The sequence below is a fragment of the Oncorhynchus gorbuscha genome, linkage group LG14 (assembly GCF_021184085.1).
Source record: "Oncorhynchus gorbuscha isolate QuinsamMale2020 ecotype Even-year linkage group LG14, OgorEven_v1.0, whole genome shotgun sequence".
Classification (NCBI taxonomy): domain Eukaryota; kingdom Metazoa; phylum Chordata; class Actinopteri; order Salmoniformes; family Salmonidae; genus Oncorhynchus; species Oncorhynchus gorbuscha.
The window spans coordinates 8,574,700-8,863,057 of record NC_060186.1 but is presented as its reverse complement, the minus strand read 5'-3'; the positions used below and the strand labels follow the sequence as shown (position 1 = coordinate 8,863,057).

Here is a 288,358-nt window from a genome sequence, read left to right as displayed (position 1 = left end):
TAAATGGGTAATGACACAGGACAGCACCTAAAACCAATTTCGTTCATACACACACCTACTAGGCCACTCACTCATACACGCAGGCACACACACAGACACACACACACATATTGAGATGCGCCCGCATACCAACACATTTAGATGGAGATTTAATTTAATTACTGCATGACCTTGGAGGTCCACCCACCCCTAAGTGCCTCTCCCCTCACCCCAGAGGATGTCCCAAACATATCCAGAGACCAAGTCTCAATCCTGGCTAGAATACCTCCACATACCCTCCCTCCCCTATCCTGTCCTGGAGCTGAGCTCAGGGAGCTGCTCAGATGGCCAGACCCAATGCTGAGCAGCAAGTGCAAGTCATCATATTTACCAGATTGGATTTTTTGCCGCGTCCTGGAGGACGCGAGATGTGTTCCGATTAAATTAGATTCCCGTCCACAAATTGTACAACCTTCTCTCTATCCGAAAGGTGACGGAGGAAGTTAATTGGCTATTTTAGTTGGAATGCCGGGGCTGTAGATCAAGTCTTAGCGAGCTGTGTTTTGCCCTCTGAGAAAATAAATCCCACTTTGAGATGACTATCCTGCACTTTCAGCTATTGTTTTGTTTTGTTTCTAGGTTTCGGGATACTTCACGTCAAATACTGTGATACCCCAAATCTACCACCAGCCTGGACTCAATCTCCCAAATACTGTGATACCCCAAATCTACCACCAGACTGGACTCAATCTCCCAAATACTGTGATACCCCAAATCTACCACCAGCCTGGACTCAATCTCCCAAATACTGTGATACCCCAAATCTACCACCAGCCTGGACTCAATCTCCCAAATACTGTGATACCAAAGCCTGGACTGTGATACCCCAAATCTACCACCAGCCTGGACTCAATCTCCCAAATACTGTGATACCCCAAATCTACCACCAGCCTGGACTCAATCTCCCAAATACTGTGATACCCCAAATCTACCACCAGCCTGGACTCAATCTCCCAAATACTGTGATACCCCAAATCTACCACCAGCCTGGACTCAATCTCCCAAATACTGTGATACCCCAAATCTACCACCAGCCTGGACTCAAATACTGTGATACCCCAAATCTACCACCAGCCTGGACTCAATCTCCCAAATACTGTGATACCCCAAATCTACAGCCTGGACTCAATCTCCCAAATACTCCCAAATACTGCCTGATACCCTCCCAAATCTACCACCACCAGCCTGGACTCAATCTCCCAAATACTGTGATACCCCAAATCTACCACCAGCCTGGACTCAATCTCCCAAATACTGTGATACCCCAAATCTACCACCAGCCTGGACTCAATCTCCCAAATACTGTGATACCCCAAATCTACCACCAGCCTGGACTCAATCTCCCAAATACTGTGATACCCCAAATCTACCACCAGCCTGGACTCAATCTCCCAAATACTGTGATACCCCAAATCTACCACCAGCCTGGACTCAATCTCCCAAATACTGTGATACCCCAAATCTACCACCAGCCTGGACTCAATCTCCCAAATACTATGATACCCCAAATCTACCACCAGCCTGGACTCAATCTCCCAAATACTGTGATACCCCAAATCTACCACCAGCCTGGACTCAATCTCCCAAATACTGTGATACCCCAAATCTACCACCAGCCTGATACTCCCAAATCTACCAAATCTACAGCCTGGACTCAATCTCCCAAATACTGTGATAATCCCCAAATCTACCACCACTCAATCTCCTGGACTCAATCTCCCAAATACTGTGATACCCCAAATCTACCACCAGCCTGGACTCAATCTCCCAAATACTGTGATACCCCAAATCTACCACCAGCCTGGACTCAATCTCCCAAATACTGTGATACCCCAAATCTACCACCAGCCTGGACTCAATCTCCCAAATACTGTGATACCCCAAATCTACCACCAGCCTGTGACTCAATCTCCACAAATACTGTGATACCCCTAAATCTACCACCAGCCTGGACTCAATCTCCCAAATACTGTGACCCCAAATCTACCACCAGCCTGGACTCTCCCAAATCTACCCCCAAATCTACCACCAGCCTGGACTCAATCTCCCAAATACTGTGAAATACCAGCCTGGACTCAAATCTACCACCAGCCTGGACTCAATCTCCCAAATACTGTGATACCCCAAATCTACCACCAGCCTGGACTCAATCTCCCAAATACTGTGATACCTCCCAAATACTGTGATACCCCAAATCTACCACCAGCCTGGACTCAATCTCCTGTGATACCCCAAATCTACCACCAGCCTGGACTCAATCTCCCAAATACTGTGATACCCCAAATCTACCACCAGCCTGGACTCAATCTCCCAAATACTGTGATACCCCAAATCTACCACCAGCCTGGACTCAATCTCCCAAATACTGTGATACCCCAAATCTACCACCAGCCTGGACTCAATCTCCCAAATACTGTGATACCCCAAATCTACCACCAGCCTGGACTCAATCTCCCAAATACTGTGATACCCCAAATCTACCACCAGCCTGATAATCTCCCAAATACTATGAAAAATCTACCACCAGCCTGGACTCAATCTCCCAAATACTGATACCCAAATCTACCACCAGCCTGGACTCAATCTCCCAAATACTATACCCCAAATCTACCACCAGCCTGGACTCAATCTCCCAAATACTGTGATACCCCAAATCTACCACCAGCCTGGAAATAAATACTGTGATACCCCAAATCTACCACCAGCCTGGACTCAATCTCCCAAATACTGTGATACCCCAAATCTACCACCAGCCTGGACTCAATCTCCCAAATACTGTGATACCCCAAATCTACCACCAGCCTGGACTCAATCTCCCAAATACTGTGATACCCAAATCTACCACCAGCCTGGACTCAATCTCCCAAATACTGTGATACCCCAAATCTACCACCAGCCTGGACTCAATCTCCCAAATACTGTGATACCCCAAATCTACCACTCCCAAATACTGTGATACCCCAAATCTACCACCAGCCTGGACTCAATCTCCCAAATACTGTGATACCCCAAATCTACCACCAGCCTGGACTCAATCTCCCAAATACTGTGATACCCCAAATCTACCACCAGCCTGGACTCAATCTCCCAAATACTGTGATACCCCAAATCTACCACCAGCCTGGACTCAATCTCCCAAATACTGTGATACCCCAAATCTACCACCAGCCTGGACTCAATCTCCCAAATACTGTGATACCCCAAATCTACCACCAGCCTGGACTCAATCTCCCAAATACTGTGATACCCCAAATCTACCACCAGCCTGGACTCAATCTCCCAAATACTGTGATACCCCAAATCTACCACCAGCCTGGACTCAATCTCCCAAATACTGTGATACCCCAAATCTACCACCAGCCTGGACTCAATCTCCCAAATACTGTGATACCCCAAATCTACCACCAGCCTGGACTCAATCTCCCAAATACTGTGATACCCCAAATCTACCACCAGCCTGGACTCAATCTCCCAAATACTGTGATACCCCAAATCTACCACCAGCCTGGACTCAATCTCCCAAATTGTCATTTATATACAAAATTACATCAAATGTATTCATTTATTTTAATGAATCAAATCAACCAATAAACAATGACTAGCCCTAGAGCCTACTGTAACCCCCTGCACCCTCCAATTGTGTTGCAGGTGAGATCCATAAAGCCTTATGATTTACTGGTCAGCCTGCTCCCTGGCTAGTCCCTGTCTGTACCATTGTTTCTCTCTCCAGTCTCTCCTTCTCTTATCCCACGGGAGGCCAAAGCGCTTCTGTTACAGGGTCGAAGGATATTGGCTTCTTCGATACGGCCACCCTTTTTTTTAGACTGCTCGTGTGAAAATGGAGAGGGGGACTAGAACAGAGTGGTCAGAAGGACGAGGTGGGATCTCTGTGGTCTTAGCTATGCCAAGAAAAGCCTTTCAGGGGCTGAAATTATAAAGGAATGGACGAAAAGAGACAAAATGGAGTGGGACTCAATGAGAGAGGAAACAAGAAAGAGGGGAAGAGGGAGTAGGACTCAAGGAGAGAGGAACCAAGAATAAGATGAAGAGGTAGTGGGACTCATGGAGAGAGGAAGCAAGAAAGAGGGGAAGAGGGAGTAGGACTCAAGGAGAGAGGAACCAAGAATAAGATGAAGAGGTAGTGGGACTCATGGAGAGAGGAAGCAAGAAAGAGGGGAAGAGGGAGTAGGACTCAAGGAGAGAGGAACCACGAAAAAGAGGAAGAGGGAGTGGGACTTAAGGAGAGAGGAACCAAGAAAGAGAGGAAGAGGGAGTGGGACTTAAGGAGAGAGGAACCAAGAAAGGAAAGGGAAAGGGGGGATACCTAGTCAGTTGTACAACTGAATACAATCAACTGAAATGTGTCTTTCGCATTTAAAAAGAGAGAAAGAAAAATGTCAACAGTGGAATGTAACAGAGACTGAAAACAGTATCACTTATCCAATGTGCTCTGGAGAGAACTTCTATAAGAGACAGCAATAGAGAGACAGGGCAGTACAACCCCATAATAATCATATCAAATACAGTGTGGTGTAGCAAGTGTCTTCTTTAATAGATGGAAGTCTGTTGCTTCCCTTCAGAGTTACCCGAGAGGCATATCTCCAAGTCACGAAGCATGAGTAAAGTGTCCGTGACTTTATGATAGATGGATATAGATGGAATAACTGACAACGTCAAGAAAACAATGTACGCTTCTCCACGGGGCAGAAATCAGTGCGTTGTTGTAAGAGTATAGAGATGTTGTTATCCACGTCGGCACCAACGATGTTAGGATGAAACAGTCAGAGGTCACCAAGATCAACATAGCTGCAGTGTGTAAATCAGCTAGAAAGATGTGTCGGCATCAAGTAATTGTCTCTGGCCCCCTCCCAGTTAGGGGGAGTGATGAGCTCTACAGCAGAGTCTCACAACTCAATCGCTAGTTGAAAACTGTTTTCTGCCCCTCCCAAAGATAGAATTTGTAGATAATTGGCCCTCTTTCTGGGACTCACCCACAAACAGGACCAAGCCTGGCCTGTTGAGGAGTGAAGGACTCCATCCTAGCTGGAGGGGTGCTCTCATCTTATCTACCAACATAGACAGGGATCTAAGTCCTCTAGCTTCACAATGAAATAAGGTGCAGGCCAGGCAGCAGGCTGTTAGGCAGCCTGCCAGCTTAGTGGAATCTGCCACTAGCACAGTCAGTGTAGTCAGCTCAGCTATCCCCATTGAGACCGTGTCTGTGCCTCGACCTAGGTTGGGCAAAACTAAACATGGAGGTGTTCGCCTAAGTAATCTCACTAGGATAAAGACCTCCTCCATTCCTGCAATTATTGAAAGAGATCGTGATACCTCACATCTCAAAATAGGGCTACTTAATGTTAGATCCCTCACTTCAAAGGCAGTTATAGTCAATTAACTAATCACTGATCATAATATTGATGTGATTGGCCTGACTGAAACATGGCTTAAGCCTGATGAATTTACTGTGTTAAATGAGGCCTCACCTCCCGGTTACACTAGTGCGCATCCCACAAAGGCGAAGGTGTTGCTAACATTTACGATAGCAATTTCAATTTACAAAAAAAACTTACGTTTTTGTTTTTTGAGATTCTAGTCATGAAATCTATGCAGCCTACTCAATCACCTTTTTAAAGCTACTGTTTACAGGCCACCTGGGCCATATACAGCGTTCCTCACTGAGTTCCTTGAATTCCTATCGGACCTTGTAGTCATAGCAGATAATATTCACATTTTTAGTGACTTTAATATTCACATGGAAAAGTCCACAGACCCACTACAAAAGGCTTTCGGACCCATCATCGACTCAGTGGGTTTTGTCCAACATGTCTCCGGACCTACTCACTGCCACAGTCATAATCTTTTTCCTCATAATCCTGGACTATCGGTCCACCATTTTATCACGTTTGCAATTGCAACAAATAATCTGCTCAGACCCCAACCAAGGAGCATCAAAAGTTGTGCAATACATTCTCAGACAACCCAAAGATTCCTTGATGCCCTTCCAGACTCCCTCTGCCTACCCAAGGATGTCAGAGGACAAAAATCAGTTAACCACCTAACTGAGGAACTCAATTCAACCTTGCGCAATACCCTAGATGCAGTTGCACCCCTAAAAACATTTGTCATAAGAAACTAGCTCCCTGGTATAAAGAAAATACCCGAGCTCTGAAGCAAGCTTCCAGAAAATTGGAACGGGAATGGCGCCACACCAAACTGGAAGTCTTCCGACGAGCTTGGAAAGACAGTACCGAAGAGCCCTTACTGCTGCTCGATCATCCTATTTTTCTAACTTAATTTCGGAAAATAAGAACAATCCTAAATGTATTTTTGATACTGTAGCAAAGCTCACTAAAAAGCAGCATTCCCCATGAATTCATGAACTTCTTTGAGGAAAAGATCATGATCATTAGAAAGCAAATTACGCACTCCTCTTTAAATCTGCATATTCCTCCAAAGCTCCATTGTCCTGAGTCTGCACAACTCTGCCAGGACCAAGGATCAAGGGAGACACTCAAGTGTTTTAGTACTATATCTCTTGACACAATGATGAAAATAATCATGGCCTCTAAACCTTCAAGCTGCATACTGACCCTATTCCAACTAAACTACTGAAAGAGCTGCTTCCTGTGCTTGGCCCTCCTATGTTGAACATAATAAACGTCTCTCTATCCACCGGATGTGTACCAAACTCACTAAAAGTGGCAGTAGTAAAGCCTCTCTTGAAAATGTCAAACCTTGACCCAGAAAATATAAAAAACTATCGGCCTATATCGAATCTTCCATTCCTCTAAAAAAAAAAGAGAATCCTCTCAAAAATGTTTTAGAAAAAGCTTCACTGCCTTCCTGAAGACAAACAATGTATACAAAATACTTCAGTCTGGTTTTAGATCCCATCATAGCACTGAGACTGCACTTGTGAAGGTGGTAAATGACCTTTTAATGGCATCAGACCGAGGCTCTGCATCTGTCCTCCTGCTCCTAGACCTTAGTGCTGCTTTGATACCATCGATCACCACATTCTTTTGGAGAGATTGGAAACCCAAATTGGTCAACACGGATAAGTTATGGTCTGGTTTAAATCTTATCTGTCTGAAGGATATCAGCTTGTCTCTCTGAATGGTTTGTCCTATGACAAATCAACTGTAAGTTTTGGTGTTCCTCAAGGTTCTGTTTTAGGACCATTATTGTTTTCATTATATATTTTACCTCTTGGGGATGTCATTCGAAAACATAATGTTAACTTCCACTGCTATGCAGATGACACACAGATGTACATTTCAATGAAACATGGTGAAGTCCCAAAATTGCCCTCGCTAGAAGCCTGTGTTTCAGACATATGGAAGTGGATGGCTGCAAACTTTCTACTTTTAAACTCAGACAAAGCAGAGATGCTTGTTCTCGGTCCTAAGAAACAAAGAAATCTTCTGTTGAATCTGATAATTAATCTTGATGGTTGTACAGTCATCTCAAATAAAACTGTGAAGGACCTTGGCGTTACTCTGGACCCTGATCTCTTTTTTGACGAACATATCAAGACTGTTTCAAGGACAGCTTTTTTCCATCTACGTAACATTGCAAAAATCAGAAACTTTCTGTCCAAAAATGATGCAGAAAGCTTTATCCGTGATTTTGTTACTTCTAGGTTAGACTACTGCAATGCTCTACTTTCCGGCTACCCGGATAACTTCTTTGAGGTAGGGGGCAGTATTGGGTAGCTTGGATGAAAAACGTGCCCAAATTAAGCTGCCTGCTAATCAGCCGTAAAAGCTAGAATATGTACATTTGGATAGAAACCACTCTGAAGTTTCTAAAACTGTTGGAATGATGTCTGAGTATGACATAACTCATATGGCAGGCAAAAACATGGGCACACTCACGTGAAAGGTAGCTACGTTCCACTTCATTTGTACAGACAAAGGAATTGTCTGGTTGGAACATTAATGAAGTTTTATGTTAAAAACATCCTAACTATTGATTCCATACTTAGGTTGGCATGTTTCTACGGGTTTTAACAGAACTTTTTGAACTTTTCGTCCGACGTTCGGCGCAACCTGAACTCGCTTTTGGATTTGTTTACCAAACTCACTAAAAAATGAAGATATTTGGACATAACTGTTGGACATTATCGAACAAATTAAACATTTATGGTGGAACTGGGCTCCTGGGAGTGCATTCTAATGAAGATCATCAAAGGTAAGTGAATATTTAAAATGCTATTTCTGAGTAATGTTGACTACCCAATATGACGGGTATCTTTTTGGCTGCTTTGTTGTCTAAAGGCTGTACTCAGATTATTGCATGGTTTGCTTTCTCCATAAAGTGTTTTTTAAATCCAAGTTCATCTAAAGTTCCATGTATAATAGTCGTATCTTTATCAATGTTTATTATGAGTATTTCTGTAAATTGATGTGGCTCTCTGCACAATCACTGCATGTTTTAGAACTACTGCACGTAACGCGCCAATGTAAACTCTGAATTGTTTATATAAATATGAACTTTATCAAACAAAACATACATGTATTGTGTAACATGAAGTCCTATGAGTGTCATCTGATGAAGATCATCAAAGGTTAGTGATTCATTTTATGTATATTTCTGCTTTTTGTGACTCCTTTCTTTGGCTGGAAAAAAATGGCTGTGTTTTTCTGTGGCTTGGTGGTTACCTAACAATCGTTTGTGGTGCTTTTACTGTAAATCCTTTTTGAAATCAGACACTGTGGCTGGATCAATGAGAATTATATCTTTAAAATGGTGTAAAATACTTGTATGCTTAAGGAATTTTAATTATGAGATTTTTGTTGTATTGAATTTGGCGCCCTGCACTTTCACTGGCTGTAGCGCCAGCGGAACCCCAGTCCTAGACAGGATAAAGCACTAAATAAACTTCAGTTAGTGCTAAATATGGCTGCTAGAATCCTGACTAGAACCAAAAAAATTGATCATATTACTCCAGTGCTAGCTTCCCTACACTGGCTTCCTGTTAAGGCAAGGACTGATTTCAAGATTTTACTGCTAACCTACAAAGCATTACATGGGCTTGCTCCTACCTATCTTTCCAATTTGGTCCTGCCATACGTACCTACACGTATGCTATGGTCACAAGACGCAGGCCTCCTAACTGTCCCTAGAATTTCTAAGCAAACAGCTTGAGGCAGGGCTTTCTCCTATAGAGCTCCATTTTTATGGAATGTTCTGCCTATACATGTGGAGATGCAGACTCGGTCTCAACCTTTAAGTCTTTATTGAAGACTCATCTCTTCAGTAGGTGCTATGATTGAGTGTAGTCTGGCCCAGGAGCATGAAGGTGAACAGAAAGGCACTGGAGCAACAAACTGCCCTTGCTGTCTCTGCCTGGCCGGTTCCCCTCTCTCCACTGGGATTCTCTGCCTCTAACCCTATTACAGGGGCTGAGTCACTGGCTTACTGGTTCTCTTCCATGCCGTCCCTAGGAGGGGGGCGTCACTTGAGTGGGTTGAGTCACTGACGTGGTCTTCCTGTCTGGGTTGGCTGTGGTGGAGATCTTTGTGGGCTATGTCTCAGGATGGTAAGTTGGTGGTTGAAGATATCCCTCTAATGGTGTGGGGGCTGTGCTTTGGCAAAGTGGGTGGGGTTATATCCTGCCTGTTTGGCCCTGTCCGGGGGTGTCATTGGATGGGGCCACAGTGTCTCCTGACCCCTCCTGTCTCAGCCTCCAGTATTTATGCTGCAGTAGTTTATGTGTCGGGGGGCTAGGGTCAGTTTGTTATATCTGGAGTACTTCTCCTGTCTTATCCGGTGTCCTGTGTGAATTTAAGTATGCTCTCTCTAATTCTTTCTTTCTTTCTTTCTCTCTCTCTCTGTCGGAGGACCTGAGCCCTAGGACCATGCTTCAGGACTACCTGGCATGATGACTCCTTGTTGTCCCCAGTCCACATGTTCGTGCTGCTGCTCCCGTTTCAACTGTTCTGCCTGCAGCTATGGAACCCTGACCTGTTCACTGTGATTACTATTATTTGTCCATGCTGGTCATTTATGAACATTTGAGCATCTTGGCCATGCTCTGTTATAATCTCCACCCGGCACAGCCAGAAGAGGACTGGCCACCCCAAATAGCCTGGTTCCTCTCTAGGTTTCTTCCTAGGGTTTGGCCTTTCTAGGGAGTTTTTCCTAGGCACAGTGCTTCTACACCTGCATTGCTTGCTGTTTGGGGTTTTAGGCTGGGTTTCTGTACAGCACTTTGAGATATCATGTGATGTACGAAGGGCTATATAAAAATACATTTGATTTGATTCTGGATGGCCAGATTGCTAGCAACAATGACAAGAAAATGGCCATGTGGGGAAATTTAAGTGGCTCATTTCAGCCCGTTTCATCTGGTTATTGATACCATGTCTATATTTGAGGTGTTTTGACTGATTTCATGTCAGTACTAATATTGCTCAAATTTGCTTGCTGGCTTATCAACAACTAAACATTGGAGACTAATTATAGTTTACATGTTGTCAGCAATCTAAGCCAACCCCGTCCGTTTTGCCCCATAGTTGTGTATGTGTTGGTTTTATTGCTAAACAACCATAGATAACAAATCCTGTTCTGTCCACCGTTGAGGCTGGTGACATGTGTGGTCAAGATGCCAGCTCCCCAGTCAGGGGTCACTACTGTGGTTACCAGATCGGAGAGCGGTGAGGGGTGGCAGGTTGCCTAGCGGTTAAGAGCGTTGGGCCAGTAACCGAAAGGTCCCTGGTTGAAATTGCTCCTGTATGTCACTCTGGATAAGAGTGTCTGCTAAATAACTCTAATGTAAAGGTACAGTAGTTGTGGAATAACAATAACTGGTGTATAAATATAACAGAATGTTAAAGTGGTGTATAAATATAACAGAATGTCTGGTCCAACGATGGTGGGTTTGTGTCCATAGGCGACGTTGTTGCCGGTGATGTCTGGTGAGGACCTGCCTTACAACAGGCCTACAAGCCCTCAGTCCTACCTCTCTCAGCCTATTGCGGACAGTCTGAGCACTGATGGAGGGATTGTGCGTTCCTGGTGTAAATCGGGCAGTTGTTGTTGCCATCCTGTACCTGTCCCGCAAGTGTGATGTTCGGACGTACTGATCCTGTGCAGGTGTTGTTACACGTGGTGACACTGCGAGGACAATCAGCTGTCCGTCCTGTCTCACTGTAGCGCTGTCTTAGGCGTCTCACAGTAAGGATATCGCAATTTATTGTCCTGGCCACATCTACAGTAATCATGCCTCCTTGCAGCATGTCTAAGGCATGTTCACACAGATGAGCAGGGACCCTGGGCATCTTTCTTTTGGTGTTTTTCAGAGTCAGTAGAAAGGCCTCTATAGTGTCCTAAAATTCATCTGCGATCTTAATTGCCTACAGTCTGTAAGCTGTTAGTGCCTTAAAGACTGTTCCACACGTGCATGTTCATTAATTGTTTATGGTTCATTGAAAAAGCATGGGAAACAGTGTTTAAACCCTTTACATCGAAGATCTGTGAAGTTATTTGGATTTTTACTAATTATCTTTGATAGACAGGGTTCTGAAAAGGGGACGTTCCTTTTTTTGCTGAGTTTAGATGTGTTTGAGAGCTTATTTGACTCTGCCTTGGACCAGTTCTGGACAGTGAGTAGTGTGGTGAGTGTCTGGCTTGGTATGTCTGATCTCTGGATGTGTGATGTCAAGGCTAGGTCTCCCCCCGGGCATTTTTTTATGGAGGTGTGTCTGGTCTTGGTCTGGCCTGTCTGATTTTGAGAGTGTGTGCGTGTGTGCGTGTGTGTATGTGTGTGTGTCTGTGTGTGTGTGTGTGCAGTGTTTCCCCTAGGATTTTTTAAAGCAGCGGTGACAAAGTTAGCAGGGGTGGGAGTGGTAGCGGGTATGGCCAATGGCACATTTTAGAGGCCCTCCTCTTGGCTGCAGAGACATAATTTTGCTGTTTTAAAGCTAACGTCCTGCAATTATACACATTTTGCCATGGCTTATGCCTTGTTCTTATGCTATCTGAGTGACTCAAACACGATAACAAAATCTATGGGGAACCCTGACCTTTTGGGAATTTCAAATTCTCCCTGACTTTTTCCACATTTTGTTATGTTACAGCCTTATTCTAAAATGGATTCAATTAATTGTTTTCCTCATCAAGCTACACACAATACCCCATAATGACAGAGCAAAAAAAGTTTTTTAGAAATGTTATTTACATAAGTATTCAGACCCTGCTCTGAGACTATGCAGCTCAGCTGCATCCTGTTTCCATTGATCTTCCTTTGAGATGTTTCTACAACTTGATTGGAGTCCACCTGTGGTAAAATCAATTGATTGGACATGATTTGGAAAGGCACACACCTGTCTATATAACGTCCCACAGTTGACAGTGCACGTCAGAGCAAAAACCAAGCCATGAGGTTGAAGGAATTGTCCATAGAGCTCCGAGACAGGATTGTGTCGAGGCACAGATCTGGGGAAGGGTACAAAAACATGTCTGCAACATTGTAGGTCCCCAAGAACACAGTGGCCTCCATCATTCTCAAATGGAAGTTTGGAACGACAAAGAATCTTCCTAGAGCTGGCCGCCTGGCCAAACTGAGCAATCAGGGGAGAAGGGCCTTGGTCAGGGAGGTGACCAAGAACCAGATGGTCACTCTGACAGAGCTCCAGGGTTTCTCTGTGGAGATGGGAGAACCTTCCAGGAGGACAACCGTCTCTGCACCACTCCATCAATCATGCCTTTATGGTAGAGTTGCCAGACAGAAGCCACTCCTCAGTAAAAGGCAAATGACAGCCTGCTTGGAGTTTGCCAAAAGGCACCAAAAGTACTCTCAGACCATGAGAAACAAGATCTTCTGGTCTGATGAAACTAAGATTGAACTCTTTGTCCTGAATGCCAAGCGTCACATCTGGAGGAATCCTGGCACCATCCTTACGGTGAAGCACGTTGGTGGCAGCATCATGCTGTGTGAATGTTTTTCAGAAGCAGGGACTGTGAGACTAGTCCTGATCGAGGAAAAGATGAGCGGAGCAAAGTACAGAGAGATCCTTGATGAAAACCTGCTCCAGAGCACTCAGGACCTCAGACTGGGGCGAAGGTTCACCTTCCAACAGGTCAACAACCCTAAGCCCACAGCCAAGACAACACAGGAGTGGCTTTGGGACAAGTCTCTGAATGTCCTTGAGTGGCCCGTCCAGGGCCCCCCAAAAATGGCTGTGCGGCGACGCTCCCCATCCAACTTCACAGAGCTTGATAGGAGCTGCAGAGAAGAATGGGAGAAACACCCAAATACAGGTGTGCCAAGATTGTAGCATCATACCCATGAAGACTAGAGGCTGTAATCGCTTCCAAAGGTGCTTCAAGAAAGTACTGAGTAAAAGGTCTGAATACTTATGTAAATGTGATATTTCAGGTTTTATTTTTTATAAATTTCCTGCAATTATACACATTTTGCCATGGCTTATGCCTTGTTCTTATGCTATCTGAGTGACTAGTCAAGGACCATATGACCTCCACCCTACCTGACACCCTAGACCCACTCCAATCTGCTTACCGCCCCAATAGGTCCACAGACGACGCAATCGCAACCACACTGCTCACTGCCCTAACCCATCTGGACAAGAGGAATACCTATGTGAGAATGCTGTTCATCGACTACAGCTCAGCATTTAACACCATAGTAACTTCCAAACTCATCATCAAGCTCGAGACCCTGGGTCTCGACTCCGCCCTGTGCAACTGGGTACTGGACTTCCTGACGGGCCTCCCCCAGGTAGTGAGGGTAGGTAACAACATCTCCAGCCCGCTGATCCTCAACACTTGGGCCCCACAAGGGTGCGTTCTGAGCCCTCTCCTGTACTCCCTGTTAACCCACGACTGCGTGGCTATGCACGCCTCCAACTCAATCATCAAGTTTGCGGACAACACTACAGTGGCAGGCTTGATTACCAACAACGACGAGATGGCCTACAGGGAGGAGGTGAGGGTCCATGGAGTGTGGTGTCAGGAAAATAACCTCACACTCAATGTCAACAAAACAAAAAAGATGATTGTGGACTTCAGGAAACAGCAGAGGGAGCACCCCCCTATCCATATTGACGGGACAGTAGTGGACAGGGTAGTAAGTTCTAAGTTCCTCGGCGTACACATCACAGACAAAATGAATTGGTCCACCCACACAGACAGCATTGTGAAGAAGGCACAGCAGCGCCTCAACACTCAAACTTCTACAGATGCACAATCGTGAGCATCCTGTCGGGCTGTATCACCGCCTGGTACGGTAACTGCTCCGCCCACAACCGTAAGGCTCTCCAGAGGGTAGTGAGGTCTGCAGAACGCATCACCGGGGGCAAACTACCTGCCCTCCAGAACACCTACACCACCCGATGTCACAGGAAGGCCATAAAGATCATCAAGGACAAGAACCACCCGAGCCAATGCCTGTTCACCCCGTTATCATCCAGAAGGCGAGGTAAGGACAGGTGTATCAAAGCAGGGACCGGGAGACTGAAAAACAGCTTCTATCTCAAGGCCATCAGACTGTTAAACAGCCACCACTAACATTGAGTGGCTGCTGCCAACATACTGACGCAACTCCAGCCACTTTAATAATGGAAATTGATGGAAATGGATGTAAAAAAATTGATGGAAATGGATGTAAAGGGCTTGTAAGTAAGCATTTCATGGTAAGGTGAAATACCCTGATACAGTACCTGTTGTATTCGCCGCATGTGACAAATACAATGTGATTTGATTTGACACACACAACCTAGACAGAAACACAACCTAGACAGAAACACAACCTAGACAGACACACACACAACCTAGACAGACACACACACACAACCTAGATAGACACACACACACAACCTAGACAGAAACACAACCTAGACAGACACACACACACAACCTAGACAGACACACACACAACCTAGACAGACACACACACAACCTAGACACATATTGCTGCAAAAAAACAGTCTTGCCAGACAGACACAGATAGGCTAAGCCTATCATTGACAACAAGCAGAAAGCCCTTAAGCTCAACACAACTGTTATGGGGAGGTAAGGGACTGAGGAAATGTCTCACACACACACACACACACACACACACACACACACACACACACACACACACACACACACACACACACACACACACACACACACACACACACACACACACACACACACACACACACACACACACACACACACACACACACACACAGATAAATGGATAGAATGTGTTTGAGAGCTTATTTGACTCTGCTTTGGACCAGTTCTGGACAGTGAGTAGTGTGGTGTGTATCTGGCTTGGTCTGTCCGGCCTCTGGATGTGTGGTGTCAAGGCTAGGTCTCCCCCCAGGTGTTTTGGTCTGGCCTGTCTAAGTGTGAGTGTGTGTGTGAGTGTTTGTGTCTGTGTCTGTGTCTGTGTCTGTGTCTGTGTCTGTGTGTGTGTGTGTGTGTGTGTGTGTGTGTGTGTGTGTGTGTGTGTGTGTGTGTGTGTGTGTGTGGCAGCCTTGGGCCCAGACTCTGAGCAGGCTGTTGGGGGGATTTACCTGCAGGGGCTGTCAGGAGAATCAGGCCAGCCTTGATCAGGGGAAACCAGGGGAAGCCAAACACACACACGCACACTAGACTGACGCACAACCTAGTCCTAGAGAAACACACACTCACACATGCAACCTAGACAGAAACACAACCTAGACAGAAACACAACCTAGACAGACACACACACACAATCTAGACAAACATTGCCCATAAAAATAAGTTGTGCCAGACAGACACAGATATGCAAAGCCTCTCATTGACGACCAAGCACAAAGTCCTTAAGCTCAACACAGCATAGCTGCTATGTGCAGGGGTGGGAAACACCAGTCCTTGAGGGCCTGATTGGTGTCACAGTTTTTCCCCAGCCCCAGCTAACACACCTGACTCCAATAATCACCTAATCATGATCTTCAGTTTAGAATGCAATTTGATTAATCAGCTGTGTTTGCTGGGATGGAGAAAAAGTGTGACACCAATCAGGCTCTGGAGGACTGGAGTTGCCCACCCCTGTGAGGTAAGGGCCTGAGGAAATGTCACACACACACACAGTCTTGTATAACCAACCTTGTGGGGACACACAATTCAGTCCCATTCAAAATCCCATTTTCCCGAATCCCTTACCCTAACCTTAACCCAAAAACCTAACCCTAGCTCCTAACCCTAAAACTAAACCTAGCTCCTAACCCTAAAACTAACCGTAGCTCCTAACCCTAAAACAAACCCCAGCTCCTAATCCTAAAATGAGCCCTAGTTCCTAACCCTAAAACTAACTAAAGCTCCTAATCCTAAAACGAACCCAAGCTCCTCATCCTAAAACTAAACCCAGCTCCTAACCCTAAAACTAACCCAGCTCCTCATCCTAAAACTAACCCTAGCTCCTAACCCTATCCCTTAACATAATTCTAACACTAATTCTAACCTTAACCCAAAACCCTAGAAATAGCATTTGACCTCGTGGGTCAACTGTCCACAGTTGGTCAAATTTCTCTTTGTTTACTATTCTTGTGGGGACTTCTGCTCTGCAATGAGGACGTTGGTGTGACGCATTCCACAACTTCTTCAATGACACGTCTCCTTGGAACAAGTGTTGTGAGAGAGCATGCCTCTCTACCACAGGTGGCTGGTGGCACCTTAATTGGGGAGGACAGGCTCATTGTAATAGCTGGAACGGAATTCATGGAATGATGTCAAACAAATGGTGTTTGTGTGTTTTAATACCATTCCATTGATTCCGTTCCAGACATTATTATGAGCCGTCCTCCACTCACCAGCCTCCTGTGCAAGTCTCTGTGAGGGGGGGGGGGGGTGTGTCAGTGATCCGTGATGTGTGGCTTAGACAACACTAATACTGATAGTGTGATGGTTTCAAAGTGCTCCTTCAAATGTTAGCTGTGCAGGACTCTTCATCTCTAACTTTCAGCATACGTGCACAGCTGCACGCACACAAACCACAAAGGCCAGATACAAGACACACCCCCCAGGAGGGCTAGACAGACACATACACAGCTCTAGGCCAAATCTCCCAGTGTACCCAGCACACAGCAGAACAAGGCTCCTTGTCTTTCTTGTCTGGCCAGACTTTAGTTTTCTGTCTTTTATGAGGTCACCTCTGAGGCTGGCCTGACACCACATGATTAGCGTAGGCAAAACAGAAGCCTTTGGTTAGTGGACTGTGAAAATGTTCTCTTTAAATGTAACAGTGCTGGACTTTGAAGATTTAAAAAAGTGTTTACTGATGGATTCTGCTTTGTTTTTTGTCATTGAAGACGTGTGTGTGTGTGTGTGTGTGTGTGTGTGTGTGTGTGTGTGTGTGTGTGTGTGTGTGTGTGTGTGTGTGTGTGTGTGTGTGTGTGTGTGTGTGTGTGTGTGTGTGTGTGTGTGTGTGTGTGTGTGTGTGTGTAGGGAGGGGCAGGGTAGTCTGGCTGTAATAAAATGATTCTAATAGGTTCAGGCATTAGCATTCTGGTTCCATTACTCAAGGGAAGCCCTTTGTGTGAAATCAATTGTGTTAAAATATTTAAATATTTAAAAAACAGAACTTAGCCTAAGTCTATCACTGAAAGGTTTATTTCCAATTCCATGCTAGTTTACTGAAGAAAAAAATATGCTGTGGAAATCAAGGATTTCCTAACAATTATTCCGAACTTAAGCAGCATTACACAATATGTTATTCAACAACTAGGCTAATAATTCCACACACACACACGCACGCACGCACGCACGCACACACACACACACACACACACAGAGTCGTGCCAGGACCTGACCTGACAGATCTATTGCCATGGTGACAACCCATCAAGGGGGGACGTCGTTGCCTTGACGTACGCTGCAGTTTACCTTTTGTTCTCAGTAATTAAAAAGGGGATTATCTGTTTTTCTCCGGCGACGCAATTAAGCCCACTCTCTTGTTTTCTTTTGATAGTGCCTGTCAATGGGCTTTGATCAGAACCAAGTAAGGGAACTGAGAGAGACTGGAGTGATTATGTACAGTAAAGGACTACCCCTCGGGAGTGTGAAATCACCCCCCTGCTTTACCGAGTCATTTACTATCAGAGGACAGAGACATAATGAGTCATTGTGCAGCAATACCATTGAAGTGCCAGCTAGAGGTCATTCAAAAAAATGCCAAACATGTCAAATAATGAACATACTATTGTCAAGTGCAGTGGGTTGCCAGGTAATGACAAGGACCAGTGAGGCGAGGCGAGTGTTCTGTGAGTCAGGTGAGCCACAGGTCACCACCGGGAGCTGAGCGTTTTGGAATTAAGTCATCAGAATTGGTCAGGTGAGATGATTGAATGTACCAGGGGGAGGATAGCATTGTTAGGTGTAAAGAGTGCTGCCAGGTGATTGGTCAGGTGAGATGATTGATTGTACCAGGGGGAGGATAGTATTGTTAGGTGTAAAGAGTGCTGCCAGGTGATTGGTCAGGTGAGATGATTGAATGTACCAGGGGGAGGATAGTATTGTTAGGTGTAAAGAGTGCTGCCAGGTGATTGGTCAGGTGAGATGATTGAATGTACCAGGGGGAGGATAACATTGTTAGGTGTAAAGAGTGCTGCCAGGTGATTGGTCAGGTGAGATGATTGATTGTACCAGGGGGAGGATAGTATTGTTAGGTGTAAAGAGTGCTGCCAGGTGATTGGTCAGGTGAGATGATTGAATGTACCAGGGGGAGGATAGCATTGTTAGGTGTAAAGAGTGCTGCCAGGCGAATTGGTCAGGTGAGATGATTGAATGTACCAGGGGGAGGATAGCATTGTTAGGTGTAAAGAGTGCTGCCAGGTGAATGGTCAGGTGAGATGATTGAATGTACCAGGGGGAGGATAGCATTGTTAGGTGTAAAGAGTGCTGCCAGGTGAATGGTCAGGTGAATGGTCATTGAATGCCAGGTGAATTGGTCAGGTGAATGGTCATTGAATGCCAGGTGAATGGTCATTGAATGCCAGGTGAATGGTCATTGAATGTACCAGGGGGAGGATAGCATTGTTAGGTGTAAAGTGTGCTGCCAGGTGAATTGGTCAGGTGAATGGTCATTGAATGTACCAGGGGGAGGATAGCATTGTTAGGTGTAAAGAGTGCTGCCAGGTGATTGGTCAGGTGAGATGATTGAATGTACCAGGGGGAGGATAGCATTGTTAGGTGTAAAGAGTGCTGCCAGGCAAATTGGTCAGGTGAGATGATTGAATGTACCAGGGGGAGGATAGCATTGTTAGGTGTAAAGTGTGCTGCCAGGTGAATTGGTCAGGTGAATGGTCATTGAATGTACCAGGGGGAGGATAGCATTGTTAGGTGTAAAGAGTGCTGCCAGGTGAATGGTCAGGTGAGATGATTGAATGTACCAGGGGGAGGATAGCATTGTTAGGTGTAAAGAGTGCTGCCAGGTGAATGGTCAGGTGAATGGTCATTGAATGCCAGGTGAATTGGTCAGGTGAATGGTCATTGAATGCCAGGTGAATGGTCATTGAATGCCAGGTGAATGGTCATTGAATGTACCAGGGGGAGGATAGCATTGTTAGGTGTAAAGAGTGCTGCCAGGTGAATGGTCAGGTGAATGGTCATTGAATGCCAGGTGAATGGTCATTGAATGCCAGGTGAATGGTCATTGAATGTACCAGGGGGAGGATAGCATTGTTAGGTGTAAAGAGTGCTGCCAGGTGAATGGTCAGGTGAGATGATTGAATGTACCAGGGGGAGGATAGCATTGTTAGGTGTAAAGAGTGCTGCCAGGTGAATGGTCAGGTGAATGGTCATTGAATGCCAGGTGAATTGGTCAGGTGAATGGTCATTGAATGCCAGGTGAATTGGTCAGGTGAATGGTCATTGAATGCCAGGTGAATTGGTCAGGTGAATGGTCATTGAATGCCAGGTGAATTGGTCAGGTGAATGGTCATTGAATGCCAGGTGAATTGGTCAGGTGAATGGTCATTGAATGCCAGGTGAATGGTCAGGTGAATGGTCATTGAATGTCAGGTGAATGGTCAGGTGAATGGTCATTGAATGTACCAGGGGGAGGATAGCATTGTTAGGTGTAAAGAGTGCTGCCAGGTGAATGGTCAGGTGAATGGTCATTGAATGCCAGGTGAATTGGTCAGGTGAATGGTCATTGAATGCCAGGTGAATTGGTCAGGTGAATGGTCATTGAATGCCAGGTGAATGGTCATGAATGAATGCCAGGTGAATGGTCATTGAATGTACCAGGGGGAGGATAGCATTGTTAGGTGTAAAGAGTGCTGCCAGGTGAATGGTCAGGTGAATGGTCATTGAATGCCAGGTGAATTGGTCAGGTGAATGGTCATTGAATGCCAGGTGAATTGGTCAGGTGAATGGTCATTGAATGCCAGGTGAATGGTCAGGTGAATGGTCATTGAATGTCAGGTGAATTGGTCAGGTGAATGGTCATTGAATGCCAGGTGAATGGTCAGGTGAATGGTCATTGAATGTCAGGTGAATGGTCAGGTGAATGGTCATTGAATGTCAGGTGAATGGTCAGGTGAATGGTCATTGAATGCCAGGTGAATTGGTCAGGTGAATGGTCATTGAATGCCAGGTGAATGGTCAGGTGAATGGTCATTGAATGTCAGGTGAATTGGTCAGGTGAATGGTCATTGAATGCCAGGTGAATGGTCAGGTGAATGGTCATTGAATGCCAGGTGAATTGGTCAGGTGAATGGTCATTGAATGTCAGGTGAATGGTCATTGAATGTTACCAGGGGGAGGATAGCATTGTTAGGTGTAAAGAGTGCTGCCAGGTGAATGGTCAGGTGAATGGTCATTGAATGCCAGGTGAATTGGTCAGGTGAATGGTCATTGAATGCCAGGTGAATTGGTCAGGTGAATGGTCATTGAATGTACCAGGGGGAGGATAGCATTGTTAGGTGTAAAGAGTGCTGCCAGGTGAATGGTCAGGTGAATGGTCATTGAATGTACCAGGGGGAGGATAGCATTGTTAGGTGTAAAGAGTGCTGCCAGGTGAATGGTCAGGTGAATGGTCATTGAATGCCAGGTGAATTGGTCAGGTGAATGGTCATTGAATGCCAGGTGAATTGGTCAGGTGAATGGTCATTGAATGCCAGGTGAATGGTCAGGTGAATGGTCATTGAATGTCAGGTGAATGGTCAGGTGAATGGTCATTGAATGCCAGGGGAGGATAGCATTGTTAGGTGTAAAGAGTGCTGCCAGGTGAATGGTCAGGTGAATGGTCATTGAATGCCAGGGTCAGAATGGTCATTGAATGCCAGGTGAATGGTCAGGTGAATGGTCATTGAATGCCAGGTGAATTGGTCAGGTGAATGGTCATTGAATGCCAGGTGAATGGTCAGGTGAATGGTCATTGAATGTCAGGTGAATGGTCATTGAATGCCAGGTGAATTGGTCAGGTGAATGGTCATTGAATGCCAGGTGAATGGTGAATGGTCATTGAATGTCAGGTGAATGGTCATTGAATGCCAGGTGAATGGTCAGGTGAATGGTCATTGAATGGTCATTGAATGAATGAATGGTCAGGTGAATGGTCATTGAATGTCAGGTGAATGGTCAGGTGAATGGTCATTGAATGTCAGGTGAATGGTCAGGTGAATGGTCATTGAATGCCAGGTGAATGGTCAGGTGAATGGTCATTGAATGTCAGGTGAATGGTCAGGTGAATGGTCATTGAATGTTACCAGGGGGAGGATAGCATTGTTAGGTGTAAAGTGTGCTGCCAGGTGATTTGGTCAGGTGAGATGAAAGAATGTTGCCAGGGGGGATAACATTGTTAGGTGTAAATACTTGATGATGAGGACAAAAACTAAAATGTGCACCCATGGAAGGCCCCAGAACCGGGTTTGGGAAACCCTGCTATATGACAATCTGATCTAAGCATTTAATTTCCATCTGCAACATTTTGATCCACTAAAAAGTATTGTAAAAAAGGTTATCATTATGAGGTGATCATATGTGTGCTTATAGGGTTGCCAGATCAGTTGCCAGGTCACCCTCTGTGTGAGGCTTGCCAGGTGAGGTGGGGTTGAAACTCTGTAGCCTGTATATTCAGCATTCTCAGTAGACATAGCTTTGCAGAGCTCCCAAGCAAGCCACATAGATAACAATGTCTGCATAGAAGGGAGTCGTTCTATCTTTTCCGAGAGCCGTTTTGAATAGGGATTAGAGGGGGAAGCGTGCATGAGAGAGGATGACCTACTTTTAATGGGAATTCTAATTTAGTGTCGGAGCTCAGAGGAAAAATGAAAGCCGAGAAGATATAAGGAGTTTTTCAACCAGCTGTGCTCTTTTAACACATTTTTAATAAAGGGGCTCAATATGAACGTACATGGAGGATTCTGGGGGATTCCTTTAGGCCCTTTTTTCAAATCCCTTCATCTTTGGTAGAAATCGCTTCTATTAAAGGCTCTAACATTTCAGATAACGGCAATTCAGGCACAGCTAATCAATCTTTCCCTCCGATTTGTTTGCATTCCCACCGTAATGGACCCTCTATATACAAAAGTAATTCATCTGCGGTGGCAGTGAACCTATTGGACGGGATGTTCAATCTCTCTTTCCTGGACCATACTGTCAAAACATGCATTTTTCTAATACTGGTGTAATTAAATGTCATATTTCAAGGGACGGGAGATTAATACGCCAGAAAGACACGGTGGTAAGAAAAATGAAACTGGCTGCGGCAACTGGCTCGCTTGTCTCGCTTTGGTTTTCCCTTTAAGAAATGACAAAATGAGGCATGTCAATTATAGAGACTCTGGGTTCGCGCCCAGGCTCTGTCGCAACCGGCCGCGACCGGGAGGTCCGTGGGGCTTGGCCGACCAGCGACTCCTGTGGCGGGCCGGGCGCAGTGCACGCTAACCAAGGTTACCAGGTGCACGGTGTTTCCTCTGACACATTGGTGCGGCTGGCTTCCGGGTTCGATGTGCGCTGTGTTAAGAAGCAGTGCGGCTTGGTTGGGTTGTGTATCGGAGGATGCATGACTTTCAACCTTCTCTCCCGAACCCGTACGGGAGTTGTAGCAATGAGACAAGATAGTAGCTACTAAAATTGAAAGTAAAAAAATGTAAAAAGTGAAATGACCAAATGACACCCCAATGTCATTAGCCACACATTTCCATAAAGTTATAAAACCTCTAGGGAACCTATCTAGGATAAAAACCTATCTAGGATGGGAACATTCTTTACATTTTAAAATAAACACGGGTGCATGTTTCTTCCCAGCCATTCATTCGCTCATATTCAGTGTTAGGGCCCTGACCAGATGTACTCAGCCTAATGCAATTCCCTCATAGATTGGGTCTGCCTCCGGAGAGCCTAATGTGGAAACTTCCCTTCAGAAACGGACACCGAGCCTCTCGCAGGAGCAAAGGCAGGGCGAGGGCGAAACCCAAATCGATGGCGCAACTCTCCCAGACGGAAAGAGAATCTCTCTTGGTTAAATATTTCTCTCCGTCCCTCTCTCCTTTACTCCCCTTCACAGGAAATGGAGAGCTGAAAGTGGGTGATGTCATCGTCAGGATCGATAGGATGAGAACTCTTAATGTGATTTCTGTTGGAATCATCTGGGTCCTCAGGGGAGCCTAAAGGTGTGATTGACAACCCCCCCCCCCCTTACTGAAAACCACGATGAGAAGAGATACAGTGGTCAGAGTGGGTGGGGATAGAGCTGTGCTGTGCTGCACTTGAAACACATTCAAATGAGGAGAGCGGGAGGATAGATAGCAACAAGATGAGAATATTGCCAAAATATATAACCTGTGAAAATCTCCTCTGTGTGATTTTCCTCTTCTTTCTTACTTTATCTCAATTTCTCTTCTTTCTCTCACAGTGGAAAGGTGGAAGGGATTGTGTAACGCTCTTTGTGGCTGCAGCTGGTCTCCTTCCCTTCGTTTGACCTCCAGACGTATACATAAGAGATCAATCCAACAGACACTTTAGAGCAGGCAGCAGGAGGGGCAGCTATCAACACCACCAAGGACCCATGTGGGAGAACAGCATAACCCAAAGACCCAACATCGCCTCGACGTGCGGGAATGCTTGTGATACAGACTAGGCAGACCAGACCAGCGTTTGGAGACCGAGAAGTCAAAGAGAGAAGTGAAATATTCTTCCTTAGTTTATCCTTTTCTCAAACTCTAAAGGCACAAACTAGATTGGAGACAATGTTTTAAGTAGCTGAACATGTTATTACTCCAACCTCGTGAAAGTGACAAACTAACACATTTTCATTTTTGTCAACAACAAAAAACGTTATATCGAAGAAGCGCCTTTGATTTGACAGTCTGTACAGGGGGGAACATGAATGATTCATGGGGCCCTATCACTGATCTGACAGTGGCTCCAGGCATAACCACTATGCCCCCCTCAAAAAACAAAATCAGGTTTCCAGAAAAGGAAAGAAAGGAAACAGATACAGCTAAATTCAGGAAAAAAATTACTCATGTTTTTTCCCAGAAAAAAAATGAGGAGAAGGATTTGAGTGGTAAGTCAGTGCAGACTGCCTGCCGAACTGAGTAGCCAGTAGCCTACCGTGAACTCACTCGGCTCGGTTGGAGCAGTAATTATTAACATGATGTTGATGAGCTACCCCTACCAGCTATGACTATGTTGTGTCTTTACTATCATTAAATTAAGACTTTTAGTTTTTATCAAAGATTCTCTGTAATTAGCATTTACGCGATTAAACTGATTAATCATGTAACTGTAATTAACTAGGAAGTCGGGGCACCAAGGAAAATATTCAGATTACAAAGTTATAATTTTCCTAATATAACTTTTCAGATATTTTCATATCTGATCAATAGTCTTCTGATTAGTGAATTATTCTTTACCTCACGTTAGTCTCATTCCAAATTGTTGGTTATCTGCACGAACCCAGTCTTCACTATGAGTCACCCATACATCAATTGTCTTAAATGATTTATTTATTAACTAACTAAATAATCACAGAAGTGCACACACAAACAAACCAAGTAAATATGGTTACAAGAAATGATAGGGGAATGTGCCCTAGTGGGCTAAACCGGCATGGCGGCTTGTTAGACCAAAGGGGAGTGGGGGATAGCTGAGAAGTCAATATAGAGTTGATAATTATTACAATTGAAATGCTAATCCTTTGCACATGAACACTCACTCATTCGGGAACAATTGCAATCAATATATATATATTTAAACTCAGTGTGTCGTCGGGGTCTCTGTTGAAAAGTTCATTTCTGTTGGAGAGTTTGTCCGCCCAATATGTCGTGGTTAGAATGGATAGTTCAGAGTGACTTTCATTCATGTTGTTATGGATAGATGTTTCGGCGGTTGTCGGTCTTCCCGTTCAATGATACCAAATTCCTAGCTGCAGACTAGTAATTAATATCAAAAACTTGTTCTTATTCTGTCGGTATCGATAGTCTAAGAGTTTAACCATGTGGGATGGTTAAAATATTCAGCAGTCTGGTCTCAAACCTTGGCCCTCTCGTTATCGAGGGAAGCTGGTCTGCAACCTTTGTCCTCTCGTAATTGAGAGCAACATGGTCTGTTGAGAAATTCGGGAGAGCAGAAAAAGGCGGTCTCATAACGCCACGTCCGAACTGGGCTCTCTGATTTAGTTCAACTCAAAAGGGAATTGGAGTTTCCTTCATTAAACAGTCCAAAATCGGAGACACGTGATGCCGCGGAGCTGAGCAGACGTTGACAAACCGAGCTCTTCAAAGTTATTCTATTTTTACCTAAATAACAACGTTGAAACAATATTCTAACATCGGCTGATAAATTGCCAAGTATCTACCTTCCCAAAGAGCCATGGACCTCCGACCGGGAGGCAAGAAGGACGACCAAAACGTTGTTGATTCCCAAGATAACGATAACGCTACAGCTAGCAAGATTAGCATTAGCCCTCATAACTCAGACAACAGTTCCAGACTGTTGCACTCGGCAGCCTCTTGCGAGCCTGCCGACATGCTGGCTACTCTCCTCCGGGAAATTCAGGATGGTAACAGAGGTCTTTTTTTCTGAAAATCGATAAGAAATCGGCTGAACTCCATTCTTCCATTGATGACCTGAAAACCTCCATGAATGATCTCCTTTTGAGAACGACTGAGGCAGAGCTGCGCATTAGCACAGTTGAAGATACCATCGCTAGACATGACCAGGTCTTGACACAACTGCAAAAGGACAATGCCTACCTCAAAAACAAAGTAGATTAGATGGAGAACCAGAGTAGACGTAGTAATATCCGTGTGGTGGGATTGAAAGAGGACAGCGAGGGCCGTGACCCGGTCCGTTTCTTCACTCAATGGATCCCGGAGGTCCTAGGCATAACCAACTTCACCAAGCCGCTGGAAATCGAACGCGCCCACAGAACATCAGCGGCGAAACCCCGGCCAGATGAGCCCCCACGAGCCGTCCTGATCAGGTTCCTCCGTTTCCAAGACAGAGAGAAGATACTGCAACTCGCAAGAGCCAAAGGGGACATCGCCATCGATGGGAAGAGGGTCAGCCTTTTCCCGGATATGAGCGCGGACCTCGCCAGACGCTACAAGAAGTTCAGACCTGCCGCCAAAGCACTGAAGGAGATGAACATCACCGGCTACCTCATCCACCCTGCGCGGATGAAAGTTCAGTAAAAAAGGCCGAAGCCATCTCTTCAACACACCGGGAGAAGTGCACACTTTTCTCAAAGAACTGAGCAACATCAGTCTGAGCCAGGACGGTCTCTCTGGGGGATATAATGCAGTTTGTTTGCTTTCTCTTATCCGGATTGAACTGCTGGTATCTCCCGGTCACTTTAATTGATCTGTACATTTTCAACTAACCGTATCTTCCCGGGGTGAGTTCTATTACATTTACAGGAGAGTATATTTTGGTTTAGTCCATATCTACTGGGCGAAGCAATAAGTGGGTTTAGGCCCACTGCTTTCCCCCTCATTTATGTTAATCTTTCGTAAAGAGACTCAAGCAGCCCTTACCGTGGGCAGTAAATATTCAGCCATAAATATCTATTCAGAACGTTAGTTTTCAATTTAGAGAGCTCGCAGGTTTTAGTTTACGCCAAGGTTTAGCTAGATGGAAAGCGAGCAGCAACGTATCTCTACAAGTGTATTCATGTTTGATTGTTGGGACTGTTGTTCTAGTCTGACAATCGGGGTGGGTGGGATTTTTTTTTTTTTCTTCCTTTTTTCTATGTTTATTGTTTCCCTCCTAAAGAGACACACAGGTCACTTTTGTGCTCAAACCAAAGTTGAAACAATTCCTAATTATCTGCATACAATAGATTTCTATTCAGTTACATATTTGAAACCCAACCTATGCTTAATCCACTAAAATATGTCACATTCAACGTAAAAGGTCTTAACAGCCCGATTAAAAGGAAAAGAGTCTATACATACCTTAAGAAAGTAAAGGCTGACATTGTGGTTTTACAAGAAACACATCTTACAGCCAGTGAACACAAGAAATTGAAGAGGGAATGGGTAGGACAAGTTTTTGCATCCTCTTTTAACTCCAAAGCAAGAGGAACTGCAATTTTGATAAGTAGACACATCCCCTTCTGCGTCAACAACACCATCTCTGATCCCTCTGGCAGGTTTGTTTTGGTGCAGGGGCATATGTTTTCAGAGTCTGGGACCCTATTGAATATTTATGCTCCTAACTTCGATGACCATGTGTTTATTCAGAATGTCTTCCTTCAGGTTGCTCAAGCACCACCAGGATGGCTACTGGTTGGAGGAGATTTAAATTTTTGCTTAGATACAGTTCTTGATAGGTCTTCTGATAAACCCTCACTTCTTACCAAAGCCGGCAAGCTCACCATGTCATTCATGAAAGATCTCAATTTACTAGACATCTGGAGACAGTTGCACCCACAGGATAGGGACTACTCTTTTTATTCACACCCACACGGTGCGGAACTGAGTGCTCTTGAATCTGAAATCTCCGAGCTAGAGAAAACCTACCAAAGAGGCCTGACTAAAGATCTATACAGGCTTTTGGTAAATAAAAAACTTAAATATAATATTCTGAACACATATCAAGCTGAAAGGGCCATCACTAAATCAAAACAGCGTTATTATGAGCTTGGAGAGAAAGCTCACAAAGTATTGGCATGGCAACTGAAAGCAGAGGAAAGTAAGAGGACAATTAATGCCATAGAAACTCTCACTAAAGAGATATCTTTCGACCCTACTGAAATTAATAATACTTTTAAGAAATACTATGAAGACCTCTACACTTCCCAATCAAGCGATGATCTATCAGAGATAGATTCCTTTCTCTCCTCTCTCAACCTCCCATGCCTGTCAGGGGAAGACAGCGAGCGCCTGAGTGAACACTTCTCAGTCCCTGAATTGTTGGAGGCCATTAATTCCTTACCTTCTAATAAATCTCCTGGGGAGGATGGCTTCCCTTCAGAGTTCTATAAAGAATTTAGGGAGCTGTTGGTCCCCTACCTTATGGAGGTACTTAAAAACGCCAGATAAGACAACTGCTTTCCAGAGTCCTTCTCTCAAGCAGTGATTACTGTAATCCACAAGAAAGGGAAAAACCCGCTAAAGTTCACCTCCTATAGACCAATCTCTCTCCTTAACACAGATTGTAAACTGGTCACCAAGATGCTATCTAAGAGACTGGAGTCATGTCTTCCCCTGTTGGTCAACCCAGATCAGACTGGCTTCATAATTAATAGATTGTCCTCCAATAATCTCAGAAGGTTCTTTGATATAATTCACCTTGCTAACAGAAACAAAATACCTGGTGTCGCAGTCTCCCTCAATGCTGAAAAGGCCTTTGATAGGGTTGAATGGCCATACCTCTTTCGCGTCTTGGAAAAGTTCGGTTTAGGTACCGCGTTTGTAAATTTGATAAAATCACTCTAAAAATCTCCTAAAGCTAGGATTCCTACCAATGGGATTACTTGCCCAATTAGCCCCCACCTCTTTGCCCTCGCCATCGAACCGTTGGCTGAGGCTATTAGAACGTGCCCTGACATACATGGCTTTGAGGTGGGCCCCCATACCCATAAATTATCACTCTTTGCGGACGACCTTATCTTATTCCTAACAAACCCAGAACACTCCCTCTCTCACTTGCAGATCCTACTACAGTGTTATAGTTCTTTCTCTGGATATAAGGTCAATCTCGATAAAAGCGAAATCTTACCGGTGTCTGTCTATGACCATCATACCATCAAGCACAAGTTTTCTTTTAGATGGTCTCCTATGGGCTTCACATATTTGGGCATAATGGTGGATGGTAATCTGAACAACCTCTATAAACTCAATCTGGCCAGTTTGTTGCAAAAGGTGGAGGCTGACCTTTGTAAATGGATGGACTTACCTCTCACTCTACTGGGTAGAATCAATGTAATTAAAATGAATGTCCTGCCCAGGTTTCTATATCTGTTTCAATCTCTCCCTATCCCTGTTCCCGCAGCATTTTTTTCCTCTCTCGACAAGCTGACCAGACGGTTTATCTGGCACGGCAAAACCCCTAGGGTTGGCCTGGATAAACTGACCCTTGATTACAGTCAAGGGGGCTTAAACCTCCCCAATTTTAGAATGTACTACTGGGCTGTACAGTCTAGGTTTCTGGCTCAGAGGTTTGACAATGGTCCCTCTCCCTCATGGTTGAACATTGAAAAGCTTGAGGTAAATGATGACACTGGGGCAGATTTGTTTTACAAATGGGACAGAAAATCTATAAAAACCATCACAGACAACCCTTTAATCATACATTCTGTCCTGGCATGGTGCAAACTGCATGAGCTGTTCGGATGAGGGGGATTCCTTTCCCCTAAAACCCCTTTATGGAACAATAGATTGATCCCTATGTTTTTCCAGAATAGTAACTTTAGACCATGGTCTGATAAGGGGATCACTCTTCTGGAACATTGTTACGAGGAGGGAGTTCTTATGTCTTTTGATCAGCTGAAACAGAAATACCACTTGCCTAACAGGGACTTCTTTAGCTACCTACAACTACGAAACTTTATTAGGGTGACTCTCAAGGGACAATGGAACCTACCTAAGATGTCACCTATTGAACAACTCTGCCACGCAGACCAACCACTGTTCAAGACCATTTCCCATGTTTACAATGCTCTTATGTCAGGACTAACACTGCCTGGGCTAGATAAACCTCGACTTAGATGGGAGAAAGATCTGGGTATTGATCTTGATGAGGATCTATGGAGTGACCTATGCAGGGATGGGGTTACATCCACATTGAACTCCAGATACAGACTGATCCAGTTTAATTTCCTCCATCAGCTCTATATCACCCCATCTAGACTGCACAAGTTCCACCCAGATATCTCCTCCCTATGTTTTAGATGTGGCTCAGATGAAGGAACATTCCTCCATTCCACTTGGCAGTGTTCAAAACTACACAGTTTCTGGCAGGGGGTATGCGATACCATATCCTCAATTCACGGGGTTGCATTCCCTTTAGACCCGGAGGTCTGTCTACCGGGTAATTTTACTAACACCAATCTTAGGCAAAGCCATACTATAAAGCTAACAGAAATATTGCTAGCGATTGCCAAGAAATGTATTTCCTTGAAATGGAAATTGGATTCCTCCCTGCCAGTTGCAATGTGGCTTTCGGAAGTTAATAGTTGTATCCCTTTGGAGAAAATCACTTAATGCTTGAGGAATAAGTTAAAGACAGTTTACAGAATTTGGCAACCTTTTATTGACTATATGGAGAATCTCCCCTCACATCTCATTGATTGAATCTATATATAATCCTCACATAATGTTTCACACGTAATGTATAATATGTAGCCTACGGCAGGTGATCCAATGTCTCGTTATTTTTTTATTATTTTCTATTTAATTTTTATTTATTTATTATTGTATGTTTGTTTATATAACTATAATTATAATTTATTTTTGTTATGTTCATCTGTTACTGTCACTTTGTCCTATCGTTGTCTAATATCTTTTCACTTTTGTTTTGAATGTTCTTAATTGGAAAATGCAAAAATAAAATATTATTATTATTATAATTATTTTTATAAACAGTCCAAAATCACATTACACAATTTTACAAACAGTATCATCTTCACTCATTCATCTTATACAACAATTAGATGTAAACCTCATATCTGAGGCTATTATATAAACAGCATTATGGTAATGTGGCTGTATTAACTCCCATGAGTTTCACAAAATTGTACCAAATGGACCAGTTCGTAACTGGATTCTTCACCGATCTTTTATACCTTCTCCAGAACATAAATGTTGTTTGGACCTGTGGAGTGGATGAAATGTCTTTGTTCTCTATGAAAATTCAGTCTGTCTCTATACTGTGGCCATGAGGAGATAATCTCCTCCAGGAATTTACGACCTCTCTCTGACCACAGCAGCCTGGGTGTAGGAGACAGGGAGAGGGGGGTGGGGCTTGCTGTACCCAAAGAGGACAACGTCATGACAATGAGCTAATTAGCTATTATTTAGATATCATTATAACCGTATTCCCCAATATTTGTGTGATATTTGTTAGCTAGCTAGACTAAAATTAAAAACTAACATGTAGCCTACCTATCCATACTGTAGATGCTACTACTACTACTGCTGTAGACAAAGATCCCAACATGTGTCTACTACATGGAGTTGAAACAGCGGACCTTGGAGGTGAGGCAGTTGTTTTGCAGCAGTTGCAGCATAACTAGACCATTTAAAATTGTAAAGTTAGGCACATGATGACTTAGAAACACTTAAACAGGTATTCTATTTGATCTCTACACTATTAAAATGTGTTCTCTTTTAGTAGTAGATGTTTAGTATGGTATTTTTTAAATATGTTTTATATATTATGTATATATTATTATTATATATTATTTAACCAGGTAGGCCAGTTGAGAACAAGTTCTCATTTGCAACTGCGAACTGGCCAAGAAAAAGCAAAGCAGTTCGACACATACAACAACACAGAGTTACACATGGAATAAACAAACATACAATCAATAATACAGTAGAAAAATCCAGCATGTGCAAATGAGGTAGGATCAGAGAGGTAAGGCAATACATAGGCCATGGGGGTGAAGTAGTTACAATATAGCAATTAATCACTGGAATGGTAGGATGTGCAGAAGATGAATGTGCAAATAGAGATACTGGGGTGCAAAGGTGCAAGATAAATAAATAAATACAGTATGGGGATGAGGTAGATTGGATGGGCTATTTACAGATGAGCTATGTACAGGTACTGTGATCGGTGAGCTGCTCTGACAGCTGGTGCTTAAAGCTAGTGAGGGAGGTAAGAGTCTCCAGCTTCATAGATTTTTGCAGTTCATTCTAGTCATTGGCAGCAGAGAACTGGAAGGAGAAGCGGCCAAAGGAAGAATTGGCTTTGGGGGTGACCAGTGAGATATACCTGCTGGAGAGTGTGCTACGGATGGGTGCTGCTATGGTGACCAGTGAGCTAAGATAAGGCGGGGCTTTACCTAGCAGAGACTTGTAGATGACCTAGAGCCAGTGGGTTTGGTGAAGAGTATGAAGCGAGGACCAGCCAACGAGAGTGTACAGGTCACAGTGGTGGGTAGAATATGGGGCTTTGGTGACAGAACGGATGGCACTGTGATAGGATCATCACTGGAGACTTCGGGCCATGGATCATCACTAGAGGCTTCGTGCCATGGATCACCACTGGAGGCTTCGGGCCATGGATCACCACTGGAGGCCGGGTGCGTAGAGCTGGCACAGGACGCACCAGGCTGGAGAGACGCACAGGAGACCGTGTGTGTGGAGCTGGCACAGGATACACTGGGCCGTGTAGACGCACCGGAGGTCTGGAGCACAGAGCTGGCACAACCCGTCTTGGCTGGATGCTCACCCTAGCCCGGCAACTGCGGGGCAGTGGCCCAGGATGTACTTGGCTGTGAAGTTGCACCGGAGACACAGTGCGCAGAGCCGGCGCAGGATACCCTGGGCCGAGGAGGCGCACTGGAGGTCTGGAGCGCAGAGCTGGCACAACGCGTCCTGGCTGGATGCTCACCCCAGCCTGGCAACTGCAGGGCGCTGGTACAGGACACACTGGGCTGTGAAGGTGCACCGGAGACACAGTGCGCAGAGCCGGCGCAGGATATCTGGGGCCAAAGAGACGCACTGGAGACCAGGAGCGCTGAGCCGGCACAATCCGTCCTGGCTGAATGCCAACTCTAGCACGGCAAATGCGGGGAGCTGGCACAGAGCGCACCGGGCTGTGGATGCATACCGGAGACACAGTGCGCATCACCGCATAACACGGTGCCTGACCTGTCACACGCTCCCGACGGTAAGCACGGGGAGTTGGCTCAGGTCTAAACCCTGACTTCGCCAATCTACCCGTGTTCCCCCCCAAAAACTCTTTGGAGCTGCCTCTCGGGCTTCCGTCGTTGACTTAACTCCGAGTATCGTCGCCGTTCCTCTTTCGCTGCCTCCATCTGCTCCCTTGGACGGCGATACTCTCCGGCCTGCGTCCAGGGTCCTTCTCCATCCAGGATGTCCTCCCATGTCCACTCCTCCTGGCCACGCTGCTTGGTCCATTTTTGGTTGGGATCTTCTGTAACGGCTCTCGTCGAAAGGAGTGGACCAAAGCGCAGCGTGGAAAGTGTTCATGATACTTTCATTTCAAAAAACACTCAAACAAAATAACCAAAGTGAAAACGAAAGTGAACAGTTCTGTCAGGTACAGACACTAAACAGAAAACAAGATTCAACAAACTCAGGTGGAAAACAGGCTGCCTAGGTATGATTCACAATTAGAGACAACGATAGACAGCTGCCTCTGATTGGGAACCACACTCAGCCAAAAACAAAGAAACAGAAAACACAGAATTTCACACCCTGACCTAACCAAACATAGAGAATAATAAGGATCTCTAAGGTCAGTGTGTGACCGGGTATAGTGGTAATAAATGATTTAATCTGAAACATGGATCATTGGTAATTTCTTAATTAAAACCGACTACAATACCATATATTAGAAAATAAGTTACCAATTGTGTAGTTATTTATAATAAAGCATCATAAAAATCTCATGACATAGACAGCTTTTGTTGACATTAGGAACCAAAAATGTTTGCAATACTGTTCTTATTGGTTAACGAATGAAGGTGGAAACTAGAATCTGTACAATTGTAGTATAGAGCAGCAGAAACTTCTAGTGAGTGCATTTAATAACACATATTGTTCAGTACATTATTTTAATCTGCAGCATTCTGATTTCTATGTTAGGGGCCCGGTAGTTGTTTTTTTCATGGCAACACCCCTGCCTGCACATGTGCAGTTTAGCGTGTGATGACTGTTAGACCCGATGGCATGTTTCTGTGAATGAGCTTAGCTATCCGCCGTCGCCATGACATCACCTACAAGCGTTGTCAGGGATTTCTATTGGAGATGCAGTTTCTACATCTTCATACTAAACCATCTTTGATAGCGTGCATGTCAGGGCTGTGTCGTTTAAACCAATTTGTGATCCCTAACCAAATGCTTTAAATTACAGTGTGTGACCACAAAACTACCACTAACAGCATCATCAAGGCTAAAATAAACATTTAACAAATACCTAACGCAACAATGCTGTAAGTAGGATATATGAATCTTTCTAATTATTTGCCATTGTCATTTGTTGGAAAAATGTCAGAGAGTGAGACAGGGAAGCGACAACAGCGAAGTCCTGTATGGTGATGAAATGCTGACTTTGCAAGGTGGAACTGAGCTACAGTGGCAGTACAGGTGCTGAAAAAGAGGCACCGTGAGACCCAACCTGTTGCTGGCAGCAGTGTGAAAAGGGACAAAGTGAGAAAATGATTGCAGTTGATATGCAGCCATGGTCATACTCACACACAAAGCTACCCTAAACACCCACACAATCATAATAATATTAATTTATCAAATGTGTAAAACACTTTCAAAATACAGAATAATCTAATCTCAAAGTGCATTAAATCAAATTGAAAAAGCGAATTGACAAAAATAGACACCTAGACAGGCAACTGAAACCAAGAAGAGTGCTGACACTACAAGGGACAAGGACACCAAGGAGCACAGCTGTCAACAGAACACCTTCCTAAAGAGAAAAGTCTTTAGGCCCATTTTAAAGGAACCCAGCGTCTGTGGTGCCTTCAGGTGGTCCGGGTGGGCATTCCAGAAACACACAAACACAAGCGAACAGACACACAGACAGTTGTATTGGCGGAATAAAATACCTTAATAAATACTTAATGGACTGGCAAGGGCCTTGAGAGAAAGTGCAAAAGAGAGAGAGAGCAAGATTAGAGATTTTATGATATGATGGTAACACTGACTCATAAAAGACCCTGGCCTGCCAAAATGGAGAGAGGGAGAGAGAGAGAGAGAGAGAGAGAGAGAGAGAGAGAGAGAGAGAGAGAGAGAGAGAGAGAGAAAGGGGGGTCCAACGACAGCCAGAGAGCTCTGGCAGTTTCTGAGGGATGTGTGGGGGAGTTCATCTATAGGGAGAAACCGAAGACATTTTGTCTAAAAGGGTAAAGCCAGGAAAGAGCAACAGGGAAAATATGCATAGAGATTACAGTGTGAGATTTGTGGGCTTAAAAGGGGCTTAACAGGGAAGTTGTTGTTTTTTGACAACCAAATCTCTATTTTTGATGTAAATTGCATATTATAGGACGGTCTATACACCTTTGTGATTTCACATTTTAGAGAAATTTACCCCAAACAGCAAATCACTTCCTCATCCCCTCAGGTTATATCAACAAACACCTGTACACTGGAAATCGCCAAAAGTTCCCACAAGGTAAAAAGTAAAAGACAGAAAATTCTCCCTGATGGGGACATTTCCCAGACCCCCACAAGGACAAAGACTATTTTAGTCTTAGGTGCTAGGTTTAGGATTAGAATTAGGGTTAGGATTATGGTTAGGGGTTCGTTTTAGGGTTAGAAGTTAGGGTTTAAGAAAAAGGTTAGATTTAGGGCTAGAGAAAAGAGAATTTTGAATGTAAATCAATTTTAGGTCCCCACTAGGATAGTAAAACATATTGTGTGTGTGTGTGTGTGTGTGTGTGTGTGTGTGTGTGTGTGTGTGTGTGTGTGTGTGTGTGTGTGTGTGTGTGTGTGTGTGTGCGTGCGTGCGTGCGTGCGTGCGTGTGTGTGTGCGTATAAACCCAGTGAGAATAAAAGGACAAAAACACATTTTCATGAGTGTTGGTGTTGTTTTCTCAATGGGTTTAGAGGACCTTTCAGGGGATCATTGGATCACGTTTAATTACATGTGGGGGAGCAGTTCACCTTTACGGTGAATAACATGACCATACCAAGCATGGGTGTAAAAACAGAGACACAAACACTCCAAGACTTGATTTGTATGCTGGTGTAAGGTCTGCTTCATACATCAGGTATGTGTTATCCTGATGGTTATAAGGAATGGAAAGGAAAGCTGGCCTTGAAGTGGCACTTAAGGGGCATTAACACCAAAATGGTTTGGTGTGTTTTTTTCCCGAACTCTGACGCACTTACCCCCTTAGTTGGGTTTGTTTGGACTGGTGTGAACAATATGGAAACATCCGTACATCCTCCTTCACATTATCAACAGCACACATGGTCCAACTAAAACATGATTTCCGCTTTTAACCCCTCTGACTCGGAGAGGTGCGGTGGGCTACCACATTTTGGGCGCCCAGGGAGCTGTTGTTGATGGGGGTTACCTGCCTTGCTCAAGGGCAGACCGACCGATTTTTCACCTTGTCAACTCTTGGATTCAAACTTGCAACCTTTCTGTTACTGGCCCAATGCTCTAACCGCTAGGCCACCTGCCACCCAGATGCCACCCAGATGCCACCCAGATGCCACCCAGATGCCATCCACTGCTCTCTGTATGGCAGCAGTGGATGGCATCGGCAGTTGTCAATAACATTTTAGCATAGCGAGACAATGAATGCGGTCTTTCTCCTCTGTCCGGCGCGAGACGTTAACGGGGGGTGCTTGTGCCACTGGGGCAGCAGTGTGACATCATTCAAACCTTCAGCAGATCAACAAGGACATCCCAACCACCAAGTCACGACACTGAAGGGCCCCTCACAAAAGACGGAGTCACAAAGTCCAACATGCAGGGGCGGCCGGAGGACTGGATTGACCCATGTTGCAGACATCATCAACAATGGCCTATCTATGTGACTCCATAACAACCACCAAACTACCCCCTTTAGCCACCACTACTACTACTATTAACCCCTCCAGCTCTTCACCCCTCACATTTTCACAATAGCAGGCCTGTGGCTCGGCGCCGCCCTCGGCCCCCACCAAACTGTCTGCTGAGCTTCCATGGGCCTGTTATGATGGTACCAGCTACTGTAGTCAACAGGCTGGGCTGAACCAGAGAAGAGCTGGGCGGGCTGGCCCAGAGAGGGGCGAGAGTGGGCACGTGAGAAAGACACGGGTGGGTGCCTGCAGATCATCACAAGACCAAATACAAACCACTTGAATTGGGGAACAGATTTTTAAAACGATCTGCGGTACCAAGAACTAGTCTACAGTGGGGCAAAAAAGTATTTAGTCAGCCACCAATTGTGCATGTTCTCCCATTTAAAAAGATGAGAGAGGCCTGTAATTTTCAGCATAGGTACACTACAACTATGACAGACAAAATGGGGAAAAATCCAGAAAATCACATTGTAGGATTTTTTATGAATTTATTTGCAAATTATGGTGGAAAATAAGTATTTGGTCACCTACAAACAAGCAAGATTTCTGGATCTCACAGACCTGTAACTTATTCTTTAAGAGGCTCCTCTGTCCTCCAGTCATTACCTGTATTAATGGCACCTGTTTGAACTTGTTATCAGTATAAAAGACACATGTCCACAACCTCAAACAGTCACACTCCAAGCTCCACTATGGCCAAGAACAAAGAGCTGTCAAAGAACACCAGAAACAAAATTGTAGACCTGCACCAGGCTGGGAAGACTGAATCTGCAATAGGTAAGCAGCTTGGTTTGAAGAAATCAACTGTGGGAGCAATTATTAGGAAATGGAAGACATACAAGACCATTGTTATTCTCCCTCGATCTGGGGCTCCACGCAAGATCTCACCCTATGGGGTCAAAATTATCACAAGAACGGTGAGCAAAAATCCCAGAACCACACGGGGGGACCTAGTGAATGACCTGCAGAGAGCTGGGACCAAAGTAACAAAGCCTACCATCAGTAACACACTACGCCGCCAGGGACTCAAATCCTGCAGTGCCAGACGTGTCTCCCTGCTTAAGCCAGTACATGTCCAGGCCCATCTGAAGTTTGCTAGAGAGCATTTGGATGATCCAGAAGAAGATTGGGAGAATGTCAAATGGTCAGATGAAACCAAAATATAACTTTTTGGTAAAAACTCAACTCGTCGTGTTTGGAGGACAAAGAATGCTGAGTTGCATCCAAAGAACACCATACCTACTGTGAAGCATGGGGGTGGAAACATCATGCTTTGAGGCTGTTTTTCTGCAAAGGGACCAGGGCGACTGATCCGTGTAAAGGAAAGAATGAATGGGGCCATGTATCATGAGATTTTGAGTGAAAACCTCCCAAACACACCGCCCGGGCAACGAAGGAGTGGCTTCGTAGAAAGCATTTCAAGGTCCTGGAGTGGCCTAGCCAGTCTCCAGATCTCCACCCCATAGAAAATCTTTGGAGGCAGTTGAAAGTCCGTGTTGCCCAGCAACAGCCCCAAAACGTCACTGCTCTAGAGGAGCTCTGTATGGAGGAATTGGCCAAAATACCAGCAACAGTGTGTGAAAACCTTGTGAAGACTTACAGAAAACATTTGACCTCTGTCATTGCCAACAAAGGGTATATAACAAAGTATTGAGATAAACTTTTGTTATTGACCAAATATTTATTTTCCACTATAATTTGCAAATAAATAAATTAAAAATCCTACAATGCGATTTTCTTGATTTCTTTTCTCATTTTGTCTGTCATAGTTGAAGTGTACCGATGATGAAAATTACAGGCCTCTCTCATCTTTTTAAGTGGGATAACTTGCACAATTGGTGGCTGACTAAATACATTTTTGCCCCACTGTATATTTACATTTACATTTAAGTCATTTAGCATATCAACATATTTGAGATTTGCATAGAAACTCAACACAGGACTCTCTCAGTTCCTTTATAGAACTTTAAATTACGTTTCATAGCAAAACAGAACCGAACATTTTACCAAAATAGAACACAATCAAAACTGCTTACATTCAAAGGGGGACATCAATGGAGAACGTGCATAAAGATGACAAATTCAGATATGACCTCATTGTTTTAGCACTGTCCAATGAGTTTTTAAACTACGTTGTGCAATATGGTTCAATGTGCCACTAAATCAGCACAATCAGTTTATCAAATAGCTGGCGTCTTGAAGCTAAAATTGGGATCATGTTTACTGTGCTAATGGCCTTACAAAGATAATGGAGAGCAATGTACAACTTCGCAAAAGGAGGAATTTGTGGTAAGTACAAGGGGCAGCCCTCTTTATACAACTCTGCTATTCAGGAAACGAAAAAACGGTGGGCTAAGAAAAAGCCTACCTTTGAATGAACCCTGGGCCACTGACAAAAAATGGCCGCCTTGCAAAGTGACCATGCATGCAAATCACTGTCTCCCATGCAGGTCCAGTGAGACTGCCTCAATGGGAGATACTATCTGTTGTGTTTGCATGTCCTGGAAAGGGAACCATGGGAAAAACAGCCCCAGGACTAAGCAGTTTGCCGGAAAAACAAGCCAGATGTCTCAGATGACCTCAGAGATGTTTTAAAAACAACAAATCGGGCCGGCGCATGACTGAGGCTGACGCTCCCCTGGGATGGACAGCATTCAACTGCTTATCCATAAAACCATTCATGGTACCAAAACATGCCCCTAGTCTTATCTGTTGGTCCCTGAAGTAACCTCATTCAAGGCCAATAATGAGGTGTGTGTGTGTGTGTGTGTGTGTGTGTGTGTGTGTGTGTGTGTGTGTGTGTGTGTGTGTGTGTGTGTGTGTGTGTGTGTGTGTGTGTGTGTGTGTGTGTGTGTGTGTGTGTGTGTGTGTGTGTGTGTGTGTGTGTGTGTGTGTGTGTGTGTGTGTGTGTGCGTGCGCGTGTGTGCGTGCGCGTGTGTGCGTGCCTGTGTGTGAAAGAGAATGTTTTCGCTCCTTCCTGCCACCGTACGTGTGTGTTGCGCTCTGTTGATTGGCATAAACAGTCTCCTCTGAGAGAACTTTTTGTCTATGCTGATCTCCCTATTCAAACCAAACGAATAACGAATCAGTCTTACCCCTGCTTGTATTCCGAACAGAGCAAATACAACACGACCGCTGATTAACCAACCCAAGAGAGGCATGTGATACGTAAACACTGGAGATGAACTGGAATGAGTAACGCTTTAACTTCCTCTTTTGCTCTGCTGTTAACAAACACTGTTCTGCCCGTGAAAATATAGAAAGCCTTGTCCCAGTCCTGTTTGTGCTGTTACAGATCTGGGACCAGACGGAATAATGTAGAGATATGAAGCCCAAAGCCCTGTTAAGACACTTTATGTTTCCTTTGTTGTGGCAGTTACCTGTATGTGGATGGGTCAGTTACCTGTATGTGGATGGGTCAGTTACCTGTATGTGGGTGGGTCAGTTACCTGTATGTGGATGGGTCAGTTACCTGTATGTGGATGGGTCAGTTACCTGTATGTGGGTGGGTCAGTTACATGTATGTGGGTGGGTCAGTTACCTGTATGTGGATGGGTCAGTTACCTGTATGTGGGTGGGTCAGTTACATGTATGTGGGTGGGTCAGTTACCTGTATGTGGGTGGGTCAGTTACCTGTATGTGGGTGGGTCAGTTACCTGTATGTGGGTGGGTCAGTTACCTGTATGTGGGTGGGTCAGTTACCTGTATGTGGATGGGTCAGTTACCTGTATGTGGATGGGTCAGTTACCTGTATGTGGGTGGGTCAGTTACCTGTATGTGGGTGGGTCAGTTACCTGTATGTGGGTGGGTCAGTTACCTGTATGTGGATGTGGGTCAGTTACCTGTATGTGGATGGGTCAGTTACCTGTATGTGGATGGGTCAGTTACCTGTATGTGGGTGGGTCAGTTACCTGTATGTGGGTGGGTCAGTTACCTGTATGTGGGTGGGTCAGTTACCTGTATGTGGATGGGTCAGTTACCTGTATGTGGGTGGGTCAGTTACCTGTATGTGGATGGGTCAGTTACCTGTATGTGGATGGGTCAGTTACCTGTATGTGGGTGTGTCAGTTATCTGTATGTGGGTGTGTCAGTTACCTGTATGTGGATGGGTCAGTTACCTGTATGTGGGTGGGTCAGTTACCTGTATGTGGATGGGTCAGTTACCTGTATGTGGGTGGGTCAGTTACCTGTATGTGGATGGGTCAGTTACCTGTATGTGGATGGGTCAGTTACCTGTATGTGGATGGGTCAGTTACCTGTATGTGGGTGGGTCAGTTACCTGTATGTGGGTGGGTCAGTTACCTGTATGTGGATGTATGGGATGGGTCAGGTACAGTGGGTACCTACCTGTATGTGGATGGATGGGTGGGTCAGTTACCTGTATGTGGGTGGGTCAGTTACCTGTATGTGGATGGGTCAGTTACCTGTATGTGGATGGGTCAGTTACCTGTATGTGGATGGGTCAGTTACCTGTATGTGGGTGGGTCAGTTACCTGTATGTGGGTGGGTCAGTTACCTGTATGTGGGTGGGTCAGTTACCTGTATGTGGATGGGTCAGTTACCTGTATGTGGATGGGTCAGTTACCTGTATGTGGGTGGGTCATGTGGATGGGTCAGTTACCTGTATGTGGGTGGGTCAGTTACCTGTATGTGGATGGGTCAGTTACCTGTATGTGGGTGGGTCAGTTTCATGTATGTGGGTGGGTCAGCTACCTGTATGTGGATGGGTCAGTTACCTGTATGTGGGTGGGTCAGTTACCTGTATGTGGATGGGTCAGTTACCTGTATGTGGATGGGTCAGTTACCTGTATGTGGATGGGTCAGTTACCTGTATGTGGATGGGTCAGTTACCTGTATGTGGGTGGGTCAGTTACCTGTATGTGGATGGGTCAGTTACCTGTATGTGGGTGGGTCAGTTACCTGTATGTGGGTGTGTCAGTTACCTGTATGTGGATGGGTCAGTTACCTGTATGTGGGTGGGTCAGTTACCTGTATGTGGGTGGGTCAGTTACCTGTATGTGGGTGGGTCAGTTACCTGTATGTGGATGGGTCAGTTACCTGTATGTGGGTGTGTCAGTTACCTGTATGTGGATGGGTCAGTTACCTGTATGTGGGTGGGTCAGTTACCTGTATGTGGGTGGGTCAGTTACCTGTATGTGGGTGTGTCAGTTACCTGTATGTGGATGGGTCAGTTACCTGTATGTGGGTGGGTCAGTTACCTGTATGTGGGTGTGTCAGTTACCTGTATGTGGGTGGGTCAGTTACCTGTATGTGGGTGGGTCAGTTACCTGTATGTGGGTGTGTCAGTTACCTGTATGTGGGTGTGTCAGTTACCTGTATGTGGATGGGTCAGTTACCTGTATGTGGGTGGGTCAGTTACCTGTATGTGGGTGTGTCAGTTACCTGTATGTGGGTGTGTCAGTTACCTGTATGTGGATGGGTCAGTTACCTGTATGTGGGTGGGTCAGTTACCTGTATGTGGATGGGTCAGTTACCTGTATGTGGATGGGTCAGTTACCTGTATGTGGATGGGTCAGTTACCTGTATGTGGATGGGTCAGTTACCTGTATGTGGATGGGTCAGTTACCTGTATGTGGGTGGGTCAGTTACCTGTATGTGGATGGGTACAGTTACCTGTGGGATGGGTCAGTTACCTGTATGTGGATGGGTCAGTTACCTGTATGTGGATGGGTCAGTTACCTGTATGTGGATGGGTCAGTTACCTGTATGTGGATGGGTCAGTTACCTGTATGTGGATGGGTCAGTTACCTGTATGTGGATGGGTCAGTTACCTGTATGTGGATGGGTCAGTTACCTGTATGTGGATGGGTCAGTTACCTGTATGTGGATGGGTCAGTTACCTGTATGTGGATGGGTCAGTTACCTGTATGTGGATGGGTCAGTTACCTGTATGTGGATGGGTCAGTTACCTGTATGTGGATGGGTCAGTTACCTGTATGTGGATGGGTCAGTTACCTGTATGTGGATGGGTCAGTTACCTGTATGTGGATGGGTCAGTTACCTGTATGTGGATGGGTCAGTTACCTGTATGTGGATGGGTCAGTTACCTGTATGTGGATGGGTCAGTTACCTGTATGTGGATGGGTCAGTTACCTGTATGTGGGTGGGTCAGTTACCTGTATGTGGATGGGTCAGTTACCTGTATGTGGATGGGTCAGTTACCTGTATGTGGATGGGTCAGTTACCTGTATGTGGGTGGGTCAGTTACCTGTATGTGGATGGGTCAGTTACCTGTATGTGGATGGGTCAGTTACCTGTATGTGGGTGGGTCAGTTACCTGTATGTGGGTGGGTCAGTTACCTGTATGTGGGTGGGTCAGGTACCTGTATGTGGATGGGTCAGTTACCTGTATGTGGATGTGGTGGGTGGGTCAGTTACCTGTATGTGGATGGGTCAGTTACCTGTATGTGGGTGGGTCAGTTACCTGTATGTGGGTGGGTCAGTTACCTGTATGTGGGTGGGTCAGTTACCTGTATGTGGATGGGTCAGTTACCTGTATGTGGGTGGGTCAGTTACCTGTATGTGGGTGGGTCAGTTACCTGTATGTGGATGGGGGTGGGTCAGTTACCTGTATGTGGGTGGGTCAGTTACCTGTATGTGGGTGGGTCAGTTACCTGTATGTGGGTGGGTCAGTTACCTGTATGTGGATGGGTCAGTTACCTGTATGTGGGTGGGTCAGTTACCTGTATGTGGGTGGGTCAGTTACCTGTATGTGGGTGGGTCAGTTACCTGTATGTGGATGGGTCAGTTACCTGTATGTGGGTGGGTCAGTTACCTGTATGTGGATGGGTCAGTTACCTGTATGTGGATGGGTCAGTTACCTGTATGTGGATGGGTCAGTTACCTGTATGTGGATGGGTCAGTTACCTGTATGTGGATGGGTCAGTTACCTGTATGTGGGTGGGTCAGTTACCTGTATGTGGATGGGTCAGTTACCTGTATGTGGATGGGTCAGTTACCTGTATGTGGATGGGTCAGTTACCTGTATGTGGATGGGTCAGTTACCTGTATGTGGATGGGTCAGTTACCTGTATGTGGATGGGTCAGTTACCTGTATGTGGATGGGTCAGTTACCTGTATGTGGATGGGTCAGTTACCTGTATGTGGATGGGTCAGTTACCTGTATGTGGATGGGTCAGTTACCTGTATGTGGATGGGTCAGTTACCTGTATGTGGATGGGTCAGTTACCTGTATGTGGAGTTACCTGTATGTGGATGGGTCAGTTACCTGTATGTGGATGGGTCAGTTACCTGTATGTGGATGGGTCAGTTACCTGTATGTGGATGGGTCAGTTACCTGTATGTGGATGGGTCAGTTACCTGTATGTGGATGGGTCAGTTACCTGTATGTGGATGGGTCAGTTACCTGTATGTGGATGGGTCAGTTACCTGTATGTGGATGGGTCAGTTACCTGTATGTGGATGGGTCAGTTACCTGTATGTGGATGGGTCAGTTACCTGTATGTGGATGGGTCAGTTACCTGTATGTGGATGGGTCAGTTACCTGTATGTGGATGGGTCAGTTACCTGTATGTGGGTGGGTCAGTTACCTGTATGTGGATGGGTCAGTTACCTGTATGTGGATGGGTCAGTTACCTGTATGTGGATGGGTCAGTTACCTGTATGTGGATGGGTCAGTTACCTGTATGTGGATGGGTCAGTTACCTGTATGTGGGTGGTCAGTTACCTGTATGTGGATGGGTCAGTTACCTGTATGTGGATGGGTCAGTTACCTGTATGTGGATGGGTCAGTTACCTGTATGTGGATGGGTCAGTTACCTGTATGTGGGTGGGTCAGTTACCTGTATGTGGGTGTGTCAGTTACCTGTATGTGGGTGTGTCAGTTACCTGTATGTGGATGGGTCAGTTACCTGTATGTGGATGGGTCAGTTACCTGTATGTGGATGGGTCAGTTACCTGTATGTGGATGGGTCAGTTACCTGTATGTGGATGGGTCAGTTACCTGTATGTGGATGGGTCAGTTACCTGTATGTGGGTGGGTCAGTTACCTGTATGTGGATGGGTCAGTTACCTGTATGTGGATGGGTCAGTTACCTGTATGTGGATGGGTCAGTTACCTGTATGTGGATGGGTCAGTTACCAGTATGTGGATGGGTCAGTTACCTGTATGTGGATGGGTCAGTTACCTGTATGTGGATGGGTCACAGAACTGGACAGTATGGGAGGGCTAAAGAGGCCTAATTGAGCCATGCATCCTGGTGAGCTACAACCCGTCTCTTTGTGAAAATGGCTACAGAAGGCTAGAAAGAAACTTGAGCTGGGCTGGTGGTGTAACAGTGTAGCACATAGCCCTGATGGTTTCATATGAAGATGGTCACTATCAAAGGAAAGATACAACTCTATCTTCAGGCATTTGTTCACTTTTTCTGTGTTCACAACTGTCATTAACACTACCGATGCTGCTTGACTCCGAAAATGAACCTTCTGTAGAGTCGACCATGATAGTGTTTGGTAGTGTGTATGTGTCACTGTGTCAGCTTAATAGATAGAATAACACAAGTTGGCTCAGTTCACACACAACTGGGTAGAGAGAGCGTGGGCCATTTTTTCTCTTCAATCGCAGTGTGTTTACAGAGAGTCAAACGTGACTGGAGACTGACTCACAAATGCTACAGTTTCTCTGTTACTATGACTGGCATCTGGCCATAACAGCTGTTAGGCTCAGAGCCAGACCTGGGTTCAACTACCATTTGAAATTGTTCAAATATTTTCAGTTTATACTTTAGCTTTCCTGGAGTACCAGGAGGGTGGGGTTTGCACTTTTGGGACAGTTCTATTGGTTTCATCTCAACAGGCAAGCTCAATCGAGCACAGACGAAGTAGTTAAAATTATTTCAAATAGTATCTGAACCCAGGTCTGCTCAGCGGGATATTGTCCAAACCAGTTCTGCCTCCCTCATGATCTGACCTTCGCCCCGTGGAAACCATAAATACCTCTGGTAGCAAACACACAAGTCTCAGACCATACCAGACCAGGTCATCTCAAAATACCATGCAAATATTTTCTTCCTGTGATATCTAGCGTTCCCTTCTCACTCTCTCTCTCCATCACTCTGAGAAGACAAGGTTACTTTAGCGCTTCCCTCGCTTTCTCCTTCCCCCCTACTCTCACTGGCGACCCCCCCTCCTTTCATCTCCTCTCCTACCCTATTTTAGAGGACAAGGCAATTCCTCCTCTCACTTCTGTCTTCCTATCTACACCTCCAGAAATTAATGGATGAATGCCAGCCAGCCAGCCAGCCAGCCAGAGTCCTACATGACAGAGTGGTTTTTGGCCGGTGGGTCAGCTGATCCCGCTCCAGCTGCTTAGTGAAAGGGAGGCAAGCATGCAGGGGGAACAGAGGGCCTCATTCACAGCCCGACGGGTGGCCGAGTCACAGTGCCCTGTGAGATGACCCTTGATCTCTGTGATGCAGATGATGGAAACTAGGTTTGGCTCCGTTTCCCTAACAGCCGTGACCACATGAAGAAACACTGCATCACTCTCTAATCATAGAGAATATAGGTCCAGCTTGATGTGGAATCTAAGGCATGTAAACACAAATAGCCAATAAAGGTTCATCATTTAAACGCTCTCAGTAGATATAATTGCGAAATGTAGGCTACCGGAGTTAGAATAGTACTTCTATGGAAAGTACCAGAAGTAAAATCCAATACAACTATCACTAGGCATATAGTGTCCCAGCAAACAGCTTTTCTTTGGTAGGTTGCATGACTTCACCTGTGTGTACTGTCCACATATTGTGGGAGTGTAAGCTACTAGATTACATTGGCAGTCAGATGATCTTAGCCTTGCGCTAGTTTAACATTCAGCCACTGCTTGAATACAGTCATGGTATTGTGTTGCTGGTGTTGCCAGTCAGCCAAATCCAACACCAAATGTTGACTACTTACTTTCTCTATTTGGTTACACCACTAAAGGCCAATTTCCTTTCATAACAGTCTACAAGTATCAATGTAATAACATTTATACATCCATTTAGAACTAAAATATTGATCCATTTTCCCTTTATCTGCAACCAAATTCTACCCACTCCCTATTTTTCTGTATTTACACATGAGGATTACTCATTGCTGAATCATTACAAAAGATCCACCACATTCTCTGACATGAGGAAGAGGCTAACTTTGTTGTGATTGCATCACTGCTGTCCCAAAGAGGAAACTGCTCCTTCCCCTGAGACGGCAGGGAAACAACCCAGCGATGATGGATTAAAAATGGCTTGTAGAGAGAAGAGGGGATGCTTTCACATCTTTCTGTGCATTGAATGCCACAGGCAGGTCTTTCAAAACATCTCAGGAGCAGGAACAATCACTTAAGGGGGTTGGTAAAGAGGGGAGAAAGAGGGGAGAGAGAGCAAGAGAGAGAGAGCAAGAGAGAGGGGAGAGAAAGAAAGAGAGAGAGAAAAAAAAGAGAGAAGCATCAATGGTCTTCCATCTCCGTCCTCCCTTTTTATTTGTTCCTTGTCTGATCTCCTGACATCTGCACTTGAGGCAGAGAGAGAGAGTGTGTGTGTGTGTGTGTGTGTGTGTGTGTGTGTGTGTGTGTGTGTGTGTGTGTGTGTGTGTGTGTGTGTGTGTGTGTGTGTGTGTGTGTGTGTGTGTGTGTGTGTGTGTGTGTGTGTGTGTGTGTGTGTGTGTGTGTGTGTGTGTGTGTGTGTGTGTGTGTGTGTGTGTGTGTGAAAGATAATGGTAGAGGACATTGTGTACATCCACACGCCTAGAGAGTACACTAGTCACACACACAGACAAAAAAAAGAGAAAGCATTATGTACTGTGTGTTATGGTTTCAGATCACATATCTGAGATTAACAATGGCATAAAAACAGGAAGGAGTAATGTACATAAGCCCCAATAATCCCCATGACCACAATAGTGTTTTCTTCACTTGTCAAAAGCACCCAGTATACTGGTGTTGATTGTGTCTGGGTCATGGGTGCTTTTACATTAAGCCGGAAATACAGAGACGCAGTAGCCTAATAAAGCCACACACACACGCACACGCACACAGTGGTGTAAAGTAGTTCAGTAAAAATACTTCATTTATATTTTAGACCATTTTTACTTCACTACATTCCTAAAGATAATAATAATACACTTTTTACTCTATACATTTTCTCTGACATCCAAAAGTACACGTACCATTTTGAATGCTTAGCAGGACAGGAAAACTATCTCCAATTCACGCACTTATCAAGAGAACATCCCTGGTCATCCCTACTGTCTCTGATCTGGCGGACTCACTAAACACACGTGTGCCGAGTCAATTGCCACTTTGCACATGAAATATAAATCACATTAGTGCACCATCCCTCTTTAATAAGCCAAGAACTAGTCTATATCAAAATATGTTTGCATGTGTCCCGTCAGGATACCACACCCCTCTCCCGTCAGGATACCACACCCACACTGTATCGTTTGACCTCTGAACTGGCCTCTCTTGAATGTGGATACTTTGATGGTCAGCTAAGATATAGCTAAGATATAATCTATTAGCTATAGAGTGTTGACTCACTACCCTATAACTGTTGACTTGGGAGTGAATGAAAATGGATTTCTTCCTGATCATGCAGCTATGGATGACATCATCATGAAGAGACACAACAGATGCAGGTACATCATGGTTGATGCTCCTCTATAGAGCTCTGAACAACAAAAACACATTTCAAAACGTTCCATAACACTTAACGATTCCTGCACGTAACGCAGAGAGGTTTCTGAGACGGTTCAACCCACACCAGGGCATTGACCAGGGTCTGAGTTGTAGTGAGGTAGATGTTACCAGGGTCTGAGTTTTAGTGAGGTAGATGTAACCAGGGTCTGAGTTTTAGTGAGGTAGATGTTACCAGGGTCTGAGTTTTAGTGAGGTAGATGTTACCAGGGTCTGAGTTTTAGTGAGGTAGATGTTACCACGGTCTGAGTTTTAGTGAGGTAGATGTTACCAGGGCATTGACCAGGGTCTGAGTTTTAGTGAGGTAGATGTAACCAGGGTCTGAGTTGTAGTGAGGTAGATGTTACCAGGGTCTGAGTTTTAGTGAAGTAGATGTTACCAGGGTCTGAGTTTTAGTGAGGTAGATGTAACCAGGGTCTGAGTTTTAGTGAGGTAGATATTACCAGGGTCTGAGTTTTAGTGAGGTAGATGTTACCAGGGTCTGAGTTTTAGTGAGGTAGATGTTACCAGGGTCTGAGTTTTAGTGAGGTAGATGTTACCAGGGTCTGAGTTTTAGTGAGGTAGATGTTACCAGGGCATTGACCAGGGTCTGAGTTTTAGTGAGGTAGATGTAACCAGGGTCTGAGTTTTAGTGAGGTAGATGTAACCAGGGTCTGAGTTTTAGTGAGGTAGATGTTACCAGGGTCTGAGTTTTAGTGAGGTAGATGTTACCAGGGTCTGAGTTTTAGTGAGGTAGATGTTACCAGGGTCTGCGTTTTAGTGAGGTAGATGTTACCAGGGTCTGAGTTTTAGTGAGGTAGATGTTACCAGGGCATTGACCAGGGTCTGAGTTTTAGTGAGGTAGATGTAACCAGGGTCTGTGTTTTAGTGAGGTAGATGTAACCAGGTTCTGAGTTTTAGTGAGGTAAATGTTACCAGGGTCTGAGTTTTAGTGAGGTAGATGTTACCAGGGTCTGAGTTTTAGTGAGGTAGATGTTACCAGGGTCTGAGTTTTAGTGAGGTAGATGTTACCAGGGCATTGACCAGGGTCTGAGTTTTAGTGAGGTAGATGTAACCAGGGTCTGAGTTTTAGTGAGGTAGATGTAACCAGGGTCTGAGTTTTGGTGAGGTAGATGTTACCAGGGTCTGAGTTTTAGTGAAGTAGATGTTACCAGGGTCTGAGTTTTAGTGAGGTAGATGTTACCAGGGTCTGAGTTTTAGTGAGGTAGATGTTACCAGGGTCTGAGTTTTAGTGAGGTATATGTTACCAGGGCATTGACCAGGGTCTGAGTTTTAGTGAGGTAGATGTAATCAGGGTCTGAGTTTTAGTGAGGTAGATGTTACCAGGGTCTGAGTTTTAGTGAGGTAGATGTTACCAGGGCATTGACCAGGGTCTGAGTTTTAGTGAGGTAGATGTAACCAGGGTCTGAGTTTTAGTGAGGTAGATGTAACCAGGGTCTGAGTTTTAGTGAGGTATATGTTACCAGGGTCTGAGTTTTAGTGAGGTAGATGTTACCAGGGCATTGACCAGGGTCTGAGTTTTAGTGAGGTAGATGTTACCAGGGTCTGAGTTTTAGTGAGGTAGATGTTACCAAGGTCTGAGTTTTAGTGAGGTAGATGTTACCAGGGTCTGAGTTTTAGAGAGGTAGATGTAACCAGGGTCTGAGTTTTAGTGAGGTAGATGTAGCCAGGGTCTGAGTTTTAGTGAGGTAGATGTAACCAGGGTCTGAGTTTTAGTGAGGTAGATGTAACCAGGGTCTGAGTTTTAGTGAGGTAGATGTAACCAGGGCATTGACCAGGGTCTGAGTTTTAGTGAGGTAGATGTTACCAGGGTCTGAGTTTTAGTGAGGTAGATGTAACCAGGGTCTGAGTTTTAGTGAGGTAGATGTAACCAGGGTCTGAGTTTTAGTGAGGTAGATGTAACCAGGGTCTGAGTTTTAGTGAGGTAGATGTAACCAGGGTCTGAGTTTTAGTGAGGTAGATGCTACCAGGGCCGTAACCAGGGTCTGAGTTTTAGCGAGGTAGATGTAACCAGGGTCTGAGTTTTAGTGAGGTAGATGTTATCAGGGCCGTGACCAGGGTCTGAGTTTTAGTGAGGTAGATGTTACCAGGGACGTAACCAGGGTCTGAGTTTTAGTGAGGTAGATGTTACCAGGGCCTTGACGAGGGTCTGAGTTATAGTGAGGTAGATGTTACCAGGGCCTTGACCAGGGTCTGAGTTTTAGTGAGGTAGTTGTTACCAGGGCCGTAACCAGGGTCTGAGTTTTAGTGAGGTAGATGTTACCAGGGTCTGAGGTTTAGTGAGGTAGATGTTACCAGGGACGTAAGCAGGGTCTGAGTTATAGTGAGGTAGATGTTACCAGGGACGTAATCAGAGTCTGAGTTATAGTGAGGTAGATGTTACCAGGGCCGTAACCAGGGTCTGAGTTATAGTGAGGTAGATGTTACCAGGGACGTAACCAGGGTCTGCGTTATAGTGAGGTAGATGTTACCAGGGCCTTGACCAGGGTCTGAGTTTTAGTGAGGTAGTTGTTACCAGGGCCGTAACCAGGGTCTGAGTTTTAGTGAGGTCGATGCTACCAGGGTCTGAGTTTTAGTGAGGTAGATGTTACCAGGGACGTAAGCAGGGTCTGAGTTATAGTGAGGTAGATGTTACCAGGGACGTAATCAGAGTCTGAGTTATAGTGAGGTAGATGTTACCAGGGCCTTGACCAGGGTCTGAGTTACAGTGAGGTAGATGTTACCAGGGCCGTATGTAACTGACAGTTAGACTTACAGGTTATCTCGTGGTCTTTTGTTTGAATTGTTTATGTGTCCGCTGTGCGGGGGAAATGATAATGCAAGCGGAACTACGTAGCTAATACTGTTGTAACGGGGATCGTTATTGTAGCAACACACCTTTGGAGGGAAGGCAATCCTGCGCTGCGTTAGCTAAGTTTTCATGTCATCGGGAGTAGTTCATAAAGGTTGAAGAGTATGTTAGGATGAAGTGTGAATTCATGCCAGGAATAATAAGTGTGAAGTTTGATTTCCTCCCTTCTGTAATAAGCAGCCAATGAGGTATTTGTTCCTTTATTCATGTGTTAATCTGAACCTGTTATAACGCCGGTTAAACTGTTATGTATGTAAGCACTTCAGAGTTATACCAAGCTAATAAGTCACTCGTAAGATAAGGTTGTAAGAGTGTGCTTAACTGTATTTTTCATTTACTTTATAGTTCTCACGGAAGGTGATAATTCTGACTAAACTACAGAATAAAGCCGCCAGTTAAAATCAAGGAACGGTTGTGCTCGTGGTTACTGAAGGGAGCTACAGTGAGAACTCAATGCTCTTCACGAGCAAGAGAGAAAGAAGAATCACATCCAGCTGTAAAACGTCTACAAGATTCCCAAATCCTGGTAGACCCTGTCATCTGCCAGATAAGAGTTTTGCACCTACCTGCAAACTAAGAAGAAAATCTCCACATGAGGAAGCATCGTGAGGCAACATAAGGTCAAGACTAACAGGAAAGTCAGACACGCAAGTACAAGTCAAGGTGTTTGAAGGTGGTCCTAGCCTTGTGAACAGCTAATAAGAGACTTTAAGATTACAATTCGTAAGGACTGGAGATAGTTGTCTATTTCATAAATACTCTGGTATTATGCATTTGCTCTTTCTATCTTAATGTATCACTGGTATGTGTTACTGAAAAATATTATTTGATACTTACTAAAAATATATACATAGTCACAAACATTAAGGGTCAGCGTACACCTATTAATTATATATTCACATGTAAGTTAATAGTGTAATTGTTTGGTAAGGTGTTTGTTCAAGCCTTTGTTACAAGCATTATACATGTTTATACCACGTACTGAGTTTTAAATTACAGTGAATTAGAGTATAAATTACCTACTCACTTATCCAAACCTTAGCTAGAATTGATTTGACTTGATTTAGAATGTCAGAAAGAGGTAGTTTCACTAAAGGTGATAGAGATGGGGTGGGTCAAGTTGAGCAGCTGCAGCAACACCTCGCAAACTTCGAGCCTTCATCAGAACAAACAGAACAGCAGGAAGAGGCCCAGACTGGTGTGGAGTCACTTCGGCCAGTGAATGATGATACAGAGGCTGCTAATGAGATAGCACAACAAGAGCCACGAAAAGGTGAGAGGGTCCGCAGGTTAACTGAAAAGGGCAGAGAACTGCGCGACGAAAGGTGGAGACAGCTCGAACATCGTTTCAGGGTCAGCTATGAGAAGTGGAAGGCTCTGGTAAAGGAAGCAAAACTGTCACTGACAGGCTGTTGCTCTGAAGACCTACTAGAAGACCTCTTAAACAAGATTAGCCATACCTCTACAGAGCTAAACCTTGTCTACGTAAATTTGCGTCAAATCGACATTCCCGACAACGATATACGACGCAGAGTTGATACTTGTGAAGCAGTTACAATGTCTATTATCAAGACTGTAAGGTGTCATTTAAAAGGCAGGGAAGAAGGTCAAAGTAACCAGATAGAGTCGCACTGGAAGGACAGCAATTCCTTGTGCATGTCTGACCTCTCACATAAGTCAAGTATCAACTATCAGCCCTCAAGTGCTTCCTCCCAGTCTCAAAGCAACTCAAAGGTCAACTCCAGACGCTCAAGCGTGTCATCTGTCAAGAGACAAGAGGCTGCGGCGGAAGTTGCTGCTAACCAAGCAGCTTTAGAAGTAATGGTTAAGCAAGAACGCCAACTAGAAGAGCTTCAGCGACTCGAAGATGAAGATAAGAAGAGGACAGCGGAGCAAGAAGCTGAGGCTGTGAAACGCAGCTTAGAAGAAGCTAGGCTGCGAGTCAAGTTAGAGGTAGAAAATGCTGCCAGACGAAGGACACTAGAAGACAAGCGTAGAGAGTTAGAGCGCCTAGAAGTGCTCAAGAAACTAAATGCTGCCAAGGCGCGAATGCAAGTGTATGAGCAAGATGAAAACTCAGAGGACGAGATGAGAGAACTACTCTCTAACTGCAAATCTGTGAAAGAAGTCACGCACAGAAGTGGCTCATTTCACAGTCTCTCACCACAACATGTTGTGACAAGCACACAGCAAGAAGATGGCACCAAGACCATGTTCAGGTTACTAGCGGAATCAATCAGTGAAAGCCGCCTCCCCATACCAGAACCAGTAACATTCAATGGAGAACCACTCTCGTTCACTGACTGGAAAGTCTCTTTTCAGACTCTGATAGACAGGAAGAACATACCAGCAACTGAGAAGATATATTACTTGAGAAAATATATTGGTGGGCCTGCCAAGAAAGCCATCGAAAGTTACTTTATGTTAGGAACAGAGTCAGCCTACTATGCGGCATGGACCATTCTTGAAGAAAGGTACGGAAACAAATTCCTCATCGCCAAGTCCTTCAGAGATAAGCTCAATGCATGGCCTAAGATAGGATCCAAGGACAGTCTTGAACTTAGAGACCTCGTAGACTTTCTTCGCAGCTGTGAGGCTGCTATGTCTCAGAATAAGGGCCTGGAGGTGCTTAATGACTGTAATGAAAACCAAAAGATCCTCGCTAAACTTCCAGATTGGCTAACTTCAAGATGGAATAGAAAGGTCATAGACATCTTAGAAGAAACTGAGATCTTTCCAAGCTTCAGTCAGTTTGTGAAGTTTCTCACGAGAGAAGCAAAGATCGCTTGCAATCCTGTGACATCCCTTCATGCTTTGAAACCAAGCGAAGATGGAAAACCTAAGACGCCAAGGATTCAAAGCCCCGGAGCAAGGGCATTAGCAACTAACTCTGATGAGAAAGATACTGTTACTAGTTGTGTCTTCTGTGAGAAGTCAGGTCACAGTCTCCACAAATGCTGGAAGTTCATGGATAAGCCCACCGCAGAGCGACAGAAGTTTGTTCAAGAGAATAAATTGTGCTTTGGCTGTTTAAGGCCTGGGCATCGCTCAAAAGATTGTGATAACAGGAACACCTGCGACACGTGTCAGAGGAGGCATCCATCCTGCCTGCACGAAGATCGTACTAAAGAAAGGTTATGGGATAGGAAGACCTCACAAGATAAGGGGACAAGAGCGTCAAGTGAGGCCATATCCAACAGAGTCGTAAGGGACATTAACAACACTCACACCTCCACAATCATTCCAGTATGGGTGTCAACCACAAGTGAGCCAGATCGTGAAGTTCTTGTGTATGCACTTCTTGACACCCAGAGCGACACCACTTTTATCCTTGAAGAGACAACAAAGGCTCTCAATACAAGGAAGGAGCCAGTCCAACTGAAACTCTCTACAATGGCTTCAAGGAATACCATTGTGTCCTGCCAGAAGCTGTCTGGTTTGCAGGTTAGAGGGCTTTACTTGGAGAAGAAAATCCCTCTGCCAACGACCTACTCGAGAGAGTTTATTCCTGCAAACAGAGATCATATTCCTACTCCAGAGACTGCAAGAGCATGGTCTCATCTTGAACACATTGCAGAGGAGATTGCTCCTCAACAGAGCTGTGATGTCGGTCTCTTAATTGGCTACAACTGCTCCCAGGCTCTCCTTCCAAGAGAAATTGTGTCTGGTAAGGGAAATCAGCCTTTTGCTCAGAGAACAGATCTTGGCTGGAGCATAGTCGGCTATGGAAATCCATGTATCGACTATGGCGACCCTATTGGAGTGAGTCATCGGGTTATCGTTAGACAGGTGATGCCAAGCCTTCAATCTTCTTCCAACCTCACAAATCAAGTACACTATGTTTGTAGAACACGTGTAAGAGAGGTAATCACAACACTGGACATTATCAAGACGCTTGAATCTGACTTCAATGAGAGAGAGCTGCAGAAGAGGACCTCATATCTCAAGAGGATATCCGGTTCCTGAAGAAAATGAAAGAGGGCATCAGACGTAAGGACAATGGACATTATGAGATGCCGCTGCCGTTTAAGGAAGAAAGACCCAATCTGCCGAACAATAAAACATGTGCAGTTCACCGACTCAAGTGCCTGGAAAGGAGGCTAAGGAGAGACAAGCAGTACTACAAGGACTACACAGCATTCATGGAAGAGACTATAGCTTGTGGAGATGCTGAGAAGGTCTCTAAAGAGGAAATTAACAAGCATCCAGCATGGTACATCCCGCACCATGGGGTTTATCACCCACAAAAGCCGGGAAGATACGAGTCGTCTTTGACTGCTCAGCTAAGTTTCGAGAGACGTCCTTGAATGATCATCTCCTTACCGGTCCAGAGTTGACAAACACATTGCTGGGCGTCCTTTGTCGTTTTCGTAAGGGGCCAGTTGCAATCATGTGTGACGTAGAGCGCATGTTCCACCAGTTTCATGTGAAAGCAGAAGACCAAGATTATCTACGGTTCCTTTGGTGGGAGAACGGAGATCTAGAGTCTCAACCCTCAGTGTATCGTATGAAGGTCCACTTGTTCGGCGCAGCTTCATCTCCTGGTTGCGCCAACTATGGTCTCAAACATCTTGCTGCCGAAGGACGAGGAAGCTTCAGCGAGAAGTCTATCCAGTTCATAGAAAGGAACTTTTATGTTGATGATGGGTTGACGAGCGTATCGTCTGAAGCTGAAGCGGCCCAGCTGGTGAAAGAAGCAAGAGAGCTTTGCAGCATCGGCAAACTTCGGTTGCACAAGTTTATCTCTAACAGCAAGGAAGTTATAGCCACAATTCCCAAGGAAGAACGTGCCAAGGGTGCCAAAGACCTGGATATGGCTCTGGGTGAACCACACATGGAGAGAGCGCTTGGTGTACTGTGGTGTGTCGCATCAGACGAGTTCCAGTTTAGAGTAGTTGTCAAGGAACGCCCACTCACAAGAAGAGGAGTGTTGTCTACAGTAGCCTCTGTATATGATCCGCTTGGGTTTGTGGCACCCTTTGTCCTGGCGGGAAGCAGATCTTGCAGCGGATGTGTCGTGACAAAATCGATTGGGATGACCCCCTTCCAGATGACCTACGTTCCCAGTGGGAATTCTGGCTCCAAGGTCTACAAAACTTGTCTGAGGTAAGGATCCAACGAAGCTACTTGCCATCAAGTTTCAAGGAGGTGCAGAGTTATGAGCTCCATCACTTCTCTGACGCTAGTACCTCAGGTTATGGAGAGTGCTCATACCTCAGAACAATCAGCACCGCAGGAGAAGTTCATTGCTCCCTAGTTATGGGGAAGTCGAGAGTCGCCCCCTCCAAGGTTACGACCATACCACGACTGGAACTTTCAGCAGCGGTGGTAGCTGTTCGAACAAGTGACATGCTCAAAAAGGAGCTAGAGATACAAGGTCTACAGGAATACTTCTGGACCGACTCGAAGGTAGTTCTTGGCTACATCAACAATGAAGCCAGAAGATTCCACGTCTTTGTAGCTAACCGTATTCAACGCATTAAGCAAAGCACAGATCCCGAACAATGGAGATATGTGACCTCTGAAGAGAATCCTGCGGATCATGCTTCCAGAGGTCTCACATCAGAACAGCTCATGGCTTCCAACTGGTTCACAGGTCCAGACTTTCTTTGGCATGAAGAACTTCCCAAAGGACAAGTCAAGGGGGAAGAGTTCTCAAACAATGATCCAGAGCTGAAATCCCTGGTCCATGATACCCAAGCAAAGGAAGAAAGATCATTACTAGATCACCTTCATAAGTTCTCAGACTGGGCAAGAGTGGTAAAAGCTATTGCCAGGCTCAAACGACATGTCAAGGAAGCCATAGGCTTAAAATTGAGGTCCAGTGAAGCTACAAGCATAGAAGAAAGGAGAGAGGCAGAACTCACCATTATAAAGATGGTTCAAGAAGCAGCCTTCTCCCATGAGATACACAATCTCAGGCACCAGAAAGACATCAAGACCAAAGATAAAGCAAGCAAGTTGCGTAAATTGAGTCCATTTCTGGATGAGCAAGGTATCCTCAGGGTGGGAGGTCGCTTGGCTCATGCAACTCTTCATTCCCATGTGAAGCATCCCGCAATCCTGCCAAGAGATAGCCACTTGTCAGTGCTGCTCATCAAGCACTATCATGAAAAAGTACGACACCAAGGACGTGGAATGACGATCAATGAGCTGCGATCCAACGGTATATGGATCCTAGGATGCAGCAATGCAGTTTCCTCTCACATCTACAAATGTGTGAAATGCAGGAAATTCAGAAGATGTACAGAAGGGCAAAGGATGGCAGATCTTCCAAAGGAACGCATGGAGACCGCGCCTCCCTTCACATACTGCGGGATGGACTGCTTTGGACCTTTCTATGCCAAGGACGGAAGAAGAGAGTTAAAGCGTTATGGGCTCCTATTCACTTGCATGGGCTCCCGAGCAGTTCACATTGAAATGCTTGACGACTTAACCACCGACGCTTTTATCAATTCCCTGCGTTCATTCATTGCCATACGTGGTAATGTTCGTCAAATCAGATGTGATCAAGGCAGCAACTTCATTGGCGCAAGACGCGAGTTTGTGGACGCCCTGAAAGAAATGGATCAAACACGACTGAAGGAACTTGGATGCGAGTTTATCATGAACACCCCATCTTCAAGTCACATGGGTGGTGTTTGGGAAAGGCAAATCCGCACGATACGAAGTGTCTTAACATCCACTCTTGATCAGTCAGACGGAAGACTCGACACCGCTTCTCTGCGTACCTTTCTCTATGAAGTCATGGCGATTTTAAATAGTAGGCCCCTAACTACGGAATATCTGAATGATCCATTAGGTCCAGAACCTCTCACGCCAAATCACATCTTAACAATGAAGTCCACAGTTATCTTACCGCCACCTGGACAGTTCATCAAGGAAGATCTTTATCTCCGCAAGAGATGGTGCAGAGTACAATTTTTAGCCAATGAATTCTGGACAAGGTGGAAGAAAGAGTACCTCCTAAACCTCCAACACAGACAGAAATGGAGTAAAGACAGAAGAAACGCAAGGATTAATGACATTGTCATTTTGCAAGATGATACTGCACCACGCAACCAGTGGAAATTGGCAAAGGTTACAGAAGTGTACCCGGGACAGGATGGCCGGGTGAGAAGAGTCAAGTTACTGATCAGCGACTCAACCCTAGATGAGAGAGGTAAACGCATCACCAAACCCACCTATCTGGAGAGGCCCATCCATAAGACAGTCACCCTCCTGGAAGCCGATCAAGAAACCTGCAGACCCCTTTCACAGAAATCACCGGTGATTGGTGGGAGTGTAACTGACAGTTAGACTTACAGGTTATCTCGTGGTCTTTTGTTTGAATTGTTTATGTGTCCGCTGTGCGGGGGAAATGATAATGCAAGCGGAACTACGTAGCTAATACTGTTGTAACGGGGATCGTTATTGTAGCAACACACCTTTGGAGGGAAGGCAATCCTGCGCTGCGTTAGCTAAGTTTTCATGTCATCGGGAGTAGTTCATAAAGGTTGAAGAGTATGTTAGGATGAAGTGTGAATTCATGCCAGGAATAATAAGTGTGAAGTTTGATTTCCTCCCTTCTGTAATAAGCAGCCAATGAGGTATTTGTTCCTTTATTCATGTGTTAATCTGAACCTGTTATAACGCCGGTTAAACTGTTATGTATGTAAGCACTTCAGAGTTATACCAAGCTAATAAGTCACTCGTAAGATAAGGTTGTAAGAGTGTGCTTAACTGTATTTTTCATTTACTTTATAGTTCTCACGGAAGGTGATAATTCTGACTAAACTACAGAATAAAGCCGCCAGTTAAAATCAAGGAACGGTTGTGCTCGTGGTTACTGAAGGGAGCTACACCGTATCCAGGGTCTGAGTTTTTGTGAGGTAGATGTTACCAGGGCCGTGACCAGGGTTTGAGTTATAGTGAGGTAGATGTTACCAGGGCCGTAACCAGGGTCTGAGTTTTAGTGAGGTAGATGTTACCAGGGCCGTAACCTGGGTCTGAGTTTTAGTGTGGTAGATGTTACCAGGGTCTGAGTTTTAGTGAGGTAGATGTTACCAGGGCCGTGACCAGGGTCTGAGTTTTAGTGAGGTAGATGTTACCAGGGTCTGAGTTTTAGTGAAGTAGATGTTACCAGGGTCTGAGTTTTAGTGAGGTAGATGTAACCAGGGTCTGAGTTTTAGTGAGGTAGTTGTTACCAGGGCCGTAACCAGGGTCTGAGTTTTAGTGAGGTAGATGTTACCAGGGTCTGAGTTTTAGTGAGGTAGATGTTACCAGGGACGTAAGCAGGGTCTGAGTTATAGTGAGGTAGATGTTACCAGGGACGTAATCAGAGTCTGAGTTATAGTGAGGTAGATGTTACCAGGGACGTAATCAGAGTCTGAGTTATAGTGAGGTAGATGTTACCAGGGCCGTAATCAGAGTCTGAGTTATAGTGAGGTAGATGTTACCAGGGCCGTAACCAGGGTCTGAGTTTTAGTGAGGTAGATGTTACCAGGGTCTGAGTTTTAGTGAGGTAGATGTTACCAGGGACGTAACCAGGGTCTGAGTTTTAGTGAGGTAGATGTTACCAGGGTCTGAGTTTTAGTGAGGTAGATGTTACCAGGGACGTAAGCAGGGTCTGAGTTATAGTGAGGTAGATGTTACCAGGGACGTAATCAGAGTCTGAGTTATAGTGAGGTAGATGTTACCAGGGCCGTATCCAGGGTCTGAGTTTTTGTGAGGTAGATGTTACCAGGGCCGTGACCAGGGTTTGAGTTATAGTGAGGTAGATGTTACCAGGGCCGTAACCAGGGTCTGAGTTTTAGTGAGGTAGATGTTACCAGGGCCGTAACCTGGGTCTGAGTTTTAGTGAGGTAGATGTTACCAGGGTCTGAGTTTTAGTGAGGTAGATGTTACCAGGGCCGTGACCAGGGTCTGAGTTTTAGTGAGGTAGATGTAACCAGGGTCTGTGTTTTAGTGAGGTTGATGTAACCAGGGTCTGAGTTTTAGTGAGGTAGATGTTACCAGGGCCGTAACCAGGGTCTGAGTTTTAGTGAGGTAGATGTTACCAGGGCCGTGACCAGGGTTTGAGTTATAGTGAGGTAGATGTTACCAGGGTCTGAGTTTTAGTGAGGTAGATGTTACCAGGGTCTGAGTTTTAGTGAGGTAGATGTTACCAGGGCCATGACCAGGGTCTGAGTTTTAGTGAGGTAGATGTTACCAGGGTCTGAGTTATAGTGAGGTAGATGTTACCAGGGTCTGAGTTTTAGTGAGGTAGATGTTACCAGGGTCTGAGTTATAGTGAGGTAGATGTTACCAGGGCCATGACCAGGGTCTGAGTTTTAGTGAGGTAGATGTTACCAGGGTTTGAGTTATAGTGAGGTAGATGTTACCAGGGTCTGAGTTTTAGTGAGGTAGATGTTACCAGGGTCTGAGTTATAGTGAGGTAGATGTTACCAGGGCCATGACCAGGGTCTGAGTTTTAGTGAGGTAGATGTTACCAGGGCCATGACCAGGGTCTGAGTTTTAGTGAGGTAGATGTTACCAGGGTTTGAGTTATAGTGAGGTAGATGTTACCAGGGTTTGAGTTATAGTGAGGTAGATGTTACCAGGGCCGTGACCAGCGTCTGAATGTTAATGAAGCTCATGTACTGCATTTCTATACTATTAAAAAACTCTCAAATGCTATTTGGAGAACGGTAAAAAGAAGCAAAAATGGTTCAACACAAATTCATAAATGATTTGTTAATAACCACATTGTTTTTTACTCAAGTGGCCATTAAGGTATCACCTTGCCAGCTGAATAACATCACTGCCAACACGGGAAACAAACAGCAGATTTTTGCGCTTGCCTCCTTCCACAGGGACTATTACAACTCCTAAACTTAACTAGACATCATTAATCCATAATAAGCCCCCTTTGCGTGTGGGGCCAAACATTACTAATGAGGCCTTGCCTGAGCCCTGTGAGGACGGCCATTTTGGTGCAGACTGTGGTCAGTTGGAGCATGCCGGGCTGCATTTCACAGCCAGCGGTGATTGTTCTCTACCTTCATGACGCCAAGGAAAATATCCAGGGTGCAGTTTAAACCATCATAAAAAAATGGCCTATTCGAACAAGTGCTCCTGCGGTTAGTTGGGGGACTTGAGGCAGGACACACAGGGGTGTATCTCAATGGTCTAAAATTGCTTCCTCTTCTTTATTCTGATATGAAAACACAGGATAGTTGAAGCAATATGGCTGAAAACTATCAGCCTATTTTATTTTACCTCGAAATCTTTAAGGTCAATGAAACAACAAAAGGATGGAAAGGAAAGGGAAGCACTTCACTTTAGACTACTGAGATGTACCCAGAGGGAGATGCATTATAGGGAACCCCTTTAGACTACTGAGATGTACCCAGTGGGAGATGCATTATAGGGAACCCCTTTAGACTACTGAGATGTACCCAGTGGGAGATGCATTATAGGGAACCCCGTTAGACTACTGAGATGTACCCAGTGGGAGATGCATTATAGGGAACCCCTTTAGACTACTGAGATGTACCCAGTGGGAGATGCATTATAGGGAACCCCTTTAGACTACTGAGATGTACCCAGTGGGAGATGCATTATAGGGAACCCCTTTAGACTACTGAGATGTACCCAGAGGGAGATGCATTATAGGGAACCCCTTTAGACTACTGAGATGTACCCAGTGGGAGATGCATTATAGGGAACCCCTTTAGACTACTGAGATGTACCCAGTGGGAGATGCATTATAGGGAACCCCTTTAGACTACTGAGATGTACCCAGTGGGAGATGCATTATAGGGAACCCCTTTAGACTACTGAGATGTACCCAGTGGGAGATGCATTATAGGGAACCCCTTTAGACTACTGAGATGTACCCAGTGGGAGATGCATTATAGGGAACCCCTTTAGACTACTGAGATGTACCCAGAGGGAGATGCATTATAGGGAACCCCTTAGACTACTGAGATGTACCCAGAGGAGATGGGTGGGAGATGCATTATAGGGAACCCCTTTAGACTACTGAGATGTACCCAGAGGGAGATGCATTATAGGGAACCCCTTTAGACTACTGAGATGTACCCAGTGGGAGATGCATTACAGGGAACCCCTTTAGACTACTGAGATGTACCCAGTGGGAGATGCATTATAGGGAACCCCTTTAGACTACTGAGATGTACCCAGTGGGAGATGCATTATAGGGAACCCCTTTAGACTACTGAGATGCATTTCAGGGAACCCCTTCAGACTATTGAGATGCATTTCAGGGAACCCCTTCAGACTACTGAGATGCATTTCAGGGAACCCCTTCAGACTACTGAGATGCATTACAGGGAACCCCTTTAGACTACTGAGATGCATTTCAGGGAACCCCTTTAGACTACTGAGATGCATTACAGGGAACCCCTTCAGACTACTGAGATGCATTACAGGGAACCCCTTCAGACTACTGAGATGCATTATAGGGAACCCCTTTAGACTACTGAGATGCACCCAGTGGATTATGCATTATAGAAGCTAGGCTATAATGGAATCCAGGGATAAGGGAGATGGATAGAGAGAGGAGGCAGCGGTTCCCTGATACCTCATTACTCTTCACTAACGACGTTCACAGTGATAAATACACTGCAATGAGAACAATGTAATTAGTGAGGGGCTGGGAAGACTAAGGCAGCAGAGCGCGTTGGTTTTCTCAAACTGATGTAGACTTCAAGTTATGTATTACTTCACATTGTTATTATATTATTCACATAATAATACAGGCTCTTGGTATATTGCAGCTAGGACCTACACCCTGACAGACTGTTCTCAAACCCAACTCTAACAGTGGCTACAAGCCAGTGAGAAGTGACCACCTGCTACTTTCCATGGAAAAAGCAGCTGTCATCAGCCATTGTATACCAGGCAAACACTGTTGGATATTTATAACCCAGAGATACTGGCTGTGGCACCCTGTTTTCCACAGATGCAGCAGTGTTACTGGGAACTGGCCCTACCTATTATACTTGAACGGGCTAGGGTAGGAAGTCCTACTCAGGGACAACATGACAGTTGATGAGCTTGTTGTAGAGTTAAGCAAATATTCCTCATGTAAGGTAATGCCTAAAACAACAGGGCCTAATCGATGGCCTGAAAACTGATCTGGGTGAAGTTTTACCATTCGGGGGTTTAGGAATAAACTGCTTCAAGGTCATCAGCATTCTTAGTCGCATGAGGGGATGATTATAGCACCCCAGTGTGTGTGTGTGTGTGTGTGTGTGTGTGTGTGTGTGTGTGTGTGTGTGTGTGTGTGTGTGTGTGTGTGTGTGTGTGTGTGTGTGTGTGTGTGTGTGTGTGTGTGTGTGTGTGTGTGTGTGTGTGTGTGTGTGTGTGTGTGTGTGTGTGTGTGTGTGTGTGTGTGTGTGTGTGTGTGTGTGACACACACAGGGGATCGGCAGAAATAGAAGGACTCAGGCCTCTGATACACAGAGTTCCTCCTCATAGCAGGGAGCACGAAACACAGCTGGTTGGTAACAACCCTGGCCTTTTGTGGACATCAATAGAGGTCTAAAACAACCACCGGACACGGGGCCAAAGACAAAGCATCACTGCAGAGGAGGTGCCGAATGCTCATTGGTCATCCTCTCCGCTACGGTCGACCAGGTGATGTTCCTTGAAGAAATGAATCACTTTGTTGATCAAGAGTTTGATGATGTAATGGAAGCAGCAGGTGCCGGGCTGACAGATGAAACCAGACACGACACTGTTGATGCTGACAGAGAGGGCAGACGGCATCGTATCAGTCTGGAGTCCTTTCCCTTCATCTGTAACTGGTATGAAAGCACACAAACAGGGGAAAGCAACCGCTCTGTAGATATCCATCACATACAGTCCCAGTCAAAGGTTGGGACACATCTCCTCACTCAAGGGTTTTTCTTTATTTTTACTATTTTCTAACCTGTATAATAATAGTGAAGACATCAAAACTATGAAGTAACACATACAGAATCATGCAGCAACCAAAACAGTGTTAAACAAATCAAAACATATTATATATTTGAGATTCTTCAAAGTAGCCACCCTTTCCCTTGATGAAAGCTTTGCACACTCTTTGCATTCTATCAACCAGCTTCATGAGGAATGCTTTTCCAACAGTCTTAAAGGAGTTCCCACATATCCTAAGGACCTGTTGGTTGCTTTTCCTTTACTCTGCGGTCCAACTCATCACAAATCATCTCAATTGTGTTGAGGTCAAGTGATTGTGGAGGCCAGGTTATTTGAATTATAAATAAATCAGACAGTGTCACCAGCAAAGCACCCCAAACCATCACACCTCCTCCATGCTTCACGATGGGAACCACACATGCAGAGATCATCCGTTCACCTACTGTGCGTCTCACAAAGACATGGCGGTTGGAACCAAAAATGAAGGCCTGTTTCACACAGGCTGCTCTGAAAAGTTGATGTTGAGATGTGTCTGTTACTTGAACTCTGTAAAACATTTATTTGGGCTGCAACCTGAGGTACAGTTAACTCTAATGAACTTATGCTCTGCAGCAGAGGTAACTCTGGGTCTTACATTCCTGTGACGGTACTCATGAGAGCCAGTTTCATCATAGCGCTTGATGGTTTTTGCGACTGCACTTGAAGAAACTTTCAAAGTTCTTGACATTTTTCAGATTGATTGACCTTCATGTCTTAAAGTAATGATGGACTGTCATTTCTCTTTGCTTATTTGCGCTGTTCTTGCCATAATATGAACTTGATCTTTTACCAAATAGGGCTATCTGTATACCACCCCTACCTTCTCACAACTCAACTGATTGGCTCAAACGCACTAAGAAGGAAATACATTCCACAAATTATTGTTTAACAAGGCACAAATGTTAATTGAAATGCATTCCAGATGACTATCTCATGATGCTGGTTGAGAGAATGCCAAGAGTGTGCAAAGCTGTCATCAAGGCAAAGGGTGGCTACTTTGAAGAATCTGAAATTGAAAATATATTTGGATTTTGTTTAACACTTTTGTGGTTACTACATGATTCCATATGTGTTATTTCATAGTTTTGATATCTTCACTATTATTCTACAATGTAGAAAATAGTAAAAATAAAGAAAAACCCTGGAATGAGTAGATGTGTCTAAACTTTTGACTGGTACTGTATGTGTTTACAGATCAGCGCTGATATAGTAGAGGACGCAAGGAGAGGAATAAGAAGAGAAAGCAAGGAGAGGAAGCACAGAGAGGAAGAAAGGAGAGGAAGCCACTTTAGACTAACGAGATGTAGGCCCTACCCCCTACCTAGTCATCTGGGGGTGTCTTCAGACACTACAGCAGACGACTGGACATCGAAACCACCAAGGACAGTTTGTGAAAGAGAGAATTGAACCAGTGGTGCACCAACGAAACCTCCCTAAACAGTCTGTTTCCTGGAAACCAATCTAATAATGAAGAGGTGGTCATAGTGTTTATGGAGAATGAACAGAAATGACCAGTGTTTACCACCAAGGTAATAAAGCACAGGGCTGTTTAGCTCCCCAACTGTTGAAGTAGCAAAATAGCTCGTCTCCCATTCTGGAATTCAACAACAATTCCTGTAAAGGTGTTTCGAAGCGGTGTGGTGGGCTGGTGTGAGCCTGGGTGTTGGGTAACCAGGGACAAGCGCAGCGGAGCGGTTTAGCGTCATTTACACGTGATAAAAACTGGGGCCTTAACTGGAAGCAACAGGTCGGTCTGGAATGGGGTTCTCGAGCTGATACGCACAGAGGAGACATACAGGAGCCTCAAGTCTAACACACACAGTAATGAGACCCATGGCCAAAATAGATGAACACACAGAAACACACAGTAATGAGACCCATGGCCAAAATAGATGCACACACAGAAACACACAGTAATGAGACCCATGGCCAAAATAGATGCACACACAGAAACACACAGTGCTGCTAGTTCATTTACGGCACCTAACTACCTGTCTAATCTAAGCCAGGTCTAATTGGTAGCTTTAAGCCCGCAGTGGGCCCTTTATCCACTATAGGCCTGCGGTGAAAAGGTTTACAGCATAAACATCTGCAGAACAGAGGGACATTCTCCATCACCAAGGTAGCTCCATCCTGTAGTCGAGCTCCGGGGGGGAACATTTCAATAACAGCTATAGGTTGAGACAGAGAATACGAAGAAAATAAAAGTATTGATGTTAGAATGCATTGGCTCAGAACAGATTACTAGGTGCATACTGTTTTAGTGTCAGATATACACAATATTATATGACAAGATCCAGCTAAAAAAAGACCATATGCATTTCAGCTAAAATAACAAGCCATTGTTGATCTCCCAGGAAAAGTTAGCTAGCAATAGCAAGCTAGCTAAATGTGTTTTTGTGTTTTTGCCATGCCCCAAAACTGGTATAGTTGGTTTTGCATTTTCAACCTGCGTGTCATGAACACATCTGTTGGGGATGTACATAATCAACATGCGCGTGGCCGCTGTAGTCAGCATGTCATCAATGTATGAAATGTTTCTTGTTTTCAAATGCAAACTCGTTTTGGCTTTAGTTGTGTTTAATTTGCAGTGTACAAATTATTACAATTATGCTCCAGCCCCCCCGACCATCAAAACTCGTCCCAGCGGCTGAATGTAGTTCCCTACCCCTGTCCTATAGCTTCTCATGCCTTGTCATACCACCCTTCCCCTTTGACCCCCAAGATGCCATTAGTGCAGGGAAAGGCAATGTGACCATTAGTCTAACAAGATCAGATGCTGGAGTACCTAAGAGACTAGCTGACCCCTCCTCCACCCACACCCCCACACCCCCACACACTCACCCCCCACTTCTGGTCTGTAATTGAATTTCTCCCTACATGCATGGCTAGACAAAGGACCTTTGTGCCAAGCTGCACGAGTGAGTGAGTGAGTGAGTGAGTGAGTGAGTGAGTGAGTGAGTGAGTGAGTGAGTGAGTGAGTGAGTGAGTGAGTGAGTTGAGTGAGTGAGTGAGTGAGTGAGTGAGTGAGTGAGTGAGTGAGTGAGTGAGTGAGTGAGTGAGTGAGTGAGTGAGTGAGTGAGTGAGTGAGTGAGTGAGAGAAAGGGGCAGGGCCGGTTTAATAAAAGGAGATTATACAAATGCTATACATCGATATCCTCATTTTTTTTTCTCCCCCCAATTTTGATCTTGTCTCATCACTGCATCTCCCCAACGGGATCAGGAGGTGAAGGTTGAATCATGCGTCCTTCGAAGACCACGCTTCTTAACACCCGTCCTCTTAACCAGGAAGCCAGCCGCACCAATGTGTCAGAGGAAACACCGTTCACCTGACGACCCAAGGAGTCGCTAGAGCACAATGAGCCAAGTAAAGCCCCCCCGGCCAAACCCTCCCCTAACCCGGACAATGCTGGGCCAATTGTGTGCCGCCCTATGGGACTCCAGATCACGTCCGGTTGTGATACAGCCCTGGTTCGAATCCGGGTCTGTAGTGACGCCTCTAGCAATGCGATGAAGTGCCTTAGACCGCTGCACCACTCGGGAGGCCACAATAACTTTATTTCGCTGTTCACCACACAGTAAAGACAGTACTGTAGCTGTTCACCACACAGTAAAGACAATACTGTAGCTGTTTACCTCACACAGTAAAGACAATACTGTAGCTGTTTATCACACAATAAAGACAATACTGAAGCTGTTTACCTCACACAGTAAAGACAATACTGTAGCTGTTTACCTCACACAGTAAAGACAATACTGTAGCTGTTCACCACACAGTAAAGACAATACTGTAGCTGTTTACCTCACACAGTAAAGACAATACTGAAGCTGTTTACCTCACACAGTAAAGACAATACTGTAGCTGTTCACCACACAGTAAAGACAATACTGTAGCTGTTTACCTCACACAGTAAAGACAATACTGTAGCTGTTTACCTCACACAGTAAAGACAGTACTGTAGCTGTTCACCACACAGTAAAGACAATACTGTAGCTGTTTACCTCACACAGTAAAGACAGTACTGTAGCTGTTCACCACACAATAAAGACAATACTGAAGCTGTTTACCTCACACAGTAAAGACAATACTGTAGCTGTTTACCTCACACAGTAAAGACAATACTGTAGCTGTTCACCACACAGTAAAGACAATACTGTAGCTGTTTACCTCACACAGTAAAGACAGTACTGTAGCTGTTCACCACACAATAAAGACAATACTGAAGCTGTTTACGTCACACAGTAAAGACAATACTGTAGCTGTTTACCTCACACAGTAAAGACAATACTGTAGCTGTTCACCACACAGTAAAGACAATACTGTAGCTGTTTACCTCACACAGTAAAGACAGTACTGTAGCTGTTCACCACACAATAAAGACAATACTGAAGCTGTTTACCTCACACAGTAAAGACAGTAGTGTAGTCGTTTACCACACAGTAAAGATAGTACTGTAGCTGTTTATCACACACAGTAAAGACAGTACTGTAGCTGTTTACCACACAGCAAAGACAATACTGTAGCTGTTTACCTCACATAGTAAAGACAGTACTGTAGCTGTTTACCTCACACAGTAAAGACAGTAGTGTAGTCGTTTACCACACAGTAAAGATAGTACTGTAGCTGTTTACCTCACACAGTAAAGACAGTTGTGTAGTCGTTTACCACACAGTAAAGATAGTACTGTAGCTGTTTATCACACACAGTAAAGACAGTACTGTAGCTGTTTACCACACAGTAAAGACAATACTGTAGCTGTTTACCTCACATAGTAAAGACAGTACTGTAGCTGTTTATCTCACACAGTAGAGAGAGAGAGAGAGAGAGAGAGAGAGAGAGAGAGAGAGAGAGAGAGAGAGAGAGAGAGAGAGAGAGAGAGAGAGAGAGAGAGAGAGAGAGAGAGAGAGAGAGAGAGAGAGAGAGAGAGAGAGAGAGAGAGATTAGGCTCAACCAACCATGGGGGTTTAACAATGGCTGAGAAAATAACAGGCTTGATATTGGGTCAGTGTGGTGGTACTGTAGAGACTCTGAATGAGCTGATTTTCTGCCACACAATGTCCAACGAATGGAGACTGGATTTTCTTTTGTCTTTGAGACTATTTGGCTGTTTGCGTTGACAAGATGTGCCGTTGGCAATTATGTTCTCTATTCAAAACACTTGAATCGTTTCTAAAGCAGTGTGGAATCATCATCTGACTTGTGTGTTCTGTTAATGAAATGCTGTATATAATGGATTGAATTGGCAAGTTTGGCAAGTATCACAAATTGAGCTGGCGTTCCTATTTGGACAGCTTTAGCCAAACAGTGCTCTATCTCCATATATGCTACTTCCTGTAGCATATGCTATTTGATACTGGGTGCAGGTCCTGGGCAATAGATGAAAACACAGGAATGCGCGTATGAACACACACACCACCATGTGGTACCACTTAGAGTGGTGGTTCCAATGTCACCCAAGTAACGCTAAGGCAAAACACACTGTGTTTTCATTCAGTCTATTAGCCATTTAAACTTCTGCTCCCCGCCCCTGTCAATCTCTCAACACACACACTTTTACTGATCTTGTGTTTACTGGGAGGGGGCGTTACCCCGCCTCTGCTCCACTATCACCAGGTGTTTCAGTGTTCCTGTTGGAGGCCTGAGGAGAGAGCTAGATCTCAGATAACGATGCAAAACAGCAGCCTCAAGGAGTTCAGGGACCTCTGCTCTCAACACAGCCGAACGTCAACAACAACTGGGTGGGACAAGGCAGAAATGGAGCAGGACGCCGTAAATACACACCCACACACAGTGACTTGAGATTAGTCAGATATTTTCTACATACACAGACCATAATAAAAGTTGGGCTACATTCCTCTGTTCCACTGTCCTGTTTTACAAAATAGGCCTAAAGTCAAAGATTGATCGTTTGTTACATTTCCTAGTTAATCTTGTTCAAATCTAAAAAGCTTTTAAAAGCTTCATTCCGTCTCAAGTCGACCTAGTTTTAATTAAAATATAATTCTCAGGACGAATATGTTTAGGCAGTATGTGTGCGCATGAGTGTACATGCATGTGAACGCAAACACAAGCCAATGAGATTAAATCAACTCGAACTGCAAGTCGGTTGATATTTAAGGGGCCTGTGGCTGAGAAGCGCTAGGGGTTATTTTTACAGAAAGCTATAGGTAACTCATCTAGCACGACAAGGCAACAGACCCTCAGGAGGGTTGTGTATGTGTGTTTGAGGGGGAGACATGGAGGTGGGTTACAAGAGGGTGTAGACACAGGTTAAACTCACACACCTGGCCTTTTTATGGAAACCAAAATAAGGGACAGAAGACAGGGGCACTTTTGTGCTGAAGGGGGCTGTGAAAAGCCATCAACTAGTCTACACTTTAAATACCCCTAGTATAGTTGTCTGGGGTTTGCTATGGCTGGCCAGGTCTCAAGTAATACGTTATTAAGCACCTTTTTTCCATTTTCGACTAAAATGTCATACTCAAATCTAACTGCATGTCGCTCAGGCCCTGAAGCAAGGATATGCATATTATTGGTACCATTTGAAAGGAAACACTTTGAAGCTTGTTGAAATGTGAAAGGAATGTAGGAGAATATAACACAATAGATCTGGTAAAAGATCTTGTATTTTTTTGTACCATCATCTTTGAAATGCAAGAGAAAGGCCATAATGTATTCCAGCCCATATGCTATTTAGATTTTGGCCACTAGATGGCAGCAGTGTATATGCAACGTTTTAGACTGATCCAATGAACCACTGCATTGCGGTTCAAAATTTTGACTCAAGACTGCCCAAATGTGCCTAATTTGTTTATAAATAACGTTAAAAATTGTGCACTCTCCTCAAACAATAGCATGGTATTATTTCACTGTAATAACTACTGTAAATAGGACAGTGCAGTTAGATTAACAAGAATGTAAGCTTTCTGACAATATCAGATATGTCTATGTCCTGGGAAATGTTCTTGTTACTTACAACCTCTTGATAATCGCATTAGCCTACATTACGTCAACCGTCCCGTGGAAGGAACACTGATCCCGAAGAAGTTGACTGGCCTCAGACTGCGCTACCTCAACTTCCTGGATTGAAAATCTTTGATTAGAAGAGATCTGTGTACTGTCACAATATTAAAGCAAAGAAGGATGAGGGGCTCCAGACAATAACAACTTGGCATGCATCACTCTGAAGAAAGCTAGTCTAAATACCAGGGTCTTATTCACTAGGCATGAAATGGAAGCAAACAGGCCAAAACTGGGAAGCAGGCTCTCTATGTGAACTTTTTTGTTCCGGTGCACTTAAATGATTAGGACCCTGGAGTGTAGCACAGGAAAGAGTGAGCCTAGCTTCCTGATGAAGACCTCATAGCAGACACAGATGGACTCCAGGTTTCATACCACTGTGTGTTGCTACCAAGTGGAGTCCACAAATTGTACTATAAGCTATAGCCAGTAGTTCCAGGAAGAGAGTTCACAACTAATAACAGCCCGCCTGTGGCCCCCTCCCTGAAAATAGGCTTAAAACCTTTTGTAACTCTTGGGACCAACCAAAACATACACTGGAAAATGGAATTTAAAAGATCAGGAAAACTAATCTGATTGTTTGTAGAGCTAAGGACCGGCTGAGAATATGTCAGTAAGTGACACCATTTCATGGGGTCTGTGTTTCCATGAAATATGCTTTTGGCTGAGTTTCTGCTCCTAGAACTTAATAGAATGGGCTGAGTCCAGCAATCCAAATAAACCGATCACTGTCAATGTCTCCTCCAAGGCACGTACTTCACACAACCTCCCCATATGGACACCAAGGCCAGACCACCCGACACATGACACACTAGTAGAAATGTTGGCACAACGCTGAGGAAATGTTACTGTTTGGGGCCCAAATGCAGAACCGCCACTAGGGAGATCGATCTGGAACGTAATCCAACCTGTGTTGCACATGGGGACCAAGAAAACGATGTGATGACAAGGCACGATGTGAAGGAAAACCGTTCATCGTTTCTGTTTTCTCCATGGGTATTTATGGGTATTGTGTTTGTTACATGTGGTTTGGGAGGCGAGGGCCGGCGCGGTTCTATTTATGGGAAAAGACCGAACTGCTTCCCAGTTCTGCTCATGCAGGTGATTCAGGACAGTCACGCCAGAGTTTTAATGGTCTCAAACAAACAAATGGGACAAATGATTGTCAAACTGGAGACTGTCTTGAACAGCAGGTGAACAGCAGGTTGCCTCCATCCACTCTGTCCCAGAAGACTACATCAGTCATCAGTAACTCTTATGAAAACCCTCTCAGATCACAAACACAGTCTAATTTAAAGATGCAGGACAGGAACGGAACACAAAGGAAGAAATAGGGACTCTAATCAGGGGATCAACAGGTGGGGAAGACTAAATGATTGATTACAAATAGGAACAGCTGGGAGCAGGAACGGAACGATTTTTGAAGAGAGAGCGAGAGAGTATAGAGGGAGGGGGAGAGAGAGGGATAGAAAGAGGGAAAGAACCTAATAAGACCAGCAGAGGACGAATAGAATGGGAAGCATTAAGACAAGATAATAAATGACAAAACATGACAGTACCCCCCACTAATGTCCTTTTTGCAACGGAGGAAATCATCAATATGAACAATATGGAACCCAACTCCTGTCAGGACCGAATCCCAATCCACTAAGTATTGTGACCCACTGCTCTGAAAACCATGATCTTATGTACCTTGTAAATAGGTGCGAATCCACAAGGACGGGAGGGGGGAGGGATCTTTAACGGGGGTGAAGAAAGGGCTTGACACAGGAGACATGGAAGACAGGATGGATTCACTAATATGTCCAAATCGGCGACAGGATTGACGACCTGGGAGACACCACCAATGAACTGTCAACTTACGAGAAGCTGTCGTAAAGGAAGGTTGGAGGGAAAGCCACACCCTCTGGCCGAGAATACCATCTTAATCCTGCGTTCATCGGCTGTTACAGTCATGCCCTGTAGGCAAAGTGCAGACCTCACCCTCCTCCAGGTGCGCTCACAACGTTGGACAAACGCTTAGCGGAGGGAACGCTGGACTCGGCAAGTGGGATGAGAACAAGGAGGCTGGTAACCCAGACTACTCTGAAACGGAGATAACCCGGTAGACGAAGGCATTGTGAGCGTGATTCTGCCCAGGGGAGCTGTTCTGGGGACGCAGGGTTTCTGAAAGAAAGGTGCGTTTGAAATGCACCAATTCTGATTGGCTCTCTGCTTGACCGTTAGGGGGATGAAACCCGGAAGAGCTGACACGCACCAATCAAACGACAGAACTCCCTCCAAAACTGTACGTGACATTAAACGGAAATAGGCCATGAAAATACATTCTCGATAATGATTTGTGCCGTCTCCTTACGGAAGGAAGTTTAGCGAGGGAATGAAATGTGCCGCTTAGAGAACCTATCGTTCACAGTCTTCCCCGCAGACAAAGGCAGACCGGTAATGAAGTCTATCAGAGACCATGGTCGAAAGGAATTTCTGAACGACCGAAGGATAGAGTTTGACTTATCTGCGCGCAGTCCGAACAAGCAGCCACAAACGGCGCGTGTCACGCTGAGTCGGCCACCAAAAGCCTCAAACTACGCAAGAGTGCCTCGAACACCGGGATGATCAATTGGCAGAGTGAGCCCACTGAAGAACAGCCAGACGAGTGGAAACATTTAAGGTTACTAGGACAGTGGACAGTTGCTAGTGCTTGCTTAACCTGTCTTTCAATTCAGGCAGACTTTAACCCGACAACACGCCCATAAGGAAGAATCCCTCGGGATCAGTAGCCCTGCTCTAAGCCACAGAAGAACTAAACAGACGGGATAAGGATCAGGCTTGGTGTTCTTGCTACACTAAGAAATCCAAACTAAAACAGGGTTCAACGCCCAACAGATTAAGTCGTTTCCAGAAATGTACTCAAGGTTCTTAGGTCTGTCCAAACAGTGGACACTATTCGCCTCTAAAACAGGGTTCACCAATCAGATGTCAGATTCCAGGAATGATTAAAATAAGGACAGTGAACACTAGCCTCTAAAATGGCACGGTTCACCAACAGATGAATTGTTTGACCAGGAATGACTAAGTACAGGATCAGTGGACAACTAGCCTCTAAAACACGTTTGACAGAAGTAAGAGCTGTGAGAGGGGCAGCAACTTGACCGAAATTACGAATGAAACGCCGATAGAAATTAGCGAAACCTAGCGCTGCAAACACGGACCTTGAACCCAATCACTGACAGCTTGGACCTTAGCGAATCCATCTGAATGCCTTCAGCGGAAAGTGGAACACTAGCCTCTAAAACAGGAGACACCAAAAGAGCACTGTCAGACTTTACAGAGACATTCTTAAAAGTGTAGAACAGTGGACTGAACATGAATCTCTAAGAAAAAATCAGGATTCACAAGATAGACAAAAACAAAGATGTTCAGCATGTCTCTCAGAACATCATTAACTAATGCCTGAAAAACAGCTGGACATTAGCCCAAACGGCAGAACCCGGTTCAAAATGCCCTAACGGAGTGTTAAACGTTTCCAGGAATTATTAAGTGATGCGCACGAGATGGTAAGCGTTACTAGCCAACTAAAACACCTGGCTCACCAACAGATGTCGTTGATGACATAAGGAATTATAAGTTCTTAACCGTGGTCATTCAGCCTCTAAAACAGGGTTCCTTCTTCTTAACAAAAAGAACCCCGCCCCCAGGAGAGGAAGAAGTACTAGGACAGTGGACAAGAGACACAGACAAAAACAGAGCCTTACGTTCACCGACAGAGAGTATAGTCTACCAGGAAGGATTGGTCCCGGAAGGAGATCAGTGGACAATCATAGCCTCTGAAAACAGGGTTCACCAACAAGACCGTGCGCAGATCATGATATTCCTCCGGCAATGATTCCTCCTGAGAAGTAGGGACAGAAGAAAGGGAGGGATGGCAGACATTAAACACTTCACATGACAAGAAACGTTCCAGGATAGGATAGAATTACTAGACCAATTAATAGAAGGATTATGACATACTAGCCAGGGATGACCCAAAACAACAGGTGTAAACGACAAAAATCAAAAAAGAAATAGTCTCACTGTGGTTAATACTGTGAGGGTTCAGTGTCTCAAATCTGATACTGGGAAGATGACTCCATCTAAGGCCAGGAATTAACTTCTGAAAGGAATGTCATGTGGACACTATGCCTCTAAAACAACCCTCAGCCCCAGAGTTCTATCAAGGCACTACATGTAGTTTCCAGGAATGGTTAGCGTAGATGGACCGGACAAAGGACACAGCCTTTGAAAGACAGTAGGTTCACCAACAGATGAGTCGTTTCCAGGACATGAATTAACAAAATGTCCAGCAACTCCGCAATAGAGGCACAGGCGGTGGTGATCCTCCGCCTCCTAAAACGAGATGGTTCTCCCACCATGGGCAGACTGTGAGCCAGAGGAGGGAGATGGTTAAGTGAGGAAACACCGTGGATGCGAGCTCTCTTCCACGAGCCCGGTAAAGATCTACCCGGTTCATGCCGAAGCAATCAAAGAGTCCACATCTGAAGGAACCTCCAGAGAATTATCCTAACCACTGTGAGTCCCTCCAGAAAACGACACTAGCGCTCTACTCACTAGAGGCAGCAAGAGTTCAAACTCAACAGAATAATCCGTTTGGACCAGGAACCTTGGCATTAAGGAAGCCAGGGCCCTAGAAGCCTCCCTAAAAAATGAACGGTCAAAAACCAATCATCTCCTCTTTTTCTGGAACTTGTTAGAGCAATCAGCCCTTGCCTCCCAGATAGCTGTGCCCCATTCTAGCCCGGCCAGTAAGGAGTGAAATGACGTAAGGGCTTCTCTCTAGAGTATGTGTTGGGTTGGAGAGAGAACACAATCTCACACTGCGTGAGAAAGGAGCGGCACTCAGTGGGCTGCCCGGAGTAGCAAGGTGGGTTATTAACCCTAGGTTCTGGAGGCTCCTTGGATCTCGACGGCAGTGTAACGAGCGTCTGAAGTCGCTGGGTCCATTCCTTGGTCATTCCTTCTGTCATGCAGGTGAAAGAGGACCCAAAAGCGACTTAACAGAGTCTTTAATCCAGTAAAGTAAATACAAACAAAAAACACAACTTTCACTCGAAATGACGAGGGAGACTCGATCTTGAACAGCAGGTGAACAGCAGGTTGCCTCGGGAAGGCACTTGAACCAGACAGACTCAGACACCTGCTCACCACGCAGCATCTGAGGAAAACACGACACGACAGGGCGATACACAAACACAGCACGGTGAATTCTAGACAAGGAACCGACAGGACAGGAACGGAACACAAAGGAAGAAATAGGGACTCTAATCAGGGGAAAGGATCGGGAACAGGTGTGGGAAGACTAAATGATTGATTAGGGGAATAGGAACAGCTGGGAGCAGGAACGGAACGATAGAGAGAAGAGAGAGCGAGAGAGTGAGAGAGGGAGGGGGAGAGAGAGGGATAGAAAGAGGGAAAGAACCTAATAAGACCAGCAGAGGGAAACGAATAGAATGGGAAGCACAGGGACAAGACAAGATAATAAATGACAAAACATGACAGTTCTGCTCTCACAACTTATTCAGGACAGTCACGCCATTATGGTCTCAAAGGCAAACAAATGGGACAAATGATTGTCTTGCCGCTGTCTTGCCACATAGATCAGAGGTAATGAAATCCATCCACTCTGTCCTCCAAAATACATCAGTCATCAGTAACTCTTATGAATCCCTCTCGATCACTAGAGTCTATATTTAAAGATGCAGTCCAGGATCTTAAGCACAACAAATTCATAACCTATAGCATCAAATGGATTCGTAACATATCATACAAATTGCACCACAAAATGTAATAATGTTTTTTGCAGGATGTAACATATATACAATATGGATGATGTACAGAATTTGATTGTGAGCACCACTTTCAAAACTACTGGCTGAAATTATACAAAAGTTTGAGAGTGCATCTTTAACTCACTTGCAAATGAGGCAGATATTCACTATGCCCAAATCGGATTTAATCTCCACTCACTGTCACTGCTCTGAAAACATTGATAGGTGACATTCATCTGGTGAGAATCCATCAAGCCTTTCATCTGTTAGCTATCATGAAGGAAAAGAGAGCGAGAGGAAAGGAGGCCATCCAAGAATATTGGAAAGTGGCTGCTAAGGAGTTCCATAATGAATGTAAAAATACCTTGTAGCCAAAGGGGAGGTCAATGGGGGACTAAATGTAACACCCTTGTCTGAGGCACCATTCTGTTCTCCACGCACACAGGCAGGCAGGCACACACACACACACACACACATACACATTAGAGCTGGGAAGATATACCAGAAATGATTGACACCGACCATACCGATCACACTTATCGCAGGCATTTGGCTGATATCGTTCATTATGATAAGTAGCCTTACTATAGAAATGATTGAAATGAAATAAGTTTGCTAATATGGGTTAACGGACAAATGATGGCTACAACCATCAAACTAGTAAGTACTTTAAAGGATAATACAATAAAATAAAACTGCAGTGCACATTGTTATAAATGTATAGTTCTATTCATCGTTTCGCATTAATTCAGGCAATTTATCACAATGTGGATTTTTTTAAACATATCACTATCCTCTAAAACAGGGTTCACCAACAGATGTCGTTTCCAGGAATTATTAAGTGAAGGACAGTGGACACTAGCCTCTAAAACAGGGTTCACCATCAGATGTCGTTTCCAGGAATTATTAAGTGAAGGACAGTGGACACTAGCCTCTAAAACATGGTTCACCAACAGATGTCGTTTCCAGGAATGATTAAGTACAGGACAGTGGACACTAGCCTCTAAAACAGGGTTCACCAACAGATGTCGTTTCCAGGAATGATTAAGTACAGGACAGTGGACACTAGCCTCTAAAACAGGGTTCACCAACAGATGTCGTTTCCAGGAATTATTAAGTGAAGGACAGTGGACACTAGCCTCTAAAACAGGGTTCACCAACAGATGTCGTTTCCAGGAATGATTAAGTGAAGGACAGTGGACACTAGCCTCTAAAACAGGGTTCACCAACAGATGTCGTTTCCAGGAATGATTAAGTACAGGACAGTGGACACTAGCCTCTAAAACATGGTTCACCAACAGATGTCGTTTCCAGGAATTATTAAGTGAAGGACAGTGGACACTAGCCTCTAAAACATGGTTCACCAACAGATGTCGTTTCCAGGAATTATTAAGTGAAGGACAGTGGACACTAGCCTCTAAAACAGGGTTCACCAACAGATGTCGTTTCCAGGAATTATTAAGTGAAGGACAGTGGACACTAGCCTCTAAAACAGGGTTCACCATCAGATGTCGTTTCCAGGAATTATTAAGTGAAGGACAGTGGACACTAGCCTCTAAAACAGGTTCACCAACAGATGTCGTTTCCAGGAATTATTAAGTGAAGGACAGTGGACACTAGCCTCTAAAACAGGGTTCACCAACAGATGTCGTTTCCAGGAATTATTAACATTTAAGGACATTTAAGTCATTTAGCAGACGCTCTTAAAACTTACAAATTGGTGCATTCACCTTATGACATCCAGTGGGACAGTCACTTAACAATAGTGCATCTAAAACTTAGGGGGGTGGGGTGAGAGGGATTACTTATCATCCTAGGTATTCCTTAAAACAGGTGTCTCCAGACAGATTGACTCCGCTGTCCTGGAAGTTTGTTCCACCATTGGGGGCCAGGGCAGGAACAGTTTTGACTGGGCTGACGGGAGCTGTAGCCTCAGTGGTAGGGAGGCGAGCAGGCCAGAGGTGGATGAACAGTGCCCTTGTTTGGGTGTAGGGCCTGATCAGAGCCTGGAGGTACTGAGTGCCGTTCCCCTCAGCTCCGTAAAACCATGGTCTTGTAGCGGATGCGAGCTTCAACTGGAAGCCAGTATTAAGTGAAGGACAGTGGACACTAGCCTCTAAAACAGGGTTCACCAACAGATGTCGTTTCCAGGAATTATTAAGTGAAGGACAGTGGACACTAGCCTCTAAAACAGGGTTCACCAACAGATGTTGTTTCCAGGAATTATTAAGTGAAGGACAGTGGACACTAGCCTCTAAAACAGGGTTCACCAACAGATGTCGTTTCCAGGCATTATTAAGTGAAGGACAGTGGACACTAGCCTCTAAAACAGGGTTCACCAACTGGCAGCCTGTGAGTGTTTTTTTTGGACCCCTCAAGTTTTCTGAGCAATTTGTAAAAAAATGTAATCTTCATTGTTGGACATAAAAGACTGTAAAAACCCCTAGGAAAGTGATTTTGGAGATCTGTTCCCAATATTCCCACGCATAGAGACACGTTATGGTATACAATGATTTGTATTTATGTTCTGGCCCCCCAACCATTGGCGGTTAAATCTAATTGACGGTCCCTGTTCTAATACAAATACATGATGTACTGCTGCACTCTCTCCAGTCTAACCACTGACCATCTCCCCTTGCAGTTCCTCTTCTTGGTGAGGCAGGGGGGAGCACCGAAAGAGGAAGTGAGGCAGTTTCTACTAGTAGAAGATGCTGAGATGGGGGATGGACGGGACTATTTTCAGCAGGCCCTGAGCCACTTCAACTTCCTGACCCTGTTGTTTACATCTGAGGTAAAGTCGACTGGGAAACCGAAATGTCAGATGTCAATGAGATCTTTGTTCTGTGCCTAAGAGTAGAGGCCTCTGTTTGTGTGTGTTTACGTGTGTGTTGTGTGGGGAGAGAGAGAGAGGTCAGCCATTTTCATGTGCCAAGAGGGCAGCACTCTGAAATGATTAGTGGGAAATTAGTGTAACTCTGTTAAAACCCTGGGTTTCTCAGGAAAAAAAGGAACTTACAGGAATGATGTAGGGCGTAACCGGGATCAAAACACAACACATGGTTTCCCATTGAGGGGGCGAAACAGCAAAACAAAGAGAAAATGCAGTTATCTTCCAGTCTACTTCAAACACATAGACCTGTGTGTAGCCTATAGGCTACGGAGCGTGCATGTGCTTGCCTGACAGTGACATGGTCACTCATTGATCTGATGTGGGGCTGAGAGAGAATAAGCTGTGGCTGTGCAGAAATCAGCAGAATCTCCCAGAGAAACACAGGGAGCGTAAACACAGCTGGCTGAATCAGGGGCTTTGGAGGCCATCACGTTTGAGGGAGAGGGGGAAATTGCAGAAGGGTCATGGGGTAGATAAAGTGGAAGGGGTGGTATAAGAGTTTGGGGAGAGAATGGAGTTGGAAAAAAACTGTCTTATGTTGTGATCAGGAGTCATATGTTTATTTTGCAAGCTACAGGACAGAGTGTTTTACAAAAGTAGGTTATAAAGAACCATAGAATTGAATTTTCTTCCTATTTTCTTTTTTGCATAGGAAAATTTAGTATCGTAGTGTCCCGATACTGGTAGCATGCTAAGTGAATCCACTGCTGTTTAAGACATGCAAATACAGTTGAAGTCAGAAGTTTACATACACCTTAGCCAAATATATTTAAACTCAGTTTTTCACAATCCAGACATTTAATCCTAGTAAAAATGGTATTGGGTCAGTTAGGATCATCACTTTATTTTAAGAACATGAAATGTCAGAATAATAGTAGAGAGAATGATTTATTTCAGCTTTTATTTAGTTCATCACATTCCCAATGGGTCAGAAGTTTACATACACACAATAAGTATTTGATATCATTGCCTTTAAATTGTTAACTTGGGTCAAACTTTTCGGGTAGCCTTCCACAAGCTTCCCACAGTATTTTTTGGGGGGCCCATTCCTCCTGACAGAGCTGGTGTAACTGAGTCAGGTTTGTAAGCTTCCTTGCCTGCACATGCTTTTGCAAACCGTAGTCTGGCTTTATTATGTCGGTTTTGGAGCAGTGGCTTCTTCCTTGCTGAGCAGCCTTTCAGGTTATGTTGATATAGGACTCATTTCATAGATACTGGTTTCCTCCAGCATCTTCACAAGGTCCCTTGCTGTTGTCCTGGGATTGATTTGCACTTTTCGCACCAAAGTACGTTCATCTCTAGGAGACAGAACGCGTCTCCTTCCTGAGCGGTATGATGGCTGCGTGGTCCCATGGTGTTTATACTTGCATACTATTGTTTGTACAGATGAATGTGGCACCCTCAGACATTTGGAAATTGCTCCCAAGGATGAACCAGACTTGTGGAGGTCTCCAATTTTTGTCTGAAGTCTTGGCTGATTTCTTTTAATTTTCCCATGATGTCAAGCAAAGAGGCACTGGGTTTGAAGGTAGGCCTTGAAATACATCCACAGGCACACCTCCAATTGACTCTAATGATGTCAATTAACCTATCAGAAGCTTCTAAAGCCATGACTTCATTTTCTGGAATTTTCCAAGCTGTTTAAAGGCACAGTCAACTTAGTGTATGTAAACTTCTGACCCACTGGAATTGTGATACAGTGAATTATAAGTGAAATCATATGTCTGTAAACAATTGTTGGAAAAATGACTTGTGTCATGCACAAAGTAGAAGCCCTAACCGACTTGCCAAAACTATAGTTTGTTAACAAGAAATTTGTGGAGTGGTTGAAAAACGAGTTTTAATGACTCCCAACTTAATGGTATGTAAACTTCCAACTGTACATTTCTTACGTGTTTACAATAGGCAGAGTACAACATACTGGTGGCAAATGGCATCATACACTTAAATAGGACAAACTCAGCGGCACTCATAGGCCTAGTCATATACAGAAATAAACATATCCCGTCACCACAAAACTAGACATGTGCCTCCAACAGATGATGCCTGCTAGCAACCTCAACAGCAGAGCCTCAAGGAAAGTAGTTTACAGGCGGACCGTCTATAGGTCAATGGCGCCCCCTGCCTTACAATACTGCCTGAGCGAGTTGTACGGTCTGAGAGACACGTTTTTTAAACAACTAATAAGAGACAAATCAGATCCAGTCTGAACTGTGCGATGTTGTAGGGAGTTGTAGTTTCCAGCAGGTCAATATTTTAAATAGTTTAGCGCATAAAACGTGGTAATTAACGACAATGACGATATTCCATTGTCTGGTCTGGGTTTATGTTATGCCTGCTACGGAAGAAGCAGAAGAATGCGCGATTGGGGATATATAGAAGAGCTGTTGCTTCGCGAGGTATCTCTACCTGAAAATACATGATCTCAGTGGTTTATAGTTGGTATTCAGCAGTCATAAAAGTCTGCCTCGTTTACTTTGAATAATATGAAGCAGTTCTATAGAGATGAGATGACTTGGAATGAAATAAGTCATCAAATAAAACAAATGTAATATGAAATACTGAAATATTTGAAATATTTTATTAAAGTAAATAATTAATTAATGAATAATTATGGTTAATAAGTGATAAGCTGTAAGGGGCAGTCAAAACTCACTACCACCGTGGGACTTTTATTCATTGTTTGATTCTGTGTCACAGCATTCAACCCAAATAATCGAAACCCGTGATTTCAATAATTGAACCGAAACCAAATCGACCTCAGAAAGCACTAATCGCTCAGCACTACGTGAGTCACAGGCCCTTGACATGTCAAAATGTCCAAGAGAAGCCAAGTATTTGTTCCTTGCTTTTCAAGTGGGAGCAAAAAACTGGAAAAACGTCGACCTTGAACAACCATAGCTTGAACAATATCATTAGCTAAGTTGTTACACAGTGGTTGTGGTTTATTACTTGTGCATGTAAAAAATAAACATGCCTATTTGCAACAACACTTTATTATGATTGACCAGTGACAAACATTGGGAGAAAAACACAATATGGAGCCAGATAGCTGCCAATAGGTTGAACATACGTATTGTTAGAATCATAAGAAAAGCCATGCGTAAATTGTTAGGATAGTAAGAAAAGCCATGCAGTAACCGTTAAATTAGATCTGTAAACATTACAACTATGAAAATCAATCTCCCTTTACTCGCTTACAGATCTTTTTTATATGTACAACCTTTTGTCAGGGATGTGGCATCCACAAAGGACATGAACTGAACGTAGCTAGTCAATCAAGCAACTCTAGCCCAGATTTTAGAGTTGCTTTGCAATTTCCGGTTTAATTTCCCTAATAAAAGTTTAGAGCTTGTTGTAGAACGGCATTCAATAACGACGTTATACCAGTAGATGGCGTAGTATAGGCTTGGGCCTTCAGCAAATGACTTTAAAGACACAGAAGAGTCTTGTCTAGAAAAACAGCCTGAGCTGCAAAATAGAAAGTTAATATGATTTAGGCCTATTCCGCAATCTAAATATGCCATGCTATGATGTGTTATTTAATGGCCATATAATCGCATCATTTATTTATAGCCACTTGGGTCTACTGTAGTGATCATGTAACGCAGGTATTCCCAAACTGGAATGCCATCGGAGATATGCCCAATATATATATTTTCTTTTTTTTCACATTTTCAAACAGTCCATTTATATTTTCCAACGGGGCTGTACATTTGAGTGAGGTTTTCTTCTCGCCTGAGTAGCCTCGTTTCACTACCAAAAATCAAATTAAACCATCTAGTGTTCAGCGAAATAACATCACAACATCAAATACAGGTAGCCTAGTCACATTAACCGTTACTCTCTCGCGGGAATTCCACTAACGGTCCGTACGTATCTGCTATTCATTCCGTTTGCTAGAAAATTGATGAATTGATTGATGAAGTAAGGCCAGCGTCCATAGAGACACATACCAGCTCTACTGGTAGTACTGCTACTACCAGCTGCTACTACCAGCAGTACTACACCTGCACCGGTTGACGACACAAGTTGTTCTGCTTCCATGAGCACATCCAATGCTAGCAACAGTAATTCTACATTTGTTGTTAGCCCAGCTAGCATAGACACTGACAGTTGTGAATCTGATGCAGCCGAAGAGCCATCTCACAACTCGATGAAACCTTCATTCTGGCGCAGACATTTAGAAACAAAACATGCCAATTTGAAAAATAAACCCCAGGTTTTTTTTGAGCGAGAATTAAAATGACTTTCGAGGAGTAAGACATGTATTAAAGCAACAGATACCATTAATAAGAATGTGCTTAAAGCGTCTTATATGGTGAACTACCGAGTGGCTTGGATAGGCAAGACCCATACTATTGTGAAGGACTTCATTCTGCCTGCTGCCACAGATTTGGCTGGGAGAAAAATATACAGACAACGTCTTCCTCAAACAACACTGTTTCACGACACATCAGTGACATTGCAGGAGATGTTTTGAAACAATTACTGCTTCGCATACAAGCCAGTGAATTATATATGTTACATCTGGATGAGTCAAAAGAGGTGGAGGGCCTGGCACAGCTCCTGGTATATGTCCTTTACGTTTATGGGGGGTCAATTAAGAAAGACATCCTCTTCTGCAAACCACTGGAAACCAGGACAACAGGGGAGGATATTGGACAGCTTTGTATTGGACAGCTTTGTGACATCAAATGGACTTTTGGTGGTCAAGATGTGTTGGTATATGTACTGATGGAGCAAAAGCCATGACAGGGAGACATAGTGGAGTGGTAACGCGCGTGCAGCATCCACCGAGAGGCTCTAGCTACCAAGCGAATGCCTGACAGCTTGAAAAACGTTTGACACTACAGTGAAAATGGTTTACTTGATTAAAGCAAGGCCCCTGAAGTCTTGTGTATTTTCAACACTATGCAATGATATGGGCAGCGACCATGTAACGCTTTTACAACATACAGAAGTGCACTGGTTATCAAGGGGGAAAGTACTGACACTTTTGTTTTTTTAAATTGAGAGACGATCTTAAAGTTTTCTTTACTGACCATAATTTTCACTTGTCTGACCACTTGCATGATGATGAGTTTCTCACACAACTGGCCTTTCTGGGTGAGGTTTTTTCTTGCCTGAATGATCTGAATCTAGGAATACAGGGACTCTGCAACTGTATTCAATATGTGGGACAAAATTGAGGCTATGATTAAGAAGTTGGAGTTCTTCTCAGTCTGGCAAACACAATATCTGAGAATGCGCTGACCCTGGAGCAAGAGGGGGTATGCAGCTGGAGGTTGAATGTTTGAAGGGGTACGGGACTATAAAAAGTTTGGGAACCACTGATGTAACCGAATGAATCACACTTTTTCCAGTATTTGGGAGCACGGAGTGTAGGCCTTACATTAGGCATTTTGACTGTTGTATTTGCTTAATTCCACCCTGTATGTAGGCTTGTTATAGCCATCTGCATCGCACAACCCCATCACGCAGAGGCTATATCCATAACAATAAATGAGACAAAACAAAATATAAAGTATTGACTATAACCTGTCCTGAGCAAAATAGTCTTGAGCATTTGGGACCCCTAGGCTATCTATAGCCTATTCTTATTGCCAGATCTGTTTTCCCTGTCCACCACTCTATGTGCTTCAACTATTTTGTTGAACATTTATTTAGAGGCTATATGCTTACAAGTTGAAGGCTTATTTTGTATTTGGGTAGGCCTAAATTAAGATTCAATTATTAAAGCGATAGGCTAAATAACTTGAATTTATCTCATTTTGATATACACATGGATTTCAATAAACAAATGGGTAAGACTGTTGTTCTATTGAACTGAATGAAGGATGAATTCAATGTTCAAATATGTTGAACTGATGAGTCGCACGCATCATGCATGCTCTGCCTTTTATTTGGCTAATAGGCCTATATTAGGGTATAATGACTATGGCTGCATGGCTCCAGAAGGGCATCTTCAGAGTCTGAGCGGTGCTTTCCCGAAGGCGCATGGTGCTGTGGTGCAGCATGGAAATCACAACCTCTTGAATTGGGTCGCAGTGTCACGATTGAGGGGATAGCCTATACAGACACTACCTAAGACCACTGGAACAGAGTTATTGTACAGTGTTGTACAGTGTGGGAATAAGCGGATGCCAGATTTAGCCTAGGTTTAACCTCTCTCTTACTAATTTCAAAATCCATATATATATATATACCATGTCAAATTATTTTAAATTCATGAAATTAATTTGAAAATATTCTATAAAATAATATTTTGAGTGCCCATGCTGTAGATACCTAGCAGACTGAACCTTCACCGTTGTAGACATAATACAGATAGGACCATCTAGACTTGCCCTGGCAAACACATCCATTATATTAGCTTCCTACATGTGAAGTCAACTCAACTGAGTAATAGAGAATGGAGACTTAACTTGAAAATGTGCAAGTTCTCTCTTTCTGGTTTCCCAGTTTGTTTTGTACTGCGTTATGCTCGTTCACGTATCACTCCTCACAGGCCTATTGGTCTACTTTGTTTTGTACTGCGTTATGCTCGTTCACGTATCACTCCTCACAGGCCGTTTGGTCTACTTTGTTTTGTTGGAGAGATGAAACAGGCCAAAACTCTGAAAGGTATTAAAAAAATCAAATCAATTTTTTTTTATTTGTCACATACACATGGTTAGCAGATGTTAATGCGAGTGTAGCGAAATGCTTGTGCTTCTAGTTCCGACAATGCAGTAATAACCAACAAGTAATCTAACTAACAATTCCAAAACTACTGTCTTATACACAGTGTAAGGGGATAAAGAATATGCACATAAGGATATATGAATGAGTGATGGTACAGAGCAGCATAGGCAAGATACAGTAGATGGTATCGAGTACAGTATATACATATGAGATGAGTATGTAAACAAAGTGGCATAGTTAAAGTGGCTAGTGATACATGTATTACATAAGGATGCAGTCGATGATAGAGTACAGTATATATGTATGCATATGAGATGAATAATGTAGGGTAAGTAACATTATATAAGGTAGCATTGTTTAAAGTGGCTAGTGATATATTTACATCATTTCCCATCAATTCCCATTATTAAAGTGGCTGGTGTTGAGTCAGTGTCAGTATTACTGTACATCAGAATTGCAACACAAGATTTGTTCATGCCTAAAATGTTAGTCCGTAGTCGTAACATGCTGTTTGTTTGTTCACAGATGAAATGTTACATTTCATGCATGGCTTTTCTTACGATCCTAACAATATACGTATGGATTTTCTTACGATGTTCAACCTTTTGGCAACTATCTGGCTCCAGACAAAGCACTCCCCAAATTGTCAAGAAAATGGCATATGCCTACAGTTGAAATGTATTTTGCATTTGACCAGTGATTCTTCTGCTTTGTACATTGTTTTCACTGTCGAATGTATTGGTTTAATTATTTACTAGTTAAAATGTTTTTGCTTGTCAAGATGACACTTGAAAACAAACTGTTTTACGGCAGTTGAGCGCAAGGTCAGTGTGCATGACCTGCAAGTGATCTGATTAGAGCGTTGTTGGCGTTGAAACCACACAGGTGTGTAGTTGTGATGTGCATTATGTACAAGTATGAATTCAAAACACATACCAACAATAGCCACAGTCAGTCATATATTTAAGCAATAAGCCCCAAAAGCATGTGGTATATGGCCAATATCAGCTAAGGACTGTTCTTAAACACGACACAACACAGAGTGCCTGGATACAGCCCGTAGTGGTATATTGGCCATATAACACCAACTCATGAGGTGCCTTATTGCTGTTATAAACTGGTTACCAATATAATTTGAGCAGTAAAAATAAATGTTTTGTCATACCTGTGGAAGATGGTCTGATATACCACAGCTGTCATCCAATCAGCATTCAGGGCTCAAACCACCCAGTTTATAATTCTTATTAAAAACCAGGTGGTAAATTATTGCTGACGTTTTGCAAAGAGAATATGGTATTTGGTTATTATGTAATAGAATCCCAGCACAACCTTGTGGAATGTTCTTAGTTTAGAAACATTAGGCTATGTAGAATGGACAGTGTCACAGTAACAAAACAATGAGCTATATCTATTCATGCCATTTCCATCTGCAACATTGAGTATGATGCAACCTCCTGAAGACAAGCCAGATTGATGCAATGACTACACCGACCAAAAATATAAAAACGCAACATGTATCAATTTCAAAGATTTAACTGAGTTAAAGTTCATAAGGAATTCAGTCAATTGAAATAAATTCATTAGGCCCTACTCTATGGATTTCACATGACTGGGCAGGGGTCGGGTGGGCCCAGGCACAGCCAATGAAAACGAGTTTCTCCTCCCAAAAGGGCATTACCAGACAGAAATATGCCTCAGCACCCCCTCATACGACCCCACAGGTGAAGAAGCCGGATGTACTCCTTCTTTCCTCCCTAAAATCAAGTCAACTTTATCTGCCAACATAAAGGATTTAAGATGTTCAAGGCATTGAGAGAAATGTCACATGTACAATGAAGACAGGTTGAGCTTTATTAATCATACTCATGAATGGTAAGTTGTTTGAAATGTTTCACGACACAGATGTGACTCATTTTGTTGCAATGTCTTACAATAATCAGAATTGTTCCCCATTTAACTCCCTTGCAACAACATGTATGACTAACAAATCAGTAGTTTACTAGAGATGCAGAAATAGGAAATATTACATAGACTGTCTATGGATTTGTAAGTCAGACAAGGCACATTGGTGGGATGAATTCCATTAAGAGCAGGAAGGACACACTTGTTGTTGGAATGGCAACGATGGGGTATCGATTTGGGCTTTTCACTTCACTCAAGGTCCTCAAATGAAACCAAAAAACAGAACACTGATCTTTTTTTTAAAGGCAATGTAGAGGATGTCATTCATTGTGTTAAATATCTTGCCAATGTCAAGACAAAAGGAGAAATCCTTCATTACAATGACTCCATAGACAAGTGGATGGGGGAACAGGTTTCAGAATAGCCTCCACAATCACATTGTGTTAGGTTACATGTACTGCCCTAAAAGCAAACAGAAACAGGATTGTATTCCTGCCATTTGACCAAAAACAGAGTTATCCTTTGAACCAACTAGGGGACCGAGGTGAGATGTTTAACGCAACAAGAGTTTTACATTACACTCTGAAACGTGTGCTACTTTCAGCACCAGGTGCTACCGTAGTTAAAACACATGACATAACTGCATATGCAATAATGTCCCAATGGATTCAATTTCACACACAGAACAGGAATTAATCAACTGAATCAATCCATGGGTCCCCGAGTGGTGCAGCGGTCTAAGGTACTGAATCTCAGCGCTTGAGGAGTCACTAGATACAGTCTGGAATGGAACCAGGGTATCACAACTGGTCCTGATTGGGAGTCCCATGGGGCGTCACACGATTGGCCCAGCGTCATCGGGGTTTGGCCGGTGTAGGCCTTCATTGTAAATAAGAATTTGTGCTTAATTGACTTAATTCTTTAAATAAAACGTCAAATGTATTATTTGTTATATGTAGCTTACTCCATTCCAAGTGTGACAAAGTGACAGCTGGGTTGAATTGTAGCTAATATGACCACAGCTAATGAACAGTGGTATTGGTACTGAGACCGCTCACTGAAGAAGATCCAGGGGGGACATGATGCAATGTTGCAAAAGCCAACAGTAACTCAGCTAAAAGCTATGAGCTTCAGCCTAGGCAGTTCTTGCATTATATGATAAGAACAAAAAAGTCAGTCGCAATGAGGTAATCAAAGCTTTAGTGGAAGATATGTGATGCAGAGTTAGTCTCTAAAGTAAACCAGAGATACTGGGGAAAGTAAGATCTAGCCACAAAATCAGAACCTAGTCATCTTTGTACTGTATCAATCTATTTCTTGAATGGTTTTTCCAAGGCTGTCAAGGTGCCAATAAATTCCCAAGTGATTTGTTTATCAAATCAGCAAAACCAGCTAAATATTTCCCTAAAATATCTATAGATTTTTACTGAAACACTTAGGTACATGACCCACATCCAAAACCAATGATTCTCATTCTATCCAAGGAAGATGCACACAAGTCAAAATCCCCACTAACGTGATTTAGCTACACGCTTCCTCATTCATTCCACTCCCAAACCACACAAAAACTAACAATTTAAAAGACCAATCACTAAAGATAAAAAGCTATAATATAAATTCACTCTTAAGTAACAAGAATCTTAAGCCATATAGCTTTCCAAGATGTTATATTACAATATCAATGTTCAAAAGTTTGATACTTTTTTTGTATTTCTATTTACAAATTTCACAGTGATCTTGGTACATTCTGCTGAATAACCAATAACAGGAATTTCTGCCATACCATTCCTCTTTCTATATATAGACAATACCTTGACACAAACAAACAAGGATGCTTCCTGACGTCAAACACCGATTGCTGCAAACATTGACAGCTGCAACGCAGAGGGACAGTCTCTAAAATACCAAGGCTGCGTTGGTGTTAGCATTGGGTGGAGGGAGGTTCAACCATTGTTAGAGCCATCATAGGAAAGTGTGCAAGTACACTATTTTAAGAGAAGAATGGGAGACGCAACCAAAGGCGTGAAGGGGTCGGCTATGAAGGTAACGGTCGAGGGATCAAATGAAAAGATCACTCCTGTCTTTGGGGTATGCAGCCTTCCATCTCCAGCACCTCGGGCCAGCCCTCGTACTTGTTGGTTTCGGCATGGTTCTTTATGTGCTGTAGAGGCAGAGAGAAGTTTTGGATTAGACCCAATGGTAGCATCCCAAATGGCAGCCTATTCCCTATATAGTGCAAGTGTTTTGTGCACTACAAGGGAATAGGACACCATTTGGGAAGCACATTGCATGGCCCCTCTTGTCTGATAAGGCTGTGTGTGTACCGGCACAGCGATCACAAACAATGTCCCAAGAAGACATGAGGGAGGATGGAAAGTCAATATTGAAGGAGTGCCTGTTCACTCTGGGACAACATGTTAAAGGGTCAGATGGAAATGGAAAAAGACAGCATTCTCAAAATTGTCTTGTGAAACTCATAATGAAATCAATAGTTCAGGACTGTAAAGAACGAAAACTAAATAATGGAAAGGCTGTGTTTTACATATCTTATAGAGCAAGTTTTTAGTTTACAAAAACAAACGTCACGTTCGAGTGCATTCTCACGTCAAAGTGCCCTGTTGCAGGACAGTTATCCGCTGATGTCGGGACCTTGACAAACGGACCATGAACACCAGACTGAAGGCTATAGCTATGCTCAACAAGTAGATTCTTGTTCTGGCTTCATCTAGCTCCATTTGGGATATTCAACTTGCCTCTCGGTAATCAATCCTCCAATGACATCTGCGACGTTGTAGACCAGGGGTGTTCAACTCTTACTCTACAAGTCCGAAGTCTGCTGGTTCTGTTCTACCTGATAATTCAATTGCACACACACGGTGTCTCGAGTCCAAATCAGTCCCTGATTAGAGGGGAACAATGAAAAAATGCAGTGGGATTGGTTTGGCGGTCCAGAGTTGAGTCTGAGGGTTGTCTGAGGGTTGTCTGAGGGTTGTATGAAATGCATCTGGATGTCACACAACTCTTTATGACAGGGCTAGAAAATGAGTCTGTATCATGATAAATGGTATTTCTATAGACAAAGTTCCATCAGCTGTGCTCCACTGAAGCCTTGATATTTCAACGGGGAGAGGTGAAAAAGTCCCATGTGAACAGACCAGAAAGAAAAAATGTGAACAAACCAGGTTAAGGAGGATGAAGATTTTTTTTAAAGGGGGGGGGGTTGAAGTTACCTGCTCAAATGGACTCTTGGTCTTGATCCCTTTGCCTCCCACAAAGATCCAGTTGTCCCTGAAGCCTAATGTGCTGATGCTGGAACTGCCAAGTTCACCAATCATCTTCCTGGACTCGTCGTTCAGCCTGTGGACCGCAAAGCAGGGTCGTATTCATTTGTGCACACCATATTGAAATGTTTCACAACAAAAATAAAGTTTATTGGACAAGTTCAGGTAGTCCCTCACCATTTCTGTCCGTTTGCTAGTGAATACACAGCTAGAAAGTCATTGAGAGTCTGTAGACTTAAATATCTCTACCTACCACTCTTTCCTTTACTTGAACCTTTGCTATTAGTCACCATTGTTATACATCAGTAATTGGTGACTCCTTTAATATCAGCAGTTAGGGAGAAATTCATTTACATTTCCCCGCAGTCAGTTAACGGGTTTATTTATGTGATAGTCATTTGTTAATTCTATAAGGGTTCAATTCAGTCCCTGGAGGAACGAAACAGATTGATCAAGACACTTAACTGAAGTATTTGCCTAAGCTTAAAATTATAATCTAAGAGTTCACGGAGAAGTTAAATGCTGAATGTGCATCTTTTTTTCAGTTCGTAAAACACCTACTTGGAGGCCGAGTCATCAAACGTGGCCATCATCACTACTGTTCCTTCTTCAATAGTCTTCAGGAATGTGATGAGCGTGTTGACATCTGCACACACAACAAATACACAGGTACAAGACTGGTTTGCCTGGTCCGCCTGCCTAGTCAAGAGGCACTCCATGACACGGAAACACAGGAAATCTAAGTGAAACTAAGGCCTCACCTCCCGCCCACATGTCAAAGTAGTCTGTCTTGATGAGGTCCCCTGTCTTTCCTGTGGAGAACAAACAACTTGTTCATGACAAGCTAATGTACGATCACAGGCTAACTCCTATCATGAATAGTGCATTCAGGGTAGTACATTAGTCCATGCCCCAACAAATTGAGGCTTTTCTGAGGGAAAAAGGGGGTGCAACTCAATATTAGGACGGTGTTCTTAATGTTTTGTACAACAGCGGTATGGACAGGTTAGTATTGAAGTAGTTAACCCAGGGCCATGTTGTATGCAGGCTTTTGTTCCAGCCCAGCACTAACAGCCATCTAGGCACTCTACACATCCTCGAAGGACTCGAGCTGCCAATCGCTGAACAAAGTAAATGTTTCACACACCAGATGTCATTTTCAATTGTCATATTACTCACAGATGTAGTCATGTAAAACAACCGATTTGACGACAAGGAGAAGTACTGTTTGTCTATGGCATGTAGCAGTGACAAGGCTAGTTTACCGTTAACCAGGGCGATGTTAATTCCTCTGCCCACGTTGTTCTTGACTCCACTCATCAATCTGAAAGGACAAATTAAGCATTATGTGACAGTGAGCCTGCATGTATTTTATTGGGTACTTTGTGGTTAGGTTTGTCCCATCCTTGTCTTTGTTCCCGGTCGTGTTCTTCAACACTGTACTGAGACTTGTCACACCCTGGTCGTATAGCGTCGACACAAAAATATAATACTTATTCCTAACCAGACTTGATTCCTGAGGAATTGGATTTCAATAACACTGATGCAGAATGCCACAAGAGTCAACAGTTAATTAAATAGAGGGTTAACAGTCAACAGGTTGCTTCAGGCATGTTTAAATTGAATCTCCATCTCAGTTACAAGATAGTTCATACCGGTCTACACGAGTCTGTCTAGGAATCTATAAAATAAGAATAGAAATGCATCCTGTAAAACAGACATGGATAATTATTTTGTAGAATATCCTACTGTGTCAGCTTTGCACTCTAGATTTCTACCTGGCAAAATATGTTTAGCTTTTAGTCATTTAGCAGAGTGAGACAACTACATAAGTCATTGTAAGTGCTGTAAATTCTTTCAAAATAGAAAGTAGTTATCAGCAAAGTCAGTGCAAGTAGGAAAAGTCAAGTGCAAGGTTATTGTGTGTGTGTGTGTGTGTGTGTGTGGGGGTGTGGGGGGGGGGATAAAACGTCTTAGTTAAAATACTTGTTTTTAATTAGGCCCCTGTGTATCGGCTGAGAGGGATGTGGGCCTTTGTTTGTACTGTCATTATAGGCTGAGAGGGATGTGGGCCTTTGTTTGTACTGTCATTATAGGCTGAGAGGGATGTGGGCCTTTGTTTGTACTGTCATTATAGGCTGAGAGAGATGTGGGCCTTTGTTTGTACTGTCATTATAGGCTGAGAGAGATGTGGGCCTTTGTTTGTACTGTCATTATAGGCTGAGAGAGATGTGGGCCTTTGTTTGTACTGTCATTATAGGCTGAGAGGGATGTGGACCTTTGTTTGTACTGTCATTATAGGCTGAGAGGGATGTGGGCCTTTGTTTGTACTGTCATTATAGGCTGAGAGGGATGTGGGCCTTTGTTTGTACTGTCATTATAGGCTGAGAGGGATGTGGGCCTTTGTTTGTACTGTCATTATAGGCTGAGAGGGATGTGGGCCTTTGTTTGTACTGTCATTATAGGCTGAGAGGGATGTGGGCCTTTGTTTGTACTGTCATTATAGGCTGAGAGGGATGTGGGCCTTTGTTTGTACTGTCATTATAGGCTGAGAGGGATGTGGGCCTTTGTTTGTACTGTCATTATAGGCTGAGAGGGATGTGGGCCTTTGTTTGTACTGTCATTATAGGCTGAGAGGGATGTGGGTCTTTGGTTGTACTGTCAATATAGGGTTGAGGGATGTGGGTCTTTGGTTGTACTGTTATTATGAGTTGAGAGGGATGTGGGTCTTTGGTTGTACTGTTATTATAGGTTGAGAGGGATGTGGGTCTTTGGTTGTACTGTTATTATAGGTTGAGAGGGATGTGGGTCTATGGTTGTACTGTTATTATTGGTCCATCATGTCTCTTACATGTTGTCCTCCAGGCAGATTTTGGGACCGACAACACTGGCTGCTCCGCTGGCCATCTTAAAGGAGAAGTGTCCCTCGGGACATGGCTTGGAGAGACCACACTTGTAGCGTTCCAGTCTGGTAGCTGTGTATGGAATTCCAAACAGAGAATACAATACCAACACACTTTAGCACCCCCCCCTCAAAAACACACAATATCAGCGAACACGTAAATATCTAGGCCCTGCAAACACAGTATACTATTACACATAGCTTGAATCTCTCTCACGCACAATATTCCTCACACACCTACAGAACAAACCAGACTATTTACATAGAACTCAACAGCTAAAGAACCAAAACATTAACAATAAAGGCCTGGTGGTAAGTACACAATACACACAGATTAACTACTTAGCTAACACTTAAGCATACATGGTAAGGTGTTTCCATGGTTTGTTAAGAGAAGATCAGCTCTGATTTTCATATACCACAGGGAGGAAAGAAAAGAAGAAATGTAACCTGATTGAGGAAATCAGGTTAAAGTGATGCAGCAGGAGAAGTTATTGAAGTATACTTACGGCCTTCCTCTACAGGCATAGACCCTGTTGTGGAGGGACAGAAACAGACAAGTTAGACTCCAGTTCCAGATGTCTTTGTGACATTAGCCCGTGAGCTCATGAGTTCCTTATTTAAGAAAGTTAAAGCATTGAGCTTTTCACTAAATCTGGCTTTAGCCTGGCTAAACACATAGCAAGCTGGCCAGGCCTTTTAGCATCACACATCTCCATGTGAAATCAGGTTTAGCTTTTTTTTAAATTCTTTTTTGCAAACATGCCCGAGCAAATACTCTCCTACTTGCCGGTACAACCTAAAACATTATCCCAGTTTGATATCCTGCTTGTGTACTCATTCAGATATCAGATAAAAGCACATGGCTAGCTAGTTGGCTAAAGCAGGTTCTACCACTTCACAATAGCCTGGAATCACTGGTTATTACTAATAAACTAAATATTTTCAGGGGGTGGATTCTTGTTGTTTGGTTTAGCGTTTGAACAGTCGCAGAGATTATATTTGGTTACAAATACAAAATAGGCTACTTTGATGAATAACCTGTAGATCAGAACAAGGAACCGAGCGACAACACTGGCCCCACGGCTGCGGAAGGAATGATACCGAGTGTCTCAATTTCCAGATAGCACAAAAGTACGTCCGAATGCCAGAAAATATCACAAGGAGCCACCCCTTTTGTGACGAAAAACAACATTGCGCTACACACCTTCCGTCTCCGTAGTGTGTGAATTTAGTTTCAGCCAGAGACTAAGGGGTGTCGCATGCAGACACGACAAAGGTTTTTCTGAAGGCCTAAATTTAGAATCCCTGGTGAAGATTATTAATACCATCTATTGAGAGATCTATTCAAAATAATAGCCTTTGAAACTAAGTGATTCCTCCTTGGAATTCCATGCAAGATCAGGCAATAGATTGATATGCACAGTTACAAAACTGGAAAACACCTGTAACCAAACTCACCAAACACATTCCCCAGATTGAAGTCCATGTTAATTTCCAGCAGCTGGAAGGCAAGGAAAACTGCCAAGAAAAAGACAGAAACCAATGCAGCCAACTTCAAGATGCCTGAAGGAAATAAGATACATAGACCAAAGAAAGAGAATGAAGAGATCAATAGACAGTGGGAGAGAGGAGAGAGGGGAACTGGAACACTATTTCAACACCATGTCTAATGTGTGTGTGTCATAAGGTCTCTGATGCTAACAGAGAAATTAAATGTGCTTGGTGACCTGAACATTGACTGGTTATCTAGTTGTCCTCTCGGGAGGAAGCTTCTTACTGTGACTAAAGCCTGTAACATGACCCAGGTTATCAGTCAACCAACGAGAGTGTAAACCAATAGTGTTGGGATCTGAGACATCCACTTGTATTGGTCAGATCTTCACCACTGCTGCAGAGCTTTGCTCCAAAGCAATATCAGTTCCCATTGGCTAGTGACCATAACATTGTGGCAATGACAAGAAAAGCCAGAAGTAACAAAGGCAGGGTCTAAAGCTATTTATAACAGATCTTACAAAATGTTCTCAGGACTCTTAAAACCATTTGTTGGCCTGATGTGTATGAGGAGAAACCAAATGCAGCACTTGAAAGTATTTGTAAAATTATTCTTGCCAATTGTTGACAAGCATGTACCTGTTAAGAAACTGAGAACTGTTAGAGCCCCCTGGGTCAATGAACTGAAACATGGTATGGTTCAAAGAAATTAAGAAAGTGACAAACAATTCAGGCTGCTCAGCTGATTGGTTGACATACCGTCAACTGAGACATTGACTCAATTATTATTATTTTTTTAAAGAAAAAATAATATTACTAAAACAAGAAATGACATTTAAACTATGGGAAAATACTTTGGATCACCTTAAGTTATATCATGGACAGAAAACCCAATTCAATCTACATCGTTCATTGATGTTGATGGGCCATTTTAGCAAAAAACCTTTTGATATAGCAAAATAATTTCAATGACTATTTCACCAGTAAAGAATACAAACAGTCTGTTAAAACATTGAACCAACATATGTGCATTGAAGATCTAATAATGAAAGAGCAGGAATTCCGTTTTGAATTTGGTCAAGTTAGTGTGGAATAGGTGGAAAAACAGTTAGCATCCATCAATGATAAGCCACCAAGTATAGTATAGTATGCCCCTTTAAGAGCACAGCAGCAGTCAGGAGGGAGATAATAACGTTGGCTCTTCCGGCTCTGTATGGAGTCTCTCGGTCAGCGTGGTAGTTTTGACAGTGTGTTTCACTCCTGGCAGAAGTGTTGTTTATTTTCAGCGTGATTCGTTTGTAAAGTGTTGAAGTTGATCGCCGGTGTTCAAATCAAATCAACTCGATTAGATCGCCGGTGTAAACGCTCTTGGTCGTGTTTGGAATCTTTGGGGCCCGCTCCTTTCACTGATCGAATGGATTAGTAGCAACAGTGTTGCGAAGCTTTGACAAACAAACCATCAGGTGTATCAGACTGACAGACAGTGCAACTGCAAGCCTGAAGTCAACAGCTAAACCCCCCTCTCTCACTCATTTTCCCTCTATCGCTCCAGCAAACATACTTTCCCCACTGCGCTTCCCTTTGATGTTCAGTGTCGCTGGACTATTATTGCCCTGCCGGATGTATTTGGGTTGACATTTTAGTTCATTTATTATTTCACCTTTATTTAACCAGGTCAGCTAGTTGAGAACAAGGTAAGCTAGTTGTTCTCATTTACAACTGTGACCTGGCCAAGATAAAGCAAAGCAGTGCAACAAACAACAGAGTTACACATGGAATAAACAAGCGTACAGTCAATAACACAATACAAAAAAAATAAAGTCTATATACAGTGTGTGCAAATGGCATGAGGTAGGCAGGCAATAAATAGGCCATAGTAGCGAAGTAATTACAATTTAACAAATTAACACCAGTGATAAATGAGCAGATGATGATGTGCAAGTAGAAATACTGGTGTGCAAAAGAGCAGAAAAGTAAATAAAAACAATATGGGGATGAGGTAAGTAGATTGGGTGGGCTATTTACAGATGGACTATGTACAGCTGCAGCGATCGGTCAGCTGCTCAGATACAGTGGGGCAAAAAAGTTAAAAGTTAGTGAGGGAAATAAGTCTCCAGCTTCAGCGATTTTTGCAATTTGTACCTGCTGGAGCGCGTGCTATGGGTGGGTGTTGTTATTGTGACCAGTGAGCTGAGATGAGGCGTAGCTTTATCTAGCATAGACTTATAGATGACCTGGAGCAAGTGGGTCTGGCGACGAATATGTATCGAGGGCCAGCCGACTAGCGCATACAGGGCGCAGTGGTGGGTAGTATATGGGGCTTTGGTAACAAAACGGATGGCACTGATAAACTACATCCAGTTTGCTGAGTAGAGTATTGGAAGCTATTTTTAAATGACATCGCCGAAGTCGAGGATCAGTAGGATGGTCAGTTTTACGAGGGTAAGTTTGGCAGCATGAGTGAAGGATGCTTTGTTGCGAAATAGAAAGCCGATTCTAGAAAGAAGGGCCAGATGTATACAGAATGGTAAGGTTAAAGTGAGGTTGCGTGACGGTTTATTGTTTATTATTGCTTGAACTGTATTGATTTTGCGGGGTACCTAACATTTAGCAGAGAATATTTTTGGACATTTCAAAGCCTTTGTCTAGGAACATCCCCCCCCAAAACGCATTTATACATCCCCCCGGAAGTAATATAGAATATTGCAAGTTCTCTAAGGTTTATGACAGGGTTCTTTGACCCCAGGGAGAGTAGTTGCTACCCCATTAGCTACTGCTACATGGGCAGTAGCTAATGGGGTTCCTATAAACAAGTAGGCTATAGGCATAGCTATGTTGTCCTGTGATTAAGAATATGGTTTGTGGACAGAATAGCCAAGATAAACAATTGTCACACACTCACCCATGTAAATGTGATGAAAGTTATGCTAATTCTCAAAAAAAAGGTACCTATTATAGCAAAACCCACCTCCAGCTCTCATGTTGGTCCCAAGAATCTGCAGTGAGTACAACACAATGTATGCCCCTGAAAGACAAAGCAACATGTCAATATTCTCCAGTGTGGAGAGACATACAGAGGGAGAGACAGTGGGTCGACAGTGAGGTTGACTAGCTAGTTAACTTTGGCTGGTTGGGTATGATCATGTCACACTACGACTTGGACATTAGCCTTTCCTCCTGGGTTTAAAACATGACTCACTTTGGCATCTAACTGAGAACAAGGAAGAGCAGTAGTTCATAATGGGATGGCTAAATAAATATTGCCAGAAATACATCCACAAGCTAGAGGGCTATCGTACGAAGAGGCAATTTTGGTCAACCACTCATACGAATGTGTCTCACCTTTCAGCCAGGTAAAAGTCTTCAGAAAGAAACATGCTCCAGGGAAGGCTAAACTCCCTAATAACTCCACTAACACCTGAATGAAATGACTGAGCCACGAGTTGAGGACCAATGCTAAGATAGCATCATCTTCCCGTTCATTTGAGGAAGACGAATAAAAATATTTTATTACATAAAATGTTTTTTGGTGTTAATAGTAATGATAATGTATTTTAAACTTCACACAATGTAACACTTGTATGACTTAATCAAAATAAATAATAGTAGTGGGGAAAAAAAGCATGCTTGTGAATTAATCAGCACACCAAAGACGGCATTAACGATGAGTAACAAAATAAAGACGCCACTTCTAAAAGCCTATTTAACACCACAGCCTGCTGAATGTGCAAGAACTTTTCTTTCATTTTGATTTCGGCAGAAATTAAAATGTTACACTGTGAAGCTAAATGAAACTAAGGATCCTGGGACTGAACCCCTCCTTCTGCAACTGGATCCTGGAGTTCCTGACAGGCCGCCCCCCCAAGTGGTGAGGGTAGGCAACAACACATCCCCCACGCTGATCCTCAACACTGGGGCCCTTAGGGGCGAGTGCTTAGTGCCCTCCTGTACTCCCTGTTCAACCACGACTGCATAGCCACACACACACACACACACACACACACACACACACACACACACACACACACACACACACACACACACACACACACACACACACACACACACACACACACACGACTCCAACGCCATCATTAAGTTTGTTGATGACACGATGATGGTATGCCTGATCACCCACGACGATGAGAAAGCATTTAGGGAGGTCAGAGACCAGTTGAGAGAAACGTGGGAAACTGAAGTGTTTAATATACAGCGTGATTCATTTATGTCCGTGCCTGTGAAATATAAAGCAGGGCTTTTCGAGAAAGAGCTAATTGGAGGAGTTTGTTTTTGAGCAATTTTAAGAGGCTTGTTCTGACAATGTCAATGGGTAGAGAATTAGGACATTCAGAAGCATCTTTGAGAGGACTTGATACCTGGCATTGGTGAAAATATGTAACCATTGTCTAAAGTGTCATAATGTTGGGTCCAACACAGCAAAAGTAATAAACAATAAGCAATGTTGAGTGACTGGTGGAAGCTGATTAACACACTATGCAGGCGTGTTTAAGGTCAGGAGAGCAGACAATGTGAGAAATCCCAGGCTCTGAGGTACCGTGTGAATTCCATCTTCTTTTTGACTCTGTGCTAATAGCAGCATGCGTGGTGGGGTTATATACAACCTGTCATGTATTCATCTATACTGAGGCTTTTGCATTGGGAGGGGAATGAGAGGTAATGACAGTGAGATGAAGCAGAGATAAGACCTACTTAAGTGATTACTGTCACGATCACCCTTCTCTGCTCCCACCTGTCCTGACATCGCCTCTCAAAGTCTTAGTGTCTGTGTGCTGTGCATTGAGAATCTGATGCTTGGATCAAGGTTGTATTCCGTGGATTAGCAACCGTCAGCCTGTTTCATTTCCAGTCACACATCACACCCCACAGGGCTTTGGGCTGGAGATTACTGCAAGGGAATGTTGTCACCCACTTGTCTGGCATGTGGAACATTTTGTTCCTCCCTTATCTGACACAGTTGAAGTTGTCTCTCTACAAGTGTTAGACAGATTCTACTGCAGGTCAATGACCACAGAAAACCTTCATACATTAATGATTCTTCAACCGCAACTCCCACAACCCACTGAGGAAGCTAGACAAGTTGCAAGTATGTGTCCTGGATTTTACCTGGCGGTAACAAAATGAGTCAAGCTACAGAACAAAAGATGGGGTTCAGAGACTGCTTGACCCTGCTGAAAAACTGCCAAGTAATGTGAACAGGGCGGTATGGTTCTAGGTATTCCCTTTTTACTATAGCACATTTCCCCTAGACCTATTCCTATGTGTTATACATCTATTCTATCTGACCTGTGGACAAGTTCTCAATCAAATGTCAGCAAGACAAAGAAGCTGATCATGGAGTACAGGAAACGGAGGGCCAAGCACATCACCATTCATATCAACAGGGCTGTAGTGGAGCAGGTTGAGAGTTTCAAGTTCCTCTGTCTCCACTCTACTAAGGATCTATCATGGTCCACATTGTCCGCATTGTGAAGAGGGCACAATGCCTCTTTAGGAGGCTGAATATATTTGGCATGGGTCCTCAGATCCTCAAAAAGTCATACAGCTGCACCGTTGAGAGCATCTTGACTGGTTGCATCACCGCTTGGTATGGCAACTGCTTGGCATCCGACCCGCAAGGCGCTACAGAGGGTAGTGGGTAGTATATCCTTCCTGTTTGGCCCTGTCCGGGGGTGTCCTCGGATGGGGCCACAGTGTCTCCTAACCCCTCCTGTCTCAGCCTCCAGTATTTATGCTGCAGTAGTTTGTGTCGGGGGGCTAGGGTCAGTTTGTTATATCTGGAGTACTTCCCCTGTCCTATTCGGTGTCCTGTGTGAATCTAAGTGTGTGTTCTCTAATTCTCTCCTTTCTTTCTCTCTCTCGGAGGACCTGAGCCCTAGGACCATGCCCCAGGACTACCTGACATGATGACTCCTTGCTGTCCCCAGTCCACCTGGCCATGCTGCTGCTCCAGTTTCAACTGACCTGAGCCCTAGGACCATGTCCCAGGACTACCTGACATGATGAATCCTTGCTGTCCCCAGTCCACCTGGCCATGCTGCTGCTCCAGTTTCAACTGTTCTTCCTTACTATTATTCGACCATGCTGGTAATTTATGAACATTTGAACATCTTGGCCATGTTCTGTTATAATCTCCACCCGGCACAGCCAGAAGAGGACTGGCCACCCCACATAGCCTGGTTCCTCTCTAGGTTTCTTCCTAGGTTTTGGCCTTTCTAGGGAGTTTTTCCTAGCCACCGTGCTTCTACACCTGCATTGCTTGCTGTTTGGGGTTTTAGGCTGGGTTTCTGTACAGCACTTTGAGATATCATGTGATGTACGAAGGGCTATATAAATAACATTTGATTTGATTTAGTGTGTAACCAGTACATCAATGGGGCCAAGCTTCCTGCCATCCAGTCCTCTATACCAGGCGGTGTCAGAGGAAGGCCATAAACATTTTCAAAGACTCCAGCCACCCAAGTCATAGACTGTTCTCTCAGCTACCGCATTGCAAGCAGTACCGATGCACCAAATCTGGAACCAACAGGATCCTGAACAGTTTATAACCCCAAGCCACAGCTAAGTAGTTAACCAAATAGCTACCTGGACAATCTGAATTTACCCTTTTTACTAATCACATACCCTGCTGCTATTGTTTATTTTATAACTAGTCAGATGTACATATCTACCTCAGTTATTGTTACTAGTTGTGTATTTATTATTACTTTTCTGTTATTTCTCATTTCTTTCTCTCTGCATTGTTGGGAAGGGCCGTAAGCATTTCACTGTTAGTCTCTCAGGGTACATGTCAAACTCATTCCATTAAGGTCGCTAATTAGCAAAGAACTCCCCTCACCTGGTCGTCTATGCCTTAATTGAAAGGAAACACCCACAGACATATTCAGGGCAGCTGAATGAAAACGTCCTAGTTTGTACAATTAGTTAGCCAGCAGATCCGACTATATTGCTTAGCTGCACTAGGGTTGGAGCCGGCACGAGATATGGTTCAGAAAACATACCTCAAAACAGGGATGGGAAATGCCTTGTCGTCATACCAAGAAGATTGAATGACTGCTATGTTGTCCTCATGTGAGTTAGCAGGACAGCAGCCATTTTGGAACAATTCGGATTGAGGTTGTTAGCTACGCTTTCCAAACCTTCTCCAGTCTTAATCTACACCGGACGTTATACATTTCAGCTTTAATCTACATAGGAAGCCTGTCCGACCCTGGTACAGTTTAAACAATCGGGTCAGATCTGATCTACACAATTCGTTTTGTTAGTGTTTGGCTAACAGTAGTCAGCTAACTGTGCAAACTGGACAACTTCTGAATAAAGTATCGTCCCAAATAAGTAACGTTAAGGTATGGTTAGATTTAGCCATAACTAGCTAGTTACAGCGATTCACAATTTAGTTCGATTCCGTTAACAGTAGCTAGCTAGCCAACTCTAGTCAAAATAGTTAGATAAACCTGATTGCCCCAGCAGCAAGTCGATTTAATTGGCAAGAGCTAAAATTTTAAAAAGCCAACGTTAGCAAGATAGCTGGCAACTTTACCTGAGAAACGCCACGGTTAAAAGCCTTGCCCATACGATGACAGACTCTTCTTCCCTGTTTCAGAAAATCGCTATTTACTCTTGTGGTACTTCAATAATCTACTAAACATAAAGGACGACCATACATTATTCTTCACCGCCACCTACTGTACTGGAGTGTGAGGCCATTCTATTCATCTTTAAATCATAGCGGTCAAACAAACGTTCAAGGTGCATACTGCTACGTACTGTCCTGAAGTTTGCGATGAATCACGGTCTACCTAGAAAGTAAAAAATAAAAAACAAATCAATACCTGCTAAAAACCCATCCCATGCCCCCGAATCAATTCAACTTTATCTATAACCTGCTGAAACAATCCACCATTATAATTATTCAGCACGTCAACATTGAAATAAGAAAATGCTATCTGTACTGTTCCAGGCAAAACCTTCTGAAACCTCAGCAGCACTGATAAACTTTCACTTCTTTGACCCTCTTTCCTACTGAGCAAACTTTTGGCCTCAATCACTCTGCCTCCCTTCACATTTTCTTTAATATCAACTATGGACGTAGATATTGGGGCCCCAGTGATGACTCCCCTCAACCTAGCATAAGCCCCAGGGATATGGCTTTTGAGCTTCATCCCAATAAGCTTTTCCATTTGCAGAATCTTCCCTTTCTGAGCCTGGCTACCACAAAATATTAGCAATTTACCTTTCCAATGAACCGGGATAGTTTGACTTCACCTATCTCTTTCTCCAAGGCATTGGCAGATAGGTTGTAAATGAGGCCCTTTGGTCTCATCAAACACCATCACCACTTTCCACTCTGACACATTATGACTCTTGCTTCCAACCTTGGCCATCTTTATGCTTTCTTTCCTAGACGCTCCACTGCTTTCTGTATCATGATCTCTCTTCTTCCTGTGTGTCTCCACTACAGACCATTTAAGTCCTTGACCCTCATTCTCCCGCTCTATATAATCAGAACTGACACCCATATTGTTCTCATTCCAGCACAGCTGTTGCCATTCCAACCTTTTCTCAATTTCCTCCTTTTAATCCACGCTACTCACTGCCATTTTACAACCTGAACACGGCCACCTGTTCCTCTTATCTAGCTCTGTGTTTCCACATACTGTTCTACAGTGTGAGTTGTATATCCGCGAGAAGCTCCTGATAAATCAAAATAAAAGTAATAATCGTATATTTTTATTTTACAAAATTAGTTAACTAGGCCTTTATTACTCCTGCATGACCAGAGAAAAATACTCCCCAGTTAAAGTCCCGCAATTAGAGCAACAAAGATAATATTTGTGTAAATTGTAATCTGTAGGTGTCACTGAATAGGCTGATACCCAATTTCATGGACCCAAGATCCATAGGTAAGGCTGTACATTGCAATTTAAGTATGCCTCCAATGCAATTCTGAAGTCTATATACATCCACAGTGCAATTTCAACTGAATTTTATGTTTTGTGTTAAATTGTCTTTCGTTAAATGTTTAGACCAACATTATAAAACAAACTCGTTTACCATTATCTAGTCCAATTGTGGCATAATTCTACTATTTTCATCCTTTGGCATCAGTTTCAATGGGGGACTTTTATTTTGAAGGAAACAGCCAATTTCACTTTTGTTGCTAGTGCTGTTGTTCATGACACACACTCGAAGTCACATCAGCTCTAAAGGAGGGGCAAAGCATAGGCACAAGACTTGGCAAAGACCCATCGGGAGAGGATATGCTGCACAGCGCCCTCTTGTGTGGGTAGAGTAGTTGAATGAAAAGTGCATCCTTCCTCCTGCATCAGCAATCATTGATCATTATTACAAGATTGGACAAGTAAATGCAAGGGCACCATCACGTGGCTTTTACCTTTCCAATTATGTCTAATCAACGAGGATGGAATGATGCACTTTTAAATAATTCAAACAGGGATATCATTTGTGGGTGGTCCTGTCCAGAAAGAACAAGTAGAACCCATCGGGTGGAGCCCTAACCCATATGGCACATTGTACAGGTAAGCAATAAGGCAAAAAAAAACTCCACCTAGGAAGTAAAACAATTAAAGAACATAGACACTTTAGGTGAGGTGCTGACTAACAGAAGGTAATCTATTCAAATACAAAACAAGTTGATAGTAATCTCTACTTGCTGTGGATCCACTCTACATGTCAAATCAATCATGTGTTATTTGTCACATGCTTCATAAACAACAGGTGTAGATTTACGGGGCCTTTTTCAACACTGCAGAGTTAAAGATAAAGGAGTAGAGACATGAGAAATACATTTACAGTGAATAACAGATAACAGTTGATTGTTCCTAAAGAGTAAATACAGAATAATTGAGGTAATCAGGCACTTTATTTCCATTACATCGCTATTCTAACATTACTGTATTGATTTATTAGGAATGCTCATTATTCAGGGCCTCATCAAAATACAGACTAGTGAAGAGTGCTAATAATAATAAATATAGGCCATTTAGCAGACGCTTTTATCCAAATCGAGAATCCAACCCACTATCAATTGCGTTGCAAGCGCCATACAAAATTGTGCAAGTTGAAGAAAGTGTTCCACACATAGATAATATCATCAGACAGAGACAAACTGTTAATTCATGAAATACTTAAAAACAGAGCAGTGAAACTTGAAATAAACTCAATTCAATGTCTATTCTACGTTGGTTCAACCAGTGTCCAGTGGGAAGTGTTCTTCACTCAATAAATAGCTTGGAACATCTGCATACCATCTACATGACATCTGCAATTTGTTCCTTACAAACCCTAGACATCTTTCCATTGAGATGCAGCAGGTACGTAATACAACAAGTGGAATGTCATGCATCCAAATGGCAAAGCTCTGGAGATCATCGTCAAGATATTTCATCTCATGTTGTTCATTCAATAAGATCCTACAAAACGGGGGGACAGCAGAGGGAAGGTATCACTATTTTCCACATTACGTCTTGTAAATGGATCATCGTTCATTTAAAACAATTGACGGGCCAACATGACCATAACGCTGCCCTTAAATGCACAAGTTCACACACATTCAGCCTTTTTGCTATGCACACAAAATGTCCTATAAATCCTGAGTGCCTTTAGCCACCATGTTAAAGCTAATAACACTCACATCATCTGAATCCATTGGGAAGACTGATGTTCCGTTGCTACTGGCGACACTCTCTGGGTCGGCGGCAATGGAGCAGTCGTCGTCCTGAAGCTGCAGGACAGAGAAGCGATACGTTGGCGCCCTGTAGGGGGCGGAGCAGAGCCACAAGGCATGTCAATATTTAGGACCAGAACGGAAGCAGGCATTTCAATGTGCACTTGTACCTGAGCAGTGTGTTGGAGTTTGTGTGTGTGTTTGTATGCGTGTGTACTTGCATGCTCGTGCGCATAAATGTGTACAAGGCTCACCTATTTCCATAGCCCATTCTCCTTACAGTATAGACAGCAGCGGCAACAGCCACCAGAATGACAATCCCTGATCCAACACAAACTACGATCAACAGCATCTTCTCTCTCTGAAATACAGACATAGCATTATAATATTTCTGGTCATAATATTCTAAATGCTATAAACCTTTATCATGTGACACAATGAATCATCTAATATGTGGGGCTGTATTTTCTGATGCGGAAGTACCCAGAGGCTTTTGTTCCAGCACACCGCTGACACAACTGATTCAACTCATCAACCAGTTATCAAGCCATTGATTGATTGAATCAGGTGTGTTAGTACTGGGCTGGAACAAAACCCAGCTCACAATGTGTGTCTCCCGAGAATGAAGAACACTGTTACATTATGCCCAGGTAAGTCACACCTTTCACACCGTGAGCAATAACCCAAGCACACACACACACTCAAAGGAGACCCACACAAGAACTCGCAGATGCACAGGTCACACTCACCGGGGTTTCAGAATATGGGCTGGCAGTGGGGGGCTGACTGGAGTTCCCACAATGCCTGTTGACTGTCTCCTTTATGCGCAGGGGAGTGAAACCTCCCTCACACTTATCACTGGGAACCTTACGGTACCTACACATGGAGACCACATGGTGAACTGTGTGTGTGTGTTTGGTTTGACTATCTTTGTGGGGACCACATTTTAGGGGTTAGGGTTAGGAGTTATGGTTAGGGGTTAAGTTTAGGGTTAGGGATACTATTAGGGTTAGGGGTTATGGTTAGGGTTAGGGATACTATTAGGTTAGGGATTAGGTTATTAGGTTAGGGTTTAGGGTTAGGATACCATTAGGGTTAGGTTAGGGTTAGGAGTTATGGTCCCCACAAGGAAAAAGGTTAAAAAGGCTTAGGGGTTAAGTTTAGGGTTAGGGATACTATTAGGGTTAGGGGTTAGGGTTAGGAGTTATGGTTAGGGGTTAGGGTTAGGGGTTAGGGTTAGGAGTTAGGGTTTAGGTTAGGGGGATACTATTAGGGTTAGGGGTTAGGGTTAGGAGTTATGGTTAGGGGTTAAGTTTAGGGTTAGGGATACTATTAGGGTTAGGGGTTATGGTTAGGGTTAGGGATACTATTAGGGTTAGGGGTTAGGGTTAGGAGTTATGGTTAGGGGTTAAGTTTAGGGTTAGGGATACTATTAGGGTTAGGGGTTAGGGTTAGGAGTTATGGTTAGGGGTTATGGTTAGGGTTAGGGATACTATTAGGGGTTAGGGTTAGGAGTTATGGTTAGGGGTTATGGTTAGGGATACTATTAGGGTTAGGGGTTAGGGTTAGGAGTTATGGTTAGGGGTTAAGTTTAGGGTTAGGGATACTATTAGGGTTAGGGGTTAGGGTTAGGAGTTATGGTTAGGGTTAGGGGTTAGGGTTAGGAGTTATGGTTAGGGGTTATGGTTAGGGTTAGGTTAGGTTAGGGGGGGTTAGTTAGGGGGTTAGGGTTAGGAGTTATGGTTAGGGGTTATGGTTAGGGATACTATTAGGGTTAGGGGTTAGGGGTTAGGGTTAGGAGTTATGGTTAGGAGTTATGGTTAGGGTTAGGGGTTAGGGTTAGGAGTTATGGTTAGGGTTAGGAGTTATGGTTAGGAGTTATGGTTAGGGGTTATGGTTAGGGTTAGGGTTAGGGTTAGGGTTAGGAGTTATGGTTAGGGGTTATGGTTAGGGTTAGGGATACTATTAGGGTTAGGGGTTAGGGTTAGGAGTTATGGTTAGGAGTTATGGTTAGGGTTAGGGGTTAGGGTTAGGAGTTATGGTTAGGGTTAGGGTTAGGAGTTATGGTTAGGAGTTATGGTTAGGGTTAGAGATACTATTAGGGTTAGGGGTTAGGAGTTATGGTTAGGAGTTATGGTTAGGGTTAGGAGTTATGGTTAGGAGTTATGGTTAGGGTTAGGGGTAGGAGTTATGGTTAGGGTTAGGGTTAGGGTTAGGAGTTGTGGTTAGGAGTTAGGGTTACTATTAGGGTTAGGGGTTAGGGTTAGGAGTTAGGGTTAGGGATACTATTAGGGTTAGGGGTTAGGGTTAGGAGTTATGGTTAGGGTTAGCGATACTATTAGGGTTAGGGGTTAGGGTTAGGAGTTATGGTTAGGGTTAGGGATACTATTAGGGTTAGGGGTTAGGGTTAGGAGTTATGGTTAGGGTTAGGGATACTATTAGGGTTAGGGGTTTGGGTTAGGAGTTATGGTTAGGGTTAGGGATACTATTAGGGTTAGGGGTTAGGGTTAGGAGTTATGGTTAGGGGTTATGGTTAGGGTTAGGGATACTCTTAGGGTTAGGAGTTATGGTTAGGGATACTATTAGGGTTAGGGGTTAGGGTTAGGAGTTATGGTTAGGGTTAGGGGTTAGGAGTTATGGTTAGGAGTTATGGTTAGGGTTAGGAGTTATGGTTAGGGTTAGGGGTTAGGGTTAGGAGTTATGGTTAGGGGTTATGGTTAGGGTTAGGGATACTATTAGGGTTAAGGGTTAGGGGGTTAGGGTTAGGAGTTATGGTTAGGGGGGATTACTATTAGGGTTAGGGTTAGGGTTAGGGGTTAGGGTTTAGGGTTAGGGTTATGGTTAGGGTTAGGGATACTATTTGGTTAGGGTTAGGGTTAGGTTTTAGGGTTAGGAGTTATGGTTAGGGTTAGGGATACTATTAGGGTTAGGGTTAGGGTTAGGAGTTATGGTTAGGGGTTAGGGTTAGGGTTAGGGATACTATTAGGGTTAGGGGTTAGGGTTAGGAGTTATGGTTAGCGGTTATGGTTAGGGATACTATTAGGGTTAGGGGTTAGGGTTAGGAGTTATGGTTAGGGATACTATTAGGGTTAGGGGTTAGGGTTAGGAGTTATGGTTAGGGGTTAAGTTTAGGGTTAGGGATACTATTAGGGTTAGGGGTTATGGTTAGGGGTTATGGTTAGGATTAGTGTCAGGAAAAATATGATTTTCAATGGGAATCAATTGTTTGGTGCCCACAAGGATAATAAAACAAATGTGTGTGTGTCATAATTACCCAGATGTCCTAAGCTCCTCCTCCTCTCCATTTAGACACACCTCCAGGGCGTGGTCTGCAGTGTCCAGTTGTCTCATACACTCTGAGCTGTTCTCATGACGATAGTAACCATAGTCACTGTTGGAAAAGAGAGACATGTTAGGCCATTTCAACCACAGACACAGCATATGCCTTGCTAGTAATGTTATGTTTGGGTCTGCGTTGACTCTGCCTTTGCCTCAAAGGCACAATTAGAGAAAAACAATGTTTTTTTACTATAAATGAAGTAACAGATTGTGCCTTTAAATGGACAACTTTCAACTTCTGGTTTCCTGTATCTGAATGTATCCCTGACTAGAGGGAGAGAATGAAAACCAGGGTTGAATTTATTGGGGCACAACAAAGCATTTTTTTTTCCCATCAGACAATAAAAACGAGTATTTCCTAAGTTCAGGTAGTTCCTTTCTGTTTCAGTTTGTTTCCTTCTGGTTACTACTTAATTACGACCCAGTAGTGTTACGGTCCTCCAGGACCATAACTGAATAGCCTTGTCAGTTTAGACTGGACCCCTGACAGTGTTTCTTACCATAGGTAGTCCTCTCTGGTGCAGGGGCAGGGGCTTTTCTGCCTGCTCACCACGTAGTCCCGTCCATTCCTGCAGACGGACAGCTTCCTCAGCCTCCTGAAGGTCTCCTTGTAGCCCAAGACACACCCCTCTGTGGCCAAGTCCCCGCCCTCTGTGGCATGGGCCAACCACTGAACATAGTCCTGGTTACCACCTATAGGAAACCAACGTTAACCAAAAGAGAGAGACTATTGAGACTTGCCAATTTTAGTATATATTTATCGATATCAGTATGTTCAATTCCGTTCCTAGTGACCCACAGGGGTGCACACCAAAGGTGGCTTGTGGAAGGATCTATAGGAGGGCAAACTCATTGTAATAGCTGGAATGGAATCAATGGAATGGTATCAAACACATCAAACATATGGAAACCACATATTTGACGACACTCTTTGGGAATTCTCACAATAGAAAGCTAGCTACTGTTTCATTCTTTGTGAAATGTCTGTTGTTGGTTTAATGATTATGATCATTGGAGATATTATATTTGACAACAAACAAATGACTCACAGGGGGAATCTCAATCATCTTTCCTTGATTCCTCGTGACCACTCTCCTTTACCTCCTTCTCAAAAAGCATTGGAGTAGAAGATCCAAGGTTCCTCCTCTCAGACATTCTCCTCCACTGAGTTTTGACAAGGAGACGAGTAGTCACAGGACACAAAGAATCAAGAAAATATCATTGAGATTCACCCACACTCTCTAGTGAGGAGACTCTGGAAGTCAATAGTGACCACCACCCACATGGGCTGGTGGTCGTCCTCGGGCCGGTAGCCCCACACGCTGATGTTCATGGTCTTGGTGCCCGGCTCGGATGTCAGGCCAGCGAAGAAGATGGGCTGCTCTGTAAAGTTGTACACCTTCCAACACTGGCCCTCATCTGTGGAGAACCTGGGGTGATGCACAATGACATACGGGGTCGTTTTCAGTAGTGCACAGAGTCACAAAACGCTTTGCAACAGAAAACTAAAACAAGCCTTTCTTATTGGATAAAGTTAAGGTTGATTTCTTTCGTTTGGTGCCTAATGAATACAGCCCTGTATAAACATCTGGATGTGAACGTGCAAGCACACACACACACATGAAGTACACAGGATTAAAACACACACATACAGAGTTACCGGATATTGGACTGCTTATAGACACATTCACAACTTCATAGGGAGAGAAGAGCGGCTAGACACATACACACTCCATAGTCAAACACAGACACAGACACAGACACACACACACACACAAAACACTCAGAGGATGTCGCTTGGGTGGGGGTGCGAATAAAAAGCATCTTCCTTACACCCAGTCTTTCTACATGCCACCGACTGTGTGTGTGTGCGTGCGTGGGGTGTTCAGTACTTGATGGTGTTGATTTGGCCGTCCATGGGGTGGGCCTCCACAGCCACGATGAGCCCCCCAGCGTCCAGGATGCTGTAGTGATGAGGGCCCCTCAGGGAACCCCTCCACTTGTACCCCCCGTCCTCCGACACGTACACGTCAGGCCGTGTTGACGAGATGGAGTCCCCCACACTGCCTGACCGGTCAAAGGGCAGAGGTCATAGAAAGGTCACACACATTCTGGGACAGCTAGAGGGTGGGGGATGTGTCCGAAAGCATGTTCTATCTGTCAGTCATCCGGTCCCAAATGTCTTCCTACCCCTCCGTTTAGCCCTAACCCTCCAATGTTTTCTGATCTGAAGGGCCTGGATAGAGAGCTTTCACCATACTGATCTCACATTACTGATCTGCAAACATTAAATGGTAAGGGAACGAATGGGGACCGGGCATATATAGTGCACTATATATGGGATCAGCTTTTTGTAGTGATGACTGAATTATTAGGGGGGGAGAATTTCCTGTGTAGTCTATTCAATATTCCCTACAATGCTAAATGTAGTGCACAACATCCTGTACACTACGGTAATACAGAAGTTTCACAATGCAACATGTCTTTGATATGTATGATTGACAGTTTGGTTACCGTGGGCGATGACAAGGCCAACGGCAGTGGGGTCAGAGAGAGGCAGCATTGGAGTGATGCCGTTGTAGCGACTGTGCTCACCGTGGATGTGCAAGTTACACTGTCACACACACACACACAAGAATCCAGTGTTCACAATCATATAATAAGCATCAACATACTCTACTCAACACACTTAATTGTCAGAGGAGGGAATGAAGTTAGTTCTCACATCATTTCTTGAATCCTCACCACACTCAACATTCTGGGGCTTGTTGAGGAGTGTCCACTCTCCCCCTCGGTTAAACGAAATGACTGTACGAATGCGGCCGTCTGTCAAAAACAATACCCAGGAAAAAATGTGGATTGGATTAGTAATTAGTAATTAGATTAGTAATTGTCATATTTCTGCCACTAAAAAATACTTGCATTCACACTTTAATCAGCAAGTTGAAACCCCCCCTATAAACTACATGCATTTTATATTGGACAAGTTCAGGTATCAATCAATCAAATGTATTTACAAAGCCCTTTTCAAATTGACAGTTGTCACTAAGTGCTTAAACAGAAACCAGGCCTAAAATCCCAAACAGCAAGCCATGCAGATGTAGAAGCACAGTGGCTTGGAAAAAAATCCCTAGAAAGGCCAGAACCATTTGAAGAAACCTAGAGAGGAAGCAGGCTCTGAGGGGTGGCCAGTCCTCTTCTGGCTGTGACGGGTGTAGATTATAAGAGTCCCTCCCCGTTTCGGACTGTTAACGTTCCTAAATAATACGACCCAGATTGTGTTGATGCGTAGTTGCGTACCCTCCTCCAGTATGTTGGTGAGGTACACTCCTCTCATGGAGGTGACGTTGGTGAAGTCGCTCTTCCCTTCCCCACCAAACAGGTGGCGCTCTAGAGACTTAGAGTACAGGATGCCCCGGTCATCTGATGTGTACACCGTCCCAAAGTAGCTTTCCTCTGGATGATAGAAGACAGTAGAGTATGGTACAATAGAATAGAAAGTCAATAGAATCAAACAGTTTAATAAAGAAGGAATAGTCATTTATCATTACTCTATCCCGACCCCATGAGACAACACACACACGGATGGAAGAAATACAGTGTCTTCTGTAGGCTTGGGAACAAACCCAACTGTGCTGACACAGCCCTCTATGAGTTGGCATAGTGATGAGGGGCTGTAAACATCAATAAATGGTGTCAAGAACCCTCCTGACATCAAAGATGTAGAAACAACTTACGTCAGCACTTAGTGGTAAATAGTTTGCATAAAATCCCTTTGTACCATGTTGTGTGTGTGTGTGTGTGTGTGTGTGTGTGTGTGTGTGTGTGTGTGTGTGTGTGTGTGTGTGTGTGTGTGTGTGTGTGTGTGTGTGTGTGTGTGTGTGTGTGTGTGTGTGTGTGTGTGTGTGTGTGTGTGTGTGTGTGTGTGTGTACCCTGGTTCCCAGAGCTGTGTCTGCTGTTATTCTAGCCTATCAATGTGTCTATCTACCTCGAACCTTCCCCCACTCAGATAAAACCCCTCCTTCTTATCTTCTCCATTCAGCTGAATGGCACAAACGCCTCGGCCCTCCACCCATAGACACCTACTGTATGTACTGACACAGAAGACACACACAGACACACACAGCCTGTATGATTTGTCAGCAATACTGAGAACTTGTGAAACCAGTCGTTCCTCTTTCTCTCTAACAAACTCAAGCTTTTCCATTGCAGCAAGCAGGGTAGTAGAACTGATACAGACATATCAGGATTAGTAGAACTGAGACAGACATATCAGGATTAGAGTTAGTAGGACTGAGACATACATATCAGGGTTAGTAGAACTGAGACAGACATATCAGGATTAGTAGAACTGAGACAGACATATCAGGATTAGAGTTAGTAGGACTGAGACAGACATATCAGGATTAGAGTTAGTAGGACTGAGACAGACATATCAGGATTAGAGTTAGTAGGACTGAGACAGACATATCAGGATTAGAGTTAGTAGGACTGAGACAGACATATCAGGATTAGAGTTAGTGGGACTGAGACAGACATATAAGGATTAGTGTTAGTAGGACTGAGAGAGACATATCCCGGACAGAGTTAGTAGGACTGAGACAGACATATCAGGATTAGAGTTAGTGGGACTGAGACAGACATATCAGGATTAGTGTTAGTAGGACTGAGAGAGACATATCAGGATTAGAGTTAGTAGGACTGAGACAGACATATCAGGATTAGAGTTAGTAGGACTGAGACAGACATATCAGGATTAGAGTTAGTAGGACTGAGACAGACATATCAGGATTAGAGTTAGTAGGACTGAGACAGACATATCAGGATTAGAGTTAGTAGGACTGAGACAGACATATCAGGATTAGAGTTAGTAGAACTGAGACAGACATATCAGGATTAGTGTTAGTAGGACTGAGAGAGACATATCAGGATTAGAGTTAGTAGGACTGAGACAGACATATCAGGATTAGAGTTAGTAGGACTGAGACAGACATTAGGATTAGGGACTGAGACAGACATATCAGGATTAGAGTTAGTAGGACTGAGACAGACATATCAGGATTAGAGTTAGTAGGACTGAGACAGACATATCAGGATTAGAGTTAGTAGGACTGAGACAGACATATCAGGATTAGAGTTAGTAGGACTGAGACAGACATATCAGGATTAGCAGGACTGACACAGACATATCAGGATTAGAGTTAGTAGGACTGAGACAGACATATCAGGGTTAGTAGAACTGAGACAGACATATCAGGATTAGAGTTACTAGGACTGAGACATACATATCAGGGTTAGAGTTAGCAGAACTGAGACAGACATATCAGAGTTAGTAGAACTGAGACAGACAGATCAGGGGTAGAGTTAGTAGAACTGAGACAGACATATCAGGATTAGAGTTAGTAGAACTGAGACAGACATATCAGGATTAGCAGGACTGACACAGACATATCAGGATTAGAGTTAGTAGGACTGAGACAGACATATCAGGATTAGAGTTAGTAGAACTGAGACAGACATATCAGGATTAGAGTTAGTAGGACTGAGACAGACATATCAGGATTAGCAGGACTGACACAGACATATCAGGATTAGAGTTAGTAGGACTGAGACAGACATATCAGGGTTAGTAGAACTGAGACAGACATATCAGGATTAGAGTTACTAGGACTGAGACAGACATATCAGGGTTAGAGTTAGCAGAACTGAGACAGACATATCAGAGTTAGTAGAACTGAGACAGACAGATCAGGGGTAGAGTTAGTAGAACTGAGACAGACATATCAGGATTAGAGTTAGTAGAACTGAGACAGACATATTAGAGTTAGTAGAACTGAGACAGACATATCAGGGTTAGAGTTAGTAGGACTGAGACAGACATATCAGGATTAGAGTTAGCAGAACTGAGACATACATATCAGAGTTAGCAGAACTGAGACAGACATATCAGGGTTAGAGTTAGTAGGACTGAGACAGACATATTAGGATTAGAGTTAGCAGAACTGAGACAGACATATCAGAGTTAGCAGAACTGAGACAGACAAATCAGGATTAGAGTTAGTAGAACTGAGACATACATATCCCGGATAGAGTTAGTAGGACTGAGACAGACATATCAGGATTAGAGTTAGTAGAACTGAGACAGACATATCCCGGATAGAGTTAGTAGGACTGAGACAGACATATCAGGATTAGCCTCTCTACACTGGCTTCCTGTCAAAGCAAGGGCTGATTTCAGGTTTTATTGCTAACCTACAAAGCATTACATGGGCTTGCTCCTACCTACCTCTTATTTGGACCTGAGACAGACATATCAGGTCATTAGACGTTAATTGTCCTGAATTTCAGAAACAGCTGGAGGCAGGACTGAGACAGAGCTCCATTTTTAGGAACGGTCTGCCTACCCATGTCAGAGACAGACAAATCAGGTCTCAACAGGACTTTACTGAAGACTCATCTCTTCAGTGGGTTATGATTGAGTTAGTCTGGCCCAGGACTGGGAAGGTGAACGGAAAGGCTTAGTAGAACTGAGATGTCATATGCCTGGCCGGTTCCCCTTTTTCCACTGGGATTCTCTGCCTAGAACCCTGTTACAGGGGCAGATCACTGGCTTGTAGGGTAGAACTGAGACATCCCTGGGGGGATTACCTGGGTGGGTTGATTCACTGTTGTGGTCAGCCATATCAGGGTTACCCCTTGTTGAACTGAGATCTTTGTGGGCATATCAGGATGGTAAGTTGGTGGTTGAAGATTTCCCTATAGTGGTTAGGGGCTGTGCTTTGGCAAAGTGGGACAGGTTATATCCTTCCTGTTTGTTAGTGTCCTGGATGGGGCCACAGACAGACCCCTCCTGTCTCAGCCTCCAGTATTTATGCTGCAGTAGTTTATGTGTCAGGATTAGGGTTAGTTTGTTTATCTGAGACATACCTGTCCTATTCGGGTTCCTGAGTTCTAAGTGTGCAGAACTGAGACAGACATTCTTTCTCTCTCTCGGAGGACCTGAGCCCTAGAACCATGCCCCAGGACTACCTGACATGATGACTCCTTGCTGTCCCCAGTCCACCTGGCCACATGCTCCAGTTTCAGGATTAGGACCATAGTCCCAGGAACTGACATGACAGACATAGTCCACCTGGGTTGCTCCTGCTCCAGTTTCAACTGTTCTGCCTTACTATTATTCAACCATGCTGGTCATTTATGAACATTTGAACATCTTGGCCACGTTCAGACATATCCACCTGGCACAGCCAGAAGAGGACTGAGACAGACATATTAGGATTAGAGTTAGCAGAACTGAGCCATACATATCCAGACTTAGCATGATGGCTGAGTCCCCACCATCTGACTGGCTGCTGCTCCAGTTTCAACTGTTCTGCCTTAGACAGACCATGCTGGTCATTTAGAACATTTGAACATCTTGGTCATGTTCTGTTATAATCTCTACCCGGCACAGCCAGAAGAGACAGACAAATCAGGTTCCTAGGTTTCTTCCTGGTTTTGGCCTTTCTAGGATAGAGTTTTTAGGACTGAGCTTTTACACCTGCATTGTTTGGATTGGGGTTTTAGTAGAACTGTACAGCACTTTGAGATATCAGCTGATAGAGTTAGTAGGACTGATAAATAAATTTGATTTGATTTGATTAGAGTTAGTAGAACTGAGACAGACATATCAGGGTTAGAGTTAGTAGGACTGAGAGAGACATATCCCGGATAGAGTTAGTAGGACTGAGACAGACATATCAGGATTAGAGTTAGTAGGACTGAGACAGACAAATCAGGGTTAGCAGGACTGAGACAGACATATCAGGGTTAGCAGGACTGAGACAGACATATCAGGGTTAGCAGGACTGAGACAGACATATCAGGATTAGAGTTAGTAGGACTGAGACAGACATATCAGGGTTAGTAGAACTGAGATAGACATATCAGGGGTAGAGTTAGTAGAACTGAGACAGACAGATCAGGGGTAGAGTTAGTAGAACTGAGACATACATATCAGGATTAGAGTTAGTAGAACTGAGACAGACATATCAGAGTTAGTAGAACTGAGACAGACAGATCAGGATTAGAGTTACTAGGACTGAGACATACATATCAGGGTTAGAGTTAGCAGAACTGAGACAGAACAGAGTGAGAACTGAGACATACAGATCTGGGGTAGAGTTAGTAGAACTGAGACAGACAGATCAGGGGTAGAGTTAGTAGAACTGAGACATACATATCAGGATTAGAGTTAGTAGAACTGAGACATACATATCAGGGTTAGAGTTAGCAGAACTGAGACAGACATATCAGAGTTAGTAGAACTGAGACAGACAGATCAGGGGTAGAGTTAGTAGAACTGAGACAGACAGATCAGGGGTAGAGTTAGTAGAACTGAGACATACATATCAGGATTAGAGTTAGTAGAACTGAGACAGACATATCAGGGTTAGAGTTAGTAGGACTGAGACAGACATATCAGGGTTAGAGTTAGTAGGACTGAGACAGACATATCAGGGTTAGAGTTAGTAGGACTGAGACAGACATATCAGGGTTATTAGGACTGAGACATACATATCAGGGTTAGAGTTAGTAGAACTGAGACAGACATATCAGGTTTAGAGTGCGTGGGACTGAGACAGACATATCAGGGTTAGTAGGACTGAGACAAAAATATCAGGGTTTGAGTTATTAGGACTGAGACAGACATATCAGAGTTTGAGTTATTAGGACTCAGACAGACATATCAGGGTTAGTAGAACTGAGACAGACATATCAGGGTTTGAGTTATTAGGACTGAGACAGACATATCAGAGTTTGAGTTATTAGGACTCAGACAGACATATCAGGATTAGAGTTAGTAGAACTGAGACATACATATCAGGGTTAGTAGAACAGAGACAGACATATCAGGGTTAGTAGAACAGAGACAGACATATCAGGGTTAGTAGAACTGAGACAGACATATCAGGATTAGAGTTAGTAGAACTGAGACAGACATATCAGGGTTAGAGTTAGTAGAACTGAGACAGACATATCAGGGTTAGTAGAACTGAGACAGACATATCAGGGTTAGAGTTAGTAGAACTGAGACAGACATATCAGGGTTAGTAGAACTGAGACAGACATATCAGGGTTAGTAGAACTGAGACAGACATATCAGGGTTAGTAGAACTGAGACAGACATATCAGGGTTAGAGTTAGTAGAACTGAGACAGACATATCAGGGTTAGTAGAACTGAGACAGACATATCAGGGTTAGTAGAACTGAGACAGACATATCAGGGTTAGTAGAACTGAGACAGACATATCAGGGTTAGTAGAACTGAGACAGACATATCAGGGTTAGTAGAACTGAGACAGACATATCAGGGTTAGTAGAACTGAGACATACATATCAGGGTTAGAGTTAGTAGAACTGAGACAGACATATCAGGGTTAGAGTTAGTAGAACTGAGACAGACATATCAGGGTTAGAGTTAGTAGAACTGAGACAGACATATCAGGGTTAGTAGAACTGAGACAGACATATCAGGGTTAGAGTTAGTAGAACTGAGACAGACATATCAGGGTTAGTAGAACTGAGACAGACATATCAGGGTTAGTAGAACTGAGACAGACATATCAGGGTTAGTAGAACTGAGACAGACATATCAGGGTTAGAGTTAGTAGAACTGAGACAGACATATCAGGGTTTGTAGAACTGAGACAGACATATCAGGGTTAGTAGAACTGAGACAGACATATCAGGGTTAGTAGAACTGAGACAGACATATCAGGGTTAGTTAGTAGAACTGAGACAGACATATCAGGGTTTGTAGAACTGAGACAGACATATCAGGGTTAGTAGAACTGAGACAGACATATCAGGGTTAGTAGAACTGAGACAGACATATCAGGGTTAGTAGAACTGAGACAGACATATCAGGGTTAGTAGAACTGAGACAGACATATCAGGGTTAGTAGAACTGAGACAGACATATCAGGGTTAGTAGAACTGAGACAGACATATCAAGGTTAGTAGAACTGAGACAGACATATCAGGGTTAGTAGAACTGAGACAGACATATCAGGGTTAGTACAACTGAGACAGACATATCAGGGTTAGTACAACTGAGACAGCCATAGATCTAGATGAGATGGATGTACAGTTTCAGACACGATCGCTGCTGAGCAAAATACCTGAGTAAACTTTAATGTTTGATCTAAAGACGGATCCATGTGGCTCATATGTCCTTTGTCTGTACTTGAAAAGCATGTGTGAGTGTGTGAGTTAGAATGTGTGAAAGAGAGAGGGAGAGAATGTGAGAAACAGAGACTAGAGTGTGTGCGTGTGACAGAGTGTGTGTAAGATGTGTGTGTTTGAGTGAGTTGCGATGAAGTTCACTCCTTTCCCCTACAGTACCTCCTGGATTGTCCACATGCATGAAAATCATGTCCTCATCCCCATCCAGAACCGAGTAGAACTGGAAACACACACACACATGTATACAGGTGAGAAATGTATACAGGTGAGAAAATGAATCATTAAGACATGTGTGGAACCGTTTGCGTTATTGTAATGCCTCCCCCAATTAGTTGTGTGTGTGTGTGTTCTCCCATTTCTAAGCCTTTAATCATCGTGAGAGAATATCTTTGTTTCTGTCTCGTCAGCAAGATACAGTTTGGGAGGGACTTGAGGGAGAGCGAGGAGAGCAGGGGATGGTATGTGTGTGCAAGACCAGGTGTGTGCATCTGTCATTACGTTATGTGTTGTAATGGAAAGTTGCCAAACGGTCTCCTCCTGATATGAGTAAACGTCTTCCAAACCCCTACTTCCCCTTTCAAGAGCTTCTAGACCAGACCCTTGGTGACAGTTACTATATCTTGTAGTTACTTTGTCACAATGTGGTTTTTAATCTGTACTATGTCTTGTCAATTGTTGTGACAGATTCTTTACCGTGTACTTGACGAAATACTGTCACTCTGATCTGGAATTTTGAGATATTTTAAAATGAATTTATGGCAGGGGGACAGATAGAGGGACAGAGACAGAGGGACAGGGGGAACAGAGAGACAGGAGAAGACAGGGACAGGAAGACAACAGTATAGAGAAACAGGAGAGATGGACAAAGGTAGGATTGTGGCGGTCATGACATTTTTTCAGACGAGATTGTCAAGCAAATAACTGCCAGTCTCACGGTTAATGAACGTTATTAATTGTATTATTTTATAGTATGAAGAATACAATCAAACATAGATTCATAAAATAGAAAGGATCTTTTCTCCAAACGATTTCAAAGGAAGCGCTATTCTGTGTTGAGTGGTTAACAAAGAAACTGGTCCTCCTATATGCTTCATTTAGAGTTATTTATGTAACTTTAGTTGTGACACAAACGTTGGGCTATATGTTCAGATTTTTATACATTCTAAGGCTGTATGATGCGACTCTAATATTGATTTTAAAAATAGTTGCATGAAAGGCATGAGCTCTTATTTGTTTATTGTTCAAGCTACACACACTTCATCAGTCTCTCATTCACAATTTGACAAGCACTTGATAGTTTTCTAACCAGGCCTCAAATTTCCCGGCGGCAACCCCCTTTGTGTGCCTGTAATGCCCCCTAAAAAATCCATGCCTTTGTGGCCAAAGTGGCCGATGTGCCCTTTGGCTGAATATAATAATTATAATTCCCTTCTCCCAGCTGCCATGCTCCGAAGCACCTCTCACTCACATGGCTCTCTCAGATATCTACATTTTTAATATCCAATGCCCGTCACGTGATCGGGTCCTTCTCACAGGCATTTCAGCTAAAGTAGGATACAAGTGAATGAAGACAGACACATAGGGGGACGTAACTCCGAATTCAGGTGTGGTGGTAATACAGTTACCATAATAGCCATAGACAGGGGACAATAGAATGAAGTGAGGACTGAGGGAAAATAGTGGGGTACAGGGGGACATAATGGACAGACAGACAGACAGACAGACAGACAGACAGACAGACAGACAGACAGACAGACAGACAGACAGACAGACAGACAGACAGACAGACAGACAGACAGACAGACAGACAGACAGACAGACAGACAGACAGACAGACAGACAGACAGACAGACAAGAGCCTGTCCTACCTGCTCAGTGGAGGCGGAGGGGAGCTGGGCCTTGTTGAATTGGTCCCCTTGGTCTGAGGACACATAGATGACACGTGGGGCTCCCTAGGAGAGAATCACTTAGTCACAACACAGATCTAGCCAAGGCTCCCTGGGAGAGAATCACAACACAGATCTAATCAAGGCTCCCTGGGAGAGAATCACTTAGTCACAACACAGATCTAACCAAGCAAGAACCACAATGTGGTGTAGGACTGTTGACTGACTGGACCAATGAAAGGCAGAGTGAGTGGAAATAACACAGAATAACACAGAGTGTAAATGATTGTACAGTATATGTCAGCTTATATGTTGATACCCGTGTGTGTGTGTGTGTGTGTGTGTGTGTGTGTGTGTGTGTGTGTGTGTGTGTGTGTGTGTGTGTGTGTGTGTGTGTGTGTGTGTGTGTGTGTGTGTGTGTGTGTGTGTGTGTGTGTGTGTGTGTGTGTGTGTGTGTGTGTGTGTGTGTGTGTGGGGTTGCATCAGTGTGTGTGTCTCACCAGTGTCTCTATGACTGAGGTGAAGAGGAAGCCTCCTACATAGCCGAAGGAGAAGATGCTGTGTGCCACGGTGGTGAACGTCTTCCCCAGGTCTTCTGTCCTCTTTAGGAACAGCTCTCCTCTTCTGTCTGCCTCCACTAACGACACAACATATTACTAGACCAGCGCCCAAACAGAACAAAACTAACGTGTTGCTACGGTGTGTACTAATGAATACGACCGCGCGCTCACCTGTTCCTTTGGGACTGAAGCTGAAGAAGAGAGTGATGCCGGAGCCCCTGGCAAAATAAGGAGAGAGAGAGAGAGAGAGAGAGAGAGAGAGAGAGAGAGAGAGAGAGAGAGAGAGAGAGAGAGAGAGAGAGAGAGAGAGAGAGAGAGAGAGAGAGAGAGAGAGAGAGAGAGAGAGAGAGAGAGAGAGAGAGAGAGAGAGAGAGAGAGAGAGAGAGAGAGAGAGAGAGAGAGAGAGAGAGAGAGAGAGAGAGAGAGACCCAGTTAATAATCATATTTATTACATGTTGTTACTTTTTATTACATAGGGGCAAATCCTAGAACTTACACTCAAGTCATTTTCACTGAGGCTCCCACAGATTGATGTCAATGCATGACTAAGTGAAAATGTCTTTAGGGAGCTTCTCACTCCTACCAGACACACTATAGTTGCCACCAGACCTGGGCTAAACATTCCAATTCAGTCAGACAACAGACTGTAGACGTGTGTGCTTTATGAGCTCTGTGTGTTTACTACATTGATGTATTGAAGTCAGTATTTAGATTGAACACGACACACCTCTCTTTGTCTGGGCACGGCTGATCAAACTGAGCTCCGTGGTGTGTGTGTGTGTGTGTGTGTGTGTGTGTGTGTGTGTGTGTGTGTGTGTGTGTGTGTGTGTGTGTGTGTGTGTGTGTGTGTGTGTGTGTGTGTGTGTGTGTGTGTGTGTGTGTGTGTGTGTGTGTGTGTGTGTGTGTGTGTGTGTATGCCCCGTTTGTTCTCACCACGTGAAAGATTGTGTTCCTTCGTGAACCTTTTTCCACACAGCCCCAAAGTCCAGAGAAAGCCACAGGCCACCCTGCAAGTGAGAAAAGCATAGGAGAATGTGTATTTAATGATGGAATATGTAACTTTTTGGGCGACCCGACCAAATTCCCATAGAAATGTGAGTTATAGATCTGTAATTCTCATTGAAAGCAAGTCTAAGAAGTGGTAGATCTGTTTTATCTGTGCTATTACTATGCCTTCTGTTATTAAGTTAGTTCTTGCATCTTTTACTTTTGGTTTTGTACACCAGCTTCAAATAGCAGAAAATACAATCTTTCTGGTTATGGAAAATATATTTCACAGCGGTTTAGATGATTCTCTACACTATACTTGCTTGTTTTGTCACATAAACTGAAATTAGGTTAACTATTATAATTTTTTCTACCAGTGATTTTTTACAAATGGCACCTTTATGTACTGTATGTATGTATGTATGTATGTATGTATGTATGTATGTATGTATGTATGTATGTATGTATGTATGTATGTATGTATGTATGTATGTATGTATGTATGTATGTATGTATGTATGTATGTATGTATGTATGTATGTATGTATGTATGTATGTATGTATGTATGTATGTATGTATGTATGTATGTACTGTATGTGTATTTGTGTGTGTATGTGCCGTGTGTGATCATGTGTGCGTATGTGTGAGGTGAGTGTGATCACAAAGAGATAAAGAGCATCTTTGTTTATTTACTCACATCTATGCTGATTACCACTAAGTACTCGGGATTCAAGAAGTGGAAGGTGATTGGCTGGGCCGGGTGAAAAGGCAGCTGGACAGACTTAAACGACACTCCGGCGTCAGTTGAGGTAAAGATGACGCCACCGGGGTTGTCCAAAACCGGTATGTCTGCAGTCAGAATCACCTGTCAATCAGAACAAGCACCATACGTGATGGAAGGTTGCCTTAACATGCATCTCAATAGTCTAAACTGGCTTCCTCCACTTGTCTCCTCTATTGTCTTCATGTAAATCACCTCCCCCAACATAAAACTATGAGGCCTCATCCTGGGGTGCATTCATTAGATGCCAAGCAGACAAAAACAAACTGCAACAGACCTGAATTTGTCCAATAAGAAAAGCTTGCTTTTGTTTCTTAACATTTTCCGTTGCAAATTGTTTTGCTACGTTGTGCCCTAATGGATACCACCCTGATGTGGTTGTTTAGGTGCAATGGGTTTGGTGGTTTTGTTGTTCTCACTGTCTTCACACCAGTGTTCTGAGCAGCGTGACCACAGTGGCATGTGGAGGAGAGTGTTGAAACTGAGCTGTGGTGGCTCAAGCTGATTGGACAGCAAGAACCAAGACGGCTGACGTGTCTGCACATGCACGCCAGACAGTCACAAACACACACACACATACACACAGACACACACACAGACTGTCATCAGCCAGAATGCTTTCCTGCATGTACACTTGTGATCAGGCAGCTTACCTGTTGAGAGTTCCCTGGTCCAGCAAGAAGTCCAAATTCCTTCCTTATGAAGGTGTTATTGATGAGATGAGAAATATCATGGAAAGACTTGCCATAGTCTGCACTGAGAGGGGAGTATAACGAGCCAAAATGTCAGAACACTGGCTCGGTTCATCTAGAGCCACAAACATACAGACAGACATATTGCCACCATCCACTAACCTGCGGTACAATCGTGAAGAACCGCCCTCGAAGAAGGAATCTAGAGGAGCACTGATTGTAGACAACACCAAGATTACCTGGTGGGACACAAATGAACACTTGGCTAAACTTCACCATGACTGTACTATTACCAGTTTATGCAGTTAGCAATTCCCATTTATCCACCCGTCACTACAAGCAACCAATCTCTCACTCAGTAACTCCCTCAATCAATCACTCAATCAACAAATCAATAAATTAACCAAATTAAAAAACTGTTGTCAAAGGTTTAAAAGGTTTCCTCTCTCCTCGTCCCCTTTCCTTTCCTTCATCTGCATCGGTGTGAGAGAACTGGACAGGTGAAAGCAAATGATCACGTTGCCTCACTGTCTGGTTACCGCAGGTGGAAGAGAGGAAACGAGGGGAGGAAGCTACTCCAGCGTACTGAGCTGCACCCCTTTCAGATGCACCCAATGAGTGATGATAACAATGATGCTACATCCATCATCCATTAAGTGACGACCATACGTACCCCTGTCCCGTCTCCAACCCATGTGACAGTAAAACTGGAGCCATCGTCACCATGAAACCCTGTCTGAAAGAGAGAGAGAGAGAGAGAGAGAGAGAGAGAGAGAGAGAGAGAGAGAGAGAGAGAGAGAGAGAGAGAGAGAGAGAGAGAGAGAGAGAGAGAGAGAGAGAGAGAGAGAGAGAGAGAGAGAGAGAGAGAGAGAGAGAGAGAAGATGAGGGACAGTGTCTGACAGACCAACCAAACTGCACATGTCCTCTATGCTTATTGTTATTATTCAATGCATGGTTATTTTTACCCTTGGTTATTTTTGTTACTGTTGTCCAGTTGACAATATCGATTATTATTAATTATGTAAATATTGTAAATCTCCAAAGAAAGCTTTGGTACATTGTCACGTCATGCCAGTAAAGCAATTTGAATTGAAAAAAGAGGGAGTTAGACTCTACTTAATATTTTTCCTCATATACACCCATAACATCACACCTTCAGAGCTGATGAACCTTGTGACAATCCAAGTAGCCCTACCCTCAAAAACCCCAAGTAGCCCTACACAAAATCATTAATAATGCAATTGCAAAAGTAAAACTGCGGTGTTGATGCTATAGTAATTGATAAAGTACGTCAAAAACAGCACTGATATATGCTCTCACCTCGTGTGTATTTTGATCCAACACCCGGTGTTCTAATGGTGTGAGAGGGAGTTTACAAGCGGTGAAAGTGGGTCTTGGAGAAGCTGTGGCATCCCTTTCTGGCCGTGAGAGGACTTGGCGTTGGTCCCCATCTTGCTGAGTCTGATGGAAAGACACCGTTCTCCGGTTTCGTTGCTTTTTGCACTGACCCCTCACACCCAGAAGAAGCAAGCATGCCCCCCCGAGGACCAAAAGTCTCCAAGTCATTTTGATGTGGTGGGCTAAATAACGGTAAAATCCTAAATCCCACAGTTCGGGTCGGGTATTACAGACTAGCACTGCCTGTCGCTTCAGGTGACAAATGACAAGTGTCGCACTTGAATGGATGGGGGCGGAGAGACACATGTTTGACGAGTCATTTACCTAAATTCTGCTGCCAGTGGATATATCAACGGTTGTTCGCCCCCATGCCGCATCCAAGTGATGTCCATACATATATAGGCTACAAAACCTCCTTCACATCAGCCACTATAACGCCTTTGCAAATACTAATAGTAAGCTAAGCCTATAGCAGCCTATGACTCAATGTTAACGCTATAGTAGCTATAGGCTAAATTCCCTGTAGCATAACAAGTAATTTATGTATTACAAGTGTGAGAAAAGTATCTCCCACCATAGCAACATATATACAGTAGTCTGCAAAGTATTACTACATAGAACTAAGCAACCTATCTAATAGATGTAATGTAATCAGCAACTATTTATGCGCTTCTCCCTTGCCCGGCAGACAGTGAAACAACTGTTCCAACACCGCGAGATGACGCAGTTGGCCTATAAGAGAACACTGTAGCCACTCGTACCAATTCCTTTTGTAATCTTTTTTTTTACAAGTTCAAGTTCATGTTCTGTTGTTTCTGATGAGTTGAGTTTGCCAGAGAGAGAGGAGAGACTTAGTAACATTTACATTCAATAAGTCCCTCAGCGCTTAATAACATTTTTAAGGAGACCATCATTACACAGGCAAGAAAGATCATATCGGACTCCACACGTGTACTGAACATTGAGTCCCAGTTGATGCAACCAGGAAGGTGTTATAGGGCAAGATTTCTCGATGTGGGGTCCGGGGACCACTGGCCAAATCTCAAAATACTATAAATACTTATTTTCCACCATAATTTGCAAATAAATTCATAAAAAATCCTACAATATGATTTTCTGGATTTTTTTTCTCATTTTGTCTGTCATAGTTGAAGTGTACCTATGGTTAAAATTACAGGCCTCTCTCATATTTTTAAGTGGGAGAACTTGCACAATTGGTGGTTGACTAAATACTTTTTTGCCCCACTGTATATACACTACCGTTCAAAAGTCACTTAGAAATGTCCTTGTTTTCCATGAAAACATACATGAAATGAGTTGCAAAATGAATAGGAAATATAGTCAGACCATCACATTGCCTCCACCATGACAGACGGCGTCAAGCACTCCTTCAGCATCTATACCTTTTTTCTGCATATCACAAATGTTCTTCTTTGTGATCCGAACACCTCAAACCTTGATTCGTCTGTCCATAACACTTTTTTCCAATCTTCCTCTGTCCAGTGTCAGTGTTCTTTTGCCCATCTTAATCTTTTATTTTTATTGGCCAGACTGAGATATGGCTTTTTCTTTGCAACTCTGTTAGAAGGCCAGCATCCCGGAGTCGCCTCTTCACTGTTGACGTTGAGGCTGGTTTTGCGGGTACTATTTAATGAAGCTGCCAGTTGAGGACTTGTGAGGCGTCTGTTTCTCAAACTAGACACACTAATGTACTTGTCCTCTTGCTCAGTTGGGCACCGGGGCCTCCCACTCCTCTTTCTATTCTGGTTAGTGCCCGTTTGCGCTGTTCTGTGAAGGGAGTAGTACACAGCGTTGTACGAGATCTTCAGTTTCTTGGCAATTTCTCTCATGGAATAGCCTTCATTTCTCAGAATAAGAATAGACTGACGAGTTTCAGAAGAAAGTCGAAAGAAGGCCAGTTTTATTGCTTCTTTAATCAGAACAACAGTTTACAGAAACAGAAACAATCTGTGACCCTGTGTTAGCCCACTGAGTAAAAGGTTAACCCTGGGCAACATGGGCATGGGAGGCTCACAGGGATATTAGTATCCACAGTGCTCCATCAATTATCAGTTATTTATTTGTTTACATGAATGCACTGCAATTTTTAAATATTTTTTTATTGAACCTTTATTTAAGTTGGTAAGTCAGATAAGAACAAATTCTTATTTACAATGACGGCCTATACAGGCCAAATCCGGACGGCGCTGGGCTAATTGTGCGCCGCCCTATGGGACTCCCAATCACAGCCTGTTGTGATACAGCCTGGATTCGATCCAGGGTGTCTGTAGTGACGCCTTAAGCACTGAGATGCAATGACTTAGAACGCTGTGCTACTCTGAAAAAACTGTACAATGTGTGTAGAATTGCAGGATATTAGCTTTAAAGTTGGACCAACAAACTATTTTTCTGCCCCATGATAAAATGCATAGAACTGCAGGAAATTAGCTAGAAACTGCTAAATGTTCTCTCCGATGCTAGTAGGTGGGCCTTTAAAATGTTCCATCACAAGGCCTGAGACTTGGTTCGTCCAGCCATGTACAACACTGGAGTTGTGTTCTGATTATCAGGGGGGTCCCTTACAAATCTGCTGTCACAAAAGGGTTCCACGGCCCCAAAAGGTTTGAGAACCCGTTATGCCAAGATGCAGGCTGAACAGATATAAACATTATTTTGTCCCCGTGTCAATAGATTTTGTAAACAGCAGGGGAAACACAGAAGTTGATTAGGGAGATAACAAGTCACAGCCTTGCTGGCATACATTCAAATGTCTGTTGTGTCAGTTGATTGTATGTATTTATGTGGAATCAGCAGCACTCTTTAATTGTCCAAGTCAAATTTCCCCTCTGGGACAATGAAGTATATCAAATCAAATTATATGCAAGATGAGAGAGCAACTTACATCTTAGATGCAAGGGCATAGTACAAAATGATGTGGCTAGTAGCACCAGTGGCTAATAGCCTGGCATAAAAGCATTGCATTTCAGTCAACAGTAGCATTGTCTAATAGCCCCAGTGGCTAAAAAGGCCAACCTGAAGACTATAGTGATTCTGAATGATGTAAAGGCCTACATCATTACAGAAGTTGGTCAATATGAAACTGATACATAGAACATTGAGAATAGTTAGACATCTACTGTGTCATGTTTTCTCATCATTTAGCATTTTCAGTTAATTTTTCTTTATTCTGTTTCCTGTGTGATCTGTGATGGAAAACACCTGTAGCCTATACTATACCCTAGTTTATGCTGTGTGATCAATGAAGCAGGTTACTCATGTTACTGTATATTTGAAAGCAAAGCTATGTAAGGATATGGCATCCGGCTTGGTTTCTCCTGCATCCTCATTCATTCATACAAAAAAAAGGGGGAATGGTCAAAAGACAAGCAATAGTGTCTATTCATTTTATTGACAATAGCCTATAAAAGTGTTTATTCTTTACAACTTTCTTTATGACACAATATTACAGTGCATGATGAAGAGTCAATTAGTGCATAATGTAGCCCTTTTTCTTTTACACATGATGTGATCTTCTCAATATACAACAAATAGCCTACACGATATAGGCAAATACCATGTATACAGATTAGTACATTTCTGTCATTTAGCAGACGCTCCCATCCAGAGCGATTTAGCGTTTGCTAAATTAAGTAACTTGCTCAAGGGCACAGACAGATTTTTTCCCTAGTCAGCTCGGGGATTCAAACCTGCGATCTTTCAGTTACAGCCCCAATGCTCTACCTGCTGTCCTACCAAGTAAGTATTAGTATAGTATATAGTGGATAGAAATACAAAATAATAGCTGTCAATATGACCTAGTACTTTAGTAATAGCATACTATAAACATCAACTAGGGTGTTCTTCAAATGTGAAAAACAAGTTAAACTCATCAAACCCGTGTGACCTGTATAAATCAAACCCCATTGCGCACAGACGTCAGTTACACGTCTAGTTCTGAATGGCACAATTCAACAAAAAATATCACCATGTCATTGGATTCACGTTCAAAAAGAGACAGAGTGCCCTTACGTTGATGACTTTTTGCAAATCCAATCCGTTTTCCACTCATTCAACGTCATGGGTACTGCTGTCCAACTGTAAATACAGGATCCACGTCTTGGACATACATGAGACCACCAAATGAATCCACCATTCCCATCAGCGCGGCGAGGACAGTGAACGCTGTCCCAATAAAAAACATATTCAAGACGTCTGTCATCATAGCTTCTCCAGTGAAATGGACGTGGTCTTGGGTTGGACAACCGCAGCGTCACCTTCATAAATATAAATAATATGAATTACATGTATTTTGTTTCTACTCTTTTCCATTTATTTTCCAAAACGTATACTAAATTACTATTACATATCCGGAAACGCAACCACACATTAACCGCGTGGTGGGAAAGTAGACTACCAAAATAAACGCGTCCAGAAAATGTTTGAGCACTTACAATATTGCCTGCCTTCAATTTGTGCAGAGTAGTTTAACTCCCGATCCAAGGTTGGCGTGGAAGACAGACTTTCCTTGTTATGACGACACAGGCTTTAGATATTCCTCAAGTTTTCTTTAAAACAGTCGAGGTAAATACGTTACTCTCCTCTTGATATCAGACGGCAAAGTCATGATGCATCGCAGCGCTCTCTTGCTTCAAAGCATGTGTGTAATGACATCATCAAATCGATGGGAATTTCCAATTGTTGATACATAGGCCTGCAAATTATTTAATTGTAGTCTCTTTCACAGATAACTCACGAAAGATGGCAGAAAATGCTACCGAAGTCTGATTGGACTTAGATGGACTACTTGCCTGTGTGATAAGACAAGTCCTCTACATATTTTATATTTAGCCTATTCCCATTCCACCAAGAAATACAATGACATAGCAGTTAAGGATATAACCACCATAGACTCTAGTTGTTTGACAATCCACTCAATAAGTAGCTCTGGGAAGTTAGGAGTTGTTGCACAATGCATTCTAACCCACAGTTCTGAGACACATTTTGTTTTAGGCTATTTTCTGTGTGCGTCAAAGAGAGTGATTACACATACATTAATAGGTTCAGCTTCATACTCTGTGGTTTTCTTTTACAGTGCTATTAACATACACCAACATACCCCTCGAGTGACCTTTCGGCTTTCATATATAATCAGACAGATGTACACTGAAAAGGGGACTTCCACATTAGGCTGGTGATTTGGGTACTAGTTTCGCCCAGCAAATTTCACAATTTAAGCTTCAGCTTTCTGTAGAATCAGTGAATCAAACAACCATCGAGTATTGTTGTAGGCCTATTGTGGCCTGTCTCCTGCTATTTGCGATCAGTCAGTCATACACTCTCATGTTTCTCCAAGGACTTGACATTGACCACAGGGAGCAAATGGACGGAAATTCACTGAGCTGCTAAAGGCACTCTGGGTAAAAGTTAACCAAGGATGGGACTTACTGGTTAAATAAAGGTTAAATAAACAAATAATATTCTGAATAATAGCATATCAATTATATGACTTTGGTCACATTGTTTTGTTTCTGGTCACGCACACTGGGCCAAAACTGGTTGAATCAATGTTGTTTCCATGTAATTTAACAAAACATTTAAATGGCTGATTTTGAATCAATGTGTAAAACTGATTGGATTTGCAAAAAGTAATCCAAATAAAATATGTTTTCCCTTTTTTTCAACCTGTCCAATGACATGGTGACATATTTTGTTGATTTCAAGTTGAATTCATGTTAGTTGACAACTCGACCAAATGTAAATAAAAACTAGACCTTGAAATGACGTGCCCCTGGAGTGCCCCTGTCTATCCGTAAAAAAAATGAATACAATTTGTGCTGTCTGGTTTGCTTAATATAAGGAATGAGACTTTAGACTTTTAAGTAGTATTTTACTGGGTTACTTTCAGTTTTACTTGAGTCATTTCCTATGAAGGTATCTTTACTTTTATTCAAGTATGACAATTGGGTACTTTTTCCACCACTGGGCAATCCCCACCAGACATAATATAGAACCCTACAAACTAAAACTAGTAACTGTATTAGTAGGCCTAACAGTATTTTCTAAAGGATAGCTCTCCAAAGATGAATCACACCATATTTAATATTCTCGAAGGACAAGGACCTGCCTAAATGACTATCGACCCGTAGCACTCACGTCTGAAGCCATGAAGTGCTTTGAAAGGTTGGTCATGGCTCACATCAACACCATTATCCCAGAAACCCTAGACCCACTCCAATTTGCATACCGCCCCAACAGATCCACAGATGATGCAATCTCTTTTGCCCTCCACACTGCCCTTTCCCACCTGGACAAAAGGAACACCTATGTGAGAATGCTATTCATTGACAGGTCAGCGTTCAACACCACAGTGCCCTCAAAGCTCATCACTAAGCTAAAGACCCTGGGACTTAACACCTCCCTCTGCAACTGGATCCTGGACTTCCTGACAGGCCGCCCCCAGGTGGTAAGGGTAGGTAACAACACATCCACCAAGCTGATCCTCAACACAGGGGCCCCTCAGGGGTGCGTGCTCAGTCCCCTCCTGTACTCCCTGTTCACTCATGACTGCACGGCCAGGCACGACTTCAACACCAGCATTAAGTTTGCCGATGACACAACAGTGGTAGGCCTGATCATCCCACAACGATGAAACAGCCTATAGGGAGGAGGTTAGAGTCCGTGTGGTGCCAGGACAACAACCTCTACCTCAACGTGATCAAGACAAAGGAGATGATTGTGGACTACAGGAAAAGGAGGACCGAGCAAGCCCCTATTCTCAACGACGGGGCTGTAGTAAAGCAGGTTGAGAGCTTCAAGTTCCTTGGCGTCCACATCACCAACAAACTAACATGGTCCAAGCACACCAAGACAGTCTTGAAGATGGCATGACAAAACCTATTTCCCCTCAGGAGACAGAAAATATTTGGCATGGGTCCTCAGATCCTCTAAAGGTTCTACAGCTGCACCATGGAGAGCATCCTGACTGGTTGCATCACTGCGTGCTATGACAACTGCTCAGCCTCCGACCGCAAGGCACTACTGAGTGTAGTGCGTAGGGCCCAGTAAATCACTGAGGCAAAGCTTCCTGCCATCCAGGACCTCTATATCAGGCGGTATCAGAGGAAGGCCCTAAAAATGATCAAATACTCTAGCCACCCTAGTCATAGACTGTTCTCTCTGCTACCGCACAGCAAGAGGTGGCGCCAAGTCTAGGTCCAAGAGGCTTCTAAAACAGCTTCAACCCCCAAGCCATAAGACTCCTGAACATCTAATCAAATGGCTACCCAGACTATTTGCATTGTCCCCCCCTCTTTTACACCTCTGCTTCTCTCTGTTGTTATCATCTATGCATAGTCACTTAATAAATCTACCTACATGTATATATTACCTCAACTAACTGGTGCCCCCTCACATTGACTCTGTACAGGTACAGAGCTCTGTACAGAGCTGATGGCCCTGTATATAGTCTCGCTATTGTTATTTTACTGCTGCTCTTTAATTACTTGTTAATTTTATTTCTTATTCTTATTCATATTTTTTTCTTTAAACTTCATTGTTGGTTAGGGGCTCGTAAGTAGATAGCGATGATTAACAGTAGAACACTAACAGTAGAGATAACATTAACAGTAGAGATGTGGTCCTTCTCTAGCTCAGTTGGTAGAGCATGGCGCTTGTAACGCCAGGGTAGTGGGTTCGATTCCCGGGACCACCCATACGTAGAATGTATGCACACATGACTGTAAGTCGCTTTGGATAAAAGCGTCCGCTAAATGGCATATATATTATATATATATATATATATTACATATATATTATATATATATATTACATACATATATAACACTAGGGCAGCAACCTGGGCCCGTTTTGTAAGCGTCAGTCTATTGGGGAAAGGGGAATACCTAGTCAGCTGTACAATGAACGCATTCAACCGAAGTGTGTCTTCTGCATTTAACCCAACCCTTCTGAATGAAAAAGGTATATTTAACAATGCCTCAGAGTAGGAATGATGATCAGGTATCACTTTTGCCTTTCAGATTACAATGGATCAGATTATCATGGACAGGGGTAGAGGACCTGCTCCTAGATCCACACTCCAGCTCTGAGACTCTTGATAAATACTGGCACAGGGGTGTCAAAGTCATTTGACTCAGATTACTATATTTCTGTTCCAGCTAATGCCAGCAGGGTAATAAAGATAACCTAATGCCAGCAGGGTAATAAAGATAACCTAATGCCAGCAGGGGAATAAAGATAACCTAATGCCAGCAGGGGAATAAAGATAACCTAATGCCAGCAGGGGAATAAAGATAACCTAATGCCAGCAGGGGAATAAAGATAACCTAATGCCAGCAGGGTAATAAAGATAACCTAATGCCAGCAGGGTAATAAAGATAACCTAATGCCAGCAGGGTAATAAAGATAACCTAATGCCAGCAGGGTAATAAAGATAAACTAATGCCAGCAGGGGAATAAAGATAACCTAATGCCAGCAGGGGAATAAAGATAACCTAATGCCAGCAGGGGAATAAAGATAACCTAATGCCAGCAGGGGAATAAAGATAACCTAATGCCAGCAGGGGAATAAAGATAACCTAATGCCAGCAGGGGAATAAATATAACCTAATGCCAGCAGGGTAATAAAGATAACCTAATGCCAGCAGGGGAATAAAGATAACCTAATGCCAGCAGGGGAATAAAGATAACCTAATGCCAGCAGGGGAATAAAGATAACCTAATGCCAGCAGGGTAATAAAGATAACCTAATGCCAGCAGGGTAATAAAGATAACCTAATGCCAGCAGGGTAATAAAGATAACCTAATGCCAGCAGGGTAATAAAGATAAACTAATGCCAGCAGGGGAATAAAGATAACCTAATGCCAGCAGGGGAATAAAGATAACCTAATGCCAGCAGGGGAATAAAGATAACCTAATGCCAGCAGGGAATAAAGATAACCTAATGCCAGCAGGGGAATAAAGATAACCTAATGCCAGCAGGGGAATAAATATAACCTAATGCCAGCAGGGTAATAAAGATAACCTAATGCCAGCAGGGGAATAAAGATAACCTAATGCCAGCAGGGTAATAAAGATAACCTAATGCCAGCAGGGTAATAAAGATAAACTAATGCCAGCAGGGAATAAAGATAACCTAATGCCAGCAGGGGAATAAAGATAACCTAATGCCAGCAGGGGAATAAAGATAACCTAATGCCAGCAGGGGAATAAAGATAACCTAATGCCAGCAGGGGAATAAAGATAACCTAATGCCAGCAGGGGAATAAATATAACCTAATGCCAGCAGGGTAATAAAGATAACCTAATGCCAGCAGGGGAATAAAGATAACCTAATGCCAGCAGGGGAATAAAGATAACCTAATGCCAGCAGGGGAATAAAGATAACCTAATGCCAGCAGGGTAATAAAGATAACCTAATGCCAGCAGGGTAATAAAGATAACCTAATGCCAGCAGGGTAATAAAGATAACCTAATGCCAGCAGGGTAATAAAGATAACCTAATGCCAGCAGGGTAATAAAGATAACCTAATGCCAGCAGGGTAATAAAGATAAACGAATGCCAGCAGGGGAATAAAGATAACCTAATGCCAGCAGGGTAATAAAGATAACCTAATGCCAGCAGGGTAATAAAGATAACCTAATGCCAGCAGGGGAATAAAGATAACCTAATGCCAGCAGGGGAATAAAGATAACCTAATGCCAGCAGGGGAATAAAGATAACCTAATGCCAGCAGGGGAATAAAGATAACCTAATGCCAGCAGGAGAATAAAGATAACCTAATGCCAGCAGGGGAATAAAGATAACCTAATGCCAGCAGGGGAATAAAGATAACCTAATGCCAGCAGGGGAATAAAGATAACCTAATGCCAGCAGGAGAATAAAGATAACCTAATGCCAGCAGGAGAATAAAGATAACCTAATGCCAGCAGGAGAATAAAGATAACCTAATGCCAGCAGGGGAATAAAGATAACCTAATGCCAGCAGGGGAATAAAGATAAACTAATGCCAGCAGGAGAATAAAGATAACCTAATGCCAGCAGGGGAATAAAGATAACCTAATGCCAGCAGGAGAATAAAGATAACCTAATGCCAGCAGGAGAATAAAGATAACCTAATGCCAGCAGGAGAATAAAGATAACCTAATGTAACACAATATACATTAAAGCAGTAGCTCAACGAAAACAACACATTTTAAATACTGTATTCAACGAGGCTATATTGCAGGGGAGGTTGGTGAGAGGAACGGGCTGGAATGGAATAAATGGAATGGAGTCAAACATGTGGTTTCCATATATTTGATGTTTTTGGTACTGTTCCATTTATTCCATTCCAGCCATTACAATGAGCCCGTCCTCCTATAGCTCCTCCCACCAGCCTCCTCTGGTTGAGAGCTGATGGTCACAAGATTGTGGGCCATATTCTGTGGCCATATTCAATGCCCAACATTAGACAAGCCATGGTCAAAGCCGCAAACATGAGGATCAAGCAGTGAATGTTTGCACAAAATGTTTGCATCTCATGGCGATCCAGCGTACCAGTACTTGCATTGAGTTTAAAATTGGAGGGCTGCACATCTGCGTACTTTTGCTACGCAACGTCGTTTTGCTTATCTACTTGCAGTTCTTGCATTGCATGCATATGTAACTTAGGCTTTGAGAGATGTGAAGGCCAACAGATAGGATTATGTCTAGAATAAAAGAGCAGAAAGTGAATTTGACAAAGTAGCCTAGTGTTGGCCTAGGGAGTGTTCTGTGAAGAGAGAGCACTGTTCTATCAAAGTGGCTAAATGTGACATGAGTTAGGCAGGGGGACTCTGTATTCAGGTCATCTGATGGAGGATGTCCTCAGTCTACACACACACACACACACAGGGCTCTGTTGTCGGGCTCGGTCATCGCTGGGTTGAGGAGTCTCGTGCCCGACGTTTGTCTTCGTTCTGCTCAATGATTGTCCACACAAAGACTGGTCTCATACATTGAGTATACAAAACATTAAGAACACTCGCTCTTTCCATGACATAGACTGACCAGGTGAATCCAGGTGAAAGCTATGATCCCTTATTGATGTCACTATACTACTTCAATCAGTGTAGATGAACGGGAGAAGACAGGTCAAATAAGGATTTTTAAGCATTGAGAAAATTGAGACATTGATTGTGTATGTGTGCCATTCAGAGGGTGAATGGGCAAGACAACATATTTAAGTTCCTTTGATTGGGGTTTAGTAGTAGTTGCCAGGTGCACCGATTTGTGTCAAGAACTGCAATGCTGCTGGGTTTTTCACACTCAACAGTTTCCTGTGTGTATCAAGAATGGTCCACCACCCAAATGGCCCATCCAGCCAACTTGACACAACTGTGGGAAGCATTGGAGTCAACATGGACCAGCATCCCTGTGGAACGCTTTCGACACCTTGTAGAGTCCATGCCTCAATGAATTGAGTCTGTTCTGAGGACAAAATGGGGTGCAACTCAATATTAGGAAGGTGTTCCTAATGTTTGGTATACTCAGTGTAGAGTGGACGTAACAGTAAATGTAAATCAAGGGCATGATGATATGTTACGTTTGGTATGGTTACATAAGACAGAAGGTTAATAACCTTTTACTGGAGTGGGCTAAATCAGGGTCACACACAGTGACATACACTTTGAAACAAAAGTATACACCTCACACACATGGTTATGGGCTTAAGAAAAAAGAAGACACCTTTACCATGTCAGATATAGAGTTGACATTTTGAGTTTGCATCCCAATATTACACTTTATATACATCACCGTCACGCCTATTCCCGCTGATCCCCTCTGGTGTTCGACGTCGCCGGTTTACTACCCATCGGTCCTGGCAACCATCATTACGCACACATGTGCTTCATCATGAGGCACACCTGGACTCCATTACCTCACTTATTACCTCCCCTTTATCTTGCACTCCCTTAGGTTTTTTTCCCCAGGCAGTATTGTTTCTGTGTTTCATGTCAATACACTATTCCTATGTTGTATAGTTATTTGTTATATTAAACTTACCACCTGCACCTGGTTCTCGACTCCCAGCGTCTGTTTCTACAGCATTAGTGGATTCCGGTACCACGGGGAACTTTACTGACCAGACTCTTGCCTCCTCTCTTAAACATCACCTCATACCTGCACTCCTCTCCTTTCCATGTTCAAGCCCTCGATAATCGGCCATTAGGTCCCGGGACCATCACACACATCACCAAACCACTCACCTTCACTGTGGAGTCCATCCATCAGGAGAACATTCCCTTCACCACCAGCTCACAAGATCCTCCTCGGCCTCCCTTGGCTTCAAAGCCATAACCCCACCATCTCATGGTCGAGGATGAAAATCATCGACTGGGCACCCGAATGCCGAAGGGCCTGCTTTCCCATCCCCTTTGGATCCACGTCGATTGAGAGTCCTGTGGTTGCCCTGCAGCCCAACATCCCGAAGGTATACCATGACCTGGGGAAGGTATTTTCCAAAATCTGCTCCACCTGTCTCCCTCCTCATCGCCCCTGGGACTTTGCCCTCAACCTGCTTGCAGGCTCTGCGCCCCCACCCAGACGCATCTACCCTCTGTCGGTGGCTGAAACCAAGGCCATGGAGGAGCACATCCATGAAGCGCTCCAACAAGGTTTCATCCACACGTCCACTTCTGCAGGCTTCTTCTTCATGGCCAAGAAGGTTGGAGGGTTACCCCTGTGTATTGATTACAAGAGGACTCAATGACATCACCACCAAGTACCGTTACCTTCTCCCATTGGTGCCATCGAATAGCTCCGTGTGGCCCGGTTCTTTACCAAATTGGACCTGCGGAGTGCATACAATCTCATCCGCATCCGGGAGGGGTCTGAATGGAAGACAGCTTTTAGCACAATGTCTGGTCACTACGAGTACTTGGTGATGCCATTTGGATTAGCCAATGCTCCATCAGTGTTCCAGGCATTCGTCAACGAGGTGTCCCGGGATATGCTAAGACGGCAGGTGGTCGTGTATATCAACGGCATCCTGGCTACCTTGGAGGATCACATCGCTCAAGTCCGAGTAGTCCTGGAACGCCTCCTGGCTAACCACCTGTTTGTCAAGGCTGAGAAGTACCAGTTTCATCAGGAGGCTGTCTCCTTCCTAGATGACCAAATCAGCCCGCAAGGAGTGAAGATGGACGTCAAGAAGGTAGATGCAGTCAGGTTATGGCCAGTCCCAACCACCATAAACGGGTTACAACGCCGTTTCCTCAGGAGCTTTAGCTCCATCGCCGCTCCTCTCTCCTCAAGAGTGCTCCCCAAAGGTTGGTGTGGAGTCCCGGTGTACTACCCACCGGTCTTCTTTAGCTCCATCGCTGCTCCTCTCTCCTCAAGGGTGGTCCCCAAAGGTTGGTGTGGAGTCCCGGTGTACTACCCACCGGTCCTGGCAACCATCATTACAAGCACCTGTGCTTCATCATGAGGCACACCTGGACTCCATTACCTCATTTACTCCCTTAGGTTCTTTCCCCAGGCAGTATTGCTTGTGTTTCATGTCAAGATGCTACTCCTGTGTGGTATTGTTCCATGTTTGTTGTATTACCACCTGCACCTGTTCGCCACTGCCAGTGTCTACGTTAGAAGACTGAAATATAATACAACTGTTTGACATAGAAAACACTGGATTTTTGTTGTAAAAATAAATAAATAATAATAATTAAAAACATTCCACACATGAGACCAAAAAGGGTGCTTTTGATCACTGACTGCAGGAAAGGGGTACGGCCAACACCGCCTTGCCACATACTCCACATGAAACCCATTAACATTATGGTAATCCAGGTAATCCAGTGAATGTGTGGGGGGGTTCACACACATGAATACATGAGCGGAAGAGTCACAAAGACGGAGTACAGATAATGGACTAAAGTGACCCAACTCCCTATGCCATTGTGTGTGTTTGTGTGTGTGCGTGTGTTTGTGTGTTTGTGTGTTTGTGTGTGTGTGTGTGCGTGCGTGCGTGTGTGTGTTTGTGTGTGTGTGAGTGTGAGTGTGAGTGTGAGTGTGTGTGTGCGTGCGTGCGTGTGTGTGTTTGTGAGTGTTTGTGTGTGTGTGTGTGTGTGTGTGTGTGTGTGTGTGTGTGTGTGTGTGTGTGTGTGCGTGCGTGCGTGCGTGCGTGCGTGCATTTGTATATATGCTTTCGAGGTAAACAACACAGAGGAGCACATCTGAACTTGAATTGAGATGCATATCACATAGATAGCAGTGTGTGATTTCCACGAAAGTTTACAGTAGCAAGCGTGCTGATCTCGCGTTAGGCTTCGGCTCCAGTGTTGACCTAGCTGCGAAAAGAGGGTTCCATGGAGGGGTTGACTGCACGGACAAGGATGGGCGTTGCTATGCTCTCCACAGGCAGCATAAGAGGATTTTCCGTCCTCGAGTCTGAGCAACTGTCACAAACACTCAGTCACCTGTTCCTGACCCCTTTCAGACACCAGGTCTGGAGTGGGAGAAAGGGGTGATGGGGAGATACCTCTTTCTCACTGGTACCTATTTCTTTCCCTTTCTCATTCTCAGCCTCTTCCTCTGACATTGTTTTTTACAAATGAAGAGAAGAGCCCATTTAAGAGATATTTTCCCCATTGCAACTTTCTGTCGACATATACAGTGCATTTAGAAAGTATTAAGACCCTTAGATTTGTTTCACATTTTGTTACATTACAGCCTTATTCTAAATGGATTAAATCATTTTTTCCCTCATCAATCTACACACAATACCCATAATGACAAAGCGAAAACAGGTTTTAGAAAGGTTTGTAAATTTATAAAGAATAAAAAACAGAAATATCTTATTTACATAAGTATTCATACCCTTTGCTATAAGACTCGATATTGAGTTCAGGTGCATCCTTTTTCCATTGATCGTCCTTGAGAAGTTTCTACAACTTGATTGGGGTCCACCTGTGGTAAATTAAATTGATTGGACATGATTTGGAAAGGCAAAAACCTGTCTATATAAGGTCTCACAGTTGACTGTGCATGTCAGAGCAAATACCAAACCATGAAATCGAAGGAATTGTCCGCAGAGCCCCCGAGACAGGATTGTGTCAAGGCACAGATCTGGGGAAGGATACCAAAAAATGTCTGCAGCATTGAAGGTCCCCAAGAACACAGTGATCCTCCGTCATTCTTAAATGGAAGAAGTTTGGAACCTCCAAGACTCTTCCTAAAGCTGGCAACCTGGCCAAACTGACCAATTGGCGGAGAAGCGCCTTTGTCAGGGAAGTGACCAAGAACCCAATGGTCACTCTGACAGAGCTCCAGAGTTCCTCTGTGGAGATAGGATAACTTTCCAGAAAGACAACCATCTCTGCAGCACTCCACCAATCAGGCCTTTAAGGTAGAGTAGCCAGACGGAAGCCACTCCTCAGTAAAAGGAACATGGAGTTTGCCAAAAGGCACCTAAAGACTCTCAGACCATGAGAAACAAGATTCTCTGGTCTGATGAAACCAAGACTGAACTCTTTGGCCTGAATTCCTAAGCTTTACGTCTGGAGGAAACCTGGCACCATCCCTACGGTGAAGCATGGTGGTGACAGCATCATGCTGTGCAGATGTTTTTTAGCGGGAGGGACTGGGTGACAATTCTGGATCGAGGGGAAAATGAACGCAAAGTACAGAGAGATCCTTGATGAAAACCTGCTCCAGACCGCTCAGGACCTCAGACTGAGGCGAAGGTTTACCTTCCAACAGGACCCTAAGCACATTTTTTAATTTTTAATTTGACCTTTATTTAACCAGGCAAGTCAGTTAAGAACACATTCGTATTTTCAATGACGGCCTGGGAACAGTGGGTTAACTGCCTGTTCAGGGGCAGAACGACAGATTTGTACCTTGTCAGCTCGGGGGTTTTAACTCCTTCCGGTTATTAGTCCAACGCTCTAACCACTAGGCTACGCTGCCGCCCATAGCCAAGACAACACAGGAGTAGCTTCGGGACAAGTCTCTGAATGTCCTTGAGTGGCCCAACCAGAGCCCAGACTTGAACCTGATGTAACATCTCTGGAGAGACCTGAAAAAAGCTGTGCAGCGACGCTCCCCATCCAACCTGACAGATCTTGAGAGGATCTGCAGAGAAGAATGGGAGAAACTCCCTAAATACAGGTGTGTCTAGCTTGTAGCGTCATACCCAAGAAGACTGGAGGGAGTTTGCTTCAACAAAGTACTGAGTAAAGGGTCTGAATACTTATGTAAATCTGATAATTCCATTTTTATTAGCAAACATTTCTATAATGCTGTTTTTGCTTTGCAATTTTAGGGTATTGTGTGTAGGGGGAAAAAATGTGAATCCATTTCAGAATAAGGCTGTAACGTAACAAAATTTGGAAAAGGTCAAGGGGTCTGAATATTTTCTGAATGCACGGTATGTGGGGCCCATGCTGGAATTGAACCCACTACCTTGGTTGTTGCTATAGCTATCTCCATGCTCCATGTCAAATGAGCCTTTAACATTCTATTTTGTAAGCTTGAAAAACCCTGTCTGGAAGATGTTAAGAGTACAGGCCTCAGACTGGCCTATTTAAAGGTACATCCACACACAGTGTTTGGGAGCAGAATGGTTTGTACTGTGCATATACTGTAGATTGTACTGAACATTTGAGGAGTATTTCAGGGGCTATGTAAGAAGCTGTCACCCTTGTGTTAGCTACACTCTCTCCTGTGGTGCATTGTGAGCACTGTTTGTACCTCCCTGAACCTGTCTGTGCCCAGGGCAAGCCAGGCATCCTCCTCAAGGCCATACTTTGGTACTATCTCAAGCAGTTTGTGGAATTATTTTATATTACTGTGGGTTTGTCCCACGGCCACACACACACACACAGACGCACACATTTGCAACAGTGCTAGTCTGTTTGGAGTATGTTTAAGTGCCCTCTCTACCTCCTGCATGTATCTCCTGCACACTGTATTCTAATTCCCCAATCCTCTTTGTGAATGCGACATGTGCCACTGACAGAAAACAGGGTTAAGCTGTACGCAGAGAGATTCATAGAGCAGCACTCGACTGGACAAAAACACACTGAGTATCCCATTCTGCTTCTCTTCTATCCCTGCAGGCATTATCTTTCTTTCTATCAACCTCTCCCTCCCTCTATTAGTCTGGACCCTTTCTCTCTGCCATCTCACTCCTCCCATTCCCACCACAATCTCCCTTCAGGTCAGTGAGTATTAGTTCTCTCACAGGGACAAGGGGAACGTTGGGACGGCAACGACTCCACAACGACAAGCCTCTCCGGCATCATTTCCACGACGACGCCATCCCGGCAGGAGCATTACCACGGTGACACCCTCTCCTGACACGCCTAGCGGACACTGTGGGTTGGTTTGCAGGTGCACCCTGCACAGAGACGGGGGAGGGACATAACTACCTTCTTTCTGTCTCTCTCTCTCTCTCTCTCTCTCTCTCTCTCTCTCTCTCTCTCTCTCTCTCTCTCTCATATCTCTCTGAGTATTTTTGTATCTGACCTGGGATTCGAAAACAAAGTTGACGGTAAAGACAACACTGGAGCTATGAGACCAAGATAAGAATGTGTTGAACCAGAGAATGTGTTGTGTCTCTCACAAGTAGCTCTGTTTTTCAAACTCAGGTCCTCAGCTCCTTTGACTCGTCTGGTTGGTTGGCTGAGATCGTTCTAATTCGTTCTGTTCTGTTGGAATTGTTTTGAGCTGGTAGCCCGGTTCAGGAACACCCAGTCCCTACGTGACTTGAGTCCACTTGAGGGACGTCACCGACAGAAGGGTCAGAGGGCGACGGTGAGGTCACCGACCAGAGTGAGAGACTGGAGCAAGAGAGCTTGGCAATTGGACCCAACATGGAGGGGTACGGCTACGAACACTTTGGGGTGGATGGAGAGCGGGACAGCCACCAGATGGACTACCGGAGGATCGTAGGGGACACAGAGCTACCCTGTCCCAGCTCCAACCCCTCACCACAAGATGCGGAGCACCTCTTCCGCCTCAGCCCCCATGGGCATGGACATGGGCACGGGCATGAGACGGCCGCCCAGCGATACAGCGCCACCCGCATCCAGGCTGGCTTTGGCCCTGAGAGGTGAGTTGGGCAAAGCAAGATTATGGCATCCATTTGAAAAGAACAACATATTAGTGAAGGGCCAGGCAAAGAAGATTTTTAGATACATGCTGAAATGTAGAATAGTTTAATAGCGTAGCAACTCTAGGGCTGACTCATGTTGAAATCCAACCTGAGTTAGAGTTGCACCACACGGGGTTGGTGGCACCTAATTGGGGAGGACGGGCATATTGACTTGAGCCAATGGTATCAAATATATCAAACACATGGTTTTAATGTGTTTAATGCCATTCCATTTACCCCCTTCCAGCCATTATTATGAGCTGTCCTGCCCTCGGCAGCTTCCTGTGAGTTTCACCCCGTTTTGCCTTCAGAACAGTCTCAATTGGTCGGGGCATGGACAAGGTGTGGAAAGCGTTCCAAAGGGAAGCTGGCCCATGTTGACTCCAATGCTTCCCACAGTCAAGTTGGTTGGATGTCCTTTGTGTGGTGGACCATTCTTGATACACACGGGAAACTGTTGAGCATGAAAAACCCAGCATTGCACTTCTTGAGACACTCAAAACGGTGGCCTCGCACCTACTAGCATACCCTGTTCAAAGGTACTTAAATATTTTGTCTTGCCCATTCACAATGGCACACATACACAATCAATGTCTCAATGTCTCCTCTTCATCTACACTGATTGAAGTGGATGTAATAAGTGACATCAATAAGGGATCATAGCTTTCACCTGGATTCACCTGGTCAGTCTATGTCATGGAAAGAGCAGGTGTTTCTAATTTGTTGTATATTCAGTGTATATTTGACTGATGAGCATTCGAGCTGTGGCATTAGTTCCTCCCACTTGTTTTGACTACTTTTCATTACTCTGCTTTCACCATGGTTACAATATGTAAATACAGCCCATTGAGTAGTATCAGTTTACACTGCCACATAGCCCTGTGTTTAGCCTGGCTTGTCAATAACCTTGAAGTTAAATCTCCTTGTTAGCCCATAATGAAGCTCTAGGACGCCTGTGTCTTATATGGTTTATGGCGAGTCATTCTAAGCGTGGCCCCTAAACACATTGAAAAGCTATGATTCAGTGGCCTACTCTGATGCCAAAACAACAGAAACTGCCTCAAGGCTATTTTTGGAGTGGCAGGTCCCCCTTATGCCTTGCAGCTAGGGCAGCAGGTGGAGAGCTTAATGGGATTTGGTTTGAATCAATGCTTGAAATAGCCACCGGGTGTGCATAGAGGAATCTCTGACCCATATTGTGGGTGACCCACATTTAAAGCAATGAACTCAAGCACAGACACAGTACCCGCCAGATCACCTTGGTACTTGTCAAGGCTGGGAAGGCCCTCTGTGTTTTGCGTAGTACTGGACGAGGGGCTCCTGGTATAGTGCCACACAGGGAGTAGGCCAAGGGACAATATACATCCCCATGATAAATGTACTTGGGGTAAATTCTGTTTTAATGCAGGGTGGATCACTAGTCACCATTACAAATGCATTTGGTTTTATTTGCTCTGAATATCTGTGTGTTGGTTGAGTGGACACAGCGACAGCAGTCCCACTCCATTTCATGCACAGGATCAAGAGTGCATGGGTTAGAATTCTCCACTCTCCAGAAAACGATGGTGACAAGGAAGAACAAAATGTAGGTTGCAATTGTTTATCAGTGACTACCGTCAGCCACTGATGGTATTGACAGCAGTGAGCTGTCCGTCCTCCTTTTACAAAGGTGTGTGCTTGTGAGGGAGGTCTACTTCATCTGTCTGTGTATGTCTGTGTACGTGTGTGTGTGTGCTCCTCATCCCAACCCTGAACCATCACAGACATGGGAGAGTGTGGAACTGTTCGGTACGCAATGCTTGTGGATTCACAGGTCAACATACAGCACAATAGGCCAAGCCTAAATAATTCAGTCTGATTCTCCCAAATCCGTCAGCTTGAACGCCAATGGTCTATTGACTTTTGTGCTTTTATTATCTGAATGGTCTCGACAGATGATAAAGGAGGGGGCCATTCTCTCTTTCTGTTTTAAACAGTCTGTCCTGTATTTGAAAGTGAAAGTCATAGGCCACGATATTCAAGATCAGAAGGAGAAAATTAGGGTAAATTCCGTCAATGTGTAGCCTCATCTACTGTAAATGTGTCAAATGTGATATAGGCTATTTAAAGGAGGTATGTATCCTGGCTGACTCTACTGGTCAGTTGAAGTCAATCTAGACTAGAAAATGCCACTGTCGGCCGTATAATTGGTTACTAGTAACTGGTTGCATGTGACTTGTAAATCTGACAGTGGTGCTGTTCAGTTAATACCTCCAAACGTTGCACCTCATGGAACCATCTGAGAATAGTTGATTTGTGGGTTTTGTCAAAATACAAGTAGATAAGCATTATAAAAGTTGATTTCTACACATTTGAATGATTTATGATTGATCCAAAAACGGATGGTAGGAGGGCTGTTTATGTGGTTATATGTGGGTTATAAAATGATAATATATGGACATTGGCACTGCCAGAATATAGTGCCAATTTCCCTGTAGCCTAAATGCATGATTTTCTCCTCCAAAAGATGTATGGTCTGCACTCTGCATATTAGGTATATTACATAAATTACAAGGACATATAATCTCACTAATTTGTAGTCTGTGATTGAGTTGGGATTTTACCCTCATGTTTTCGTATTCAATGAGCGCCCCACGTGGGAGGAGAGGGGATGTGACGCATCCGTTTTCGACGCTTCTGCGAAAATATTCTTCTTCTTATTAACGCGGATACACTAGCAGCGACAGGCAATCAACTTTGGACCAGCCTCGCATCATCACTTGAGTTTGTAGTAGGGGATTAGTTGTGTGTTGGTTACCTCCACAATAGAGAAAGCACACATTGCTTCCGCTCATTTTGGACTTGCTAGCTAGCTACAGCTGGAAAGTTCGCATTTCCGAACACCTTCAACGTGGTCAGCTTCAAGAGGTAGAAAACGGGCTGGAATTGATTTTTTGTGTCACATTTTCTTAACGTAGCTAACACTAGGTAACTGTAAGTAAGACTAAGAACGTGGTGAGGTGGCTAATTGCATAGAATACAGAGCATCTTCAGTAATGAGTTGAAACATGTTAGTTAGCTTGCTAACCGGCTAACGCTAGCTGACACATGCTCCTGAATAACGCACGGATCATTTTGACCTGCGTGGCAAGAAATTAGATGGCTAATTTATAGTGCAGCTTTGGTGATAAAATGCATTGCAAACGATATGTTAAAGACATCATATGATGGATGGAAATCTATAAATACTTAGGCTGCGGACAGTTTGCTAGATTCGTCATTAATCGTTAATATAGCCATGTTTTATTCTCCCCGCATGTATTTTGGGCTCATGGCATTGAAACCATTGTTAGGTACTCAGCTGTACAGTAGCCGGTTAACGTTAGTAAGTGCTAGCTAACTACTGTAGCTAGCTACGGTATTGACAGGCATTGCTCACGGTTGCCTTTCAGCAGCTATCCAGAACACTAGGTAGTCTGGGTAAATATGTGCTTGAAGGAAACGTTTTTGCTGAACACATCACTGTTTAACACGCTTGATGGCTGTTTTGTTTGCATGGACCGCCACCACAAGCAATAAAGATAAAGAACTACTCTATTTTCCTGGTGTTTATCCAGTAAATTGTAATATATATAAACATGAAAAAATGTAAAGCAACGTGTTTTATTTAACATTAGTGCTGCTGCTATTTTAGGCATGTATATTTACACAACCGTGCATGAAAGGGTTAATTTCGTCAGGCTATATTTTGCCAGCATGCCCCCTCTAATAGAAAGGTTTCTTATAGATGTTAGTTGGTCATCCACATTTTGAAAACGCATAGTCGTTAGGGCGCAGCGATCTGGGTTTGTAAGTTCGGCTAGGTTTCAGTTTGAATATTTAAAGAAATCATGATTTCAGGTTCGATAATAACAACACATAATGAACTGTGGATGAAATGTCCATGATGGTAGTGGCTGCTTATCACTTAACCATTTATTCACATTATTTTACTTCAATACAATATTTCAGTTTGGTATATTACATTTGTTTTATTTGATGACTATTTCATTTCAAGTCATCTCACCTCTATAGAGCTGCTGCCTGACAAAATCACAATTTGAGTATTTCTTCAATGTAAAACAAGGCATACTTTTTTGACTGCTGAATACCAACTGTCAATTTCAGGTAGAGATACTTTTGTGTATGTGGACACACCTTCAAATGAGTGGATTCAGCTATTTTAGCCACACCCGTTGTTGAGAGGTGTATAAAATCGAGCACACAGCCACACAACCTCAATAGACAAACATTGGCAGTAGAATGGCTTTACTGAAGAGCTCGGTGACTTTCAACGTGGCACCTTTATAGGATGCTACCTTTCCAATAAGGCAGTTAAATTTCTGCCTTGCTAGAGCTGCCCTGGTCATCTGTAAGTGCTGTTATTGTGAAGTGGAAACGTCTGGGGGCAAAAACGGATCAGCCACGAAGTGGTAGGCCACACAAGAACACAAAGCAGGAGTGCTGAAGCGCATAGTGTGTAAACATTCTGTCCTCGGTTGCAACGCTCACTACCAAGTTCCAAACTGTCTCTGGAAGCAACGTCAACGGTTCGTCTGGAGCTTCATGAAATGGGTTTCCATGGTCGCGTAGCCACACACAAGCCCACGATCACCATGCACAATGCCAAGCGTTGGCTGGAGTGGTGTTAAGCTTGCTGCCATTGGACTCTGGAATGATGAATCATGCTTCACCATCTGGCAGTCCGATGGACGAATCTGGGTTTGGAGGATGCCAGAAGAACGCTACCTTCCTGAATGCATAGTGCCAACTGTTAAGTTTGGTGGAGGATGAATAATGGTCTGGGGCTGTTTTTCATGAGTGGAGGCTGTTGTAGCAGCAATGTGTCCGTATAAATGCCCATCATTTTGGAATGAGATGTTTGACAAGCAGGTGTCCACATAATTTTGGTTGTGTAGTGTACCTCGTGAAGCAACTGCTCTCCTTTCAAACGAGCTTTCTTGTCTCTTTAATGAGGCAAGCTAAAAGAAACACAAATGGACAAGTAGGCATGAAATGGATTATGGTCATTATAGGTAAATGCCATGTTTTCCATGCTAAACTATAAGGAATATTGGCCTTTTGGAAACTACAACTCCCTACTACATTGAACAGTTCGTGCTTGATATCATTTGTCTCTAGAGAAACTGCGCAATATGCGCATTGATATCACAGAAGAAACCTGAACGAAATGCCTTGTTTAAATAATACAATAACAACAAAACACCAGCGTTTTGGGTTAATCACTCAGAACTAATAGTCATTCACAGGCGCAAAGCGTCGTCACCTTTTAACCCTTCATCTATTGATGGCTAATTATATTTGAAAATGCATCGAATGCTACAATCTAATGCCTGCTTGTCGTCCTTTTCATTTGACAGCATGGCTGATTACCTGATCAGTGGTGGTACGGGCTATGTCCCAGAAGACGGACTCTCCGCACAACAGCTTTTCTCCGTTGGAGACGGCCTCACCTACAAGTAAGTTCAGTTCAACCACAATACAAATGCCAAATAGAACCGTATTGTGCAAGTACGCTCTCGAACTGTCCAAACCTAAGCGCAAGCGATGATGGACGATATGCGGGCGGCGCTTTGTAATGATGGCCAACACGTTTTGAATCGCAGATCTGCTCAACAACAGTCTGTTGTCGCTGATGGTCAAACGGCAGAAGAGCTATGCTCTAAAGGCGACGGGTTGACTTACAAGTGAGTAAAACGGTTGACTTTTCAACCATTTTGACACTATATACACTATACTGTGAAAACCTATTGTCTCCAAACGATGAGTTCATATAGGGGAAGCAAATGATTGTCCCATTAAAAATAGATTTGAATCAATAAAGTACCTTGTTGATGAATTTGGCAGAAGTAAACACCACATTCGCCACCAATTGTATTTTAACTTTTAGCTGGCTGAGAAAAACACTGATCTGTACAGATGAATGAGTAGGACAGGGGTGGTGGGGGTTGATTGCTTATTAACCTGATCTGCACCATAGGATGATATTTGCTTCCGGTAATGATATGACTGCATCTTTAACTGCTCTGAAGAATCATAGTGCATGAACTGCTATTTGATTCTTTGAGACATTCAATCACTATCTAATCTATCTAGTAATGACATCTGACTGCACTCATATCCTAAGGCCCTTTATCTGCTCATTTCATATTCACTTGTTTTTACTTTCACTGAATAACCCTCAATCCACTTTCACTCTGTTTAAAACTAACTTGATTTCAACAAGCGATGCATTGGGCTGCCCCAATATGGCAGACGGTCATTGCATTGGTATGTTGCCACAGCAAGCTACTTCACTAATTTCACCCCTTTGCCCAAGACTGTTGCCCAAAACTCTGTGCATCGTTTTGCTTCTTGAACATACCTCTGGCTAGAGGACTTTACAAAAATGACTATCTGCTATAAAATGCTTCCAACACCTACTTGTTAAAATATAGTAACATTCACGTCCTTGTGTTGATGTTGTTGCCTATGTCTTTTGACTATATGTGGCTCCGTCCCAAATGGTACCCTGTCCCCTACAAAGTGCATTACTCTTGACTATAGGGAATAGGGTGCCATTTAGTATGGAACCTATGTTACAGATTAAATGGATACCGTAGGGCCTCCCAAATGGTGCATCAGTGCTCTGACGAGCCGGGCGCTTGCAAGCTGACACGGTAGCCAGTTGGACGGTCTTTCCTCCGACTCATTGCTGAAGCTGGCTTCCGGGATAAGCGAGCAGTGTGTCAAGAAGCAGTGCGGCTTGGCAGGGTTGTGTTTCGGAGGATGCATGGCTCTTGACCTTCGCCTAAACAGAGTCCGTAGGGGAGTTGCAGCAATTGTACAAGACCGTAACTGCCAATGAAATATGAAATTGGAGGGGGGGGGGGGGTAAAAGTAAAAAACAAAAATCTATATATATTCATTCATTATGTGGCGTTTGTGAGAAAAACACTATTTAGACAAGAAGCAGGTACAACTCAACCATTTTGTTTCTTACAGTTGAACCCTAATTGCTGCTGTAAGTTGCTCTGGATAAGAACGTCTGCTAAATGTTATGGTTCAGACTTAACATCCACACAATAAGTGTATTCACTATTTACATTACAAATTTGAATGGAGAGTTAGTCCCAGTTCACAGGGGTTAATTGATTAGGCGGTGCGTGTGATACCGGAGCGTCCCTCCACTCCTTAATGAAGCACGTCCTGCTTAAAGGCAAGGCAGAGCACATGACTAGCCCGAGGTACTGTCATGTGAGCGTCTCGGGGGACGACATCAGAGGAAGTCTGGGCCCGTATTACCTGTATCATACAGCTGTGTCTCCACCATGGCAACCACAGACAACTGCCTCACAAACATGGCTACCCAGGACGGTAGCGACAGTGGCTCAATCTCAATTTGTCTTTCCCTATCTCCTCGGCTCCTTTTTAACCCTATTAAAGGAGAGGGTCTAAAGTCACTCCCCTCTGACTTTCTTCTCCAATGTATTTTGAGAGGGAGGCGGGGATGCAAGGATTCGAAGGCAAGATAAATTGAGAAAGCCAGATGTATTCTCACTGGCTCTAAGGCCTACTGGCTTTGAGGTGTTTGCTTACCTGTTGCTGCTTTAATCTGGCAGGTTTACTGTCCACACCAACACGCTGGAGCTGAATACACGCTCCCTTATGAAAGTGTTCGCCAGGGTGAGCTGAGATGCTCTGTCAGGGTTTCAAGACCATTTCACCAAGCTGGATCAGGGTGAGCTGAGATGCTCTGTCAGGGTCTCAAGGCCATTTCACCAAGCTGGATCAGGGTGAGTTGAGATGTTCTGTCAGGGTCTCAAGACCATTTCTCCAAGCTGGATCAGGGTGAGCTGAGATGCTCTGTCAGGGTCTCAAGACCATTTCACCAAGCTGGATCAGGGTGAGCTGAGATGCTCTGTCAGGGTCTCAAGACCATTTCACCAAGCTGGATCAATGTTCTTTCAGCAACTCAACATTTTCTAGTACTGCAGACGACTCTGCTGCGTGTTATTATCATATATTACCCCTGTCATAAAGAATTCATCAATGCAGTCATTTTCTGTCAATGGCTTCATGGGATGATTCCATGATGATGTCTTATGATCACAACCACCTAATCATCCTCGGCTTCTAATTAGCCCCGTTCAAGCCCCCTCATCTCTCCAACGCAATTCTCCCCCGGGACATTGGTGTAGAAGACTGTATTCTCAATCCACTTATGTGGCAAAGGGACGAGAAATGAAAAGATTACAATCGTGACATAATTCTTCATGTGTAGTGCACTGCCTTTGCAGAAGTGTAGAACCACGTTATGAAGTAGTGCTATCCAGGCTTGTGTCAAATTGTCTGCATGAAATGAAGATGAATCAAGTCGCACCCAGCATTACTAGGGCCAGAAGCGGTTTTAATAACAGAACTGTCAGGCAATAGATATTTAAACATTAATAGTGTGCAAGACTAGACAGGTAAGTGCACTCTAAATCAGACCTACCCACTTTCTCTACTTAGTGGTTGAATGGTCATAACTGTTTGGCTCATGCTGGTTAGGGGTTGGTCTGGCTAGTGAGAGCTGATCCAGAACCAGTGGAGGTTTGTGGTTTCCTTAAATGCTGGCAGATATTTTCCCCTCTGCCTCCCTGTGCCAGACTGTGTTGATGTTTGTGAGGTGTCTGGCGGTTGCAGGCGGACCCCTCCCTGTCCCGTTTGGTAGACATATTTTAGGCTCCATCTCTTCACCCACACAGGCGGAGGAGAGAGAGGAATGGTCTGACGGGTGATAAAGGACAGGGGGCCATTCTCTCTCTGTGTTTTTGTTTCTCTCGCTCGCTCCTCCCGTTCTATCTGCTTTAGAGCCATTCTCTCCTGTTCTCCTCCATCTTATTCTGGTTTTCACTTTTTCCCCATCTCTCTCTCTCAGACAAAGACTCACTTATTCGTCTCTCCCTCTCTGTCCAGTCTGTCTGTTTTCACACCCATCTGCCAAACCACCAGATCCACCCATCTGAAAAACACATCATCCTCCTTTTTCCCTCTGTTTCATATGCTCTCTACCGCTCTCTCTCTGCCTGCCATTGTGTTCATACAGTGTAAGAAATGAAGTTGAACCCCAGATGCTTTTGTGAAGCACTGGACGAACAGGGTGAGACAGTGTTTCTCTTTAGACTAGAGGACAAGGCAAAGGGAAGGGGCAGCTTGATCAGCGATCACTAGAGGGCGAACTTATGAACGTACCATTTTTGGGATCAAGAAACTTTCTATTTAGTTCTTAACGCAAACTCACTTGTAGTTTAGTTTATTCAAATGTATATCACAGGCAACTTTCGGGTCAGACTCCTCAACCATTGCGAGAACTAGTTTTTCCTATATCGTTACCAGGCTCGGTCGAAGTGGCAGTTCTAGGGGCTAATTTGCACATATTCCCCTTTTGGCTTTCAACACTTCCTGCTTTGGACCCAACTCCAACATGGTGGAGGTACTTGTAAACGTTGAAATTGGGTGGGGGAAAGGGTGAGGGGTTTATAATAGGCCACTTCTGACCCACTGTCACCAGTTGGCTGGCAGTTGTATTGCACTGCACAATGAATATTGTAGTCCTCTTGTCTTAAGCCATCTTTCTTTAGTCATGACAACCTGTGAACCTTGACCCCTGACCTTTTGCTCTGTCTGTCTTTCAGCGACTTCCTGATTCTGCCGGGCTTCATTGATTTTACCTCAGACGATGTGGTGAGTAGTCCTCTCTTTGAATGTCAAGAACTTCTAGAAAGCGAATAAAATTCAATATAGGTTTTGAGCTACAGACTACCCTTCGACCAAGCTTCAGCCTACTGTTCTGTTCATGGGCTCAATTCCACTTTGTTCTGAGACCCTCTTCCCTATCCCATTCCTCTTAAGTGTTTAGAGTAATGGGGTAGAGTAATGGGGTAGAGTAATGGGGTAGAGTAATGGGTAGGTACAAGCCATACGATGAAGGCTGCTCTTAGCCTGTTGAACTGGTTAGTGTCCTCCAGTTTTACATTTTCATATAACCTTTATATAACTAGGCAAGTCAGTTAAGAACAAATTCTTATTTACAATGACGGCCTACCTGGGAACAGTAGGTTAACTCCCTTGTTCCGGGGCAGAACTACTAAATAAAAATTTTAAAAACAAAATTTTTACCATGTCAGCTCAGGGATTCGATCCAGCAACCTTCTGGTTACTGGCCCTACACTCTAACCACTAGGCTACCTGCTGGTTACTGGCCCAACGCTCTAACCACTAGGCTACCTGCTGGTTACTGGCCCAACGCTCTAACCACTAGGCTACCTGCTGGTTACTGGCCCAACGCTCTAACCACTAGGCTACCTGCTGGTTACTGGCCCAACGCTCTAACCACTAGGCTACCTGCTGGTTACTGGCCCAACGCTCTAACCACTAGGCTACCTGCTGGTTACTGGCCCAACGCTCTAACCACTAGGCTACCTGCTGGTTACTGGCCCAACGCTCTAACCACTAGGCTACCTGCTGGTTACTGGCCCAACGCTCTAACCACTAGGCTACCTGCTGTTTACTGGCCCAACGCTCTAACCACTAGGCTACCTGCAGGTTACTGGCCCAACGCTCTAACCACTAGGCTACCTGCTGGTTACTGGCCCAACGCTCTAACCACTAGGCTACCTGCTGGTTACTGGCCCAACGCTCAAACCACTAGGCTACCTGCTGGTTACTGGCCCAACGCTCTAATCACTATGCTACCTGCTGGTTACTGGCCCAACGCTCTAATCACTAGGCTGCCTGCTGGTTACTGGCCCTACACTCTAACCACTAGGCTACTTGCCGCCCCTATACTCTAACCACTAGGCTACCTGCCGCCCCTACACTCTAACCACTAGGCTACCTGCTGGTTACTGGCCCAACGCTCTAACCACTAGGCTACCTCCTGGTTACTGGCCCTACACTCTAACCACTAGGCTACCTGCTGGTTACTGGCCCAACGCTCTAATCACTAGGCTATCTGCTGGTTACTGGCCCTACACTCTAACCACTAGGCTACCTGCTGGTTACTGGCCCAACGCTCTAACCACTAGGCTACCTGCTGGTTACTGGCCCTACGCTCTAACCACTAGGCTACCTGCTGGTTACTGGCCCTACACTCTAATCACTAGGCTACCTGCTGGTTACTGGCCCAACGCTCTAATCACTAGGATACTTGCCGCCCCTACACTCTAACCACTAGGCTACCTGCTGGTTACTGGCCCAACGCTCTAACCACTAGGCTACCTGCTGGTTACTGGCCCAACGCTCTAACCACTAGGCTACCTGCTGGTTACTGGCCCAACGCTCTAACCACTAGGCTACCTGCTGGTTACTGGCCCAACGCTCTAACCACTAGGCTACCTGCTGGTTACTGGCCCAACGCTCTAACCACTAGGCTACCTTCTGGTTACTGGCCCAACGCTAATCACTAGGCTACCTGCTGGTTACTGGCCCAACGCTCTAATCACTAGGATACTCTAATCACTAGGCTACCTGCTGGTTACTGGTTAACCACTGGCTACCTGCTGGTTACTGGCCCAACGCTCTAACCACTAGGCTACTCTCTAACCACTAGGCTACCTGCTGGTTACTGGCCCAACGCTCTAACCACTAGGCTACCTTCTGGTTACTGGCCCAACGCTCTAATCACTAGGCTACCCGCTGGTTACTGGCCCTACACTCTAATCACTAGGCTGCCTGCTGGTTACTGGCCCAACGCTCTAATCACACTACCTAACCACTAGGCTACCACTAGGTTACTGGCCCTACACTCTAACCACTAGGCTACCTGCTGGTTACTGACCCTACACTCTAACCACTAGGCTACCTGCTGGTTACTGACCCTACACTCTAACCACTAGGCTACTTGCCGCCCCTACACTCTAACCACTAGGCTACTTGCCGCCCCTACACTCTAACCACTAGGCTACCTGCCGCCCCTACACTCTAACCACTAGGCTACCTCCTGCCCTTACGCTCTAAACACTAGGCTACCTGCCGCCCCTACGCTCTAACCACTAGGCTACGTGCCGCCCTTACGCTCTAACCACTAGGCTACGTGCCGCCCCTACGCTCTAACCATTAGGCTACCTGCTGCCTCTACGCTCTAACCACTAGGCTACCTGCCGCCCCTACGCTCTAACCACTAGGCTACCTGCCGCCCCTACGCTCTAACCACTAGGCTACCTGCCGCCCCTACGCTCTAACCACTAGGCTACCTGCCGCCCCTACGCTCTAACCACTAGGCTACCTGCCGCCCCTACGCTCTAACCACTAGGCTACCTGCCGCCCCTACGCTCTAACCACTAGGCTACCTGCCGCCCCTACGCTCTAACCACTAGGCTACCTGCCGCCCCATACACTCTAACCACTAGGCTACTTGCCGCCCCTACACTCTAACCACTAGGCTACCTGCCGCCCCTACACTCTAACCACTAGGCTACCTGCTGGTTACTGGCCCTACACTCTAATCACTAGGCTACCTGCTGGTTACTGGCCCAACGCTCTAATCACTAGGATACTTGCCGCCCCTACACTCTAACCACTTGGCTACCTGCCGGTTACTGGCCCTACACTCTAACCACTAGGCTACCTGCTGGTTACTGACCCTACACTCTAACCACTAGGCTACCTGCCTCCCCTACACTCTAACCACTAGGCTACCTGCCGCCCTTACGCTCTAACCACTAGGCTACCTGCCGCCCTTACGCTCTAACCACTAGGCTACCTGCCGCTCCTACGCTCTAACCACTAGGCTACCTGCCGCCCCTACGCTCTAACCACTAGGCTACCTGCCGCCCCTACGCTCTAACCACTAGGCTACCTGCCGCCCCTACACTCTAACCACTAGGCTACCTGCTGGTTACTGGCCCTACACTCTAATCACTAGGCTACCTGCTGGTTACTGGCCCAACGCTCTAATCACTAGGATACTTGCCGCCCCTACACTCTAACCACTAGGCTACCTGCTGGTTACTGGCCCAACGCTCTAACCTCTAGGCTACTTGTTGGTTACTGGCCCTACACTCTAATCACTAGGCTACCTGCTGGCTACTGGCCCAACGCTCTAATCACTAGGCATCCTGCTGGTTACTGGCCCTATACTCTAACCACTAGGCTGCCTGCTGGTTACTGGCCCAACGCTCTAACCACTAGGCTACTTGCCGCCCCTACACTCTAACCACTTGGCTACCTGCCGGTTACTGGCCCTACACTCTAACCACTAGGCTACCTGCTGGTTACTGACCCTACACTCTAACCACTAGGCTACCTGCCTCCCCTACACTCTAACCACTAGGCTACCTGCCGCCCTTACGCTCTAACCACTAGGCTACCTGCCGCTCCTACGCTCTAACCACTAGGCTACCTGCCGCCCCTACGCTCTAAACCCACTAATCTACTGACGGAACGCAAGAGGTGGCTAACAACAGACCCCCTTCCTATGCTAGCTTGCTACCGATGTCCTGGCTAGCTGTCTAAATCGCCTTGACCCCGAAACCAACCACTCCACTCTCTGGACTCTTTTGATCACTCGACTAAGGATGCCTCTCCTTAATGTCAATATGTCTTGTCCATTGCTGTTCTGGTTAGTGTTTATTGGCTTATTTCACTGTAGAGCCTCTAGTCCTGCTCACTATACATTATCCAATGTATTAGTTCCACCACCCACACATGCAATGACATCTCCTGGTTTCAATGATGTTTCTAGAGACAATATCTCTCTCTTCATCACTCAATACCTAGGTTTACCTCCACTGTATTCACATCCTACCATACCTTTGTCTGTACATTATACCTTGATGCTATTTTATTGCCCCCAGAAACCTCCTTTTACTCTCTGTTCCAGACGTTCTAGACGACCAATTCTTATTGCTTTTAGCCGTACCCTTATTCTTCTCCTCCTATGTTCCTCTGGCGATGTAGAGGTGAATCCAGGCCCTGCAATGCCTAGCTCCACTCCTATTCCCCAGGCGCTCTCTTTTGATGACTTCTGTAACCGTAATAGCCTTGGTTTCATGCATGTTAACATTAGAAGCCTCCTCCCTAAGTTTGTTCTATTCACTGCTTTAGCACACTCTGCCAACCCGGATGTTCTAGCTGTGTCTGAATCCTGGCTTAGGAAGACCACCAAAAATTCTGAAATTTTAATTCCAAATTACAACATTTTCAGACAAGATAGAACTGCCAAAGGGGGCGGTGTTGCAATCTACTGCAAAGATAGCCTGCAGAGTTCTGTCCTACTATCCAGGTCTGTACCCAAACAATTTGAACTTCTACTTCTAAAAATCCACCTCTCTAAAAACAAGTCTCTCACCGTTGCCGCCTGCTATAGACCACCCTCTGCCCCCAGCTGTGCTCTGGACACCATATGTGAACTGATTGCCCCCCATCTATCTTCAGAGCTCGTGCTGCTAGGCGACCTAAACTGGAACATGCTTAATACCCCAGCCATCCTACAATCTAAACTTGATGCCCTCAATCTCACTCAAATTATCAATGAACCTACCAGGTACCCCCCCAAATCCTTAAACACGGGCACCCTCATAGATATCATCCTAACCAACTTCCCCTCTAAATACACCTCTGCTGTCTTCAACCAAGATCTCAGCGATCACTGCCTCATTGCCTGCATCCGTAATGGGTCAGCGGTCAAACGACCTCCACTCATCACTGTAAAACGCTCCCTGAAACACTTCAGCGAGCAGGCCTTTCTAATCGACCTGGCCGGGGTATCCTGGAAGGATATTGATCTCATCCCGTCAGTAGAGGATGCCTGGATATTTTTTAAAAATGCCTGCCATCCATTCTGCTGATGTTCTGATAGAGCTGAAAAATCTGGACCCCTACAAATCAGCCGGGCTAGACAATCTGGACCCTTTCTTTCTAAAATTATCTGCCGAAATTGTTGCCACCCCTATTACTAGCCTGTTCAACCTCTCTTTCGTGTCGTCTGAGATTCCCAAAGATTGGAAAGCAGCTGCGGTCATCCCCCTCTTCAAAGGGGGGGACACTCTTGACCCAAACTGCTACAGACCTATATCTATCCTACCATGCCTTTCTAAGGTCTTCGAAAGCCAAGTCAACAAACAGATTACCGACCATTTCAAATCTAACCATACCTTCTCTGCTATGCAATCTGGTTTCAGAGCTGGTCATGGGTGCACCTCAGCCACGCTCAAGGTCCTAAACGATATCTTAACCGCCATCGATAAGAAACATTACTGTGCAGCCGTATTCATTGATCTGGCCAAGGCTTTCGATTCTGTCAACCACCACATCCTCATCGGCAGACTCGACAGCCTTGGTTCCTCAAATGATTGCCTCGCCTGGTTCACCAACTACTTCTCTGATAGAGTTCAGTGTGTCAAATCGGAGGGTCTGCTGTCCGGACCTCTGGCAGTCTCTATGGGGGTGCCACAGGGTTCAATTCTTGGACCGACTCTCTTCTCTGTATACATCAATGAGGTCGCTCTTGCTGCTGGTGAGTCCCTGATCCACCTCTACGCAGACGACACCATTCTGTATACCTCCGGCCCTTCTTTGGACACTGTGTTAACAACCCTCCAGGCAAGCTTCAATGCCATACAACTCTCCTTCCGTGGCCTCCAATTGCTCTTAAATACAAGTAAAACTAAATCCATGCTCTTCAACCGATCGCTACCTGCACCTACCCACCTGTCCAACATCACTACTCTGGACGGCTCTGACTTAGAATACGTGGACAACTACAAATACTTAGGTGTCTGGTTAGACTGTAAACTCTCCTTCCAGACCCATATCAAACATCTCCAATCCAAAGTTAAATCTAGAATTGGCTTCCTATTTCGCAACAAAGCATCCTTCACTCATGCTGCCAAACATACCCTTGTAAAACTGACCATCCTACCAATCCTCGACTTTGGCGATGTCATTTACAAAATAGCCTCCCAATACCCTACTCAACAAATTGGATGCAGTCTATCACAGTGCAATCCGTTTTGTCACCAAAGCCCCATATACTACCCACCATTGCGACCTGTACGCTCTCGTTGGCTGGCCCTCGCTTCATACTCGTCGCCAAACCCACTGGCTCCATGTCATCTACAAGACCCTGCTAGGTAAAGTCCCCCCTTATCTCAGCTCGCTGGTCACCATAGCATCTCCCACCTGTAGCACACGCTCCAGCAGGTATATCTCTCTGGTCACCCCCAAAACCAATTCTTTCTTTGGCCGCCTCTCCTTCCAGTTCTCTGCTGCCAGTGACTGGAACGAACTGCAAAAATCTCTGAAACTGGAAACACTTATCTCCCTCACTAGCTTTAAGCAACAACTGTCAGAGCATCTTACAGATTACTGCACCTGTACATAGCCCACCTATAATTTAGCCCAAACAACTACCTCTTTCCCAACTGTATTTAATTTATTTATTTATTTTGCTCCTTTGCACCCCATTATTTTTATGTCTACTTTGCACATTCTTCCATTGCAAAACTACCATTCCAGTGTTTTACTTGCTATATTGTATTTACTTTGCCACCATGGCCTTTTTTGCCTTTACCTCCCTTCTCACCTCATTTGCTCACATTGTATATAGACTTGTTTATACTGTATTATTGACTGTATGTTTGTTTTACTCCATGTGTAACTCTGTGTCGTTGTATCTGTCGAACTGCTTTGCTTTATCTTGGCCAGGTCGCAATTGTAAATGAGAACTTGTTCTCAACTTGCCTACCTGGTTAAATAAAGGTGAAAAAAAACAACAACAAAAAAACACTAGGCTACCTGCCGCCCCTACGCTCTAACCACTAGGCTCCTACGCTCTAACCACTAGGCCCCTACGCTCTAACCACTAGGCCCCTACGCTCTAACCACTAGGCCCCTACGCTCTAACCACTAGGCCCCTACGCTCTAACCACTAGGCCCCTACGCTCTAACCACTAGGCTCCTACGCTCTAACCACTAGGCCCCTACGCTCTAACCACTAGGCTCCTACGCTCTAACCACTAGGCCCCTACGCTCTAACCACTAGGCCCCTACGCTCTAACCACTAGGCTCCTACGCTCTAACCACTAGGCTCCTATGCTCTAACCACTAGGCTCCTACGCTCTAACCACTAGGCTCCTACGCTCTAACCACTAGGCTCCTACGCTCTAACCACTAGGCTCCTACGCTCTAACCACTAGGCCCCTACGCTCTAACCACTAGGCTCCTACGCTCTAACCACTAGGCTCCTACGCTCTAACCACTAGGCTCCTACGCTCTAACCACTAGGCTCCTACGCTCTAACCACTAGGCTCCTACGCTCTAACCACTAGGCTCCTACGCTCTAACCACTAGGCTCCTACGCTCTAACCACTAGGCTCCTACGCTCTAACCACTAGGCTCCTACGCTCTAACCACTAGGCTCCTACGCTCTAACCACTAGGCTCCTACGCTCTAACCACTAGGCTCCTACTCTCTAACCACTAGGCTCCTACTCTCTAACCACTAGGCTCCTACGCTCTAACCACTAGGCTCCTACGCTCTAACCACTAGGCTACCTGCCACCCCTACACTCTAACCACTAGGCTACCTGCCACCCCTACACTCTAACCACTAGGCTACCTGCCACCCCTACACTCTAACCACTAGGCTACCTGCCACCCCTACACTCTAACCACTAGGCTACCTGCCACCCCTACACTCTAACCACTAGGCTACCTGCCACCCCTACACTCTAACCACTAGGCTACCTGCCACCCCTACACTCTAACCACTAGGCTACCTGCCACCCCTACACTCTAACCACTAGGCTACCTGCCACCCCTACGCTCTAACCACTAGGCTACATGCCACCCCTACGCTCTAACCACTAGGCTACCTGCCACCCCTACACCATAACCACTAGGCTACCTGCCACCCCTACACCATAACCACTAGGCTACATGCCACCCCTACACCATAACCACTAGGCTACATGCCACCCCTACACCATAACCACTAGGCTACATGCCGCCCCTACGCTCTAACCACTAGGCTACCTGCCACCCCTACACCATAACCACTAGGCTACATGCCGCCCCTACGCTCTAACCACTAGGCTACCTGCCACCCCTACATTTACATTACATTTACATTACATTTAAGTCATTTAGCAGACGCTCTTATCCAGAGCGACTTACAAATTGGTGCATTCACCTTATGACATCCAGTGGAACAGCCACTTTACAATAGTGCATCTACATATTTTAAGGGGGGAAGGGGGGTGAGAAGGATTACTTTATCCTATCCTAGGTATTCCTTAAAGAGGTGGGGTTTCAGGTGTCTCCGGAAGGTGGTGATTGACTCCGCTGTCCTGGCGTCGTGAGGGAGTTTGTTCCACCATTGGGGAGCCAGAGCAGCGAACAGTTTTGACTGGGCTGAGCGGGAACTGTACTTCCTCAGTGGTAGGGAGGCGAGCAGGCCAGAGGTGGATGAACGCAGTGCCCTTATTTGGGTGTAGGGCCTGATCAGAGCCTGGAGGTACTGAGGTGCCGTTCCCCTCACAGCTCCGTAGGCAAGCACCATGGTCTTGTAGCGGATGCGAGCTTCAACTGGAAGCCAGTGGAGAGAGCGGAGGAGCGGGGTGACGTGAGAGAACTTGGGAAGGTTGAGCACTAGACGGGCTGCGGCGTTCTGGATGAGTTGTAGGGGTTTAATTGCACAGGCAGGGAGCCCAGCCAACAGCGAGTTGCAGTAATCCAGACGGGAGATGACAAGTGCCTGGATTAGGACCTGCGCCGCTTCCTGTGTGAGGCAGGGTCGTACTCTGCGGATGTTGTAGAGCATGAACTTACAGGAACGGGCCACCGCCTTGATGTTAGTTGAGAACGACAGGGTGTTGTCCAGGATCACGCCAAGGTTCTTAGCGCTCTGGGAGGAGGACACAATGGAGTTGTCAACCGTGATGGCGAGATCATGGAACGGGCAGTCCTTCCCCGGGAGGAAGAGCAGCTCCGTCTTGCCGAAGTTCAGCTTGAGGTGGTGATCCGTCATCCACACTGATATGTCTGCCAGACATGCAGAGATGCGATTCGCCACCTGGTCATCAGAAGGGGAAAGGAGAAGATTAATTGTGTGTCGTCTGCATAGCAATGATAGGAGAGACCATGTGAGGTTATGACAGAGCCAAGTGACTTGGTGTATAGTGAGAATAGGAGAGGGCCTAGAACAGAGCCCTGGGGGACACCAGTGGTGAGAGCGCATGGTGAGGAGACAGATTCTCGCCACGCCACCTGGTAGGAGCGACCTGTCAGGTAGGACGCAATCCAAGCGTGGGCCACGCCGGAGATGCCCAACTCGGAGAGGGTGGAGAGGAGGATCTGATGGTTCACAGTATCGAAGGCAGCCGATAGGTCTAGAAGGATGAGAGCAGAGGAGAGAGAGTTAGCTTTAGCGGTGCGGAGCGCCTCCGTGATACAGAGAAGAGCAGTCTCAGTTGAATGACTAGTCTTGAAACCTGACTGATTTGGATCAAGAAGGTCATTCTGAGAGAGATAGCGGGAGAGCTGACCAAGGACGGCACGTTCAAGAGTTTTGGAGAGAAAAGAAAGAAGGGATACTGGTCTGTAGTTGTTGACATCGGAGGGATCGAGTGTAGGTTTTTTCAGAAGGGGTGCAACTCTCGCTCTCTTGAAGACGGAAGGGACGTAGCCAGCGGTCAGGGATAAGTTGATGAGCGAGGTGAGGTAAGGGAGAAGGTCTCCGGAAATGGTCTGGAGAAGAGAGGAGGGGATAGGGTCAAGCGGGCAGGTTGTTGGGCGGCCGGCCGTCACAAGACGCGAGATTTCATCTGGAGAGAGAGGGGAGAAAGAGGTCAGAGCACAGGGTAGGGCACTGTGAGCAGAACCAGCGGTGTCGTTTGACTTAGCAAACGAGGATCGGATGTCGTCGACCTTCTTTTCAAAATGGTTGACGAAGTCATCTGCAGAGAGGGAGGAGGGGGGGGGGATTCAGGAGGGAGGAGAAGGTGGCAAAGAGCTTCCTAGGGTTAGAGGCAGATGCTTGGAATTTAGAGTGGTAGAAAGTGGCTTTAGCAGCAGAGACAGAGGAGGAAAATGTAGAGAGGAGGGAGTGAAAGGATGCCAGGTCCGCAGGGAGGCGAGTTTTCCTCCATTTCCGCTCGGCTGCCCGGAGCCCTGTTCTGTGAGCTCGCAATGAGTCGTCAAGCCACGGAGCGGGAGGGGAGGACCGAGCCGGCCTGGAAGATAGGGGACATAGAGAGTCAAAGGATGCAGAAAGGGAGGAGAGGAGGGTTGAGGAGGCAGAATCAGGAGATAGGTTGGAGAAGGTTTGAGCAGAGGGAAGAGATGATAGGATGGAAGAGGAGAGAGTAGCGGGGAGAGAGAGCGAAGGTTGGGACGGCGCGATACCATCCGAGTAGGGGCAGTGTGGGAAGTGTTGGATGAGAGCGAGAGGGAAAAGGATACAAGGTAGTGGTCGGAGACTTGGAGGGGAGTTGCAATGAGGTTAGTGGAAAAACAGCATCTAGTAAAGATGAGGTCGAGCGTATTGCCTGCCTTGTGAGTAGGGGGAAGGTGAGAGGGTGAGGTCAAAAGAGGAGAGGAGTGGAAAGAAGGAGGCAGAGAGGAATGAGTCAAAGGTAGACGTGGGGAGGTTAAAGTCGCCCAGAACTGTGAGAGGTGAGCCGTCCTCAGGAAAGGAGCTTATCAAGGCATCAAGCTCATTGATGAACTCTCCGAGGGGACCTGGAGGGCGATAAATGATAAGGATGTTAAGCTTGAAAGGGCTGGTAACTGTGACAGCATGAAATTCAAAGGAGGCGATAGACAGATGGGTAAGGGGAGAAAGAGAGAATGACCACTTGGGAGAGATAAGGATCCCGATGCCACCACCCCGCTGACCAGAAGCTCTCGGGGTGTGCGAGAACACGTGGGCGGACGAAGAGAGAGCAGTAGGAGTAGCAGTGTTATCTGTGGTGATCCATGTTTCTGTCAGTGCCAAGAAGTCGAGGGACTGGAGGGAGGCATAGGCTGAGATGAACTCTGCCTTGTTGGCTGCAGATCGGCAGTTCCAGAGGCTACCGGAGACCTGGAACTCCACGTGGGTCGTGCGCTGGGACCACCAGATTAGGGTGGCAGCGGCCACGCGGTGTGGAGCGTTTGTATGGTCTGTGCAGAGAGGAGAGAACAGGGATAGACAGACACATAGTTGACAGGCTACAGAAGAGGCTACGCTAATGCAAGGAGATTGGAATGACAAGTGGACTACACGTCTCAAATGTTCAGAAAGTTAAGCTTACGTAGCAAGAATCTTATTGACTAAAATGATTAAAATGATACAGTACTGCTGAAGTAGGCTAGCTGGCAGTGGCTGCGTTGTTGACTTTGTAGGCTAGCTGGCAGTGGCTGCGTTGTTGACACTACACTAATCAAGTTGTTCCGTTGAGTGTAATAGTTTCTACAGTGCTGCTATTCGGGGGCTAGCTGGCTAGCTAGCAGTGTTGATTACGTTACGTTGCGTTAAAAGAACGACAACAATTATCTTTGATACACAGACGGCTATGTAGCTAGCTATGTAGCTAGCTACGATCAAACAAATCAAATCGTTGTGCTGTAATGAAATGAAATGAAAAATGTGATACTACCTGTGGAGCGAAGCGGAATGCGACCGGGTTGTTCTATTCGGTAGACGTTGGCTAGCTAGCAGTGTCTCCTACGTTAAGGACGACAAATAGCTGGCTAGCTAACCTCAGTAAATTAAGATAATCACTCTAAGACTACACGCTCTAAACTACACAATTATCTTGGATATGAAGACAGCAAAGACAACTATGTAGCTAGCTAACACTACACTAATCAAGTCGTTCAGTTGAGTGTAATAGTTTCAATAATAAAGTTTTAATAGATTCTAACGTCATTACAAGTTACTATGATATTCATTGGCTCAATAACGTTATGGAAAAGTGTTTATTGTATAAATATGGCAACTTCTCCCTTGTTGTGATTTTTTCGTTGGTCTAGTTTACTAACCATGGTGGAGTTAGTGCCTACAAAAATACGCCATATTTTATAACTATGAATGGGATAACTGAAAGCAAGGTAGCTAACGTTACTTGTCTATTATCAGTACTAAAACTGACCAGTCAGACAATTTCACTTTTATGCAGAACTAACTATCAGTAACCTTAGATGTAAATCTTAAGATTCTGTCCTGAAACACACCACGTCTGAAACATAAACGTGCGTTGGTTTAGTCTTACCTCAGCGCCCTCATGATCAGGTCATATTCTGTGAATCTCCCTGAGGACCACCATCTCCACCGGGTCCACACCATAACCACTAGGCTACATGCCGCCCCTACACCATAACCACTAGGCTACATGCCGCCCCTACACCATAACCACTAGGCTACATGCCGCCCCTACACCATAACCACTAGGCTACATGCCGCCCCTACACCATAACCACTAGGCTACATGCCGCCCCTACACCATAACCACTAGGCTACATGCCACCCATAACCACTACACCATAACCACTAGGCTACATGCCGCCCCTACACCATAACCACTAGGCTACATGCCGCCCCTACACCATAACCACTAGGCTACATGCCGCCCCACCATAACACCATAACCACTAGGCTACATGCCGCCCCTACACCATAACCACTAGGCTACATGCCGCCCCTACACCATAACCACTAGGCTACATGCCGCCCCTACACCATAACCACTAGGCTACATGCCGCCCCTACACCATAACCACTAGGCTACATGCCGCCCCTACACTCTAACCACTAGGCTACCTGCCACCCCTACACCATAACCACTAGGCTACATGCCGCCCCTACACCATAACCACTAGGCTACATGCCGCCCCTACACTCTAACCACTAGGCTACCTGCCACCCCTACACTCTAACCACTAGGCTACCTGCCACCCCTACACTGTAACCACTAGGCTACCTGCCACCCCTACGCTCTAACCAGTAGGCTACCTGCCGCCCCAGACTGGTCCTTCCAGATCTCTGAAAACTACAGGGATAATGACTATGGGTGCACCAAGTGGGAGCAGTATTGCTTCCTACACATTCCTTATTATTTCAGCAGACACTCCTTGCCAGAGCCACTTCTGAAACCAAAGCCTCTTTACAGTATGCTGTGTCCACACAGATGCACAAACCAAAGCCTTTTACGGTATGCTGTGTCCACACAGATGCACAAACCAAAGCCTTTTACGGTATGCTGTGTCCACACAGATGCACAAACCAAAGCCTTTTACGGTATGCTGTGTCCACACAGATGCACAAACCAAAGCCTCTTTACAGTATGCTGTGTCCACACAGATGCACAAACCAAAGCCTTTTACGGTATGCTGTGTCCACACAGATGCACAAACCAAAGCCTTTTACGGTATGCTGTGTCCACACAGATGCACAAACCAAAGCCTTTTACAGTATGCTGTGTCCACACAGATGCACAAACCACCCTCTGCATTCAAAGCCAAAACCTCATTCTGTAATTGCAGCTTTTCCAAAAATATTTTTTTGCTCTCAGCTTCCTTCGTCATCCCTAACCTCCTAGCCACCCTATTTTTTACCAAGATGGCCTCCCACATCTGGTCTCTCTGTCTTTCTGTCTCTCTCTGTTTACGGTTGTGCCTGGTTGGTTGGTTGCTCACTCTTCTCTCAGGGGATGATGTGAGTGTTAATCTCAGGCTTTATGTGAAATCCCCCTGCCCTTCTCTCTCGTCCATCAGGAGTTTTTAATCTAATTGATATCTCTAATCTCCTTTTTTGTCCAGACTAGAACACAGCCCTTGTTGCTGTGGAAGGTGCCTGTCTGCGTTGTTGCCGTGGCGTTGTGGGTAGTCTCCGTAGGGTTGTAACCTGGTCTATTTTCTTGACGGTGGAGTCAGTCTGGTAACTTGGACGAGCCTGTGTTTGTCTGCCTCAACTGTGAATACAGTCAAAGTTCATGCAATAATATTTGTTTAGACTAGTTTAAAATAGACGCCCCCACCCTCTTCCACACAGTGATGTTTTATACGTGTGAGGTGGGCCTCTGTCTGGTGTTTCAATGGGGAAATTATTGCTGGTCACACCATGTGCAGAGGTGGTCTCTCCATTTTAAAGGTTAGTAGAATTTGGCAGGGTGGTGCAGTTGAGCTAACAAAATGGCTGCCAGTGTCCAGCCTTTTTCTTCACCCCCCCATTTCAGAAACACAATAGTTGGTATGGTAGTTTACTTTTGCCAAAGATGAGGGAGGACAGCTCTTGATGTCATAAAATGCACACTCTGGTTTTCTCATGGTTTTCTCATGCCATGTTTTCCCTCCCAGCTGAGAAGACTGTGGAAGTGGCCGTGATTGTTTTATTTTAGAAAAGGGAACTTTCCCAGTGTGTTGGCAGATAGGCCGTGACCTTGTTAGAAACTGATTGTGCAAAAACGTCTCCAGAAAGACTTGGGTCCCCTCAGTCACATGCATCAGTTTAGTCAAAGCAACATCGGTCTTGTCTCTCTGATGACAGGTTTATACATTTATTTATTTTTTACATTTATTTAACTAGGCAAGTTAGTTAAGAACAAATTCTTATTTACAGTGACGACCTAGCCCGGATGATGCTGGGCCAATTGTGCGCTGTCCTATGGGACTCCTAATCACGGCCGGATGTGATGCAGCCTGGATTCGAACCAGGGACTGCAGTAATGCCTCGTGCACTGAGATGCAGTACCTTACACTGCTGCGTCACTCGGGAGCCCAGATAAAATGAGATAATTTACGTTTAGGCTAGATGGCGATGTCTGCTTTCCAGTTGCATGTTCTTTACTTGCTGTTGCAACTCTCGTCTGAGACTTTGAGACTCATCGTCCAGTCAGCCATTGGAAACATGCCTGAGAGCCGTGACCAAAAGCTGTCATTTTCCTTAGGCCAATCCACATAGGACAAATTTGCTTGTTGGAGCATGTCTGCCCCCTAGTGGACAACGGAGAAAGCAACCTTTACCATTACAAGCAATGATGGTCACCACCCGCCAACCCCTCTTTTACTCTACTGCTACTCTCTGTTCAACATATATGCATAGTCACTTTAACCATGTCTACATGTACATACTACCTCAATCAGCCTGACTAACCATGTCTGTATGTAGCCTCGCTCCTTTTATAGCTTCACTACTGTATATAACCTGTCTTTTTACTGTTTTATTTCTTTACTTGCCTATTGTTCACCTAATACCTTTTTTGCACTATTGTTTAGAGCTTGTAAGTAAGCATTTCACTGTAAGGTCTACTACACCTGTTGTATTCAGCACATGTGACAAATAAACTTTGATTTGATTTAATATTATCTATTGTGCTGAGTGACTGATTTCCTGAACATGTTGTGGGTTATTGAGCCAAGATATCCTCCTTACTTTCTCCACCAGGATCTGACCTCTGCCCTGACCAGGAAGATCACCCTGAAGACGCCTCTCATCTCCTCCCCGATGGACACAGTCACAGAGTCATCGATGGCCATCGCCATGGCGGTGAGACCTTGCAGCCTGACATTCGAGCCAGTAAAATATATATATATGTGTGTCCTCTATGCTAGAAATTACTGTGTGCTTTCCACATCTGCCCCAATCTAAGTGTTTTGTGTTGCTGGGGGGAAACGTACCATAAACTGTATTCCGTCTCCCAAAAGTGTGTTTAATTTGTCGGGTGTTTTTGAATGCCTTTAGCTCATGGGAGGCATCGGCCTCATCCATCACAACTGCACCCCTGAATTCCAAGCCAACGAGGTCCGCAAGGTTAAGGTGAGACCCCATAAACGCCTATCAAAGCATTTACCCTTTGTAGTTAATGACTTGCATCATTTTATATTGATTGGTATTAAATGGTTTGCGGTGCATCTATACACACAATGGTTTATTAACAGATATTTGTTGTTTGTCCAGAGGTTTGAGCAGGGCTTCATCACAGACCCTCTTGTAATGAGCCCGCGTCACACGGTGGGGGACGTGTTCGAGGCCAAGACTCGCCACGGCTTCTCTGGCATCCCTGTCACCGAGACTGGCAAGATGGGCAGCAAGCTGGTGGGCATCATCACCTCCAGAGACATCGACTTCCTCTCCGAGAAGGACCACAGCCGACCACTGGAGGAGGCCATGACTAAGAGGGAGGAGCTAGTGGTGGCCCCAGCCGGTGTCACGCTGAAAGAGGCTAACGACATTCTACAGCGGAGCAAAAAAGGTGAGCCAGTCGGTACAGTCCTTCTGGGAGTCTATTGTGGCCTGTTTTCTGGTACATTGTTCTATTGTATCATCCTCAACGTATTATTGATTAGATTGTCTTTGGTTTGCTGTACAAGGTCATTTATGAACTGTTTGAGGTTAGATGGCAGAATTACTTGGTCACCTTTAACTTCTTGGTGATAGGGGGACAGTATTGAGTAGCTTGGATGAATAATGTTCCCAGAGTAAACTGCCGCTACTCTGTCCCAGATGCTAATATATGCAAATTATTAGTATTGGATAGAAACACTCTGAAGTTTCTAAAACTGTTTGAATGATGTCTGTGAGTATAACAGAACTCATATGGCAGGCGAAAACCTGAGACAAATCCAACCAGGAAGTGGGAAATCTGAGGTTTGAAGTTTCATTTAACTGATTGCCTATCCAATATGCTGTGTCTATGGGGCCAGATTGCACTTCCCAAGGCTTCCAGCAGATGTCAACAGTCTTTAGAAAGTTGTTTGAGGCTTCTATTGTGGAAGGGTGTCGAGTAAGAGCTGTTTCAACGAGTGGACTAGGCTGAGGCCAATCAGTTGTTTACTGCGCGGTGTTCCCTCTTTTTCCTCTGTAATGAATACGCTATTGTCCGGTTGGAATATTATTGAAGATTTATTATAAAAAGACCCTAAGGATTGATTGTAAACATCGTTTGACATGTTTCTTCAAACTGTAATGGAACTCTTGACTTTTCGTCTGGATTTTGTGCTCGCGCATTATGCCTTTGGAACAGTGAACTAAAAGCGCGAACAAAACGGGAGTATTTGGACATAAATATGGACGTAATCGAACAAAACAAACATTTCTTGTGGGAGTCCTGGGAGTACATTCCGACTAAGTTCAGTAAAGATAAGTGAAGTTTTATGTTATTTATGACTTTTGTTGACTCCACAATTTGGCAGGTAACTGTATGGCTTGCTTTTGTGGCTGAAGGCTGTTCTCAGATGATTGAATATTGTGGTTTTGCCGTAAAGTTTTTTTTAAACCTGACACAGCGGTTGCATTAAGAACAAGTTTATCTTTAATTCTATGTAAAATATGTATCTTTCATCAAAGTTTATGATGAGTACTTCTGTTATTTGATGTGGCTCTGCAATATTTCCGGATATTTTGGAGGCATTTCTGAACATGGCTCCAATGTAAACTGAGGTTTTTGGATATAAATATGAACTTGATCGAACAAAACATACATGTATTGAATAACATTGGGTCCTGGGAGTGTCATCTGATGAAGATCATCAAAGGTTAGTGATTAATTTAATCTCTTTCTGCTTTTTGTGACGCCTCTCTTTGGTTGGAAAATGGCTGAATGCTTTCTGTGAATCGGACACTGTGGTTGGATTAACGAGAAGTGTATCTTTAAAATGGTGTAAAATACTTGTATGGTTGAGGAATGTTAATTATGAGATTTCTGTTGTTTTAAATTTGCGCCCTGCACTTTCACTGGCTGTTGGCGAGGTGGGACGCTAGTGTCCCGAACGATCCCAGAGAGGTTAACAAAGTCCCCCCCCCCCCCCCCACACCACCACCAGGCAAGCTACCCATTGTGAATGACAGTGATGAGCTGGTGTCCATCATCGCCAGGACAGACTTGAAGAAGAACAGGGACTACCCCCTGGCCTCCAAAGACTCTCGCAAACAGCTGCTGTGCGGAGCCGCCATCGGCACCAGGGACGACGACAAGTACAGACTGGACCTACTGATGCAGGCTGGGGTCGACGTGGTCGTACTGGTGGGTTTGAGGTTATTTTTTATTTATTTTTTATTTCATCTTTATTTAACCAGGTAGGCTAGTTGAGAACAAGTTCTCACTTACAACTGCGACCTGGCCAAGATAAAGCATAGCAGTGTGAACAGACAACAACACTGAGTTACACACGGAGTAAACAATTAAAAAGTCAATAACACAGTAGAGAGAAAAAAAGTCTATATACATTGTGTGCAAAAGGCATGAGGGAGGTAGGCGAATAATTACAATTTAGCAGATTAACACTGGAGTGATAAATGATCAGATGGTCATGTACAGGTAGAGATATTGGTGTGCAAAAGAGCAGAAAAGTAAATAAATAAAAACAGTATGGGGATGAGATAGACAATGGTTGACCTGTTCATACAGTTTTGGTGGACATGGTGGTTAGTGGTTGACCTGTTCATACAGTTTTGGTGGACATGGTGGTTAGTGGTTGACCTGTTCATACAGTTTTGGTGGACATGGTGGTTAGGGGTTGACCTGTTCATACAGTTTTGGTGGACATGGTGGTTAGGGGTTGACCTGTTCATACAGTTTTGGTGGACATGGTGGTTAGGGGTTGACCTGTTTATACAGTTTTGGTGGACATGGTGGTTAGGGGTTGACCTGTTTATACAGTTTTGGTGGACATGGTGGTTAGGGGTTGACCTGTTTATACAGTTTTGGTGGACATGGTGGTTAGGGGTTGACCTGTTTATACAGTTTTGGTGGACATGGTGGTTAGGGGTTGTGGTCGAGTTACGGTTGGGTTTCAGGTCTAAATGGCAGTAGACCGTGGCACTGCAGTGCAGACATGACTTGTTTTCTCTGTTTCTGCAGGATTCCTCACAAGGCAACTCTGTGTATCAGGTCAACATGATCAACTACATCAAACAGAAGTACAGCGAGCTGCAGGTGGTGGGAGGGAACGGTGAGAGAGTGGAGCGCTGGGACAGGATTTATCACTATGACACTTTCAGCCATCCAGTTTCAGATCTTTGAGAGGTTATCAAGATCGGTCTTGGGGGGGGGAAATACATTAGACACTTACACACTAAACCTTTCTTTTCCTGCCTTCTGATGATGTTGTGTTTTGTCTCTTGTAGTGGTGACGGCAGCCCAGGCCAAGAACCTGATTGATGCAGGAGTGGACGCTCTGAGAGTGGGCATGGGCTGTGGCTCCATCTGTATCACCCAGGAAGGTAGTGACCCCACCCCCTGATACTATCAACCTTACAGGATCAATTCACATCTGAATGCAGGAGAGGATGTTGCTGGTTTTATATTTCAACCCACTTGCGGAATTGACTGAGTTGAAATGGAATTGACCCAACCCAGAATGATACACCTTGAGTGCAATGTGCGATTTGGAATTGTAGTATTACGTCTAAATGTTATGAGTTTAGTGATATTAAATAGAAATGTGATAATTGGCATAGGATTCTCTACCCATAGCAGCTGGCTTTGGATCAGTTCTAATGTATAGGTCAACCGCTGAAGCTACACAGCAAAACTGGAGAAGGATCAGAGCAGCGAGTAACCAACCAAGATGCTACGCTGGTTGCTAGTCTCTGTCGTTGTGGTGATTTATGAAGGCTCTGCTCTTGGTTACCATGGCGATGACTTTCTCCACAGCATTATGTTCAGCAAATAATGGCAAGCGCATTTCCTGTCTCCATCTCCCGTAGTGATGGCGTGCGGGCGGCCTCAGGGCACCTCGGTGTATAAGGTGGCAGAGTATGCTAGACGTTTCGGTGTGCCAGTCATCGCAGACGGCGGCATTCAGACCGTGGGCCACGTGGTCAAGGCTCTCTCACTCGGGGCATCCACAGGTACCTTTCATTCACTTGTTAATTGCGTTCACTCTTTCATAGTCATTCATTGTTTCATTGTCATGCATTCATTACCATTCACTCTTCTGTTGTCATTTATTCACCCATTCATTCATTCATTAGCTTAATCCTTCATGAACCCCTTTTATAGCATGCACTAGGTCAATGTGGTTAATTTCATAGGCTAGAATAGGTGTATAGCAGGGCTATCCAATGTCGGTCCTGGAGGGCCAAAACACTTTTGGTTTTCATCCTCTCCTTCTAATCATTCAGACCTGGGACACCAGGTGAGTGCAAGTTTTTCAGCCTTTCAGGAGCAGAATTGAATAGCCCAGGTCTATAGTCTTACAGTATCTTGATGTCTTTGCGCTAGTTTTCTGTTTACCACTGTTGAGCTCACGTCTATTCCTCTAATCCACTGTTGAGCTCACGTCTATTCCTCTAATCCACTGTTGAGCTCATGTCTATTCCTCTAATCCACTGTTGAGCTCATGTCTATTCCTCTAATCCACTGTTGAGCTCATGTCTATTTCTCTAATCCACTGTTGAGCTCATGTCTATTTCTCTAATCCACTGTTGAGCTCATGTCTATTTCTCTAATCCACTGTTGAGCTCATGTCTATTTCTCTAATCCACTGTTGAGCTCATGTCTATTCCTCTAATCCACTGTTGAGCTCATGTCTATTTCTCTAATCCACTGTTGAGCTCATGTCTATTTCTCTAATCCACTGTTGAGCTCATGTCTATTTCTCTAATCCACTGTTGAGCTCATGTCTATTTCTCTAATCCACTGTTGAGCTCATGTCTATTTCTCTAATCCACTGTTGAGCTCATGTCTATTTCTCTAATCCACTGTTGAGCTCATGTCTATTTCTCTAATCCACTGTTGAGCTCATGTCTATTTCTCTAATCCACTGTTGAGCTCATGTCTATTTCTCTAATCCACTGTTGAGCTCATGTCTATTCCTCTAATCCACTGTTGAGCTCATGTCTATTCCTCTAATCCACTGTTGAGCTCATGTCTATTCCTCTAATCCACTGTTGAGCTCATGTCTATTTTTCTCTAATTCACTGTTGATCTCAGGTCTAATCTAATCCACTGTTGATCTCAGGTCTATTACTCTAATTCATTCAAAGCTGATTGATGGTAATCGATATAACAAAACACTAGCTATAATGACAATTAGTTTGAGAAATGTGTACCAACCAATGATTTTGAGTTATGACTTCTTCCATCCCTCCGCAGTGATGATGGGCTCGTTGCTAGCGGCGACCACGGAGGCTCCGGGGGAGTACTTCTTCTCGGACGGCGTGCGGCTGAAGAAGTACCGCGGCATGGGCTCTCTGGACGCCATGGAGAAGAGCACCAGCAGCCAGAAACGCTACTTCAGGTAGGGAGGCCATCACACACTAGAGCTGCAGCCCAAATCACATCCTATTCCCTGGCCTGTATAGTGCACTACTTCTGACCAGGGGCCATAGGGGACGTAGACTAACTCTTGATCAGACATAAAAATTCATAGGGGGGTTGGAATGAAGACCAGGTAAACAAAGTTATTGCACATCAACAGTTGCTGTTAATTAAAAACTTTTTATGGCTGGGGGGCATGATTGAGTAGCTTGGATGAATAAGGTGCCCAAAGTAAATGGCCTGCTCCTCAGTCTCAGTTGCTAATATATGAATAGTATTAGTAGTGTTGGATAGAAAACACTCTGAAGTTTCTAACACTGTTTGAATGATGTCTGTGAGTATAACAGAACTCATATGGCAGGCAAAAACCTGAGGAGAAATCAAAACAGGAAGTGAGATCTGAGGTTGGTATGTACTCAACACTGTTCCCATTGAAATCTCCTTGAGATATTAATGAAGATTCACTTCCTAGGGCTTCCACTAGATGTCAACCGTCTATAGAGATTTGAATGAGACTTCTACTGTGTTGTGAGACTGAATGAGAGCAGAATGAATCAGGTGTCTTGCAGTCAGACATTTTCTGGTCACATTTCACATGATCGGGACCTGCGTTCCATGGCTCCTGAAGACACAAAGGAATACTCCGGTTGGAACTTTATTGAATATTAATGACAAAAACATCCTAAGGATTGATTCTGTACTTAGCTTGAAATGTTTCTTTGACCTGTAATATAACTTTCTGAAGTTTGTCCGACGTAACGCTGACCAGAACGAGCGTTTGGATATGTATACCAAACGCGCTAACAAAAGTAGCTAATTGGACATAAATAACGGACATTATCGAACAAATCAAGCATTTATTGTGTACCTGGTATTCCTTGGAATGCATTCTGATGAAGATCATCAAAGGTAAGGGAATATTTAGCATGTAATTTATGGTTTATGTTGACTACAACATGGCAGCTAATTTGACTTGATTGTTCTGAGTGCTGTCTCAGATTATTGCATGGTTTGCTTTTTCTGTAAAGTAAAAAAAAAAATCTGACACAGCGGTTGCATTAAGGACAGGTATATCTATAATTCCATGTGTATAACTTGTATTATCATGTACATTTATGATTAGTATTTCTGTTAAATCGATGTGGCAATGCAAAATCATTGGATGTTTTTGGAACTAGTGAATGTAACGCGCCAATGTAAACTCATATTTTTTGATATATGAACTTTATCAATCAAAACATACATGTATTGTGTAACATGAAGTCCTATGAGTGTCATCTGAGGAAGACCATCAAAGGTTAGTGATTCATTTATCTCTCTTTGGCTGGGAAAATGGCTGTGTTTTTCTGTGGCTTGGTGGTGACCTAACATAATTGTTTGTGGTGCTTTTGCCGTAAATCCTATTTGAAATTGGACACTGGTGGGATTAACAACAAGACTACCTTTAAAACGGTATAAGATGTATGTATGTTTGAGGAATTTTAATTATGAGATTTCTGTTTTGATTTTGGCGCCCTGCACTTTGACTGGCTGTTGTCATATCATCCCGTTAACGGGATTGCAGCCCAAAGAGGTTTTTTCATTAAAAAAAATATATATTTTATTTTGCATTTTCCAATTACGAACATTCAAAACAAAAGTGAAAAGATATTAGACAACGATAGGACAAAGTGACGGTAACAGATGAACATAACAAAAATACATTATAATTATAGTTATATAAACAAACATGCAATAATAAAAAAAAATATTTAAAAAAATATATATATATATATATATATATAACGACATTGGATCACCTGCCGTAGGCTACATAATATACATTACGTGTGAAACATTATGTGAGGATTATATATAGATTCAATCAATGAGATGTGGGGGGAGATTCTCCATATAGTCAATAAAAGGTTGCCAAATTCTGTAAAATGTCTAACTTATTCCTCAAGCAGTAAGTGATTTTCTCCAAAGGGATGCAACTATTAACTTCCGAAAGCCACATTGCAACTGGCAGGGAGGAATCCAATTTCCATTTCAAGGCAATACATTTCTTGGCAATCGCTAGCAATATTTTTGTTAGCTTTATAGTATGGCTTTACCTAAGATTGGTGTTAGTAAAATTACCCGGTAGACAGACCTCCGGGTCTAAAGGGAATGCAACCCCGTGAATTGAGGATATGGTATCGCATACCCCCTGCCAGAAACTGTGTAGTTTTGAACACTGCCAAGTGGAATGGAGGAATGTTCCTTCATCTGAGCCACATCTAAAACATAGGGAGGAGATATCTGGGTTGAACCTGTGCAGTCTAGATGGGGTGATATAGAGCTGATGGAGGAAATTAAACTGGATCAGTCTGTATCTGGAGTTCAATGTGGATGTAACCCCATCCCTGCATAGGTCACTCCATAGATCCTCATCAAGATCAATACCCAGATCTTTTCCCCATCTAAGTCGGGGTTTATCTAGCCCAGGCAGTGTTAGTCCTGACATAAGAGCATTGTAAACACAGGAAATGGTCTTGAACAGTGGTTGGTCTGCGTGGCAGAGTTGTTCAATAGGTGACATCTTAGGTAGGTTCCAATGTCCCTTGAGAGTCACCCTAATAAAGTTTCGTAGTTGTAGGTAGCTAAAGAAGTCCCTGTTAGGCAAGTGGTATTTCTGTTTCAGCTGATCAAAAGACATAAGAACTCCCTCCTCGTAACAATGTTCCAGAAGAGTGATCCCCTTATCAGACCATGGTCTAAAGTTACTATTCTGGAAAAACATAGGGATCAATCTATTGTTCCATAAAGGGGTTTTAGGGGAAAGGAATCCCCCTCGTCCGAACAGCTCATGCAGTTTGCACCATGCCAGGACGGAATGTATGATTAAAGGGTTGTCTGTGATGGTTTTTATAGATTTTCTGTCCCATTTGTAAAACAAATCTGCCCCAGTGTCATCATTTACCTCAAGTGTTTCAATGTTCAACCATGAGGGAGAGGGACCATTGTCAAACCTCTGAGACAGAAACCTAGACTGTTCAGCCCAGTAGTACATTCTAAAATTGGGGAGGTTTAAGCCCCCTTGACTGTAATCAAGGGTCAGTTTATCCAGGCCAACCCTAGAGGTTTTGCCGTGCCAGATAAACCGTCTGGTCACCTTGTCGAGAGAGGAAAAAAATGCTGCGGGAACAGGGATAGGGAGAGATTGAAACAAATATAGAAACCTGGGCAGGACATTCATTTTAATTACATTGATTCTACCCAGTAGAGTGAGAGGTAAATCCATCCATTTACAAAGTTCAACCTCCACCTTTTGCAACAAACTGGCCAGATTGAGTTTATAGAGGTTGTTCAGATTACTATCCACCATTATGCCCAAATATGTGAAGCCCATAGGCGACCATCTAAAAGGAAACTTGTGCTTGATGGTATGATGGTCAAAGACAGACAACGGTAAGATTTCGCTTTTATCGAGATTGACCTTATATCTAGAGAAAGAACTATAACACTGTAGTAGGATCTGCAAGTGAGAGAGGGAGTGTTCTGGGTTTGTTAGGAATAAGATAAGGTCGTCCGCAAAGAGTGATAATTTATGGGTATGGAGGCCCACCTCAAAGCCATGTATGTCAGGGCACGTTCTAATAGCCTCAGCCAACGGTTCGATGGCGAGGGCAAAGAGGTGGGGGCTAATTGGGCAACCTTGTCTGTTCCCCTTATAAAGAGGGAAAGAGGAGGAAGTAATCCCATTGGTAGCAATCCTAGCTTTAGGAGATTTGTAGAGTGATTTTATCAAATTTACAAACGCGGTACCTAAACCGAACTTTTCCAAGACGCGAAAGAGGTATGGCCATTCAACCCTATCAAAGGCCTTTTCAGCGTCGAGGGAGACTGCGACACCAGGTATTTTGTTTTTGTTAGCAAGGTGAATTATATCAAAGAACCTTCTGAGATTATTGGAGGACAATCTATTAATTATGAAGCCAGTCTGATCTGGGTTGACCAACAGGGGAAGACATGACTCCAGTCTCTTAGATAGCATCTTGGTGACCAGTTTACAATCTGTGTTAAGGAGAGAGATTGGTCTATAGGAGGCGAACTTTAGCGGGTTTTTCCCTTTCTTGTGGATTACAGTAATCACTGCTTGAGAGAAGGACTCTGGAAAGCAGTTGTCTTCTCTGGCTTTTTTAAGTACCTCCATAAGGTAGGGGACCAACAGCTCCCTAAATTCTTTATAGAACTCTGGAGGGAAGCCATCCTCCCCAGGAGATTTATTAGAAGGTAAGGAATTAATGGCCTCCAACAATTCAGGGACTGAGTAGTGTTCACACAGGCGCTCGCTGTCTTCCCCTGACAGGCATGGGAGGTTGAGAGAGGAGAGAAAGGAGTCTATCTCTGATAGATCATCGCTTGATTGGGAAGTGTAGAGTTCTTCATAGTATTTCTTAAAAGTATTATTAATTTCAGTAAGGTTGAAGGATATCTCTTTAGTGAGAGTTTCTAAGGCATTAATTGTCCTCTTACTTTCCTCTGCTTTCAGTTGCCATGCCAATACTTTGAGCTTTCTCTCCAAGCTCATAATAACGCTGTTTTGATTTAGTGATGGCCCTCTCAGCTTGATATGTGTTCAGAATATTATATTTAAGTTTTTTATTTACCAAAAGCCTGTATAGATCTTTAGCCTTTTTGGTAGGTTTTCTCGAGCTCTGAGATTTCAGATTCAAGGGCACTCAGTTCCGCACCGTGTTTTTTTCTTCAGCCCTTTAGTATAGGAAATAATCTGTCCCCTCAGGTAGGCCTTCAATGTGTCCCAAAGAATGAAGCTGTCAGGAGCAGAGGGTTTGTTTGTCAAAGGAAAAATATTGATCTGCTCTTTGATGAATGCACAAAATTCAGGTTGCTTTAGAAGTGTAGAATTTAGTCTCCATCTATATGCTCCATTTACCTTGGTAGGAATGGAGATTGATAATACCAGAGGAGAATGGTCACTAAGCAATCTGGGGAGATACTCGACATCTAACACTCTATGAAACAGTTGTGTCGAAAGTAAAAAGTTATCTATGCGTGTGTGTGTGTCTTGTGTGGGTGTGAATAAAAAGTGTAGTTCCTATCCTGTGGGTGCAACTGTCTCCAGATGTCTAGTAAATTGAGATCTTTCATGAGTGACATGGTGAGCTTGCCGGCTTTGGTAAGAAGTGAGGGTTTATCAGAAGACCTATCAAGAACTGTATCTAAGCAAAAATTAAAATCTCCTCCAACCAGTAGCCATCCTGGTGGTGCTTGAGCAACCTGAAGGAAGACATTCTGAATAAACACATGGTCATCGAAGTTAGGAGCATAAATATTCAATAGGGTCCCAGACTCTGAAAACATATGCCCCTGCACCAAAACAAACCTGCCAGAGGGATCAGAGATGGTGTTGTTGACGCAGAAGGGGATGTGTCTACTTATCAAAATTGCAGTTCCTCTTGCTTTGGAGTTAAAAGAGGATGCAAAAACTTGTCCTACCCATTCCCTCTTCAATTTCTTGTGTTTACTGGCTGTAAGATCTGTTTCTTGTAAAAAACACAATGTCAGCCTTTACTTTCTCAAGGTATGTATAGACTCTTTTCCTTTTAATCGGGCTGTTAAGACCTTTTACGTTGAATGTGACATATTTTAGTGGATTAAGCATAGGTTGGGTTTCAAATATGTAACTGAATAGAAATCTATCATATGCAGATAATTAGGAAATGTTTCAACTTTGGTTTGAGCACAAAAGTGACCTGTGTGTCTCTTTTAAGAAGGAAACAATAAACATAGAAAAAATGAAGAAAAATAAAATAAAAATCCCACCCACCCCGATTGTCAGACTAGAACAACAGTCCCAACAATCAAACATGAATACACTTGTAGAGATACGTTGCTGCTCGCTTTCCATCTAGCTAAACCATGGCGTAAACTAAAACCTGCGAGCTCTCTAAATTGAAAACAAATGTTGCGAATAGATATTTATGGCTGAATATTTACTGCCCACGGTAAGGGCTGCTTGAGTCCCTTTACGAAAGATTAACATAAATAAGGGGGAAAGCAGTGGGCCTAAACCCACTTATTGCTTCGCCCAGTAGATATGGACTAAACCAAAATATACTCTCCTGTAAATGTAATAGAACTCACCCCGGGAAGATACGGTTAGTTGAAAATGTACAAATCAATTAAAGTGACCGGGAGATACCAGCAGTTCAATCCGGATAAGAGAAAACAAACAAACTGCATTTTATCCCCCAGAGAGACCGTCCTGTCTCAGACTCAGACGTTGCTCAGTTCTTTGAGAAAAGTGTGCACTTTTCCCGGTGTGTTGAAGAGATGGCTTCGGCCTTTGTACTGAACTTTCATCCGCGCTAACCTGTCTAACCTGTCTCTGTGTTCTGACTGGCTGATTCCACAGCAGTGTCTAACCCGTCTCTGTGTTCTGACTGGCTGATTCCACAGCAGTGTCTAACCCGTCTCTGTTCTGACTGGCTGATTCCACAGCCGTGTCTAACCTGTCTCTGTGTTCTGACTGGCTGATTCCACAGTGAAGGGGACAAGGTGAAGGTTGCTCAGGGCGTGTCCGGCTCTGTTCAGGACAAGGGCTCCATCCACAAGTTTATCCCCTACCTGATCGCTGGCATCCAACATGGCTGTCAGGACATCGGCGCCAAGAGTCTCTCTGTTCTACGGTGAGTTGTGTGTGTGTGAGGTAGAGGGGACCAGTGTGTGATCTCTGATAATAGTGTCTGTGTGACTGAGTGATCTCTGATATTGTGTTGTTTTCCACAGCTCCATGATGTACTCTGGAGAGCTGAAGTTTGAGAAGAGGACCACGTCTGCTCAGGTGGAAGGAGGAGTCCATGGGCTTCACTCGTACGTTGGACTCTGTCTCCCACACACACACACACAGTGGAATTTAAATGTGTGTGTGTGTAGCAGTAGATAGCCATGACTTTTCTACGACTGGTAGTGTTGCCTCTTTCTCAGTCATCAGTCCTCTTTCTCTCTCTGTCTTTCACCATAGATGTTCTGTTGTTCCATGTAAGTACATGTACATAGACCTGTGAAGGGTGTGGCCTAGTGGTGGGCCCCACATCGCCATTTACATGTAGAACAACTCTCCCCTTGTTTCTAAATTGAATGGCTAAGTTTAATCTTGTTGATTTAAATGATCCAGGTGGGAAATGTAAATCTTACCTTTAGATAAGTGCTTCCCATCTTGATGTTTGAATCTGGCAGCTAGCCTATAAGGACGGCTAATATGGCCATGTGATGTTCCCCTTCAGACTATTATCTTGTTAGTGGGAGGAGGGGTGCTCGCCATTACGTATTTCATCTTTGAATGGGGATGAATTATGGGAAGCTTTGTTAGTCTCCCCTCTGTCCACTAGCCTCCTTCCATCCTCTCCTTCCCCAGTTATCCATAGGGCAGATAACCCTGTAATAAGTATACTGGCAAGATGATGGGGGATTGAATGGGATTTGTCAACCTTTGTTTTATAGTTGAATCAGTATCTTATTGCTTAGACAGATTGATAGCTGATGTAGTAGGAAAGGGTTCTATCCAGTTGTTTTAGGGCAGGTAATAGGAATTGTTGTGTGTTTTAGTTTTAGAGCAGGTAATAGGAATTGTTGTGTGTTTTAGAGCAGGTAATAGGAATTGTTGTGTGTTTTAGAGCAGGTAATAGGAATTGTTGTGTGGTTTTAGAGCAGGTAATAGGAATTGTTGTGTGGTTTTAGTTTTGGAGCAGGTAATAGGAATTGTTGTGTGTTTTGGAGCAGGTAATAGGAATTGTTGTGTGGTTTAGAGCAGGTAATAGGAATTGTTGTGTGGTTTAGAGCAGGTAATAGGAATTGTTGTGTGGTTTAGAGCAGGTAATAGGAATGGTTGTGTGGTTTAGAGCAGGTAACAGGAATGGTTGTGTGTTTTAGAGCAGGTAACAGGAATGGTTGTGTGTTTTAGAGCAGGTAACAGGAATGGTTGTGTGTTTTAGAGCAGGTAATAGGAATGGTTGTGTGTTTTAGAGCAGGTAATAGGAATTGTTGTGTGTTTTAGAGCAGGTAATAGGAATTGTTGTGTGGTTTTAGAGCAGGTAATAGGAATTGTTGTGTGGTTTTAGAGCAGGTAATAGGAATTGTTGTGTGTTTTGGAGCAGGTAATAGGAATTGTTGTGTGTTTTGGAGCAGGTAATAGGAATTGTTGTGTGGTTTAGAGCAGGTAATGGGAATTGTTGTGTGGTTTAGAGCAGGTAATAGGAATTGTTGTGTGGTTTAGAGCAGGTAATAGGAATGGTTGTGTGGTTTAGAGCAGGTAATAGGAATGGTTGTGTGGTTTAGAGCAGGTAACAGGAATGGTTGTGTGTTTTAGAGCAGGTAACAGGAATGGTTGTGTGTTTTAGAGCAGGTAACAGGAATGGTTGTGTGTTTTAGAGCAGGTAACAGGAATGGTTGTGTGTTTTAGAGCAGGTGATAGGAATTGTTCTGTGTGTTTTAGGGCAGGTGATAGGAATTGTTCAGTGTGTTTTAGGGCAGGTGATAGGAATTGTTCTGTGTGTTTTAGGGCAGGTAATAGGAATTGTTCTGTGTGTTTTAGGGCAGGTGATAGGAATTGTTTTGTGTGGTCGTTATATTATTGATTATCATTAACTGATTGATGGTATCATTGTGCTTTCACAATGCCCTCTCTCTCTCTCTCTCTCTGTAGTTACGAGAAACGACTTTACTGATGGAGGGGCCAGAAAGAAGCGGACTAGGGCCGCCCCCAACACCCCCACCCCCGTTGTGACCAAACGTACCCGCCACATCTGACACCCACCTCATCACTCTCCCTGCTGACTCCCCACACACCCCACGGGAGAGGTCTGGGGGGAGCACCTGCAAAACAAACACCATCACCTGGGAAACATGGGATTTTGCACTTACGAAGCGGAACATCAGGGTTTTCACCATAACCCCCTCCCAGAATACCGGTCCCCTTGGGGTGTGTGAGAGCGTGTTGAAGGAAGTGTGTGAGAGAGTGTGTGAGGACAAACTCGGTGAAGAAGGTGCTGTTATGCTATCTTCCTCTTCCTGGTGAAACTGAGAGAGCCATGCTGTCACCCCTCTGTATTCTCTGGGATCTGCTCGTACCGACACCTCCACATCAGAAGCCACAAACATCCCAATTAAACTATATATATATATATGTGGAAAAACACTTGTCTTGCTACTCTGTGTGCAAGTGTATTGTGGCAATGCTCCTTTATCTATGTAGTTAGCTCTGTTTATGCAGAAAGATGTTAACTGCTTTGAGAAAAGTAGACTGTTCTGTTAAACTTTTGACTGTGATTCAACCGACAGACTCATTAGCTGGGATTCTAGACTAGGTGACGTTCCCTCGCTGTAGTGGCCATGTCATACCCCCCTTAGTCGACGTGAACCAATCAACTAGTGGCCTATCACAATGCTTCTAGTGTGTTGAGAGCACGGTTGGGGCCAAAAGATAGACATCGGCCATAGATCGGCACCACAGTGTCGGTCTCCGATAGGTAATGCGATAATCTTTTAGACTGGAATAAAACAAGTTTAGAGAATTGTTTGATTTAAAAGCTGCAGAGCAAGGTTCCCCAACTGGTAGCCCACGTGCCAAATTTGACCCACGTGGTTTCATTTGGCCCCCCCCGGTAAATAAATAATTATTATGTTTGGAACAAAAGAGTGTAAAACACCAGTTAATCAGAACCAAGTGATTTTAAATTTGGATATCTGTTCCCAAGTATTCCTACAGATAATACAGAGATGTCATCGTATACTAAATGTAAGCAAGGTTTGAAATGATTGTTTAAGTTATATCTGTTTGGGCCTCCTGCGGTCAATTTGCAGTCTACAAATGATTTGTAATTATGTTCCGGCCCCTGCCCATCCACCCAAGAAATCGTCCCGCAGCTGAATCTAGTTGACGATCTCTGCTGAAGAAAGTCCCAGTGGCTCGAAGGAGCATGAAGGGTTTTGATATGCATGCTTTTTAGTTTTTTAAAGCCTCAACACGGCTCTATTTATATTCCGCTTTTTTCTAATTCCGTACATACTGCCAAATGTATCAATATGCTCTCTGTTACACTTTGGTGTTATTAATACTAAAAGCCCAAATTTAAAGCTACGAATCGCCAGCAATGTAGTCCCTCGCTCCACCCCTGTCCCAGATTGTGGCATCGATTGCTAGCAGCTTTGACCTGCTCTGATTACCAGAGATATGCCTTGAAATGGGGGTCAATGATGACCGCACACGACAGAAAGTGTTAAATTCCCGTAAGAACTGTGTATGTGCATGGCGCTATACATCCTCCTCACCCCCTTTCTCACTGAGATACCGTATCTTTATCATTCAGCTTGTGTAGGAATAGATTTTTCTAACTTTTTTCGTAAACAATGTCCTTTTTGCCAGATGTTTTTTTTAGGATGTCTCTAAGCTGTAGGAGTGACTTTCTTTCCGTTTTGTGCGAATGTACTTTGCCCTACCGGGACCTCACTTGACTAACAGTACTCTTACAGTTGACATGAATATTAAGTAAATATGTACATGAAGATGTATGGAGAATTATATACCTGTATCCTGTTTGAAATGGTTGTTTGCAGTCTCCCACCTTTAGTTCTGAGAATCTCCACTGATTATGAAACAGGCCTTGTTTACAATGGGATTACAACAGAAACCGGTCCCTAATGCTGTAAAACAATAAAAGTCCAAATATGTTGATTTGTGGGTTGTTATTAAGGCTGGGAATTGCCAGGGACCTCAGGATACAATATATTGTCACGATACTTGTGTGCTGATACAATATGTATTACAATTCTACATGTATTGCGATTCAATGTTCCAAACATATTTCTCACCATATGTCTGCTGCAGAGGGACAAGAGTCGTGAGTTTTGATCAGTCGTGGAAGTAAAAGTGTTGAATACAAACTGTCTACCTAATTTGAAAAGATGGAGATCAAACTATGAAGTAAAAATACTGGTGTTTTGGGGCAGATACAGCCAACTGGTGCAAAAATAATATTGCGTTGTCAAAAATAATATCCCCAAATGTAACTAGAAGATATGTTATACATGACCTGAAACTTGGTGAAAACAAAACATGCACACTTAAATGTTGACATTTCTCTTTATTTAATCATGTTTTGAGTAAAGTATTTTTTAAACATTAATAAAATATCAAGCGGCTCATATAAAATGTACTGTGTGTCAGTCCGAAGTTAAAACACAATAGTATCGGCGCTAATCCTACCAGTATAGTTCACTGCTGCTCCGCTACAATGTTGCCTTTAGTTCAAATCAAGCTTTCCTTTATTGGATGGATCTTAAAGCACATCTCTAACATGTCTATTCTTCATGTAGAGGCTCACAACACAATTATATTTTACTGAATTGAAACAACGTGGCATTGAATAACAATCTTACTCTATGAAAATGTAAAGTACATTTGTTTTATCAGTCCCGTGTAGCTCTCAGTTGGTAGAGCATGGTGCTGGCAACACCAGGGTTTGATGCCCACAGGGAACCAGTATGGAGAAGAAAAAGTATGAGAATGTATGCACTCACAATCTGGTTAAGAGTATGTTAAAATAAGATTTTCAGTAGTCGTTTAAGTGCTTATTTCAATCACAGTATGTATTGAAATAAGCATGTATTTTGCTTTCCTGTGCCCCTCTTGAAATGCACAGGAAAATGCAACTTTTATTAACGTATCAAACTTCATCATCCAATAGGAAATGTGAAAAAAATGTCACAAATTTCTCCTTGGCATGTGGCATTCTGTGGCACATAAAAGACTCCTTTCAACATTCACAAACATTCCCTCAGTTCATTTACTCAAACATTTGGCACTATTTTACCTTTCTTGACAATGAAGGCTAGCCTGATGAATCAAACCGCTTGTGGCTCCTTACAGATCGTGACACCATCTTGAATCCTTCTTCACAACACCTTATTTCAGTCCAGTCCTCATTTTTAGCCCTTGACTGTTGAGAGCTCTGCCTACAGGTCAATTGTCTCACTGCAGATGCTCATCGCATCAATCTGTCTGCAGACATTGATGAACTCCTCTTGTACGGACCGGTCCGCTTCAGACTCTAGGTCAAGACTCTCCTGTGAGGCTGACCCCAGTGTGCGATAGTGTCTCTGCATGTGTGAGCCCTGGTGGCTGGAGGCTGTAATGCGGCTTGAGCTGCCGCCTAGGGATGAGGGTTGGGCGTGTCCCTCTGGGCTGGAACAGAGTACCAGAAAGGACCCCCCTAATGAGGGTCTGTACAAGCAGCAGGAGGAGGAACTTCCCCTCCAGCGTTCTGGGGAAGAGGAGTTGGAGGACAGGGAGGGAGATGGTGGAGCACCCAGGATGGTGTTGCCTGCCATAGGTCGGTTTGGTAGATGGTTTGGGGGAGGAGGGGGCATCTCCACGCAGGAGGTCGTCCGGTACAGGCCTGGGTCAGCTGAGAGGGTCTCTCGAAGCACCTGGCCACCATTGGGCCGGGTGGACGTGGAGTAGGGGATGTTGAGTGACAGGTCACTGCAGCAAAAGGGTATGGACGATCTGAAGAGGCTTATGGGAAAGAGGTCCTCGCTGAAGAGCGCCTCATCAATACTACGGCGCAGGTTGATGGGCGATGGCGGCCGCAGGTCAGCCGTGGAGTCACTGGTGAAGGAGGAACCCCCGGACGCCTCTCCACCACACCTGTCCTCGGGCTTGCTGGAGCCAGGCAGATCCAAATTCAGGTCCAGGTCTCTGTAAGCCAAGGCCCGGTTGCTGTGGTACAGGAGGTCCAGGCCGTTCAAGCTGCTGCCTAGCCTTTCATCCATCAGCGTGTAGAGGGGCAGGCACTCTGTCTCCCCGTGCCCAATGTCACAGATGGCCAGCTTCTCCTGCTGGCTCAGGGTCCACTGGTAGGTTCCCGGCATAATGGGCGACTTAATCGCCAGCAGCTCCGTCCAGCAGCTTCCAGGCTGGGGAAGGTGGTCAGAGCAGTAGATTGGCTGGGCCACCACCAGGGCTAAGGTGAGACAAACTCCGGCCTCACAAACCCTGCAGCTGAGCTGGAAGGTCCACCAAGGCCAGGGGCGGAACACATCTGCTCCTCCGGCGAGCCCCAGAGAGTGGAGCATGGCGTACAGCTGCAGCCCGGCACATGCCAGGCAGAACAGAGCCGAAAGGCACACTGTCGCAGCCGCACGGTCCCAGTCCCTGCTCTCTGCGAATGGACAGCGGTTGTATCGCTCAGCTGGCGTGGGCGAGGTGTTATTCAGGTGGTAAATGTGCTTTGAATCCGCCCGTACGTAGCAGAAGAACACAAAATAGGCGACCGATAGAAAAGAAACCAGCGCCACAAACGTTCCCCTGGAGATGAGCGAGATGAAGAGGCAGAAGGGCGTCCTCCTCTGGTAGAGCCTCAGCAAGGCTACAGGACCAAAAGCTGCTGCGAAGTGCAGCAACACCAGACAGGCCAGGAAACAGGGTCTCTGGAAGGCTGAGTAGGATAGCTGCATTCTGGAGCGCATAGAGAGGAGCAGGAAGACCAGGCCGAAGGCTGCAGTCAGGCAGGGGAACGGAGCTTCGTAGAGCAGCAGGGAGGCCTCGGTGGAGGGCAGCCGGTCCTGGTGGCCGTAGGCATCGTAGAGGAGGGAGAAAGCCCTGGTACACCCTGCAGCCAGGAGGAAGACGCTGACCAGGCCGAAGTAGCCACAGCCGGAAGGGCAGCGCAGGGGCAGGCACAGCAGGTTGAGCGTCGAGGCCAGGGTCACCATGGCGAAGATGGAGCCCAGACCGTACACGTGTGCATCCCAGGCTAACCCCCAGGCGGCCATAGCGCTGTTCCAATCAGAGTGCAGGGATATGAACATGGGCCGGGACGGAATCAGGAAGGGGTTATTTGATTGGTTTGCGGAGGGGGTGTTGGCGGTGGGGAGCACGTCAGAGGTGGTAAGCGGCGCCCAGGTGTCGGAGATATTGCAGATTCCCGAACGTTCCTGATTGCAGTCTGGGAGGTAGGTGGCTTCACTACCCATTGGGTCAGATAGCCAGTCTTCAGCATCAGGAAGTTTACCTGAAAAAAACATTGAGAAAATATAGAATTTCGATTCCATAAAAAGTTGATCGCTTCCTAAAAAGCAATTTGTCATGAGGTTTGACATGTGAAATCCACCTGTGTTCATCTGACCGTCCCAAATATAGATCAATGCCATATGCAGCAGCGTCTATACAGCACAATGCTGCACAGCCACATCGTCCTCAGGATGCTGTTTTCTGATAACAGCATAGTAATACAATTTACCAGCAGAGGGCAACACCCAAGAGAGTCCATCCTAAACAGGCACACATGAGAATACACAACGTTTACTCAACATTCGAGCCTAGACACTAATGGGCTGAGGGCCAAGTCTGTGAAAGCATGTGGGTTGAGGGCCAAGTCTGTGAAAGCATGTGGGCTGAGGGCCAAGTCTGTGAAAGCATGTGGGCTGAGGGCCAAGTCTGTGAAAGCATGTGGGCTGAGGGCCAAGTCTGTGAAAGCATGTGGGCTGAGGGCCAAGTCTGTGAAAGCATGTGGGCTGAGGGCCAAGTCTGTGAAAGCATGTGGGCTAAGGCTGTAAGGAGGTAACCTCCAACTGGACTCGGCCTAGAAAGGGGGAAGAGAAAAGGGCAGATCAGTGGGGCCTGAAGACCACAGAGCTGGTTCCTTCGTTCTATGACATAAGCAGCCAGTGAACATCTGTTGTTTCCATACAAACATGGCTGACGATGATTGTATTATACATGTTATTTAGTGCACCGTGGGAGGAAATGGCTGTTTGTGGCTTGGTTTGGGACAGACTTGGAGTGTCCCTTATTAAATTGTACATGAGTGTATGTTAGAACTCTGGCTTGGCTGCAAGACTCATCTGCGCTGTTAAACGTATATGTTTATAAAGGCTACTGGTAAGATCAATGCATGGAAGATGACTTGGATGTGTGAACCTAGTAGTCATTACACACAAATGCATCACGGATGGGCACCAGCGCCAGTTTCCCTCGCACGGTTTTAGGCTCTTCCTTTTCAAAGCTTTACAGACTTCGGCAGCCAACATCTTACATGACGTCCATAATAGCCATTAGCCAAAGAATTATCCTCAATCAATGCCACTTCAGTAAAACAGATCAGCTAGGACATCAAACAGACCAGCGGGCACCCATTTATTTCCATGCTTCTCCTCACTCCTCCTATTGAAGACGTGAAAACACAAACAGGCCGAATTACATCTTGTATCCAGACACAGACACACAGCCTCATCAGTCATTCAAGCCCAGCCCTATCAGATATAATCTACAGGAGGTTGGTGGCACCTTAATGTGGGAGGACAGGCTCGTGGTAAAGGCTGGAGCAGAATCAATGGGATGGTATAATTCCGTTCGCTCCGTTCCAGACATTATTATGAGCCGTCCTCCCACCAGGCTCCTTATTGGGCTACAGAGACGGAGACAAATGAGCAGGATATCCTGGTATACAGCGAGGTACTAGCAGTTACAGAGCTGCTAGATGTAGAGTACCTTGTGACTCTGTGAAATGTCTGTCTGTGATAGTGGTGTGAAGTGGACTGTGGGTTGGATTTGAGTAAAATAAGGATGCTTTTGAATATTGAATAATGCAACCCAGGCATTTGTCAAATGGTCCCAAAATGTGGTCTGTATGGTACTAAAATGCAGTTTGGATGATAAACGAGAATAGATCATGTCTGATGGTACATTGATTGCATGTTGTTATGCAACCTCAATTTATGTACAAACTTCTGTACCACAAAACTAAGTAATGTATTTCTACATTTAAGTTGTCCCTTTTCTCTAGTGATATATGAGACCCTAGCTCCTCTGATTGTGTTGTATGGTAGCTGTCTGTTTCTCCACCCCGTCTCAGTCCCAGATCCATAATGAACTGTTTTGTTTGTGACGTCTCTTCTATACTGGTCCTGTTTCCTCCCTCGAAGACCATTCTTCTTTTTTTCTCTCTCTCTCTCTCTCTGACACACACGCTCTCTCTTCCTCTCATAACCTCTACTCCATCGTTGTGTGTCTCTCTTCCTCTCATAACCTCTACCCCATCGTTGTGTGTCTCTCTTCCTCTCATAACCTCTACCCCATCGTTGTCTCTCTCTTCCTCTCATAACCTCTACCCCATCGTTGTGTGTGTCTCTCTCTTCCTCTCATAACCTCTACCCCATCGTTGTGTGTGTCTCTCTCTTCCTCTCATAACCTCTACCCCATCGTTGTCTCTCTCTTCCTCTCATAACCTCTACCCCATCGTTGTGTGTGTCTCTCTCTTCCTCTCATAACCTCTACCCCATCGTTGTGTGTGTCTCTCTCTTCCTCTCATAACCTCTACCCCATCGTTGTGTGTCTCTCTTCCTCTCATAACCTCTACCCCATCGTTGTGTGTCTCTCTTCCTCTTATAACCTCTACCCCATCGTTGTGTCTCTCTCTTCCTCTCATAACCTCTACCCCATCGTTGTGTGTGTCTCTCTCTTCCTCTCATAACCTCTACCCCATCGTTGTGTGTCTCTCTTCCTCTTATAACCTCTACCCCATCGTTGTGTCTCTCTCTTCCTCTCATAACCTCTACCCCATCGTTGTGTGTGTCTCTCTCTTCCTCTCATAACCTCTACCCCATCGTTGTGTGTCTCTCTTCCTCTTATAACCTCTACCCCATCGTTGTGTCTCTCTCTTCCTCTCATAACCTCTACCCCATCGTTGTGTGTCTCTCTTCCTCTTATAACCTCTACCCCATCGTTGTGTCTCTCTCTTCCTCTCATAACCTCTACCCCATCGTTGTGTGTCTCTCTTCCTCTTATAACCTCTACCCCATAGTTGTCTCTCTCTTCCTCTCATAACCTCTACTCCATCGTTGTGTGTCTCTCTCTTCCTCTCATAACCTCTACCCCATCGTTGTGTCTCTCTCTTCCTCTCATAACCTCTACTCCATCGTTGTGTGTCTCTCTCTTCCTCTCATAACCTCTACCCCATCGTTGTGTGTGTCTCTCTCTTCCTCTCATAACCTCTACTCCATCGTTGTGTGTCTCTCTCTTCCTCTCATAACCTCTACCCCATCGTTGTGTCTCTCTCTTCCTCTCATAACCTCTACTCCATCGTTGTGTGTCTCTCTCTTCCTCTCATAACCTCTACCCCATCGTTGTGTGTGTCTCTCTCTTCCTCTCATAACCTCTACTCCATCGTTGTGTGTGTCTCTCTCTTCCTCTCATAACCTCTACTCCATCGTTGTGTGTGTCTCTCTCTTCCTCTCATAACCTCTATCCCATCGTTGTGTCTCTCTCTTCCTCTCATAACCTCTACTCCATCGTTGTGTGTGTCTCTCTCTTCCTCTCATAACCTCTACCCCATCGTTGTGTGTCTCTCTCTTCCTCTCATAACCTCTACCCCATCGTTGTCTCTCTCTCCCTCTCATAACCTCTACCCCATCGTTGTGTGTGTCTCTCTCTTCCTCTCATAACCTCTACCCCATCGTTGTGTGTGTCTCTCTCTTCCTCTCATAACCTCTACCCCATCGTTGTGTGTGTCTCTCTCTTCCTCTCATAACCTCTACCCCATCGTTGTGTGTGTCTCTCTCTTCCTCTCATAACCTCTACCCCATCGTTGTGTGTGTCTCTCTCTTCCTCTCATAACCTCTACCCCATCGTTGTGTCTCTCTCTTCCTCTCATAACCTCTACCCCATCGTTGTGTGTGTCTCTCTCTTCCTCTCATAACCTCTACCCCATCGTTGTGTGTGTCTCTCTCTTCCTCTCATAACCTCTACCCCATCGTTGTCTCTCTCTTCCTCTTATAACCTCTACCCCATCGTTGTGTGTCTCTCTCTTCCTCTCATAACCTCTACCCCATCGTTGTGTGTGTCTCTCTCTTCCTCTCATAACCTCTACCCCATCGTTGTGTCTCTCTCTTCCTCTCATAACCTCTACCCCATCGTTGTGTGTGTCTCTCTCTTCCTCTCATAACCTCTACCCCATCGTTGTGTGTGTCTCTCTCTTCCTCTCATAACCTCTACCCCATCGTTGTGTGTGTCTCTCTCTTCCTCTTATAACCTCTACCCCATCGTTGTGTGTCTCTCTCTTCCTCTCATAACCTCTACCCCATCGTTGTGTGTGTCTCTCTCTTCCTCTCATAACCTCTACCCCATCGTTGTGTGTCTCTCTCTTCCTCTTAACCTCTACCCCATCGTTGTGTGTCTCTCTTCCTCCCGCATGGCCCCTTCTCTCTCTCTCCCTGTCTAAATAGACTGCCTGGCAAACCCTGGCTCAATTGAGCTCTAATGTGAACAGCTTTGGGTAAGGTGTGCATACATGTGGCCCTGCAACCATATTGAGGATGCTGAAACACAAAACCCTTTTTCTCTCAGTTTAATGCAAGAGTGCTTCCTGTTAACATGGTGTGTTGTAGAAAGGTTGTCATTAAGACTGTATTCTCCACCTCCCATCAGCCTCGCTGGTCCCTCTCATTCACCGACCAAAGAAACCTCTCCACTCTAATCAGGAAGCCCAAACCACAACACGGACTCCTGAACGTTTCTATCAAAGCCTGACTCGTGTGGCTGATCCTTTTAAAGAGGGTCTTCAACATAAACCTCAGCGCTGTCCTGCAGAGTACTGATTGTCTTCTTTTGGCACTCGGTTAGTCTTCATTCCGTGCTCAGCCACCGATTCCCGAGATTCGGTGTGAGTTGATGACGAACCCGTCAAGATCTGGGAAACCTGAGTGAGCGATCTGTCTCGCGGCACGATGTCACCATTTTTATTTTACCTCTGTCAGACGGTTACGAGACGGGCGACCGTGGCTTTAATCATGGCGCTAATGCAGTGAAATACTGACGGCCAATGTTTTAAGAGGCTTTGTTTTTCCCTGATGCAGGGTTTTTTAATTAGGCCCGCTGAATCTTTAATGGACAGAAACGAAACGTGGTTATTAAAGAGGTTCCTCCGTGCATCGTTCCATGATGTTTCTCTCTCTCTAGTCCCCTGTAGGATATAGTATACCCTAGCACAACATGGCTATTGATACATTCCCTTTAAGTTTCGCACATTTAATGAGTGTCCATTCAGCTGAATATATAGCAGACTGCAGTTACAACAGTCTTGTATTCGTCTAAAATCCACTGAGGTGAATCAACACACCAACACCTCTGACATAGTTTATTACTCAACTAATCTGGAGGGTGAAATGAACAATAAATTGTATTTGTTCTGACAGGGTTAGAATTACACTGGTAGCCAGGGGTTCTGGGCACTGCCCCTCCCCAAAAGCAATAACATGGCACCCCCATAGAATATTAGTGTTGGTTCAGCCCACTATTTTCCAGCCACCTGTATGAGTCAGTAACTCATTGGAACCATCAATGATGATGACACCTACAGATAGTGGTTAAATTGTAATCATGTTGCTTATCTGTCACTAAAAGATTCCTTTTGAAGATGGCTATTACTACAGGAGAGACGAGAAGCAGTGTCGTAACAATAATGATGTAATATTGTCATACTAGACACCCTGCCTGCACAGTGTGGCAGATGTGGGCGGGGTTTAACACAAACGGGAAGCGCCAGGCGAGGCAACTGCCACAGATAAGGGTGGTCATGTTGTGGCAGGCCAGTCGCTTGTTCCGCCCGTTTGTTTACTTTCCTGGGCGATGCCCTAGCTGCCCCGCGGGCACAGTGGAAAACGTGACTAGGGTTTCTGGACTAGAGCCAAGGGTTCCTGCCTGTCTCGCTCGGGTCAAATAATCGCCCATCGGAGCGTCCAGCCAGTCCGCCGTCCTGGATACCCTACGCCCTTGTTGGAATGTGGCCGTGCGACGGGGACAGCAAAGTCCGGTCCGTTCCATCGCGTGTTGCTGCCTAGTTATAGTCTACATTCCACTTGTGACGAACCCCTCAGGTTTACAGTCAGTCACATGTATGGATGTCATGTCACTGCCCGGATTCAATGCCAACAGCCTATGTATGTATATATGTAGACACCATAATCAAAAACAAGCTACTTTACAATAGCTTGGGCAGAGATTTTTTGTAGAGGGTTAGAAAATAGAGAAAAAGTAAATTCCAACTCATCAGGTGCAGGACAGAAGAACGTATTCAAGAAAAAGATGACCCGACGATGATCCAACTCGGATCAAAGTGTTGTCTTTTTTTGTGCGTCTGTTTAAATCGCCATTGAAACACACCAGAGTTGCGAACATACTGTAAGGTTCCCATAGTTCAACAGAAGTTGAGCGATTAGTATCTGACTTACATCAGACAAATTTTTACTATTTTAATGTTTCCATGGTGATGTATGTCTCCTAACTCAGCAGTTATGCCTTAAATGCATCTGTTTTTATCTCAATATCAAATCATTTCTGGGCAACAATTAAGTACTTTATTGTTATTTTTTTCCAATTAAAATGGTAAAAATAAAAATAAACAAATTGCTTCTTAGTGTAACGGTTTTCTTCCGCTGAGGGAGAGGAGGACCAAAATGCAGCGTGGTTAGAGTTCAACATGTTTAATCAAGACCATACACGAGAACACTACAAAATAATAAATGTGAAAACCGAAACAGTCCTATCTAGTGCAATGACAGAAGACAACCCAACATAAAACAGGCTACCTAAATATGGTTCCCAATCAGAGACAATGACTAACACCTGCCTCTGCTTGAGAACCATATCAGGCCAAACATATAAACAGACAAACTAGACATACAACATAGAATGCCCACTCAGTTCACGTCCTGACCAACACTAAAACAAAGAAAACACAAAAGAATTATGGTCAGAACGTGACACTTAGCAAAGACACATTTCTCAAGCAAGAATTTTGCTTGGACTATGGTAGTGGTCTGAGTGAGGGGCCTAAGCTTTATGGGAGGGATATGGAACCTCAAAACTAGCTGTTATTGGCAGAGAGGTTTAAAACTCTCTTTGTTATTGGTCTATGGGCGGCAGGTAGCCTCAAGGTTAATGTTGGGCCAGTAACCGAAAGGTCGCTGGTTCGAGTACCAGAGCCTACAAGGAGAAAAGTCTGTCGCTGTGCCCTTGATACTTAACTCTAATTGCTTCAGGGGCATTGTACGTGACCCTGGCCATGACCCCACTCTCTGTGGGTGTCTCAGGGAGAGTTGGGATATGCAAGAAACACATTCCCATTATACACCTGTGTGTAACAGGACAAATATAAGCACCCCCAAATTATTATTAAATATTGCCTGTCGCCAGACAGTCCAAAATCCATCCCACCTGAACAGGCAGAAATCACATCCGGTCTTGTCAAACAGCTCTTACGTTATTACGGCATTATCAGCATTTTCACAATTTCACACTAAATACAGGTAACTACCAAAATAAATGAACCACCAACATAAAGTGTCATAATAGGGTGTTGGGCACCTGAACCTGAACACCTTCAATGTGCCTTGGCAAGTTGGCGTAGATTCTACAAGTGTCTGGAACTCTATAGGAGAAAATTCCCAGGAGAAATTCCATCATTTGGTGTTTTGTTGATGGTGGTGGAAAACACTGTCTCAGGGGGCGCTCCAGAATCTCCAATACGTGTTCCAGTCATTGGTTGAGATCTGGTGACTAAGACAGCCATGGCGTATGGTTTACATCGTTTTCATGCTCATTAAACCATTCAGTGACCACTCGTGCCCTGTGGATGGGGGCTCCACTCACATCAGGATAGACATGATTCACCATAGGTTGAAGGTGATCACTCAGAATGGCTGTGTATTAATTGACATTTACCTTGCCCTCTAAGGGATCGAGTGGACCTAAACCATGCTAGGAAAATGCACCCCACAGTGCCACCAGAACCTTCATTTACTCAAGGGTTTCCATTATTTTGGCAGTTACCTGTATATATAAAACACAGGTAAATCACGTTTTTGACAGCACTGGGCCTTTAATACTCTTAATATGCCCCCCTTTTATTGATTTTCATCACATCAACTGATAGGTAAATTAGAACATCAGTGGTCATGAAGGAAATAGGAGGAAAGGACCCAGTTAAAGACTATTTGTTCCAGGATCCCAGTGTAAACCTTGACACCTGACTGCAGAACTCAACTCCCACTGACATCCTCCCCTCCATCTTTCTAATTGGTCTCCTGTTGTCCCTGCGTCAGGAAAATCCAAGGCTTCATTTAGCTTTCATCTGTTTTCCTTCACTTTCAATTTCACTGTCCTCAGAAAGGCAATTCAGCCGGAACGAGTGTCGGAGGAGCTGTCATGCACATTGAAGAGGAGTGGCAAAAAAGTGGAAGGATCTGATATTTTTTACATCAACAGATCCTGGCAAAAAGGAACATGTGGAAGGATCTGATATGATCCCAAAACTCCTTTACATCAACAGACCCTGGCCTGCTACAGTCCTACATAGGAACATGTTATACACACAGAGATCTGATATGATCCCAAAACTCCTTTACATCAACAGACCCTGGCCTGCTACATAGCATATACAGTCCCCAAAACTACATCAACAGACCCTGGCCTGCTAAGTCCTACATAGGAACATGTTATACACACAGAGATCTGATATGATCCCAAAACTCCTTTACATCAACAGACCCTGGCCTGCTACAGTCCTATCAACAGACCCTGATCCCAAAACTCCTTTACATCAACAGACCCTGGCCTGCTACAGTCCTACATAGGAACATGTTATGGACTGGTTTGATATTTGATTTGCATGACAAGGAGGCAGCAGATTCTCTCTCTCACACACACAAGCCTCTGTGGTGTCACGTCATCTGCAGTAGCACATTTAACTAGTCTATTTTTACTATTTGGCTGAATAGGTCTGCTATTTCTGGGCAGTAATGTGGGTTACATCTGCAGCGGAGAAGTGGGTTTCAAATGAACCTCTTAATTATCACATGATTAATGAATCTTTACTGACCATCCACCAGATGTTACTACTTCCTCTCTACCTGAGATGTTCTTCTGAAAACGGTTTCTACTAATCAAACGAAGAGAGGGAGAGAGGTCCTTAGCTTGACTCCGGCTGGTAAATGTTCAACAACACGGTTCCAACCAACAGTCACCTCCCTTTGGAGGCAATTAGAGACTGTAGGAAGGGCTGAGGGAAATGTTTCTGCCTGGCTGCTGTGACTCTCAGACAGATTGTAACAGTAATAGGCTGCTTTGCTCTTCAAACTGACAGTGTGTTGAGCTAGATTGGGGAAGTAAGTAAGCGAGGAGTGATTGGAGGGCTTGTGATATAGTGTGTTCAAGTGTGTGTGTGTTTCTAAGGGTGTGTGCGTGTGTATCTTTGTGTGTCCAGTATCTTATTTGTGTTTGTGTAATGTTAAGTGCGATCCAGTTACCTGTAATCAGTGGCTTTGACTTTGCTAAGGCAGCAGCTACTCTTCCTGGGGTTTATTATGGATCCCCATTAGTTCCTGCTAAGACAGCAGCTACTCTTCCTGGGGTTTATTATGGATCCCCATTAGTTCCTGCTAAGGCAGCAGCTACTCTTCCTGGGGTTTATTATGGATCCCCATTAGTTCCTGCTAAGGCAGCAGCTACTCTTCCTGGGGTTTATTATGGATCCCCATTAGTTCCTGCTAAGACAACAGCTACTCTTCCTGGGGTTTATTATGGATCCCCATTAGTTCCTGCTAAGGCAGCAGCTACTCTTCCTGGGGTTTATTATGGATCCCCATTAGTTCCTGCTAAGACAACAGCTACTCTTCCTGGGGTTTATTATGGACTCTTCCTGGGGTTTATTATGGATCCCCATTAGTTCCTGCTAAGGCAGCAGCTACTCTTCCTGGGGTTTATTATGGATCCCCATTAGTTCCTGCTAAGGCAGCAGCTACTCTTCCTGGGGTTTATTATGGATCCCCATTAGTTCCTGCTAAGGCAGCAGCTACTCTTCCTGGGGTTTATTATGGATCCCCATTAGTTCCTGCTAAGGCAGCAGCTACTCTTCCTGGGGTTTATTATGGATCCCCATTAGTTCCTGCTAAGGCAGCAGCTACTCTTCCTGGGGTTTATTATGGATCCCCATTAGTTCCTGCTAAGACAACAGCTACTCTTCCTGGGGTTTATTATGGATCCCCATTAGTTCCTGCTAAGGCAGCAGCTACTCTTCCTGGGGTTTATTATGGATCCCCATTAGTTCCTGCTAAGGCAGCAGCTACTCTTCCTGGGGTTTATTATGGATCCCCATTAGTTCCTGCTAAGGCAGCAGCTACTCTTCCTGGGGTTTATTATGGATCCCCATTAGTTCCTGCTAAGGCAGCAGCTACTCTTCCTTGGGTCCAGCAAAATGAAGGCAGTTATACCATTTTTAAAACATTACAATACATTCATAGCAGATTTCACAACACACTACTCCACTACCACGTATGTACAACACAAAATCCATGTGTACGTGAGCGTATGTTACCGTGTCTGTATGCATGTGTCTGTGCCTATGCTTGTGTTGCTTCACAGTCCCCGCTGTTCCATAAGGTGTCTTTTTATCTGTTTAAACAAAAATGTATGACTCTACTGCTGCTTTAGTTACCTGATGTGGAAAAGAGTTCCATGTAGTCATGGCTCCATGTAATACTGTGCGCCTCCCATAGTCTGTTCTGGACTTGGGGACTGTAAAGAGACCTGTGGTGTCATGTCTTGTGCATAGATGTCTGAGCTGTGTGCTAGTCGTTTGAACAGACAGCTCTGTGTTTTCAACATGTCAATACATCTAACAAAGTAGTGATAAAGTCTGTCCTCCACTTTGAGCCATGAGAGATGGACATGCATATCATTAATGTTTGCTCTCTGTGTACATCCAAGGGCCAGCCGTGCTGCCCTGTTCTGAGGGCCAGCCGTGCTGCCCTGTTCTGAGGGCCAGCCGTGCTGCCCTGTTCTGAGGGCCAGCCGTGCTGCCCTGTTCTGAGGGCCAGCCGTGCTGCCCTGTTCTGAGGGCCATCCGTGCTGCCCTGTTCTGAGGGCCATCCGTGCTGCCCTGTTCTGAGGGCCATCCGTGCTGCCCTGTTCCAATTGTAATTTTCCAAAGTCCCTCTTTGTGGCACCTGACCACACGACTGAACAGTAGTCCAGGTCGACCAAACTAGGGCCTGTAGGACCTGCCTTGTTGATCGTGTTGTTAAGAAAGTAGAGCAGCGCTTTATAACGGCCAGACTTCTCCCCATCTTAGCTACTGCTGTATCAATCTGTTTTGACCATGATAGTTTACAATCCAGAGTTACTCCAAGCAGTTTAGTCACCTCAACTTGCTCAATTTCCACATGATTTATTACAAGATTTAGTTGAGGTTTAGGGTTTAGTGAATGATTTGTCCCGAATACAATGCTTTTAGTTTTTGAAATGTAAAGGACTAACTCATTCCTGTGGTGTCCTCGGTACAGGATCCACCCCATCTTCATCCCCATCGTGCCACTCCTCATCAGGAACCACTGAGGAGATAGAGTTACGCAATTCAACCTCCGAGACAATAAAAACAACATACTGTAGAGTAAAGTACTGCACATGACTTGAATCACGACCGCTCTGAGATCGTTAGAGCAACACAGATTACGGGAATACTCTGTAATCTCCAGGTCACTGAGAGAAAATGGCACAGTTCATTCCTGAACTGGCGTGTCTTGGAAGGCAGTTGAGAGATGGGGATGGCAGAAGGCAGTTGAGAGATGGGGATGGCAGAAGGCAGTTGAGAGATGGGGATGGCAGAAGGCAGTTGAGAGATGGGGATGGCAGAAGGCAGTTGAGAGATGGGGATGGCAGAAGGCAGTTGAGAGATGGGGATGGCAGAAGGCAGTTGAGAGATGGGGATGGCAGAAGGCAGTTGAGAGATGGGGATGGCAGAATGGGAGGAAGGTTTCATAACCCAGATATGTCAAATGCATCCTTCTCTCATCCGTTTAGCCGTAGCCAGCCATCCGTGGTCCAGTAGTCGGGCCTGTGTAGTCTAATCAGATTGACTTCTTCCTCTGTGTGTGTGTGTGTGTGTGTGTGTGTGTGTGTGCGTGTGTGTGTGTGTGTGTGGATATGCATCCTGTCCTGACATCAATGTCTCTGCCACATCATCCATCTTACAGATGTAACAAGGGAAAAACAACGGCAAACAATTTCCATTTATCTCAAGTCAAAGCACTGAACAGACTGAACAGAACAGACTCCCTTATTCTAAAGCCATCTCTCTCATTCTCACCAATGCGCTCGCTCCCTCCCTCTCTCCTCTCTCTTCTCTCCTCTCGATGCATCTTAAGCACTGATCTAGTATCAGCGTACCACAACCCAAACTCTTAATTCTTAATCCATCGCCAGTCCTCGATTCTAAACCTCTTGGGCTAAAGGCCCATTCCCTGACAGACTGGGTTCTAACGCAGGGCCCACCCATTCCCTGACAGACTGGGTTCTAACGCAGGGCCCACCCATTCCCTGACAGACTTGAGTCCAAAGCAGAGCCCAGCCATTCCCTGACAGACTGGAGTCTAAAGCAGAGCCTACCCATTCCCTGACAGACTGGGTTGTAACGCAGGGCCCACCCATTCCCTGACAGACTGGGGTCTAAAGCAGAGACCACCCATTCCCTGACAGACTGGGGTCTAAAGCAGAGCCCACCCATTCCCTGACAGACTGGGGTCTAAAGCAGAGACCACCCATTCCCTGACAGACTGGAGTCTAAAGCAGAGACCACCCATTCCCTGACAGACTGGGGTCTAAAGCAGAGCCCACCCATTCCCTGACAGACTGGAGTCTAAAGCAGAGCCCACCCATTCCCTGACAGACTGGGGTCTAAAGCAGAGACCACCCATTCCCTGATAGACAGGTCTAAAGCAGAGCCCACCCATTCCCTGATAGACAGGTCTAAAGCAGAGCCCACCCATTCCCTGATAGACAGGTCTAAAGCAGGGCCCACCCATTCCCTGATAGACTGGTCTAAAGCAGAGCCCACCCATTCCCTGATAGACTGGGGTCTAAAGCAGAGCCCACCCATTCCCTGACAGACTGGAGTCTAAAGCAGAGCCCACCCATTCCCTGACAGACTGGAGTCTAAAGCAGGGCCCACCCATTCCCTGACAGACTGGAGTCTAAAGCAGAGCCCACCCATTCCCTGACAGACTGGGGTCTAAAGCAGAGCCCACCCATTCCCTGACAGACTGGGGTCTAAAGCAGAGCCCACCCATTCCCTGATAGACAGGTCTAAAGCAGAGCCCACCCATTCCCTGACAGACTGGGTTCTAAAGCAGAGCCCACCCATTCCCTGACAGACTGGGTTCTAAAGCAGAGCCCACCCATTCCCTGACAGACTGGGGTCTAAAGCAGAGCCCACCCATTCCCTGACAGACTGGGTTCTAAAGCAGAGCCCACCCATTCCCTGACAGACTGGGGTCTAAAGCAGAGCCCACCCATTCCCTGACAGCCTGGGGTCTAAAGCAGAGCCCACCCATTCCCTGACAGACTGGGGTCTAAAGCAGAGCCCACCCATTCCCTGACAGACTGGAGTCTAAAGCAGAGCCCACCCATTCCCTGACAGACTGGAGTCTAAAGCAGAGCCCACCCATTCCCTGACAGACTGGAGTCTAAAGCAGAGACCACCCATTCCCTGACAGACTGGGGTCTAAAGCAGAGCCCACCCATTCCCTGACAGACTGGGGTCTAAAGCAGAGCCTACCCATTCCCTGACAGACTGGAGTCTAAAGCAGAGCCCACCCATTCCCTGACAGACTGGAGTCTAAAGCAGAGCCCACCCATTCCCTGACAGACTGGAGTCTAAAGCAGAGACCACCCATTCCCTGACAGACTGGGGTCTAAAGCAGGGCCCACCCATTCCCTGATAGACTGGGGTCTAAAGCAGAGCCCACCCATTCCCTGACAGACTGGGGTCTAAAGCAGAGCCCACCCATTCCCTGACAGACTGGGGTCTAAAGCAGAGCCCACCCATTCCCTGACAGACTGGGGTCTAAAGCAGAGCCCACCCATTCCCTGACAGACTGGGGTCTAAAGCAGAGCCTACCCATTCCCTGACAGACTGGGGTCTAAAGCAGAGCCCACCCATTCCCTGACAGACAGGTCTAAAGCAGAGCCCACCCATTCCCTGACAGACTGGGGTCTAAAGCAGAGCCCACCCATTCCCTGACAGACTGGGGTCTAAAGCAGAGCCCACCCATTCCCTGACAGACTGGGGTCTAAAGCAGAGCCCACCCATTCCCTGACAGACTGGGGTCTAAAGCAGAGCCTACCCATTCCCTGACAGACTGGGGTCTAAAGCAGAGCCCACCCATTCCCTGACAGACTGGGGTCTAAAGCAGAGCCCACCCATTCCCTGACAGACTGGGGTCTAAAGCAGAGCCCACCCATTCCCTGACAGACTGGAGTCTAAAGCAGAGCCCACCCATTCCCTGACAGACTGGGGTCTAAAGCAGAGCCCACCCATTCCCTGACAGACTGGGGTCTAAAGCAGAGACCACCCATTCCCTGACAGACTGGGGTCTAAAGCAGAGACCACCCATTCCCTGACAGACTGGGGTCTAAAGCAGAGCCCACCCATTCCCTGACAGACTGGGGTCTAAAGCAGAGACCACCCATTCCCTGACAGACTGGGGTCTAAAGCAGAGCCCACCCATTCCCTGACAGACTGGGCTCTATAGCAGGGCCCACCCATTCCCTGACAGACTGGGGTCTAAAGCAGGGCCCACCCATTCCCTGACAGACTGGGGTCTAAAGCAGAGCCCACGCATTCCCTGACAGACTGGGGTCTAAAGCAGGGCCCACCCATTCCCTGACAGACTGGGGTCTAAAGCAGAGCCCACCCATTCCCTGACAGACTGGGGTCTAAAGCAGAGCCCACCCATTCCCTGACAGACTGGGGTCTAAAGCAGGGCCCACCCATTCCCTGACAGACTGGGGTCTAAAGCAGAGACCACCCATTCCCTGACAGACTGGGGTCTAAAGCAGGGCCCACCCATTCCCTGACAGACTGGGGTCTAAAGCAGGGCCCACCCATTCCCTGACAGACTGGGGTCTGCACAAAGCGAGAGGGGGACAGTTAATGAGGGGCTGGTACTCCCACTACACACAAGTAAGTGCACATCCTTAGGTTTGGCATAGGTCTGTGCTGTGAGTCCACTAACTGAACAGTGGACCAGGAGTATCCTACTTGCTACTGTGATTCCTGAAATGCAGAGCCAGTTGGTGGAGTATTTTTCAAATCCAAATTTATACTTTTGTTATTTTGTTTTCTAGCTCAGCTGATTAGTTAGCTCTGTCTGATTAGCCACCAAATTATGATATTGTTAGCTAGCCACTTAATATAACTTGTTTTCTAGCTAAGTTAAGTTAGCTAAGTTAGCAATGCTGTGAATACAACTTTCATCTGCTGCCGACATCAGGATAGTAGAGCACTATACTAGAGCACTATACTAGAACACTACACTAGAACACTATACTAGAGCACTATACTAGAGCACTATACTAGAACACTACACTAGAGCACTAGCTCCAAAAGAGGTTATAGCTTTGACTGCATGTGAATTCAGAGCCATTCAGTGACTAGTTACACAACAAACATCATTTTACCAGGTTCCTGTGAAGCACTTGTAATTAAAGTCCACCACAACATACTGTACCCAAGAGCTTCCTGATGGGGAAGTGTGTGTTTCATTTCATTTTGTATTAGAAACAAGGCGTGAGATCATTGTGATGGGATTTATCCAGTGGTTGATCAGGCAGTATAATTCTGCTCTCACTTCTGCCAGCATGCACATCTCCATCACTGTCACACACACACACACACACACACACACACACACACACACACACACACACACACACACACACACACACACACACACACACACACACACACACACACACACACACACACACACACACACACACACACACACACACACACACACACACACACACACACACACACACACACACACACACACACACATATGGAGCTTAGAGTGATGAGAAATAGAAGCCGGTAGGATAGGAGGGTGAAGAGAGACAGACAGTCATATTAGTTTTCATTAAAACTGGATATAGCTACAATACCTCATCCTCCAATTTCCTGCCCTTCCCACTCTTGCTCAATGCAATCAGAATATTGCATCACTGTGCACAGGCTTATTGGGTTAGTTTTGTAGACTTCATACTAATGGGAATACGTTGCATTCTCTAAATGTATATTTCAATGAGTATTAGTAGTAACCTTGGGTGATGAAATGTGTGTGTGTGTTTGCCTGATCAACAGTCTACTCCCTGAATTTACATTTTGGACCAAACAAACACATGAGCCTAGCGATGCACAGGATGGCAACGGCTAATCAGGGTTACCGTGGTAACACAGTGGTGGCATGTTAGCCGACGATGTCGGGTCTAACGCTAGGTTCAAGTAATTTCCCCCGAGCTGCTGTGCTTCAATGTAGAAACACAAACAGGCTTACTGTCTCGCTCCACTATATAAAGCCTTGACGAAAATGTAACCTCCTGTTCCAAGTGCGTGAGGTCTGCAGCCTCTGCGTTAAAAGGACTAACATGTCAACTATAGAACAAAGCATGAGCTTTGGTTGCGAATGATATGAACTTTGAACTCTTATTCACTAAGGAAGTGACATATCCTAGCCTTTGAGTGAGCAACATCAGCTGCAAACGCGGGCTAGGAAAGAACAGACAGAGTATTCCATCTACCACACAACGACGTTACTACAACGTATCCAATTGACCACCAGAGACATTCTTCAAAGGACTCGGTTTGGCAACACGGCCTTCCACCAACCTACCGAAGCGCAGCTCAGAGTAAATATTTATTGCATTTGACTTTTCCAAATGGGTGGTAATTTAGAATGCATAAGATACTGTATTTACAATAGCACAGCTTCTCCCTGTGTCCCTCAGTCTTCCCGCTCTTTCACTCAAACCCAGCTCCTTTTCTTTTGTGTAACCAGCTGTCATATCTGTTCCGCCCGCTAGGGACGTTTTCCTTTATGACGTAATTTGTAATCAAGGTATGATTCATTCTTTGTATATGTAATTCTATGTGATTAGTTAGGTATTTAGTAAATAAATAATTAAACCCAATTTTGTATTGCTGATTTAACTTGTTAGCCAGGGTTCATGAAGATAACCAGGAAGTAACGATTAATATTGACTGCTATTGATGTAAAATATTACTAGGTCTTTCAGAGTTTATTCGGAAGATAACAGCTCTATACATATTATTTTGTGGTGCCCCGACTCTCTAGTTCATTACATTTAAATGATTAGCTCAATCAGGTAATATTAATTACAGAGAAAGAATTTTATAGAATAGCATGTCATATCACTTAATCCGGCATAGCCAAAGACACGACATTATCAATTGGGATACCAGGAAATTATGGAGAAAAAGGGGTAAAAAAAGTATAATAATTGATTGGTTCTGCTATAAATCCTACGGCTGTGTTGTATGGTATCTACAGTGCCACTGTATCATATGGAGTGTGTATTATTTAGTCTTGCCACCCCCCATTAGTGTTGATGATAATGGTAATGTAGGGACAGGTAAAGGTAAAGGGGTAATCTGTTTGGGGGGGAAATGAGTGGAGATGGGGATCTAAAGCATTGCCGCGATGGGTTTAAAGAGACTAATTTATCATCCCCCACACCTCCTCAGCCACAACCCTCCTTCTTCTCCTTTACTCAAGCCTTTCTTTACCCCCTCCTCCACTTCCCTCTTATCTCATTGACCTTGCTTTGCTCTCTGCAGCTGGAGTTTGTCTTTGAAAGGGATGAGATTGGCATAGTGTTACCGTACACACACACACAGACACGTCAAGGACGAAGGTGACACAACAAGCGTATTCTGAATCAATGGAAGCTCATTGGTTTTGGTTATGTTTTGCACGTCTTCAACATTGAAATGTATTATAGTACCGAGTGTCCTGCACTCTTTTCACATTTGAGTCTCCGCTGGGGGTGTTTGGCGACGTAGGAGCTTCACTTGTTTTGTCGCTGCAGGATTCTGCACAAGACAGATGCATAGATTGTATCTGCACTGGAACAGAAGGAAATAGCAGAGTTCTCTCCCTCCCCAGTTTTCATCCCTGCTTTGATAATCACCAGCATCATCCTTACAGAGACATTTTAGCCCTCCACAACCACCCCTACAGGAGGAGGGAGGGAGGGAGGGAGGGAGGGAGGGAGGGAGGGAGGGAGGGAGGGGGAGGGAGGGAGGGTAGACAGGGAGAGGGGGAGCCTAAATGACGAGGCGCATGTTCAGCATCCATGAACAGGGGATGTGGAGGAGAAAGGAGCGGATGGTCCCATAGGATTGGGGTTTGCTGTTGGAATACTGATACAGACCACAGAGTATTCCCTCCTACACTCTTAGAACAAAATAAGGTGCTATTTAAAACCTTTTTCGGCTGTCTTAATAGGATAACCCTTTGAGGAACCCTTTTTGGATCTAGGTAGAACCATTTTGGGTTCTATTTAGAACCCTTTCCACAGAGGATTCTACCTGAAACCAAAAATGGTTTTTCTCCTATGGGGACAGCCGAAGAACCTTTTTGTACTTTCCATCCAACCGGTTGACTTTATCTGCACACTGTCTGTCACACCGTGCAGAAACCGGGCCGGAGCACAACACAGTCATAATACAACACAACACAGTCATAATACAACACAACACAGTCATAATACAACACAACACAGTCATAATACAACACAACACAGTCAAACTACCTGCCCTCCAGGACACCTACACCACCCGATGTTACAGGAAGGCCATAAAGATCATCAAGGACATCAACCACCCGAGCCACTGCCTGTTCACCCCGCTATCATCCAGAAGGCGAGGTCAGTACAGGTGCACCAAAGCTGGGACCGAGAGACTGAAAAACAGCTTCTATCTCAAGACCATCAGACTGTTAAACAGCCACCACTAACATTGAGTGGCTGCTGCCAACACACTGTCATTGACACTGACCCAACTCCAGCCACTCTAATAATGGGAATTGATGGGAAATGATGTAAATATATCACTAGCCACTTTAAACAATGCTACCTTATATAATGTTACTTACCCTACATTATTCATCCCATATGCATACGTATATACTGTACTCTACATCATCGACTGCATCCTTATGTAATACATGTATCACTAGCCACTTTAACTATGCCACTTTGTTTACTTTGTCTACATACACATCACATATGTATATACTGTACTCGATACCATCTACTGTATGCTGCTCTGTACCATCACTCATTCATATATCCTTATGTACATATTCTTTATCCCCTTACACTGTGTATAAGACAGTAGTTTTGGAATTGTTAGTTAGGTTACTTGTTTGTTATTACTGCATTGTCGGAACTAGAAGCACAAGCATTTCGCTACACTCGCATTAACATCTGCTAACCATGTGTATGTGACAAATTAAATTAGATTTGATTTGATTTAATACAACATAACACAGTCATAATACAACATAACACAGTCATAATACAACACAACACAGTCATAATACAACACAACACAGTCATAATACAACACAACACAGTCATAATACAACACAACACAGTCATAATACAACACAACACACAACACAACACAGTCATAATACAACACAACACAGTCATAATACAACACAACACAGTCATAATACAACACAACACAACACAGTCATAATTCAACACAACAAATCACAGTCATAATACAACACAACACAACACAGTCATAATACAACAACACAGTCATAATACAACAACACAACACAGTCATAATACAACACAACACAGTCATAATACAACACAACACAGTCATAATACAACACAACACAACACAGTCATAATTCAACACAACACATCACAGTCATAATACAACACATCACAGTCATAATACAACACAACACTGTCATAATACAACACAACACAACACAGTCATAATACAATACAACACAGTCATAATACAACACAACACTGTCATAATACAACACAACACAACACAGTCATAATACAATACAACACAGTCATAATACAATACAACACAACACAGTCATAATACAACACAACACAGTCATAATACAACACAACACAGTCATAATACAACACAAATACAACACAACACATAATACAACACACAACACAGTCATAAATACAACACAATAATACAACACAACACAGTCATAATACAACACAACACAGTCATAATACAACACAACACAACACAGTCATAATTCAACACAACACAACACAGTCATAATACAACACATCACAGTCATAATACAAAACAACACTGTCATAATACAACACAACACAACACAGTCATAATACAATACAACACAGTCATAATACAACACATCACAGTCATAATACAACACAACACTGTCATAATACAACACAACACAACACAGTCATAATACAATACAACACAGTCATAATACAACACAACACTGTCATAATACAACACAACACAACACAGTCATAATACAATACAACACAGTCATAATACAACACAACACAACACAGTCATAATACAATACAACACAGTCATAATACAACACAACACTGTCATAATACAACACAACACAACACAGTCATAATACAATACAACACAGTCATAATACAACACATCACAGTCATAATACAACACATCACAGTCATAATACAAAACAACACTGTCATAATACAACACAACACAGTCATAATACAATACAACACAGTCATAATACAACACAACACAACACAGTCATAATACAATACAACACAGTCATAATACAAAACAACACTGTCATAATACAACACAACACAGTCATAATACAAAACAACACTGTCATAATACAACACAACACAGTCATAATACAACACAACACAACACAGTCATAATACATCACAACACAGTCATAATACAACACAACACAGTCATAATACAACAGAACACAGTCATAATACAACACAACACAGTCATAATACAACACAACACAGTCATAATACAACACAACACAGTCATAATACAACACAACACAGTCATAATACAACACAACACAGTCATAATACAACACAACACAGTCATAATACAACACTACACAACACAGTCATAATACAACACAACACAGTCATAATACAACACAACACAGTCATAATACAACACAACACAGTCATAATACAACACAACACAACACAGTCATAATACAACACAACACAGTCATAATACAAAACAACACAGTCATAATACAACACAACACAGCCATAATACAACACAACACAACACAGTCATAATACAACACAACACAGTCATAATACAAAACAACACAGTCATAATACAACACAACACAGTCATAATACAACACAACACAGTCATAATACAACACAACACAACACAGTCATAATACAACACAACACAACACAGTCATAATACAACACAACACAGTCATAATACAAAACAACACTGTCATAATACAACACAACACAGTCATAATACAAAACAACACTGTCATAATACAAACAACACAACACAACACAGTCATAATACAACACAACACAACACAACACAGTCATAATACAAACACAACACAGTCATAATACAACACAACACAGTCATAATACAACACAACACACAACACAACACAGTCATAATACAACACAACACTTTCATAATACAACATAACACAGTCATAATACAACACAACACACAACACAACACAGTCATAATACAACACAACACAGTCATAATACAACACAACACTTTCATAATACAACACAACACAGTCATAATACAACACAACACTTTCATAATACAACACAACACAGTCATAATACAACATAACACAGTCATAATACAACACAACACAACACAACACAGTCATAATACAACACAACACAGTCATAATACAACACAACACAGTCATAATACAACATAACACAGTCATAATACAACACAACACAGTCATAATACAACACAACACAGTCATAATACAACACAACACACAACACAACACAGTCATAATACAACACAACACTTTCATAATACAACACAACACAGTCATAATACAACACAACACAGTCATAATACAACACAACACTTTCATAATACAACACAACACAGTCATAATACAACACAACACAGTCATAATACAACATAACACAGTCATAATACAACACAACACAGTCATAATACAACACAACACACAACACAACACAGTCATAATACAACACAACACAGTCATAATACAACACAACACAGTCATAATACAACACAACACAGTCATAATACAACACAACACAGTCATAATACAACACAACACAGTCATAATACAACACAACACAGTCATAATACAACACAACACAACACAGTCATAATACAACACAACACAGTCATAATACAACACAACACACAACACACTATATTTCACACATAGGACACCTAGATATAACAAAACAATGCATCAGTGTACTGATTCAAAATTAGAACACATACAAATACTTAACAGACTGCGTACTACCACAGCTATCCCTAGACATAACGGACGAAACGAATGCTGCCAATGGGAATCTCCTCCAAAGTTGTGCTCATGCCCAGACACAACACAGTGTGCTGCGTTGCAGTAAACACAACAAAATAAACTATTCTTCTCACTATCGCTCATCCGTATATTCATCAAAGATAATCAGTCTCTCAGGATTGTTGCTGATATTTGCAGGCTAAGGTGCTTGATTTAGCTGCAGCAACTCTGACATTCTTCACATTCTGTCTAATTTATTGTGACACAGAGCTGAGGAGGGAAAATGTTTGTTGACGTGTCGGTTGATTGAACCATATTATGCAGTAAGTGTACGGGTGGTGATTGGTTGAAATTGTGTGCCTTCTTTTTGTACTGCGGCGATGGGTCAGTGTTATGCGATAATATTGCGATGATTCGACTGTTTTAATGCGAAAGGAGTGCAGTGATTGGGTCAAATTTGCAAGCCCTTGCATTATATGCAGAGAACTGTTGATTTTTCCAAAACATTTGCGATCGGGGAATCCTGGAGGGACCGACTGATGGCATGTCAAGTGGCAACATTAAAAGGCGTTACGGGGTTTATGCACCAACGATATGCTTATGCTCTCTATCATACGTAGTTGGCTTCCAGTAATGGTGTGCTGAGTGACAGAAATGTGTAATAATGATGATAATTGCATACATTCCAGTGCATAGATATATGCAATAGTAGGCCCCTGTACCATTCTCCTGTGACAATGCCTTCTGGTTGGCCATAATCGTCTCCTCATTGTATCACCTGACCTTTGACCCTCCTATGATTGATGCGCCTATACGGGGGGAGGGGCTTCCTGAGGTTTACTATGAATACAGACTCCAGACAGAGCCAGCGTCACTACAGTGGCGGTGGGGGTTGGCGCCGGGCTACGGGTACTCGCTCAATGTCATGTGAAAGTGATACTAACTACCCCCCCCCCCCACACACACTACAGTACCTCTCTCTCCTCCCCCACCCCTTCAGGCACAGTGGAGCGTTCCAATATCATCTGCTTATAAAAAATAAAACAACCACTGCATCATTTTTAGGGTCTGTTCTAAAGTGGTGGAATTGCGTCTTTCTTTCCTTCCGATCTTCCTTACCTTGGAGTGATCATGTATGATAGGGACATGATAGGGACATGATAGGGACATGATAGGGACATGATAGGGACATGATAGGAACATGATAGGAACATGATAGGGACATGATAGGGACATGATAGGGACATGATAGGGACATGATAGGGACATGATAGGGACATGATAGGGACATGATAGGAACATGATAGGGACATGATAGGGACATGATAGGGACATGATAGGAACATGATAGGGACATGATAGGGACATGATAGGGACATGATAGGGACATGATAGGGACATGATAGGAACATGATAGGGACATGATAGGAACATGATAGGGGACAGTGTGGTTCCCACTACTGTTCGTTCACCAAGTGATTATCTCAAGGAAGGAGAATAATAAAGATGCAATAGAGATGTAAGTATGTGAACTGGGACTTGGGCTATATTAGCTAGAGAGAGGTTTGTGGCGACTCATGGCTGTCATTTCAGAGATGCCATCCATCATTCACTTTCTTCAGCCTTTTTCTTCAACAGACTGAAGACCCCCATTTGGTTTGAATGATTGATCACATCCATTGATTGTTATTTGGCCTGCCCATCACTAATACTAAATCAATATGTCTGTTGATGTGTTGGAGACTTACCTCTGGGTGTTGGTGAGTTAACCCTTAGTGTTCTATCGTCTGTCCTGGTGGTGGTGTTTGCTCCCAGTCGTTCCTCCACAGGCCCTGCTTTGGCCTCGGAAACACCCAGGTCTGGTGAACTCTGACTGGGCTGAGTTTCGGTGACCGGGGCCTCTTTTGTTCCAATAGTGCTTACGGTCGAGGCCAGACGTCTTGTGGTGACCCTGGTCTGTGGGGACGTGGGTGGGGTGCCAGAGTCAAAGGGTTGTTTGGTCAGTGTGGTTTCTACCTGTGTTGGGTTGACGGTGATCCTTGGTGGAGTTGTGACCAGGGTTGTGGGGACTGTAGTTTGTGGGGACGTTAGGTGTGGGACAGAGGCTGTGAGAGGGTCACTCTGGGGAACTAGTTCATCTTGGATCTTCGTTTCCTTGGGGAAAGACTTAGTGGTGACACTCCAACTGTGCTTTGGCATTTGGGCCGTTTCTGCCGTTTGGTGTGTTATTGTCTGTGGCAGTATGTTTGTGCTGGTGAGACTATCGGAGGATATATCAACCCCCTGTGACATATAAATAGAGGATATGGAATCTAAGACAGCGGTTATAGAATCTAAGATATCTTGGGTGTTTGGTTGTGTGTTCTTGTTAGGAGTGACAGTCTGTGGGTTTGTTACTGTTCTTATCTCAGTGGAGCTCGGGTGACCTTCAGTCCAAGAGGTGATGGTGGAGGACTGAGAGCTTTTATTAATACTCTCCTCCACAGACCCTGTATGTCCCGGTGAATTCTCAGGCTCCGTTCGTCCCTCTGTTGGTCCCTCTGTTGGTCCCTCTGTTGGTCTCTCTGTTGGTCCCTCTGTTGGTCCCTCTGTTGGTCCCTCTGTTGGTCCCTCTGTTGGTCCCTCTGTTGGTCCCTCTGTTGTTCTCTCTGTTGGTCCCTCTGTTGGTCCCTCTGTTGGTCCCTCTGTTGGTCCCTCTGTTGTTCTCTCTGTTGGTCCCTCTGTTGTTCTCTCTGTTGTTCTCTCTGTTGGTCCCTCTGTTGTTCTCTCTGTTGTTCTCTCTGTTGGTCCCTCTGTTGGTCCTTCTGTTGTTCTCTCTGTTGGTCCCTCTGTTGTTCTCTCTGTTGGTCCCTCTGTTGTTCTCTCTGTTGGTCCCTCTGTTGGTCCCTCTGTTGGTCCCTCTGTTGGTCCCTCTGTTGGTCCCTCTGTTGTTCTCTCTGTTGGTCCCTCTGTTGTTCTCTCTGTTGTTCTCTCTGTTGGTCCCTCTGTTGGTCCCTCTGTTGGTCCCTCTGTTGTTCTCTCTGTTGGTCCCTCTGTTGGTCCCTCTGTTGGTCCCTCTGTTGTTCTCTCTGTTGTTCTCTTTGTTGGTCCCAATGTTGTTCCCTCTGTTGTTCTCTCTGTTGTTCTCTCTGTTGGTCCCTCTGTTGGTCCCTCTGTTGGTCCCTCTGTTGGTCCCTCTGTTGGTCCCTCTGTTGGTCCCTCTGTTGTTCTCTCTGTTGTTCTCTCTGTTGGTCCCTCTGTTGTTCTCTCTGTTGGTCCCTCTGTTGGTCCCTCTGTTGGTCCCTCTGTTGGTCCCTCTGTTGTTCTCTCTGTTGGTCCCTCTGTTGGTCCCTCTGTTGTTCTCTCTGTTGGTCCCTCTGTTGGTCCCTCTGTTGGCCCCTCTGTTGGTGTGGTCCTTTGGGGCCCTGCATTCTTAGTCTGTGACTTCCCTCCAAATGGGTTGAGCGAAGGAAACGACGGCGCCGCCGGGAGTGATGGGATCCTGGACAAGCTGGGCTGCTTTGGCATGTACGAGCCTAGCCAACTGGACCATCCCTTACTGGCAGGCGGTCCTGTCGGCTTCGTAAGATCCGCCTCTTCATCCGCAAACACTGTCGTGTGGAGAAGAATGGCGAGGAGAGAGCACCATAAGCACAAAGCCATCATCCGGTGAAGGTGATGCATGTTGCCGACAGTGAAGCGGAGCGGCTAGTTAGGCACCGGTCACATACTGTCCTCCATTCCCCGGGCCCCCTAGGGCATGTTGGCTCGCTCTCCTGTGAAGTGACCTAAAACACAGATGCACACAGGACATTGAGTGACATACTTTCACTTTGTCACAGTACAGTTAGTTTGACTTGATACATGAATATGTGTTGTTGAGCTGAAATGTGTCTGCTGGCTTGTTTTTACTGGAGAGGTTATTTAAACGGGACGTTTCTGCTCCGTTTCATTTCGTGCTTGACATGTTTTTTGTCTGTTTTTCCAGAGAATATAATATCACATGTTGATGATGTTATACGACCCATAATACAGCAGGGCAGCCATTAAAATGGACTGCTGAAGTTAGCAGGCCGGGAAAATGTTGTCCACCACAAATCGCCACAAGAACGACGATGTTATTGGACACATATACTTAGTGGCTTCAGATTCTGAGGTCAGTATTTATGTTAGGAAGTTATGTGTCATTCATATGTATACTTGGTAAGTGTCTTGGGACAACCAAACATGAAATATACTTCTGACCAATCACAAAAGAGACTTTCCAGATGTCATGTATTTTCTCAGCACTTTAGTTAGCGCTAACTTTTACATAATGTGTGTGTGTGTGTTTGTGTGTGTGTGTGTGTGTGGGGGGGGGGGGGGGTCCGTCCTCTGTATAGAGATGGAAGTGGAACACTTTTCTTGGAGGGGAGGAACGGGTGGTTCAAGGTCTCTGTCCAGTTGCCTCAGTGAAGAGATTGGAGCCCTGATGGAATTTCCCATTGAGAACAACCTGTGTGCTTTAGTTGTGTTTGAACACACCTCCCTCCAACTCTCTTTCATTCCCCATTTGATTTGTTCTTTAAAACGGGGAGAAACCCTCTGCTTAAGTGAGAGTTTTCCTGTAGTGAGAGAATAACATCAGTATTCAACATCTCTCTCTGTTACTCTGTCCTATGCTACATCTCTCTCTCTCTGCTACTCTGTCCTATGCAAATCTCTTCCTCTGCTACTCTGTCCTATGCTACATCTCTCTCTCTCTGCTACTCTGTCCTTCACTCATCTCTCTCTGTTACTCTGTCCTATGTCTCTCTCTGTTACTCTGTCCTATGCTACATCTCTCTCTCTCTGTTACTCTGTCCTATGCTACATCTCTCTCTGTTACTCTGTCCTATGCTACATCTCTCTCTCTCTGTTACTCTGTCCTATGCTACATCCCTCTCTCTCTGTTACTCTGTCCTATGCTACATCTCTCTCTGTTACTCTGTCCTATGTTACATCTCTCTCTGTTACTCTGTCCTATGCTACATCTCTCTCTCTCTGTTACTCTGTCCTATGCTACATCCCTCTCTCTGTTACTCTGTCCTATGCTACATCTCTCTCTCTGTTACTCTGTCCTATGCTACATCCCTCTCTCTGTTACTCTGTTCTATGCTACATCTCTCTCTCTCTGTTACTCTGTCCTATGCTACATCTCTCTCTCTCTGTTACTCTGTCCTATGCTACATCTCTCTCTCTCTGTTACTCTGTCCTATGCTACATCCCTCTCTCTCTGTTACTCTGTCCTATGCTACATCTCTCTCTGTTACTCTGTCCTATGCTACATCTCTCTCTCTCTCTGCTACTCTGTCCTATGCTACATCCCTCTCTCTCTGTTACTCTGTCCTATGCTACATCTCTCTCTCTCTGTTACTCTGTCCTATGCTACATCTCTCTCTGTTACTCTGTCCTATGCTACATCCCTCTCTCTCTGCTACTCTGTCCTATGCTACATCCCTCTCTCTCTGTTACTCTGTCCTATGCTACATCTCTCTCTCTCTGTTACTCTGTCCTATGCTACATCTCTCTCTCTCTGTTACTCTGTCCTATGCTACATCTCTCTCTCTCTGTTACTCTGTCCTATGCTACATCTCTCTCTCTCTGTTACTCTGTCCTATGCTACATCTCTCTCTGTTACTCTGTCCTATGCTTATCTCTCTCTCTCTGTTACTCTGTCCTATGCTACATCTCTCTCTCTCTGTTACTCTGTCCTATGCTACATATCTCTCTCTGTTACTCTGTCCTATGCTACATCTCTCTCTCTCTGTTACTCTGTCCTATGCTACATCTCTCTCTCTCTGTTACTCTGTCCTATGTTACTCTGTCCATCTCTCTCTCTCTGTTACTCTGTCCTATGCTACATCCCTCTCTCTCTGCTAACTCTGTCCTATGCTACATCCCTCTCTCTCTGTTACTCTGTCCTATGCTACATCTCTCTCTCTCTGTTACTCTGTCCTATGCTACATCCCTCTCTCTCTGTTACTCTGTCCTATGCTACATCTCTCTCTCTCTGTTACTCTGTCCTATGCTACATCCCTCTCTCTCTGTTACTCTGTCCTATGCTACATCTCTCTCTCTCTGTTACTCTGTCCTATGCTACATCTCTCTATCTCTCTGTTACTCTGTTCTATGCTACATCCCTCTCTCTCTGTTACTCTGTCCTATGCTACATCTCTCTCTCTCTGTTACTCTGTCCTATGCTACATCTCTCTCTGTTACTCTGTCCTATGCTACATCCCTCTCTCTCTGCTACTCTGTCCTATGCTACATCCCTCTCTCTCTGTTACTCTGTTCTATGTTACATCTCTCTCTGTTACTCTGTCCTATGCTACATCTCTCTATCTCTCTGCTACTCTGTTCTATGCTACATCCCTCTCTCTCTGTTACTCTGTCCTATGCTACATCCCTCTCTCTCTGTTACTCTGTCCTATGCTACATCTCTCTCTGTTACTCTGTCCTATGCTACATCTCTCTCTCTCTGTTACTCTGTCCTATGCTACATCTCTCTCTCTCTGTTACTCTGTCCTATGCTACATATCTCTCTCTGTTACTCTGTCCTATGCTACATCCCTCTCTCTCTGTTACTCTGTCCTATGCTACATCTCTCTCTCTCTGTTACTCTGTCCTATGCTACATCTCTCTCTGTTACTCTGTCCTATGCTACATCTCTCTCTGTTACTCTGTCCTATGCTACATCCCTCTCTCTCTGCTACTCTGTCCTATGCTACATCCCTCTCTCTCTGTTACTCTGTCCTATGCTACATCTCTCTCTCTCTGCTACTCTGTCCTATGCTACATCCCTCTCTCTCTGTTACTCTGTCCTATGCTACATCTCTCTCTCTCTGTTACTCTGTCCTATGCTACATCCCTCTCTCTCTGTTACTCTGTCCTATGCTACATCTCTCTCTCTCTGTTACTCTGTCCTATGCTACATCTCTCTATCTCTCTGTTACTCTGTTCTATGCTACATCCCTCTCTCTCTGTTACTCTGTCCTATGCTACATCTCTCTCTGTTACTCTGTCCTATGCTACATCTCTCTCTGTTACTCTGTCCTATGCTACATCCCTCTCTCTCTGCTACTCTGACCTATGCTACATCCCTCTCTCTCTGTTACTCTGTCCTATGCTACATCTCTCTCTATCTGCTACTCTGTCCTATGCTACATCTCTCTCTCTCTCTCTGCTACTCTGTCCTATGCTACATCTCTCTATCTCTCTGCTACTCTGTTCTATGCTACATCTCTCTCTCTCTCTGTTACTCTGTCCTATGCTACATCTCTCTCTCTCTGTTACTCTGTCCTATGCTACATCTCTCTATCTCTCTGCTACTCTGTTCTATGCTACATCTCTCTCTCTCTCTCTGTTACTCTGTCCTATGCTACATCTCTCTATCTATCTGTTACTCTATCCTATGCTACATCTCTCTATCTCTCTGTTACTCTGTCCTATGCTACATCTCTCTCTATCTCTCTGTTACTCTGTCCTATGCTACATCTCTCTATCTCTCTGTTACTCTGTCCTATGCTACATCTCTCTCTCCCTCTGTTACTCTGTCCTATGCTACATCTCTCTCTCTCTCTCTCTCTCTCTGTTACTCTGTCCTATGCTACATCTCTCTCTCTCTGCTACTCTGTCCTATGCTACATCTCTCTCTCTCTGCTACTCTGTCCTATGCTACATCTCTCTCTCTCTGCTACTCTGTCCTATGCTACATCTCTCTCTATCTCTGTTATTCTGTCCTATGCTACATCTCTCTATCTCTCTCTCTGTTATTCTGTCTCTCTTTCTGCTATCTGTCCTATGCTACATCTCTCTATCTCTCTGTTACTCTGTCCTATGCTACATCTCTCTCTTTCTGCTACTCTGTCCTATGCTACATCTCTCTCTCTCTCTCTCTGTTACTCTGTCCTATGCTACATCTCTCTCTCTCTCTCTCTCTGTTACTCTGTCCTATGCTACATCTCTCTCTCTCTGTTACTCTGTCCTATGCTACATCTCTCTCTCTCTGTTACTCTGTCCTATGCTACATCTCTCTCTCTCTCTGCTACTCTGTCCTATGCTACATCTCTCTCTCTCTGTTACTCTGTCCTATGCTACATCTCTCTCTCTCTCTGTTACTCTGTCCTATGCTACATCTCTCTCTCTCTGTTACTCTGTCCTATGCTACATCTCTCTATCTCAAGTGTAGCTCATAACACAAACAGATCAATCACCTTTTAATAGCACTACCCTAGGCCTGATCTCTCTGCAGGACATTCAGTGACTTGACCCTGTCTCTGTGCCCCATGTAGTGTTGACCTTAGTGGGCCTCACTACCTCTCTGAGCCTTCCTGGGGGTAGTTGGCTGGATTCTGAAGAATGAGTAGTGGAGCTGAGGGGCATACTCAGAAACATACAACTGCCCACACATTACTGCCTTCTATAGGACTCTGAGTGTACATGCTTGAAATACATTTCCATTGAGGAATGGTTGTACTTAGAGACCCACCCACGTCCACCCACATACATAGTCATACACACACACACACACACACACACACACACACACACACACACACACACACACACACACACACACACACACACACACACACACACACACACACACACACACACACACACACACACACACACACACACACACACACACACACACACACACACACACACACACACACACACACACACACACACACACACACAAACCTTTCGCCAGAGTTTGTTAATTATTGGTGTGTTACAGAAAGGCAAATAAATGGTACTTAATGCCGTCTTTGTAGAAAATTGAGATATTTGTTGTGACATTCTGTTCTTCAGAAGAAACACGTTGCCTTTTTAGTTTCACGCTAAACAATTCCAATTAGCTATTAAGCCTGAGAGAAAAAACTAGGCCTCTGCCCTGATTGGGTTTTTGTTCAATTTGACACATATTGATCAATTATTTACACAAGAGGGATTATGCATAATTTAATTTGGTTAACATTCTCAAATTCCACTCCCCTCACTATCAATTACACAGGCAAGCCAGCTTCCTGTTTCAGTCAGAAGATTACCTGACTAATTAGTGTCTATGCCTTTCATAGAGAGCAGAGTTAAATATACCCCCCCCCCTTCACCCACATGGTGAATCCCTAATAAGCTTATATAGGAAGATAGACAGCCCATTTTCAGATAACAGGGGGTTGGAGTTCTCAGTTATTCTCACACATAATCATTAGATTACTCTATGATGTTATCTACATGTCTACCATCCTGCCATGTGAAATTGTGTATGTCTCACAACTGTCAACTGCATAACGCTTAAAACACAGCAAATCAATATTTGAATTTTAGTTTGCCTCCGTTTAGTCCTCTGTGACAACTCAGTTTTAGTGCGCTTGTGGTCACTTGTAAAAATGAAATTTGTACGTCTGTTAGGGAGCCCTCTGTCTTTCCTGACATGCAGCAGAACAAGTGGAAAGAGAGAATGATAGAGAGTAATAAGATAAACATGCAGCAGAACAAGTGGAAAGAGAGAATGAGAGAGAGTAATAAGATAAACATGCAGCAGAACAAGTGGAAAGAGAGAATGAGAGAGAGTAATAAGATAAACATGCAGCAGAACAAGTGGAAAGAGAGAATGAGAAGAGTAATAAGATAAACATGCAGCAGAACAAGTGGAAAGAGAGAATGAGAGAGAGTAATAAGATAAACATGCAGAACAGAACAAGTGGAAAACAAGAAAGAGAATGAGAGAGAGTAATAAGATAAACATGCAGCAGAACAAGTGGAAAGAGAGAATGAGAGAGAGTAATAAGATAAACATGCAGCAGAACAAGTGGAAAGAGAGAATGAGAGAGAGTAATAAGATAAACATGCAGCAGAACAAGTGGAAAGAGAGAATGAGAGAGAGTAATAAGATAAACATGCAGCAGAACAAGTGGAAAGAGAGAATGAGAGAGAGTAATAAGATAAACATGCAGCAGAACAAGTGGAAAGAGAGAATGAGAGAGAGTAATAAGATAAACATGCAGCAGAACAAGTGGAAAGAGAGAATGAGAGAGAGTAATAAGATAAACATGCAGCAGAACAAGTGGAAAGAGAGAATGAGAGAGAGTAATAAGATAAACATGCAGCAGAACAAGTGGAAAGAGAGAATGAGAGAGAGTAATAAGATAAACATGCAGCAGAACAAGTGGAAAGAGAGAATGAGAACAAGAAAGAGTAATAAGATAAACATGCAGCAGAACAAGTGGAAAGAGAGAATGAGAGAGAGTAATAAGATAAACATGCAGCAGAACAAGTGGAAAGAGAGAATGAGAGAGAGTAATAAGATAAACATGCAGCAGAACAAGTGGAAAGAGAGAATGAGAGAGAGTAATAAGATAAACATGCAGCAGAACAAGTGGAAAGATAAGAGAATGAGAGAATGAGAGTAATAAGATAAACATGCAGCAGAACAAGTGGAAAAAGAGAATGAGAGAGAGTAATAAGATAAACATGCAGCAGAACAAGTGGAAAGAGAGAATGAGAGAGAGTAATAAGATAAACATGCAGCAGAACAAGTGGAAAGAGAGAATGAGAGAGAGTAATAAGATAAACATGCAGCAGAACAAGTGGAAAGAGAGAATGAGAGAGAGTAATAAGATAAACATGCAGCAGAACAAGTGGAAAGAGAGAATGAGAGAGAGTAATAAGATAAACATGCAGCAGAACAAGTGGAAAGAGAGAATGAGAGCAGAACAAGTAATAAGATAAACATGCAGCAGAACAAGTGGAAAGAGAGAATGAGAGAGAGTAATAAGATAAACATGCAGCAGAACAAGTGGAAAGAGAGAATGAGAGAGAGTAATAAGATAAACATGCAGCAGAACAAGTGGAAAGAGAGAATGAGAGAGAGTAATAAGATAAACATGCAGCAGAACAAGTGGAAAGAGAGAATGAGAGAGTAATAAGATAAACATGCAGCAGAACAAGTGGAAAGAGAGAATGAGAGAGAGTAATAAGATAAACATGCAGCAGAACAAGTGGAAAGAGAGAATGAGAGAGAGTAATAAGATAAACATGCAGCAGAACAAGTGGAAAGATAAACATGCAGCAGAACAAGTGGAAAGAGAGAATGAGAGAGAGTAATAAGATAAACATGCAGCAGAACAAGTGGAAAGAGAATGAATGAGAGAGCAGAACAAGTAATAAGATAAACATGCAGCAGAACAAGTGGAAAGAGAGAATGAGAGAGAGTAATAAGATAAACATGCAGCAGAACAAGTGGAAAGAGAGAATGAGAGAGTAATAAGATAAACATGCAGCAGAACAAGTGGAAAGAGAGAATGAGAGAGAGTAATAAGATAAACATGCAGCAGAACAAGTGGAAAGAGAGAATGAGAGAGAGTAATAAGATAAACATGCAGCAGAACAAGTGGAAAGAGAGAATGAGAGAGAGTAATAAGATAAACATGCAGCAGAACAAGTGGAAAGAGAGAATGAGAGAGAGTAATAAGATAAACATGCAGCAGAACAAGTGGAAAGAGAGAATGAGAGAGAGTAATAAGATAAACATGCAGCAGAACAAGTGGAAAGAGAGAATGAGAGAGTAATAAGATAAACATGCAGCAGAACAAGTGGAAAGAGAGAATGAGAGAGAGTAATAAGATAAACATGCAGCAGAACAAGTGGAAAGAGAGAATGAGAGAGTAATAAGATAAACATGCAGCAGAACAAGTGGAAAGAGAGAATGAGAGAGAGTAATAAGATAAACATGCAGCAGAACAAGTGGAAAGAGAGAATGAGAGAGAGTAATAAGATAAACATGCAGCAGAACAAGTGGAAAGAGAGAATGAGAGAGAGTAATAAGATAAACATGCAGCAGAACAAGTGGAAAGAGAGAATGAGAGAGAGTAATAAGATAAACATGCAGCAGAACAAGTGGAAAGAGAGAATGAGAGAGAGTAATAAGATAAACATGCAGCAGAACAAGTGGAAAGAATAAGATAAACATGAATGAGAAAGAGAGAGAGAGAATAATAAGATAAACATGCAGCAGAACAAGTGGAAAGAGAGAATGAGAGAGTAATAAGATAAACATGCAGCAGAACAAGTGGAAAGAGAGAATGAGAGAGAGTAATAAGATAAACATGCAGCAGAACAAGTGGAAAGAGAGAATGAGAGAGTAATAAGATAAACATGCAGCAGAACAAGTGGAAAGAGAGAATGAGAGAGAGTAATAAGATAAACATGCAGCAGAACAAGTGGAAAGAGAGAATGAGAGAGTAATAAGATAAACATGCAGCAGAACAAGTGGAAAGAGAGAATGAGAGAGAGTAATTAGATAAACGTGTCTGTGGGAACATTTACAAGCCTTCTCTTTCTTCACTGGTGTTTTGTTCCACTGCACCTGACAAAGACAGGTCCTGTCCCACTGCACTGTGCTCAATGGAGCAGAGAGAGAGAGACAGAGGAGGAGAGAGAGGGTTGGAAGTCACGTCACGACAGGGGGATATAGATGGAGAGCGAGAGAGAGGGTGAAATATAGATAGTGGAAGGAGAGGAGATATATATACAGAGAGACAGACATACATGTTGCATTCTGGCTTCATGGCAGTCCACTAACCCCTTTCTATTCTCTCTAATGCTTCACTCAGGTTATTGCTAAATCTCTCCTTTTGTGTTTTGTGTGTGTGTGTGTGTGTGTGTAAGTGCGTGTGTGTGTGAGTGTGTAAGTGCGTGTGTGTGTGAGTGTGCGGCGTGCCCTTCTTGACGTGTGCGTGTACCCTCACCCACTCTCTTAACCACCACCCATCACCATGCCAACAATCACATCAAATCCTCAAACACACTATTTCCCCATGAGGATTATCAGCATTATTCTGTCATTATCCTTTCTGTCATTTACATTCATCTCCAGGACAACGGCTTTAGTGGTCTGCTGTGTGACCGCTGTGGTACTGAGAGGATAGAGATGGATATCTGATTGGAGACCGTTCCTTCAAAAGCCTTTTAACATTTTACACTAATGAAGTGATTTTAAATTAAGAATATTGGTTAGGTTTATGAGAGAGAGAGAGAGAGAGAGAGAGAGAGAGAGAGAGAGAGAGAGAGAGAGAGAGAGAGAGAGAGAGAGAGAGAGAGAGAGAGAGAGAGCAAAGGGTATGGAAACGTAGAGCTAGCAAGAGAGCACAGAGGATTAAGGGAGAGAGGGCTGGAGAGAGAGAAAGAGGGAGGGAAGAAGGCTGAAGGGTGTCTAGTGAATTAGAGGTGTGGACTCTTGTCCTCCCTGAGAGATTGAAATGGATTCTGCTGGGGCATTCGCAAATGGAGATGACTTGACTCTGGGCGATACCACTTATGTTTAACAGGTTGACCATAGTCTCATGAAGGCACAGGGATTGATGTTTCACACTCCTTGGCAATGGAATGATTTTTGTGCACATCTCATATTTGCTAAAGTGTGTGTGTTTGTACAGTGCCTTCAGAAATAATTCAGCGAGAGTTGGAGAGTGAGGAGGGCTATATTAACAAAGCCCTGAAACCCCAGTCTCTTCATCATATCTAGCTCACTTCACTGGCCTTGGGTCTGGACAGGAATGTCAATAAAACAGACTGAATCAAACTGGCCACGTCATCTTCAGCGAGTACAGATTTATTCAGTCATGTAGGTGGGCGACACTTCATTTGAAGGTAGAAACATTATAATCTGAAAGTATACTTTATGGGCCAGTTTCCCAGACACAGATTAAGACTGGTCTTGGACTAAAAAATGCTTTCCATGGAGAATCTCCATTGCGAATCCTTTTTGATCCCAGACTAGGCTTGATCTGTGTCTGGTGAAGCTTCACTATGGGTAATACTACTGGTTTCATTCCTGGCGATTGTTGAGACATTATTATCCATCATTTAATCCTACATTTGACTGAATATTAAGATTTTTCCTCAGTATTTCACAGGACAGTATCTGTCTAATATGTGCATACTAGTACACTTGATTTATTGTTGAAGTATTTCCTAATGATCAAATATGTTATTCTAAAAGCTAGACTATTTCTAAACAAAACCTTTCACCTGATCAGTTAAATCAATGAGTGTATCCAAGTATGAAATGGCTTCTTCAGGACCATGTTTTACAATGTTACTCAGATAATGATCTAGACGTAAAACATGGGGTCCATACTAAAGTCTGGCAGCCCGGATGTTGTTGATGTAAAGCATGGGGGTCCATACTAAAGTCTGGCAGCCCGGATGTTGTTGATGTAAAACATGGGGTCCATACTAAAGTCTGGCAGGTCGGATGTTGTTGACGTAAAACATGGGGGTCCATACTAAAGTCTGGCAGGTCGGATGTTGTTGACGTAAAACATGGGGGTCCATAAAAGTCTGGCAGGTCGGATGGGATCCATATACTAAAGTCTGGCAGCCCGGATGTTGTTGATGTAAAACATCCATACTAAAGGGGTCCATGTAAAACAATACTAAAGTCTGGCAGGTCGGATGCTGTTGATGTAAAACATGGGGGTCCAAAAAGTCTGGCAGCCCGGATGTTGTTGATGTAAAACATGGGGTCCATACTAAAGTCTGGCAGCCCGGATGTTGTTGATGTAAAACATGGGGTCCATACTAAAGTCTGGCAGGTCGGATGTTGTTGATGTAAAACATGGGGGTCCATACTAAAGTCTGGCAGGTCGGATGTTGTTGATGTAAAACATGGGGGTCCATACTAAAGTCTGGCAGGTCGGATGTTGTTGATGTAAAACATGGGGGTCCATACTAAAGTCTGGCAGGTCGGATGTTGTTGATGTAAAACATGGGGGTCCATACTAAAGTCTGGCAGCCCGGATGTTGTTGATGTAAAACATGGGGTCCATACTAAAGTCTGGCAGCCCGGATGTTGTTCATGTAAAACATGGGGGTCCATACTAAAGTCTGGCAGCCCGGATGTTGTTGATGTAAAACATGGGGGTCCATACTAAAGTCTGGCAGCCCGGATGTTGTTGATGTAAAACATGGGGGTCCATACTAAAGTCTGGCAGCCCGGATGTTGTTGATGTAAAACATGGGGGTCCATACTAAAGTCTGGCAGCCCGGATGTTGTTGATGTAAAACATGGGGGTCCATACTAAAGTCTGGCAGCCCGGATGTTGTTGATGTAAAACATGGGGGTCCATACTAAAGTCTGGCAGCCCGGATGTTGTTGATGTAAAACATGGGGGTCCATACTAAAGTCTGGCAGGTCCGTAAAACATGGATGTTCTGGCAGCCCGGATGTTGACGTAAAACATGGGGGTCCATACTAAAGTCTGGCAGCCCGGATGTTGTTGACGTAAAACATGGGGGTCCATACTAAAGTCTGGCAGCCCGGATGTTGTTGATGTCCAAAAAGTCATGTTGTTGACGGGGGGTCCATACTAAAGTCTGGCAGCCGGATGTTGTTGACGTAAAACATGGGGGTCCATACTAAAGTCGGGCAGCCCGGATGTTGTTGACGTAAAACATGGGGGTCCATACTAAAGTCTGGCAGGTCGGATGTTGTTGACGTAAAACATGGGGGTCCATACTAAAGTCTGGCAGCCCGGATGTTGTTGACGTAAAACATGGGGGTCCATACTAAAGTCTGGCAGCCCGGATGTTGTTGACGTAAAACATGGGGGTCCATACTAAAGTCGGGCAGCCCGGATGTTGTTGACGTAAAACATGGGGGTCCATACTAAAGTCTGGCAGGTCGGATGTTGTTGACGTAAAACAAGGGGGTCCATACTAAAGTCTGGCAGGTCGGATGTTGTTGACGTAAAACAAGGGGGTCCATACTAAAGTCTGGCAGCCCGGATGTTGTTGACGTAAAACAATACTAAAGTCTGGCAGGTCGGGCAGACGTCGGATGTTGTTGACGTAAAACAAGGGGGTCCATACTAAAGTCTGGCAGGTCGGATGTTGTTGACGTAAAACAAGGGGGTCCATACTAAAGTCTGGCAGCCCGGATGTTGTTGAATTAAAACAAGGGGGTCCATACTAAAGTCTGGCAGGTCGGATGTTGTTGACGTAAAACAAGGGGGTCCATACTAAAGTCTGGCAGGTCGGATGTTGTTGATGTAAAACATGGGGGTCCATACTAAAGTCTGGCAGGTCGGATGTTGTTGACGTAAAACATGGGGGTCCATACTAAAGTCTGGCAGGTCGGATGTTGTTGACGTAAAACAAGGGGGTCCATACTAAAGTCTGGCAGGTCGGATGTTGTTGACGTAAAACAAGGGGGTCCATACTAAAGTCTGGCAGGTCGGATGTTGTTGACGTAAAACAAGGGGTCCAACCACTAGGCTACCCTGGCAGGTCGGATGTTGTTGATGTAAAACATGGGGGTCCATACTAAAGTCTGACAGGTCGGATATTGTTGAATTAAAACAAGGGGGTCCATACTAAAGTCTGGCAGGTCGGATGTTGTTGAATTAAAACAAGGGGGTCCATACTAAAGTCTGGCATCCCGGATGTTGTTGAATTAAAACAAGGGGGTCCATACTAAAGTCTGGCATCCCGGATGTTGTTGAATTAAAACAAGGGGGTCCATACTAAAGTCTGGCATCCCGGATGTTGTTGAATTAAAACAAGGGGGTCCATACTAAAGTCTGGCAGCCCGGATGTTGTTGAATTAAAACAAGGGGGTCCATACTAAAGTCTGGCAGCCTGGATGTTGTTGAATTAAAACAACGGGGTCAGTTGAATTGTGTTGAGATGGAGTTGACCCCAGCCTGCAGATGCAGTATGTCAGAGAATGGATTTGACATTGCCGGGCAGTCACGGTCAGTAGTCCCCAGTGGTTATTGACTGTGACCACTCCTGTGTCCTGGTTTACCTACTGGTCAGAACAGCAGCCAACCACCAGGCTAGGATCCAACAGGTCTGAATCACCACTGACCAGGTCCAGAGGAGTCAGAGTCATGGCAGCTAGAGGAGCCAACACCATTTCCTATTACATCCAGTGGTACTTCAATCGGATCAGGTGTCGCACTAAAATAAACAACTAAACATCTTGCCATCTGTTGTCTATCAAATGTAACTAGGTTCATCTCGGATCATGACTGAAATTTGCTCGATTAACATTAGTGTCTAAGTAAGAACAGAACCTGTTTATACTCCCCAAAGAGTTATATTACATCTCAGGTATTCACCTAATCTGAATACCGTTCCCCCATGACGTATTCAACCTTTCAACCTGCTTAATCATAGATCCTATGTTCATCCAGCCTATCTCTGGTATCCCATTTCCCCACTGCCCTTACTACTGACAGAGTGAACTATAGCCTACCTGCCTGTGAATACCTAGTTATTAGAACATCACACCAACGTTAGTTTTAGCCTTTGAGTCAATGAATGTGACGAACCTGCCTATGACAAGCGTCACCCACTCAGACACCAGCGTTCCACTGACTAGCTTTGCCATGGTGACGACCGTAGCAAAAGACGTCTTGCTAATCCTGGGATGTGAGGGTCTTAGTGGTCTGCTATGCTGCTTTTACCAGAGTGCTGCTCCCGCTGATCCTAATGGTACATATGTGCTTTACACACACACACACACACACACACACACACACACACACACACACACACACACACACACACACACACACACACACACACACACACACACACACACACACACACACACACACACACACACACACACACACACACACACACACACACACACACACACACACACACACACACACACACACACACACACACACACACACAATAGAGGTGGAGGATGTTTGTATAGACTCCAATACACACGCCTATAGTATCCACTGGCTCACATGATGACATTAACGCCATGAATTTCTACAGTATACATACACACTTTCATAAATCCCTCAGAATGTACACACACACACACACACCTATGTAGACAAGCAATCCTAGGCATACATTAACACAGGCAAACACACACACACTGCTGACCATGGCTCTGCTGCAGATTTAGCCCAGAATGATTCCTTCCCTCCTCCTGATGCTTGTCAAACAGCCTCAGCTGCTGCCTCCGTGTGTGTGTTAATGTATGCCTGGGATTGCTTGTCTACACAGGTGTGTGTGTGTGTGTCTACCTATAAAGGCTGTAATAGAAGAGTGTGTGTCTTATCATCTGGAGAGATTGAGCAGCTGAATCCACACCCTCAAATGTGAGCTTGTAGAAAGTGTGTATTTCTGTAAGAGTGAGAGTCTACCTATAAAGGCTGTAGAGGAAGAGTGTGTCGTCTCTGTGACGGTGTGTCTGTCATTCTGTCAACAGCTCTTTACCTTTTTTCTCTATACATGAGGATCATAAACTACACACATGCACGCATACCATCGAAAGTGTTCAGAATAAAAGAGAGCCACTCACCCAACCACAAGTGAAAGGGAAGAGGTTGTGAATCCACTAAATCCAGCAGGGAGCTGCAGCAGAGATCCGTCTCCCTGTGTGTGTGAATGTGTGTGAAATTGTGTTCCAGGCACTCACTCTCTCACTCTCTCCCTCCCTCCTATTCTCTCTCTCTCTCTTATATTCTCTCTCTCACTCTCCCTCTCGTACTCTTGTTGGCTCCCTCTCTCTCATTCTCTCTCTTCTTGCTCACTCTCCTCTCTGTCAGCCTCTCTTCTCCCTCCCTCCCTCCCTCCCTCCCTCTCTTTCTGCCCCTAACCCCCTGCATAAGTAGTCCAGTGTGAAGCTCTGTGACAATGCCTGTGGTCACACCTCACTGAGCAAATTGTTCATTAGGAGAGTCTCTCTACAGTGTGGACACTGGCCACTAGATAGTTAGACTGGCAAGAATGTCTACATTCAATCTCAAGTACATTCAATCCCACACACTTACAAGTACACTTACAAGTACACAACAAGTATACTTACAAGTACACAAAAGACACAAATGTATTAGCAAGCACACACACACACACCTTGACAGTGCACAGTCGTGGCCAAAGGTTTTGAGAATGACACAAATCTTAATTTCCACGTTTGCTGCTTCAGTGTCTTTAGATATTTTTGTCAGATGTTACTATGGAATACTGAGGTATAATTACAAGCATTTCATAAGTGTCAAAGGCTTTTATTGACGATTGCATGAAGTTGATGCAAAGAGTCAATATTTGCAGTGTTGACCCTTCTTTTTCAAGACCTCTGCAATCCGCCCTGGCATGCTGTCAGTTACCTTCTGGGTCACATCCTGACTGATGGCAGCCCATTCTTGCATAATCAATGCTTGGAGTTTGTCAGAATTTGTTTTTTGTTTGTTTGTCCACCCGCCAATCAATCTTGAGGATTGACCACAAGGTCTGGGGAGTTTCCTGGCCATGAACCCAAAATATTGATCTTTTGTTCCCCGAGCCACTTAGTTATCACTTTTGCCTTATGGCAAGGTGCTCCATCAGGCTGGAAAAGGCATTGTTCATCACCAAACTGTTCCTTGATGGTTGGGAGAAGTTGCTCTCGGAGGATGTGTGTGGTACCATTCTTTATTCATGGCTGTGTTCTTAGGCAAAATTGTGAGTGAGCCCACTCCCTTGGCTGAGAATCAACCCCACACGTGAATGGTCTCAGGATGCTTTACTGTTGGCATGACACAGGACTGATGGTAGCGCTCACCTTGTCTTTTCCGGACAAGCTTTTATCCGGATGCCCCAAACAATTGGAAAGGGGATTCATCAGAGAAAATGACCCCAGTCCTCAGCAGTCCAAACCTTTTGCACAATATCAGTCTGTCCCTGATGCTTTTCCTGGAGAGAAATGGCTTCTTTGCTGCCCTTCTTGACACCAGGCCATCCTCCAAAAGTCTTTGCCTCACTCTGCGTGCAGATGCACTCACACCTGCCTGGTGCCATTCCTGAGCAAGCTCTGTACTGGTGGTTCCCTGATCCTGCAGCTGAATCAACTTTAGGAGACGGTCCTGGCGCTTGCTGGACTTTCTTGGGTGCCCTGAAGCCTTCTTCACAAGAATTGAACCGCTCTCCTTGAAGTTCTTGACGATCCGATAAATGGTTGATTTAGGTGCAATCTTACTGGCAGCAATATCCTTGCATGTGAAGCCCTTTTTGTGCAAAGCAATGGTGACGGCACATATTTCCTTGCATGTAACCAAGATTGACAGAGGAAGAAAAATGATTCCAAGCACCACCCTCCTTTTGAAGCTTCCAGTCTGTTATTTGAACTCAATCAGCATGACAGAGTGATCTCCAGCCTTGTCCTCGTCAACACTCACACCTGTGTTAACGAGAGAATCACTGACATGATGTGTCCTTTTGTGACAAGGCTACAATGCAGTGAAAATGTTTTTGGGGGATTCAGTTCATTTGCATGGCAAATGTGGGACTTTGCAATTAATTGCAATTCATCTGTTCACTCTTCATAATATTCTGGAGTATATGCAAATTGCCATCATACAAATTGAGGCAGCAGACTTTGTGAAAATTTATATTTGTGTCATTCTCAAACCTTTTGGCCACGACTGTACTCTATTGAACATAATCAAACATACATGCACACACACACACGTTATGTTATTCTATCCTCGTGGGGACCTAAAATTAATTTCCATTCAAAATCCTATTTTCCCTAACCCTACCATAACCCTAAACTTAAGCTGTAACCCTAACCCTAAACCTACTCCTAACCTTAAACCTAACCACTAACTCCTAACCTTAATTGTAAACTTAAAACCCTAAGCTTAAAATAGCCTTTGTCCTCATGGAGACATGGGAAATGTCCACACGAGGGAGAATTTTTACTTGTTTTACTATCCTTGCAGGGACTTTTGGTCTGCTATCCAGTTGCAAACACACACACACACACACACACACACACACACACACACACACACACACACACACACACACACACACACACACACACACACACACACACACACACACACACACACACACACACACACACACACACACACACACACACACACACACACACACACACACACACACACACACACACACACACACACACACACACACACACACACACACACACACACACACACACACACACACACACACACACACACACACACACCTTTGACATGATTCAGAAAGGTCCATTTTTCAAACTCTGGCCGCCTTATCTTTGATGCCAATCTGAGATCTAAGATGTCCAATCAGAAATGTGTTAGGAAAATTATGATTAAATGACTGAACTAATAATTTAAAATGGAACTGTAACTAAGTAAACTTATACTCTGTTTTATTATATCTGATTAACAATATGAGTTCATAAGAAGGGATTGTGTGACAAGGACAAGGAGTAATTCAAGTTAATGAACACCATTCCAACTAGGAAGAAACAAATGGGTTGTGGATTAAGTAAACAGATAAGGTAGTTAACCTATGGTTGAACCGATGAAACTTGTTTTAGATAAGACAGTGAGTGCATTCCTAGGTTTTCTGTTAATTAGAACTGTCAGCTAAGTGGTGATCGATAATGTTGAGGGGTCAAAAGTTAATTCAGTTGTGTTGTGTGTCCTGTGTATGTGCTGGGGGGGTCAGAATGAACTCAGAATTAACCTTTAAAGTTCCCTTTGACCCGGTCTGGAGGAGGAGATTCATTTTAGGAGCAATGAAATGACGTCATGTTATTGTATATAAACTGTTGCTCGTGGTAACGTGGGAGCACACTCCGAGAATAAATTCTGTTACCTATTATTGATAAGACTGGTCTCCGTCTATTTTATGCAAACAAGAATCTTACAAATTCTCAGGAAATAGATTAAGGGAATTCAATTAATGAAAACACATTGGTATAATTAAATTACAGTAACAATTGGTCCTTCGAGCCGGATTCCACAAACTTGCCTCTGTTGTCCAAAGGGAAAGCCGAAAGTCGTGCACGGACGAGTCTGGACTCATTATTTAAAGACCTGGCCTCTGGATTGAGGTTTAAAAAAACAGGCCGGTATAAAGATCTAAGTGCGACAGAGAAGGTGACAAAATCGAACCGGCATTGCTCTTCCCAGTCTACAGGACAAAGGTAAATAGTCTTTATTCTCGAATTTGGTAGGAATTATTTAAGATATTTTTGATTGAATGTTCTAAAGGAGTTTGGATTTAATCAATGATAGGTGCTTGAATATTCTGAACAAATACACTAGGTTACTACTTTGTGTTTTAACCAAAATCGATAGGAAGGAAGGTAAGAGGTCCGAAATGACCTTGGTAATGAATTCTACCACAAATAAACATATAGGAAGGAAGGGATATAGTAAGTTTTGTTAGATAGGACGGCCGTTCTGTACAAATAGGATAACCATTCATTCAAAAGACATACCTAAATATAAATTAGGCTTGGTGAGAAGGCAGGGTAACCTAGGCGAACGGGAAAACTGAACCTATTCAATACTGAAAGAAAGTAATATCCACGGAGGTGGTGAGGGAAACATAGTCTAGAGTAGTGAGATATGAGATATTAACGTTGAAAGTCCCAAGGAACAATAGTTTATAATGAGCTTATAATTGTATACGGGTGAAATTTAATGTCTGATCAAAAGTCAAATATATAGACGAAGTTTCCAGAAAGGAGAAATACATATAGAAACCCATACACATTGATTATCATTAAAGAGACAGACACACATAGTCAGACAGGAGAGCAACTAAAGTAACTGAGTAACGGTAAATACACACACATAGTCAGACAGAAAAGCAACTAAAGTAACTGAGTAACGGTAAATAGCATATTCATAGAAATACACACACATAGAAGGTAAAAAATAGAAAGGCATAGATAAGTGATTAAATAACATAGCTACTAGTAACGGTAAGGATTTAACTAACATGGGTAGTAAATCCTCAAAGGAGGGCCCGGAACTAACGGGAGACGAGCGTTATATGGAACAGAGAGACAAAAGAAACATTGATTTCGGTCTAAAATGGAGAAAGAAATATGATTTTGATGGTCGTATAAATGTAGAAAAGCTGGAATCACTTATAAAACAGATACATAAGGAATGTGGAAAAAAAATTTAAAAAGCAGAATAAACAGGGATTACACACAGCCGGCGTGTGGCTTTCAGAAGCAAAAAAGAGAGTTGAGGGTGAAAATAGGAGGAAACCCAAAAAGAGCCAAGATGCGCTGCCCTCCGCTCCCCCAGATGAAAAAGTTAGCCATTTGGGCGGAGGTGAGGGTAACAAACTATATCCTTCTCAAGTATACCAAGAATACAGAGGTAATCTTGTCGATGAGATAGTGGTTGTGAGAATACGGCTGCAGGAGCTACCTGCAATATCACCACCCATATATGTGAAGCCTGCTGAAGCCGAGGGAAGGATAATAGAGGTAGAAAAAGGAAAGAAGTTGAGAAAAGTGGATAAGGTGAGTCAAAAGAAAAATATAATTTTTAAAAATTGTAACGAAACTGGACATTTCTCCCGGGAGTGTAACACTTCCTTCAAACGTCACCACCAAGATTGTAATTTAACTAATGGGAAGATCAGAGGCGACAACCGGGTTTTAAAAAATGGATCAGATACAAAGAGAGGGAGATTAATGAGAATCCTCGCTGAGTAAAACTTTGGGCTTTTAAATTAGGGCTAGAGTTGTCCCGATGCCGGAGTTACGAATACAGACAATTGTAAAATGGGTCTATTTGCGGAGTTTCTCAATCAATTCCATAGCGTTGGTGGTATAGTGGTGAGCATAGCTGTCTTGCAAACTGTAGTCCAGGGTTCGGTTCCCAGGTTAGGAGTTAACAAAAAAAAGGTTTTGGTTGTAATTAACTTCTTAAGGATGTAGCAGAATACAGTTCCCTGGCAGGAACATCACTCAGCGGAGCTTCAGAGTGCCACCTACAGTTTTTGATAAAACTCAAACTGTCATTAAACTTTCATTAAAATACACATTCAAGGTAGTGAATTAAAGCTACACTCGTTGTGAATCTATCCACCGAGTCAGATTTGTAAAATGCTTTTCGGCGAAAGCATGAGAAGCTATTATCTGATAGCATGTAACACCCCAAAAGACCCGCAAGGGACGTAAACAAAATAATTAGCATAGTCGGCGTTACACAAACCGCACAAATAAAATATAAAACATTCATTACCTTTGACCATCTTCTTTGTTGGCACTCCTAGATGTCCCATAATCACTATTGGGTCCTATGTTTTATTAAATCGGTCCATATATAGCCTAGATATCGATCTATGAAGAGTGTGTGATCAACAAAAAAAATAGCGTTTTTTAACGTAGTCATTTTTTAAAATAAAAAAAGTCGACAATAAACTTTCACAAAACACTTCAAAATACTTTTTTAATGCAACTTTAGGTATTAGTAAACGTTAATAAGCGATCAAATTGATCACAAGGCGAATTATATTCTATAGCTGTGCGTCTGGAAATAATGTCCGGTAAATCTCAATCAAAATATCCGGTCGGAGACCGGGAGAACTGCTCTGCCCTGTGTCTGTTTGACCAAGAAAAAAATAGTAGGCAAATGACAAGACTGTTGACATCGTGTGGAAGCTGTAGGTATTGCAACCTCGGCTCCATTTAATGGGAGTCACTTTTAACAATTAGTTGAAGTTGCGCATGGATATATTTTTTCATTTTCAGTGATCAGATTTTCCTGCACTTTTCGATGAAACGCACGTTCTGTTATAGTCACAGCCGTGATTTAACCAATTTTAGAAACGTCTGAGTGTTTTCTATCCACACATACTAATCATATGCATATACTATATTCCTGGCATGAGTAGCAGGGCGCTGAAATGTTGCGCAATTTTTAACAAAAAGCTGCGAAAATTCGCAGCTTCCTTATTAAACTAATTGTATGTTTTGCAGAGAAAGTTATAGTCGCTAGTATTGGTATAAGATATAAACTGAACGTTTTAAATAGTTTGGTTCAAATTGAAAGACTAATACATTCAACTCAAAATAAGGACGGAGCGAATTTTGATGCAAGACGATGTCAGTTCACTAAATTATCTGTTTGAATAATGTATTGGGAATAGAGTCGTAATTAAAATGCTAAATCAAAGACGAGACAGCTACTTAAATCTAATGAATTCTAAATAATAACGAAGAGACAATTACGATAGATTTGTGTCCATCGAAATGTTCTTATAAAAATTAGCGAATTGAGAGATGAGAGATGTTGATTGATGTTGTAAATTCTAATTCAAGATTCAACAGATGTGATAAATTAGGTTTGGTTTATCGAACCCGTACGTACTACTGTTGCTGCAGACAGCCAACAATTATTTACAATTCATTGAAAGTCGTTGTGGCTTGGGTCTAGGTTGAGCGCTTGCTGATGACATCACTCGCAAGGCACTTTTGTCGCCACGGAAATTATGTTGTGACAAAAATGCGTGCATTATGGTTTTGAGTCACTTTTCAGAAGTTGATAAAAATGTCCAAATACATTTTAAAAAGTAGCTGGAAGTCTTCAGGGTAGTCAGGAAATTCGCTAGGTGGGCATCATTGATTTGTGGTGTTTATTTGGACTGTATTTGGCTATGAGAAAGGGAGATCTGAATGTCTGAATTGTAAAACATAGTGATAATGGATTCTGATGGTTATTGATTCCTGGTTTGATTGTTTAAGTAACACCAATGAATTTGAGCGCTGTTTTCATTATGTGGAACAATGTTAGGGTATTAAATAAAGGTGAAATAATAAAAAATATAAAACAATACAAATCCTGCCTGGCTACAGCTCCATCTCTTCATTAATTCATATCTAATATTTGTAACAACATAATACGAGTCTGCCTCCCCCAAACTCTCCTTTCTGATAGTGCCGTAATACAAATCCTAAGTAGTACAAGCAGCTTCAAAGGGGCTTGATTTTAAACATCCCACCGCTGTTATGTAGACCTCCTGTGCAGAGCATGTTAATGGTAACCAGGGGCTCAGCAATGGGCTTCCAGCCCAGCCTGCGGTCCCTGGTGAGGGGAAAATGTAATATTTCCCATGAGGCCGTAGTAGTCTGCGTTGGAAGTTTCAGCTTCTGTCTAGATCGATCTAGTCAAACAAGCATTGATCTGCCTGTGTGTGTGTGTTTAAATGCCAGTGTTTAGGCACCATGGCTCTAACAACGATCATAATCCAACCCCAACACACCTACAGTATGTACAGTATGTACAGTATGTACAGTATGTACAGTATGAAGATGTATTGAACAGTTGACCAAGGCACTGACTTTCTGAAGACAACAACATAACCCATTGACACACAATAACCTTTGCTGAGATATGGAAGTCCCCTTTGGCCTACCAATGTTCATGTGATTGGTATCTGATGGAGTTGTTGTGCGTGTCGGGGTGATTCTACTGCCCGACAATGACTGGCGTCTTTAGGACACGAGGAGGTAGACAGACGTTTTCCCCAGAGAATAGGCAGCGTGTGTGTGTGTGTGTTCACTCTCTCTCCGACCCGTCCCTAGGTGTGTGTGTGTGTTCACGCTCTCTCCGACCCGTCCGTAGGTGTGTGTGTGTGTTCACTCTCTATCCGACCCGTCCCTAGGTGTGTGTGTGTGTTCACTCTCTCTCCAACCCATCCCTCTGTGTGTGTGTGTGTGTTCACTCTCTCTCCAACCCATCCCTCGGTGTGTGTGTGTGTTCACTCTCTCTCCGACCCGTCCCTAGGTGTGTGTGTGTGTGTGTTCACTCTCTCTCCGACCCGTCCCTAGGCTCCTTGCATCCGGACAGTATAAAACAATGGCAGCCTGTGAGGTTCATAAAGTTGCTTTGTTTGAAGGAAACAATAGAGTGGAACGGTCCATATTAGCTGTGCCATCTATAGCTCCACTGCCCCTCCCCTCTGTTCCTTTTATTAGAACACAGTATAACATACGTTATCATTATGTTGTTACAATTAAGCGTATACCAGTAAACACGCTCTCACATACACTTGCACACAGTACATTAGAACATACATTCACATAATGACATCTCTCTCTCTCTCCCTATCTCTCTGTATGTTATCACTATATCTCCCCATCTCTCTCTCCCTCTCTGTAAGTTCTCTCTCTCCTTCTCTGTATTTTATCTCTCTCTCCCCATCTCTCTCTTCCTCTCTGTATGTTATCTCTATCTCCCCATCTCTCTCTTCCTCTCTGTATGTTATCTCTATGTCCCCATCTCTCTCTCCCTCTCTGTATGTTATCTCTCTCTCTCCCCATCTCTCTCTTCCTCTGTATGTTATCTCTCTCTCCCCATCGCTCTCTCCCTCTGTATGTTATCTCTATCTCTCTCCCCATCTCTCTCTTCCTCTCTGTATGTTATCACTATATCTCCCCATCTCTCTCTTCCTCTCTGTATGTTATCTCTATCTCTCTCCCCATCGCTCTCTCCCTCTGTATGTTATCTCTATCTCTCTCCCCATCTCTCTCTTCCTCTCTGTATGTTATCACTATATCTCCCCATCTCTCTCTCCCTCTCTGTATGTTATCTCTCTCTCCCCATCGCTCTCTCCCTCTGTATGTTATCTCTATCTCTCTCCCCATCTCTCTCTTCCTCTCTGTATGTTATCACTATATCTCCCCATCTCTCTCTCCCTCTCTGTATGTTATCTCTCTCTCCCCATCGCTCTCTCCCTCTGTATGTTATCTCTATCTCTCTCCCCATCTCTCTCTTCCTCTGTATGTTATCACTATATCTCCCAGGTATCTCTCACTCTCCTCTCTCTGTATGCTCGTTGAAGGATACCTCACAGGTATATCTATCTCTCCCATCGCTCTCTCCCTCTGTATGTTATCTCTATCTCTCTCCCCATCGCTCTCTTCCTCTGTTTGTTATCTCTATCTCTCTCCCCATCTCTCTCTATGAATATACTATTCACTCGTTGAAGGACACCTCACGGGTATATACTATTCACTCGTTGAAGGATACCTCACGGGTATATACTATTCACTCGTTGAAGGATACCTCACAGGTATATACTACTCACTCGTTGAAGGATACCTCACAGGTATATACTATTCACTCGTTGAAGGATACCTCACAGGTATATACTATTCACTCGTTGAAGGATACCTCACAGGTATATACTATTCACTCGTTGAAGGATATACTATTCACTCGTTGAAGGATATATATACTATTCACTCGTTGAAGGATACCTCACAGGTATATACTATTCACTCGTTGAAGGATACCTCACAGGTATATACTATTCACTCGTTGAAGGATACCTCACAGGTATATACTATTCACTCGTTGAAGGATACCTCACGGGTATATACTATTCACTCGTTGAAGGACACCTCACGGGTATATACTATTCACTTGTTGAAGGATACCTCACAGGTATATACTATTCACTCGTTGAAGGATACCTCACTGGTATATACTATTCACTCGTTGAAGGATCCCTCACAGGTATATACTATTCACTCGTTGAAGGATACCTCACGGGTATATACTATTCACTCGTTGAAGGATACCTCACGGGTATATACTATTCACTCGTTGAAGGATCCCTCACAGGTATATACTATTCACTCGTTGAAGGATACCTCACAGGTATATACTACTCACTCGTTGAAGGATACCTCACGGGTATATACTATTCACTCGTTGAAGGATACCTCACAGGTATATACTATTCACTCGTTGAAGGATACTATTCACAGGGATACCTATATACTATTCACTCGTTGAAGGACACCTCACAGGTATATACTATTCACTCGTTGAAGGATACCTCACGGGTATATACTATTCACTCGTTGAAGGATACCTCACGGGTATATACTATTCACTCGTTGAAGGACACCTCACGGGTATATACTACTCACTCGTTGAAGGACACCTCACGGGTATATACTACTCACTCGTTGAAGGACACCTCACGGGTATATACTATTCACTTGTTGAAGGATACCTCATGGATATATACTATTCACTCGTTGAAGGATACCTCACAGGTATATACTATTCACTCGTTGAAGGACACCTCACGGGTATATACTACTCACTCGTTGAAGGACACCTCACGGGTATATACTATTCACTCGTTGAAGGATACCTCACGGGTATATACTATTCACTCGTTGAAGGACACCTCACGGGTATATACTATTCACTCGTTGAAGGATACCTCACGGGTATATACTACTCACTCGTTGAAGGATCCCTCACAGGTATATACTATTCACTCGTTGAAGGACACCTCACGGATATATACTATTCACTCGTTGAAGGACACCTCACAGATATATACTACTCACTCGTTGAAGGACACCGAACATTCTATATTGAAAACCTCAAATCAGGTGATTATGCTCACTTTGAGGATGAAATGACATCTACAGTACATGGATTTTGACAGTGCTTTACTTGGACTGGAATAGGTTCCGGTATTCATGTTGGATGCTGGTACTATTTATTTTTTAGGCGCGGGAGCTCCACAATACGTTTGAGCTAATATTCTAGAAGAGGAAGAGGAGCTCAAGCAGTAGAATATTTAGGTGCCGGTACTCAGCTCCAGTGAGCTCCTGCCCAAGTCAACCACAGTATTTTGAGGATGGCATTTAAATAGAATTTAATTGATTGATTAATGAATTGATTGAAACACAAATTACACCCAGTCTTTGGCAGTACAGGAATGCAAATGTAATGAGTCTCTTCCTGTGGGATGTTGCCTGATCAATGAGTGTATGTTTAATACATTAGGTTGTATAGCCCAGGGGGATTACACAGACTGTTCCATATGAATGATAGGTGATCCACAGAGCAAGAGAGGGGACAGGTGTCACAGACTGGAGAAAGAGGGATCTAGTTATTTGACAAATAGAGATTGGAGTCTGTACCGAGAAGAGGGGAGAGATACAGAGAGAGTGAAAAGCCAAAAGAGAGGAAAGGGGATGAGAGAGACAGGCAGAAAGAGAAAGGAAAATAGGTAGATTGTTGCATAGAGAGAGAGAGAGAGAGAGAGAGAGAGAGAGAGAGAGAGAGAGAGAGAGAGAGAGAGAGAGAGAGAGAGAGAGAGAGAGAGAGAGAGAGAGAGAGAGAGAGAGAGAGAGAGAGAGATCCGCTCACCAACCAAGAATTCACTAAATGGGACAAACAACAAACTAAGACTCTGCATGGAGAATTCTGTTAAAATATTCTGTGTACAACGTAAAACACCAAATAATGCATAAAGAGCAGAATCAGGCAGATTCCTCTACTTATCAAAATCCATAAAAGAGCCATTCAATTCTACAACCACCTAAAAGGATGAGATTACCAAACCTTCCATAACACAGTCATCATCTACAGAGGGGTGAACATGGAGAAGAGTCCCCTAAGCGAGCTGGTCCTGGGGCTCTGTTCACAAACACAAACAGACCCCACAGAGCCCCAGGACAGCAACACAATTAGACCCAGCCAAATCATGAGAAAACAAAAAGATAATTCCTTGACACATTGGAAAGAATTAACAAAAAAACAGAACAATCTAGAATGCTATTTGGCCCTAAACAGACAGGACACAGTGGCAGAATACCTGACCACAGTGACTGACCCAAACTTAAGGAAAGTTTGACAATGTACAGTCTCAGTGAGCATAGCCTTGCTATTGAGAAAGGCCGACGGAGGCAGAGCTGGCTCTCAAGAGAAGACAGGCCATGTGCACACTGCCCACAAAATGGAAACTGAGCTGCACTTCCAAACCTCCTGCCAAATGTATGACAATATTAGAGAGACATATTTCCCTCTAATTACACAGACCCACAAAGAATTTAAAACAAACCCAATTTTTATAAACTCCCATATCTACTGTGTGAAATACCACAGTGTTCCATCACAGCAGCAAGATTTGTGACCTGTTGCCACAAGAAAAGGGCAACCAGTGAAGAACAATCACCCTTGTAAATACAACCCATATTTATGCTTATTTATTTTTCTTTGTGTTCTTTAAACATGTGTACATCGTTGCAACACTGTATATATACATAATATGACATTTGTAACGTCTTTATCGTTTTGAAACTTCTGTATGTGTAATGTTTACTGTTAATTTTTATTGTTTATTTCACTTTTGTATATCATCTACCTCACTTGCTTTGGCAATGTTAACACATGTTTCCCATGCCAATAAAGCACCTTGAATTGAATTGAATTGAGAGAAAGGGAGAGAGTTCTAAACAGTAGAAAGAGAGAGAGAGAAAGGGAGAGAGAGAGTTCTAAACAGTAGAAAGAGAGAGAGAGAAAGGGAGAGAGAGAGTTCTAAACAGTAGAAAGAGAGAGAGAGAGAAATGGAGAGAGAGTTCTAAACAGTAGAAAGAGAGAGAGAGAGAAAGGGAGAGAGAGAGTTCTAAACAGTAGAAAGAGAGAGAGAGAAAGGGGGAGAGTTCTAAACAGTAGAAAGAGAGAGAGAGAAAGGGAGAGAGAGAGTTCTAAACAGTAGAAAGAGAGAAAGGGAGAGAGAGAGTTCTAAACAGTGGAAAGAGAGAGAGAGAGAGAGAGAAAGGGAGAGAGAGTTCTAAACAGTAGAAAGAGAGAGAGAAAGGGAGAGAGAGAGTTCTAAACAGTGGAAAGAGAGAGAGAAAGGGAGAGAGAGAGTTCTAAACAGTAGAAAGAGAGAGAGAAAGGGAGAGAGAGAGTTCTAAACAGTGGAAAGAGAGAGAGAGTTCTAAACAGTGGAAAGAGAGAGAGAGAAAGGGAGAGAGAGTTCTAAACAGTAGAAAGAGAGAGAGAAAGGGAGAGAGAGTTCTAAACAGTAGAAAGAGAGAGAGAAAGGGAGAGAGAGTTCTAAACAGTAGAAAGAGAGAGAAAGAAAGGGAGAGAGAGAGTTCTAAACAGTGGAAAGAGAGAGAGAGAAAGGGAGAGAGAGTTCTAAACAGTAGAAAGAGAGAGAGAAAGGGAGAGAGAGTTCTAAACAGTAGAAAGAGAGACAGAGAAAGGGAGAGAGAGAGTTCTAAACAGTAGAAAGAGAGAGAGAGAGAAAGGGAGAGAGAGTTCTAAACAGTAGAAAGAGAGAGAAAGGGAGAGAGAGAGTTCTAAACAGTAGAAAGAGAGAGAGAAAGGGAGAGAGAGAGTTCTAAACAGTAGAAAGAGAGAGAGAAAGGGAGAGAGAGAGTTCTAAACAGTAGAAAGGGAGAGAGAGAGTTCTAAACAGTAGAAAGAGAGAGAGGCCCATATTTATGTTGATTTATTTTCCCTTGTGTACTTTAACTGTTTGCACATAATATGACATTTGAAATGTCTTTATTATTTTGGAACTTTTGTGAGTGTAATTGTCACGCCCTGACCTTAAAGAGCTTTTATTGTCTCTATTTTGGTTTGGTCAGGGTGTGATTTGGGTGGGCGTTCTATGTTCATTTTTCTATGTTTTGTATTTCTTTGTTTTGGCCGGGTATGGTTCTCAATCAGGGACAGCTGTCTATTGTTGTCTCTGATTGGGAACCATACTTAGGCAGCCCTTTTTCCCACCTGTGATTGTGGGTAGTTGTCTTTGTTTGTTGGCACTATAGCCTTTAGCTTCACGGTTGTTTTTGGATTGTTTATTGTTTTTGTCGGCGTCATACAAATAAAGGAATATGTACGCTCACCACGCTGCACCTTGGTCCTCTTCATTCAACGGCCATGACAGAACTGCCCACCACCAAGGGATGAAGCAGCGTGGTAAAGAGATAAAGGCAGCGAAGGAGGAGCGGCGGTATTATGAGGAGGCTAACCATCGAAGCAGGCACGAGAGGCAGCCCCCCACAATTTTTTTTGGGGGGGACACACAGGGATTGTGGCAGTCAGGATTCAGACCTGACCTGTTGGAGGGTGTGTGTGTGAGGTGGGGTAAAGGAATGAGGAGGGCACATCTGGGGCAGGGCCCAGGGGGACTAGGAGGTATTTTCTGGGACTCTAACATTTATCTGCCTGACTGCTCCTGAAAGTGATCCTGCTGAGTCCGAGACAGGAAATCTCAGGCTTTCCAAACACACACCAACACCACGGAACAACAACACACACACACACAGCCAAACTGACAACACACCTACACACACACAGCTCCACTGACAACATACACACAATCCAACTGACAACACACATGGCCCTGGTGAAACCCCAATGAGTAGAGTGATAAAGTGGGATGAGGGTTTTGAGGTACATGTGACCCTCCTCAGCTAAAGCACAAAATAAGCCTTTAATTAATGATAATAACATTAGCTCGTTACATATGTTATAACCAATTTCAATATATTCGTATAGCAGTAAATGATCTCAAAATGAAGTATAACAATGTATAACTTGTGGATCCCTAGGACCAGAACTGAACAACAACAATTCTACCAATGATGAGACGCCTCGTTTAAATCCCCTAAAAATGCATTAACCCACCCACCCTTCCTTGAGGTAATGATAGGATTTACGAAAGGAGAAATCCTTTCTATATTTAAACTAGGACTGAATTTCCACTTTGACAACAATTGACAAAGTAATGTACTTGGTGTCTGGCATCACCATGTGGCAGCACAGGGAATTGCTTTGGTATGCATCTAGAACAGAACAAGTAATTTTCTCCATGTCTGCTAACAATCCTTCATCATGACCAATAGAATAACACACAGTAACAGCCTCTTGTACAGCGGTGTGTGCATACTGTCGTGTTATTAGATACTTTTGACGATGGAAGGTCAAATCGGGGGACATGATAGAGGCCTACTTTTCCAGTATGAAACCCTGAAGCACAGATCTGCCGTCATACTTGGCAGGAAGAGGCTGTTCTTTTGAAATATTTGCCTTTGTCGAACAGCCAAGTGAACAAACACGTATTTTCGTACAAGAGCAACATGAGCCCAATGCCATTTGTGAAACTATGATCAATAGGTTATCGATGTGTGACAGAAAAAATCATTTAAAATGTAATTAACCTTGACCGGTAAATAAAATAACCTAATCATGACCAATAGAATAACACACAGTAACAACCTTATGTACTGAGGTGTGTGCATACTGTCCTGTCATTAGATACTTTTGACAAATGACATAGGCCTACTTTCCCAGTATGACCCCTCATACGAGGATAGACACCGACATTCTTGTCAGGAAGAGGATGTTCTTTTGAAATATGTGCCTCTGTCGAACAGCCAAGGAACAACTCTGTCTTTTCCTCTTGTTCAATAGTTAATCACAATGTATGAAGTCAGAACGTGCAAGAGCGGCGCGCGCCCGATGCCATTTGTGAAACTACGATAAATAGGTTATGCATTTACACTTATTTCCAATGTAATGATGACAGTTCAAACAGTCCCAAAATGCAACGGAAAGACAGGTCCAATAACATGATTTCTGTTTGTGGACCGTGACAACGGACCTGGGCTCTCGTGACATTTAACGGCAAATGGAAAAGCGTATGTGAAAATGCAGTTGAGTTTGTTTTTGCACGCCCACTAGATGAAACGAAGGGCACGAGCAAAACCAGGACACGGAAGTAGACTGGAGCGGCGCAGAATCGAATAAACTCAGGATCTTGAAAGTTGTGGTTATTTCCAACCCTATCGAGTTCGTTTATAACGGACGGTTCATGAATGCTCGAATCTATTAAAGAGGTTAATTCACAGAAAGAAGACCGTGGAGGGTGGACAGATTTCAACTGCTATGAGGATTCTCAAATTCTTCATGGGGAACAGTTGCAGAACTCTATGAACGCTGCCTGCTGTGTGACTTTGGCTTTGTTTGAAGAAGTTGCACGAAACTGGGTATGTAGAAATGACAGATGCTGAGCTATTTAACCATTTCATTACTTGCGTAATTTAAGTTATTTGGCATGAAGTAGTAGAGCATATTAACTAAATGGACCTGTATCTGTGCTTTTATTAAACCTTTATTTAATACTGCTGTAAGACTGACACATATCACCACATGGACAGGCTGCATCCTTGGTTGTGTTGTTGAACTGTCCTAAGCTTAAAACATTTATGTGAACTGTAGTGTTTTAGTTTAGTTTATTTTATTTTTACAGGGACAGTGCACATTAATCAACGTTTTAGTAAAAGTGCCGGTTTTAGCCAGCCGGCTAATTTTCCACGGCAGTCCATGGGCAGGTTATTAAAAACAATTACTATATAGACAATAGCACCATAGAACAAGCAAGACATAGCAACATAGGACAAGCAAGACATAGCATACAGACAGAGCAACATAGAACAAAAAGCAGCAAGACAAAATTAATAAAAGCAACAAAGTGTTTCCACACCTCACAAGCTACAGACAACAGACAACATTGAAAGCGGCAACACACAGCTAGGGACCATGTTCACAAATCTGATTGATCTTTAGCCAGGTCTTCAAGCATTTTGTGAAAGTGTGATATGTGGTGCAGTTGTGTGTCTGATGGCAGTGTATTCCAGACATGGGAAGCTCTCACAGAGAATGCAGATTTACTAAAGGTGCTTTTCCTTAGGGGAACTATACAGTCACCTCTCATGTCAGACCTTGTGGATCTGCTGCCATATGTCTGGGTTTTCTGTTTAACAAAAATATTGAGTGGAGGGGGAGCCAGGCCATTAAGGATCTTGAATACAAGACATGCGTCGGTGTATTGCACAAGATTTTCCCAACTCAAGAGCTCATGCTTTCTAAGGATGTGACAATGATGGTGGCTATTGGGCTTCCTATCAAGCACTTTGAGAGCCTATTTGTAGACAGACTGAATAGATTTTAATGTTGTACAGCAAGCTTGGACCCAACTAGTCAAGCAGTATGTTAAGTGGGGGAGTATCATAGATTTGAAGTACAGTTTTGCTACCTCTGTAGTCAAACAATTTTGTATAAATTGGAAATTAGCTAGATTGAATTTAGTTATTTGAATTACCTTTTTCACATGCTTTTTAAAAGAGAGGTTGGAATCAATTATGATGCCAAGGTACTTAAAATCGGATACCACCTGGAGCTTCTCCCCTGACACATAGACATCTGGCTCAGTAGCATCTGTTGCCCTCTTTGTGAAGAACATGCAAACAGTTTTTTTCACATTGAGATGCAAACACGAGTCACTGAGCCACTTTGTAACCTGGACCATTACAGTAGTGAGTTCTTGTGCAGCTTGTTGTTTGCTCTTTGCATGCACATATATCACTGTATCATCTGCATACATTTGAACTTCAGACCCAGTACAGACAGAAGGCAGATCATTAATGTACAGGCTGAACAGGAGGGGCCCCAGTATTGACCCTTGGGGCATGCCCACATCATAGCTACGAGTGGGTGACAGCTCATTGCTCACTCTGACACACTGAGTTCTGCCTTCAAGGTATGATTTCATCCATCTCAAGGCATCAGGGGAAAAGTTGAACTTGGACAATTTTGTGATGAGAATCTCATGGTTAACAGTATCAAAAGCCTTCCTTAGGTCCAGAAACACAGCCCCAACAGCACCCCCTTTGTCCATCTTGGACTTCACGTTTTCCAGAAGAAAGCAGTTGGCCGTTTCTGTGGAGTGTTTCGCTCTGAAGCCAAACTGCATGGAGTGTAATGTGAAGGGGCTGTTGTTGAGGTGGGCAATCAGTTGTTCTGCTACACACTTTTCAACAACCTTTGACACCACAGGCAGTATACCAATGGGCCTGTAGTTACTCACGTCAGCAGGGTCGCCTGATTTAAAGATGGCCGTTATTATGGCCGACTTCCATACCCTTGGAAACACACTGAGACCAATAGATGTGTTGGTGACCTTAGTAATGGGGCCAATGAGTGACTCTTTGTAGTTTTTAAGAAAGGTAGAGTCCATCCCAAACACATCTTTGGCTTTAGAGTTCTTTAGTGAGCTAATCACCTTGTTCACCTTTGACTCAGAAACCTCCCTTATGATGAAGACCGGTTGAGTGTCATTCACTAGCACTGAGCCCAAGAAATCAGTGGAGGGGTTCTGTGTCAGTAACCTGACAGAGTCAATAAAGTAGGAATTGAAGGCTGTTGCTATTTCAACTGCATCCTGTGTTAGATTGTTATTCACCATGATTTCTAGTCTTTTTGCAGTGTTACTATGGTCTTTCCCTGTTAACTTTTTTAGTTTCTCCAATAACAATTTAGAATTTCCCTTTGCTTCACCAATTATGTTAATAAAAAAGTTTGCCTTGGCCTGTCTGATTTATTTTATCACCTTATTTCTCAACATGGTAAACCTACGTCTGTCATGCTCTAATTTAGATTGTAGGTCTATTTTTAGAGAATCTCGTTCTTTCATCAATTTCCAGATTTCTCCATTTAGCCAAGGAAGAGTGCTCTTTTGGCCAGGTTTGGATTTGATTTTCTTTAGGAAGCCATTTATTGTAGTCTGGATTGTGGATAGAAAAACCTGACTATCAGCTTCCACGTCTGTATAGGACAAGAGATCATTCCAGTTTATTCCCTTAATTGCTTTTTCAAAATAGTTTAATTCACTCTTAGGTATTCTGAGTTGATCCGGCTTTCTAACCGTAGAGAGGTTAAACCTGCTCTTAGACAGCTTTCTGGCTATAAGTGTCAGATTATGATCAGATAGCCCAGTAACCATATTGAATGATTTAGTCACTCTGGTTTATTACTGAACACCAAATCAATCTGTGTTTTAGAGCAACAAGTCACCCTGGTTGGCCCTTTAACTAGCTGTGTAAGGTCAAAGGTGTTAGTGATCCGTTTGAGGGTTTTCCTACAACACTTGTCTTCATAATTAATGTTAAAATCTCCCATTGAGATGACCTCTTTCCCAAAATCACATTCCCTAAGCATGGTATTAAACTGATCAAAAAACACACTTTTGGTGGGAGGTGGCCTATATATTCCAATGAGGGGGTCTTAGCTCTTATTACTTATATAATAACAAAGACTCTGAATACAAGAAACTGAACTGGAGCTTCCCTTCACAAAATGTATATATATATATTTTTGTTTTTTGAAGTCTATGGTCCAAGGCAGGGCTGTGCACAGACTTGTGTTGTGTTTAAGAAAAAGGGTCCCCACAACCGCAGTCACAGACTGGTTGAGCAATTATTACAAGAAAGGGGGAAAGCAGCTGCACAACCAACTGAGTCTGTATCTGTAGACTACTATCTACATCTAACCAAAAGAGTCAAGCCTGATCCCCATAAGCTGGATCCCACAACCTTGCATGTATGTGTGTGTGCACATGACTGAGTATGTAGGGTCTACATTCATTTCAGTTGAGGTATATTGGTTATGCCTCAAGTGAATTTCATTTTTTTTTTTTTTGCTCATATTTCCTGGCCTGGTCCCAGATCTGTTTGTGGTCTTGCCAACACCTGTCATCATCAAGCCAAACATGACAATGAGTGATAAAGAGTTGGCATGATGGCACAGACTGACACTCAGACAGTTTTCTCCCTCTATAACTTAACTTCTACTCCTGCGCTAATTCTTTCCCCTTTTCCTTCACCACAGTAACATGTCTGTGATAGTGGGAGAGTGGCGGTTCATAGCCCAGAGGGTCACCAGAAGCATCACCTATTACTACACCAGCCGGACACCAGGGGGTGATAACCCATCCCACTCTCCTCCCACCATCTCCCCCACCTCCTCCCATCTAGACACTCCTTTTCCCTCACCCTCCCTCTCCACCCCTTGCTCCCAGACTTGCCCTCTCACCACAACGTTTCCTCAGTTCTCACCCCTTCCGCTTTGGATGTACCAACCCTCTCTCCATCCTCCCCCCGTCCCCTCCTCCTGCTTTTCCCGTGGCTGGGCGCTCGACCGGGGGCCATGGCGAAGTACCGGGACCTCTACCTGGAACGCGGCCTGGACATCCTATCAGTGGAGAGCACTGTGTGGCACTTCCTGTGGCCTCGCTGGGGGCTTGAGTATGGGTCTGAGGTCCTGGAGGTCCTGGGAGACCCGCGTTTCAAAGGTCGCCCCCTTCTGGTCCACGCCTTCTCCATCGGCGGGTACACCTTCACCCAGCTGCTCAGCCAGATGGTCAGGGAGCCACACAAGTACCCAGGCCTGGCCCAACGGGTCGTAGGACATGTCTATGACAGCATGGTGGTCGGGTCGCTGGAGCATATGGCTAAAGGTGAGAGAGGGGAAGGAAAGGAGGTAGGATTGTCAGTTTGGATTATTTGGAAAAGAGAGGGATCTGTTACTGAGACGGTATGGGTGTGTGTATGGGTTAGTTTGTGTGTGGATGTGTGACAGAGAAAATAATTTCAAATGTAATTAACCTTGACCGGTAAATAAAATAACCTAATCATGACCAATAGAATAACACACAGTAACAACCTTATGTACTGAGGTGTGTGCATACTGTCCTGTCATTAGATACTTTTGACAAATGGCATAGGCCTACTTTCCCAGTATGACCCCTCATACGAGGATAGACACCGACATTCTTGTCAGGAAGAGGATGTTCTTTTGAAATATGTGCCTCTGTCGAACAGCCAAGGAACAACTCTGTCTTTTCCTCTTGTTCAATAGTTAATCACAATGTATGAAGTCAGAACGTGCAAGAGCGGCGCGCGCCCGATGCCATTTGTGAAACTATGATAAATAGGTTATGCATTTACACTTATTTCCAATGTAATGATGACAGTTCAAACAGTCCCAAAATGCAACGGAAAGACAGGTCCGATAACATGATTTCTGTTTGTGGACCGTGACAACGGACCTGGGCTCTCGTGACATTTAACGGCAAATGGAAAAGCGTATGTGAAAATGCAGTTGAGTTTGTTTTTGCACGCCCACTAGATGAAACGAAGGGCACGAGCAAAACCAGGACACGGAAGTGGACTGGAGCGGCGCAGAATTGAATAAACTCAGGATCTTGAAAGTTGTGGTTATTTCCAACCCTATCGAGCTCATTTATAACGGACGGTTCATGAAATTAAAGAGGTTAATTCATGGGTTAGTTTGTGTGACAGATAAAATAATTTGAAATGTAATTAACCTTGAAAATAATCTGTGTGTGTCTGTGTGTGCCTCAGGCCTGGGTCTGACCCTGTTCCCTCGTATCGAGCCCCTGGTGCGATACACTGCTCTGCTCTACTTCTGGCTCTTCAAGTCCCAGACGGTGTACTACTACGACAAGTCAATCCAGGTCTTCTACAACAGCCCCGTCACCTCCCCGGCGCTCTTCTTCTTCTGCGAGAACGACCCGCTGTGCGACCCCTTCGCCCTGGAGGCGGTCCTCGACTTCTGGAGGAAGCAGGGCATTGTTGTGGAAACCAGGAAGTGGAAGGAGTCTGTGCACGCTGCTCATCTACGCTGTCACCCAGAGGAGTATCTCTCCACACTGGAGAATTTTGTTCACTCGCTCAACATCGCCCCCCTCAGGGCTAAGATGTAAATGGCTCATGTGCTAATCACAGTGGAGGGGTTTGATCATTCAATAAAGCCTGCATACTCATGTGCCAAAACAAATGTTATAACAGATGTTATAACAAAATTATAACATAGTGTAGTCATGTAGCATGTAAACTTTTATCCATAGAAACTTGTTTGACACATACCCAGCATATGGGTCACGAGGGTGTCAAACCCTCGTACAGATATAGGATCTTAATTTGACCAGCATTGTCATAGCAAAATAATTCATGTTTAGTCCATAATGTTTCTTGATCAGTGTTCAGGCTATTAAAAGTTGGCAACATTAAAAGTGCAGTACTGTTAATATAATTGTGTTCGTGTGGGTTTTCGGTGAATTTTCTGTGAATGTATGTAAATCACGAAACTCATCTTCATTTCCTGCGGTACTGGAAAATTCTCAGCAACAGGAGTGATCAGGGTAGCCTAGTGGTTAGAGCGTTGGACTAGTTACCGGAAGGTTGCAAGTTCAAACCCCCGAGCTGACAAGGTACAAATCTGTCGTTCTGCCCCTGAACAGGCAGTTAACCTACTGTTCCTAGACTGTCATTGAAAATAAGAATTTGTTCTTAATTAACTGACTTGCCTAGTTAAATCAAGGTCAAATTTAAAAAATCAAATGAAGTTTTTTGATATTGAGCTTACTCAATATTGTCCATGACACAGTCCACATGCACCAGATAAGGCCACGGTCACTATCTTCAAGGTGAAACACAACTCACTACATGTTGATTTGCAATAATGAATTATTTAGTATTTGATTGTAATTGTTTTTACATGAGTATATATTCATTCTCAATAGCTGGTGACAGGGAGCACAGTGGGAGAGAGAGAGGGAGAGGAAACATTTTGAAGATGAGAAAGAACTGAAGAGGACGAATACAGAAAGGAGTGGGAGGGTTTGAAGAAAGGAACGAAATAGAAAAGAAACACAGGAGATAGGGAAGAGATAATATTAGAGAGGTGGAAAAAAGAGAGATGGGCTACTGAGAAGTCTGGACAAGAATTCAAGATGAGGTACTGTATATTTAAACCTCTTCAGTCACAGAGAACCAGGACCTGTTCTGGAAGTAGGTGCCTGTCAATAGTAGTGTAGTGAGTGACAAACAATCTGTGGGAGGTTTTCTTATCAGGCATTTCTGGCAACTGTTGCATATTCAATCTAGTTTGTATTAAACTTTTTTTGTTTGTTCTGGTCTCACAAAACTGCGTGTTCTTTATGAGGAAGCAAAGGGTTAAGTATGTGACGATGTATCACGGCCAAGGGTACATGCTGTGAACTGCCATGTGATATCGACTGCACACACCCCAGTAGGCATAGGTTTGCACTTGCGGAACAACCTGTGTCTAACCTCTGGCACTGGCAGAAAGAGACTTTGAAAGATACATAAATATAGGCACGTGTCTGTGTAACGGGGTAGACCTGTTGATATTGTGAACGAAGCCTTGTTGGGCTGTCAGTCCCAGGTGTGGCTCATTTATCCTACGTTACACACAGTAAGTGTTCAGAAAGAAGACTGAATAAGGATAGAAAATAAACTAATGGGTCAAATAGTATCATAATAAAATAGGTAGACTGTTAGACGAATGAACACTTGTTACACCTGGTCTTAGAGCAGTTTGATTATTCTGTAGGGAAATCCAAGACACTCCATTTAATATGCCATGTCATACTTACAGCAAACATGAAAGTAGGGTAGCTGGATGGGTGGGCGTATAACATAAACATCTAGCAACCCAAATGTTGAGAGTTCGAATCTCATCCCAGACAACAAACATTTTAGCTAATGATCAACTTATTCCTCCCTATATTACCTATATATTTTGAATGTATTGATATGTAGGCTATGTGTGCTGTTTTTTAATGTATGTAGTTCAGTCCTTGAACTGTTCTTGTCTATGTTGTGTATTATATTATGTTTCATGTTCTCTGTGAACCCCAGGAAGGGTGATGAGGCCTCTTCAGAGGACCACCACCAGCCCCTACGATGGAGGGGATGAGACCTCTTCAGAGGACCACCACCAGCCCCTACGATGGAGGGGATGAGACCTCTTCAGAGGACCACCACCAGCCCCTACGATGGAGGGGATGAGACCTCTTCAGAGGACCACCACCAGCCCTTACGATGGAGGGTACAAGGCCTCTTCAGAGGTCTACCACCAGCCCTTACGATGGAGGGGATGAGACCTCTTCAGAGGACCACCACCAGCCCCTACGATGGAGGGTATGAGACTTCTTCAGAGGACCACCACCAGCCCTTACGATGGAGGGTACAAGGCCTCTTCAGAGGTCTACCACCAGCCCCTACGATGGAGGGTGTGAGACCTCTTCAGAGGACCACCACCAGCCCCTACGATGGAGGGGATGAGACCTCTTCAGAGGACCACCACCAGCCCCTACGATGGAGGGGATGAGACCTCTTCAGAGGACCACCACCAGCCCCTACGATGGAGGGGATGAGACCTCTTCAGAGGTCTACCACCAGCCCTTACGATGGAGGGTATGAGACCTCTTCAGAGGACCACCACCAGCCCCTACGATGGAGGGTACAAGGCCTCTTCAGAGGACCACCACCAGCCCCTACGATGGAGGGTATGAGACCTCTTCAGAGGACCACCACCAGCCCCTACGATGGAGGGTATGAGACCTCTTTAGAGGACCACCACCAGCCCCTAAGATGGAGGGTATGAGACCTCTTCAGAGGACCACCACCAGCCCCTACGATGGAGGGTATGAGACCTCTTCAGAGGACCACCACCAGCCCCTATGATGGAGGGTATGAGACTTCTTCAGAGGACCACCACCAGCCCCTAAGATGGAGGGTATGAGACCTCTTCAGAGGACTACCAACAGCCTCTATGATGGAGGGTGTGAGACCTCTTCAGAGGACCACCACCAGCCCCTATGATGGAGGGTATGAGACCTCTTCAGAGGACCACCACCAGCCCCTATGATGGAGGGTATGAGACCTCTTCAGAGGACCACCACCAGCCCCTATGATGGAGGGTGTGAGACCTCTTCAGAGGACCACCACCAGCCCCTATGATGGAGGGTATGAGACCTCTTCAGAGGACCACCACCAGCCCCTACGATGGAGGGTATGAGACCTCTTCAGAGGACCACCACCAGCCCCTATGATGGAGGGTATGAGACCTCTGGACGTCTTCATGCTTATCAACTCTATGAGCATCAGGCCAAAATGATTCTGCACGGATGTTCTCTTATCATGCGTTTCTAGAATCTGTTGTAATTACAGTATATGTTATAACTGTGGACACCAATGTTTTGTAGCAGGCTTATGGGGACAAGGAGCGAGCTAGCCATGTACTGGTGGAAGAGAAGATCCGGAGAAGAAGTGGTGGTGGATCGGCCACACCCTCCGAACGCCCCCTTTCCAACATCACCAGGCAAGCTGTATCCTGGAACCCACAAGGGAAAAGCGCATACTGAATTAACACCTGGAGGTGAGAGATGAAGGAAGATACAAGGAAGAGGAAATGAGGTGGAACCACAGGAGAAAACCAGCATGAGGTGGAACCACAGGAGGTTGGTGGCACCTTAATTGTGGAGGACGAGCTTGTGGTAATGCCTGGAGCGGAATAGGTGGAATGGTCTCAAATACATCAAACACATGGTTTGATGACATTCCATGCAGCCATTATTATAGGCCCTTCTCCCCTCAGCAGCCTCCATTGTACTGTGGATTGAGAAGAATACTGCCCAGAACAGTGTGATTGAGAGCAGCCTCCACTGTACTGTGGAATGACAAGAAGAATACTGCCCAGAACAGAGTGAGATGGAGAGCAGGCTCCACTGTACTGTGGAATGACAAGAAGAATACTGCCCAGAACAGAGTGAGATGGAGAGCAGCCTCCACTGTACTGTGGAATGACAAGAAGAATACTGCCCAGAACAGACTCCACTGTACTGCTCGGCCTCTGACCGCAACGCACTACAGAGGGTAGTGCGTACAGCCCAGTACATCACTGGGGCTAATCACCGAGGACCTCTACACCAGGCGGTGTCAGAGGAAGGCCCAAAAAATTGTCAAAGACCCCAGCCACCCCAGTCATCGACTGTTCTCTCTACTACAGCATGGCAAGCAGTACCGGAGTGCCAAGTCTAGGACTAAAAAGCTTCTCAACAGTTTTTACCCCAAGGCCATAAGACTCCTAAATAGGTTTTAAAATTGCTACCCGGACTATTTGCATTGTGTGCCTCCCCACCCCAACCCCTCCTTTTACACTGCTGCTACTCTCTGTTTATCATATATGCATAGTAGCAAATAAGAGAAGGATAGGCTGAAAGGAATGTGCAGATAGGAGAGGTAAATAAAGATCAAACCGAAGCCATTTGAATAATGAATTTGTGGTCATAGGTTTTTAAAGGTAAATTAATTATAATGGAGTGGAAATGAGGCAGGACAGATTATGGGGAGCGGGGGAACAAACTCTAGTGAGGAAGAAGGCCAGGATCAGGATTCTGCTTTAAATATTGTCTGTGAAGGTTTTGAATTGGCTACTATTGATTGAGATAACCTTAATGAACCTATATAAGGACTTTAGAAATTTGGCACCATAGACATGTATAAAAAAAAAGAGCTACAGACAGATAGGGGGAAAAGGCAGACAGAAGAGCCCTCCCCGCGCTGCTGAGACCTTGAAGGTTGGAGAGCAGAGAGGAGAAGTTTTAGAAGGGGCGCCAGCACGAGCAAAGATAACAGAATGTGTAGATAACAGTTACCGAGTGGAGACAAAAGGGAGAATTGGACATGTGGAGAATGAAAGGGGTGCTCCTACATGATAATGTCAGAACAGAAGGATAATATACTAATCTTACCTAAGTCATTATTTAGAGTAGGTAAGGTTGTTACCTGGGCAGAGCCAGGTATCAAAGGGGGATGGGTAAATTGTGGTCTAGGATAGGATGGGGCCTATTGGATAATAAACTAATAAAAAAATATATTCTAGCTAACAAATAGGCATAGAGGTTAAAGATATAATCAGATGGAACAAATGAGAAACTGTTTGTTTTAAAACTTCTTGAGGCTATAGGTTCCCCTACAGGAACTCCACCCCCCCGTTCAGCTGAAACGGTGGCGCAGGGAATGCAAAAATATTCTTAGAAATATTTAACCTCCACACATTAACAAGTCCAATACCTCAAATGAAAGATAAACACCTTGTTCATCTACCCAGCGTGTCAGATTTTTAAAAAGTTTTACGGCGAAAACACAACATATATTTATGTTAGACCACCACCAAAAAACAAAGAAAAAACGTAGCCATTTTGTGCAACAAAAGATAAAATGACAAAGGCAGGATAAAAATCTATCACTAACCTCTTGAAAATCTTCATCAGATGACAGTCATATGACATGTTACACAGTACATTTATGTTTTGTTCGATAATATGCATTTTATATCCATAAATCTCGGTTTACATTGACGCCATGTTCAAAAAATTCTCCAAAGTATCCGGAGGAATTATAGAAAGCTATGCCAGATAACAGAAATACTCATCATAAACTTTGACTAAAGATACATGTTCTACATATAATTAAAAAGATACACTGGTTCTTAATGCAACCGCTGTGTCACATTTTTTTTAACGTTACGGAAAAAGCCTAACATTGCAATAATCTGAGACGGCGCTCAGACGTAACAATATTTCTCCGCTATGTTGGAGTCAACAGAAATGCAAAATTACAACGTAAATATTCCCTTACCTTTGATGTTCTTCCATCAGAATGTAGCGCAAGGAGTCCTAGTTCAAAATAAATCGTTTTGTTTCATAATGTTCAATTCTAGTGTCTAAGTAGCAGCATTTGCTACCACTTTCAGCTCAAATGCCCAAAAAATGACTTCTGGTCCAGGATAACTTTGGATCAAAACTTCCAAATTACATATTACAGGTCGACGAAACTGGTCAAACTAAGTGCAGAATCAATCTTCAGGATGTTATAATCATATAGATCGAATAGCATTCCAACCGGACCATTCATTTTCATCTGGGGCTGATTGGAACAGCCGAAGCACTCAAACGCAAGCGCGCCTCTACAAAATGGAAATAGTTTGCGACACTTACTACTTTCCTTCCCATTAGGTCAAAGTTCACAGCAAATGCTCCATTACACTTCTACTGAATGAGGACATCTAGTGGAAGACATAGGAAGTGTTTCCAGATCCATAACTTGTTGGGAGGGGAGGGGACGATGACGTCAAAGTTGCCCCAACTTTCAGGATTTCAAAACTAGTTTGGAAGATTGCCTGCCCTGTGAGTTCTGTTATACTCACAGACACAATTCAAACAGTTTTAAAAACTTCAGAGTGTTTTCCATCCAATATTAATAATAATATGCATATATTAGCAATTTAGGACAGATTTTGATGCAGTTCACTATGGGCACGCAATTCATCCAAAGGGGAAATACTGCCCCCCCATCTCTAACAGGTTTTAACCAAACCTGTATGTCCAAGATTTTATGGATTACAGGTGAATTAAAGGAGCAGGTGATTCACTCAACCCAGTCCCTGAGGAGAATAGATGGGAAGCAGCCCGTTGGGAGGGCCATACCAAGTACCCCTGGTGACAGCCTTTGCGGTAGCTACCTGGGGACATATCACACATTGTTGGAGGGTAGGACACCCTGACACTGCCAAACCATCACAGAGTTAGAGAGGGGTCAATATGGCTCGGGGTTTAACTCTCGTAACGAAGCTTCCCTGACCCCGCCCTCCCATCACTGTGTAGCGTTCATAGAACGGGAAGTGTGGTTTGGCCTCTGGCTGCTGATGTGTTCTCTGGGAGAGGGTGGGGCATTACAGGAGTGCCAGTGTACCTGTGTAATGGGGGAGGGTGTCCGTATGGGGATTACATGATAACCAACTTGGGACAGTTCTGGGATTGGAGAAGAGGGTATCCTTATAGCATAGGGGATCCCACAAAGGTGGATAGGTTTTCCATGATGTGGGGGAAACCTGGGAGCACTGTTGAACTTTGTAAAGGTGATGAAATCCTACTAACCATCAAAACTATTAAGCTTTCTGATGCATGCACTTACTCCCTCGGACTACAAAGGACCGGGACAGACACTATGGGTGTGTTTTCTATTAAGGTGCTGCCAAAACCACAGAGGTCCCAGACGAACCAGAGCCAGACACACTCCTCTACCACCCCTGGACCGAACCTGCCACCCACCACCACTGTGTCAAATCCCATTCAGGTAATTAACGTTAGAGATTATTCAGCTATTGATCAATTAGGCACTGAGACTGGTTTTGATGGTAGGGACAATTTGTGGCTGTCCTATATGAGGTATACAGTTAAAACCCTGAAAAGAAAGGACTGCATTATATGTGGTCATGCTAGACCTGTTCTGGCTACACACCCATTTGCTATAGGAGAAGGTATTGGGTGGTTGTATATTCTGAGAGGTTTTAACCAGGTTTAGTCCAATTCAACTATCTGTTCCTCTTTGAGCCTTGTGTTTCCTACAGTACCTCCTCATCGGGCCCCCTGGGGTGTTAAGGCATATGGGGGAAATTACATTTACATCACGGGTAAAGGTAATGGCATAGACTATGGGAGATTGCCTGAAGCTGATTGCAGTAGTAACATAACCATTAATGCCACTTGGCCAGTTGCAGGCCTAAACCAAACTAGTGGTCTGGCTGATGTGTGGTGGATCTGTGGACCCAAAAGAGTGCTGAGACCCATTCTTAGAGGAGACTGGCAAGGTACGTGTGGTCTGACCAGTTTGATAGTTCCACTGACCATTGTTGATGTTACTGCTGAGCAGCTGTTGGGTTCTGTATCCAGGGGACCTGAAAACATTCCATCCTGTGGGAGACATAGACGTAGTGCTCCATGGACGGAGGATGTAGTTGACATACACACTAATCTGTTGGGGGTGCCTGTTTGGGTTCCTCATGAATTTAAGGCATTGGGTAGGAACGATGGACTCTGGCACTTACTACCTATTATGGGTCCAGCCATAGTGGATGCTAGACAGACTGCATGGATTAATTACATCTACTATAATCAACAGCGTTTTGTGAATTACTCCCGTGATGCACTCACTGGTATGTCTGAACAGCTTGAGGCCACATCTAGTGTTGCCAGACAGAATAGACTTGCTGTAGATATGCTTCTTGCCAGTCAGGGGGGCATCTGCAAGATGTTCGGTGAACAATTTTGCACGTATATTACTAATAACACCAGTCCAGATGGTAGTATATCTAAGGCCCTTAGTGGGCTTGATGCACTATCTGCTGAGATGAGGACCATGGCGGGGGTGGAGGACTGTTCTCTTGGTTGGGAGCCTGGTTTGGGAAGTACACTGGTATGGTGGTTACTGGATTTCTGACCCTAATTATTGTATTTTTATTATTGATGTGTTGTGCTGCTTGCATCATACTGTGTTTTAAGAAGTCTGTTACAGATGTGGTGAAGGCTTCAGGCATGATGCCTTTGCTTGATGCTCCAGTTGGAGATGCTGATACTGAAGCATGCTTTCAGGAGAGGATGGGACTGACTGAGGATGACCCATGGTATGCTGTGGGTGAGGTAGTAGAATAAATATTACACCACCACAGTTCCTTCTTTTACATTTTTATTTTATGATACATTTTTCTTTCCAGTATGTTTGTTCTCCCTGTTGTGAAGGTTTGGAGTCCCTGGGTGGCATGGTGCCCACCTGGTGCGGGATAGGAGTAGCTGAGAGGACCAGATGGTTTATAATAATGCTTTGCTCTGCTTTACTCTGTTTTCCATGACCAAAGTTTTATCCTACATCTTACATTTCAATAAACAATAAAGTTGTACCCTGTTTCTGTAAAAAAAAAAGTTAATAAACGTTTTATTATTTTCATGAAATGCTATTAACATATTGGGACCGCTGGGACCAAGAGACTGAAAAACAGCTTCTATCTCAAGACCATCAGACTGTTAAACAGCCATCACTAACATTGAGTGGCTGCTGCCAACACACTGACTCAACTCCAGCCACTTTAATAATGGGAATTGATGGGAAATTATGTAAAATATATCACTAGCCACTTTAAACAATGCTACCTAATATAATGTTTACATACCCTACATTATTCATCTCATATGTATACGTATATACTGTACTCTATCATCTACTGCATCCTTCTGTAATACATGTATCACTAGCCACTTTAACTATGCCACTTTGTTTACATACTCATCTCATATGTATATACTGCACTCAATACAATCTACTGTATCTTGCCTATGCCGCTCTGTTCCATCACTCATTCATATATCTTATGTACATATTCTTTATCCCCTTACACTTGTGTCTATAAGGTAGTAGTTTTGGAATTGTTAGCTAGATTACTTGTTGGTTATTACTGCATTGTCAGAACTAGAAGCACAAGCATTTCGCTACACTCGCACTAACATCTGCTAACCATGTGTATGTGACAAATGAAATTAGATTTGATTTGATTTGATTTTGAAATAAAGGATAATGAGTGACACCCTAGGACTTAAATTTAGCACCATTTTCTTTTATTCTGTTTTTAAATTAACTGTTGTTCTCTTTTGACATGAGGGTTTTAAGTTCCTAGGTGTCTGGTAGCCAATCTAGTACATAGTGGGATCGAATGGAGGACATGAAGGTATTTTAAACTTTGTAACTGTTATATGATTCATTGCTGAATTTTTATTCACACCCTTGTTGTGAACAATATGTCCTATTAACACCCTTGTACATAACAATATGTACAAGTCACTTACGATTCCCCACATGGCAGCTTCTTGTTATTGTTGCTAGCTATATGACCTTCCAGAATCATAACACACGGACATCTGCCCCATCGATGAGCACGCATCGTCTCTGTGACGTTTATGAACCAGAATAAAACAGCAAGTGGGGTGTCTCACCTCTTCTTCCATCTCTGGTCCTATTTCGGTTATCAAAAGTTACCACAGCCGCAAAGTCAAAATGGACTATATCATAAAATGTTTTTTTGGTCTTAATTTGAAGTTAGGGATAAGGTTAGGTTTAGAATGAGTTTTTAAGAATATAAATTGTTGAAATAGGTGGGTTTTATCCATAACTATGACTTTGTGGCAACTAGACTTAGCAGATGCTCTTATGCAGAGTAATTTACAGAAGCAATTATGGTTAAGTGACTTGGTCAAGTGCACATACACATGTTACACCTAGTCGGCTGGGGGATTCAAATCAGCATGATTAGGTTGCTGGCCCAAAGCTCTTAAGCCCTAGGGTCCCGAGAGGCGCAGCGGTTTAAGGCACGGCATCTCAGGGCTTGAGGGGTCTCTACAGACACCCTGGTTCGAATCCAGGCAGAATCATAACCGGCTGTGATTGGGAGTTCCATAGGGTGGCGCACAATTGGCCCAGCGTCGTCCGGGTTTGGCCGGTGTAGGCCGTCAATTTGTTCTTATCTGACTTGCCTAGTTAAATTAAGGTAAAAAAATAGAAATAGGCTACAGTACCTGACGCCCCAATAGTGACAACCTGTATTTCAGGACTGACGATGAAGACAACCAAGCCTGGAATTGAACAAGCTGATCCATTACTGACATCTGCTGGAGGAACAGCGCAAGTACAGTTTGTCGAAGTGATGCTCCATACTAAAACTGTATCACAGCAGCTTCATGCAATGATGTATAATCCTTTGTCAGTTTCTTCATTATAACAGGACTCCTGGGTGCTGACTGTGTGCTGACAGCGAAATATAAGCAGACTCTTACATTTTGACAAAAGGAGGCTATAGTCTGCTTTTTGGGCTCGGAGTTGCCAGGGACCACATACATGGCCAGACTACCTCTTGGGGGCCCTGGGGCTTCTATATATATATCTTGTTTGGGAGGGGACATCAGCTAACTTTCTGCATTTCAACACATTTGCAACGGTGCATAGAGAAAAAGGTGCAGTTTATAATGCTATTGTAAACATTTTGTTATGAGGCTAAGAGAAAATGTTGCAGTTTTAAAGCTAATTTCCTGCCCTTCTACACTTTTTACCATGAGGCAGGGAAGAAAATGTGCTTTTTTATAGCTCATCTCATGCTTTTGTCATCAGGCTGAGAGAAATCTTAGCAGTTTTAAAGCTAATTTCCTGCTATTCTACACATTTTGTCATCAGGCTGAGAGAAATCTTAGCAGTTTTAAAGCTAATTTCCTGCTATTCTACACATTTTGTCATCAGGCTGAGAGAAATCTTAGCAGTTTTAAAGCTAATTTCCTGCTATTCTACACATTTTGCTATCATATGCTATCTGGGGGCTCCCCGACCTCCAGAGGGGCCCCAAACCAAAGGCCCAGGGCCACATGCCCTGTGTGCCCGTTCAACAATCCGTCCCTGTCACAATATGTACTTAGGCACTGATAGGATATGTATTGCAATTCTCACAATTCTATATGTAATGTGATTCGATACTCACGACACTAGCTCCCTCAACTATTTTAATGGCCTCCACATAGGAGATCCAATGGACTGCCCTAACATTTGACACTTCAACCTCATGGAGTGCCTACTCTTGACATCCACTTCTGCCATGATCCACGGCAGCCATCAACCAACACTTCTGTTTCCTCTAACTATTTCGCTTCATGTAAAGTGGAGACTTCAAGCTTTGACCCAGACCAGGCACTTCTATAGCCCGGGGCTTTAATAGTGAAAAACGTGACAAGGTAGACCATGCAATTTGGTACAAACATTCCCCGGGTAATATGAAAACATCCCAGAAGGAGTGCGCATTATTTCAAACTTAATCAGGAAGCGAGTTATTGTGAAATTTCAAAATTGCTGCAACAATAGCTGCTATTTGACCATAAAAACAGTTATACTGCAGATAAAAGCATGCAATTTGGTACAAACATTCCTCAGATGACATTAAAACATCATAGAAGTGTTGCTCGTTGCAAACTTAACCACGAATGACTGGCAATGTATTGTAGATGCTAATTAATCGATAGTCATGTTTAAAATGACTTCAGTGAAATTCTCATAAAATAACATGAAATTGAGTCATAAAACATCAACTATATTCTGTAAATTTTGATTAGTGGAAAAAATAAAAGACTTGGTCCTGGCCCACGTACCAGTATAATGGCCTACTGCAGTGCATGCTAGTCCAGCATCCTGGCATTGACACTTCTGAGGACAGAAGGGCTCATTTTTTCAGCCACACCTCAGGAGTTCTCTGTACGCTTTGGCAGTCTCGGGTAAGAGTGTCCACGAAGGATTCCAGGAATCAACTTTTTAGCCCATCCAAAGGTCCAAATCAAACTTTCTGGTGTAGATGCCGATTGGATGGTTTTCACACTTGTTGACCAAATGCTAATTTGGTACACTGCTCTGTTTGAATGTTGCAGCAGTGCAGCCTGTGTTGGGGGGATGTTCTCCATTGGATGTTCTCCATTGACTTCTTAGAAGAGTTCCTGGTAGCTTGTTGTCTTGTCATAGAGAACACAGGTGTATCTCTCAATCAATGTGAAAGTGGATGATTCCAGATCAAGAGGTTGAAATGGTTTTGCTGACACCAGTCACCTCCATCACCCTTTCATGAACCTGTTTGTATCGTAACCTGTGAATGCGTTGACAGCTGACAAAGCCAAACTTGTGCATTCCAAGCTTCTCGCAAATGGTGCTTATAGAAATCTCCTAATAGTTTTTATCCATATCAAAAGTAACCCACAGCTTTATGGCTCGCCAATCCTTGATAAGATGGATCCACTGTTCCAATGATAATGGTCTGTGCACCCTTTTTAAGGTCATCTATGAAGGCATATTCTTGGCACACACCTTCTGTGTCAACATGCTGAAAAGCTCCTGTTTGTTAGTAGGATTTCTGAGAAAGTCATAGAATTGACATGGAAGCTTGTTTTTCCCCCGCTTCTCTCCCATTGGGTCTGTTAGACTATCTGTGTCCCATTCAATATCGATTCTACTGCTGTTTTTCAACTGGTGCTCTACCAAAAGCAGGAAGACATTTGATTGCAGAATTGGATGCTTGGTGGATAGGCAAGGAATGAATAATAACAGCTCCATCTATGATTTGGGCAGCAAAAGAAGAGGGCACAGGAATCTACAGCGATCAGGTCTAGCAGATCAGATTTTGGGATTGGCAGGTCAGGCATTCTGGTATTTGAAAGGGTTGTAGGAAATAGTTTATTCTCATGAGAGAGAAACCTTATCCAGGTTTCCATCACATAACTTGCTTGCAATGTAGTTGGCTGAAAGTGTACATTCACCGCAACAAAGCTATGGCAGACACAATAGAGCTGAGTGTCATGAAAGCCACACCTTCATTTGCAGTTGAAATCGGAAGTTTAAATACACCTTGGCCAAATGGTGGATTCAGGATTCAGACTATATATAGCGATCTAGGCTATGACAATGATTAACTCCACGATTATTTCTACATAGTCTACTAGCCTATCGAAGGCCTTGTTCAGCCTCATCATGGCCTCTTGGTAGGCCTAAAGGCTTATGAAAACATTCACTTTTAAATGAAAAGCAGGTGTCATTATCACACAGAAAAGATGGTTGTTTTATTAAGTCGGAAAACTTGTGGTAAACTGGGAACTGGGGGGAAAAAACGAGGTCAATTCATGCCATCAGTGATTTTCTGGTCAGAAAGTCAGAGAAAGATGAGTGTCTGAATTGACTGTTAAAAACTATTTTTCCCAGTCAGAGCTCATTTCGTTCTGAGTTCCTAGTTGTTTTCGTAGCACTGAAATCGGAAGTCAGAGATTGCCGAGTTCCCAGTTGTTTGAATGCACCACTAGATACCTAGGCTACCTCTTATTTCTGAATAGGGCTCCCTCCAAAAAAGAAGCCCTTGTGTCCATATTGATTTGGGACATAGGCATATCTACACAGTAATTAATGGTGGCTGGCTGAAAATCAACTAGCCTAATAATTATTTAATTGAGGTGATATGCCTATTTTAGCTATATCAACAAACTCAATTGATTAAATGACTCTGGCAATGGAGACGTCATGCAGACGTTTGTAAGGAGTTCATGGTGAGATATTTTATAATAAACTAAAGTGTACCGTGTACATGACGTGAAAGCATTATGTACACGTAAATGTCATGTAGCCGTTTTTAAGCCATTCATGGTGAGCTCTTTCATAATGAACTTAGCTACATTCAAACTGACTTACACATGACATGTCAGTTATGTGTGCACGACGTGAACCATATGTCTAGACAATGTTTCACATGACATGTCAGTTATGTGTGCACGACGTGAACCATATGTCTAGACAATGTTTCACATGACATGTCAGTTATGTGTGCACGACGTGAACCATATGTCTAGACAATGTTTCACATGACATGTCAGTTATGTGTGCACGACGTGAACCATATGTCTAGACAATGTTTCACATGACATGTCAGTTATGTGTGCACGACGTGAACCATATGTCTAGACAATGTTTCACATGACATGTCAGTTATGTGTGCACGACGTGAACCATATGTCTACACAATGTTTCACATGACATGTCAGTTATGTGTGCACGACGTGAACCATATGTCTACACAATGTTTCACATGACATGTCAGTTATGTGTGCACGACGTGAACCATATGTCTACACAATGTTTCACATGACATGTCAGTTATGTGTGCACGACGTGAACCATATGTCTACACAATGTTTCACATGACATGTCAGTTATGTGTGCACGACGTGAACCATATGTCTACACAATGTTTCACATGACATGTCAGTTATGTGTGCACGACGTGAACCATATGTCTAGACAATGTTTCACATGACATGTCAGTTATGTGTGCACGACGTGAACCATATGTCTACACAATGTTTCACTTGACAAGTCAGTTATGTGTGCACGACGTGAACCATATGTCTACACAATGTTTCACATGACATGTCAGTTATGTGTGCACGACGTGAACCATATGTCTAGACAATGTTTCACATGACATGTCAGTTATGTGTGCACGACGTGAACCATATGTCTACACAATGTTTCACTTGACATGTCAGTTATGTGTGCACGACGTGAACCATATGTCTAGACAATGTTTCACTTGACATGTCAGTTATGTGTGCACGACGTGAACCATATGTCTACACAATGTTTCACATGACATGTCAGTTATGTGTGCACGACGTGAACCATATGTCTACACAATGTTTCACATGACATGTCAGTTATGTGTGCACGACGTGAACCATATGTCTACACAATGTTTCACATGACATGTCAGTTATGTGTGCACGACGTGAACCATATGTCTACACAATGTTTCACATGACATGTCAGTTATGTGTGCACGACGTGAACCATATGTCTACACAATGTTTCACATGACATGTCAGTTATGTGTGCACGACGTGAACCATATGTCTACACAATGTTTCACATGACATGTCAGTTATGTGTGCACGACGTGAACCATATGTCTAGACAATGTTTCACATGACATGTCAGTTATGTGTGCACGACGTGAACCATATGTCTACACAATGTTTCACTTGACAAGTCAGTTATGTGTGCACGACGTGAACCATATGTCTACACAATGTTTCACATGACATGTCAGTTATGTGTGCACGACGTGAACCATATGTCTAGACAATGTTTCACATGACATGTCAGTTATGTGTGCACGACGTGAACCATATGTCTACACAATGTTTCACTTGACATGTCAGTTATGTGTGCACGACGTGAACCATATGTCTAGACAATGTTTCACTTGACATGTCAGTTATGTGTGCACGACGTGAACCATATGTCTACACAATGTTTCACATGACATGTCAGTTATGTGTGCACGACGTGAACCATATGTCTACACAATGTTTCACATGACATGTCAGTTATGTGTGCACGACGTGAACCATATGTCTAGACAATGTTTCACATGACATGCCAGTTATGTGTGCACGACGTGAACCATATGTCTACACAATGTTTCACTTGACATGGACGTGACATGAACGCATCAGTAGTTTGATGCCATAGAAAAACACTTGTCTCCATTGACAATCCATGTTTATTCATGGTGATATCTTATGGGGCTAGGAAGACATTAGGTGACTTCTGGCCTGAATAACTCCCCATATAGGACTGCAGACACCACAGAGTGTGTGAGGAGAGGCAGCTGTTACCTGTGTGTGTTGTGCTTTTTCTCTGAGTTGTAAAAGCAAGCAAGCAGAGCAGAAACTGGCTACTCTGACCAGATGAATCCAGGTGAAAGCTATTGATGTCACTTCTTAAATTAAAGGGAGGAGACAGGTTAAAAAAGGACTTTTTAGCTTTGAGACAATCGAGACATGGATTTTTTATGTGCAACATTCCGAGCGTGAATGGGCAAGACAAAATATTTAAGTGCCTTTGAACGGGGTATGGCAGGAAGTTCCGGGTTTTTCACACTCAATAGTTTTGTGTGTATCAAGAGCGGTCCACCAACCAAAGGAGATCCAACAAACTTGACACAACTGTGGGAAGCATTGGAGTCAACATGTTCCAGCATCCCTGCAGAACGCTTTTGACACCTTGCAGGGTACAACACAATATTAGGAAGGTGTCCTTAATGTTTTGTACACCCAGCGTGTGTGTATATACAGTATATTGTAAAAACGGCTATCTAGAGCTCATTGGAGCAGTCAGCTGTGAATGCCCTCACCCTCTATATATTTAATGCTTTATTTAATTGGTTGTGTTCTGCCCACTATAGTGCTTTCTGGTTAGAAAATATTTTTGAGGAATGTTACTTCTTAATTGTCACTACGCACGCACGCACGCACGCACGCACGCACGCACGCACGCACGCACGCACGCACGCACGCGCACGCACGCACGCACGCACACACACACACACACACACACACACACACACACACACACACACACACACACACACACACACACACACACACACACACACACACACACACACACACGCAGCTGCTTTCTTTGAATATAGTTCTTTATGTGTGGTAATCAAAATGACTTGGATTCGTATTATTTTGATCCACACACAACATTCAGACATTTGTGTTACTGTTGACAATAAAAGGTCCTCTCTCTTCAGATGACGATTACACTCTGACCTGAGTGGGTGGGTGCAGTGTCCAGATGTGCATTTCCAAGAGTTCTGATTGGTTGGGAATGGAAGGGCTATGATGGGTGAGGGATAACTAAGGTAGGTTGAACAGCTAAACTAACAGGATTGGAGAAAAACTGAAAGGACTGTGAGGGAAAGTTAGGTAGAGAGGAGAGGAGCAGGATGTATTATATATATGTTTTAAATGTACTAGTCAAAAGTTTGGACACACCTACTCATCCCAGAATTTCTCTTTATTTTTACTATTTTCTACATTGTAGAATATTAGTCAAGACATCAAAACTATGAAAAAGCACATATGGAAAGCAAATATATTTTTTATTTGAGATTCTTCAAAGTAGCCACCCTTTACCTTAATGACAGCTTTGCACACTCTTGGCATTCTCTCAACCAGCTTCATGAATTAGGCACCTGGAATGCATTTCATTTAACAGGTGTGCCTTGTTAAAAGTTAATTTGTGGATTTTTTTCCTTCTTAATGCGTTTGGGCCAATCAGTTGTGATAAGGTATGTGTAAGGTCCTGGGTGTCGTGAGGGTGAAATCAGGTGCAGGAAAGCAGAGAGTTCAATAAAGTGCTCCTTTAATGCACACACGGTGAACCACGGCCACCCCACCTTTCGGTGCTCAAACAAAATGACCCAGACACAGGGAACGAAAACAGTCTAGCACTAAATACAAGAACACGTACGTTTGTAGCAAACATCAGGGTTACAATAATCAATCCCGCACAAAGAAACGGGCAGGCCGGCTGACTAATAAATCCCAACTAATTACAACCAACTCAAAACAGGTGTCATCAATAAACACATAAGGAGGGGGGAGAAAAGAATCAGGGGCAGCCAGTAGGCCGGCGACGACGACTGCCGAGCACCACCCGAAGGGGAACCACCTTCGGTCGGAGTCGTGACAGTATGGGTGGTATACAGCAGATAGCCCTATTTGGTAAAAGACTAAGTCCATACTATGGCAAGAACAGCTCAAGTAAGCAGAGAAAAACGACAGTCCATCATTACTTTAAGACATGAAGGTCAGTTAAAATTTAAAGAACTTTGAATGTTTCTTATAGTGCAGTCACAAAAAATCAAATCAAATCAAATCAAATCAAATTGTATTTGTCACATACACATGGTTAGCAGATGTTAATGCGAGTGTAGCGAAATGCTTGTGCTTCTAGTTCCGACAATGCAGTGAAAACCATCAAGCGCTATGATAAAACTGTCTCTCATGAGGACCGCCACAGGAAAGGGACATGAAGAATGGAGTCCCATGGAGTGCTGCATCAGATGTGGAGTGATGGAGTGCTGCATCAGATGTGGAGTGATGGAGTGCTGCATCAGATGTGGAGTGATGGAGTGCTGCATCAGATGACCTGGCGTCCACAATCACTAGACCTTAACCCAAGTTCTTTAGAGTTAACAGCACCTCAGATTGCAGCCCAAATAAATGCTTCACAGAGTTCAGGTAACAAACATTTCACAACATCAGAGGAGTGTGTGAATCAAGCTTTCATTGCTGCAAAGAAACCCCTACTAAAGTACACCAATAAGAAGTAGAGACTTGCTTGGGCCAAGAATATTAGTGATCAATGGACATTAGACCTGTGGAAATCTGTCTTTGGTCTGATTAGTCCAGATTTGAGATTTTTGGTTGCAACCGTTGCGTCTTTGTGAGATGCAGAGTAAGTGAACGGATGATCTCCACATGTGTGGTTCCCACCGTGAAGCATGGAGGAGGAGGTGTGATGGTATGGGGGTGCTTTTCTGGTGACACTGTCTGTGATTTATTTAGAATTCAAGGCACACTTAATCAGCATGGCTACCACAGCATTCTTCAGCGATACGCCATCCCATCTGGTTTGTGCTTAGTGGGACTATCATTTGTTTTTCAACAGAACAATGACCCAAAACACACCTCCAGATCGTTAAAGGGCTATTTGACCAAGGAGAGTGATGAAGTGCTGCATCAGATGACCTGGCGTCCACAATCACTAGACCTTAACCCAATTGAGATGGTTTGGGATGAGTTGAACAGCAGAGTGAAGGAAAAGCAGCCAACAAGTTCTCAGCTTATGGAAAAGGATTCCAGCTGAAGCTGGGTGAGAGAATGCCAAGAGTGTGCAAAGCTGTCATCATGGCAAAGAGTGGCTACTTTAAAGAATCTAAAATATATTTTGATTTGTTTAACACTTTTTTGGTTGCTACATGATTCCATATGTGTTAATTAATTTAACGTTTTGATGTCTTCACTATTATTCTAGAATGTAAACCCTTGAATGAGTAGGTGTGTCCACACTTTTGACTGGCACTGTATTGAAATGAAACAGCAGGGAGCAGGTCTCGAACCTTCGACCTTCTACCCCAAGGTCCAGCGCGCTGCAAGGGCCGCGGCTTCGTTACAGTATATATATAATCGAATGAAGTTAGATCTATAAACGTGTTTTATTCCAGCAGGGGAGCCTAAAGATAAATAATCCACTTGGTTAGAGAGAAATTGTATTCCGTTTTTTAAAATTTCTTGTAGTGAGTATGTTTGGGGCTAAACGTTTTTCCTCACTGTACCCTACTTGGCAGGAAGAGGGTATTCTTTTGAAATATGCGCATGTCCAACAGCCAACTGAGGCAAGCTAACGTTTTAAAGTGATGTGTATTTAATCTTCAAGGGTGCATTTTACCACAATAGCGGGGGCCGTTTTCCCCAATAGTAGGACCAAACGGCCCCTTTATAAAGCTTCTGTTTTAATTGAATAACAATGTTGTTTAAGTTCTGCCCACGTATGTGTTTGTCTAAGGATATCCATTATGTACATATCTAAATCTTACCAAACGTTGCTTTTTTTCTGTCAGAAAATAAAATGTTCTCTTGCGCAAAACCGTGACACGCTAGAGAGAGGGGGGGGGTAGTAGATCTTGCAGCTACTGTGGTTATTTCCCACCCTATTTGTATATGGAGATCGGAGATCGGTTATAAAGGAAGGTCAGATGAATCCTGGAATCTACTAAACCGGTTAATTCCCTCACAGAAAGAAGACTTAATTCCCTCACAGAAAGAAGACGGTGGACAGATTTTCAACTGCTATGGGGATGCTCAAATTCTTCATGGGGTACAGATGCATAACCAGGGCCTAAAATTAACACCCACCATATGCCAAATGACAGGCATTGGAGGGTAAAAATGTCTATTTCACCAGCCACGTTTGCAGGTGATCAGGGCTCCACAGTGCGAGCATTCCACTCGCATTAATTTGGTGAATAAAAATAGTTAAGTATGATCTCATGTATAGTAAAACAAATGCTGCGATAGTTGTTTTAAAAGCATTTCCGCCGTTTTGTTTCATAGTGGTCAATTAATCGCGCAAAGTCAAAGAACTACGAATCCTATTCAGCACTTTGCGCTACAACACTGCCTGGCTGTGCGCATGTGAAGAGCTGAGTGAAATATTCATTTTTAGAAGCGCAGCGCACAGGCATAAAAGTTGGTCTAATTTACTTGAAAGGAAAGTCTACTGAAGTGTTGTTGTGTTTCTTGACTATTTACATTGTTTTGTTCACAAGCTAGGTTGTTTTTCTATGTTTGAGTTTTAAATGCTAGGGAAGAGGTGACAACGCTTCTAATAGTCACAGTCACTAACATGACTCTAGTCGTTACCACGGTAACCTCCCGACCTTAAAGGCAGTAGGTGAAATGTTTTGTCTCACCTGTGATATTTTGGTTAAAAGACTCAGGCCACAAAACATTTAATTAAACAATACACCACGTTAGTCACTTCTTACTAGACAATACATTTATTATTTTAGAAACATTACAAAGCATGTTCATCAATTTTGTTGTGTTTTGTTAGTGTAATTTTAGTGGCAAAAACTATTTGGGCTGGTAAAAGAAATGAGTGGCTGGTAGAGATTTTTTAATATAACGTTACCTGCCACAGTGGCTGGAAGATCAAAAGTCATTTTTATACCCTGTACATAATTCTGTGAACTCTGCCTGCTGTGTGGGGTGTTGGCTTGGTTTGAAGAAGTTTCATGAAACTGTGTATGTCTAAATGACACTGAGCTATTTAACCATGTGAGAATTTGCCTAACATAAGTCATTGGGCATCAAAAAGTAGAGCATATTTACAAAGGAATGTTTCTGATCCAAGTTGGCCTGTAACACAGGCGCTTACATCAGCACATAGATACAAATATGTTTGTGTTGAGTCCAAAGCTTACTCCGCTTTCTTGGTCTAACATGGACCAAAGCAACTTGTACTGTCTAATGCTTCACTGTAACACTAATAGCCTACCGACCGGATCTAACCTTGAGTAGATCCCACAACCTTGCATGTGTCTGTGTATGTAGGTATACATGAATTTAACTTGAGGCATAACGTTTTTTGTTTAACCCATATTTTCTCCCTGTGTCATTAAACTTCTGCTCTAATTCTTTCCCATGTTCTTTCCCCCAGTAACTCCCACTCTGGGTCAGACATGTCTGTGATAGTGAGAGAGGGGCGGGTCAAAGCCTGGAGGGTCACCAGAAGCATCACCTACTACTGCACCAGCGATACCCCTGCCCCCTCTCCTCCCACCTCCTCCTTATCCTCCCATCTAGACTCTCCTCTTCCCTCCCCCCCCTACTCCCTCTCCGCCCCCTTTATCTCAGACATGCCCTCTCACCCCACTGTTTCCTCAACTCTCACCCCTTCATTTTCGGATGTACCAACCCTCTCTCCATCCTCCCCCCGTCCCCTCCTCCTGCTTTTCCCGTGGCTGGGCGCCCGACCGGGGGCCATGGCAAAGTACCGGGACCTCTACCTGGAACGCGGCCTGGACATCCTATCTGTGGAGAGCACAGTGTGGCACTTCCTGTGGCCTCGCTGGGGGCTGGAGTATGGGGCTGAGGTCCTGGAGGTCCTGGGAGACCCGCGTTTCAAAGGTCGCCCCCTTCTGGTCCACGCCTTCTCCATCGGCGGGTACACCTTCACCCAGCTGCTCAGCCAGATGGTCAGGGAGCCACACAAGTACCCAGGCCTGGCCCAACGGGTCGTAGGACATGTCTATGACAGCATGGTGGTCGGGTCGCTGGAGCATATGGCTAAAGGTGAGAGAGGGGAAGGAAAGGAGGTAGGATTGTCAGTTTGGATTATTTGGAAAAGAGAGGGATCTGTTACTGAGACGGTGTGGATGTGTGACAGAGAAAAGGCCTGCACTTTGCATCCTTGTTTGTCACAATGTTGCTATGTGTGATGAAGACCTAGTAATCATACTCCCACTTTACCTGCTCCACAATATTGGATTATATTCAAATATATTTGCTGCTTTAGAGGAGGCTTTTCACACATGATAGTATGTTATTGTGTTTACTGTATGGAGAAATTACATAGGCCTATCCCATTGAATTAACAAGAACTGAAATGTAATTAATAATATAATCTGTGTGTGTCTGTGTGTGTCTGTGTGTGCCTCAGGCCTGGGTCTGACCCTGTTCCCTCGTATCGAGCCCCTGGTGCGATACACTGCTCTGCTCTACTTCTGGCTCTTCAAGTCCCAGACGGTGTACTACTACGACAAGTCAATCCAGGTCTTCTACAACAGCCCCGTCACCTCCCCGGCGCTCTTCTTCTTCTGCGAGAACGACGCGCTGTGCGACCCCGTCGCCATGGATGCGACCATCTATATTTGGAGGAAGCGGGGCGTTGCTGTGGAAACCGGGAAGTGGAAGGAGTCTGTGCACGCTGCTCATCTACGCTGTCACCCGGAGGAGTACCTCTCCACGTTGGAAAAATTTCTGATCTCGCTCAACATCGCCCCCCTCAGGGAGAAGATGTAAATGGCTCATGTGCTATTCACAGCGGGAGGGGGGGGGTTGATAATTCAATAAAGCCTGCATACTCATGTTCAAAGGAAGTCTGCATTATTTACTTCCCGGTTGCAATAATAACAACCTATCTCCTAGCATTTGTTTACCTATTATTATTATCATTGCCAAGGTCATGTGCCAACATGTACAGTTATAGCATCTTCATTTTACCAGCATTGCTGTAGCAAAATAATCCTGCAGCAGCATTTAGTCCATAATGTTCCTTGATCGGTGGTTAGGCTATTAGCTGGACAAAAGTTGGCTACATGAAAAGTGCAATACTGTTAATATAACCATGTGTTAGTGTGGGTTTTCAGTGAATTTATGTAAATCACCAAGGCTCATCTGTATTTCTTGTGGTCCAGGATCGGAGTTAGGCAAACCCTGGTCTGTGACACAGTCCATACGCACCAGATAACAGCAAGGTCACTATGTTAATTGTGAAACACATGACAGACACAGCTCACTATACGTTGATTCGCAATGGATATTTATTTAGTATTTATTGTAAATATTGATTGTAATTGTTTTTACATGAGTATATATTCATTCTCAATAGCTGGTGACAGGGAGTACAGCAGGAGAGAGGAAGAGAGAGGGAGAGGAAACATTTTGAAGATGAGAAAGAACTGAAGAGGACGAATCCAGAAAGGATTGGGAGGGTTTGAAGAAAGGAACGAAATAGAAAAGAAACACAGGAGATAGGGAAGAGATAATATGAGAGAGGTGGAAAAAAGAGAGATAGGCTACTGAGAAGTCTGGACAAGAATTCAAGATGAGCTATATGTAAACCAAGTCTCCTGTCATCACAGTCCACATACAGTATCATGCAATCTGCTTTGTCCTTCTGTTTGTAACTTCTCTGATCCAACCCAAGAGGGTGGAGTTAAAACAGTGATATGCAATTTCCAAGCGTTGCTGACATGATAACACATGTCATGATAACACACGCTGATGGTCAGCGAAGGAGTTAATGACTGTCAACTCTATGAGTAGCTACTCAAACAATCTGTGGGAGGTTCTCTTGTCATGCATTTCCAGCATTTTTTGTATTTAAAAAAAAACTGAACCCTTATTTAACTAGGCAAGTCAGTTAAGAATCATCAAATCAATATCAAATCAAATGTATTTATAAAGCCCTTCGTACATCAGCTGATATCTCAAAGTGCTGTACAGAAACCCAACCTAAAACCCCAAACAGCAAGCAATGCAGGTGTAGAAGCACGGTGGCTAGGAAAAACTCCCTAGAAAGGCCAAAACCTAGGAAGAAACCTAGAGATGAACCAGGCTATGTGGGGTGGCCAGTCCTCTTCTGGCTGTGCCGGGTGGAGATTATAACAGAACATGGCCAAGATGCTCAAATGTTCATAAATGACCAGCATGGTCAAATAATAATATTCACAGGCAGAACAGTTTAAACTGGAGCAGCAGCACGGCCAGGTGGACTGGGGACAGCAAGGAGTCATCATGTCAGGTAATCCTGAGGCATGGTCCTAGGGCTCAGGTCCTCCGAGAGAGAGAAAGAAAGAGAGAATTAGAGAGAGCATACTTAAATTCACACAGGACACCGGATAGGACAGGAGAAGTACTCCAGATATAACAAACTGACCCTAGCCCCCTGACACATAAACAACTGCAGCATAAATACTGGAGGCTGAGACAGGAGGGGTCAGGAGACACTGTGGCCCCATCCGATGACACCTCCGGACAGGGCCAAACAGGAAGGATAAGAACAAATGATTATTTACAATGACGGCCTACCGGGGAACAGTGGGATAAGGGCCTTGTTCAGGGGTAGAACGACAGAGCATCTGTTGCATATAAATTATAAAGTGTGGACAACAATGCTATGCAGCAGAATTTTTTCCTATTTTTTCCTGTTCCTATTCAACTTCTTTGTCTAGACAGTACATTTGTTTTGGTCTCACAAGACAGAGTTGTTTATGAGGTGTTAAAGGCTTAACTTGTGGTGAGGTATCTTGGCCAAGGGTACATCCTGTGAAATCCCATCCCCATGTGATATTGACTGCACACACCCCAGTAGGCATAGGTTTGCACTTGCGGAACAACCTGTGTCTAACCTCTGGCACCGGCAGAAAGAGACTTTGAAAGATACATAAATATAGGCACGTGCATGTATAACAGGGTAGAACCATTGATATTGTGAACGAAGCCTTGTTGGGCTGTCAGTCCCAGGTGTGGCTTATTGTTGATTAAGTGTGTGACCCACAGTATTTAAGTCAGCTCTGTTTGTTCAGTCAGATGTTCCACTTTACTATGTTAAGGTCGACGTACAGTTGGAGGACTGTGACTACCACCAGCCTCTACAATGGAGGGTATGAGACCTCTTCAGAGGACCACCACCAGCCTCTACAATGGAGGGTATGAGACCTCTTCAGAGGACCACCACCAGCCCCTACGATGGAGGGTATGAGACCTCTTCAGAGGACCACCACCAGCCCCTACGATGGAGGGTGTGAGACCTCTTCAGAGGACCACCACCAGCCCCTACGATGGAGGGTATGAGACCTCTTCAGAGGACCACCACCAGCCCTTACGATGGAGGGTGTGAGACCTCTTCAGAGGACCACCACCAGCCCCTACGATGGAGGGTATAAGACCTCTTCAGAGGACCACCACCAGCCACTACGATGGAGGGTATGAGACCTCTTCAGAGGACCACCACCAGCCCCTACGATGGAGGGGATGAAACCTCTTCAGAGGACCACCACCAGCCCCTACGATGGAGGGTATGAGACCTCTTCAGAGGACCACCACCAGCCCCTATGATGGAGGGGATGAGACCTCTTCAGAGGACCACCACCAGCCCCTACGATGGAGGGTATGAGACCTCTTCAGAGGACCACCACCAGCCCCTACGATGGAGGGTATGAGACCTCTTCAGAGGACCACCACCAGTCCCTACGATGGAGGGTATGAGACCTCTTCAGAGGACCACCACCAGCCCCTACGATGGAGGGTATAAGACCTCTTCAGAGGACCACCACCAGCCCCTACGATGGAGGGTATGAGACCTCTTCAGAGGACCACCACCAGCCCCTACGATTGAGGGTGTGAGACCTCTTCAGAGGACCACCACCAGCCTCTACGATGGAGGGTATGAGACCTCTTCAGAGGACTACCACCAGCCCCTATGATGGAGGGTATGAGACCTCTTCAGAGGACCACCACCAGCCCCTATGATGGAGGGTATGAGACCTCTTCAGAGGACCACCACCAGCCCCTACGATGGAGGGTATGAGACCTCTTCAGAGGACCACCACCAGCCCCTACGATGGAGGGTATGAGACCTCTTCAGAGGACTACCACCAGCCCCTACGATGGAGGGTATGAGACCTCTGGACGTCTTCATGCTTATCAACTCTATGAGCATCAGGCCAAAATGATTCTACAGGGATGTTTTCTTATCATGCGTTTCTGGAATCTGTTGTATTTATTTGATATAACTGTGGACACCAATATTTTATAGCAGGCTTATGGGAAGATGGAGCGCTGTTACTGTAATTTAATTATGCCAATGTGTTTTCATTAATTGAAAACCCTTAATCTAGTTTATGAGAATTTGTAAGATTCTTGTTTGCAAAAAATAGACGGAGACCAGCCATTTCAATAATAGGTAAAATAATGTATTCTCGGAGTGCGCTGCCACGTTACCACGAGCAACAGTTTATATACAAAACATGACGTCATTTCATTGCTTAACAGAAACTCCTCCTCTCGACAGGGACAAAGTGAGGTGAAAATTTCATTATAACTTTCTAACACAATCCCAGGTAATTTTTGACCCCTCAACATTATCGATCACCACTTAGCTGACAGTTCTAATTAACAGAAAACCTAGGAATGCACTCACTGTCTTATCTAAAAACCCCAGAGCTCAGTTTCATCGGTTCAACCATAGGTTAACGACCTTATCTGTTTACACAGTCCACTTCTTTCTTCCTAGTTGGAATGGTGTTCATTAACTTTAATTACTCCTTGTCTGTGTCACACAATCCCTTCTTATGAACTCATATTGTTAATCAGATATAATAAAACAGAGTATAAGTTTACTTAGTTCTATTTGAAATGGGGATATTGTTTATTCATTTATTCAAGCGCTCCAGCTATGTTCTGGTGGAAGAGAAGATCTGGAGGTTGGGGGTGGATCGGCCACACCATCCAAACGCCCCCCTCCAACATCACCAGGCAAGCTCTATCCTAGAACTCACAAAGGAAAAGGGTACCCAAGAAACACCTGGAGGTGGGAGCTGAAGGAAGATACAAGGAAAACCAACATGAGGTGGAACCAGCTGGAGAATACTGCCCAGAACAGAGTGCAAAGGAGAGCAGTCGTCATTGGTCTATGCTCCTGAAGGAGCGATGGGCCTGACCAATGAAATTGAAGTTTTGCCTCTGCTGTTCATCTCAGTTTGCCTTTAATTTTACTGTCTCTACCCAGGGTTTCCCAACTCTTTCCTCGAAGCCCCAGATGGTTCACTTTTTTGTTTTAACCCTAAATTGGCACACTTGATTCAGTTAAAAGCTTGATTAGTTGACTAATTGAATCGGGTGTGCCAGTTTAGGGTTAACAAAACAAATGTAAATGTCTGGGGGAGCCCGAGGAGAGGGTTGGGGAAACTCTGCTCTATACCCCTCAAATCTGGATCTCGAGGCCAGGTGGGTGCAATTAATTCAGGTAGAACAGAACCAGCAGTAGTCTGGACTTCCATAGCATAAGATTTAAACAGCCCTGGTCTATACAGTACATGTTAGTTTAATCCACAAAATACTAAGTGCATTACCATCCACCACAACTGGATGAGGAAGTAAAGGATTAACTTATGGTTAAGTATCTTGGCCAAGGGTACACTCTGAACTACCATCTCCATGTGGTCATATGTCGAGCTCTTGGCTGCAGACACCCCTTGGGTTTACAGTTGAGGAGTGACTTATGCCTAACCTCCCTAACAAAGAATCACACAGTCATGCATGCACGCACACACACACACACACACACACACACACACACACACACACACACACACACACACACACACACACACACACACACACACACACACACACACACACACACACACACACACACACACACACACACACACACACACACACACACACACACACACACACACACACACACACATTCTCTCTCTTTCACAGGTGTGCACGAGAGCGAGGGAGGGGCTGAAAGGAGTGTGCAGACAGGAGAGAAGGTGAATAAAGATTAAAAAAGGTTATTTTCCTGGCACCTCTCTGCCAGGGTCCTCGACTCCCTGTAGGCCGTCTCGTCATTGTTAGTAATCAGGCCTACCACTGTGTCGTCTGCAAACTTGATGACTGAGTTGAAGAAGTGCGTGGCCACGCAGTCATGGGTGTACAGGGAGTACAAGAGGGGGCTGAGGTTTATCAGACAGTGAGCGACTTTAAGAAGGCATCTATAATAGGATATAACTGCTGCCAAATTGAAGCAAAGAGACCAAGGTTAGAAGTGAAATTAGTATTAGGAAATAAAATGGCACCACTTTACATGGTGTTGCCACAGTATCAGATACATCTAATCCAATCTAGTATCTAATCCAAAGGTCACATATACAAATAATGTGTGTGTGTGTTTGTGTGTGTGTGTGTTAGAAATCAGGCCTACCACTGTGTCGTCTGAAAACTTGATGACTGAGTTGAAGAAGTGCGTGGCCACGCAGTCATGGGTGTACAGGGAGTACAGGAGGGGGCTGAGGTTTATCAGACAGTGAGCGACTTTAAGAATGCATCTATAATAGGATATAACTGCTGCCAAATTGAAGCAAAGAGACTAAGGTTAAGAAGTGACATTAGTATTAGGAAATAAAATGGCACCACTTTACATGGTGTTGCTACAGTGTCAGATACATCTAATCCAATCTAGTATCTAATCCAAAGGTCACATATACAAATAATGTGTGTGTGTGTTTGTGTGTGTGTGTGTGTGTGTGTGTGTGTGTGTGTGTGTGTGTGTGTGTGTGTGTGTGTGTGTGTGTGTGTGTGTGTGTGTGTGTGTGTGTGTGTGTGTGTGTGTGTGTGTGTGTGTAACCAGTGGCCGTCTGTGTCTTTTAAGATGAGGGAGGATGATTGATAGCCTTATTTCTACTACAGCATAATGGATTACTGTCATTCATATTCCATTCACCCAGCTCAACGTAACATTGATAGGTTTAGACTATTACATGATGCTCAAATTTCCCCTGTACCCATCATGAGGCTACTACAACCTAGCCTATGAATTAAAGTTTACAACGTAGTGCACAGGTTGAGAGAATTTTGAATAATCAAGGTGACAGACAGTGACACATTCAACACTGCCTTACACATTCTGCTAATAGTTGCTTTGCCACTTTTGTGACTGGCTTGCATTATCATTTTTATGCAGTGGTACATTATTCCTCTTAATGGATGTGTTCCTGTCCACAATGACTGATATTGAGGTGTGCCTAGTGTCATGATGTGACCCTTTCTGGGTGTAAATCGTGCCCCCCCCTCTCACTCTCTCTCCTACAACCAGGTTCTGTTATCCCAGGTTGTTACGGATACCAGTATCCTGTGTGTGTGTTTCTTTTCTCTCCTTCTCCCCTCACAGGTGAAACTCATCACTCCCCAATCAGTCACCAATCAGCAATCAGAAGACACACCTCCTCCTGTTTCCTACCCAATCACCGTTCCTTTCCCTTTGTTTAAAAACCCTGTCAGTTGTTTACTGTGGAGCTCAATCTCTCTGTAAATGCCATGTCTGTAGATCTCTCTGTTTCACTCTCTCTTTGTGTATTGACCTCTCTTTTGTTTGAGCACCTCCATATCACTTTGTCATCACCTGTGAGTATTGTTTTTGGTTATGGTGTTTGTTTGCTGGTGGGAAAGGGGGAACCAAGACAAGTCACCCATGGGCATACACTACCCGTAGGTAAACTTTGTTAAATACCCTAGTTAGAACTGGGTGGACCACCCACTGTATTTTTGGTTAGTTAGCTGTTGTTGAAATAAGCTAGTCTAGCTTAGGGGTGTTTTTGAATACTTATTATTTCTTTCCTTGGGTCCAGCTCAGCCCCTTTTCCTGCTCCCCCCCCATTACCGTGTGTTTTCCAATAAACCCAGAGTTTGACGGTAGATTTCAGTAGTCGTGGTTATTTCGTTCTCACTTTTACTTTGTCACTATTATAAATTGCATGAGTTATGTTACGGGTCTCATTACCATCCCCCCCTAGACTGTCGGGCCAAAAGGGATTCGTAACACAGGTCATAAATTCCTAACAAAGGCAATCTCCCCCTGGTCATGCAGAAAGAGAGGGAGAGAGCACAGAAAGAGGACAAAGGACTTCACTTGGCCGAACTCCTAAATCCCCAAAATGGAAGAATTAAACAATATTGCTACGTTTGAGAATGTGGGAATAGTCCGTGGACACTTAACTTCTTGGTGACAGGGGGCAGTATTTTCACGTCCGGATGAAATGCATGCCCAAATTCAACTGCCTGCTACTCATCTCCAGAAGATAGCATATGCATATTATTAGTAGATTTGGATAGAAAACACTCTGAAGTTTCTAAAACTGTCTGAGTATAACAACTTATTTAGCAGGCGAAACACAGAGGACAAACCATTCAGATTTGTTTATTTTTTAGGTCACACTTTTTTCAATGAGTTTCATTGGGAATGCAGATTTCTAAGGGACCTTCTTGCAGGTCCTATAGCTTCCACTGGATGTCAACAGTCTTTAGAAATTGTTTGAGGTTTTTCCTTTGTGTAATGAAGAAGTACGGCCATCTTGAACGAGGGTAACTTGAAGTGTACTGTTAGATTTAGAGGCGCGTGACCAGAAAGCTAGCGTCAGTTTGTTTTCCTCCTGTATTGAACACAGATCATCCCGTCTTCAATTTGATCGATTTATTTACGTTAAAAAAGACATATTGGAGTGCCAACAAAAGAAGCTTGTCAAAGATAAGGCATGAATTATAAATTTATTTCTGCGTTTTGTGTCGCGCCTGTAGGGTTGAAATATGCTTTTCTCTCTATGTTTACGGAGGTGCTATCCTCAGATAATAGCATCGTTTGCTTTCGCCGAAAAGCCTTTTTGAAATCTGACATGTTGGCTGGATTCACAACACGTGTAGCTTTAATTTGGTGTCTTACATGTGTGATTTAATGAAAGTTTGATTTTTGTAGTAATATATTTCAATTTGGCGCTCTGCATTTTCCCTGGCTTTTGGCCAGATATCTCAGAGAGGTTAAGGGACATTTGTGACGAGTGTGTTTAATTTCGTGATCTCATGAGGTACAGGAAACACACCCTAGGTCTGAAGCCCACCATTTGCAACTGGGGCCTGGACTTCCTGACGGGCTGCCCCCAGGTGGTGAAGGTAGGAAACAACATCTCCACTTCGCTGATCCTCAACACTGGGGCCCCACAAAGATGTGTGCTCAGCACCCTCCTGTACTCCGTGTTCATCCATGACTGCGTGGCCACGCACGCCTCCTACTAAATCTTCAAATTTGCAGATGAGACAACAGGAGTAGGCCTGATTACTAACAATGACGAGACAGCTTACAGGGAGGAGGTGAGGGCCCTGGGAGTGTGGTGCCAGGAAAATAACCTCTCCCCCAACATCAATAAAACTAAGGAGCTGATCGTGGACTTCAGGAAACAGCAGAGGGGACATCGACGGGACCGCAGTGGAGAAGGTGGAAAGTTTCAAGTTCCTCGGTGTACACATCACTGACAAACTGAAATGGTCCACCCACACAGACAGTGTGGTGAAGAAGGCGCAACAGTGCCTCTTCAACCTCAGGAGGCTGAATAAATTTGGCTTGGCACCGAGAACACTCACAAACTTTAATAGGGATGCACAATTGAGAGCATCCTGTTGGGCTGTATCACCGCCTGGTACGGCAGGGCTCTCCAGAGGGTGGTGCGGTCTGCCCAACACAGCACCGGGGGCAAGCTACCAGCGTTCCAGGACACCTACAGCACCTGATGTCACAGGAAGGCCAAAAATATTGTCAAGGACAACAACCACCCAAGCCACTGCCTGTTCACCCCGCTATCATCCAGAAGTTGAGGTCAGTACAGGTGCATCAAAGCTGAAGAATGAAAAACCGCTTCTATCTCAAGGCCATCAGACTGGTAAATAGTGTCATGGAAAATTGCAAGATTATGTTATAATGCTTGTATTACATAATAGTTGTTACATTCGACAGAATAGAGTATTGTGTGTGTTCCACTGAGGATGGGCCTCTATGAGATAGCACTGACAGAGGAGATTTACGATGTCTTTGGGTGATAAACCCTGAAGAGCATTCCAGAGAACATTAGCTAATGGTTCTGTTCTATGCCGTACCAGGTAGAAACGGTTCCCTTCTGGAGTAGGAGGGCCAGACACTGGTCTTTACAATAAACTGTTGACACAGCAGTAACTGTCTGCTATGTTTTATATATATATATCTTTCATACAAATCTTAACCTTTGTTAACTGTTCCTAAGATCTGTGGTTCGTCAGTGTAAGTTGAGAGGGGTGTATCTTGGCTATAAAAGAGCTTTGTACTTTTCTGTAGTCACTTCTCAATGGTTCATCAGAAATAGTGAATTGTTGAAAGTCAAATGCTATTGCAAAGCTTGTTATTATTAAAGATGTAGTTTAAGTATAACTCTGACTGGTGTGTAGTTTGTAACACTCCTCATTTGGTAAAGCAGAAATATGCCACCACGATAGCCACCACTAGCACATTAGAGGCTGCTGCCTATATACTGTACATAGACTTGGAATCACTGGCCAATTTATTAATGGAACACTTTAAAAATGTTTACACATTTTGTATTACTCATCTCACTCATTTCATGTATATATTGTATTCTGTCCTACTCTACTGTATCTTAGTCTATGCTTCTCTGACATTGCTCATCCCAATATTTCTATATTTTGAATTGCATTCCTTGACTTTAGATTGTGTGTATTGTTATATATTACTTGCTAGATATTACTGCACTGTTGGAGCTAGAAACACAAGCATTTCACTACATCTGCAATAATATCTGCTATACACATGTTTGTGATTTGTAAATAAGGTATTTCTGTTATTTTTTATTGTTAATACATTTCAAATATTTCTTAACCTGTTTTCACTTTATGGGGTATTGCGTGTACATTTATGGAAAAACCCCTATCAGAATAAGGCTGAAACATAACAAAATGTGGAAAACGGGAAGGGGTCTGAATACTTTCCGAATGCACTGTAAGGTTATGCGTAAGAATGCAACTGCACTGAAATGAATAGCCTGATTCAATGCGATTCTCCTGAATAAAAAATATTAAAGTTGATCTGTTAAGCTGTTTGGTCTGAATAGACCCATACAGCTTCCATACCAATTCTTTCTTTTTGGTCTTTTGCTATAGGCATTGCAAATTGCAGATCATTTAATAAAACAACCATATTTTCTGTGTGATAATGACACCTGCTTTTCATTTAAAAGTGAATGTTTTCATAAGCCTTTAGGCCTACCAACAGGCCATGATGAGGCTGAACAAGACATATGATAGGCTAGTAGACTATGTAGACATAATCCCCTCAGTTCAAGCCCTGCATTGTAATAGCCTAGATCGCTTTTAGCCCATCTCTATAACAAGAATTAGGCCTATATCCTCACATACCCCCTCAATTCAAGCCCTGCTTTTAACCATAAGACATCTCCACAGAAATTGATAGGTTAGGGATTGCATGTTGACTGTGATAGTGTCTGTTAAACCATTAAACTTGTGGTGACCTGGGAACTGGGGGGGGGAAATGTGATCAAATCATGCCACCAGTGATTTTCAGGTCAGAAAGTCAGAGAAAGATGCCAGAGTTTCTGAATTGGAATTCAAACAACAATACAAGTTGTTTGAATACGCCACTAGAGACCTGACCGCAGGAATGTCCACCAGAGTTGTTTCCAGATAATTTAATAATTCATGTCTCTACCATAAGCCACCTCCAACACTGTGTTAGAGAATTTGTCACTACGTCCAACCGGCCTCACAACCGGAGGCCATGTGTAACCACACCATACCAGGGGCTCCACGTCCGGCTTCTTCACCTGTGAGATCGTCTGAGAACAGCCACCCAGACAGCTGATGAAAATGTAATTTTATAAATGGAAATGCACGTAGATACCATGACAAGATCCTGAGGCCCATTGTTTTCCAATTAATCTACCGCCATCCCATCATGTTTCAGCATGATAATGCCCCAAGAATCTGTACACAATTCCTGAAGCTGAAAATGTACCAGTTTTTCCATGGCCTGCCTACTCGCCAGACACGTCATCCACTGAGCATGTTTGGGATGCTCTGGATTGACTTGCATGACAGCGAGTTCCAGTTCCCCGCTGTAGTATCTGGGATTTACATCTGTTTATATTAGTTACTATGCTGTTACTAAGCAGTAATGTATTACGGCAGTGTTACGTTACTACACCTAAGAGGAAATGCACATGCGCACTAGGGTGCCGGGAACTGTAGAGCACGAGGGGTTTTGACTAAACGAAAACTAACTGTACTCCCGTCTCCTGCCTGGTCATTTCTCCACAACACAAATAATACAGTGGCGACGAGGTGATTAAACTACATAAACGGACATTGCTTGAAGGGAAGAATGTTGCGTGAGTAATGAAACTCAAATAACTGACGAATTACATAATTTTTTTATTTTATTTCGCCAGTAGAGAAGGCTAAGCACTGCTAGGAGGTACAGTATTCAGGAGCTGCCAAGTAGCAAGACTATTGGAGTCCAGAATAGCGACACTGTCCTCTGGTGGTTAAAAAAAACTGTCATTGAACCCATTGAAATTAGGCGATCTCAGTGGAGAAATATTGTCAAAAAAAAAGGAAGAAGGAACGTAACACGGTGTGTACATTATTACAAATGAGTGCAGTGAATGAAGCAATTGCAGAAACTTCTGAAGTGAAGAATTAGATGAAAATTTAAAAAAAGAAAAATACAAGGAATAAGGAAACTGAA

At 44.0% G+C, this 288,358-nt stretch overlaps 6 protein-coding genes and 2 long non-coding RNA genes across 17 annotated transcripts; 4 read left to right on the top strand and 4 right to left on the bottom strand.

Annotated features, from left to right (window-relative positions):
• Nucleotides 1–88,956: 88,956 nt before the first annotated feature.
• LOC123994380 (protein FAM3C-like) lies at nucleotides 88,957–104,396 on the bottom strand. Of its 3 annotated transcripts, none has more exons than XM_046296899.1 (10): nucleotides 104,266–104,396; nucleotides 99,676–99,732; nucleotides 96,675–96,734; nucleotides 95,723–95,746; nucleotides 95,163–95,286; nucleotides 93,577–93,635; nucleotides 93,073–93,123; nucleotides 92,873–92,957; nucleotides 92,261–92,387; nucleotides 88,957–91,191 (listed from the first exon to the last, which is right to left on the bottom strand). In XM_046296899.1, exons 2-10 carry the CDS (start codon nucleotides 99,686–99,688, stop codon nucleotides 91,102–91,104), a joined length of 633 nt encoding a protein of 210 aa, XP_046152855.1. In that variant the 5' UTR covers nucleotides 99,689–99,732; nucleotides 104,266–104,396; the 3' UTR covers nucleotides 88,957–91,101. The 3 variants fall into 3 exon arrangements, with proteins under 3 accessions (XP_046152855.1, XP_046152854.1, XP_046152856.1); XM_046296898.1 differs by having other exon boundaries at nucleotides 96,675–96,779; nucleotides 104,266–104,393; XM_046296900.1 differs by lacking the exon at nucleotides 96,675–96,734 and having other exon boundaries at nucleotides 104,266–104,394.
• A 1,948-nt stretch (nucleotides 104,397–106,344) lies between these two features.
• On the bottom strand, nucleotides 106,345–128,058 carry LOC123994379 (sortilin-like). Its single transcript, XM_046296897.1, has 21 exons — nucleotides 127,209–128,058; nucleotides 126,561–126,623; nucleotides 126,050–126,126; nucleotides 125,849–125,951; nucleotides 125,112–125,279; nucleotides 124,360–124,433; nucleotides 123,598–123,644; nucleotides 123,367–123,503; nucleotides 122,849–122,932; nucleotides 121,140–121,200; nucleotides 114,052–114,207; nucleotides 113,477–113,577; nucleotides 113,266–113,365; nucleotides 112,644–112,818; nucleotides 111,988–112,181; nucleotides 111,252–111,444; nucleotides 110,687–110,803; nucleotides 108,162–108,288; nucleotides 107,667–107,773; nucleotides 107,380–107,500; nucleotides 106,345–107,158 (listed from the first exon to the last, which is right to left on the bottom strand). The coding sequence occupies exons 1-21, from the start codon at nucleotides 127,590–127,592 to the stop codon at nucleotides 107,144–107,146; spliced, it is 2,604 nt and encodes an 867-aa protein (XP_046152853.1). The 5' UTR covers nucleotides 127,593–128,058; the 3' UTR covers nucleotides 106,345–107,143.
• A 2,616-nt stretch (nucleotides 128,059–130,674) lies between these two features.
• LOC123995946 lies at nucleotides 130,675–132,202 on the bottom strand. Its single transcript, XR_006831914.1, has 2 exons — nucleotides 131,738–132,202; nucleotides 130,675–131,560 (listed from the first exon to the last, which is right to left on the bottom strand). It is a non-coding gene; the product is annotated as an uncharacterized LOC123995946 (long non-coding RNA).
• A 12,180-nt stretch (nucleotides 132,203–144,382) lies between these two features.
• On the top strand, nucleotides 144,383–187,387 carry LOC123994377 (inosine-5'-monophosphate dehydrogenase 1b-like). 7 transcript variants are annotated; one of them, XM_046296888.1, is made up of 16 exons: nucleotides 144,383–145,379; nucleotides 150,821–150,919; nucleotides 151,067–151,147; nucleotides 155,120–155,168; nucleotides 170,850–170,951; nucleotides 171,147–171,221; nucleotides 171,363–171,657; nucleotides 173,228–173,427; nucleotides 174,265–174,355; nucleotides 174,531–174,626; nucleotides 175,113–175,256; nucleotides 176,503–176,647; nucleotides 183,201–183,344; nucleotides 183,445–183,528; nucleotides 183,680–183,696; nucleotides 185,360–187,387. In XM_046296888.1, exons 1-16 carry the CDS (start codon nucleotides 145,141–145,143, stop codon nucleotides 185,461–185,463), a joined length of 1,965 nt encoding a protein of 654 aa, XP_046152844.1. In that variant the 5' UTR covers nucleotides 144,383–145,140; the 3' UTR covers nucleotides 185,464–187,387. The 7 variants fall into 7 exon arrangements, with proteins under 7 accessions (XP_046152844.1, XP_046152845.1, XP_046152846.1 ...); XM_046296895.1 differs by lacking the exon at nucleotides 144,383–145,379 and adding an exon at nucleotides 148,062–148,328; XM_046296889.1 differs by lacking the exon at nucleotides 151,067–151,147 and having other exon boundaries at nucleotides 144,384–145,379.
• On the top strand, nucleotides 183,706–185,353 carry LOC123994378. The gene is made up of 3 exons (XR_006831646.1): nucleotides 183,706–184,237; nucleotides 184,275–184,356; nucleotides 184,396–185,353. It is a non-coding gene; the product is annotated as an uncharacterized LOC123994378 (long non-coding RNA).
• A 464-nt stretch (nucleotides 187,388–187,851) lies between the features above and the next one.
• LOC123994376 (proline-rich transmembrane protein 4-like) lies at nucleotides 187,852–215,813 on the bottom strand. The gene is made up of 2 exons (XM_046296887.1): nucleotides 214,893–215,813; nucleotides 187,852–190,727 (listed from the first exon to the last, which is right to left on the bottom strand). Exons 1-2 carry the CDS (start codon nucleotides 215,434–215,436, stop codon nucleotides 188,668–188,670), a joined length of 2,604 nt encoding a protein of 867 aa, XP_046152843.1. The 5' UTR covers nucleotides 215,437–215,813; the 3' UTR covers nucleotides 187,852–188,667.
• Nucleotides 215,814–247,473: 31,660 nt separating this feature from the next.
• On the top strand, nucleotides 247,474–254,552 carry LOC123994375 (transmembrane protein 53-like). Its single transcript, XM_046296886.1, has 3 exons — nucleotides 247,474–247,768; nucleotides 251,448–252,075; nucleotides 252,983–254,552. The coding sequence occupies exons 2-3, from the start codon at nucleotides 251,766–251,768 to the stop codon at nucleotides 253,342–253,344; spliced, it is 672 nt and encodes a 223-aa protein (XP_046152842.1). The 5' UTR covers nucleotides 247,474–247,768; nucleotides 251,448–251,765; the 3' UTR covers nucleotides 253,345–254,552.
• Nucleotides 254,553–273,380: 18,828 nt separating this feature from the next.
• Nucleotides 273,381–276,355, top strand: LOC123995813. Of its 2 annotated transcripts, none has more exons than XM_046299495.1 (3): nucleotides 273,381–273,580; nucleotides 274,925–275,559; nucleotides 275,927–276,355. In XM_046299495.1, exons 1-3 carry the CDS (start codon nucleotides 273,555–273,557, stop codon nucleotides 276,286–276,288), a joined length of 1,023 nt encoding a protein of 340 aa, XP_046155451.1. In that variant the 5' UTR covers nucleotides 273,381–273,554; the 3' UTR covers nucleotides 276,289–276,355. The 2 variants fall into 2 exon arrangements, with proteins under 2 accessions (XP_046155451.1, XP_046155452.1); XM_046299496.1 differs by lacking the exon at nucleotides 273,381–273,580 and adding an exon at nucleotides 273,602–273,737.
• Nucleotides 276,356–288,358: the final 12,003 nt, after the last annotated feature.

Coding starts and splice junctions, on each gene's coding strand:
- LOC123994380 (XM_046296898.1), bottom strand. Junction 92,388..92,872: donor TTTGATGACTCGGCCTCCAA/GTAGGTGTTTTA, acceptor TGCGGTCCACAG/GCTGAACGACGAGTCCAGGA. Junction 91,192..92,260: donor CCAAGAGTCCATTTGAGCAG/GTAACTTCAACC, acceptor CTGCCTCTACAG/CACATAAAGAACCATGCCGA.
- LOC123994379 (XM_046296897.1), bottom strand. CDS start 127,592: ATGTGTCTCTCCGCCCCCATCCATTCAAGTGCGACACTTGTCATTTGT. Junction 125,952..126,049: donor TCTTCACGATTGTACCGCAG/GTTAGTGGATGG, acceptor CTCCCCTCTCAG/TGCAGACTATGGCAAGTCTT. Junction 114,208..121,139: donor GCATGTGGACAATCCAGGAG/GTACTGTAGGGG, acceptor TCTATCATCCAG/AGGAAAGCTACTTTGGGACG.
- LOC123994377 (XM_046296888.1), top strand. CDS start 145,141: ATGGAGGGGTACGGCTACGAACACTTTGGGGTGGATGGAGAGCGGGAC. Junction 171,222..171,362: donor ACGAGGTCCGCAAGGTTAAG/GTGAGACCCCAT, acceptor TTGTTTGTCCAG/AGGTTTGAGCAGGGCTTCAT. Junction 174,356..174,530: donor GCAGGTGGTGGGAGGGAACG/GTGAGAGAGTGG, acceptor TGTCTCTTGTAG/TGGTGACGGCAGCCCAGGCC.
- LOC123994376 (XM_046296887.1), bottom strand. CDS start 215,436: ATGTCACAGGGGGTTGATATATCCTCCGATAGTCTCACCAGCACAAAC. Junction 190,728..214,892: donor TAACTCACCAACACCCAGAG/GTAAGTCTCCAA, acceptor TGTTTTTTTCAG/GTAAACTTCCTGATGCTGAA.
- LOC123994375 (XM_046296886.1), top strand. CDS start 251,766: ATGGCGAAGTACCGGGACCTCTACCTGGAACGCGGCCTGGACATCCTA. Junction 252,076..252,982: donor GCTGGAGCATATGGCTAAAG/GTGAGAGAGGGG, acceptor TGTGTGCCTCAG/GCCTGGGTCTGACCCTGTTC.
- LOC123995813 (XM_046299495.1), top strand. CDS start 273,555: ATGGGGATGCTCAAATTCTTCATGGG. Junction 273,581..274,924: donor ATGCTCAAATTCTTCATGGG/GTACAGATGCAT, acceptor TCTTTCCCCCAG/TAACTCCCACTCTGGGTCAG. Junction 275,560..275,926: donor GCTGGAGCATATGGCTAAAG/GTGAGAGAGGGG, acceptor TGTGTGCCTCAG/GCCTGGGTCTGACCCTGTTC.